The sequence below is a fragment of the Hyla sarda genome, chromosome 5 (assembly GCF_029499605.1).
Source record: "Hyla sarda isolate aHylSar1 chromosome 5, aHylSar1.hap1, whole genome shotgun sequence".
NCBI lineage: Eukaryota > Metazoa > Chordata > Amphibia > Anura > Hylidae > Hyla > Hyla sarda.
This window is the reverse complement of record NC_079193.1, coordinates 229,873,698-230,162,055: the sequence shown is the minus strand read 5'-3', so window position 1 is coordinate 230,162,055 and position 288,358 is coordinate 229,873,698. Positions and strand designations below refer to the sequence as shown.

Here is a 288,358-nt window from a genome sequence, read left to right as displayed (position 1 = left end):
AATCAGATGTTCTCTCTGGAATTACCACAAGAATCCAAAGAAACAGGTTGGAGCGAGAAAAATAAACCTTAACTGAAACCGTTTCATACGCAGTTTCGCAGTACCAGCAGTGTTTACTTACACGTGCATGGCTTGATATTTTCGACAAGCATTTCATACTGGCAGGATCTACCTAGTAGCCCTCCCGGGTCAGGCCTGCACCACTGAGAGGGAGTATAAACCGACACACTACTCTAAAATTGTGCCGGCCTACTACTACTCTGCGGCCTACATAGGCTGCCGCCACCTCCAGACAGTGTCATTGTGCCGCTATATGTCTCCTCATACTGCTGCCACATCCAGGCTCTATCAGAGTGCCGCCCTATGGTCTCCTCATGCTGCTGCCACCTTAAGGCTCTGTCATTGTGGCACTATGTTATCTCCTTGTTATATTGATCTTGTAGTTTGACAGTATTTTTTCAAAGTAAACACTTCGGGCACCTGGAACACTTAGTCATGAGCATGGGGGGGGGGGGGTGCCGAGAGGCAGGGGCTGAGACAGGGGGTAGCTGACTTCGCTTCGGACTGACAGCTCGATTTTAAGATACAAGTACAAGCTTTTTCACTGCAGAAACTTACAGCAGTATGCGCCCACTCATCCAACGGCGCAGAAGCTGAATGTGCTCCTGTCCAAGTTGCTTGTGCTGCAGTCCCTCCCTTTACAAGTGGACACTCAGTCATGAGCATGGGGGTGCGCTGAGAGGCAGAGGCTGGGACAGGCAGTAGCTGGCCTCACGGCAGACCACCAGCTCGATTTTAAGATACAAGTACAAGCTTTTTCACTGCAGCAACTTATACACTGCAGCAATTATATAATATTGGAGCTGGAATTGCCATGGCTGCTGACACCAGACTTGCCCTCCAATGAGTTTGCTCATTCCAATTCCCAGGTACTGTAATTGTGCCGCTGTGCGGCAGTGATTCTAATAGCGACACCTGTAATTAGAGATGAGCGAACCGAAGCGGATGAACCCAAATTAATTAATTACGAATTTCATGATTAAACTGCATTTTACAGCGTTCCAGGCTATTGGAGACCTAAGATGGCGGATCCACATGTGAGTACATGGGGCAGGGGATTATGGGAGGGCGGGAAACCGCGGCGGGAATGAAGGTAGGCGGGCTGACCCTGAATCACGTGAGATGCAGCCTATCAGTGTTCACTGACCCCTGTGATGTCACAGCCCCTATATATATATATTCGGCGGCCATCTTGCCTCTCTTCATTTCATCTATGCACTCAGATAGAGAGGACGGGACTGCGTGTGTGTGAATAGCTCATACCACAGCGTTACACTGCAACTGCTAGTCGCATCAGCATTAGGGAAAGACAGGAGTGCAGAGTGCTTTACTGTTCACACTGAGAAGGATCATTGATAGCTAAACCTCCTATTCACGTTATTGAGCATTGCAGCAGGGAGGGGCAGATACCTGTCAGCTGCCTCATACAGATCTCCAAGCTGCCTGAACTTTCTGAAGCATCTTATCTCCTTATTTTTCAGCCCAATTGAGTTTATTTTGCTCCACAAATCTTCTGCTGCTCATACATAATAAAAGTATTATATCACTAACACAGCACACTCCCTAAGCATGTCATGACAAGGCAAAGTGTTCTACACCCCTATTGAGGCTCTCTGTAGCCCAGAAATAGCCGCTTTTAATAGAGATTTGCCGCAAATAAATTTGTATCGAACCAAATTTTTTAGGAAAATTCGGCAAATCGGTCGAATCGAATTTTTAAAAAATTCGCTCATCTCTAGTTGCTGTAGCCAATCTGCATCAGATAAAGGCCTAAGGATTAAGCCGACATGGATATTACTTGTATGATTGCCATTCTATAAACTTAGTGAATTGCACACATTTTTAAACCTAGTTGTGTAACGTATTGCAGGTCAGCCCCATTTACTTTAATGGAGCTGTGCTGCAATACCAGACATGACAAAAAAGAAGCATGTTCCTAATACTGGACAACTCATTTAACCCCTTAAGGACTCAGGACGTTTGAGTACGTCCCGTCCATTCCCGGCCCCCCGCCGCTAGCTGGAGGGGAGCCGATGCCCGATGCCTGCTGAAATCGTTAAGCAGGCATCGCGGCATATCGCCCAGGGGGGGTCATGATGACCCCCCCCCCCATGTCGGCGATGGCCGCAGATCGCTGGACAATTCAGTCCAGCGATCTGCGGCAGATTCCGGGTCTATCGGGTCTCCAGTGACCCGGTGACCCGGAATTACAGGCTGTTCGGGGCCGTCTCTGACGGCCCCGAACAGCCATAGCCAGCAGGGGTGAGGTGGCCATAGCCAGCAGGGGTGAGGTGGCACCTCACGAGCGCCCTGATTCGCCGGACGGTTTCCCGGCCGACCAATCAGGGCGTCTGCTGCGGGTGTCACTCCCGCAACCCGCTCCGCCCCTCTTCCGGAGGACGTGAGTGGGTGCGGGACGTGCACCCTGGGAGCTGGGGACCCCGATACCTGGCGTGAATGTTGGGATCGGGGCCCCAGGAGCAGCGGCGGCGGCGATGAGGGACTGACCATATGCGGCGTGGATCGTTGGAGGTGAGTGACAGCCTCCTGCTGTTGCTTAGCAACAGCGCCCAGCATGCAAAAAGGGAATGCTGGGAGCTGTAGTTATGCAACAGCAGGAGGCAGACCACCAAAACTACTTTTGCAACAGCTGGAGGCACATCTTTTCTATGGAAAAGTGTACCTTCAGCTGTTGTGTAACTACAACTCCCAGCTTGCACAAACAGCTAAAGTGCATGCTGGGAGTTGTAGTGGTGCATCTGCTGGTTGCATAACTACAACTCCCAGCATGCCTGTTGGCTGTCGGTGACTGCTGAGAGTTGTAGTTTTGCAACAGCTTAAGGCACACTGAGTTAAGTAGCAAACCAGTGTGTCTCCAGCTGTTGCACAACTACAATCCCCAGCATCCCCAGCCAAAGTAGTATGCCTCCAGCTGTTGCATAACTACAAGACCCAGCATGCCCTCCCGCTGTCCGTACATGCTGGGGGTTGTAGCTTTTGCAACAGCTGAAGAAACACTGGTTGCAAAACACTGAGTTTGGTTGTGAAATACAGAGTTTGGTAACAGTGTGCCTCCAGCTGTTGCAAAACTACAACTCCCAGCATGCACTGATAGACCGTACATGCTGGGAGTTGTAGTTTTGCAACAGCTGGATGTCCCCCCCCCGCCCCCCCGCCCCCCCCCCCCCCCCCCAATGTGAACGTACAGGGTACACTCACATGGGCGGAGGTTTACAGTAAGTATGCGGCTGCAAGTTTGAGCTGCGGCAAATTTTCTGCCGCAGTTCAAACTGCCAGCGAGAAACTACTGTGAACCCCCGCCCGTGCGACTGTACCCTAGAAACACTACACTGTACTAACAAAAAATAAAAAAAAGTAAAACACACTACATATACACCTGCCCCCCTCCCCAATTAAAATGAAAAACGTCTGGTACGCCACTGTTTCCAAAACGGAGCCTCCAGCTGTTGCAAAAGCTGGAGGCCCCCTGTTTGGGAATCACTGGCGTAGAATACCCCTATGCAATCCCTAATTCAGGCCTCAAATGCGCATGGCGCTCTCACTTTGGAGCTCTGTCGTATTTCAAGGCAACAGTTTAGGGTCACATATGGGGTATCGCCGTAATCGGGAGAAATTGTGTTACAAATTTTGAGGGGGAATTTTCTGCTTTTACCCTTTTTAAAAATGTAAAATTTCGGGGGAAACAAGCATTTTAGGTAAAAAAATTTTTTTTTTTTTTTTACATATGCAAAAGTCGTGAAACACCTGTGGGGTATGAAGGTTCACTTAACCCCTTGTTACCCCGAGGGGTCTAGTTTCCAAAATAGTATGCCATTTGCTTTCAAAAAGCCAAATGTGACTCCTTCTCTTCTGAGACCTGTAGTGCGCCAGCAGAGCACTTTTCACCCCCATATGGGGTGTTTTCTGAATCGGCAGAAATTGGGCTTCAAATTTTGTGGGGGTATTTTCTGCTTTAACCCTTTGTAAAAACGTAAATTTTTTTGGAAACCAAGCATTTTAGGTAACATTTTTTTTACATATGCAAAAGTTGTGAAACCCCTGTGGGGTATTAAGGTTCACTTTACCCCTTGTTACGTTCCCCCAAGGGGTCTAGTTTCCAAAATGGTATGCCATGTGGGTTTTTTTTTTTTTGCTGTCCTGGCACCATAGGGGCTTCCTAAATGCAGCATGCCCCCAGAGCAAAATTTCCTTCAAAAAAGCCAAATGTGACTCCTCCTCTTCTGAGACCTGTAGTGCGCCAGCAGAGCACTTTTCACCCCCATATGGGGTGTTTTCTGAATCGGGAGAAATTGGGCTTCAAATTTTGGGGGGTATTTTCTGCTATTACCCTTTTTAAAAATGTAAAACTTTTGGGAAACCAAGCATTTTAGGGAAAAAAATTTTTTTATTTATTTATTTTTTTTATTTTTTTATTTTACATATGCAAAAGTCGTGAATCACCTGTGGGGTATTAAGGTTTACTTTACCTCTTGTTATGTTCCCCGAGGGGTCTAGTTTCCAAAATGGTATGCCATGTGTTTTTTTTTTGCTGTTCTGGCACCATAGGGGCTTCCTAAAGGTGACATGCCCCCCAAAAACCATTTGTCGCTCCTTCCCTTCTGAGCCCTCTACTGCGCCCGCCGAACAATTAACATAGACATATGAGGTATGTCCTTACTCGAGAGAAATTGGGCTACAAATACAAGTAAAAATTTTCTCCTTTTTACCCCTTGCAAAAATTCTAAAATTGGGTCTACAAGAACATGCGAGTGTAAAAAAAATTCTCCTTCACTTTGCTGCTATTCCTGTGAAACACCTAAAGGGTTAAAACCCTGACTGAATGTCATTTTGAATACTTTGGGGGGTGCAGTTTTTATAATGGGGTAATTTATGGGGTATTTCTAATATGAAGACCCTTCAAATCCACTTCAAACCTGAACTGGTCCCTGAAAAAAAGTTTCAAACTTTTGTGAAAAATTGGAAAATTGCTGCTGAACTTTGAAGCCCTCTGGTGTCTTCCAAAAGTAAAAACACGTCAATATTATGATGCAAACATAAAGTAGATATATTGTATATGTGAATTTAAAAAAAAAAATTTGTTGGAATATCCATTTTCCTTACAAGCAGAGAGCTCAAATTTTTCATCAAATTTTGGGATTTTTCACCAAGAAAGGATGCAAGTTACCACAAAATTTTATCACTATGTTAAAGTAGAATATGTCACGAAAAAACAATCTCGAAATCAGAATGATAACTAAAAGCATTCCAGAGTTATTAATGTTTAAAGTAACAGTGGTCAGAATTGCAAAAAATGGCCGAGTCCTTAAGGTGAAAAAGGGCTCAGTCCTTAAGGGGTTAATTAAGACAAGATAGTCTGACCCCTGCAGTCTGATAAAGCTAGCATATGTTTAGTGTGTCTGCCAAGGAGATATCTCAGGATGAGCCGGCATTCTTTACATGCACTGAATCTGTATGCATATTTAGTGTGGTTTGTTTTGCCAACAGCCATCTTGGTTGTGGCAAAAGTTACTGTATGCATAAGTAAGTTTTTCCAGTGTATGGTTGTGCAGAGCTGTGCCTTAACCCCTTAAGGACTGAGCCCTTTTTCACCTTAAAGGGTACCTCTCATCAAAAAAAACTTTTGCTATATTATAGATTAATGTATGCAGAATAACTTTACAATTGCATGTTATTAAAAAATATGCTTCTTTCTATTTAATTTTCCACTTTGAAGAAATGACCACTAGGGGCCTCCCTACCAGTCCTGGCAGCAAGCAGTTCAGACTCATGCTGGAGTCCTAAACACTACGAGCTGCCAGTCTGCTTTGTTCACAAAGTAGAACACTCGGAGCTGGCAGCCTGCTTTGTTCACAGCCTGTTTGGCTGTGAACAAAGCAGGCTGGCAGCTCTGAGTGTTTAGGACTCCAGCATGAGTCAGAAATGCTTGTTGACAGGACTGATCGGGAAAAATACAATAGAAAGAAGCATATTTTTCATTAACATGCTATTGGAAAGTTATTCAACATTCATTAATCTAAAATATATCAAAAGTTTATTTGATGAGAGTTACCCTTTAAGGACTCGGCCATTTTTTGCAATTCTGACCACTGTCACTTTAAACATTAATAACTCTGGAATGCTTTTAGTTATCAATCTGATTCCAAGATTTTTTTTTCGTGACATATTCTACTTTAACTTAGTGGTAAAATTTTGTGGTAACTTGCATCCTTTCTTGGTGAAAAATCCCAAAATTTGATGAAAAATGTGAAAATTTTGCATTTTTCTAACTTTGAAGCTCTCTGCTTGTAAGGAAAATGGATATTCAAAATAATTTTTTTTTTATTCACATATACAATATGTCTACTTTATATTTGCATCATAAAATTGATGAGTTTTTACTTTTGGAAGACATCAGAGGGCTTCAAAGTTCCGCAGCAATTTTCCAATTTTTCACAAAATTTTGAAACTCGCTTTTTTCAGGGACCAGTTCAGGTTTGAAGTGGATTTGATGGGTCTTCATATTAGAAATACCCCATAAATGACCCCATTATAAAAACTGCACCCTCGAAAGTATTCAAAATGACATTCAGTAAGCGTTTTAACCCTTTAGGTGTTTCACAGGAATAGCAGCAAAGTGAAGGAGAAAATACACAATCTTCATTTTTTACACTCGCTTGTTCTTGTAGACCCAATTTTTGAATTTTTGCAAGGGGTAAAAAGGAGAAAATTTTTACTTGTATTTGAAACCCAATTTCTCTCGAGTAAGGACATACCTCATATTTCTATGTTAATTGTTCGGCGGGCGCAGTAGAGGGCTCAGAAGGGAAGGAGCGTCAAATGGTTTTTGGGGGGCATGTCACCTTTAGGAAGCCCCTATGGTGCCAGAACTGCAAAAAACCCCACATGGCATACCATTTTGGAAACTAGACCCCTCAGGGAACGTAACAAGGGGTAATGTGAACCTTAATACCCCACAGGTGATTCACGACTTTTGCATATGTAAAAAAAAAAAAAAAATTTTTTTACCTAAAATGCTTGGTTTCCCTAAAGTTTTACATTTTTAAAAAGGGTAATAGCAGAAAATACACCCCAAAATTTGAAGCCCAATTTCTCCCGATTCAGAAAACACCCCATATGGGGGTGAAAAGTGCTCTGCTGGCGCACTACAGGTCTCAGAAGAGAAGGAGTCACATTTGGCTTTTTTGAAGGAAATTTTGCTCTGGGGGCATGCCGCATTTAGGAAGCCCCTATGGTGCCAGGACAGCAAAATATAAACACATGGCATACCATTTTGGAAACTAGACCCCTCGGGGAACGTAACAAGGGGTAAAGTTAACCTTAATACCCCACAGGCGTTTCACGACTATTGCATATGTAAAAAAAATAAAAAAAAATTTTACCTAAAATGCTTCTTTTCCAAAAAACTTTACATTTTTAAAAAGGGTAAAAGCAGAAAATACCCCCCAAAATTTGAAGCCCAATTTCTCCCGAGTACGGCGATACCCCATATGTGACCCTTAACTGTTGCCTTGAAATACGACAGGGCTCCAAAGTGAGAGCGCCATGCGCATTTGAGGCCTAAATTAGGGATTGCATAGGGGTGGACATAGGGGTATTCTACCCCAGTGATTCCCAAACAGGGGGCCTCCAGCTGTTGCAAAACTCCCAGCATGCCTGGACAGTCAACGGCTGTCCGACAATACTGGGAGTTGTTGTTTTGCAACAGCTGGAGGCTCCGTTTTGGAAACCATGGCGTACCAGATGTTTTTCATTTTTATTGGGGAGGGGAGGGGGGTTGTATAGGGGTATGCGTATACGTAGTGTTTTTTACTTTTTATTTTATTTTTTGTGTTAGTGTAGTGTAGTGTTTTTAGGGTACAGTCGCACGGGCGGGGGTTCACAGTAGTTTATCGCTGGCAGTTTGAGCTGTTGCAGAAAATTTGCTGCAGCTCAAACTTGCAGCCCGATACCTACTGTAATCCTCCGCCCATGTGAGTGTACCCTGTACATTCACATTGGGGGGGACCTCCAGCTGTTGCAAAACTAAAACTCCCAGCATGCGCTGACAGACTGTACATGCTGAGAGTTTTAGTTTTGCAACAGCTGTAGGCACACTGGTTATGTATCACGGAGTTTGTGACCTTACTCAGTGTTTCAAAACCAGTGTGCCTCCAGCTGTTGCAAAACTACAACTCCCAGCATGTACGGTGCATGGTGTAAGGTGACTGCTGGGAGTTGTAGTTTGCAACTGCTGGAGGCACACCGGTCGTGAAACACTGAGTTAGGTAAAAAAAAAAACTCTAAGTTTCACAACCAGTGTGCCTTCAGCTGTTGCAAAACTACAACTCTCAGCAGTCACCGACAGCAAACGGGCATGCTGGGAGTTGTAGTTATGCAACCAGCAGATGCACCACTACAACTAACAGCATGCACTTTAGCTGTTTGTGCAAGCTGGGAGTTGTAGTTATACAACAGCTGAAGGTACACTTTTCCATAGAAATAATGTGCCTCCAGCTGTTGCAAAACCATAAGTCCCAGCATGCCCATAAGGGAATGCTGGGAGTTGTGGTGGTCTGCCTCCTGCTGTTGCATAACTACAGCTCCCAGCATGCCCTTTTTGCATGCTGGGAGCTGTTGCTAAGCAACAGCAGGAGGCTGTCACTCACCTCCTGCTGTTGCTTCATCGCTGGACTGTCCCTCGCCGCCGTCGCTCCTGGGGCCCCGATCCCAACATGGACGCCGGGGATCGGGGTCCCCAGCACCCGGGGTCGTCTTCCCGCACCCGCTCACGCCCTCCGGAAGAGGGGCGGTGCGGGTGCGGGAGTGACGCCCGCAGCAGGCGCCCTGATTGGTCGGCCAGTAATCCGGCCGACGAATCAGGGCGATCGTGAGGTGGCATCAGTGCCACCTCACCCCTGCAGGCTCTGGCTGTTCGGGGCCGTCAGAGACGGCCCCGAACAGCCAGTAATTCCGGGTCACCGGGTCACTGGAGACCCGATTGACCCGGAATCGCCGCAGATCGCTGGACTGAATTGTCCAGCGATCTGCGGCGATCGCCGACATGGGGGGGCATAATGACCCCCCCTGGGCGATATGCCAGGATGCCTGCTGAACGATTTCAGCAGGCATCCGGCTCCGGTCCCCAACCGGCTAGCGGTGGGGGCCGGAATTCCCACGGGCATATGGATACGCCCTGCGTCCTTAAGGACTCGGGATGCAGGGCGTATCCATACGCCCTGCGTCCTTAAGAGACTAATAGACTACTCTCTCCATCCAGTATGTTTTGTTGCTCCGTGTGCATAAACAGTAGACCAGGTCTTAAGAATAGGTTTTTGTGTTCTTGCACCATCTTGTGGCCATTTTTGTGTACAGATGTTCACATAGAGTTAAGATGGCATCTTTTTAAAGTGTATCTTCCATTTATTATTTTTTTTTATAGCTAAGGCCCCTTTCACATTGCAAAATTACTCCATTTTAAAGGGGTATTCCAGGCAAAAAAATGTTTATATATATCAACTGGCTCCGGAAAGTTAAACAGATTTGTAAATTACTTCTATTAAAAAATCTTAATCCTTTCAATAATTATTAGCTTCTGAAGTTTTCTGTCTAACTGCTCAATGAGGATGTTGCGTCCAGGGAGCTGTGCATGATGGGAGAATATCCCCATAGGAGCTGCACAGCTCCCAGAACGTAATTCATCAGAGAGCAGTTAGACAGAAAACAACAACTCAACTTCAGAAGCTAATAACTATTGGAAGGATTAAGATTTTTTAATAGAAGTAATTTACAAATCTGTTTAACTTTCCGGAGCCAGTTGATATATAAAAAAAAGTTTTGGCCTGGAATACCCCTTTAAAGATCCGTATGAAGTTCCGTCTGAAAATCAGCTGAAAACAGCAGTAACAAAATCCTATACGGCCGTTAGAAAATCTCATTATAGTCTATGGGATTTTTCTAATAGCCGTTTTAACCCGTTATAGACCATTATTTTGTGACGGAAGGTGGTAACGGGAGAAATAGTGCATACAGTGAGCATTTACACCCCACAGGTGTCTGACAGATTTTTTGAACAGTCGTCCGTGAAAAAGAAAAGTGTAATTTTAGATTTTTACAGCCCACTGTTCCAAAGATCAGTCAAATGCCAGTGGGGTGTACTGATGTTTGTACTAAGGTTAAAAGTTAATCAGATTTGTAAATTACTACTATTAAAAAAAAACTTCCAGTACTTAGCTGCTGTATGATCCACAGGGAGTTTTTTTCTTTTTGAATTTCCTTTCTGTCTGACCATAGTGCTCTCTAATGACACCTCTGTCCATGTCAGGAACTGTCCAGAGCAGGATATGTTTTCTATAGTGATTTGCTCCTACTCTGGACAGTTTCTGACATGGACAGAGGTGTCAGCAGAGGGCACTGTGGTGAGACAAAAAGGACATTCAAAAAGAAAACTTCCAGTGGATAATACAGCAGTTGATAAGTACTGAAAGGATTAAGATTTTTTAATAGATGTAATTTACAAATCTGTTTAAAGGGGTACTTTTTTTTAAATGAATCTGTTTAAAGGGGTACTTTTTTTAAATGAACTGGTGCCAGAAAGTTAAACAGATTTGTAAATTACTATTAAAAAATCTTAATCCTTTCTGTACTTTTTAGAAGCTGTTTGCTACAGAGGAAAATCTTTATTTTTTGAATTTCTTTTTTGTGTTGTCCACAGTCCTCTCTGCTGACACCTGATGCCCGTATCAGGAACTGTCCAGAGCAGGAGAAAATCCCCATAGCAAACCTATGCTACTCTGGACAGTTCCTGTCACGGACAGAGGTGTCAGCAGAGAGCACTGTGGACAACACAAAAAAGCAATTCATAAAGTAAAGAATTTGCTCTGTAGCATACAGCTGCTAAAAAGTACTGAAAGGATCAATTTTTTTTAATAGAAGTAATTTACAAATCTGTTTAACTTTCTGGCACCAGTTCATTTAAAAAAATAAAAATTAAAGTTTTCCGCCAGAGTACCCCTTTAACTTTCTGGCATCAGGTGCTAAAAAAATAAAAAAAAATAAAAAAAATCCAGTGGAGTTGCCTTTAAGGTGAAAATGGGCTGAGTCCCTAAGAGGTTAAATATACTATCCTTTTACTGTATTGATTGCCTTTATGTATTTAAAAGTTTCTATCATATCCCCTCTGTCTCATCTTTCTTCCAAGCTATGTTAAAGCGGAACTCCGGTGGAATTAATTTTTTTTGACAAATCAACTGGTGCCAGAAAGTTAAACAGATTTGTAAATTACTTCTATTAAAAAATCTTAACCCTTCTAGTACTTAGCTGCTGTATACTACAGATATACTACAGAGAAATTTGTGAATGTATTTTCTGCCTGACAACAGTGCTCTCTGCTGACACCTCTGTCCGTGTCAGGAACGGTCAGGTTAGAAGCAAATCCACATAGAAAACCTCCTGTTCTGGACAGTTCCTGACACGGAGAGAGGTGTCAGCAGAGAGCACTGTTGTCAGGCAGAAAATACATTCACAAATTTCTCTGTAGTATATCTGTAGTATACAGCAGCTGATAAGTACCAGAGTGGTTAAGATTTTTAAATAGAAGTAATTTACAAATCTGTTTAACTTTCTGGCACCAGTTGATTTGTCAAAAAAAAAATCCACCAGTGTTCCCCTTTAACCCCTTAAGGACTCAGCCCATTTTGGCCTTAAGGACTCAGACAATTAAATTTTAACGTTTTCATTTTTTCCTCCTCGCCTTCTAAAAATCATAACTCTTTTATATTTTCATCCACAGACTAGTATGAGGGCTTGTTTTTTGCGCGACCAGTTGTCCTTTGTAATGACATCACTCATTATATCATAAAATGTATGGCGCAACCAAAAAACACTATTTTTGTGGGGAAATTAAAACGAAAAACGCAATTTTGCTAATTTTGGAAGGTTTTGTTTTCACGCCGTACAATTTATGGTAAAAATGACGTGTGTTCTTTATTCTGAGGGTCAATACGATTAAAATGATACCCATTATTATATACTTTTATATTATTGTTGCGCTTAAAAAAAATCACAAACTTTTTAACCAAATTAGTACGTTTATAATCCCTTTATTTTGATGACCTCTAACTTTTTTATTTTTCCGTATAAGCAGCGGTATGAGGGCTCATTTTTTGCGCCATGATCTGTACTTTTTTTTTTTATACCACATTTGCATATAAAAAACTTTTAATAAATTTTTTATAATTTTTTTTAAATAAAATGTATTAAAAAAGTAGGAATTTTGGAGTTTTTTTTATTTTTTTTCGTTCACGCCGTTCACCGTACGGGATCATTAACATTTTATTTTAATATTTCGGACATTTACGCACGCGGCGATACCAAATATGTCTAAAAAAAATGTTTTTTACGCTTTTTGGGGGTAAAATAGGAAAAAACGGACGTTTTACTTTTTTATTGAGGGAGGGGATTTTTCACTTTTTTTTTACTTTTACTTTTACATTTTTTTACATTTTTTTTTACACTTGAATAGTCCCCATAGGGGACTATTCATAGCAATACCATGATTGCTAATACTGATCTGTTCTATGTATAGGACATAGAACAGATCAGTATTATCGGTCATCTTCTGCTCTGGTCTGCTCGATCACAGACCAGAGCAGGAGACGCCGGGAGCCGCACGGAGGAAGGAGAGGGGACCTCCGTGCGGCGTTATGAATGATCGGATCCCCGCAGCAGCGCTGCGGGCGATCCGATCGTTCATTTAAATCGCGAACCGCCGCAGATGCCGGGATCTGTATTGATCCCGGCACCTGAGGGGTTAATGGCGGACGCCCGCGAGATCGCGGGCGTCGGCCATTGCCGGCGGGTCCCTGGCTGCGATTAGCAGCCGGGATCAGCCGCGCATGACACGGGCATCGCTCCGATGCCCGCGGTTATGCTTAGGACGTAAATGTACGTCCTGGTGCGTTAAGTACCACCTCACCAGGACGTACATTTACGTCCTGCGTCCTTAAGGGGTTAAAGAGTACCTGTCATCAACAAAAACTTTTAATATGTTGTTCATAATCATTAATGAAGAGATTTGTAATATATCTTCATTAAAAAATATTAATACCAGTTTTTTCATTTTATACTTTTGACCACTAGGGGTCTCTCTTGTATGCCTGGTCTGCAGGCAGCTTCCTATGCTTTGCATAGTAAGTGTACAGCTTTTAGGACTAATGCTGAAAGGGCTCTGGTCCTTCCACCGGAAGTTCAGTATTCTCAGCTCAGGACTCGCTCCCAGCCTGTGAGCTACAAGCCTGCACATGCCTCTCATATAACAGCCAGTCACCGCCCCCTCCCCCCTGCTCTGTGTTCTCCCTGCCCCTCACCACACATTATCTTATACATTGTATTATCTCACTGCACTCCCTGCTCTGTGCCCCCCCCCCCCCCGCCGCGCGCTATTAACCCTTTAGCCGCGCGCTCAGAGCTGAGCCACGTGGCTAAAAGTGATAGTAAAAACTGCCGGTTAACTCAGTGGGCTGTTCGGGATAGCCGTGGCGAAATCGCGGCATCCCGAACAGCTTACAGGACAGCGGGAGGGTCCCTACCTGCCTCCTCGCTGTCTGATCGCCGAATGACTGCTCAGTGACTGAGATCCAGGCATGAGCAGTCAAGCGGCAGAATCGTCGATCACTGGTTTCCTATGAGAAACCAGTGATCAATGATGATCAGTGTTTGCAGTGTTATAGGTCCCTATGGGAGCTATAACACTGCAAAAAAAAGTGAAAAAAAAAGTGAATAAAGATCATTTAACCCCTCCCCTATTAAAAGTTTGAATCTCCCCCCTTTTCCCATAAAAAAAAAAAAAACAGTGTAAATAAAAACAAACAAATATGGTATCACCGCGTGCGGAATTATAAAAATATATCGTTAATTAAAACCGCTCGGTCAATGGCGTACGCGCAAAAAAATTCCAAAGTCCAAAACAGTGCATTTCAATAAGTCCTATCAATGCAAAAATGGCACAGTTAAAAACTTCAGATCACGGCGCAAAAAATGAGCCCTCATACCGCCCCATACACAGAAAAATAAAAAAGTTATAGGGGTCAGAAGATGACTATTTTAAGCGTATTAATTTTCCTGCATGTAGTTATGATTTTTTCCAGAAGTAAGACAAAATAAAACCTATATAAGTAGGGTATCATTTTAATCGTATGGACCTACAGAATAAAGAGAAGGTGTCATTTTTCCCGGAAAATGTACTACGTAGAAACGGAAGCCCCCAAAATTACAAAATGGAGGTTTTTTTTTTTTCAATTGTCGCACAATAATTTTTTTTTTTCGTTTCACCGTAGATTTTTGGGCAAAATGACTGACGTCATTACAAAGTAGAATTGGTGGCGCAAAAAATAAGCAATCATATGGATTTATAGGTGCAAAATTGAAAGAGTTATGATTTTTTAAAGGCAAGGAGCAAAACGAAAATGCAAAAAAGGAAAAAACCCCGGTCCTTGGGGGGGGGGAGGGGGGGGAAGAGAGAGAGAGAGAGAGAGAGAGGAGGGGAGAGTGAGAGTGAGAGAGTGAGTGAGTGAGTGAGTGAGAGAGAGAGACTTTAAGTCTTCTGAAATAAAGACCCCCAAATCCCTTTCCTCAGATACAGAGGTTAGGAGTGTATCACAGTCTATACTCTGCTTGAGTGTTCTTACATGCCAGGTGCATTAACTTTAGCTGACAGTTCTAACCATTCCTCTATTTACCCAAACCCTTCTCCATTTGGTGGATACCTTCAGGAACATCCACCCTGTTACAAGTTTTCGTGTCATCAACAAAAAGACAAACCTTACCTTCTGCAAAATAACAGAGATATTAAAGGGGTTCTCCGGTGCTTAGACATCTTATCCCCTATCCAAAGGATAGGGGATAAGATGCCTGATCGTGGGAGTCCCGCCGCTGGGGACCCCCGGGATCATGCACGCGGCACCCAATTTGTAATCAGTCCCCGGAGCATGTTCGCTCCGGGACTTATTACTGGCGACCACAGGGCAGGCGGCGTGTGATATCCCGCACCCGTGTGATGTCACGCTCCGCCCCTCAATGAAAGCCTACGGGAGGGGGCGTGACATCTATGACGCCCCCTCCCGTAGGCATGCATGACGTCACACGGGGGCAGGGGCATGACGTCACACGCCGCCCGCCCTGTGGTCGCCGGTAATCAGAAAATGCTCCGGGAACTGATTACAAACGGGGTGCCGCGTGCAAGATCACGGGGGTCCCCAGTGGCGGGACTCACGCGATCAGGCATCTTATCCCCTATCCTTTGGATAGGCGATAAGATGTCTAAGCACCGGAGTACCCCTTTAAACAAAATGGGCCCCAGTACAGATCCCTGATGTACCCCACTTGTAACAAGACCTTGCTCTGAATATACCCCATTGACTACAACCCTCGTCTGTCCCTCAGCCACTGCCTAATACATTCAACAATATGGGAGTCTAAGCTTAATGACTGCAGTTTATTGATAAGTCTTGTATGTAGGTCAGTGTCAATAGCCTTACTAAAATCTATATAAGCGATGTCTACTGCACCTCCGCCATCTATTTTAGTCACCCAATCAAAAAAAATCAATAATATTAGTTTGACATGATCTCCCTGAAGTAAACCAATGTTTATCATCTTGCAATTCATGGGATTTTAGATGTTCCATAATCCTATCCTTTAGTAGGGTTTCCATTAATTTCCCCACTATTGATGTCAGACTTACTGGCCTATAGAACTAATAGAGGACACGAGACTGCACTCACCCTCCAAGTAGACTTTATTGCTAAGCGTTATGAGGCATCCGAAAAAGACACAGGTGGAGGCGGGGAGCACAGCTGGGACAGACTGTTTCACGCGATTAGCACTTCCTCAAACCGGTGTACAACGCGTGCTTCACAGGTGACATCATATATAGGCACCAGGTAGCGGTGTCATCAAGAGTGTCTCAGGTAAGTAAGTCATGTGATCACATTAAACACCCACAGTGCATCACATAACATCATAACATATATAACATCAAAACACATACAAAAGTAGAAGTATCACATCAAAAATATCTGTACAGCTAAGTGCATAGCATGCTATATAGTTTATGCAGCCAAAATTCGGGGAGGTGGGATCGGATGTCAGCAAGGCACAGAGAGGCTAGAGGAACGGAACCAATTCGATACGATCGTTAAGACCCAGGGCTCCAGTGGCTTCAAGCTTCACGCTCCAATATGCCTCTATGCGCAGAAGGACGGCATGACGATCACCACCTCCCTGGACTTTTTTTTAACTCTCTCGATCCTGGCAAAACGTAGAACACTGGGGTCATTAGCATGTATTTCCTTTACATGGGCAATCAATCTGGGGGCCCCTACTCCGGTCCTGATAGATCGTAAGTGCTCCCGGAATCTCACTTGTAGGGGCTGTATTGTCTTGCCCACGTAGAAGAACCTGCAGGGACATAAAATGACAAACTACAAAATGAAGTTCTGCAGGTTATCAAGTCCCTGAAACTATGTATGTAGCTTTCCAGATGTAGATTTTTAGTGGAAAGAAACTGGGGGCAAAAAGAACTCCTGGGGGTGCCGATCAATAAGTCCTATCAATGCAAAATTGGTACTGTTAAAAATTTTAGATCACGGCGCAAAAAATGAGCCCCCATACCGCCCCATATGCGGAAAAATAAAAAAGTTATAGGGGTCTGAATATGACAATTTTAAACGTATTAATTTTCCTGCATGAAGTTATGATTTTTTCCAGAAGTACGACAAAATCAAACCTTAATAAGTAGGGTATCATTTTAATCGTATGGACTTACAGAATAAAGATAAGGTGTCATTTTTACTGAAAAATTTACTACATAGAAACGGAAGCCCCCAAAAGTTACAAAACAGCGTTTATTTTTCGATTTTGTCTCACAATGATTTTTTTTTCCGTTTCACCGTAGATTTTTGGGCAAAATGACTGACGTCATTACAAAGTAGAATTGGTGGCGCAAAAAAATAAGCAATCATATGGATTTTTAGGTGCAAAATTGAAAGAGTTATGATTTTTTAAAGGCAAGGAGCAAAAAACGAAAGTGCAAAAACGGAAAAAACCCCGGTCCTTAAGGGGTTAAATGTCCCTTTAGACGCCGCTGTCAACTTTGACAGACGCGATCTAAAGGGTAAATAGCCGCCCGCATTTCTGCTATTAACGCCAGCCCTACAAGAATCAGCTGGAGGCCGGCCGGTATGACACTGGCTCGAGTCAGGAGCCCACGTCATACACCGCTTGCCGCCTCATAGACGGCAACAGGTTAAAAACAAATCGGCTGATTTCCTATTCATTATAAGGACCAGATCCCCCTACCATTGAAGAGCCTTAATTGGCATCTTGTAGCTCTAGCTCTTATTTTACAGGCATATTTATCTAGATCTGCTGTCTTCAGGAAAGATTAAAGGGGTAGTCCAGTGGTGAAAAACTTATCCCCTATCCTAAGGATAGGGGATAAGTTAGAGATCGCGGGGGGTCCGACCACTGGGGCCCCCTGCATTCTCTCTGTACGGGGGCCAGGCTCTCCGGCCAGATAGCGGGTGTCGACCTCTGCACGAAGCGGCGGCCGACACGCCCCCTCAATACATCTCTATGGCAGAGCCGGAGATTGCCGAAGGCAGCGCGGGCTGTCGGGGCTCCGTACAGGAGATCGCAGGGGGCCCCAGCGGTCGGACCCCCAGCAATCTCAAACTTATCCCCTATACTTAGGATAGGTGATAAGTTGATCACCACTGGGTTCACCACTGGACTACTCCTTTAAAGTCTCTTTTTTTAATAGTTCAAACAATGGGGAAAAAAGGCCACAATTTCTCAATGTATTAAAATTATTACTGTATCCACCTCTACTGCTGAGCAGAATTCTATGACCATTGATTAAATATATGCTTTGTGGTCATCTGCTAATACCTTTATTTCCCACTAGTGTCTACAAGACAGATCAACAGAAATGACTGGATTCAGGCAGTCAATTCCGACATCTTCGGTAAACACACCTGCCCATCTATTGTGCTGCTGAAAGGGACCTAAGGAAAGAGATGATTTACAATTTAAATCCATTTTCCCTTTGTGCCATGGCACAAAGGGGGATAGGGGATAAAATGTTTTTTGCTCGGAATACCCCTTTAAGGTGAAAGCACACAACACATCAACACACAGGGCAGAGATCATTGCACCATCCATTGTGCGGCAGACAGTGCTAAGGGAAAACTGATTTTTAATCACCTCTTCCTTGTTCAAACCCCAATCATCCTTCCTTGTTCAAACCCCACCCACCATTGCTGTTCTCAGGAGCCAGCTAGTCAGTGGCTTTAGTAATGTCCCATCTCAGCCACTGATCAGCTGAGCAGGCAGTTCCGCATGTCTACCCCAAAAGCAGCAGAACACTGGGTCAATGAGAAAGGCAGCATAGATTATGGGTTTTTTTCCCCCCATTTTCACCACCTGCCTGAGCAAACAATGAAAAATTAAAAATAAAAAAAACATGGAAAACCTACACCCCAGAATATTCCTTTATTTTATTTTTAAAGAAAGCATACAAAGCATTACTTTCTAACTTATCAAAGTCTTCATCAGTACTATAGAGCTGTAAAAATAATGACCTGATTAAAAATAAATAAATAAAATACATACATACAATTTTTAGACTATGCATTCCCTGTAATACACATCTTATAAATATGGGTTTTACATTTTAAAAAGTATATTCTCATCTTCCAATATGCCATAAAAGAAACCTGTGCAGTCCGGCTACTGGAGTTCCCTTGATACGGACAATGAAGGAGCCGTAGCGTTGGTTTAGTGCTTTTTTCCATTCACTATTTTTCCTGTACAGTGGAAGCTGGGGCCAATGCGGTCTAGACAAAACATCGAAAAGGCCACAGTAACACACCAGCACTGCGGCCCCTTCATTCCCAGGATTGGTGTGGGTGGACAGCATATCCTAGCAATATGCTAACACTTTATAAGATGAGAATACCTTGTTAATGCGCACTAAATACCTGTTATGCTGTAGCCATATGCAGCCAATTGTCCTGCCATGTATTCACCATCAGAGTTGTTATGTGAGCAACCCCATGTACGTACCCAGATCTTCTGAGTGCCTGGAATAGTGCTGAACGAAAGAGAGACAATTAAAAAACTGAAAATTTTATAATTTAAAAAGAATGGTTTATATAGAATAAGAACTAATGCATACAACATAACACGTTCTATAGATTTCTATGTGATCCTAAGGTTTCTCACAAAGAGTAAGAATAGTGGCAATAGGATGTGGGGAGCCAGCATCTCATGGATACATCAAAATCCTTCCTCACAACACTGACATCATGCTGCAACCATTTAACAGTTCTACACACAGTATAAATAGTAACAGATAAACATCTCTGAAATCAGTATCTGTTACCACCTTATAGTGCCCTCAGATAGGGCAGTATGAACATTGCAACTGAAACTCCACAAAACAATTAAGTGTCCGATTACTGTGTGTCCGACTGCTGCGACCTCCCGCAATCTCCCGAACAGGGCAGTCTCTCACGTTTGAGCGCTTTGGCCCCCACTTTCCTAGACTGTCTTAGGAGAGACAGCATGCTCTGCCAATCCCCAGCCAAGGCAGGACACAACTCAGAGGTAAGAGACTTGCACTGGTTTGGACACTGCAGGGGGAATTCCAGCAGTCGAACCCCCTGTGATTAGACACGTAAAGGAAATCTGTCATCAGTGTCACCTGCACTAACCTGTCTGTACAGGCAGGTAGTGCAGGTGACCCTGATAACAACCATACTTACCTGATCCAGCTCTGTGCTCCAGTTCTCCCTCTATCTTCTTTATCTTCCGTTCTTGGGCCGACTTGGTGCACTTGCAAGGCTTCCTGGCATCACCGCTGCTGTTTGCTAGCAGCGGGAAGCAGCAGAGAAGTAGTAGCTGTGACGCCAGGAAGCTCCACCCATGCTCCAAGTCAGCCTCAGAACGGAAGATACAAAAGGAAGATAGTGGGAGAACCAGAGCACGGAGCTGGATCAGGAAAGTATGGTTGTCATCAAGGTCACCTGCACTACCTGTCTGTACCAACAGGTTAGTGCAGGTGACACTGATGACAGATTTACTTTAATTCTTTTGTGAAGTGTTTTAAGAGGAATTAGGGCAGTATGAACATTGCAACAATCTGAGGGCAGCATGGGGTGGTAAGAGATACTGATTTCAGAGGTGTGTTTGTTAGGCTGGGTTCACAGTACATTTTAAGCATTACGGGACTGTATACAGCTTGGGTAGAGCGAAAAACCGGCACTCCCGTATCCCAGCTGTATCTGGCCCGTATGTAATGCATTTCAATGAGCGGACTGGAGTGAAACGCTGGCTTAGGTTAGGCTCATTTTTGCCCCATATGCGTTTTTCACACCAGACCTAAAACCGTGGTGTACCACGGTTTTGGGTCCGGTGGAAAAAACGCATATAGGGCAAAAATTAGCCGACCGGAGTCACCGTTTCACTCCAGTCGCCTCACTGAAATGCATTGCATACGAGCCAGATACGGCTGGGATATAGGAAAACCCGGTTTTCACTCCACCCAGCTGTATACGGTCCCGTATTGCTTAAAACGTAACATGAACAGCGCCTTACTAAGTAATCTTTACATAGAACTCTAATGATTGCAGCACAATGCCAGCGCTGTGAGGGAGTTTGATGAATCCGTGAGATGCAGGCTACTAGCCCAGACCTCAGATTAAGCTGGTTTGAGTGAAACAGAGTCACAGCCCCCCTGACATACATTTTTAAGTTCCATGTTGCCAAGATGTCTATACAATAGGTGCTGCAAGAAGCAGCCAGAAGCAAGAGTGATATACCACAGTGTGACACCTAAGTAGGGTGGTTTGAGGACACACAGGGGAATATTTATCAAAAAAGGAAACGTTTCTGAGTTGCCCATAGCAACCAATTAGATTGCTTCTTTAATCTGACACTTAACCCCCTATCCTGTGGATAAGGCATATGTTTTTTTCCACCTGATAACCTATTTAATATTAGAGCTAATGTGTTGTTGGTGGAAAAGGGCTTAAAAATTCTAGGCTAGGGATATTTGTAGTATATTATATAGTCTTCAATCCTTAGTAAGAACTCTTCACTAAGAAGGTATGAGGCTAAGAAGGTATGAGGCAGTGTGCTTTAAGAAGAACTATGAATAACCACCACTCCCTCAAAAGGGTACGTTCACTTGTAACAGATATGCTGCTGAAAACATTGTCAGCAAACTCACAGGAAAATGTGCAACAACAATTATACTGCAGATCTTTGCTCCATGAGAAGGGCAGACAGAATAAGGTCATGTTGAAAGTGTGAAAGATGTGGACAATAAAATAATGTTGGACTATTCTTATATTCTTACTATTTTATAATTTCTATAGTGTATTGTGAAGATAAAAAAAGATATTGGATGTTTTTATTATTTTTTTTACTTTTGTCACATTTGTCTTGCACAATTACCATTTGGATTTTGATCAATTTGATGTCACAAAAAAAAACAAAAAAAAAAAAAAAAACACACAAACTTCTTTTTCAACTGATCTTTTTCAACTGCAAGTGGTAGATTTCGAGCACAAATAACTATCAAAGGTCGCAAACCTAAGTAAGCCCTGACCACACTTCGAATATACATGTGAGTGTAAAGATTCAATTTGCGTCAAAGTTATCAAATGCTGTGCGCCAAAGTAACTTTGAAGCAAAGATCCCAAAAAAACAACAAAATACAATGTGGCCTGAGACATTAAATCACAAGTCAGGTGCTGAAAGGGAGCACTGCAGTGCTTCAATGGGTGTAGCGACCAACGAGTGGGAGGGAGATCATTCTCCACAGGGCTGCAGGGAAGTGTAGAAGGTGCTGCAATAGGTGACTGATGTGTAGCACGGAGAAAAGTGATCTCATACTTGCAAATTGGGAAATTGACTTTTAGCCATTTCAGAAAAAGAAAGAAGCGTTATGGGGGACATGCAACACAGTCTTTTAGCCACAAGACAAGCACGGATCCTTCCTAAGCATATACATTACTGTTAAGCAGGTAAGTACTTAAGTCACCTTGTGTTGGATATGCCCTTAAAAGGGGTTATCCAGGGGAAAAAAATATGTTATATATCAACTGGCTCCAGGAAGTTAAACAGATTTGTAAATTATATCTTGATAGAAGATGAATAAAGAGTCAGCAACTCACCAACGCTGGAGGGCCTTCTTTATTATGGCATACTCCCTTACAAACAGTAGGGGAGAGACTGACAACAAGGGGTACACAAGTCGGCAACGGAACCGTTTCACACGGAGAACGTGCTTCTTCGGGCCTCTCAACCAGCGTTGGCGAGTTGCTGACTCTTTATTCATCTTCTATCAAGATATATTGAACTGTGTTTGAGTACCACCCGAGTTCCCACCGCAGTTACCAGTGCCCTCCTTGAAGTCCGCCAGCTGACACAGCAGTGCCGAGTCTGCTCTTTTTCTCTGCTTAGTCAGAATTGTAAATTACTTCTATAAAAAAAATCTTAATCCTTTCAGTACTTATGAGCTGCTGAAGTTGAGTTGTTATTTTCTGTCTAAGTTCTCTCTAAAGACACGTCTCGGGAGCAGTCCAGAGTAGAAGCAAATCCCCATAGCAAACCTCTTCTACTCTGTGCAGTTCCCGAGACAAGCAGAGATGTCAGCAGAGAGCACTGTTTCCAGACAAATAAGAACAACTCAACTTCAGTAGCTGATAATTTTTGGAAGGATTAAGATTTTTTTAATAGAAGTCATTTACAAATCTGTAACTTTTTGGAGCCAGTTGATGTTAAAGAAAAAAAAAAAAGTTTTCCCTGGAATACCCCTTTAAATGTCTCAATATTGGCAAAATACATAAGTGGAAATCTCCAAACAGTGCCCAATTAGCTATTTTTCCTCCCTGGTGTCATGTGACTCAGTGTTACAAGGTCTCCGGTGTAAATGAGAAGCAGGTGTCTTAAATTTGGTGTTGTCACTCTCTAATACTGGTCACTGGCTAAACATGGCACATCATGGCAAAGAACTCTGAGGATCTGAAAAAAAAGAATTGTTGCCCAACATAGGGAGGTCTTAGGCTATAAGAAGATTACCAAGACACTGAAACATAGAAACATAGAATGTATTGGCAGATAAACATTTGGCCCATCTACTCTGCCCAATAATCTAAATCCTATCAATGGTCCCTGGCCCTATCTTATATGAAGGATAGCCTTATGCTTATCCCATGCATGTTTAAACTCATTCACTGTATTTGCAGCGACCACTTCTGCAGGAAGGCTATTCCATGCATCCACTACTCTCTCAGTAAAGTAATACTTCCTGATACTACTTTTAAATCTTTGCCCCTCTAATTTAAAAACATGTCCTCTTGTGGTAGTTTTTCTTTTAACCCCTTAAGGACCATGGACATACGTGTATGTCTAAGCATCCTGGTAGATAAGGACCAAGGACGTACGCGTACGTCCGCGGGAATTTCGGTCCCTGCCGCGCGCCGGGCGAGGACCGAACCTGGGTGAATGCTGATATTGATCAGCAGTCACCCCGCGCAAATGCCCAGGGGGGGGGGGGGGTTGGGGTCAGACCCCCCCATGTCGGCGATCGGCACATATCGAAAGTGAATTCACACTTCCGATTTGCGCGATTGCGGAATATAAGGGGGATTGCGGTTGTCCAAGACACCCACGATCCCCCTGAAGGGATAGGAGTGAGGTGGCAGGGGTGCCACCCCTCCTATCCCTGCTACTGGTGATCTAGACGCGACCACCAATAACAGATCGGGGGGGGGGTGGTTAACTTTAGTTTTCCCCGTCCTGCCCACACACAATAGGCGGGGCAGGACGGGGAAACGAAGGGGATCGGCGCCAGAGTCCACTTACCCTGCGGGTGACGATCGGTGTCTGAGATCGGTGCGCGGCGATGACATGAAGCAGGCTCCCTGGATCCAACGGAAGTCGGTAAGTTGCCTAGAAACATCTGGAGGGCTACAGTCCGAGACCACTATACAGTGGTCTCTACACTGTAGCACTTCAGATGTTGCAAAACTCCCAGCATGCCCAGACAGCTGTTTGGGCATGCTGGGATTTGTAGTTTTGCAACAGCTGGAGGGCTACAGTTTGAGACCACTATACGGTAGTCTCTGAACTATAGCCTTCCAGATCTTGCAAAACTACAACTCCTAGCATGCTCACACAATTGTTTGCTGTCTAAGCATGCTGGGATTTGTAGTTTTGCAACATCTGGAGGGCCACAGTTTGCAGTGGTCTCTATACTGTAGCTCTCCAGATGTTGCAAAACTGAAAATCCCAGCATGCTGGGAGTTGTAGTTGCAATCCCTCCAGCTGTTGCATAACTACATCTCCCAGCATGCCCTTCGGCAATCAGTACATGCTTGGAGCTGTAGTTTTGCAACAGCTGAAGGCACAATGGTTTCTAAAGATTGAGTTAGATAACAGAACCTAACTGAAGGTTTTCCAACCAGTGTGCCTCCAGCTGTTGCAAAACTACAACTCCCAGCATGCACGGTCTGTTTCTGTCGAAACTGCTGGAGGTTTGCCCCCCCCCCCCCTATTTGAATGTACAGGGTACATTCACACAGACATGTTTATAGTAAGTTTTCTGCTTCAAGTATGAGCTGCGGCAAATTTTTCGCCACAGCGCAAACTCCTAGCAGGGAACTCACTGTAAACCTCTGCCCATGCGAATGTACCCTAAAAACACTACACTACCACAAAAAGGGTAAAACACTACATATACACCCCTTACACTGTCTCTCCCCCCCCCCCCCATAAAAATAAAAAAAAAGTCTTGTATGGCAGTGTTTCCAAAATGGAGCCTCCAGCTGTTGCAAAACAACAACTCCCAGCATTTCTGGACAGCCACTGACTGTCCAGGCATGCTGGGAGTTTAGCAACAGCTGGAGGCACCCTGTTTGGGAATCACTAACGTAGAATACCCCTATGTCCACCCCTATGCAATCCCTAATTTAGTCCTCAAATGCGCATGGTGCTCTCTCACTTCAGAGCCCTGTCGTATTTCAAGGAAACAGTTTAAGGCCACATATGGGATATTTCCGTACTCGGGAGAAACTACACTACAAATTTGGGGGGGGGGCTTTTTCTCCTTTTACCCCTTATGAAAAGGAAAAGTTGGGGTCTACACCAGCCTGTTAGTGTAAAAAAAAACATTTTTTTACACTAACATCCTGGTGTTGCCCTTTACTTTTTATTTTCACAAGAGGTAAAAGGAAAAAAAAAAAAAAAAAAGACCTCCAAAATTTGTAACGCAATTTCTCCTGAGTACGGAAATACCCCATATGTGGTCATAAAATTATCTGCAGACACATAATGCTCAGGAGTGTGAGTGCACTATGTACATTTGTGGCCTAAATTGGTGATTTGCACAGGGGTGGCTAATTTTACAGCGGTTCTGACAAACACAAAAAAATAAATATCGACATGTGACCCCATTTTGGAAACTACACCCCCTCATGGAATGTAGCAAGGGGTATAGTGACAAATTTTCGTTAAAGTTGGATGGGAAAATGAAAAAAAATATTTTTTTTCACTAAAATGCTGGGGTTACCCTAAATTTTTCATTTTCACAAGGGGAAATAGGAAAAAAAAAAATTTGTAGCCCCATTTCTTCTGAGTAAGAACATACCCCATATGTGGATGTAGAGTGCTTTGCTGGCGAACTACAATGCTCAGAAGAGAGGGAGCGCTATTGGGATTTTGAAGAGAAAATGTGTCCGGAATTGAAGGCCACGTGTGTTTACAAAGCCCCCATAGTGCCAGAACAATGGATCCCCCAAAATGTGACCCCATTTTGGAAACTACACCCCTTATGTAATGTAATAAGGGGTACAGTGAGCATTTACGCCCCACAGGTGTCTGACAGATTTTTGGAACAGTGGTCTGTGAAAATGAAAAATGTAATTTTTCATTTGCACAGCCCATTGTTCCAAAGATCTGTCAAATTCCAGTGGGGTGTAAATGTTCACTGCACCCCTTATTACATTCTGTGAGGGCGGAAGTTTCCAAAATGGGGTCACATGTGGGGAGGTCCACTGTTCTGGCACCACGGGGTGCTTTGTAAACGCACATGGCCCCCGACTTCCATTCCAAACAAATTCACTCTTCAAAAGCTCAATGGCGCTCCTCTTCTTCTGAGCATTGTAGTTCGACCGCAAAGCACTTGACTTCCACACATGGGGTATTTCCATACTCAGAAGAAATGGGGTAATTTTGGGGGTAATTTTCTCCTATTACAGCTTGTAAAAATGTAAAATTTGGGGGGAAAACAATTTTAGTGAAAAAAAATTCTCTTCATTTACACATCCAACTTTAACAAAAAGCCGTGAAATACCTGTGAGGTGTTAAGGCTCACTGTACCCCTTGTTACGTTCCTTGAGGGGTGTAGTTTCCAAAATAGTATGCCATGTGGGTATTTTTGCTGTTCTGGCACCATACGGGCTTCCTAAATACGACATGCCCCCCAAAAATCATTTCAGCAAAATTTGCTTTCCAAAAGCCAAATGCGACTCCTTCTCTTCTGAGCATTGTAGTTCGCCCGCAGAGCATTTTACGTCCTAACATGGGGTATTTCCATACTCAGAAAAGATGGGGTTACAAATTTTGGGGGGCATTTTATACATCCAAGAATTCTGCTAGAGTTTCCTGCTGCTCTATTACATAGTCTTCCTACCTTTAGGTCTTCTGAAATAATTACTCCTAGATACTGAGGTCATGACTGTGTCCAATATTCTATATTCTGCCCAAGGGTTTTTACACCCCAGTTGCCAGAGTTCTTCTAGTTTTCCTAAATCCTTTTCCATTTGGCGTATCCCTCCAGAAATATCAACCCTGTTACATATCTTTGTGTCATCAGCAAAAAGACACACCTTACCAGAGAACTTTTGCAATATCACTAATGAAGATATTAAAACAAAATTGGTCCCAGTACTGATCCCTGATGTACCTCACTGGTAACAAGACCTTGCTCTGAATATAATCCATTGACTACAACCCTCTGTTGTCTGTCAGTCAGCCACTGCCTAATCCACTCAACAATATGGGAGTCAAAGCTCAATGACTGCTGTTTATTGATAAGTCTTCTATGTGGGACAGTGTCAAAAGTCTTCTTCCAATGCTTGGTAACAAGGGTTTTGGCAGCTAAATCAATATGTTGGAAGAGCTTAAAGGGCTTCCTACATAAGGTGGTGTGAGAAAGATGAAGAAGATAAATAAGGGGGTCTAGAGGAACCGATACACCCGATACATCATACAGCAGCCTCTGCACTCTTTTCCAGTAGTCTGTTAAGAGGGGGCATGACCAAAATATATGGAACATATATATGGAATATATGTGCCCAGCCCTACCCCACAGCGCCAACACAGTGGAGGAATATCAGGGTTAAAGGGGTACTCCGGTGCTTAGACATCTTATCCCCTATCCAAAGGATAGGGGATAAGATGCCTGATCGCGGGAGTCCTGCCGCTGAGGACCCCCGTGATCTTGCATGCGGCACCCCATTTGTAATCAGTCCCCGGAGTGTGTTCGCTCCGGGTCTGATTACCGGCGACCACAGAGCCGACAGCATGTAACGTCACGCCTCCGCCCCCGTGTGACGTCACGCTGCGCCCCTCAATGCAAGACTACGGGAGGGGGCGTGATAGCTGCCACGCCCCCTCCCATAGGCTTGCATTGAGGGGCGGAGGTGTGACGTCACACGCAGTCAGCCCTGTTGTCGCCGGTAATCAGACCTGGAGCGAACACGCTCCGGGGACTGATTACAAACGGGGTGCCGCGTGCAAGATCACGGGGGTCCTCAGCGGCAGGACTCCCGCGATCAGGCATCTTATCCCCTATCCTTTGGAGAACCCCTTTAAGCCTATTCAATAATTCTGGAGTATGATACCGGCCCATAATCAATTTATACTGAGTTTCCTTGTAGGCCGTGCAAATCGAGGTCTCAGAGGCCCTCTCCCAGATAGCGCGCCACTGTGGAAGGGCAATAGTGCTGTTTAGAGCCCTCTCCCTGCGACCCATATATCAATGCGTCGGCGGGGCTCCCCCAGCAGGCTGGAGAAGCAAGGAATAGATGCTAGAGAGAAGACCCCTCGCCTGAGGCCCACCGCTGCATAATCTTTCAAATCCAGTAGGCAAGGAGACTACTGAAGAGCCATAGACTACATATAATGTCGCAACTGCAGGTAGTGAAAGCGCTCAGACGAGGGGAGGTCCAAACAAGTCATCAGCTGTTCATAGGGCAGGAAAGAACGCGAGAGGGTCAACTACATCAGCCCAGGAGAAAAGGGCCCTAGAACCCCACTCCCACACCATAGCAGAAGACACACCAGAGGGAAAGTAAGGACAATAAAGGAAGGAACGCAAAGGAGGAGAAAACAGTCGGAATTTCACAGATCAATACTCCCAAACATATTTAGAGAACGCCATAGGGCCCAGAAGAGGGGGAAGAGGACAGTATAAGCTGGGGGAGACCAGAGAAGGGTATTGGGATGCATGGGGGCTAACCAGAGCTATTCCAGCTCCATCCAACGGCTATACGCATGGTAAGAGGCAGGGCTGTGGAGTCGGTAGATAAATGTTCCGACTCCGGAGTTTTCTGTACTTCCAACTCAGACTCCTCTGTATTAATATGCAAGTGTATTTTATACATTCCTTGAAGGAAAGAAAGGTAACATACCTGTCATTACCACAGGACTACTGGCTGGGAAGCAGTCTACTGTATTGAACAGTTTGTGTGCTGATCTGCTGCTGAAGATAGGGCAGTGGGAGGATCAAGGAAGGGGCATTTATTATAAAACATGATTTCCCTAGTAGAATCCCATAGTCATGTTTAAAGTTTAAAGGGGTACTCCGCCCCTAGAAATCTTATCCCCCGGGGTCCCGCTGATGGCGACCCCCGGGATCGCCGCTGCGGCACCGCGCTTTCATTACTACACAGAGCGAGTTCGGGGGACATATACAGAGCGATACAGTGGACGGAGCAGCATAATGTCATAGCTCCGCCCCTCGTGACATCACGGTCCGCCCCCTTAATGCAAGTCTATGGCAGGGGGCGTGAATACCGCCACGCCCCCTCCCATAGACTTGTATTGAGGGGGCTGGTCGTGACATCACGAGGGGCAGAGCCATGATGTAACCCCTGTATCGGCCATCATTACGCACAGAGCGAACTCGTTCTGTGCAGTAATGATCCCGGCAATCCCGGGGGTCCCTAGCAGCGGGACCCCGGCAATCTGACATCTTATCCCTATCCTTTGGATAGGGGATAAGATCTCTAGGTGCGGAGTACCCCTTTAAGCTAACAATTGAGTTTACAAGTTTTTATAGCCTTAGCTGAATGGCAGCAGTTTTTCAAATGGTTTACAGCTTCAGTCTTGAACTATTGACCCTCCATTCCCTTCACTTATACAAGTGTCTCTAGTCCTGCAAAAAACATATTTCCTTAACCCCTTATCAGTGAGAGGCTAGGTTACCCATGGGTTCCCTGTAACAGCAGAACACAACACTATGGAAAGTATAAGTATTGCCGCTCCTAATTGTGCGTTGTGTGCCATATAGTAAAGCACATGAAAAGCATGCTTCTTCACGGTCACTTAACGTGTTCGTTTTGAAGTTACGTGAGGCACTGCATGCATTGGTCTTTATTCTTAAAGTAGAGAAGTCATTAATTATAACTTTTTGTGAATTGGGACATTTAAACTTGCGGTTTTTTTTTATTCCAATCTAAATTTAGTAGGAGTCGGAGTCGGTGCATTGCTTGCCGACTCCAGGTACCCAAAATTTTGTCCGTCTCAGACTTCTCGACTCCGACTCCACAGGCCTGCATTTGTCCCCTATAGGGGATAAGATGTTCTGTACTTGAGTTCCCCTTTAGGCTAAGTTTCCACTTGGATTTTTTTTCTGGCAGTTTTTGGAAAACCGCCAGTGCAGTTTTAGAGCCAAAGCCAGAAGTGGATCTATAAAAGGTAGGAGAAGTGTAAGTCCTTCCTTTATATGCCCTATGCCTTTTGAATACACTTCTGGCTTTGGCTCAAAGTGGCAGTTTTCAAAAACCAAAAAAAAACCAAGGGGAAACAGCCTTAAGGGACTTATGTAAGCAACTCTTTTGCAGCAAACTTTCAGGGGTGTAATAGCAGTACAAACCTTGCAGCAACAACAGCTCAGTTGGTATGCATAGAAAAAGTACCCATAAACTAATTGCCTGGATGTAGCGGTCACTAATGATGGAACCTGGGAGGGGAGGGGTTTTAAACGGCCAGCATCAGAGGACACTTAGGCTGCATTCACACCACGTTTTTGCAATACAGTTCCCGTATAGGTTTTCAATGGGAAAACCGTATGGAACCGTATTGAAAACCATATGCATTGACTCTCCATTGAAAACCGTATGCCAAAAGATGCATGAGGTTGTGTACGTTTTGAATCCCATACGGTTTTGTACAGTTTTTTACGAGTAACCAAAACCGTAGTCTACCACGGTTTTTGGTCCGGGTGAAAAACTGCATTAAACCGTATACTTTTTTTTTAAACATGGGTGTCAATGGGAACCGTACAGAACCGTATGTGCAGTGGAGTGAAAAGTTAAAAACATGTAAGTTTTTTTTTTCTTACAAAACGGATGCAACCGGACATCATTTTGAAAACCGTACACGGTTTTTAACTGTATACGGGTTCAAATTTGTACACATGTTTTGATACAGTTTAGTCAGGTTTTGAGGAATCCGTTTTTCCTCAAAAACCTGATACGGGAACTGTATTGCAAAAACATGGTGTGAATGCACCCTTTGATGGCAGGTGGCAGCTTTAGTCAGGTAGGTAAGTCAACCGTTGGGAAGGTATTAAATTTGTGACCAACACAGTGATGTAAAGCTAAATGTTTTCAATATGTCATTATTAAGGCACCTTGTTACATTTTGAGTTGTGCAAGAAGAATGGTTTGCATCCATCAAATAACGTAACAGAAATATTGGCCCTCATTTACTATTGCAAACCCGACATATTTTGTCGGGTTGTGTGCCAGATTCTAGCACATTGCGCCCTAAATTCTGTCTGCGCCAGAATTGCAAAAACCTCGACTTACTCTCCATTTTGCTAAGAAAATCCGAAGAAGGGGTGTGGCCATTGGGAAAAGGGGCGTGTTCGACATTTTCACAAAAAAAACATTATTTACTAAGGTTTCTGCAGAAAACGTGGTGGATTTCAGCTAAGGAACACCCTACAGATCAGAGCATGTGTAAAAAAAGCAAAATGTAGGGAAACAGTACATACAGTGGAAAATAAATTGCAGGGAATTAAAACCCACAAAGAAACCTACACGTCACACTTCGTAAATAAGGGCCATTGTGTGTGGAATTCAGAAATCTTTGGTAAGACTCCAAATAGATGAAAGCAATGTTATTTATCAGAAGGATTTCAGTCCCTAACCAGTAGGGATGAAGCAGTGTGTTGGGATTTCTGAAAACATGGTTGTTGGTGTGAAAGATGTACTCTACATTTGCATAAAGTAAAACTAAACATTATTAACCTCTTAAGGACCAGGCCCATTTTGGCCTTAAGGACCAGACCAATTTTATTTTTGCATTTTCGTTTTTTCCTCCTCACCGTCTAGAAATCATAACTCTCTTATATTTCCATCCACAGACCCATATGAGGACTTGTTTTGCGTCACCAATTGTACTTTGTAATTACATCCCTTATTTTACCATAAAATGTACGGCGCAACCAAACAAATATTATTTATGTGGGAAAATTGAAAAGGAAACCGCAATTTTTCAAATGTTGGATGGTTTTGTTTTCACGCTGTACACTTTCCAGAAAAAATGACATGTTTTCTTCATTCTGTGGGTCAATCCGATTAAAATAATACCCATGTTATATGCTTTTCTATAATTGTACCACTTAAAAAAAAAAATCTCAAACCATTTTAACAAAATTAGTATGTTTGAAATTGCCCTATTTTGAAATTTTTCTGTATATGGGGAGATATGAGTGCTCATTTTTTGCGCCATGATCTGTAGTTTTTATCAGTACCACTTTTGCTTTTTTATTGGGAGGGGGAATTTTTTAAATTCTTGTACTTTTTTATTTTACATTTTTTACTTTTTATTTTATTTTTTTTAACACTTTTTATGTCCCCATAGGGTACTATTCATAGCAATCAGTTGATTGCTAATACTGTTCAGTGCTATGTATAGGGCATAGCACTGCTCAGTATTATCGGTGATCTTCTGCTCTGGTCTGCTCGATCTCAGACCAGAGCAGAAGACCCCGGGAGACGGCCGGAGCCAGGTGAGGGGACCTCCGGCCGCCATGTTGGATGATTGGATCCCCGCAGCAGCGCTGCGGGCAATCTGATCATTCATTCAAAGTACCGCAATGCCACAGATGCCGTGATCTGTATTGATCATGGCATCTGAGGGGTTAATGGCGGACATCCACGCAATCGCGGATGTCCGCCATTACCGGCGGGTCCCTGGCTGCTGATAGCAGCCAGGACCTGCCGGCCATGACGCGAGCACCGCTCCGGTGCTCGCGATCATGGCGGCACGTAAATGTACATCATGGTGCGTTAAGTACCACGTCACCATGAAGTACATTTACGTCCATTGTCGTTAAGGGGTTAAAGTGTAGGCAACAAGCTCTGTGAGCTAGTGGGTTTTACACCCATGGATAATTCTGACCTGGTTTCAACATGGCTTAATAATTGTATTGACTGGGAAATAGCCATACCTATATATCTGTTGTATAGAAAAGACAAAGAATAGCTAATTGAGAAGCCATCTATACCAAGAAGTCTTAAATCAACAACCTAGGCTATTGTTAAGGCTCTGAATGCCATAACAGCCACTTTGCCCCACTCTCTGTCAACCACTTAAGTCTACTTCACAGACATACAAACACAAGTATATATTTATATTCTGTACTGTTACTGGTATACCCAAACAAAAAATGTTTTCCAAACATATACTGTGACATGATTACAGGGCTGAATAAGCTATATATACTCCTAACTTATGGCCTGCTTTACAGTGTTATACATTTTATATTTGGGATAAAAGAGCAACTTTGGGACAGAATAGTGTAGCCTATCATTCCAATCGGCCCTTGAAATAAAACTTAAAACTTGTAGTAAACAGTGAGAGAATCAGACCCAACACTATTTTCCTTAAAGGAGAACTCCAGCGAAAGTAAACTTATCCCCTATCCACAGCATAAGGAATATGGTTACCAAAAATAAACAAAGGTACAGATAGCAACCTAGGCCACTTGTAACTACTCTCACAGAAAATGAGGCAATCTAGGTAAAGTTTTCAAATATATAATCTTTATTGAACAATAGGTAAAAAAAGCATCCATATTAAAATCACGAGAGGCATGATATGGTGGTCAGACAAACACACACTGAAAAACGGGGCGAGACTGTCTCAAGTATTAGACTGTGGAGTTGATACAATATAATAAATAGCAGTGGTTAACTCTGTATTTAAAGTAAAATCATCCAAAACGTACAAATGAATGACTTAACAGGATTAATGAATATATAAGTAAATGGAGGTAACAGTAAAACAGACGAATGGTGCCCCCAGACGAAGCGAATACTCGTTCGGGGTAGGCGAGATGTTCCTCTATAGGGTGCATGACTGGTACTTCTGATTATACATGCTTTGTTTTCATTTTCAGTCTCCCCTCTCTCATCACTTGACCTTGGATATACCATCTGTTTTACTGTTACCTCCATTTACTTATATATTCATTAATCTTGTTCAGTCATTAATTTGTATGTTTGGAGGATTTTACTTTAAATACAGAGTTAACCACTGCTATTTATTATATTGTATCAACTCAGTCTAATACTTGGGACAGTCTTACCCCGTTTTTCAGCGTATGTTTGTCTGACCACCATATCATGCATCTTGTGATTTTAATATGGATGCTTTTTTTTTATCTATTGTTCAATAAAGATTATATATTTGTAAACTTTACCTAGATTGCCTCCTTTTCTGTGAGAGCATAAGGAATATGTAGCTGATCGCGGAGGGTCCGACCGCTGGAAACCCCCACGATCTCCAGGATGGGACCTCGGCTCTCTCAGTGAGGAGCACGTGTCGTCTACTGGTAGACGGCAAGCCCTCCATTCATTGTTGAGAGCATCGATGATTCTCAGGGGCTGTACTCAGGTCCTTTTGGCGCACCCCTTTCCAGCAGCACACGCTCATCACTGAGCGCCGGGTACCATCCTGGAGATCACAGTGGGTACCCCCTCTGATCAGCTACCTGATATAAAGCAAATCAAATGTAGAAGGGAATATGTGTCTTTTTAAGAGGCATTTAATGCAAAGCTATTTTTAGCTGATAAAAAAAAAATTTCAATAAATAAATTAAATAAATTATATTTTGTGTCTTAGTTCAGCCGATTAGTGTGTGAACATCCACAAGGTTCTTTTCGCACATGGTATTTTCCCCAAAACATGAACAGTTTTTAGATGGGAAAAAATAAATAAATAAATAAAAAAAACATTGCAGCAAGATGCTAGCTGGAAGTCCAACAACTAAATACATAATGCTATATCTACACTGCTTTATCATTTGTGGCCTTTTTCATTTTATTTATTTATTTAAAAGTCAGTGGCAGTTTTTCAAAAATGTAGCATGTTTTAGATGTAATGTTTTTCTCACAATAACACACCTGTCACTTGGAGGCTCTTCCAAAAGGTTGTCTTTATTTCTTTTCCGCACCCTGGGTACAACGTTTTGTCTTGCCAGCTGACGATCATGAGGTTTTGGATCTGTTACTGATACAATATCCTCAATGTCGTCCACTAATGATTCACAAGCAGCAGGCATTGTCTGAAATAGATACCAGCAACCAAAATCAACAGGCTATACAAACTGACAAGGCAAGGGCTACACAACCTGTAGCTCTGTGGGGTTTTTTTTTTTTTTTTTTTAAATCATATGTTTCTGGGGTCTTATATATGTATAGAAAAAGGCATCTAAGGCTAAGTTCACATCTGCATTGGAACTCCGTCATAGACTCCATTCATGACAGAAAAAAAACTGATATCAATGGTCCGCTGCACAACTGACACCATCAGGTCCCATTGACATTGAATATGGTCCTCCTGGTTTCTGTTTTTCAGGATTTCAGAAAAGAAAAAAAAATTGCCTGCAGTATTTTATTATCTGCTTAAGTCCCTGTATTGCAACGGATTCTGCGAATGGAGCTGATACAGATATGAACAAACCCTAATGGCTTTTTTCCCCTAGTTTTAAATGGCTGAAGTTACAAATTAATTGAATGTGCAGGCGATGTGACCCAGATCAATGTTATATATACACGACAGTTAAATGTTATCTAAACCTGCTATAGTTCTGCAAAACCACTAACACTAAGGGGGAGATTTTTCAAAACCTGTCCAAAGGAAAAGTTGCCCAGTTGCCCATAGGAACCAGATTGCCTCATTTTTAACAAGGCCTCTGAGAAATGAAAGAAGTGATCTCATTGGTTGTTATGGGTAACTTTTCCTCTGCACTGGTTTTGATAGTTTCCCCCCCCCCCCCCACACCCACTAGGTGTAGTTTTTTAGTAGTTTTTAGAATGTCACGCAGCCACAAGTCAACATGTGGGCCTAGCTTAAAAGTGCTACAGAAAATAAATTCTCCTTGCGTTCTCCAAAAGAAATGATTGGCCTTTCGCATATTAGAAGTCTACAGATTACAGGAACACAAACCTAAAACCACTTACCTCAAGAGATGTCACTTTTTTTTACTGCGTATAACCTGGCAAAGAGAAGAAAAAAAAAACAGTTAATACCTACTTAAAGTGTACCAGCAAAGAGAAATAATGCAGTCAGACACAGCTACCACCCTGATGCACACACAAGCCTCGGGGAACAAGGTGTGTATACAAGAAGTGTGGTAAAATAAAGCTGATTGTGGTGCTATGCTAGCTTAGAAGACAATCCAAAGAATCCATGTAAAGAAAGGAATAGCAGCATTCACCAATTCCAGCAAGTTTTCTTCTTTATTGGAGTATAATATCAATACAGGGAGGGGGGAGAGACACAGAATGAAACCAGCGTACCAAAGAGACAACAGCTGTTTCACACAGTGCTTCATCAGGGCCACTATCCCATAGGCGGAAATCTTTGTGATTGCTGATGTCCACCATAAGTAGCAGGTTCATGGCTGATGTGTACAACAGCCATCTTTACCTGATCACCATGCACTAAGTACTAGAGCACAGTGATGTACATGTACGTTGTGTGTCCTCTACAGGTTAAGTGGCTTTGTAAATGGAGGGCGTTCCCAAGCCCCGAATGCACAGTGACGTCTGGCCTGGATTGTCAAAGTAAACCCCTTCTCATTTGTGGTGAACCTACTAGCAAGCAGAGAGATTTTATGTCATATTGCCTTTGAGCCCAGCTGTGTGCACAGCCATCGCTTACAGGAGACATGAAGTGTAAGCTCTTTGCTCCCAAGAGAGATTTCATAGGGGAGGAGGGTGTTTATTCTGAAGAATAGGGCATGACATCACAGTGCACTTGGGGCTTGGGAACGCCCTGCATGCACCAAGCCACTTAAAGGGGCCAAATCTTTTTTTATATATTGTTACTAATGAAAAAGAAAATACATTTTGAAATATGGTTGTTTAAAATTTTTGGAAAATTTAACCCCTTGACAACAAAGGACGTAACCGCAGCACCAGGATGTAAATTTAAAGTGTAAGATTGCTGTTTGTCACATAAAAATTTTTTTTATAAGAGAAGTTATAAAAAGTTTTATATAAACAAATGTGATATCAATAAAAAGTATAGATCATGGTGCAAAAATGAGCCCTTATACCGCCGCTTATATGGAAAAATAAAAAAGTCTGCGATTTTTTTTTAAGCTTAACAATAATAGAAAAGTATGTAATCATGGGTATCATTAAAATCGTATTGACCCACAGAATGAATGAAAACAAAACCTTCCAAAATTTGAAAAACGCAAAAATAAAATTGGCCTGGTTTTTAAAGGAGTACTCCGGCGCGCACTATTTTCCATTTATCCCGTCCGGGCTGCAAAATAAAAGAAAACACACTTTCTCTTACCTGCCAACGAGCCCCCGGAGCTCCGGTACACTCCGGTACAGGTGTTCGGTCCCCGGGCTGTATTCTTCTTACTTCCTTTTAGGCTGAAGCTCCGTGTGACGTGCCGGGCTAACAGGAAGTAAGAAGAATACAGCCCGGGGACCGAACACCTGTACCGGAGTGTACCGGAGCTCCGGGGGCTCATTGGCAGGTAAGAGAAAGTGTGTTTTCTTTTATTTTGCAGCCCGGACGGGATAACAGGAAAAAAAGTGCACGCCGGACTACTCCTTTAACCTCTTAAGGACCAATGACGTTGTGGAACGTCATGGCACCCTGGGCTTTAAGGACCAATGACGTTCCACAACGTCATGGCATTTTCCGGTCTCTGCCGCTCGTCGGGCAGAGATCGGAACTGGATGCCTGCTGAAATCCTTCAGCAGGCATCCAGGGCAAACGCCGAGGGGGGCCATGTAGGCCCCCCATGTCGGCGATCGCCGCAAATCGCAAGGGAAATCGCCCTTGCGATCTGCGGCGATACCGGGCTGATCGGGTCTCTGGGACCCGACCGCCCGGTAATTTCGCATGATCCCGGCTGTCACACACAGCCAGGACCATGCTGGAGCCTAGGAGCGAGGTGGCAAGCCTGCCACCTCCTCCGATCCCCTGCGATCTGTCGGTTAGTTAACCGACCAATCGCAGGAGGGGGGGCGGTTACTTCCTCCCGTCCTGCCCGGCCCCTTGAAGTCCGGAGAGGACGGGAGGAAGACCGGAGGACGCGGCGGGGGACGGGGGAGTGCTGGGGACCGGCCCCGGTACTTACCTCGTCCCTGAAGACCCGGATCCAGACGATGAAGATGGCGGCGGCGGAGACAGGTGAGTAGATCTTCAGCCGCGGTCGGGCCCTTTACAGCAATGCACGTCGCCGTAAAGCGACATGCATTGCTGTAAAGGGACCCTGTAAACTACAACTCCCAGCATGCCCAGACAGCCCTTGGCGTCTGGGCATGCTGGGAGTTGCAGTTTTGCGACATCTGCAGGTCCACAGTTTGGAGACCACTGTGCCCTTCCAGATGTTGCAAAACTACACATCCTCAGCATGCCCTTACTGTCCAGGCATGCTGGGAGTTGTAGTGCTGTAACATCTGGCCCTTCAGATGTTGCAGAACTACAACTCCCAGCATGCCTGGACAGTTTTGGCATACTGCGAGTTGTAGTTTTGCAACATCTGGAAGGGCACAGATTGGGAACCACTGTATTAGTGGTCTGCAAACTGTAGTCCTCCAGATGTTGCAAAACTACAACTCCAAGCATGCTGGGAGTTGTAGTTCGGCAACATCTCGCTCTAAAGATGTTGCCGAACTACTACTCCCAGCATGCCTGAGAATGCTGGGAGTTGTGGTTTTGCAACAACAGGAGGCACACTGGTTGGGAAACATTGTCTGTTTCCTAACTCAGTGTTTCCCAACCCGTGTGCCTCCAGCTGTTGCAAAACTATAACTACCAGCATGCACTGATGGACTGTGCATGCTGGGAGTTGTAGTTTTGCAACAGCTGGAGGTCCCCCACCCCCCCCCCCCCCCCCACTGTGAATGTACAGGGTACATTCACATGGGCAGGGGGCTTACAGTGAGTATCAGGCTGCAAGTTTGCGATGCAGCAAATTTTGCGCGGCAGCTCAAACTCGCTGTAATCCCCCGCCCATGTGACTGTACCCTAAAAACACTACACTACCACAAAATAAAATAAAAAGTAAAAAACACTACATATACACATACCCCTACACAGCCCCCCTCCCCTCCCCAATAAAAATGAAAAACGTCTGGTACGCCACTGTTTCCAAAATGGAGCCTCCAGCTGTTGCAAAACAACAACTCCCAGTATTGCCGGACAGCCGTTGACTGTCCAGGCATGCTGGGAGTTTTGCAACAGCTGGAGGCACCCTGTTTGGGAATCACTGGCGTAGAATACCCCAATGTCCACCCCTATGCAAGTCCCTAATTTAGGCCTCAAATGCGCATGGCGCTCTCACTTTGGAGCCCTGTCGTATTTCAAGGCAACAGTTTAGGGTCACATATGGGGTATCGCCGTACTCGGGAGAAATTTCTTAACAAATTTTGGGGGGCTTTTTCTCCTTTCACCCCTCATGAAAAGGTGAAGTTGGGGTCTACACCAGCATGTTAGTGTAAAAAAAAAAATTTTTTACACCAACATGCTGGTGTTGCCCCATACTTTTCATTTTGACAAGAGGTAAAAGGGAAAAACACCCCCCAAAATTTGTAATGCAATTTCTCCCGACTACGGAGATACCCCATATGTGGGCGCAAAGTGCTCTTGGGGCGCACAACAAGGCCCAGAAGGGAGAGTGCACCATGTACATTTGAGGCGATTTGCACAGGGCTGGCTGATTGTTACAGCGGTTTTGACAAACGCAAAAAAAAAAAACCTCACATGTGACCCCATTTCGGAAACTACACCCCTCACGGAATGTAATGAGGGGTGCAGTGAGAATTTACACCCCACTGGTGTCTGACAGATCTTTGGAACAGTGGGCTGCGCAAATTAAAAATTTTGTACAGCCCACTGTTCCAAAGATCTGACAGACACCAGTGGGGGGTAAATGCTCACTGTACCCCTTGTTACGTTCCTCAAGGGGTTTAGTTTCCAAAATGGTATGCCATGTGGGGGTTATTTTGCTGTCCTGGCACCATAGGGGCTTCCTAAATGCGACATGCCCCCCGAGCAAAATTTGCTCTCAAAAAGCCAAATATGACTCCCTCTCTTATGAGCATTGTAGTTCGCCCGTAGTGCACTTCAGGTCAATTTATGGGGTACCTTCATACTCAGAAGAGATGGGGTTACAAATTTTGGGGGGTATTTTCTGCTATTAACCCTTGCAAAAATGTGAAATTTGGGGGGGAAACACACATTTTAGTGAAATTTTTTTTTTTTTTTTTTTTACGTATGCAAAAGGCGTGAAACCCCTGTGGGGTATTAAGGCTCACTTTATTTCTTGTTACGTTCCTCAAGGGGTCTAGTTTCCAAAATGGTATGCCATGTGGGTATTTTTTGCTGTCCTGGCACCATAGGGGCTTCCTAAATGCGACATGCCCCCGAGCAAAATTTGCTCTCAAAAAGCCAAATATGACTCCTTCTCTTCTGAGCATTGTAGTTCGTCCGTAGTACACTTCAGGTCAACTTATGGGGTACCCCCATACTCAGAAGAGATGGGGTTACAAATTTTGGGGGGTATTTTCTGCTATTAACCCTTGCATACATGTGAAATTTGGGTGGAAACACACATTTTAGTGACATTTTTAAAACATTTTTTTACATATGCAAAAGTCGTGAAACACCTGTGGGGTATTAAGGCTCACTTTATTCCTTGTTACGTTCCTCAAGGGGTCTAGTTTCCAAAATGGTATGCCATGTGGGTATTTGTTCCTGTTCTGGCACCATAGGGGCTTCCTAAATGCAACATGCCCCCCAAAAACCATTTCAGAAAAACGTACTCTCCAAAATCCCCTCGTCGCTCCTTCGCTTCTGAGCCCTCTACTGTGCCCGCCGAACACTTTACATAGACATATGAGGTATGTGCTTACTCGAGAGAAATTGGGCTACAAATATAAGTATACATATTCTCCTTTTACCCCTTGTAAAAATTCAAAAATTGGGTCTACAAGAACATGCAAGTGTAAAAAATGAAGATTGTGAATTTTCTCCTTCACTTTGCTGCTATTCCTGTGAAACACCTAAAGGGTTAAAACGCTGACTGAATGTCATTTTGAATACTTTGGGGGGTGCAGTTTTTATAATTGGGTCATTTATGGGGTATTTCTAATATGAAGACCCTTCAAATCCACTTCAAACCTGAACTGGTCCCTGAAAAATTGTGATTTTGGAAATTTTGTGAAAAATTGGAAAATTGCTGCTGAACTTTGAAGCCCTCTGGTGTCTTCCAAAAGTAAAAAATCGTAAATTTTATGATGCAAACATAAAGTGGACATATTGTATATGTGAATAAAAAAAATAATTATTTGGAATATCCATTTTCCTTACAAGCAGAGAGCTTCAAAGTTAGAAAAATGCAAAATTTTCAATTTTTTCATCAAATTTTGGAATTTTTCACTAAGAAACGATGCAAGTATCGACAAAATTTTACCAATAACATAAAGTAGAATATGTCACGAAAAAACAATCTTGGAATCAGAATGATAGGTAAAAGCGTCTTAGAGTTATTAATGCTTAAAGTGACAGTGGTCAGATGTTCAAAAAACGCTCTGGTCCTAAGGTGTAAAATGGCCTGGTCCTTAAGGGGTTAAAGGTCAATATGGGCTTGGTCCTTAAGGGGTTAAAGGAGATCTGTAGTGCTCTGAACTTTATCCCCTAACCAAAGGCAATGTACAGGAAAGGGGAAGTTCCGTCCCCGCATGACGCGGCAGCTGGCACGCCCCTCCATCTCTATGGGATTCATTGAGGGGCGTGCTGGCTGCCGCGTCATGCGGGGACGGAACGCCTTCTTTCCTGTACATTGCCGTGGCCCTGTACATAGAGGGATGGGGCGGGGAAGCAGCGCTAGGACCCCCGTGATCTAAAACTTATCCCCTATCCTTCGGATAGAGGATAAAGTTCAGAGCACTACAGATCTCCTTTAATAAGGAAAATTGCTCCTGAAAACCCCACCACTAGGGGGTCCCCATACATACTGGGACACTACCAGTCCAGCAGCAGCATCGTCAGGCTTGTCCATGAATCATGGACAAAGTTGTATGAGCAGACCCACCAATCACCTTCCACCACAAGAGAGGGACACGCCCCCCCCTTCCCCTGAGAGAATTTCTAACACTGAGCTGGTGAAAAGAGATATTTTAATAATAAACGTAGGTGCATAAAAATTAGACGTACATGGTCAGAATTAGGTGCAGAGTAACTGCCAGTTACGATTTAATTAGCATAATAAGACAACTGGGAATAATGGAGGAAAAGAGGTACAGATCAGTAAACAATAAGCAGCATAGCCATCAGCATCACCCGCAGCTCATTTTACCATTGTAGCCAGTTTTTGAACTGAACTGAACACCATGGTGGACTGCACTTTAGTCCGATTTAAAAACTGGTTACAGAGGGGAAAAATTAGCCGCCTGCAGTCTACAGCGACTCCGGACACCTCACAGAAATGAATGGGGTATGGCGGGGGTACAGCAGAAGGTAGTTTTGAAATTTCCCTCCAGGATCCAGCTGCCATATGCCCTAAACGTGGTGTGAATGAAGCCTAGTCTAACGAAAGGCACAGGACCACCATTCATATGCGAATAAGGGGAAAAGGAGCAACTTCATTGGTAGTGAGCTATCAATACTATACTAGCAGGTACACTGGTCCTCATTACATGCAGAAGTCACCTGTGCAGCCTCTGTACTGGCATCATGTATATCTTTCATATTAAGCGCCATGTATATCTTTCATATTAAGCGCCATGTATATCTTTCATATTAAGCGCCATGTATATCTTTCATATTAAGCGCCATGTATATCTTTTATATTAAGCGCCATGTATATCTTTTATATTAAGCGCCATGTATATCTTTCATATTAAGCGCCATGTATATCTTTCATATTAAGCGCCATGTATATCTTTCATATTAAGCGCCATGTATATCTTTCATATTAAGCGCCATGTATATCTTTCATATTAAGCGCCATGTATATCTTTTATATTAAGCGCCATGTATATCTTTCATATTAAGCGCCATGTATATCTTTCATATTAAGCGCCATGTATATCTTCTATATTAAGCGCCAAGTATATCTTTTATATTAAGCGCCAAGTATATCTTTTATATTAAGCGCCAAGTATATCTTCTATATTAAGGGCCAAGTATATCTTTTATATTAAGCGTCATGTATATCTTCTATAGCTCACTGCTGCAGAGACTTGTCCTGTCACCCAGCACGGACCCAGACATCTGCCAGCAATGTGCGCCAGCCTGAGGAGAGGGGAGGCGGATATCCTGCACTGTCCTCACGACAGAGGCTCCGGTACAGCGACGGTGACAGGACCTCTCTGCCCTCATATAGTTGGCGGGAAACGAGGGCCACACAGGACGGCTACAGATAGAAGCTGACACAACAGACACCCGTCCGGGTCCTCACACACTCTCAGGCCCCGCCGCTCACTCACCAGGCTCCACGCGAATGCTGCCAAATGACAAGAAAGCTCCTCAGCCACTCACACACTAAACTTTCCAGCAGTCCCACCATGCAAGTTTACACACGTGACCACGCCACACGCTGTACGGGGGAGCGTTGTGGACAAACTACTTCAAAAAGCGAATGTTATCCTACCCAGAGTGTTCACGAAGGTGTCAGTATAGAGCTGTGTTTCCCAACCAGGGTGCCTCCAGCTGTTGCAAAACTACAACTCCCAGCATGTCCGGACAGCCGAAGGCTGTCCGAGCATGCTGGGAGTTGTAGTTTTGCAACAGCTGGAGGCACCCTTGTTTCGGAAACACTGGTATAGAAGAAAAGTAACTGCATAGTTCCTGCCTGAGATTAAAAGACCGCATAGAGATCTATACTAATTCCAGTTAGATTTCTTCACCTCACACCGGTATATATATGATATATACATTACATAAAGCAGCAGCCTGAAGGGACGAGCTCCCAGCTCCATTATATAAATAAAATTATGTAAAAAAAATTAACATATGTGGTATCGCTGCACGCGTAATTGTCTAAATTAATAAAATATAATGTTAATTAAACCGCACGGTCAATGTAAATAAAACAAAGTCCAGAATTGCACACTTTTGGTCACTTCATAGGGGGACATTTATCATTATTTGTGTATGGTAGAAGCATTTTACCCCTTTTCCCGAATTCTAAATTATGTGCAGAAGCGCTAAATTTATCAATCAAGTGCAATGAGCTTCATAAATTGCGGGTAAATATAGTAATCTCCTAAATCCACTCTTTGGAAAATAGAATCAATGATTTAGAGCATCTTGCTACGTTAAGTCCAAGATGGCTTATATTTGCGCAAAAAAAACAGCTCTTGCGGCAAAATTTTTGGTGTAAAAAAAAAGTATGCAGTTAATAAATCCATGTGTACTATAGATGTCACTCCAAGGTACCCTGATTCAGCCACATCTGGAGGACATGCTCTACCAAAATGTGCGCAAAAAAATTGCGCAAAAAAAGGGCTTGCGCAAAATTTTGCGCAAAAAAAATACACACAAAACAGGGGTAAAATCTTTGATACATGTCCCCCATAGAGCATAAAAAAAATTCATAAAAAGGGATCAAAAAGTTCAAAAACAAAACTGATACCATTAAAAACTACCGGGGAAAAAAAAAAAAGTTATAGGGGTAAGAAGGAGACTATTTCTCCCGTTACTATCTTCCGTCACAAAATAACGGACGTTATTAATAACGGGCTATAACAGGTTAAAACGGGTATTAGAAAAATCCTATAGACTATAATGGGATTTTCTAACGGCCGTTAGGGATTTTGTTACTGCCGTTTTACAGCTGATTTTCAGACTGAACTTCGTACGAATCTTAAAAATTGAGTAATTTTGTAGTGTGAAAGAAGCCTTAGGCTAGGTTTCCACTTTTTTTTTTTTTGCAAAAACGCCAATGAAAACATCAATTTGGCTGCGGCCAGATGTTAGCTGCAAGTCAATAGGCAACTGCAAAATGCCATTTCCACTTGGCGTTTTTCAGTTTGGTCCTTTTTTTAATCCTTTTGGCATTTTTCAGCAATTTTTGGCTCCTTGGCAGTTTTTCAAAAACAACCTCTTGTTGAGACTTTGGCATTTTTTTAAGGAAAATCTTGCCATTTTCCTTCCATAGAAGTCTATGGAAGTGAAAAAACACCAAGAAAAACACCAAGAAAAACACCATGTGGGTTTTAATTTTGGCAGCGTTTTTTATTCATTTTTGGACTTTAGTTATCAAAAAAGTGTTGGAGACACATTTTTTAATAAAATTTCGTAGGGTACCATTAAACAAATAATAAAAAAAATATACAGTAGTGATGGAAAAAAATGTATTTAATGAAATTTATCTTTTTTATAGTGACATTTTTATAGTTTTTTTTAAACAGGGATTAATTTATGTGGGTGGGCAGGGAACTAAAAATGATGCCGACAAAAATAAAAAGTTAAAAAGGGGGCATTTAAATGTAAAAATAATATATTTAATTTAATTAATTTTGTTAAACTTTTTATTAATTTATTTTAATAATGTGTTGAATAAAGTGTGTTTGTGTTTTTAACTTTTTTCACATTTGTTTTCTTTCTTTTTTTTTCTTTTTTTAGGTAGTATTACTACTCCCAGCATGGAACAGACTGTTCCATGATGGGAGTAGTAGTACATGTACTAATTGACAGATCACCCCAGATGTCACTTCAGACACCCATTGTGATCCTCCTGTATAATGTATACATGTGGCCAGCCGCTCTTCTATGGTCCCCAGCACTGCCGTATATATACACCTATTTATATTTCCCCCAAAGAGCTGTGATTGGCCAGATGGTTTCAGCTAATCACAACTCTCTGTGGGAAATATGAATAGGTGTATATATATACGGAAGTGCAGGGGACCATAGAAGAGCGGCCAGTGATGTAAAGTTTACCTCTATCCGTAGAAAACTTAGAGCGCATGCACAGCACTATGCTAACAGCGTAGGGCTAACGTAGGCAGCATTAGTAGTGTAGCGCTAGCGTAGCCCTGCGCATACGCAGTTGTCCGTACCACACATGGCTTGCGTTAGTAGCATAGTGATAGGGTAGCTGTAGAAAGCTGAATGCGCATGCTCGGGCCTCTAGCGTAGGCAGATGGAAACCAGCGTAGGCTTAGCGTAGTTTAACCCCTTAAGGACGCCAGACGCATCCATACGCCCCCGTTTTAAAGTCCTTAACCCCTTAAGGACACATGACGTTCTCATATGTCTCCATTTCCGAGTCCTTAAGGACACATGACGTATGAGAACGTCATGTGTTTTACCGGCCCCCCGCAACCATCTGGAGCGGAGCCGATGCCCGATGTTTGCTGAAATCGTTCAGCAGGCATCGGGGCATATCGCCCAGGGGGGTCATGATGACCCCCCATGTCGGCGATGGCCGCAGATCGCTGGACAATTCTGTCCAGCGATCTGCGGCGGATTCCGGGTCAATCGGGTCTCCAGTGACCCGGTGACCCGGAATTATTGGCTGATCGGGGCCGTCAGAGATGGCCCCGAACAGCCAGAGCCAGAAGGGGTGAGCCGGCCGGCCGACCAATCAGGGCGCCTGCTGCGGGTGTCACTCCCGCAACCCGCTCCGCCCCTCTTCCGGAGGACGTGAGCGGGTGCGGGACGTGCACCCCGGGTGCTGGGGACCCCGATCCCCGGCGCCCCTGTTGGGATCGGGGCCCCAGGAGCAGCGACGACGAGGGACTGACCTGTGCGGCTGGATCGTTGGAGGTGAGTGACAGCCTCCTGCTGTTGCTTAGCAACAGCTCCCAGCATGCAAAAAGGGCATGCTGGGAGCTGTAGTTATGCAACAGCAGGAGGCAGACCACCACAACTCCCAGCATTCCCTTATGGGCATGCTGGGACTTGTAGTTTTGCAACAGCTGGAGGCACATTCTTTCTATGGAAAAGTGTACCTTCAGCTGTTGTATAACTACAACTCCCAGCTTGCACAATCAGCTAAAGTGCATGCTGGGAGTTGTAGTGGTGCATCTGGTGGTTGCATAACTACAACTCCCAGCATGCCCGTTGGCTGTCGGTGACTGCTGAGAGTTGTAGTTTTGCAACAGCTGAAGGCACACTGAGTTAAGTAGCAAACCAGTGTGTCTCGAGCTGTTGCATAACTACAATCCCCAGCATCCCCAGCCAAAGTAGTATGCCTCCAGCTGTTGCATAACTACAAGACCCAGCATGCCCTTCCACCGTCCCTACATGCTGGGGGTTGTAGCTTTTGCAACAGCTGAAGGCACACTGGTTGCAAAACACTGAGTTTGTTACCAAACTCGGTGTTTCACAACCAGTGTGCCTCCAGCTGTTGCAAAACTACAACTCCCAGAATGCACTGATAGACCGTACATGCTGGGAGTTGTAGTTTTGCAACAGCTGGATGTTTCACCCCCCCCCCAATGTGAATGTACAGGGTACACTCACATGGGCGGAGGATTACAGAAAGTATCCGGCTGCAAGTTTGAGGTGCTACAAAATTTCTGCCGCAGCTCAAACTGCTAGCGAGAAACTACTGTGAACCCCCGCCCGTGTGACTGTACCCTAAAAACACTACACTACACTACCACAAAATAAAATAAAAAGTAAAAAACACTACGTATACACATACCCCTACACAGCCCCCCTCCCCTCCCCAATAAAAATGAAAAGCGTCTGGTACGCCACTGTTTCCAAAACGGAGCCTCCAGCTGTTGCAAAACAACTACTCCCAGTATTGCCAGATAGCCGTTGACTGTCTAGGCATGCTGGGAGTTTTACAACAGCTGGAGGCACCCTGTTTGGGAATCACTGGCGTAGAATACCCCTATGTCCACCCCTATGCAAGTCCCTAATTTAGGCCTCAAATGCGCATGGCGCTCTCACTTTGGAGCCCTGTCGTATTTCAAGGCAACAGATTAGGGCCACATATGGGGTATCGCCGTACTCGGGAGAAATTGCCTAACAAATTTTGGGGGGTATTTTCTGCTATTACCCTTTTTAAAAATGTAAAGTTTTTGGGAAAACAAGCATTTTAGGTAAAAAAAAATATATATTTTTTTTTACATATGCAAAAGTTGTGAAACACCTGTAGGGTATTAAGGTTCAAATTACCCCTTGTTACGTTCCCCGAGGGGTCTAGTTTCCAAAATGGTATGCCATGTGTTTTTTTTTTTGCTGTCCTGGCACCATAGGGGCTTCCTAAATGCGGCATGCCCCCAGAGCAAAATTCGCTTTCAAAAAGCCAAATGTGACTGCTTCTCTTCTGAGACCTGTAGTGCGCCAGCAGAGCACTTTTCACCTCCATATGGGGTGTTTTCTGAATCGGGAGAAATTGGGCTTCAAACTTTGGTTTTTTTTTCTGCTATTACCCTTTTTAAAATTGTAAAAATTTTGGGAAACCAAGCATTTTAGGTAAAAAAAATATATATTTTTTTACATATGCAAAAGTCGTGAAACACCTGTAGGGTATTAAGGTTCACATTACCCCTTGTTACGTTCCCCGAGGGGTCTAGTTTCCAAAATGGTATGCCATGTGTTTTTTTTTTTGCTGTTCTGGCACCGTAGGGGCTTCCTAAATGCGGCATGCCCCCAGAGCAAAATTTGCTTTCAAAAAGCCAAATGTGACTCCTTCTCTTCTGAGACCTGTAGTGCGCCAGCAGAGCACTTTTCACCCCCATATGGGGTGTTTTCTGAATCGGGAGAAATTGCGCTTCAAATTTTGGGGGGTATTTTCCGCTATTTCCCTTTTTAAAAATGTAAACATTTTGGGAAAACAAGCATTTTAGGTAAAAAAAAAAAGTTTTTTTTTTTACATATGCAAAAGTCGTGAAACACCTGTAGGGCATTAAGGTTCACATTACCCTTTATTACGTTCCCCGAGGGGTCTAGTTTCCAAAATTGTATGCCATTTGTTTTTTTTTTGCTGTTCTGGCACCATAGGGGCTTCCTAAATGCGGCATGCCCCCAGAGCAAAATTTCCTTCAAAAAAGCCAAATGTGACTCCTTCTCTTCTGAGACCTGTAGTGCGCCAGCAGAGCACTTTTCACCCCCATGCAAGGTGTTTTCTGTATCGGGAGAAATTGGGCTTTAAATTTTGGGGGGTATTTTCTGCTATTACCCTTTTTAAAAATGTAAAATTTTTGGGAAACCAAGCATTTTAGGTAAAAAATATATATATTTTGTTTACATATGCAAAAGTCGTGAATCACCTGTGGGGTATTAAGGTTCACTTTACCCCCTGTTACATTCCCCAAGGGGTCTAGTTTCCAAAATAGTATGCCATGTGTTTTTTATTTGCTGTCCTGGCACCATAGGGGCTTCCTAAATGCGGCATGCCTCCCAAAAACCATTTGTCGCTCCTTCCCTTCTGAGCCCTCTACTGCGCCCGCTGAAAAATTAACATAGACATATGAGGTATGTGCTTACTCGAGAGAAATTGGGTTTCAAATACAAGTAAAAATTTTCTCCTTTTTACCCCTTGCAAAAATTCAAAAATTGGGTCTACAAGAACATGCGATTGTAAAAAATGAAAATTTTGAATTTTCTCCTTCACTTTGCTGCTATTCCTGTGAAACACCTAAAGGGTTAATACACTTACTGAATGTCATTTTGAATACTTTGGTGGGTGTAGTTTTTATAATGGGGTCTTTTATGGGGTATTTCTAATATGAAGACCCTTCAAATCCACTTGAAAACTGAACTGGTCCCTGAAAAATAGTGAGTTTGAAAATTTTGTGAAAAATTTCAAAATTGCTGCTGAACTTTGAAGCCCTCTGGTGTCTTCCAAAAGTAAAAACTCATAAATTTTATGATGCAAACATAAAGTAGACATATTGTATATGTGAACCCAAAAAAATATATATTTTGAATATCCATTTTCCTTACAAGCAGAGAGCTTCAAAGTTAGAAAAATGCAAAATTTTCATTTTTTTAATCAAATTTTGGGATTTTTCACCAAGAAAGGATGCAAGTTACCATAAAATTTTACCACTAAGTTAAAGTAGACTATGTCACGAAAAAACTATCTCGGAATCAGAATGATAACTAAAAGCATTCCAGAGTTATTAATGTTTAAAGTGACAGTGGTCAGAATTGCAAAAAACGCTCCGGTCCTTAAGGTGTAAAATGGCCTGGTCCTTAAGGGGTTAAGGACTGAGTGCGTATGGGTACGCCCGTGGGAATTTCAGTCCCCGCCACTAGCCGGTCGGAGACCGGACCAGGATGCCTGCTGAAAGCAGGCATCCCGGCACATCGCCCAGGGGGGTCCTGAGACCCCCCCATGTCGGTGATGGCCGCAAATCGCCGGTCAATTTTGCAACAGCTGGAGGCACACTGGTTGGAAAATACTGAGTTAGGTAACAGAACCCAACTGAAGGTTTTCCAACCAGTGTGCCTCCAGCTGTTGCAAAACTACAACTCCCAGCATGCACGGTCTGTCAGTGCATGCTGGGAATTGTAGATTCGCAACAGCTGGAGGTTTGCCCCCTCCCCCCCCCCATGTGAATGTACAGGGTATATTCACACGGTCGGGTTTACAGTGAGTTTTCTGCTTCAAGTTTGAGCTGCAGAAAATTTTCCACCGCAGCTCAAACTCTTAGGGGGAAACTCACCGTAACCCCCCGCCCATGTAAATTTACCCTAAAAACACTACACTACACTACAATAACACATTATAAAGGGTAAAAAAACAACTACATATTCACCTCCTTACACTGTCCCCCCCAATAAAAATGAAAATGTATCGTACAGCAGTGTTTCCAAAACGGAGCCTCCAGCTGTTGCAAAAAAAGAACTCCCTGCATTTCCGGACAGCCACTGACTGTCCAGGCATGCTGGGAGTTTAACAACAGCTGGAGACACCCTGTTTGGCAATCACTGGCGTAGAATACCCCTATGTCCCCCCTATGCAACCCCTAATTTAGTCCTCTAATGCGCATGGCGCTCTCTCACTTTGGAGCCCTGTCGTATTTCAAGGAAACAGTTTAGGGCCACATATGGGGTATTTCCGTACTCAGGAGAAATTGAGTTACAAATTTTGGGGGACTTTTTCTCCTTTTACCACTTATGAAAAAGAAAATGTGGGATCTCCATCAGCCTGTTAGTGTAAAAAAATAAAAATGTCTACACTAACATGCTGGTGTTGCCCCATACTTTTTATTTTCACAAGAGGTAAAAGGAAAAAAAGACCTACAAAATTTGTAACGCAATTACTTCTGAGTACGGAAATACCCCATATGTGGACGTAAAATGCTCTGCGGGCGCACAACAAGGCTCAGGAGTGAGAGCGCACTATGTACATTTGAGGCCTAAATTGGTGATTTGCATATGGGGTGGCTGGTTTTACAGCGGTTCTGACATAAACGCAAAAAAATAAATACCCACGTGTGACCCCATTTTGGAAACTACACCCCTCAAGGAACGTAACAAGGGGCATAGTGAGCCTTAACACCCCACAGGTGTTTGACGAATTTTTGTAAAATTTGGATGGGAAAATGAAATAAAATGCTGGAGTTACCCTAACCTTTTCATTTTCACAAGGGAAAATAGGAAAAAAAGGCCCCCAACATTTGTAACCTCATTTCTTCTGAGTAAGAACATACCCCATATGTGGATGTAAAGTACTCTGCAGGCGAACTACAATGCTCAGAAGAGAAGGAGCGCCATTGGGCTTTTAGAGAGAAAATTTGTCCGGAATTGAAGGCCATGTGTGTGTTTACAAAGCCTCCATGGTGCCAGAACAAAGGATCCCCCCCACATGTGACCCCATTTTGGAAACTACACACCTCACGGAATGTAATAAAGGGTACAGTGATCATTTACGCCCCACAGGTGTCTGACAGATTTTTGGAACAGTGGTCCGTGAAAAATAAAAAATTAAATTTTTCATTTGCACAGCCCACTGTTCCAAAGATCTGTCAAATGCCAGTGGGGTATAAATGCTCACTGCACCCCTTATTACATTCTTTAAGGGGTGTAGTTTCCAAAATAAGGTCACATGTGGGGGGAGGGGTCCACTGTTCTGGCACTACGGGGGCTTTGTAAATGCTCATGGCCCACGACTTCCATTCCAAACAAATTCTCTTTCCAAAAGCCCAATGGCACTCCTTCTCTTCTGAGCATTGTAGTGCGCCAGCAGAGCACTTGTCGTCCACACATGGGGTATTTCCATACTCAGAAGAAATGGGGTTACAAATTTTGGGGGGCATTTTCTCATATTACCCCTTGTAAAAATGTGAATTTTGGGGGGAAAAACATGTGAAAAAATGTTTCATTTTTTTATTTACACATCCGACTTTAACGAAAAGTCGTCAAACACCTGTGGGGTGTTAAGGCTCACTGGACCCCTTGTTACGTTCCTTGAGGGGTGTAGTTTCCAAAATAGTATGCCATGTGGGGATTTTTTTTGCTATTCTGGCACCATAGGGGCTTCCTAAATGTGACATGCCCCCCCAAAACCATTTCAACAAATTCACTCTCCAAAATCCCATTGTCGCTCCTTCCCTTCTGAGCCCTCTAGTGCACCCACGGAGCACTTTACATCCACATATGAGTTATTTCCTTACTCAAGAGAAATGGGGTTACAAATTTGGGGGGGATTTCTCTCCTTTTACATCTTGTAAAAATAAAAAAATGGCTCTGCTAGAACATGCGAGTGTAAAAAATGAAGATTTAGAATTTTCTCCTTCACTTTGCTGCTATTCCTGTGAAACACCTAAAGGGTTAACAAACTTTCTGAATGTCATTTTGAATACTTTGAGGGGTGCAGTTTTTATAATGGGGTAATTTATGGGGTATTTCTAAGATGAAAGCCCCTCAAATCCACTTCAAAACTGAGCTGGTCCCAGAAAAATTCAGAATTTGAAATTATCGTGACAAATTGGAAAATTGCTGCTGAAATTTGAAGCCCACTAATGTCTTCCAAAAGTAAAAACATGTCAACTTTATGATGCAAATATAAAGTAGACATATTGTATATGTGAATCAATATATAATATATTTGGAATATCCATTTTCCTTACAAGCAGAGAGTTTCAAAGTTCGAAAAATGCTAAATTATCAAAATTTTCATGACATTTTGGGATTTTTCACCAAGAAAGGATGCAACTATTGACGAAAATGTACTACTATGTTAAAGTAGAATATGTCACGAAAAAACATTCTTGGAATCAGAATAATCCCAGAGTTATTAATGCATAAAGTGACAGTGGTCAGAATTGCATAAAAGGGCTCAGTCCTTAAATGGGCACTGTCAGATACATAAACTTTTGATATGTTGTAAAGCATACAAAACCAATAGGTTTTGCAATTGCTTTCATTAGAACATTTTCAATTTTTCATACTGAAAAAGCCAGTCAAACAACTACCCCCCCTGCCTGCTTGGACTCATACTTGTCCTGCTGTGCCCATGCATCATCACCTATGTCATGGACACACTTCCCTGATTGACAGTGCAGGGCTAACAGCTGGAGGAAAAATCCTCCCCCTGTCAACTTGTGTCTCGCTACTGTCAATGAGGACAAGCTGAGAGTTGTAGTTTTGCTAATTCTAGGCGAGTTGTGAGCAGACAGCATACGCATGCGAATCCCGGCCCATCACTTACCATGTCCTGCTGCCGTATCCTCGCCTGTCTCTCAGCTCCGGTGCGCGCATCCCCGTCTCCTTGAGTGCGCGCGAACCGGAGCTCTGAATTTTAAAGGGCTAGTACGCTCATAATTAATGTTGCACCTGATACCACATTATAAAGTTCCTGCACCTCCCACACTTCCCTGCCAGATCTTCAGTGCCTTTGCCTGAGAGAAAGCGATCCCTATAGCCTGTTTTGCCATACCCGTGTATCCAGACCTTCCCGCTACGTTTTCTGACTACGAACCTTTGCCGCCTGCCTTGACTTTCTGCTATGTTGACTACGCTACAGCCTCATCCTATGGTACCTCTCCTTGCCCAGTTACCTGTGTGGTCGAGCCGTGTCGGGGGGTAGTGACCTGGGTGTCGCCTGCTGCAGCAAGCCCATCCTGCCTTGCGGCAGGCTCTGGTAAAAACCAGTGGCACCTTAGACTCTGCTCCCCGATACAGTCCGAGCCATCAGCCACACAGGTGGAGGATACACATCCAAGCTTCGTGACAGCCTACATCCCGGTACCTGACAGGTACTCAGTGATATATTTTTAAAAAACGTTCTATTGTTGGATCTGACGGGTACGCTATAAGGTGAAAAAGGGCTCAGTCCTTAAAGGGTTAACATTAGTGTAGTGTAACTAGCTTAGATTGTAATGTAGTTAGCTTAGCTCAGGTTTCATAGTGAAAGGAGGTAGGTTATAGGTTTTAAAGTAAAGAGATTACAACTCCCAGCATGCCCAGGCATGCTGGAAGTTGTAGTTTTGCATATTTTACAGTGAAGGGACCACCTCCCAGCTAAAGGCTGTCCAAGCAGGATGGGAGTTGTAGTTTTACACAGGAATAGAGTAATTAGCGTAGCGTAGTGTTAGCACAATTTTAGCGTAGTTAGTGTAGCGTAGTATTACAGTAGTTAGTGTAGTGTTAGCACAGTTTTACACAGGTATAGAGTAGTTAGCCTAGCGTAGTGATAGCGCAGTTGTAGCATAGTTAGCGTAGCGTAGTGTTAGCGCAGTATTAGTCTAGTTAGCGTAGTGTAGTGTTAGCGCAGTTTTTGCCTAGTTATGTGCGTAGTGTTAGCGCAGTTTTAGAGTAGTTAGCGTAGTGTAATGTTAGCGCAGTTTTAGCGTATTTAGCAGTGTTAGCGCAGTTTTTGCGTATTTAGCATAGCGTAGTGCTAGCACAGTTTTAGACTAGTAAGCATAGTGTAGTGTTAGCGCAGTTTTAGCTTATTTAGCGTAGTCTAGTGTTAGCGCAGTTTTAGCGTAGTGTAGTGTTAGTACAGTTTTAGCGTAGTCAGCGTAGCGTAGTGTTAGCTCAGTTTTAGCATAGTTAGTGAAGCGTAGTGTTAGCACAGCTTTAGCGTAGCGTTAGCACAGTTTTAGCGTTGTTAGCGTAGCGTAGTTTTACACAGGTGTAGTGTAGTTAGCGTAGCGTAGTTTTACACAGGTAAAGCATAGTTAGCGTAGCGTTAGCGCAATTTTACACAGGTGTAGTGTAGTTAGCGTAGCGTAGTGTTAGCATAGTTTTACAAAGGTTTAGCGTAGTTAGCGTAACGTAGTTTTAGCATAGTTAGCATAGCACAGGGGTACTGGGAAGAGCTGATACCAACAGACCCAGAGCGCCAAATGTGGTGCTCTTGGGCCTAGGTGGTAACAGGCTGGCGTTATTTAGGCTGGGGAGGGCTGGTAAGGCTGCATTCACACCACAATTGCAGCCTATGGTTGCCGGATCTCCCGTACCCCAGCCGGACCGGCGCTGAAATCAATTCACTTTAATGGGCCGACTGGAGTCAAACAGTGACTCCGGTGGGCTCATTTCTGCCCATATCCGGATTTGTGACCGAACCTAAAACCATAGTATACTACAGTTTTAGGTCCGGTCACAAAACCGGTTACGGGGCAGAAATGAGCCAACCGGAGTCAAATGAGTTTTTGTTAACATTAGAAGGACTTTCATGGCCAGCAGACTGCATCCTTACGTCTGTGGACATAGAAAGCCTTTATACAAGTATACCTCAAGACTTAGCAGTAGAGGTTGTACAAAATTTCCTATCATCGTCTGACAAGAGTGAGGCATGCATCGGCTTCATCTGCGAATCCCTTGAATTCATTTTATCAAACAACTCCTTTAAATTCGGTGAACAATGGTTCACACAGACGGGAAGTGTAGCTATGGGGACGCCAGTGGCGTGTACACTGGCCAACCTATTTGTAGCCATGTTTGAGAAAAAATATATTTTTTCGAGTAAGAATAAACATTTGAAGTCGCTAGCATGCTATAGACGGTTCGTGGATGACGTATTCATTGTATGGACAGACACGGAGTCCGTCTTCGCGGACTTCGTGTCTGAACTGAACGCATCCAATGACATGAATTTAAAATTTACCAGCAAAGTAGGTGGCAAGGAACTAGAATTCTTGGATGTATTGATTAACTTAGAGAATAATAGTCTAAAAACGAAGGGTTATCGCAAGCCCACTGCCTGCAACTCGTTGCTGCACTACGGGTCTTACCACCCCACACATGTAAAAAAAGCTGTCCCGTATGGACAGTTTCTGCGATTAAAAAGAGTGAATAGCAGCGACGAAGATTTTCTGTTGCAGGCACTGGACTTGAAAAAACGCCTATTAATTAGAGGATACCCAGAACCCATACTTAATCAGGCTCTGGAAAGAGCTTTGAAGCAAAAAAGAAGTGACCTTCTGAAAGGACAAAAGTTTTACAACAAGAAAAACAGTGATCATAGAAAGGAAAAAACTCCCTCTTTTACCTTTTCTTTTCAATTCAGCCCGATGGCTGAAAGAATTAAGAAAATTATTTATGATAACTGGTTCTTAGTGCAGAACGATACTATTTTAAGGGATATTATTAAAAATAAACCCTTGATAGCGTTCCGTAAAACTAAAAATTTGAATAACGAATTAGTTCAAAGTTAATTTGATGTAAAAAAAACCTGACAAGAACTGGTTAAGCAGAACTCTATCCCCAGGGAACTATCGTTGCAACTCGTGTAACTGGTGTAGTTTTATCAATCCAGAAAAAATGATAAATATTGGAGGTAAAAACATTAAGTTCAAAGATGTAATCTGCTGTCGGACTAATTTTGTCATTTATGCAATACTCTGCCCCTGCAAGAGGTTCTATATAGGGTGTACTAAACGAGCTCTTAATATTAGATTTAGAGAACATGTTCATTCTATAAAAACAGGACATGGTAGCCCTAGGCTGATTGAACACATTGTAACCTGCCATTCCAGCGATGCCTCCTGCCTTACCTTTTTAGGTATAGAAAGGGTTAATCAAAAGGCAGGCATGGATCAGCTGAAAACCCTGCAGCGAGAGGCTAGACTTATCCTCGAACTCAACGCTCAAGGTAATTTGGGCCTGTATGATCGCCTTGATCTTAGTGTATTTCTATAAGTACCATTATGTTGATTCTCATGTTTGATTTTGCATACAGTTGTCTTGTTTTTAAATTGTGGTTTTATTTCACATTGAGACATTAACCCTTCCCCCTGACGTCACGCTGGGCGGACTATTTACCTGTGCGTGAAGCAGGAGGAAGGCGAGTCTGAAGAAACGCCCAGAAGGGGCGTGAAACATTTGTCACTACCTGTCTGCACTGGTCTGGCGTCCCACGCCGATGATCGCACGCCGCACCTGAAATAAAAGAAGCTTGCTGTCACCCCGACAAAAACGTGAGTGCCTCCTTATTCCTTTGCTCTTCTTGGATTGTATTCTGTATATTCATAAAGGATTGAGCACCCGGGTCGGTACGGACGGCATTACCTCATCACTCCCTGCATTACCAGAACTTGGTCGTGTTAGTGCTCATAGTACAATAGGGTGTTGCCGCAGCTGTGCCGGTGCTGTCTCTACGTTGTGAACTATAGTTAGCGTAGCGTTAGCGCAGTTTTACACAGGTGTAGTGTAGTTAGCGTAGTGTTAGCATCGTTTTACAAAGGTTTAGCGTAACGTAGTTTTAGCATAGTTAGCATAACGTAGTTAGCATAGCACAGGGGTACTGGGAAGAGCTGATACCAACAGACCCAGAGCGCCAAATATGGCGCTCTTGGGCCTAGGCGGTAACAGGCTGGCGTTATATAGGCTGGGGAGGGCTGGTAAGGCTGCATTCACACCACAATTGCAGCCTATGGTTGCCGGATCTCCCGTACCCCAGCCGGACCGGCGCTGAAATCAATTCACTATAATGGGCCGACTGGAGTCAAACAGTGACTCCGGTGGGCTCATTTCTGCCCATATCCGGATTTGTGACCGAACCTAAAACCATAGTATACTATAGTTTTAGGTCCGGTCACAAAACCGGTACGGGGCAGAAATGAGCCAACCAGAGTCACTGTTTGACTCCGGTCGGCTCATTAAAGTGAATGGATTTCAGCGCCGGTTTTCCCCTCCCCCATCCGGCAACCGCGGGCTGGGGGAGGGGAAAACCGTAGTGTTAATGCAGCCTGACAATGGCTGTTTGGTTGGTATTTGGCTGAAAATGAAAATAGGGGGAACCCCACACTTTTATTTCTTTTTTGTTTTCTTGAATTATTTCCCAAAAAAACCTGTGTGGTTCCCCATATTTTCATTCTCAGCCAGATACCAACCAAGCAGCAGCTTGACGTTACCAGAGTGGGCAAAGACCATTGTTACCGGCCCTCCCCAGCCTAAATAACGCCAGCCTGTTACCGCCTAGGCCCAAGAGCGCCATATTTGGGGCTCTGGGCCTTTTGGTATCGGCTCTTCCCGGCACCCCTGTGGCCGTGGGTACCAGGGTAATAATTGGGGGTTAGTGCTAGCTGTTTTAGGGGCTAACACTAAGCCCCAGCTTAGTAATGGATTTAGTTTATAAGATGGCTTCCACTACTAAGCCTGTAAAGTAATAAAAAAAAAAACACGAACACAAGTAAAAACATTTTTGTTTGATAAAACACTACCCTACAGCCCTCGTTAACCATTTTATTAAGACAAAACAAAAGAAAAAATGAAGGTCATCGTCGTAGTCCACCGAATCCGACGTAGTCCTCCGCATTCACGTATCTGAAACGAGAAGAAAAACACAAAAAAAATGGGTTAGTACATTCTTGGGGCTTCTTCCCCTGGAGAGCCTAACTTACCACCCCCGTTCCAGCTCCGTCATCTTCCTGTGTTACTCCACATCTAGTGACAGAGCAGGAACGGAGGTGGGTAAGTGGACTTCTGATCACCGCATACAGCCATCAATATAGATGGCTGTATACCCCTAATGAACCCCTCGGGGCGCACTCGCCTCTGCTACATTAACGTACAAGGACATACTCGCCTCTGCTACGTTAATGTACAAGGACATACTCGCTTCTGCTACAATAATGTAGCAGAGCACAATGGCCTCTGCTACATTAAGGTTAGTAGACTGCAATTGCCTCTGTTACATTTGCAAAACTACAACTCCCAACCTGCCTGGACAGCGTTCGGCTGTCTGGGCATGCTGGGAGTTGTAGCCCCTTCGCTGTATGACTAAGCTAAGCTACACCCCATGCTACACTCTCTAAACTATGCTTTATCTGTCTGTAAATCTAAGTTAGCTACACTACTCCTGTGTAAAACTGTGCTAACACTACGTTACGCTAACTAAGCTACACCTGTGTAATACTACACTAACACTACGCTAACTACACTAAACCTGTGTTAAACTATGCTGCGCTAATTATGTTAAAATTGCGCTAACACTACACTAACTACACTTAAATTGCGCTAACACTACGCTACACTAACTACGCTAAACCTGTGTAAAACTATGCTTACGCTACGCTAACTACATTACACCTGTGTAAAACTACACTAACTACTCTAAAACTGCGCTAACACTACGCTACGCTAACTATGCTAAAACTGCGCTAACACTACGCTAACTATGCTAAAACTGCGCTAACACTACGCTAACTATGCTAAAACTGCGCTAAGACTACGCTATGCTAACTATGCTAAAACTGCACTAACACTACGCTAATGACTCTAAAACTGCGCTAACACTACACTACGCTAACTACTTTGTATTGTATTCTACATTGTATTCTAATTGTTACACATCCACACCATTTATCTGGTGTAGGATTCTATTGTGGCACTTGTAGTACGCTGCAGGCATCCTCCATTGTATGCATTTTTATGCTGGGGATCGCCCTTAGCAACGAACTACAAGGGCAGGATCTGCTCCCCCAGTATAAATGCACAACCGCATTTGGGGTTGAGCACCTCCAGCCATTTGAGACCACGTTTTTTGTTGTTTGTTTACGCTAACTACTGTAAAACTGTGCTAACACTACACTACTCTAACTAGGCTAAAACCGCGCCAACAAGTTACGCTAACTGCGCTTAAACTGCTTTAACACTACGCTACACTAACTAGGCTAAAACTGTGCTAATACTAAACTACGCTAAAACTGCACTTACACTACGCTAACTACTCTATATCTGTGTAACACTACAACTCCCATCCTGCCTGGACAGCCTTTAGCTGTCTGGGCATGCTGGGAGTTGTGGTCCCTTCACTGTAAAATATGCAAAACTACAAGTCTCTTTAGTAGTCTTTACTTTAAAACCTATAACCTACCTCCTTTCACTATAAAACCTCAGCTACGCTACCTTACGTTACAATCTAAGCTAGCTATGCTACACTAATGTTATACTACCCCAAGCCTACACTTTTTTCCATCGGCCTACGCTAGAGCCCTGCCAATGTGCTCTTAGTTTTTTTAGTTGTACAGCTACGATATCACTACGCTACAAACGCAAGCCCTGCGCGGTATGGACAACTGCGCATACTCAGGGCTACGCTAGCGCTACACTACTAATGCTGCCTATGTTAGCCCTACGCTGCCAGTGTAGTGCTGCGCATGCGCACTAAGTTTTCTACAGATTGAGATAAACTTTACATCACCGGGAGCTGAGATCACGGCTCCGGTGGGAAATATGAATTTACAGCTGCATAAAGGAGCCCAGGCTCCGTCTTATAAACCGAATCCCTCTCACCTGCTCATCTCATATCTCCCCTCCCACCGCCCTCTATAAATCACATATCTTCCCCGTAATCTTAACCCCTCCCCGGCTGCCGCCCCTTGGTCTCGGCCAATCACGACATCGCCCGGGAAATATAAAATACAGTGTAGTTTCATATTTCTGGGAGCTGGCTGGCTCCTCTGCCCCAGCCACCGGCCTGTATCAACCACCCGCCCAAGAGTTGCAACTACAGCTCCCAGCATGTCCTCACTTTAAGGGCATGCTGGGAGTTGTAGTCTTTCAACAGCTAGCGGGCTGGTGGTAGATGCAGCTGGCATTTTAACACCAGGGTGCCTCCAGCTTTTTCTAAACTACAACTCCCATCATGGACGTCTTAGTTTAGAAACGGGGTGTATCCAGCTGTGGCTAAACTACAACTCCCGTCATGGTAGTTGTAGTTTAGCAACAGCTGGAGTCTCACTGTTCCTAAACTACAACTCCTATCATGGGAGTTGTAGTTTAGGAACAGCGAGACTACAGATGTTGCTAAACTGGAGGCTCACTGTTGCTAAATTAAAACACCCACCATTCCCAGACAGCCAAAGGCTGTCTGGAAATAATGGGAGTTGTAGTTTAGCAACAGCTGGAGGCTCCCTGTTTGAAAACACTGCTTTATGGGTGTTCTCTCCAGGGGAGAGCCCTATAAATGTACGAACATATTTTTGTGTTTTTTTTTCTTATCATTTCAGATCCGTTCATGCAGAGGACTACTGTACTTTGGATTCGGAGGAGAACAACGATGACCCACGTTTTTTTTTTTTTTATATTAATAAACCATTGACGACCATACTATTTGCAAGGTATAAAACACACTGGTATGCAGAAAATCCACCAAAAGGACAAGCTTTAGATGTATAAGAATTAATAAGAGGGTTTTTTTCTTATCATTTCAGATCCGTTCATGCAGAGGACTACTGTACTTTGGATTCGGAGGAGAACAACGATGACCCACGTTTTTTTTTTTTTTATATTAATAAACCATTGACGACCATACTATTTGCAAGGTATAAAACACACTGGTATGCAGAAAATCCACCAAAAGGACAAGCTTTAGATGTATAAGAATTAATAAGAGGGTTTTTTTCGTATCATTTCAGATCCGTTCATGCAGAGGACTACTGTACTTTGGATTCGGAGAACGATGATCCACGTTTTTTTTTTTTTAGATTAATAAAATGGTTAACGAGGGCTTGTGGGGGAGTGTTTTTGGAAGTTTTTTTAAACATGTTGTGTTTTTTTATTTTTATTTACTTTACAGGCTTAGTAGTGGAAGCCGTCTTATAGACGAAATCCATTACTAAGCCAGGGCTTAGAATTAGCCTCAAAAACAGCTGGCGCTAACCCCCAATTATTACCCCGGGACCCACCGCCACAGGGGTGCCAGGAAGAGCCAGTTCTAACAGGCCCGGAGCATCAACAATGGTGCTCCTGGGCCTAGGCAGTAACAGGCTTGTTACGTCGAGCGCTTCGGGTCCCTGCTCCTCCCCGGAGCGCTCCTCTCTCTGCAGCGCCCCAGTCAGACCCGCTGGCACTCGCGCCCGCTCGCGAATCGCATCCCAAGTCACTCACCTGTCCCGGTCCCCGGCTGTCTCGTCCTGGCGCGCGCGGCTCCGCTCCTTAGGGCGCGCGCCAGCTCTCTAAGATTTAAAGGGCCAGTGCACCAATGATTGGTGCCTGGCCCAATCAGTCCAATTAGCTTCCACCTGCTCCCTGTCCATATAACCTTACTTCCCCTTCCCTTCCTTGCCGGATCTTGTTGCCATTGTGCCTGGAGAAAGCGTTTATTGTGTTTGCCATAACTGTGTTCCTGACCTCTTGCTATATCCATTGACTACGTACCTTGCCGCCTGCCCCGACCCTCTGCTACGTCTGACCTTGCCTCTGTCTAGTCCTACTGTCCCACGCCTTCTCAGCAGTCAGCGAGGTTGAGCCGTTGCCGGTGGATACGCCCTGGTTGCAACCGCCGCAGCAAGACCATCCCGCTTTGCGGCGGGCTCTGGTGAATACCAGTAGCAACCTAGAACCGATCCACCGACACGGTCCGCGCCAATCCCTCGCTGACACAGAGGATCCACATCCAGCCTGCCGAATCGTAACAGTAGATCCGGCCATGGATCCCGCTGAGGTGCCGCTGCCAAGTCTCGCTGACATATCCACGGTGGTCGCCCAGCAATCCCGACTGATCGCCCAACAAGGTCACCAGCTGTTGCACTTGACCACCATGCTACAGCAACTTCAGTCACAGCTACAGCAGCAACCATCTCCTCCGCAGCGAGCGGACAAATTTGATGGGGACTCTAGACTCTGCCGTGGTTTCCTGTCACAATGTTCCCTACATTTGGAGATGTTGTCGCACCAATTTCCTACAGAACGGTCGAAGGTGGCTTTCGTGGTTAGTCTCCTGTCTGGGAAGGCCCTGTCATGGGCCACACCGCTCTGGGACCGCGATGATTCTGTCACCGCCACTGTACAGTCCTTCTTCGCTGAGGTTCGCTGTGTCTTCGAGAAACCAGCCCGAGCTTCTTCTGACGAAACTGCCTTGCTGAACCTGGTTCAGGGAAATTCTTCTGTAGGCGAATACGCCATCCAATTTCGTACCCTCGCCTCTGAATTATCTTGGAACAACGAGGCCCTCTGCGCGACCTTTAAAAAAGGCCTATCCAGTAACATCAAAGATGTGCTGGCCGCACGAGAAATTCCTGCCAACCTGCATGAACTTATCCATTTGGCCACCCGCATTGACATGCGTTTTTCTGAAAGACACCAGGAGCTCCGCCAGGAAAAAGACCTTGATCTCTGGGCAATCTCTCTCACAGTATCCTTTGCACTCTAACCCTGTGCCTCCCGCCGAGGAGGCTATGCAAGTGGATCGGTCTCGCCTGACCCATGAAGAGAGGACTCACCGCAGAGATAAAAATTTATGTCTGTACGGCGTTAGTACCGAACATTTCTTGGTGGATTGCCCTATTCGTCCTCCACGTCTGGGAAACGCATGCATGCACGCACGCACCCAGCTCACGTGGGAGTGGCGTCTCTTGGTCTGAAGTCTGCTTCTCCACGTCTCACTGTGCCCATAGGGATTTCTCCTTCTGCCAACTCCTCCTTCTCAGCTGTGGCCTTCTTGGACTCTGGTTCTGCAGGAAATTTTATTTTGGCCTCTTTTGTTAATAAGTTCAACATCCCTGTGACCCGTCTCGTCAAGCCGCTCTACATTTCCTCGGTCAACGGAGTAAAATTGGACTGCACTGTGCGTTACCGCACAGAACCCCTGCTCATGAGCATTGGACTGCATCACGAAAAAAATTGAACTTTTTGTTTTGTCCAACTGCACCTCTGAAGTCCTCCTCGGTCTGCCATGGCTCCAACACCACTCTCCTACCCTTGACTGGACCACCAGGGAAATCAAGAACTGGGGTGCTTCTTGCCACAAAAAATGCCTCACGTCTGCTCTCAGTCCTGCCAGTCAAACCCCTATGTCTCCTATACCTGGTCTCCCCAAGGCCTATCAGGACTATGCCATGCCTCCTCATAGCCCCCGTCCTGGTATCACTCTGCCCCCCCTCCCCATTCCCACTCCTTCTGAACTGCCTGCCATTGATGAGCATACCCAGGAATTCATTGTCCTCCAGAAGGAGACTCTACAATCGCTCCCAATGTCCTCGTCCCATGTGGAGCGACGTCCGGACAAAAAGATGGGGAGACCTAAGGGGGGGGGGGGTACTGTTACGCCGAGCGCTCCGGGTCCCTGCTCCTCCCCGGAGCGCTCGCGGCGTTCCTCTCTCTGCAGCGCCCCGGTCAGACCCGCTGACCGGGAGCGCTGCACGGACACTGCCGGCGGGGATGCGATTCGCATAGCGGGACACACCCGCTCGCGAATCGCATCCCAAGTCACTCACCTGTCCCGGTCTCCGGCTGTCTCGTCCTGGCGCGCGCGCCAGCTCTCTAAGATTTAAAGGGCCAGTGCACCAATGATTGGTGCCTAGCCCAATCAGTCTATTAGCCTCCACCTGCTCCCTGTCTATTTTAACCTCACTCCCCCTTCACTTCCTTGCCGGATCTTGTTGCCATTGTGCCTGGAGAAAGCGTTTATTGTGTTTGCCATAACTGTGTTCCTGACCTCTTGCTATATCCATTGACTACGTACCTTGCCGCCTGCCCCGACCCTCTGCTACGTCTGACCTAGCCTCTGTCTAGTCCTACTGTCCCACGCCTTCTCAGCAGTCAGCGAGGTTGAGCAGTTGCCGGTGGATACGACCTGGTTGCTACCGCCGCAGCAAGACCATCCCGCTTTGCGGCGGGCTCTGGTGAATACCAGTAGCAACCTAGAACCGGTCCACGTCAATCCCTCGCTGACACAGAGGATCCACATCCAGCCTGCCGAATCGTAACAAGGCTGGTGCCCACCCTGATAGCGTCAGGCTGTTGCTGCTTGGTTGGTATCTGGCTGAGAATGAAAATAGGGGGAACCCCACACTTTTTTTTAAATCTTTTTAGATTTTTATTTATTTTTTTCTAAAAAAACATGTGTAATTCCCCATATTTTCAATCTCAGCCAGATACCAACCAAGCAGCAACAGTCTGACGTTACCAGGGTGGTCGAAGACCATTGTTACTGGCCCTCCCCAGCCTAAATAACGCTAGCCTGATACCGCCTAAGCCCAGGAGCGCCATTTTTTAAGCTCCAAGCCTGTTGATACCAGCTCTTCCCGACACCCGTGTTCAAAAAGGGTCTGGATGCATTTTTGGAGAACAACAACATTACAGGTTATGTATACTAGATTTATAGGGACAGAAGGTTCATCCAGGGATTTATTCTGACTGCCATATTGGAGTCGGGAAGGAATTATTACCTCTAGTATGAGGGTTTTTTGCCTCACTCTGGATCAACTCAATAGGGACTTATTAGGGTTATAGGTTGAACTTGATGGACTCGTCTTTTTTCAACCTTATGAACTATGCTACTATGTTACTTTCTTTAACCACCACTTTAGTGATTTCTTTACAGCAAGGGAAACTATCTTTTTCTCTAGTGATAAGTGATCCCAGGTCTTCAGGATTTGGGACTGAAGAACCCTGGAATGACTGGCACCAGGGTACTGCAGGTATACATAGACCCCAGTAGTCACATGGCTTCCCTTAGAGTGACAGATTTGCTTGTCATCACCTTTTTAACTTCTCCTGAATGGAGGATATTTGGAAATTTTTTCCCTTAGAAGAAAGGTTTTTTGTACCTCTGAATCCAGGGTCATGCCTAGGAATCTCTTGGTTCTGGAGGGAGAGAGATCAAATTTCTGGAAATGTATTATCCAGCCGAGGTCTTGTAAGCATGATACTGTTCGCTGGACCTGAAGAGACAGATGAGAATTTGCAGTAATCAATAGGTCGTCTAATGGCGACCTATGGTCGCCATTAGAGATGAGCGAACTTACAGTAAATTTGATTCGTCACGAACTTCTCGGCTCGGCAGTTGATTACTTTCCCTGCATAAATTAGTTCAGCTTTCAGGTGCTCCGATGGGCTGGAAACGTGGATACAGTCCTAGGAGACTCTTTCCTAGGAATGTATCCACCTTTCCAGCCCACCGGAGCACCTGAAGGCTGAACTAATTTACACAGGATAAGTCATTAACTGCCAAGCCGAGAAGTTCGTAACAAATCGAATTTACTGTAAGTTTGCTCATCTCTAGTAGCCATCCAGGCTTTTTTTTGGATTAGTGGAATAGATTTTAAAGTTTCCATTTAGAATTTTTTGTAAGTAATACATTTGTTTAAAACCTTTAAAGTTATAATGGTTCTGAAGGAACCGTTGGGCTTTGGGACTAGAAATAAGTTGGAATAATGACCTAGGCCTTGTTCTTGCTGAGGAACTGGTATCATAGCCCCAAGGGATAACAGATCTTTTGTACCTGAGCTGAGCCTCATGTTGGCATTTTCTGATCCTAGATCTGTAATTATTCTTTTGTTAGGAAAGAGGTCCTTCCTGAAGAAAAACCTACCAATCTGCAGCTTGCTCCAGAATTTTATCTAACACTGGGCCAAACATAGAATTACCCTGGAAAGGAATACCAAAGTTTACTTTTAGAAGTAGGGTCCTCTTGCCAATTTTTAAGCCATAAGGCTCGCCTGACTGAATTGGACTGAGTAGCCGATCTAGGACATTCTGACAGATTCAGTCGAGGAATCTACTAAAGAAAGCTATAGCTAATTTAAACATTCTAATATTTCTTTAGCAGTTTTACTGGAGAGATGTTTTTCTAGTTGTTCCAGCCAAATAAACAGATCTAGCTACAGTAGTGGCTGCAATATTGGGATTAATATGAGCAGAAGCATCCCACAATTTTTTTTTTTTTTTAACAACCCATCCATCTTACAGTCTAAAAAAGGTCTTTTAGCTGAGAGCTGTCCTCAAAAGGTAAGGAGGTTTTCTTTACCACCTTAGACAGTTGATCAACTTTTGGAATTTCATTCCATAGTTTCGTATCCTCTTCACTAAAGGGAAATCTAGAACAAAACTCTTTGGAAAGCAACAGCCTTTTCTCTGGTTCTTTCCACTCTTCCAAGATTAGATCCCTAATGTTGTCATGGACCCGCAAACATCTGATCTTTGATAGAAGTAGGTTCCTCAGTTTTTCAGAAATGTTCATTGCATTTCTTACAGCATTAACTAAAGTTTCCGTGTCTTCAGAGGAGAAATACCTCTTATCACTCCTTTGAGAACAAGGTTCAATGACTTCCCCTTCTTGAGAGAGTTAGAACCCATGGAAACAATGTCAACTTCAAAATCTGAGTTTATTACAACTGCAGTTTTTCGTCTTTTTGATGGGGGAGGATCCAAGAGAGGGAAGATCCGGCATGAGGAATTGATCTACCGGTGGAGATGGATCTATTAACTGATCTTTTGGCAGAGCAGCAGAAGATTGAACTTCAGTTTTTATAATAGAGCGAAGTTCCTCCAAAAAAGACAGGGATTCCTGCTGGATTAATTTATCTGTACAGGCTTTACATAGTGGCTTATTATATCCTTCATGCAAGATAATAGCACAGATCCCACATTTTTTAGGTTTAACTTTTAACTCTATCCTTAGGTTTCTTCGGGGCCTCCTTGTCTCCTTAACCCCTTAAGGACCGGGGGGGGGGGGGGGGGGGGTTTCCACTTTCGTTTTTTTCTCCTTGCCTTTAAAAAATCATAACTCTTTCAATTTTGCATCTAAAAATCCATGTGATTGCTTATTTTTTGCGCCACCAATTCTACTTTGTAATGACATCAGTCATTTTGCCCAAAAATCTACGGTGAAATGAAAAAAAAAAATCATTGTGCGACAAAATTGAAAAAAAAACGCTGTTTTGTAAATTTGGGGGCTTCCGTTTCTACGTAGTAAATTTTTCAGTAAAAATGACACCTTATCCTCATTCTGTAGGTCCATACGATTAAAATGATACCCTACTTATATAGGTTTGATTTTGTCGTACTTCTGGAAAAAATCATAATATGCAGGAAAATTAATACGTTCAAAATTGTCATCTTCTGACCCCTATAACTATTTTTTCGCGTATGGGGAGGTATGAGGGCTAATTTTTTGCGCCGTGATCTGAAGTTAACGGTACCATTTTTGCATTGATAGGACTTATTGACTTATTCATGATATAAAAAGTGACCAAAAAGGACCTATTTTGGACTTTGGAATTTTTTTTCGCGTACGCCATTGACCGTGCAGTTTAATTAACAATATATTTTTATTATTCGGACATTTCCGCACGCGGCGATACCATATGTTTATTTTTATTAACACTTTTTATGGGAAAAGGGGGGCGATTCAAACTTTTAATAGGGGAGGGGTTAAATGATCTTTATTCACTTTTTTTGCAGTGTTATAGGTCCCATAGGGACCTATACCACTGCACACGCTGATCTTTCACATTGATCACTGGCTTCTCATAGGAAACCAGTGATCGATGATTCTGCCGCTTGACTGCTCATGCCTGGATCTCAAGCACTGAGCAGTCATTCGGCGATCGGACAGCGAGGAGGCAGGTAGGGACCCTCCGGCTGTCCTGCAAGCTGTTTGGGATGCCGCGATTTCGCCGTGGCTATCCCGGACAGCCCACTGAGCTAACCGGCAGTTTTTACTTTCACTTTTAGCAGCGTGGCTCAGCTTTGAGCGCGCGGCACCGCTATCAGTGCCGCGCGCTATTAGCGGCCGGGTCTCGGCTTCACTATGACGCCTGGCCTGCCGTGGATATGATACGGGGTCACCGTGGGACCCCGCGTTATATCACGGGAGCGGGACCAAGGACGTACTCATACATCCTTGGTCCTTAAGGGATTAAAGGAGAGAAGGAAACCCAGAAGTGAAAAAACAATATTTCCCCCCCAAAAAAGTAGTTCGTGAACCCCCACTGGGTCAGTTACTTCATGGATTGTCGGGTCCTGTGCATTCCAGAAATGCAGAGCGGGCATCGACCGAACTATCCATGGTGACCAGAGGATGTGGATAGATCTGGATCTTCCTTATATGCCCAGGATTTTAGAATTTGGCACACGCCTCCTCCTCAGCACAACCCCATCGGAACCTGGAAGGAGCCAGAGCCCCCGAGGCTGGCCAAAAACCAGGTCCCCTGCATAAACTCCCGAAGACCAAATGCGGGACCGGGAGGTACCTCCATTACAGGCCACAACCTGGTGTGGAGAAAGAAAGAGAGGGAGGCCCGAGGCGACCGACTAACCGTCTGGAGGGAAAAAAATAAAAAATTTTTTAAAGGTACAGACCCCTCTGCACCACAGGAACAGAAAACACTGAGGGAGTATGGAGGGAGGAGCCCTTTTAACCTCTCTTGTGCTTCCTGTTCCTATGCAGATAGGGGGCACTCACGTGGTGCTGTCATGACTGGACGAAGTGAAAATACATGGTTTTCTGCATTTACACAATGGTAAAATTATAAACTTCACAGCATGTGTTAAGATATATTAGTGACTCTTTACAACTGTTACAGATTAGTTTTTAGGCAGTAAGCAAATTTATATATCTATTTATTTATTTTGCACCATGTCCAAAAATTCAGTTTTAAACCTGGAGCTTTGGAGGTAGGGATACAAATCCAAAGAGCACAGTAGTAGAAGGGTGCCGACACGTTGTGTATATCAGATCCAGTCATCACACATACAAATTAGAAAAAAAAAACATTTATTGGGTTGCTTTACAAAAAGGTATGTAAAGAACATAAGCTACATTACAGGACATCCTGTAAATGATCTATTTACAAATAGCATTAAAATTTTTCGTTTTTTTACATTATTTTACACACTATTCATCTAAAACCACAACGCTCAATCAAGTTTCTCCAATAAAATGAACTTTAGTGAATTGCTCCTTTCCATGCAGAAAGACCAAACAAATGTCTACAATGGAGATAAAGACCCACAAAACACCCCCCCTCCCCCCCCCCAAAAAAATTATATAAAATAAAAAAATTCATAGACTACTCACTTTTCTCCACAAAGACCACAATGTTAAATAAATCTTAATTTAAGTTTGACCCAAATAAAATACAAAAAAATACCTTAAAATCCCTTAATAGCAATTTCTCGGGTCTTCAGTCCATTTATAGTCATGTAATGTTTGAAATTTTAAATGGCACACACACACACACACCACTCATGTAACACTGTTCACATTGTACTAGTTTATATGTTCCCAAATGTTTAATTTACCAAAAGGACATTTGTGAAACCTGATAGCAGCTTAAATGGCACCAAACTTGCAAGGTAAAAGTTCCTCTGCAATATGGTGCATTCACTGTTGGTACCTCTAAAGTAACTAGATGTTACGCTCTGATGCAACAAATAGCAGGCAGAATTAAGACTAAGGACCTGTTGGGGGGGGAAGACGAGTGTAAAAAACACAAAAGTAAATACATTTGGGACACTCTCAAAATGTCTACAGTTTGTAAGGGATTTAAGTTTTTCTACTTCACATGTGAGGTCTATACAAAATCCATACCAGGGATAATGTATCAAACCTTGTGCAGGTTTTGACAAGTCTCCCATTATTGCAAAATTGACCAAGCAGACATTGGATCCATCAAGAGTAAACAGCAGTATCATGTCGGCATACCCAACTGTATGTATAGCCCTAACGTGATGTGATCAGGCCTTTTGTTTTATTACATTTCAATGCATATCGAGAAAGCCTCTTGATATACCCTATGAAGGCATATAGGCACCTTCTCTGTTCATAGATTACTCAGAGGCTGACTGGAGCAGACCCTGGCAGCCTATTGTATTATCAACTATGCATTCCAAATAGCAGTCCAGTCAAGTTAGTCTCCTTACAGAGGCAACTGTAAAGCCTGCAGCTGCTGACCAAGGAGCCATCCTTGGTAACCCTCACTGACCAGTCAACCACCAAGTATAAATTTTAGTTTATAATCAAAAGATCTAGAATCTTTTGATTGGGTATTAGACAAATTAAATAGGAAACACAGTGTTCCCAGTGCATTAGAACACAAATGTGATCTACACATCTTCCCCTTTAAAAACAAAAGCCTTTGGCACATTTATCTTGTTCACTAGTTGGTAAGCTTTCAAAATTACTACACTTGATGACCAAGAACTAAGGAGCTGGGTACAAAAGTCATAAGTGAATGCAGCACTAAATGCTGTATATATTTTAGGTCACATGATTAAAGCATATTTAAAGCAATTCAGGCGTTCTGAAACTTTTCACCTACATGAGAAAAAAAAATAAATAAAAAATAGCGCCACTAACTGGTTATTAGATTCCCGTGGGGAATGTCTATTGTGTAAACTTAAAATTGCCCATAATAAAATGGGACGATTGGTCACTCTTAAATACATATAACGCAAAATACTTGTAATGACATTAAAATTAAACTTTAGTTAACAAATGTTCAAAACAGTGTAATACGTACAATAGATGAATGCTGATTTTTCCCTCCCAGTACACGCTGCATTAAATAGGCACTTTAAACCCCAGTTCAGAGCAAGCAATGTAGAATATTGTCAGCCAGGGCACTAAGGGATATACTATGTATACCCTCTCAAGGTATCTGTACATATAACATGCAAGGTTTTTCTTAAACATCTTTGGGCTCTTAATTCTTGTGTGACGTGGCCTTATACTCAAAGAAAAAGAAAATGCACGCAGCATATGCAAAACAGTTCATATTTATTGTGGAATTTCTCCACATAGGCTGAGGAGAACACAAAGTACAAGAAGGCACAGACTGACTTCACCAGACCAAGTACTGAGAAAGCTAAATTCATTCAAGTTATTCACTTTTGCCTTCAGTGACCCCGGAGCATCATCCTAGCCTTGTAAATTTGCATAGGCTCAAGTATATTTCATCAAACAACTGCACGTTCTGCAGCCTTTGCTGCATGGTTTAATACATGCCTTTTTGTAGGAAAAGGCAAATAGGGTGTCAAGAAGGGGATGCCAGTAGGTAACTCAGATTCCAATTACATTCCATGTAAAACAATCCATTGTGGTAAAATGTAAAAATCAACTGCACATGAAGTCCTCTAGAGATGGCAATTTCTCTAATTCATAGGCATCAAACAGATCGCTGATGCCCTCCTCTTCTCCAAGACTTAACAAATAATCCTCGTGAATTAGAGGGGGAAGCAAGTTCACAAAAGGACTATCAAGATTCAACGGTATCTGATCCTCCGTTTGCTGTAGTAGGTTTGTTGGAGAAGTTAAAGGAGAAATGGTTTCCACTTTACAGTTTACATTTTCTATGTTAGGTGACAAAAAATCTGCAGAAGGAAAATATATGTGTTAAGAACTTTGATTGGAACATTGGCACAAAGTACATCTTTAATTGCCAGAGTACACACCCATGCCCCTCCCCAGTGAATACAAATCATTGCCAGTGTCTGGTTACCTTTGGAATTTGGCTTTGGAAGATTCCCATTCTGACCAGGACTACTTTGTTTAACTGGACTACTGGATTCACTTTCTTCAGGGCACAAGTAAACTTCAATAGCTCCTTGAGTGCTAGATAAGTGTATCTGTAAACTCTGCAAACAAATTAGAAAATCATAGTTAACTATTAACTAATTGTTCCCACTGGTGTCATGGCTTCTGCAATAGGCTAGGTTCACATCTGCACCAGGGGCTTTCTCTTTGATAGAACACAAAACTGCAAGCAGTATTTTATTTAATCTGGCCAAATACTGCAACACAAGCAGCTGATTGAAACAGATCCCAATTGAGTCAGTGGGATCTCAGGATCCATTGTCGTGTTGTGCAACAGACCATCTAGCTCAGTTTTTCTGCATTTAAAGGGGTACTCCGGTGCTTAGACATCCAAAGGACAGGGCCGCCGGCGTGTGACATCACGCTCCGCCCCTCAATGCAAGCAAATGGGAGGGGGCGTGACAACTATCACATCACACGCTGTCGGCCCTGTGGTCGCCAGTAATCAGACCCAGAGCGAACACGCTCCGGGGAATGATAACAAACGGGGTGCCGCATGCAAGATCACGGGGGTCCCCAGCGGCGGGACTCCCGCAATCAGGCATCTTATCCCCTATCCTTTGGATAGGGGATAAGATGTCTAAGCACCGGAGTACCCCTTTAATAGTCTGCAACTGAGGCCACAAACTGAGCCACCGATGCATATGTGAACATGGCCTTTGGTTTATTTCCATCTGGCATGGCATACCCTAAGTAGTCATGCAAAATAAAAACACAAAGGGGAAGATTTACCAGATTGCCCTTCATTTTTTCTCAAAGGTCCTCTAATGAAAGGAACTGATTGTTTCTGAGCAATTGCACCACCTCTACACAGGTTATGAGAAATCTCCAATAAACTGTATCAGTTTATTGTGCAAAAGGACCTGTGGCCAAAATGGAGACTTAACTGGCACAAATCCGTTAACGACGCAGGACATATATTTACGTCCTCCGCCGGCTCCCACGATATGCTGCGGGGTCACGCGATGTCCCCGTGTCATATCGGGTCGGTCCCGGCGGCTATCAACGGCCGGGACCCGCGGCTAATACAGGACATCACCGATCGCGGTGATGCCCTGTATTAACCCTTCAGACGCGGCGATCAAAGCTGACCGCCGCGTCTGAAGTGAAAGTATCCCGGCTGCTCAGTCGGGCTGTTTGAAATCGCAGCGTCCCGAACAGCTTACAGGACACCGGGAGGGACCTTACCTGCCACCTCTGTGTCCGATCGGCGAATGACTGTTCCGTGCCCGAGATCCAGGCAGGAGCAGTCAAGCGCCGATAACACTGATCACAGGCGTGTCAGTTAATACACGCAAGTGATCAGCATGAAAGATCAGTGTGTACAGCGTTATAGGGACCTATAACACTGCAAAAAAAAAAAAAAGTGTTAATGAGTTATGATTTTTTTTCCAGAAGTACGACAAAATCAAACCTATATAAGTAGGGTATCATTTTAACCGTATGGACCTACAGAATAATGATAAGGTGTAATTTTTACCAAAATATGCACTGCGTAGAAACGGCAGCCCCCTAAAGTTTCAAAATTGTGTTTTTTCTTAGATTTTGTCGCACATTGATTTTATTTTCCGTTTTGCCGTGAATTTTTGGGTAAAATGACTAATGTCACTGCAAAGTAGAATTGGTGACGAAAAAAAATAAGCCATAATATGGATTTTTAGGTGGAAAATTAAAAGGGTTATGATTTTTAAAAGGTAAGGAGGAAAAAACGAAAGTGCAAAAACTGAAAAACCCGAGTCCTTAAGGGGTGGTATGGTGAAAAATAACCTCTACCCTCTTGGGACATATGGGTAATTCCCTGCAGAGTGTATAATTCTGCGAGGTCCGGATTGTTGCTATGGCAGCCGGGGACCAAATGATTGCCTCTGTATCTGCAAAGTACAGAAGCCTGTGAGGTCCAGTCAGTATACTGCAGTACAGTATAACTAGGAAAAAAGTTGTGTATTAAAATGTTTTTCAATAAATAAAAAAATAAAATGCCTCTTTTCCAATGAAGCCCTATACCATCAATTGCAAAAATCGTACTAATAAGTGTGGACCAATGACCATTAAAAAGAGCGTATTGAGTGCTTGCTTCCACTTGTGTGGTGGCAACACTTTCTAATGAATACCTGGGCACCAATTGTGAGGCACTGCAGAATATATGATTTAAAAGGAGATGTCCGGTGCTCACTTTTCTTATTTTATCCGTTCCGGGCTGAAAAATAAAAGTAAACAAATTTTCTCTTACCTGCCTAGGCTCCCCCGGAGCTCCAGTACAGGTGTTCGGTCCCCGGGCTGTATTCTTCTTACTTCCTGTTCGCCCGGCACGTCACACGGTGCTTCAACCTATCACCGGCCGCAGCGATGTCCCGCCTCGGCCAGTGATAGGCTGAAGCTCCGTGTGACGTGCCGGGCTAACAGGAAGAAGAATACAGCCCGGGGACCGAACGCCTGTACCGGAGCACCCGGGGAGTGTAGGCAGGCAAGAGAAAGCTTATTTTCTTTTTTTTTTGCAGCCCAGAACAGATACAATAAGAAAAGTGAGCACCGGACATCTCCTTTACGTGTTATTTTTTTTTTTTTCCTAGGAACAACTACTTTTTTGAATGTATGTATATTTCCCAGTTTGCTTTACCACCCTTTAGGACATCAATTACAGACTGATAGAAACATGTTGAGAGCGTTTGCATTTAGACAACATTGGTATATTTACTTGGTAAAATCCTGAACTAATAGGTCTGAGGTACTCATCAGAAATAGTGTTGCCACCACTCTAAGTGTACATTCACAATTTGCTGCATAAAATCTGCAGGATTTTGTCAACATTGACTTCAATGGGTCAGCAGAAAATCTGCAATAGAGGCAGGTTTGCAGATTTTCCTTCTGATCCATTAAGAAGTCAATGGTAGCAAAGTCTGCCCCAATGAATGTACCCTAAGGCTATGTTCACACAACAGAATTTCTGTATAAAGATGCAGAATTCTGCCCAAATTATTCAGACACTGAATTCTGCATATATACAGAAATTCCACATGAATTCTTGTACAGAAAATGTGTCTTCTTTAATTGCTTTGGTTACATTTTGTGCAGGATCTGCACAAATTCTGCATGAAATCTGCATCAATTACGCATTTGGGTGGAGAAAAATAAGCCCCATTGGCTTCAATAGGATTCCCCATTAGAATGCTGCACAAATTTACGTTAGAACCCTTTATGCCGAATGCAAAGTTTCCGCAGCGGAAAGACCGATGCAGAAATTCTGTGTAAATTGGACAGTGGAATTCCATTGAAGTGTATTGGCTCTGAATTTATGCAGAAATTAAATGCAGAATTTCAATCGTGTGAACATAGCCTAAGGCTTATATCTTCATACACAAGATTACCCAACACTGCTGCTATAGTATCCTCACCCTAATGATGGTGAATACAACTTCTGACAGCCAGCACCTGCCCAGATGGTGCTCACTGCACTACAACACAGTCCATACAAATTTGTTCAGTAATAGAAAGAATATGCAGGGCACTCACCATTGGCAGCATAAAATTCTTAATTCACATGTATGTATCTGTGCATACAGGACGGGCACAGACGAACGTCAGCAAGGGACATCCCCTACTGTTAGTCAGTGTCTGTCCTGTATACACTGATACATGTATTTATGCGAATAAAGAAGAACTTCGTTCTGCCAATGGGGAGTGCCCTGCATATTCTATTACTGAACAATACCCTAAGGCTAAGTCTCCACAACAATTTTTTTATTTCTGGGTGGGTTTTTGAAAAAAAAAAAAAATAAATAATAATAATAATAAATGCACTCAACTGCATAGTAGGCTAAAAATTAACTACACATACCTCAACTGGGTCAGGCACTTCAAGTCTAGTCTCTGGAGGAGCTCTCACAACGATAACCGTTTGATCCTTAAGGCCACTAATTTTTCGTATATCTTGGTAGGTTACATAAGCCAGCGTAAATAAAGTTAAGAACAACAGTCTAAAGTCATGATTTTTATTTTTAACCATTGTTAGGTTATAATAAAACTTATTACAAAAGAATCAGAGCAGTTAGAACAAACTTAAAAAAAGAGTTATTCATGTTTTAAGTAAAATTGTAAATGGCCCCAACACATTAAAACAAACTAGCTAATGCTTACCTCTGGGATCCTGTGCGGAGCCCCAGTTCACCCTCTGGTCAGTACTCTAGTCTCTTTAGGAGCAAAGGTCACATGCCCACCACAGCCAGTCAGCAGGCTCTGCTGTCATACCTCCAGGAGCAGAGCACACAACCGCAGATTGGATCCGGTGGTCACATGACCTCTGCTCCTAAAGCAAAACTGGAGTTCTGACCGGAGGGTGAACTGGGGCTCAGTGCATGATCTCAGAAGCAAGCATCTGATTGTTTTATGTTCTGGAACCATAAATTTTATACTTAAATTACCACTTTTTTTTTAACTATTCCTTTTAAATTAAATAGCTTTTGTACAATCCTAAAAACCTATGATGCTCTGATCATATGGCATTAGAGCAGTTTGCTTGGCTTATATCGAGTGTGTAATATACTTCATTTCAACAGATATACTATGCTTTTTCTATCCAGTACAAGCCAATATATAAAAAGAAGTATACCACATAGCATGTATAGCTTACAAAGGCCTATATTGATGTATTCCATTGTAAGCCTATAGAGATTCGCCAGATTTATACCTTTATCCTAGTGTTCTAAATGTAATGTTGCCAAGGTGGATGGCTGTATAACGCAACTGTAAACATTTCACAGTAGTTATAGTGATATAAAGGATATCTTTGGTTCTCTGAGTCTTCAGTTAAAAGTTTCAGATCTAAGGTACAACTCTGTATCAACTCATCTAGTTTCTTCTCCTCTTGACTTAGCTCAGAGAGTTCATTGGACAGTCCTTGGCATCGTGCTACATTACACCCATCATCAGGAAGTGTGCAGCCCCTATGTAAAAAAAATAAAAAATAAAAAAAAATTACAAAAAATTAAAAAATTTTGCAAAGCTAAATATGCCATGACAATTTGCTTACACGTTTGAGTACACCAAGTTTCACATTCCTGGCCACCTCTGGCTGTTGTATGCAGGCCATATGGTGCTTTGGATGAATCACCACACTGATCTATTACACATTTATGGCATTTCCAGAGTGTTGAGCTTGGAAAACCCCCTTTAGGTTTCTTGCAACACAAATGCTTGCTAGAGCCCTGATACAACACCCTTCAAACCCAACTACATTAAGTCAGGAAAGGACACAATGACAGATGATCTCCGCCACACTGATGCTACTGTACAATGCCCCCCACAGTAAGGACAGAATGTAAATTATGACAAGGATTAGGCAATTTAAGATCGTTCTATACTCACATCCACTGAATGTTGTTTTTAGATTTCTTTTTAATTAGATGAATGCCTTCCAAAACATTCGTTATATCATAAATTCTTCTTTTTTGCACCTTGAGGACTTCAGCAGCTCTATTCAAGTCCACCACACCATCTGAGGATTGACTTAGCAGCTGAATAAACTTCTTAGTCAAAAGGCCAAGTGAAGTGTCATATCGTGTTTTTTCTAGTGGAGATTTAGGAGCTAAAGCCAAAAAATAAATAAAAGTGGCCCATTACCAATAAACATCCTTACCCATACCTTTCCCAGCCTATTAAACACTACATAAACAAAAAATGTATACCCCTTGCTATGCAAGTCATAATACAAGAGTCTAATCAACTATAAAAGTAACAAAAAACCAGTGCACGGAATCATGTTCGCTCTGAACTGGTCTAGGGCTACATAAAACTTTTCATACTGAACACTCCAATCTAAATAGTCATTCAGTAGCTGCATACAACTACAATTCTATAGACTTCATTAACCTCATTAATTTAAGGACTCCGCCCATTTTCACCTTAAGGACACAGCCAATTAATTTTTTTTGTTTTTTCCTCTTCACCTTCTTCCATTCCCAGACCCATATGAGGGCTTGTTTTTTGCGTGACCAGTTGTACTTTGTAATGAAATCACTAATTTTACCCTAAAATGTATGGTAAACCCCAAAAATTTAGTGTAAGAAAATTTAAAACGAAAACAATTTAGCAAATTTTTATTTTTGGGGGGTTCTTTTTCATGCTGTAAACTTTATGGCAAAAAATAAACGTTTTCTTTAATCTCTGGGTCAATACGATTAAAATGATACCCATGTTACATACATTTCTATTATTGTACTGCTAAAAAAAAAAAAAAAAACTTTTTTCCAAAATCAGTATGTTTAACCCCTTAAGGACCAGGCCATTTTACACCTTGGGACCAGAGCGTTTTTTGCACATCTGACCACTGTCACTTTAAACATTAATAACTCTGGAATGCTTTTAGTTATTCTGATTCAGAGATTGTTTTTTCGTGACATATTCTACTTTAACATAGTGGTACATTTTGTGGTAACTTGCATCCTTTCTTGGTGAAAAATCCCAAAATTTGATGAAAAATTTGAAAATTTAGCATTTTTCTAACTTTGAAGCTCTCTGCTTGTAAGGAAAATGGATATTCCAAATTTTTTTTTTTATTCACATTTTCAATATGTCTACTTTATGTTTGAATCATAAAATTGACGTGTTTTTACTTTTGGAAGACACCAGAGGGCTTCAAAGTTCAGCAGCAATTTTCCAATTTTTCACAAAATTTTCAAACTCCCTATCTTTCAGGGACCAGTTCAGGTTTGAAGTGGATTTGAAGGGTCTTCATATTAGAAATACCCCACAAATGACCCCATTATAAAAACTGCACCCACAAAGTATTCAAAATGACATTCAGTCAGTGTTTTAACCCTTTAGGTGTTTCACAGGAATAGCAGCAAAATGGAGAAAATTCACAATCTTCATTTTTTACACTCGCATGTTCTTGTAGACCCAATTTTTGAATTTTTACAAGGGGAAAAAGGAGAAAATGTATACTTATATTTGTAGCCCAATTTCTCTCGAGTAAGGACATACCTCATATGTCTATGTAAATTGTTCGGCGGGCGCATTAGAGGGATAAGAAGCGAAGGAGCGACAAGGGGATTTTGGAGAGTACATTTTTTCAGAAATGGTTTTTGGGGGGCATGTTGCATTTAGGAAGCCCCTATGGTGCCAGAACAGCAAAAAAAAATTAAATAAAAAAAATAAATAAATAAATAAAACACGTCATACATTTTCGAAACTAAACCCCCTTGAGGAACGTAACAAGGAATTAAGTGAGCCTTAATACCCCACAGGGGTATCACGACTTTTGCATATGTAAAAAAAAATTATTTTTTTCCACTAAAATGTGTGTTTCCCCCCAAAATTTCACATTTTTGCAAGGGGTAATAGCAGAAAATACCCCCCAAAATGTGTAACCTCATCTCTTCTGAGTATGGAGGTACCCCATAAGTTGGCCTGAAGTGCACTACGGGCAAACTACAATGCTCAGAAGAGGAGAAGCCCCATTGAGCTTTTGGAAAGAGAATTCGTTTGGAATGGTAGTCAGGGGCCATGTGCATTTACAAAGCCCCCCGTGGTGCCAGAACAGTGGACCCCCCCACATGTGACCCTATTTTGGAAACTACACCCCTCACAGAATTTAATAAGTGGTGCAGTGAGCATTTACACCCCACTAGCATTTGACAGATCTTTGGAACAGTGGGCTGTGCAAATGGAAAATTTAAATTTTTAATTTTCACGGATCACTGTTCCAAAAATCTGTCAGACACCTGTGGGGCGTAAATGCTCACTGTACCCCTTATTACATTACATGAGGGGTGTAGTTTCCAAAATGGGGTCACATGTGTGTGGGGGGTCCATTGTTCTGGTACCATGGGGGCTTTGTAAACACAAGTGGCCTTCAATTCCGGACAAATTTTCTCTTCAAAATCCCAATGGCGCTCCTTCTCTTCTGAGCATTGTAGTGCTAGTGCACCCACAGAGCACTTTACTCAGAAGAAATGGGGTTACGAATTTTGGAGGGCTTTTTCCCCCATTTTCGCTTGTTAAAAAGAAAAATTTAGGGTGACACCAGCATTTTAGTGAAATTTTTTTTTCTCATTTTCGCATCCAACTTTAACGAAAATTTGTCAAACACTTGTGGGGTGCTCAGGCTCACTATACCCCTTGTTACGTTCCGTCAGGGGTGTTTCCAAAATGGGGTCACATGTGGGTATTTATTTTTTTGGGTTTATGTCAGAACTGCCTCAATGTACACGGTGCACTCTCACTCCAGAGCCTTGTTGTGCGTCCGCAGAACATTTTACGCCCACATATGGGGTATTTTCGTACTCAGCAGAAATTGCGTTACAAATTTAGTTTTTTTTCCCCTTTTTACACTAACAGGCTGGTGTAGACCCCAACTTTTCCTTTTCATAAGGGGTAAAAGGAAAAAAAAGCCCCCAAAATTAGTAGTGCAATTTCTCCTGAGTTCGGAGATACCCCATATGTGGCCCTAAACTGTTTCACTTCAGAGCCCAGTCGTATTTTAAGGAGAGAGCGCCATGCGCATTTGAGGACTAAATTAGGGATTGCACAGGGGTGGACATAGGGGTATTCTACGCCAGTGATTCCCAAACAGGGTGCCTCCAGCTGTTGCTAAACTCCCAGCATGCCTGGACAGTCAGTGGCTGTCCGGAAATGCTGTGAGGAGTTGTTTTGCAACAGCTGGAGGCTCTGTTTTGGAAACACTGCCGTACAATACGTTTTTTTATTTTTATTGGGGGGGGGACAGTGTAAGGGGGTGTATATGTAGTGTTTTACCTTTTATTATGTGTTGGTGTAGTGTTTTTAGGGTACGTTCACACTGGCAGAGGTTTACAGTGAATTTACCGCTAGGAGTTTGCGCTGCGGCAAAAAATTTGCCGCAGCTCATACTTTAAGGAGTAAACTTACTGTAAAGCCGCCAGTGTGAATGTACCCTGTACGTTCACATTGGGGGGGGCAAACCTCCAGCTGTTTCAAAACTCCCAGCATGTACTGACAGACCGTGCATGCTGGGAGTTGTACTTTTGCAACAGCTGGACGCACACTGGTTAGAAAACCTTCAGTTAGGTTCTGTTACCCAACTCAGTATTTTCCAACCAGTGTGCCTCCAGCTGTTGCAAAACTTCAACTCCCGGCATGTACTGATCGCCGAAATGCATGCTGGGAGATGTAGTTATGCAACAGTTGGAGGTCTACAGTTTGAAACCACTGCACAGTGGTCTCCAAACTGTGGACCTCCAGATGTTGCAAAACTACAACTCCCAGCATGCCCAGACAGCAAACTGCTGTATGGGCATGCTATCAGTTGTAGTTTTGCAAGATCTGGAGGTGCACAGTATAGAGATCACTGTGCCGTGGTCTCAAACTGTAGACCTCCAGCTGTTGCAAAACTGCAACTCCCAGCATGCCTAAACAGCTCTCTGGGCATGCTGGGAGTTGTAGTTTTGCAACATCTGGAGGGTTACAGTTTAGAGAGCACTATAGTGGTCTCAGACTGTAGCCCTCCAGATGTTGCTAAGTAACTCACCGGCTTCCGTCGGATCCAGGGAGCTGCGTCGCCGTCCTCTTCCGCCGATCGTCGCCCGCTGCCGCCGTTGATTGTCGTCGCTGCCGTCGCCAATGGGTAAGTGGATCTTCGGCACCGTTCCCTGTCTGTTTCCTCGCCCGGCCTGCCTATTGTGGATGGGCAGAACAGGGAAACCGAAAGTAAAGGACCCCGTCCCCGATCTGCTATTGGTGGTCACGTCTAGACCACCAATAGCAGAGATAGGAGGGGTGGCACCCCTGCCACCTCACTCCTATTGCTTCAGCCCGCGATCCCCTTTATTTTCCAGGTTACTATAGACCCGTATGACCCGGAATAGCCGTAAATCGCAAGTGTGAACTCACTTGCGATTTGCGGCGATCGTCGACATGGGGGGGGGGGGTCTGATGACCCCCCCCCCCCCCCGGGCATTAGCGCGGGGTGCCTGCTGATAGATATCGAACCGAAAATTCCCACGGGCGTACAGGTACACCCTTGGTCCTTAGGTACCAGGGAGCAAAGGCGTACCTGTACGCCCTTGGTCCTTAAGGGGTTAAAATTGCCCTATTTTGACCACTTCTGACTTTTACTGTTCCGTATTCAGGGATGTGTGAGGGGTCCTTTTTTACACCATGATCTGTAGTTTTGGTACCAGATTTGTGTAGGACTTTCATCGCTTTTTATTAAAAAATGTTGCAGTTTGATGCGAAAAAAGCAGAAATTTTCGCCGTAGGGGATCATTAACATTATATTGTTATAGTTCGGACATTTATGCACGCAACGATATCAAATATGTTTATCTTTTTTACATGTTTATGTATTAATATGGGAAAAAACACTATTTATAGCAATCATTAGATTGCTAACACTGTTCAGTGCTATGCATAGCACTGATCAGTTTTATCGGTGATCTGCTCTGGTCTGCTGGAAGGCAGATCAGTGCAGAAGACCCCGGAAGACAGATGGAGGCAGGTCCGCCATCTTTGCTGACCCGATCCTCGCAGCAGTGCCGTGGGCGATCAGATCAGCCATTATAAGTGCCGCATTGCCGCAGATTCTGTGATCTGTATTGATAACTGCACCTGAGGATTTAAAGGGGTAGTCCAGTGGTGAAAAACTTATCCCCTATCCTAAGGATAGGGGATAAGTTTGAGATCGCGGGGGGTCCGACCGCTGGGGCCCCCTGCGATCTCTCTGTACGGGGCCCCGGCTCTCCGCCGAGATAGCGGGTGTCGACCCCCGCACGAGGCGGCGGCCGACACGCCCCCTCAATACATCTCTATGGCAGAGCCGGAGATTGCCGAAGGCAGCGCTTCGGCTCTGCCATAGAGTTGTATTGAGGGGGCGTGTTGGCCGCCGCCTCGTGCGGAGGTCGACACGCCCCCTTCCCGCGGGCTAGTCGGGGCTCCGTACAGGAGATCGCAGGGGGCCCCAGCGGTCGGACCCCCCGCGATCTGCAACTTATCCCCTATCCTTAGGATAGGGGATAAGTTGCTCACCACTGAATCACCACTGGACTACTCCTTTAATGGCAGACATCAGCGCGATCGCAGGTGGGTCCACGGCTGCTGACAGCCGCCGGGAATGAAGCAAGCGTAGCTCCTGCGCTCGTATCACAGCCGCGCCGTAAATGTACGGTGTTGTGCGCGAAGAGGTGCTATGCAGCGATGTACATTTACGGCGCATGTTCTTAAAGGGGTACTCCGGTGAAAACCTTTTTTTCTTTTAAATCAACTGGTGCCAGAAAGTTAAACATATTTGTAAATTACTTCTATTAAAAAAATCTTAATCCTTCCAGTACTTATTAGCTGCTGAATGCTACAGAGGAAATTCCTTTCTTTTTGGAACACTGATGACATCACGAGCATAGTGCTCTCTGCTGACATCTCTGTCCATTTTAGCAACCATGCATAGCAGATGTATGCTAAGGGCAGCATGGTGTCTCCGTGGCTAGCACTGCTGGGGACTTTGGTTCAAATCCCACTAAGGACAACAATAAATAAACTGTTATTATAATAATGTCAGCAGAGAGAACTGTGCTCGTGATGTCATCAGAGAGCATTCCAAAAAGAAAAGAATTTCCTCTGTAGTATTCAGCAGCTAATAAGTACAGGAAGGATTAAGATTTTTTAATAGAAGTAATTTACAAATATGTTTAACTTTCTGCCACCAGTTGATTTAAAAGAAAAAAGGTTTTTCACTGGAGTACCCCTTTAAGAGATTAAGTGCATGCTGACAGCACCATACATTTATGGCACTGCTATGAAGCAATCACAGGAGCTGCATGAAAAACAAACACCGATCCTGGCATCATATTCTCTGGGTTGCAAAGTTGCACTGAACAATTTCTATAAAACAGTCCCCTATGGGGACATGGTGTAAAATAAATGTTAAAATAAAGTTAAAAATTCTTAATAAAAATCTCCCCTTTCTCCCATTATATTGACAAAAGCATAAAAAAAAAAAAAAGTATATTCTGTATTTATCGGGGTATACCACACACCGGCCTATAACACGCACCCTCATTTTACCAAGGATATTTGGGTAAAAAAAAAAAAAGCTTCCCGCTTCTCTGCTTCTCTCCCCCTGCCTTTCCTGGGGTCTAGAGCCCTGCTGCCGCCGCTTCTCTCCCGCTGGCTATCTGCGCCGCTGCCCATTCTCTCCCCCTTACTATCGGTCCAGATATCCAGGGGGAGAGAAGCCGCGCCGGCAATGGGGCAGCGGCACCGATAGCCAGGGGGAGAGAAGGGGCCACGTCACCCATTGCCGGCGCCGCTGCCTCCTCCATCCCCGGATGTATAATTACCTGTTGCCGGGGTCAGGTCTGCGCTGCTTCAGGCCTCCGGTGTGCGTCCCATGCGTCGTTGCTATGCACGGCGCAGCGCAATGACGAGCGACGTCATTGCGTCTCGCAGCGCATAGCAACAACGCAGGGGACGCACACCGGAGGCCTGAAGCAGCGCAGACCCGACCCTGGCAACAGGTAATTATACAACCTGGGATGGGGGAGGCAACGGGGCAGCGGCGTCGGCAATGGGTGCCGCTGCCCCTTCTCTCCCCCTGGCTATCGGCGCCACTTCTCTCCCCCTGGCTATCAGCGCCGGCAATGGGGCGCAGTCACTGATAGTCAGGGGGAGAGAAGGGCCGGCAGCAGGGCTCTAGACCCCAGGAAAGGTAGGGGCAGAGAAGCCGGCAGCGGTGGGGGTCTCTGCACCTGCAAAGCCGCTGAAGTTCATTGATTTAAAGCGCCCCCTTTAAATCATTGAACTGCAGCGGCTTATCGGGGTATAACACACAGGTAGACTTTAGGCAAAACATTTTTGCCTAAAATGTGCGTGTTATACACCATAAATACGGTATATAAAAATCAACGCATGTGTAAATGATCCTGTAAAATGAAATGGTGCAAACGTTAAAAAAAAACAGTCAGAAATTGCTGCTTTGTCGCATCAATTTTCTCTTTTTATAAAAAGCTATTTATACGCAAAACCTGTACAGATTACGGCACAAAATTGAGCTCTCAAAGCCCTGCATACGGAAAATTTTGAAAGATTTAGGTGGTCAAAATAGGGCTTTTTTTTAATTAAGTTAGCAAAATTGCTGTTTTCCCATTTCCTCACAAATATTTTTTGAGGTTTTGCCATACATTTTATGGTAAAATGCGTAATATCACAATATATGATTGGTCACACCAAAAAAAGAAACATTTGTGGGGTGCCGATGAGTTGCTGGAGCCTTATGGGTCCCTCTGTCTTCCCTGGCATGGCAATTGTTGAAGCCTGCCTTAAGCAGCTCTTAGCATTTGAGCGCAGATTACATGGATCAGTGTAATGCAATAGCATTACATTGATCTATGTAAGCCAGCTACTTGTGACCTATGATAGGACCATATAACCAGCTTTTTTTTTATGGAAAATTTCTCAGTTTCACCTGCACTAACCTGTACAGGTGTGTAGTGCAGATGTACGGGCACAATTTCAGGAGCATGGTGACATCACCACTGCTTCTTTGCTGGAACGCTTGGGGAAACAGCAGCACTAAAGCAAATATGCTCCTGAAGCTCCATCCACGCCCAAAGCCTGTCACCCGAACGAGCAAGATAATGTGCCAACGGGACAGGCAAGCATAGTTATCCGTGTCACCCGCACTACACACCTGTACCAACAGCTTCATGCAGGTCAAATTGGTAACAGTTTTTCTTTAAAAATATAACCTTCACGGGCTAGCAGAAAAAAAAATTGGATGGTGGGAGCTACCCTTTAAAAATATATATAACTTTTGCACGAAAATTTGTATGTTTAAAATTGTCCTGACAATTCGTTTTTTCCCCTCCTTTTACTGATCAATGCTATGATCAGTGGATTATAGTATTGATCAGTTAAAGGAGGGGGAAAAAAAACAAAAAAAAAAAAAAACATGTAGGGCACTCTCTGGCATAGTAAATTAGATATTTGATGGTTGAGAAAAAACCCACCACCACACCTGTGCGGTGGCACTGACCTCCAGGAGTTGTGTGATGAGTAAGGCAGGACTCTGTTGTGGTATGTGGTGGGCTGTTACAGCTTGCTGCCCCCTTGTCCGTTGTCCCCAAGAAGGGGTCACGGAAAAGACAAAGGAAATAGAAGCATAGAAAATGCGGAGCGGTTCTGTCTCCCAATCGCTACTGTAAATAAGTCAGGGTGCAAATAGGTACGCAGGATTCTTTTATTTTATTCCTACCTAAAGGGTACAACGTGTTTCGGCATTTTCTCACGTCTTCCTCAGGTCCACAACAATAATTTTGCAGTGTCCTGCTGGTGAGTTCCTGTGTAAACAGGATCTCACCAGCAGGACACCGCAAAATCATTGTGGACCTGAGGAAGGAGTGAACAAGCCGAAATGTGTTGTCCAGTTGTACCCTTTACGTATGAATAAAAAAAAAAAAAAAAAAAAAAAAAAAATCCTGCGTACCTATTGGCTCTCCCACCGTCCTCTCAGCTGGCCCCGATCAGCACCGCTGAGCAGCCAGGATGTGGTTTTTAACACTTTAGACACCGCGATCAAAGTGTCTAAGGGGTTCATTCCGGGCATCACCGTGATACAGGTATGCCCTTTGTCCCCAAGGCGTTAATGGTTAACCTCTTCAGGACGCCGGGCGTATGCATACGCCCTGCATCCCAAGTCCTTAAGGACGTGGAGCATATGCATACGCCCGTGGGAATTCTGGTCCCCACCGCTAGCCGGTTGGGGACCGGGATGCCTGCTGAAATCCCCCCTTGTCGGCGATCGCAGAAAATCGCATGTCAATTCAGACATGCGATTTTCTGCTATTCCGGGCTGATCGGGTCTCTGGTGACCCGATCACCCGGAAAATAGGGATGATCGGAGCTGTCAGGGACAGCCCCGATCATCCTAAGGGCTAGGAGTGAGGTCGCAGTGCTGCGATCTCCTCCTATCCCCTGCCATTGGTCAGAACTGATTCTGACCAATGGCAGAGCAGGACAGCAGGACCCCCGTTCTGCCCACCCCTGGATGTCGAGGGGAACATGGGGAGAAGAAGGAGGCCGGTACCTGGAGGAGAAGATGCCTGGGGACCCCGGATCGTCGCTGGAGACTGCTGGATCCTGGCTCAGGTAGGGAAACTACGGTGGGGGTGGGTGGGGGAATGAGAGTGAAAGTAAAGTGATCTTTACTGTGGCAACCACTAGGAAGGCCAAACTGCAACTCCCAGCATGCCCAGACAGCCAAAGGCTGTCTGGGCATGCTGGGAGTTGTAGTTTTGCAACATCTGGAGGGTCACAGTTTGGAGAGCACTGTTACAGTGGTGCCCAAACGGTAGCCCTCCAGATGTTGCCAAACTACAACTCTCAGCATGCCTAGACGGCCCAGGCATGCTGGGAGTTTTATAGTATTGTAACATCTGTCCCTTCAGATTTAGCAATTTTCATGAAATTTTTGAAAATTGCTGCTCTACTTTGAAGCCCTCTAATTTTTTCAAAAAGCAAAAATATGTCCATTTTATGATGCCAACATAAAGTGGACATATTGTATTTGTGAATAAAAATTTTATTTGGAATATCCATTTTCCTTACAAGCAGAGCTTCAAAGTTAGAAAAATGCTAAATTTTCATGGGATATTACACCAAAAAAGGATGCAAGTAACGCCGAAAATTCACCACCAAAATAAAGTAGAATATGTCACGAAAATACTCAGAATATTCGGTAAAAGCGTTTTCAAGTTATTAAATTCGTAAAGCGACGGTGGTAAGAATTGCGAAAAAAGGCTGTCCTTAAGGTGAAAGAGGGCTGCGTCCTTAAGGGGTTAAAGCTGTGTATAGAAAAATACTTCACTTTCAAAACCTCAAACCTATCACAAAAGACAACCCACAAAACCCACTTTTTGGACTGTCCGGACACAGTACAGCAGCTCTTCCTTTGCCTTTTGGCGTTTTCAATCCTTCAGAGAGATACTGTTGACTTCCATCTCCAAGTTCTAATCGTCGCTTAGCCTGAAACACAGTAGTACGGGTATTAAATTTAACATGGCGCAACTAACAACTAGTCAGCACTTGTATTAGCAGACATATGAGTACAGGTAAACTTCATAACTAGGTTTTTTCTGCAGCAGCTTCACATTTCGTCCTGGTGACTTTATAGTAACACTTTAAGAGTAAACCTTACCAGCTGGCTGCAATTTTGAGGGATATTACAACTACTCAAGCATTCCTATAAACAGTCTTTTTTTCAACAAGTACAGGTTTATTTGTTTTTATTGTGCAGCATGGGATTTTCGCTGAAGTCCACCTTTAAAGCTTTGTCACATTAGGTTTGGAGTTCTGTTCAGGGAGCTGCATTCAGAGAGTTCATTCAAATGAAAGGACCTGATCAGATAGAAAAATGACCTCAGAAACCGGATGTACCCCCATTTAAATTCAATATGACTAGCTGACTACATCTGGCTCATTCAAGTAAATGGGGTACTGCAGGGGTCCAGCGGGAATATGGCAGTTGCCAGTTTTTAAATTCTCCTGCTGAATCCAGCTGTTGTATGCACACCAAATGTGAAGTAAATGCAGCCTATGGCTGGGTTTACACCTGCTATGGGTTCTCTGCTAAGCTTGATGAGAGAAATTGAAATGAACTGATATGTTTAAATCCCTATTAATGGTAATGGTACTTTAAATAAGTTTGCATCACTGTCTGTTCTGCCTATTTTCCACTTTTGTATTTGTCCCCCCCTTAAAATGTAGATGAACTGATCCATTCAAACATGACAAAATGTAGATGTGAACCTAATTTAAAGACAAGACTTTGCTATACAACACCAAGGCTATGTTCAGTCTTGTGGCTTTGCTTCTACACAAAGCTTTGCTGGACACAGTGGCAGCAAAAAGACACCCATGACTATTTAGAGACTATTTTGGTTGAAATTATTTTATGTACAAGGACAAGTGGAATCGGCTGACTGAAGCCTAGTGGTGAGTGCAGGTAACCATCTCTCTTCTATGCAATTTGTATTAAGTGAGTTCTTTCTGGTTCCCAGCACCACCAGACCTACACACTCAGGACTTCTGTCTCCCGCTGTGATAGAGGTACCACAGCCCAGTGACCCTGACTACTTTATAACAATAGTGCCACATTTCCTTTGAAGTTATATAGGCACACATAAGGGCTTGTTTTGTGTGGTGAAATGAAACAAAAATAAAAAAAATAAAAAACACATTTGGGGGCTTCAGTTTCTACGCTGTGCACTTTTTGATAAAAATTGACACCTTATCTTTTTGCTTAAGGTCCATACGGTTACAAGAATACCCAATTTATGTAGGCTTTTACAACTTAAAAAAAATTTGGGGCATGGCCTGGCTGCAGGGTCGGATGGACACGTGTTAATGGAGCTCCGCTCCCCATCCTGCTAAAGTGACAGAGATAAAGCACTCTGCAGCAAGCTTGTCACCCAGCCTGGCACCGGAAGCCTCCCGCAACATGCCAGCAAAAGCGCCGCTAGCCTGTGCACGAAAATGCGCTGAAGAAATTCAGTTTTAAGCCGCGCACCACGCCAGCCCAAAACAGCACTACAGCAGCGAGGTCTCCGGCTGCCCCGCGGTCTCTCACCGCCCAGCCGCAAACCTGCCTCACCAGCTACATGCTGCAGATGATACTCAGATCCAGAGCTCCACTTGATGCAGGTAGATTCCACTACAGCAGAGACACCTGGAATGCCCCCGTCCCCTATAGCAGTGTTTCCCAACCCAGTACTCAAGGCACACCAACATTCCGGGTTTTTTTAGTTACTCCATTGGAATACAACAGGGAAAAATTAAAATCCTGGACTGTTGGTGTGCCTTGAGGACTGGGTTGGGTAAGACTGTCCTATAGCATGGGCAACAGAGGGGGGATGGGAAGCTAATCGCCGTCTTAGCAGTCCTATTCAGGTAGACTCACTTAAAGGGGTTCTCCGATGCTTAGACATCTTATCCCCTATCCAAAAGGATAGGGGATAAGATGCCTGATCGCGTGACTCCCGCCGCTGGGGACCCCCGGGATCTTGCATGCGGCACCCCGTTTGTAATCAGTCCCCGGAGCTTGTCTGCTCCGGGTCTGATTACAGACTACCACAGGGCCGACGGCGTGTGACATCACGCTCCGCCCCTTAATGCAAGCCTATGGGAGGGGGCGTGACAGCTATGTGGGCGGAGGAGGAGGCGTGACATCACACGCCGTCGGCCCTGTGGTAGTCGGTAATCAGACCCAGAGCGAACACGCTCCGGAGACTGATTACAAACGGGGTGCCACGTGCAAGATCCCGGGGGTCCCCAGCGGCGGGACTCCCGCAATCAGGCATCTTATCCCCTATCCTTTGGATAGGGGATAAGATGTCTAAGCACCGGAGAACCCCTTTAAAGGACTGCTCCTTCACTCTCTGCTTCTACACTGCTAACTGATAGCGCAACTTCTACCACAGCAACAAAGGGGACAAAAAAAATGGAGCTCTCTTTTCCCCACTCCCCATGATCGAAAGTGACCCGTTAGCTGATCTGCCTGTCACAGGCAAACAACTGACAGATGCTACTATGAAAGATATGTTGCTGCTGCTCCGCTCCACTTTCTGCCAAGATATACAAAGAGTGGTGCACCCACTCTGGTCTGAGGTGGCAGACTTAGGAGGCAGAGTTGATCATCTTGAAGTGAAATTCAGCAACTTTGCAGATTCCCATAATTCTCTGATAGATTTATAACAATATGGACGATGAACTATCCATGCTTAAGGCTAAAGTAGCTGATCTGGAGGACAGGAGCCATCACAACAACGTTAAACTGCGAGGCATCCCGGAATCTATACCACCTGCTGAAATTCCGGAATATGTTCGCTCCTTGCTCAAAGCTGCTTTACCTACATGTTCACTTCGAGACCTAGAAATAGACAGGGCGCACCGCATACTGCGTCCAAAACATTTGGAGGACTCAGCTCCCCGTGATGTACTAGAACGAATTCATTTCTTTACGGTGAAAGAACGCCTACTAGAATTCACCAGGCGCAACAACGGACTCCCCGCACCGTTTCACCGCATCTCAGTATATATGGATCTCTCCACGTCCACGCAAGAAGGGCATTCGCACCAGTGTCTACCTCCCTCTGCTCAGCGAATATCTCCTACTGCTGGGGTTTCCCGGTTCGCCTCCTGATCTGGCATGAGAAAGCTCTGCATGTCGTACACTCCATTGAAGAGGGCACTGCCTTACTCAAATCATGGGACATACCTTTACAGCAACCTTCTCGCCCACCTCATGTGGAAAAAGATTGGTCGGTACCTTGACTTTCCAGATGGCAGCCGTACTCCTTGGTACTACGGGCTCTGGCGTGACTGTTCCTCACCTTCAGGACGGACTCTCACCTCACCTGTGGACGAGTGACTCTCCCTCCTGGGTTTCACTCCACATACCTTTCTGTTTATGTTTTATTCCTCTCTGTTTTTAGTTAATGCAACGTACAGGACACTGTCTCCTCAGATACCTCATCTTTGTCATATAGGCACATGCTAGCTGGGAGGTGCGTTCCGTCTTCCCTATTAAGTTAACTATGGTATAAAGCAATTTTTTTTCTCGATAGTTAGTCATGGTAATTACATGAACTAGCATTAATGGGAATGGCCTACACGTCCCAAAAACGCTTGCATCTCTGGAGGGAGGCTCAGTTACTGGGATGTGATATTTTATGCTCCCAGAAAAACCCAACTTCTATACTAAGAATTCAACATCATGCTTAACATATTTTCCACTCATTTCAGCACCAAGTCCAGAGGGGTTCTAATTGCTATTAAGAATACAGTCTCCTTTTGTCCTAAGGGAATATATAGCTGAACCACAAGGCCGGTATGTACTATTACGCTGCACCATCAACTCCAGGGGCCTTACTATTCTCTCCATATACGCACCTAATATGGGTCAACTCAGATTCTTAAAAAGACTACTCAAAATGTATGGGCAGGGATGTCTGGGCTCCCTGCTCATATGTCTCTAACCCTTCTGTCGATTTCTAATTCTCTCTCCACCTTCCTATGGGAAGAGGAACTTTATGATTTATGGAGAATCCACCACACTTCTGAAAGGGAATATACCTTTTTCTCTTGGAGTGCACAATATGTATTACCGAATTGACAAGTTTCTGGTGGATAAAACAATCCTGACAGAGATAGTCTATTCCAATATTGCAACCAACACAAGGGTCCGATCATGCAGCCATCACACTCCACCTTACTGACAACATATCCTCCCCCATCCTACACTTGGCGTAGCAACCCCTTCATTTGGTCTACCCCTACTTACAGACAATTGACAACAGATATCACCAATTACTTCAACCTAAATAAAGACAGTCTCAGACCCAATCCTTCTCTGGAACTGCCATAAGGCAGTCGTCAGAGGGTGCTGTATAAAATACGGGCCAACCTTGAAAAAGCACCGCCCACAACAGATGGAAGACACTAACCAAGCTCCGACAGGGAACACAAATCAGACTGTGCCCTCCAACACATTCAGAAGCCACACTCAGATGTGACCTTAGATGCCTTCTGCTCTCATCTTATGAGAAATCACACCGTAAAACGCAAGTCAAGTACTACTCCCAGAACAACACAGTGGGCAAGCTTCTAGCCTAACAACTGAAAAAACATCATCAACTAAAATCTAGAATCCCTTATCTGTTGCACCCCACCACAAATGCCAAACTCCACACCCCTATGGATATTGCAAATGGATTAAAAACATTTTATGAACAACTTTACAATCTTCAAGACACTATTCCCCACCCCACCAGATCTAACCGCACACAGCGTTCGGAGTAATGAACTTCCGGACGCTGCGTGCGGAGCTCCGAAACTCAGGGCAGAGCACAACCCCTTTAACTCCCTACCCTCAGACAAAGCCCCAGGCCCAGATGGATTTGTTAACTCTTATTATAAGAAATTCAGCGACCTACTAGCACCTTACCTTCTAGACTTTTGCAAATCTGCTTTCACACGAAGCTCCCTACCTGACGAGAATCTCCAGGCCACCATTGTCATGCTGCCCAAGCCCGGCAAGTCCCCTGACCTACCCCAATTTCCCTTTTGAAATCAAGACAAAGATTTTTGCAAAGATAGTGGCGACACGCCTGTCTGTTGTCCTCCCCTCGCTGATAGACATGGACCAAGCTGGATTTGTAGCCGGCGGTCAGACTTCGGCCAATATCAGACGTTTATTAAACATAATGATCCATCTTGAGCAGCGCAGGCTCCCGGCTCTACTAGTAGCACTTGACGCTGAGAAGGCATTCAACCACCTCAGGTGGTCTTTAGCCTTCTCAGTCTTGGAAAACATGGGCTTTGCAGGCTCCATAATTGGAGCACTAACGGCCCTCTACTTCTCCCCATCTACCTGAGTTTTAGCAAATAACTAATTATCGGAAACCCTTCTTGATCTCAATTTGATCTAGACAGGGTTGCTCCCTGTTCCCCTTGCTATATATATTGTCTATGGAACCCCTAGCACACACTATCCGCTCGAATCCTGACATATCCAGCGTTAACAAAAAGGCAGACTGCACGTCATCTCGACCTATGCGGACGACGTAATCCTCTCTCTAACCCCCTCACCTCATTAATCGGCAGTAATGGACAGTATTTTACAGTTAGGGGCTCTCTCTTACTATCACCTTAACGAAACTTAAACACAGGCCCTCCCAATCAATATTTCCCTTCTGGTGTTGGCATCCTTGAAAGAAAAATAATTGGTCTGGAGATCTGACCATTTGCAATATTTGGGAATAAAACTTTAGTTTCCGCACAAATCTCTTTACACAACAAACTATGAACCACTACTCACGGCCATTGCCTCGGAAGCGTCCAGACTAAGCTCCTTGGACTTTTTTTGGGTTGGCAGGGTGGCATCCTTCAAAATGTTTCTACTCCCTCTCTCTCCTGCCTTCTTTTCAAAAGCTAATTCTCTCCTATCCTCATTCATACAGGCAGGGAGACGGCCGAGATTATCTGATAATATAATTACCAAAACCAAACTTCACTGGGGGGGGGGGCTTGGGCTCAAACATATTTTTACTACATAGCTACGCTAATTGCTATACTAGGGCATTGGTGGGGCGGTCCTGCAGAACCTTCGTGGGTTGACTTCGAAAATTCCTCAATGTCGCCTATGCTTGTAAGGGACCTCCCATTTTGGGGTATTCCTCCCCCCACTCTTAACCCATTAGTGCAAGCCTCTCCCAAAGTCTGGGTCACATTTATCACACACACGCTCCCTTCGGGAGTAGCTTTACTGGGAGATATTCCGGATCAATACAAGATTTAGATGCGAGATATTGGATATCAGAAAGGTATCCTGACCATCAAGGAACTACACACCAACCATGTCCTAGACACGTTTCAAACAATATCTAGCAAATACCGCCTCCCACAAACAGACTTTTACAAATATCTACAGATCCGTCACTTTTTAAACGGGTTGCACCCATCACCTATACCTCTGAATTATTCTGCTTTCCGGCTTTCAACCTCCCCAATCAGAGGCTTAAAACCTTGGTATGATAACCTATTAGGATCTAACGCGTTTACCAAATCTTACCCACTAAAACACTGGGAAAGGGATTTGGACCATGTATTCTCCGTGGAATAAGCCTTTAAGTCCATACACGCAGCTTTCCAATACTCCTCACATGTGGAATCAGCATTAAAAACATTGTGCTGGTACTACACACCAGACAGGTTGTCCATCATTTATCCCGGTCCCACACAACTTTGTTGGCGAGGATGTGGTTCGCAAGGTTCTCTTTACCACATACTCTGGGACTGCCAAGTGATCAGACCCTTCTGGGCTTCTTGCCACAAACTACTACTTGATCTCCTGGCCATGATCACCACAGTCTGTCCAACTATTTCTTCATCAACACACACTCCCACACCACCTGAGAGACTTTTTTTGCATAGTGTGTATCCTAGCCAAGACAGCTGTAGTGAGCTATTGGAAATCCGCTGCGATACCTACCATAGACCAGTTAATAGCCAAAACCACCACTACATTCTCTTACGAAAAAAAATCATAGCACTAGGAGCTGGCAGAAGCAGATATGGTGCCAAGAGCATTTAACAAACTCACCCTTACACAGGAGACTTTCATAACAAGATACCAAGAATGCCTTATAGGCATATACCTCAAGCCTTAAAGGACTCAGCGTTCAATTTTGCACCTAAAAATCCATGATGATTGCTTATTTTTTGCGCCACCAATTCTACTTTGCAGTGACAGTCATTTTACCAAAAAATCCACGGCAAAACGAAAAAAAAAAAAAAAAAAAAAAAAAAAAAAAAGTCATTGTGCAATAAAATTGAAGAAAAATAATTTTCATTTTGTAACTTTTGGGGGGTTTCCGTTTCTACACAGTGCAATTTTCGGTAAAAACGACACCTTATCTTTATTCTGTAGGTCTATACGGTTAAAATGATACCCTACTTATATAGGTTGGATATTGTCGTACTTCGGAAAAAATCATAACTACATGCAGGAAAATGTACATGTTAAAAATTCTAATCTTCTAACCCCTATAACTTTATTTTTCCGCATACAGGCCGGTATGAGGACTCATTTTTTGCGCCGTGTTCTGAAGTTTTAATCGGTACCATTTTTGTATTGATCAGACTTTTTGATCGCTTTTTATTAATTTTTTTATGATATAAAAAGTGACCAAAAATACACTAGTTTGGACTTGGAATTTTGTTTGCGTGCATGCCATTGAACGTGCAATTTAATTAACGATTTTTATAGTTCGGACATTTTTGCACGTGGCGATACCACATATGTTTATTTAGACAGTTTTTTTTATGGGAAAAGGGGAGGGGGCGATTCAAACTTTTAATAGGGAAGGGGTTAAATGACCTTTGTTAACTTTTTCCCATAGGGAGCTATAGCACTGTACACACTAATCTATGCTGATCCCTGCAAAGCCATAGCTTTGCAGGGATCAGTCAGATAGGGGCTCGATTGCTAGAGCCTGTAACTCAGGCTTGGAGCAATCAATCCCCGATCGGACGCCACGGAGAGAGGTAGGGAGATCTCCGCCTGCGTCCCAGCTGATCGGAACATCGTGATTTTATCGCGATGTCCCGATCAGCCCGACTGAGCTGCCGGTAACAGTTTACTTTTGTTTTCAGATGCGGCGGTCAACTTTGATCGCCGCATCTAAAGGGTTAATAGCGTGCGGCACAACGACCGATGACGCGCGCTGTTAGCCCAGGGTCCTGGCTATTGTTAGCAGCTGGGACCGACCCGGTGTGATGCAGGATCATGGCGTGACCCCGTTTTTCACACCGGGACCGGGCTTAGGGCGTAGAGGTACGCCCTAAGTCCTTAAGAGGTTAAGACACACGTTGCAGGTTGTATATGTTTCCTATTTCCTTTATGTTTTGTTAGCCTAGAACGCATTCAACTGAACCACAACGACCTATTATGAGCTAGTTTTCTTTTTACTGATGTAAAATGACTTTGCTGAATGCTATAATATGCCTGTATTTCAGTTATTCACTTTTCAAAAAGTATTTGAGAAAAAAAAAAAATTATAACTACATGCACCAAAACTAGTATGTTTAAAATTGTCATCTCCTGACCCATATAACTTATTTTTCCCGCATACAGGGCCATATGATGGCAAATTTTTTGTGCTGTGGTCTGTATTTTTTTCTTTTTTTTTTTTTAGCACCCTTTTTTGTTGAGACTTTTTGATCACTATTTTTTTATGGTATATGAAGTGACCAAAAATACACAATTTTGGACTTTGGTATTTTTACGTGTACACCACCGACCATGCGGTTTAACTAACCGTATATTTTCATAGTTTGTGGACATTTACGCACATGGCAATATTACGTATATTTTTAATTACATTTATTTAAAGAAATGGGAAATATATGGGGGGGGGGGGTTAAAACTTATTAGGGGGGGCGGCTTATTACGATTAACCCCATAAAGGGGTAGTCCAGTGGTGAAAAACATCCTCTAGCCTAAGGATAGGGGATAAGTTTGAGATCGCGGGGGCCCCCTGCGATCTCTCTGTACGGGGCCCCGGCTCTCCGGCCAGATAGCGGGTGTCGATCCCCCGCACGAAGCAGCGGCCGACACGCCCCCTCAATACATCTCAATGGCAGAGCCGGAGATTGCCGAAGGCAGCGCTTCGGCTCTGCCATAGAGTTGTATTGAGTGGGCGTGTCAGCCACCGCTTCGTGCGGAGGTCGACACGCACCCTTCCTGCGGGCTGTCGGGGCTCCGTACAGGAGATCGCAGGGGGCCCCAGCAGTCGGACCCCCGCGATCTGCAACTTATCCCCTATCCTTAAGATAGGGGATAAGTTGTTCACCACTGAGTCACCACTGGACTACTCCTTTAAGGACTCAGACAATTTTATTTTTAAGTTTTTCGTTTTTTCCTCCTTGCCTTCTAAAAATCATAACTCTTATATTTTCATCCACAGACTAGTATGAGGGCTTGTTTTTTGCACAACCAGTTCTTTGTAATGACATCACTCATTTTACCATGAAATGTATGGCACAACCAAAAAAATACTATTTGTGTGGGGTAACTGATAAGAAAACCGCAATTTTGCAAAGTTTTGTTTTCATGCTGTACACTTTATGGTAAAATAGACCTGTTTTCTTTATTCTGTTGGTCAATACGATTAAAAGGATACCCCTTATAAATACTTTTCTATTATATCAAACTTTTTAACCAAAATGATTGCATTTAAAACCCCTCTATTTTGCTGACCTATAAAACTCATTTTTCCGTATAAGTGACGGCATGAGGGCTCATTTATTTTTTTTTTTTAACGTTCACACTGCACGCTTTTTTAAATGTTCACATCGTTCACAGTATGGGATAATTAACATTATATTTTAATAGTTTGGATATTTATGCACACAGCGATACCACTTTTTGGGGGTAAAATGGGGGAAAAAAAACCTGACAATTTACATTTTTAATGGGGGAGGGGATTTTTCAAATTTTTTTTTACTCTTATTATTACACTTTAATAGTCCCCATAGGGGACTATTTATAGCAATCATTCGATTGCTAATACTGTTCAGTGCATAGCAGATCGGCTATCTTCTCTGGTCTGCTCGATCACAGACCAGAGCAGAAGATGCCGGGAGACAGAGGCAGGTAGGTGAGGGGACCTCCGTCTGCCATTACAGATGATCGGATCGCTGCGACAGCGCTGCGGGCGATCCGATCGTCCACATTAAGTGCCGCACTTCTGCAGATGCTGTGATCTGTATTGATCACGGCATCTGAGGTGTTAATGGTGGACATACACACGATAGCGGATGTCCGCCATTACCGGTGGGTCCCAGGCTACTGCTAGCAGCCGGGACCTGCCGCGCATGACCCGAGCATCGCTCCGATGCTTGCGGTTATGTATAGGACGTAAATGTCTGTCCTGGTGCGTTGAGTACCACCTCCCCAGGATGTACATTTACGACCTGCATCGTTAAGGGGTTAAAGAGTACCTATCAAACTAATCTGTCCATGACTCATCCTGATACTAATCAAGCCTATTATCTTAAACTCCCCCCCCCCCCTCTTTTTTTTTTTTTTTTTTTTTTTTTTTTTTTTACACAGGCTTCTCAGTCATCGGTGTTCCAGTGAGGGATTAAGTGGGCATGGCCCAACAGGCGCAATGTCATCGCATGCCTGCAAGGGCCAGCTTCCGCACTTCAAATAAAAAAATAATATTTTCAACAAATAACCATAAGAGTATTTTTCCTCCTTGCTGTGCAGCTTATCTTGTCCTCGCTCTACCACCGCAAGGGCTGCACTGCGGTTATGTGCGGCAGGATGAATAAAACAGGAAAAGGGGGTGAGGCAGGGGGCAGGGATATTTAAATTAGGCGAGACGTGCGCACAGAAGCGCTACGCTCGCTCTGCCTGTTTCATATAGGCAGATAGCGAGCTGCTGATGCGATTTCCTGGAGTGTGACCACTGCCCAGTGCTCCGTACGTGGTGGTGGGGGCGAGGTTGGTAATGTGTCCTAGACCCAGTACGGTAACACCTAGTGGCCAGGATTTCAAAAAGGTGAGAAAAAGTGTTATAATATAGATTTGATAAAAAAAATACTTTTATCAAAAGTGTACTTTAATGAGTGCCCATTTAACTTTTTTTTTCACACTTTTTTTAGCCCGCATAGGGTGCCTATACCATGAAATCTTTCTATTGCATACACAGTTCAATGCTAAGACATAGCCATCATGGCTGGCTGCTTCAGAGCACCGATCGTATGGCGAAGAGGCAGGTAAGGGCCCTCCCACATCCTCTCAGCTGATCTGAACTTTGATCATGCCGTCTAAAAGGTTACTGCCGGGCATCGGGCAAATCGGCGATTCCCAGCATTAACTCTTGGTCATGGCTTCTGATAGCATGGATACACGAGGTTTGAAGCGTACTCACCTCATGAGCACACTTCAAACACTGTGTCCTTAAGTACCAGGATGTGAGGGCGTACACATACGCCCTACATGAACAGGTTAATATATTTCACAGAATGTTGCCATCAAGCTGGGTTCACAGCACATTCAGGCTCAACATGTCTGGTATACATGTAGAGCACATACTACAGTAGGTCTACTTACAGCAGGGCTCACACCGTGGATACTTTGGCTAGAGAATCTGAAGGCATTGATGGTACTGTATTCTGTCATAAGAATGAGCAAGATCAGTCTTTTGGGGACAAAATCTCTGCGTTATAACGTCCGCTTATTAACAATGGGATTCAGCTGCATTGACATTTCCAAGCGTAAATGTCTATTAGCAAAGGCACAAGAAGTAGTACCTTTTTGCTAGAATGACACAAGTACCATGGAGCTGACAAAACAGTAAATTGCTTTTGAAGAGCAAGCACCACTAAAAGAATGTTAAACAAGGACAAACACATTTCTCTCCTCTAAAGGGTACCTCATCAAAAAAACTTTTGATATATTATAGATTAATGTATTGCAGGTTATTAAAAAATATGCTACACTCTATTTAATTTTCCACTTTGAAGAAATGACCACTAGGGGTCTCTCTACCAGTCCTGGCAGCAAGCATTTCAGACTCATGCTGGAGTCCTTAACACTACGAGCTGCCAGTCTGCTTTGTTCACAAAGGAGAACACAGAGCTGCCAGCCTGCTTTGTTCACAGCCTGTTTGGCTGTGAACAAAGCAGGCTGGCAGCTCTGAGTGTTTAGGACTCCAGCATGAGTCAGAAATGCTTGCTGACAGGACTGATCGGGAAAAATGCTATAGAAAGAAGCATATTTTTCATTAACATGCTATTGGAAAGTTATTCAACATTCATTAATCTAAAATATATCAAAAGTTTATTTGATGAGAGGTACCCTTTAAGCTCTATCTAGTAAACTGCTTCATTTTAATGTAAAAAAAAGGTACACAAGTTGTTTTTACTGCCCAAATCCATGCTCATGCTATGACAAGTATGAACAGTTGGCTCACAGAGAGTGGGCGCAGCCTGTCTACATTGAAACCTTCACAATATGGAGACTATCTCACAGTACGTGCACAAACCTTAAATGGGTTCTACAGTGCTTAAAGGGGTAGTCCAGTGGTGAAAAACTTATCTCCTATCCTAAGGATAGGGGATAAGTTTGAGATCGCGGGGGGTCCGACCGCAGGGGCCCCCCACGATCTCTCAGTACGGGGCCCCGGCTCTCCGCCGAGATAGCGGGTGTCGACCCCCGCACGAGGCGGCGGCCGACACGCCCCCTCAATACATCTCAATGGCAGAGCCGGACATTGTCGAAGGCAGCGCTCCGGCTCTGCCATAGAGTTGTATTGAGGGGCGTGTCGGCCGCCGCTTCGTGCGGAGGTCGACACGCCCCCTTCCTGCGGGCTGTCGGGGCTCCGTACAGGAGATCGCCCCCTTCCTGCGGACTGTCGGGGCTCCGTACAGGAGATCGCGGGGGGCCCCAGGGGTCGGACCCCCGCGATCTGCAACTTATCCCCTATCCTTAAGATAGGGGATAAGATGCCTGATCGCGGGAGTCCCGCAGCTGGGGGCGCCTGGGATCATGCATGCGGCACCATGTTTGTAATCAGACCCGGAACATGTTCGCTCCGGGTCTGATTATGGTCGACCGCAGGGCGGGCGGCGTGTGACGTCACGCCTCCGCCCCCGTGTGACGTCACACTCCGCCCCCGTGTGACGTCACACTCCGCCCCCGTGTGACGTCACACTCCGCCCCTCAATCCAAGCCGACGGGAGAGGGCGTGATATCTATCACGCCCTCCCGTAGGCTTGCATTGAGGGGCGGAGCGTGACATCACATGGGGGCGGAGGCGTGACGTCCCACGCCGCCCGCCCTGCGGTCGACCATAATCAGACCAGGAGCAAACACGCTCCAGACACTGGTTACAAACGGGGTGCCGCGTGCATGATCCCGGGCATCCCCAGCTGCGGGACTCCCGCGATCAGGCATCTTATCCCCTATCCTTTGGATAGGGGATAAGATGTTTAAGCACTGGAGTACCCCTTTAACCCTTCATATATGAGTTGCTAGGCAAATGAGAGGGGGCTTGTGTATTCTTCAGACACTTTATAGCACATATTGACATAGCACTGTTCGAGGACCAAGTGACATCATGGTACCAAAATTGCTAGTTACCAGCTGGTTTCAGAACTACAGAGGCCAATATAGCAGTGACTTCCGGTAGCTAAATGTGAACAGCAAGTAATTTATTAGCTGGATAACACTGCTATATACCACATGGAAAACTTAGGAACAGTTTTCTGATCATGCCTTCCTATTCCTTTGACCAAGCAGTTCACGTACAGTATATATTCGCCAACACAGAAGAACCAGTTATGTAAAATACTAAATTTATGCAACATCAAAATTAAACATTTAAAAATAGTGGGAAACAAAAACAGAGGCACTGGAATGACAAATACAGAAGCGTGGAGGAGGTATGGGAGGGGCTTATGCATGGAGTCCAGGGCATATATCTACAGTACCAATAAGGCATCTATATCACTCGACAAAATCAAGGATCCAGTGGTACAGCCACATTCATAGAGTGATGTTAAAGGTTTGTGTAGTATAAGTAGATGTACAGATTACAAACTGAAAGTACAACTAAAAGCAGTTGGAAAAATGTTACCGTGTTTCCCCGAAAATAAGCCCTAGCTGGATTATCGGGGTGGGCTGCAATAAGCTCTACCCCGAAAATAAGACCTAGGCCAGTGGTCTTCAATCTGCAGACCTCCAGATGTTGCGAAACTACAACTCCCAGCATGCCCGGACAGCCGTTGGCTGCGCCCATCACATGTAAATAAAATAAACCCTACCCTGAAAATAAGCCCTAGTGTTTTTTGGTGACTAAAATTAATATAAGACCCACTCTTATTTTCGGAGAAACACGGTAAGACATAGGGCTGGGCGGTATGACCAAATATGTGTATCCTGGTATTTTTTTTTAACTTACGGCAGTTCAACGGTATATAACGGTATTTTCACCCCTCACAATCATGTGACCCGTGCGTCGTGTTCGGCAAACCCCTCCCCCAAATCATGTGACCCACCAGCACTGTTCTGCTCCCCCCAATTAATGATCAGCCCAGCGGGGTACTACTCACAGATGTCACTTTCAAGCACTGCCCTCCTCCTCTTTGTTGGGGTCCGCCGGCGATGGAACTCACTGTGCGCCAGAGGCCTCCAACCTGCGGACCTCGAGTTGTTGCAAAACTACCACTCCCAGCATGCCCGGACAGCCAACAGCTGTCCAGACATGCTGGGAGTTGTAGTTTCGCAACAGCAGGACATGGCTCTGGGGCAGGACATCGCTCCGGACGGTGATAGGCTGACGGGTGTCCGACGTTCCAGTCCCCAGTGTGTGGCCGACATAGGTGAGTTTAGAGTTTATTTTCTGAATCTTTTGCAGCCAGGGCATAGGGATACGGCGTACAGTATAGTGTTCCAGCGCCCGGCAGCCCCCAACAAAGAGGAGGAGGGCAGTGCTTGACATATGTGAGTAGTACCCCGCTGGGCTGATTAATTTGGGGGGGGGGGGGGGGCAGAACAGCGCTGGCGGGTCAAATAGGGTTAGTTTCCCGATGTGGGGACAGCGCTGCGCTGATAATACATTCCCGAGGGGGAGGGGCCCAACCGGTATTGCGGTAGTGGGGAAAATTCATATCGTGCAGCCCAAAAAATTCGGTATGAACCGGTATACCGCCCAGCCCTAGTAAGACATGCTACCAACCTGCCAGCTCCAAACCCCCAACGTATGTTTCACGTTTGTGCTTCATCAGGGAATATATATAGAATATATAATGGGTCAGCCAATCCTTTGCCACCATATGAATGGCATTAGAAATGTCCAATGAATATTCACATGCATCAAGGCCCTGCCCTAAATCAGTCTGGGCGTGGGCCTTGACACATGTGTATAGTCACTGGCCATTTCTATTGCCACACATATGGTGGTGAAGTAGGACTGGCTGACCGATGATACATATACCCACCTAGATGGGGGTTGTAGACACGCCCCCTGACAAAGCACAAACGCAAAACATACGTTTGGAGTTGGTAGGTTGGCAGCATGCATGGCAGGATGTCAACATTTTTCCAACTGCTTTTCCATGTACTTTCAGTTTGTAAACTGTACATTTACTTACAGAGTGATGTTAAAGGTACATGTAGTATATGTATGTGGTTGTACCACTGGATCCTTGATGTTGTCGAGTAACAGATGCCTTATTGCTACTGTTGATATATGCCCTGGACTCCATACATAAGCCCCTCCCATAGCTCTCTTTGTATTTGTCATTCCAGTGCCTGTTTTTATGTTTTCCACTATTCTTAAATGTGTCTAATTTTGTTACCGTATATACTCGAGTATAAGCTGACCCGAATATAAGCCGAGGCCCCTAATTTCACCCCAAAATCCCAGGAAAAGTTATTGACTCGAGTATAAGCCTAGGGTGGGAAATACATCATCCCCCTTCATCATCACCGCCTGTCATCATCCCCCTTCAACATCTCCCCCCCTCCATCATCCCCTTATCATCCCCACCCCCCTTCATCATCCCACACCCCCCCCCCCCCTTCATCATCACCGCTTGTCAATGTCTGATACAGTGGTCTTCAACCTGCGGACCGCCAGATGTTTCAAAACTACAACTCCCAGCAAGCCCGGGCAGCCATCGTCTGTCTGGGCTTGCTGGGAGTTGTAGTTTTGAAACCTCTGGAGGTCCGCAGGTTGAAGACCACTGCGGCCTTCGACATAATCCAGCCCCCCCCCCCCCTTTAGTTTTGTACTTACCTCCGCTTGGCGGGACGTTAAGGTGCGCTAGTCTGGTGCTGCAGGACTGTCCGGTGGGGAGGTCGTCCGGTGGGATAGTGGTTCCGGGCTGCCATCTTCTCCGTGCTTCGGGCCTGGAATAGAGGCGTTGCCTTGACGACGACACAGAGGGACGTTGGTAATGAACGTCCCTCTGAGTCTTCGTCAAGGCAACGTGACTATTCCGGGGCCGGGCCCGAAGAGCGGAGAAGAGGTCCCCCGGTGAAGATGGCAGCCCGGAACCACTATCCCACCGGACAGTCCTGCAGCACCAGACCAGCGCACCCTAACATCCCACCAAGCGGAGGCAAGTACAAAACTAAAGGGGGTGAGGGGGGAGAGCTGGATGATGTCGAAGGCCGCAGTGGTCTTCAACCTGCGGACCTCCAGAGGTTTCAAAACTACAACTCCCAGCAAGCCCGGGCAGCCATTGCTTATACTTGAGTATATACGGTATGTTAAATTTGATATTTTACATAACTGCTTCTTTTGTGTCGGTGAATATTTCTGGAGTGAACAAGTTCTGGTTTTCTTCAGTTGTATTGTTTGAGATTTAAGATACAGTATGTAGTTGGCATATGACCACAGGCAGATTGTCAGCCTTCAATTTTTTCTCTAATCAGGTAGTCACGTTTTTAGAAAAAAGAAAAAAAAAACTTTTCCGCCAGACAACTCCTCTAAGGTAGAGCCACATGTAACAGATCCTCAGCATATTTCATGCTGCAGATCTGAAGATGACCAACACGACTATAGTGTGCCTCCTGCTGTGCCTGCTTGTAGCAGCAATCCGCTGCTACGAGCGGTCACACAGGACCTGTGAGACGACACGCACCGTGTACTCGGACATTGCGGCCGCTCTCGGCCTAACTCAGGGAGAATGACTGCAACATCTAAGTTCACCGTGTGCGCGCACACTGACTCACTGGACCTGTGCGTCTGCTCGAAGTGGCAGATTTCTGCTATGAGCAGACACACTATTGGGTGGGTCTTTGGCGGATCTGCAGCATAAAATATGCTGCAGATCCGTTTGTGTGACCCTTCCCTAAATGTTCCAAAGGGTCTATTAAGAATATGGGACAGATAGAACTGCAGAGGAATGGATTAGCCTTTTAGTGCTTGGAAAGTAAAATCTGGAATCTGATTGGCTGCTATGGACAACTGTTCCATTTTCTATACTTTAACGTACTCAAGCTACCATTCAGGGAATCAAAGGTGCCTATGTCTATTACTAAACAAGTCTTCTGCCAGTGTGATGCCTTTTTACCAGTCATGTTAGCTGGTGCCACAATTATCCCATAGCATCCCAAACTGGAGGTTAGGGAGTCTTATTAAGAATCCTGGCCACATATGCAAGTGCATATGGATGTAATTGGGTCTAACCAAATAGCCCCTGCCATGCCTTATAAGGATTGCCATTCATGAACTGAACAGGTGCGATCTCTCCCCTTCTGGAACCACAAGCCACCATGTGCAGTCAATGGATCTTTCTAGAGATGGGCAAAGTTACAGCAATTCGATTCATCACGATTCTCGGCTCGGCAGTTGATGACTTATCCTGCATAAATTAGTTCAGTTTTCAGGTGCTCCGGTGGGCTGGAAAAGGTTGATACAGTCCTAGGAGAGTCTTCCAAGACTATCCACCTTTTCCAGCCCACGGGAGCACCTGAAAGCTGAATTTATGCAGGGTATAGTCAGCAACTGCAGAGAAGTTTGTGACAAATCGAATTGCAGTAACTTCGCTCATCTCTAGATCTTTCTAAGAGAAATCTCTAACCTGGCATAATGATAATACCCTCAGATTTATTTTAGAAATCCACTTTGCATGCCACGGATTAGCACCATACTATGCTGTGTCCTAACACCCCAATGCAGTTTCCACACAGAATGGGTGACATGCCATACCCTCCATATGTTACAAATCCACACGGGAAAAATAAGTGCTATCTATACCTAGGCACTGTTTACTAGACAAAATGGGATCCAACCAGACTGCTTCTTTCATCTTTAAAGAGATCTGTGAAAAATGAAAGATGCAATCTGGGGGCAACCACACCACTCTTCCTCTTGACAGGTTTTGATAAATCTCCCCCATATCACTGCACTGCTTAGGTGCCAGGAGAGGAGGCATAAGACTTTCCCTTTTGCATGCAATGCAGGGGACCTGTGGCATTACTTACCTAAACTTGAAGTGAATGACCTTCCATATGACCGCCGAGACCAGCCAGAGCTGAAGTTGCTCCTATGGAGAGGGGTAAGCCCTCCGTGTACAGACAGTGATGTCATGGCAAGCGCACCCCTTTAACCTACAGAACCACCACTGACAAAGTCAGACCCAGTCCACTGAACCCAAAAACATCTAGCCTAGGCCACAAGAGCACATTATGGGGAATACCAAGCCTACTCACATATTAATGCATTGCTAACAGGCCCTACAGTCACCACCACAGGCCACTGACTACAGCCAACAGCTCACCCAGCATAAGAGTGGACAGATAACTACTGTGGATTAAGCATTGCCACTGTCTTAGTCCAATGTATATCTATAGGAGAACAAGGGCAGAGGTCACCAATTCAAAGGCAGTTGTGGAGCTAAAGTAGGGTTCCAGAAATAAATCCCATAAGATCCTGTGATATCAGCAGGCCTACAATAGGGGATGAGCGCTGGCAATAGATGGGCCATAACCTTTGGAAACAGACTGGTGTGATGAGTGGTTGGTGCCCCTGCCCACAATTGCCACTCCAGGTAGAGATCCTCCTGTCCACACTCTGTATACACAATAGTCACAGCTTGCTGTATGTTCACACTGCAGCTCCCCCAGCACAGGCTGCGATTCCCCCTCCTCCCATAGTGACAGATGCATAAACAGCCAGTACACAGGTGACCTCTCCCCTGCCCCCTCCATCCGGGGAGTACGCTGCCCTGTGCAGGAGGGCCCCTCTAGGAGGGGGAACCCCTAACCTACTCTTCCCAAAATGAGTTTAGGGCCACAGGGGCCCCACACACATCAGCACACACACATTGAGGTGGGGGAGGGGGGCATTACCGGAGGGCGCCCCAGGGTAGGCTGCAGTAGGCCGGCTCTGGCGGCGGGTCCGTGCGGGGTAGAGTAGATGAAGCTGGCCGCCGTCTGGTGCTGCTGCTCGGAGGCGCACAGTCCGTGCTGGGGCTGGTGTACCGGGCCGGGGGAGGACAGGATCTGCAGGTATCCGCCGCCGCTTCCCGCGCACAGCACCCCGGCAGCGCCTCCCCCGAACCCCCCGGAGAAGCTCTTGTCCGTGCCCTGCAGCCCGGGGAGCAGCATCTTCTCGTGGCCGGGGTGGATTCCCTTCCTCATCATTCGGAGCAGCCTCCACCTCCTCCGTGCGCGCCGCTCTTCTCCCGGGAACACCCGCTCCTCTCCTTCTGACCCCCGTAATCCGCCCGGCCCGGCCCGTACCCTGCAAATAGTCGGGGCTACGGTTAGAGCTGATCCGCCCGGTGCACGGGGTGAGCTCGTCCGAGAGTTATCGAGCACCGGGGGAGGCCGATGGAGGCGGATTGTGCGGCTATGAGTGATTGGGCCCCGGCTCCGACCTCCCTGCACCCGCCGCGGCTGAAAAATGGCTTCAGGAAGCTGACAATGAATGAAGGGATGCGGTTTACGCGCGAACGTCCTCCCGCGAAACTCAGATTTCCCGCCGTCTTTTTCAAACTGAATCAGCATATCCCCGCCCTACACGGCTCTCCAGCAGGTGATTGGACGAGGGCACGCTCACATTCAGAACGTAGGGTCGCCGCTGTAATTGGCTGTCATTCTGCCCGTGCGTCGTTGGTCTGCGTGACCGAGCGTAGACAGTGGGCGGTGCCTCTGCGCTCTCCTCTCCCGAGACTTATATAGCGGACAAATCACCTATAGTCTACGCTATCGCTGTAAGGACGTAGGCGTACCTGCTTCTCTGAATGCTGAATCTCCCTGAAAGCTCCAGATAGAAAACATTCAAGCCACGTGACACAAGATCATCAGATCAGGACATAATCTCAACCAATATGTTACCAGACACAATGGGGAGAGTTCTCAAAAGGCTTTTCAGGTTGCGTTTTGGCACAAGTTTAAGGGGTCAAAGGGGTGTGGAAATAAAAAAAAGGGACTACAACGGAGCACAATCTACTTGTCCCTCTGACAATCCACTTTCCTGGTACATGAAATAATTTCAACCAAAATAGTCTGTAAATAAGGTATTTTATTAATAGAAACTTAAAGGACAACTGCAGCGTAATATACACTTACCGTATATACTCGAGTATAAGCCGACCCGAGTATAAGCCGAGACCCCTAATTTCAACCCAAAATCCCAGGAAAAGTTATTGACTCGAGTATAAGCCTAGGGTGGGAAATACCTCATCCCCCCCTGTCATCATCCAGACCCGTCATTAACATCCTCATCATCCCCTTGTCATCATCCCACACATCCCCCCTTCATCATCCCCTTGTCATCATCCCACACATCCCCTTATCATCCCACACATCCCCCCTTCATCATCCCCTTGTCATCATCCCACACATCCCCCCTTCATCATCCCCTTGTCATCATCCCACACATCCCCTTATCCCACACATCCCCCCTTCATCATCCCCTTGTCATCATCCCACACATCCCCTTATCCCACACATCCCCCCTTCATCATCCCATTGTCATCATCCCACACATCCCCTTATCCCACACATCCCCCCTTCATCATCCCCTTGTCATCATCCCACACATCCCCTTATCCCACACATCCCCCCTTCATCATCCCCTTGTCATCATCCCACACATCCCCTTGTCATCATCCCACACATCCCCTTATCATCCCACACATCCCCCCTTCATCATCCCCTTGTAATCATCCCACACCCCCCCCCCTTCATCATCCCCACCCCCCTTCATCATCCCCACACCCCCCCCCCTTCATCATCCTCTTCTCATCATTCGCCCTCAGTGGTCTTCAACCTGCGGACCTCCAGAGGTTTCAAAACTACAACTCCCAGCAAGCCCGGGCAGCCATCGGCTGTCCGGGCTTGCTGGGAGTTGTAGTTTTGAAACCTCCGGAGGTCCGCAGGTTGAAGACCACTGCGGCCTTCAACATGCGGACCTCCAGAGGTTTCAAAACTACAACTCCCAGCAAGCCCGGGCAGCCATCGGCTGTCCGGGCTTGCTGGGAGTTGTAGTTTTGAAACCTCCGGAGGTCCGCAGGTTGAAGACCACTGCGGCCTTCAACATCATCCAGCCCCCTCTCACCCCCTTTAGTTCTGAGTACTCACCTCCGCTCGGCGCTGGTCCGGTCCTGCAGGGCTGTCCGGTGAGGAGGTGGTCCGGTGAGGAGGTGGTCCGGGCTGCTATCTTCACCGGGGGCGCCTCTTCTCCGCGCTTCCGGCCCGGAATAGAGCCGTTGCCTAGACAACGACGCATCTGCGTCGTTGTCAAGGCAACGTGACTATTCTGAGGCCGGGCCCGAAGCGCTTAGAAGAGGCCTCCCCGGTGAAGATAGCAGCCCGGACCACCTCCTCACCGGACCACCTCCTTACCGGACAGCCCTGCAGGACCGGACCAGCGCCGAGCGGAGGTGAGTACTCAGAACTAAAGGGGGTGAGAGGGGGCTGGATGATGTTGAAGGCCGCAGTGGTCTTCAACCTGCGGACCTCCGGAGGTTTCAAAACTACAACTCCCAGCAAGCCCGGACAGCCGATGGCTGCCCTGGCTTGCTGGGAGTTGTAGTTTTGAAACCTCTGGAGGTCCGCATGTTGAAGACCACTGCGGGTGGGGGAGTTCACTCGAGTATAAGCCGAGGGGGGTGTTTTCAGCACGAAAAATCGTGCTGAAAAACTCGGCTTATACTCGAGTATATACGGTATCCCCTATCTACAAGATAGGGGATAAGTGTTTGATCGCGGGTGGTCCGACCGCTGGGACCCCCCGAGATCTCCCTAACGGGGCGCCGCCATTAGCGCTCATAGTGAGCGCTAAGCTGCTTAGTGTCGACCTAGAGGTCGACGGTGATGCCCGTCTCCTCCCGTCCCCATACAGTTCTATGTGGGAGCCGGGGAGGCACGAACGCTGCCTCCCCGCCTCTCCCATAGAGATGCATGGAGGAGGCGTGCCGGCCGCAACGTCATGCTGCGGCAGGCACACCCCCTGCACGGGAGAGCCGCGGCATAGCCGCGGCCCCGTACAGGAGATCTTGGGGGGTCCCAGTGGTCGGACCCCCCGCGATCAAACATTTATCCCTTGTCTTGTAGACAGGGGATAAGTGTATATTAAGCTGCAGTTGTTCTTTAATAGGTAGACCAGTATGTCACCCTATTAGGTGGATAGGGCCCCTGATAAGTAAGTCTGCCCCATTAAGTAGGTAGTCCCCTTTAGGAAGGTATGTCCCTTTATCAGGTCTATATATCTCCTAATCAGGTAGGTGGGCAGGTAGGGCTCCCCTAGTAAGTAAATAATGTCCCAGCAGGGATGTGGAATTTCTATCGCCCGACGCCCCGGACTAGCAGTTTTGGGCGCCGGGCAGGTGAATTTGTCAGGCCCTTAGCCCGGCTTCGGGCAAGTAGGGCCGGACCTGACAAGTGCGGCGGATCTGCAGTCTGTATGGAGCGGGCAGGAGTCGGGAGCCCGCTCCATACAGACTGCAGATCCGAAGCAGAGTAGGGGAGATGAGAAGCTGTGTATGTCTCTCTCTCCCCTGCTCTGCAGACGTGCGGGGAAGATGAGGGGGCGTGGCTTCTTGCTCCCCGTGCAGACCTACGTCCTCTGGCTTCACTCCCCCCTGCTGTAGCTTCGGAGAGCTGAGGGGAGGAGGCACGTCTGCACGGGGAGATACATGCGGTGCTCTGCAGTATGTATGGAGCGGGCTCGGGATTCCTGCCCGCTCCATACTCTGCAGCCCTCGGCTGTTCTCAGTAGCCGGGGGCCGCCGCTAATAGCCAGCATGCGGCGATCGCCGCGGCTGGCTATTAACCCTTTAGATCGCCGCTGTCGAATCTGACAGCGTCGTCTAAAGCCTGGGTTCTCAACCTGGGGTACGCGAAAACGCTGACAAATACCGGCCATGCATTGGCCAGTATTTGTCAGCGCATAGCCGCGGCAGCTCACTGTACAGTAGCGCGGCCAGATATGCGGCCGGGGCTACTGTAAGTGAGCTGCGTGGTTGCCAGGGAGTCGTGTGGCCTCCCCTGACGTTGCGCGGAGTTGCCGCACAGTGCAGGGGGACCTCACACGTCAGTGCGGCCCTGTGGAACATCCCGTGAAGCAGCAGGCAACGGGACCACAGGACGCCAGGTAAACAACTGTATGGCACAGAGGGGGGGGGGGGACTGTATGGGACGGAGCACAAGGCATTAAGATGGAGGGGGAGTAATAAAGCACAAGGCATTGAAATTTTATGTCTTGTGCTTTATTACTCCCCTCTCCCCTTCCATCTTAATCCCCTTGCACCATTCCCCCCTTCCTCTGATCCCCCTTTTGCCATATGCGATAATAATGGCACAACGGGATTAATATGGAGGAGGGGGGTTGATTATCCCCCCCCCCCCCTCCATCTTAATCCCCTTGTGCTATTATTATCAGATATGGCAAAAGGGGATCAGAGGGAGGGGGGAATTATCAACCCCCCCCCTCCATATTAATCCCCCTGTATCATTATTCCCCCTCCTCCATCTTAATCGCCTTGTTCCATATTGGATAATAATGGCACAAGGGGATAAAGATGGAGGGGGAATAATGGTAAAAGGGAATCAGAGGGAGGTGGGAATTGTGGGACAGGGGGAGTAAGACGGAGGGGGAATAATAGCACAAGGGGATTAAGATGGAGATGGGATGCATTAGTATAAAGGTAAGAACACACCTTTTGTCTGCGGGTACATACCCGTGGACATACTTTCAGGCCTTGGGGGGTACGGTCACCGAAAAGGTTGAGAACCACTGGTCTAAAGGGACATGTGAATGCTCCCTGGTGTGCTAGGGGGGTGGATCACCCCCCCCCCCCCCACAGCGCAATCGCAGGGGGGCGATCCACTATAGAGGTAGCCGGAGGACTTACCTCTGTTTCCTCCAGTCCCAGCTCTGTCATTGATAGATCCTGGCTGGACCAGACTCTATCAATGGATCACAGAGCACACAGATTAATAGAGTTCAATAGAATCTATTCATCTGTCTGAGGAATCTAATGATTCCTCATAAGTCTAATAAAGTGTAAAAATAAATAAATAAAAGTTTTAATAAAAGTTTGAAAGACACCCAGTGGTCTTCAAACGGTGCCCCTCCAGATGTTACAAAACTACAATTCCCAGCATGCCCGGACAGCCGTTGGCTGTCCGGGCATGCTGGGAGTTGTAGTTTTGCAACATCTGGAGGGCCACAGTTTGAAGACCGCTGCATTAACCCCTTCCATGTTAAAAGTTCAAATCACCCCCTTTTCCTATATAAAAACATGCAAACATAATAAAAATAAACATATTTGGTATCGCTTTGTGCGTAATTGTACAACCTATTAAAATATAACATTATGTATCTCGTACGGTAAATGTAATAAAAATACCAAACCACAGATTTGCAATTTTTATAATATCCCAGAAAAAAAAAGTTAAAAAGCGATTAAAAAGTCAGATCAATGCCAAAATGGTACCGATACAAAAAACAGATTATGGCGCAAAACATGAGCCCTCATACAGCCTGGTATGCGGAAAAAAAATAAAGCTACAGGGGTTAAAAAATGGCAATTAAAAAAATTAGAAAAAGTTCAGAATTAGTAAAACATGACGTAAACGATACAAATCTGGTATCGCTGTAATCAGGCGCATAAAGTATAAAACTAACATGTTACCTCAACCACAAGGTAAATGGCGCAGAAAAGAAAAACACCAAATCTGCAAAATTATCTTTTACTATTTCAATTTCACTTCCCTAAATATATATATATTTTTTGGTTCAGAGAATACGTTATTGAAAAATTAAAAGGTATCATTATAGTAGGTAGTTATGGCTATTATAGGGCGAGGAGGAAAAAATCAGAGCGTAAAAGCGAAAATTGGCCCGGACAAGTAGATCGTCATGAGGGACAAGTAGATTTTGCTCCATTTTAGTCCCGTGGACAAGTAGTTTTTTATAAAATTTCCACACCCCTGTCCCATATAGATATGTCCCCCCCCCCCAGTTGGCCAGTTGGTAGGAAGGGTGGGTTCTCCCAGTAGGCAGACAGAGCCCCAGATAGATATGTCCCCCATTAGGTAGAGCTCCCCATGTGATGGATATGATTCCCATCAGGTAGGTCGCCCCAGTAGGTTGTCAGACCCCCAGATAGATATGACCCCCATCAGGCAGGGCTTCCCAGTAGGTAATCAGACCCAGATAGATATGACCCCCATCAGGTAGGGCTCCCCAGTAGGTAGTCAGACCCAAGATAGATATGACCCCCATCAGGTAGGGCTCTCCAGTGGGTTCACAGGCCCCCAATAGATATGACCCCATATCAAGTAGGGCTCCCAAGTAAGTAGACAGGCCCCTCATAGATATGACGCCCATCAGGTAGGGCTTCCCAGTAGGTAGACAGGCCCCCAGAAGGATATGACCCCCGGCAGGTAGGGCTCTCATTTAAACAATTATAACCCCTAAGTAGACAAGGTTAGCCGCGCAGGACGTTGGCGTCCCGGCACGGCACTTGCAATGATGTCACTCATCACCCGCATCTTTGACAGGAAGTCCCCGCAGGCAGATGTAAGTAGCAGTGCAGTTTAGTGACGAGGCAAGACATTGCCCCGTCATATGTGAATTTATTCCGGCATTTAGTGCTGCTTGGCAGATGCAGGGCTAAATGCCTGAAGAAGTCACCTCCCCGGTGCCCAGAACTACATTTCCCGGGCATCGGGCGATACAAATTCCACGTCTGGGTCAATTTTTTAAACTTGAAGTACCCGTCAAACACATCTGTAACCACCCTCATTGCAGGAAATTAGAAGATTAGTGGGATTTGCGTTGGTGCACCTGTCTTTTTCAGCACATGGGTGACGGAGCCTGCAGCGTTTTTTTTTTTCTTTTTTCCAACGCACACGGTAACGTTCACATGGTGCGTTCACTTCCCATAAGCTACAATGGCAAACGGATCTTTATCCACTTTGCATATTTGGCCATCGGATAGGCTGGACTATGTTAGCACAGTAAGCCAATAAGATTCCCCCTCCTTTCGCCCTGGTTTCTCATTTTATCCCCTTGGTGACTCCATACCATGCGACCCCCAGCTGATTCCTGTGGCGATCAGGCGACCATTAAACTGTCCCTGGTAGTATGGTGCGGTTAATCGCCCCCCTGCTGTATGATTGCGGGGGGGGGGGGGGCATGTGGTTTGGGGGTCATCTACTATACAGATGGCCAGAAGGCTTACCTTTCCGTCGGTCAGTGGCCAGGATCTCCTATTGATATCCCAATGTTGGCCAGATTGCACAGATCAATGCTTTTCACTGGAACTATATTGACGTGTATGAGGAATCTACTGATTCCTTATACAAGTCCTCTAAGGGAACCAATGTTGTTTAATCCCTTGGGGACGGAGCCCATTATAACCCTAAGGACGGGAGAATTTGTTGCAATTCTGACAACTGTCATTTTAAGCATTAATAACTCTGGGATGCATTTACTTTTCATTCTGATTCCAAGATTGTTTTTTCATGACATATTCTACTTTATGTTAGTGGCAAATTTTTGTCGATACCTGTATAATTTCTTAGTGAAAAATTCCCCCCCAAAATTTTTAATTTTCCTTTTTTCTAACTTTGAAGCTGTCTGCTTGTAAGGAAAATAGACATTCCAAATAAATTATATATTGATTCACATATACAATATGTCCACTTTATGTTTGCATCATAAAGTTAATAAGTTTTTACTTTTGGAAGACATCAGAGGGCTTTAAAGTTCAGCAATTTTCAAATTTTTCACAAAATTTTCAAAATCAGAATTTTTCAGGGACCAGTTCAGTTTTGAAATGGATTTGAAGGGCCTTCATATTGGAAATACCCCATAAATGACCCCATTATAAAAAACTGCACCCCTCAAAGTATTCAAAATGCTATTCAGAAAGTTTGTTAACCCTTTAGGTTTTCACAGGAATAGCAGCAAAGTGAAGGTGAAAATTCAAAATCTTCATTTTTTATACTCGCATGTTCTTGTAGACCCAGTTTTTCAATTTTTACAAGGGGTAATAGGAGAAAAAGCCCCCCAAAATTTGTAACCCAATTTCTCTCGAGTAAGGAAATACCTCATATCGTACGTGAAGTGCTTGGCGAGCACAGTAGAGGGCTCAGAAGGGAAGAAGCAACAATGGGATTTTGGAGAGTGAGTTTTTCTGAAATGTTTCTTAGGGGAAATGTCACATTTAGGAATCCCCTATGGTGCCAGAACAGCAAAAAAAAAAAAGGTGTTTGACGACGTTTTGTTAAAGTCGGATGTGTAAATGGAAAAAAAAAATTTTCACTAAAATGCTGGTTTCCCCCCAAATTTTTTATTTTTACAAGGGGTAATAGGGGAAAATGCCCCCCAAAGTTTGTGACCCCATTTCTTCTGAGTATGGAAATACCCCATGTTAGGACGTAAAATGCTCTGCGGGCACACTACAATGCTTGGAAGAGAAGGAGTCACATTTGGCTTTTGGAAAGCAAATTTTGCTGAAATGGTTTTTGGGGCATGTCGCATTTAGGAAGCCCCTATGGTTCCAGAACAGCAGAAAAAAAACCATATGGCCTACTATTTTGGAAACTACACCCCCCAAGGAACGTAACAAGGGGTACAGTGAGCCTTAACACCCCACAAGTGTTTGACGACTTTTTGTTAAAGTCAGATGTGTAAATGAAAAAAAAATTTTTTCACTAAAATGCATTTCCCCCCCCCAAATTTTACATTTTTACAAGGGGTAATAGGAGAAAATGCCCCCCAAATTTTTAACCCCATTTCTTATGAGTATGGAAATATCCCATGTGTGGACATCAAGTTCTCTGCTGGCGCACTACAATGCTCAGAAGAGAAGGACCGCCATTGGGCTTTAGGAGACAGAATTTGTTTGGAATGGCAGTCAGGAGCCAAGTGCGTTTACAAAGCCCCCCGTGGTGCCAGAACAGTGAACCCCCCACATGTGGCCTCATTTTGGAAACTACACCCCTCACAGAATTTAATAAGAGGTACAGTGAGCATTTACACCCCACTGGCGTTTGACAGGTCTTTGGAACAGTGGGCTGAACAAATGAAAAATTAAATTGTTCATTTTCATTGACCATTGTTCCAAAAATCTGTCAAACGCCAGTGGGGTATAAATGCTCACTGTACCTCTTATTAAATTCTGTGAGGGGTGTAGTTTCCAAAATGAGGCCACATGTGGGGGGGGGGGTCCATTGTTCTGGCACTATGGGGACTTTGTAAACACACGTGGCCTTCAATTCCGGACAAATTTTCTCTCCAAAATCTCAATGGCACTCCTTCTCTTCTGAGCATTGTAGTGCACCCGTAGAGCAATTTACATCCACATATGGGCTATGTTCTTACTCAGAAGAAATGGGGTTACAAATTTTGGGGGGCTTTTTTTTCCTATTTTTCCTTGTGAAAATGAAAAATTTAGGGTAACACCAGCATTTTAGTGAAAAAAAAATTTGTTCTTCATTTTCCCACCCAGCTTTAACGAAAATTTGTCAAACACCTGTGGAGTGTTAAGGCTCACTATACCCCTTTTTACGTTCTGTGAGGGGTGTAGTTTCCAAAATGGGGTCACATGTGGGTATTTCTTTTTTTGCGTTTATGTCAGAACCGCTGTAAAATCAGCCACCCCTGTGCAAATCACCAATTTAGGCCTCAACTGTACATAGTGCGCTCTAACTCCTGAGCCTTGTTGTGCGCCCGCAGAGCATTTTACGCCCACATATGGGGTATTTCCGTTCTCATGAGAAATTGCGTTACAAATTTTGGGGGTCTTTTTTTCCTTTTACCTCTTGTGAAAATAAAAAGTATGGGGCAACACCAGCATGTTAATGTAACATTTCTTTTTTTTTTTTACACTAACAGGCTGGACACAACTTTTCCTTTTCGTAAGGGGTAAAAGGAGAAAAAGCCCCCCCCAAATTTGTAGTGCAATTTCTACCGAGTACGGAAATACCCTATATGTGGCCCTAAACTGTTTCCTTGAAATACGACAGGGCACCGAAGTGAGAGAGCACCATGTGTATGTCACGATGCCGGCTGGCAGGTAGTGGATCCTCTGTGCCAGAGAGGGATTGGCGTGGACCGTGCTAGTGGATCGGTTCTAAGTCACTACTGGTTTTCACCAGAGCCCGCCGCAAAGCGGGATGGTCTTGCTGCGGCGGTAGTGACCAGGTCGTATCCACTAGCAACGGCTCAACCTCTCTGACTGCTGAAGATAGGCGCGGTACAAGGGAGTAGACAGAAGCAAGGTCGGACGTAGCAGAAGGTCGGGGCAGGCAGCAAGGATCGTAGTCGGGGGCAACGGCAGGAGGTCTGGAACACAGGCTAGGAACACACAAGGAAACGCTTTCACTGGCACAATGGCAACAAGATCCGGCGAGGGAGTGAAGGGGAAGTGAGGTATAAATAGGGAGTGCACAGGTGAACACACTAATTGGAACCACTGCGCCAATCAGCGGCGCAGTGGCCCTTTAAATCGCAGAGACTCGGCGCGCGCGCGCCCTAGGGAGCGGGGCCGCGCGCGCCGGGACAGGACAGACGGAGAGCGAGTCAGGTACGGGAGCCGGGATGCGCATCGCGAGCGGGCGCTACCCGCATCGCGAATCGCATCCCGGCTGGAGACGGTATCGCAGCGCACCAGGTCAGTGGAGCTGCCCGGAGCGCTGCGGTAGCGAGAGAGAAGCGAGCGCTCCGGGGAGGAGCGGGGACCCGGAGCGCTCGGCGTAACAGTGTATTTGAGGACTAAATGGTGGAAAACTTTTTTTTTTTTTTATCAACTGGTGCCAGAAGTTAAAACAGATTTCTAAATTACTTCTATTAAAAAATCTTAATCCTTCCAGTACTTTATCCCTCCAGTAATTAGCTGCTGAAATACTACAGAGGAAATTCTTTTCTTTTTTGGAACACAGAGCTCTGTGCTGACATCATGACCGCAGTGCTCTCTGCTAACACCTCTGACCATTTTAAGAACTGTCCAGAGTAGGAGAAAATCCCCATAGAAAACATATGCTGCTCTGGACAGTTTCGAAAATGGACAGGGATGTCAGCAGAGAGCACTGTGGTCATGATGTCAGCAGAGAGCACTGTGTTCCAAAAAGAAAATAATTTCCTCTTTAGGATTCAGCAGCTAATAAGTACTGGAAGGATTAAGATTTTTTAATAGACGTAATTTACAAATCTGTTTAACTTTCTGGCACCACCGGAGTACCCCTTTAACCCCTTAATGACCAAGCCCATTTTCACCTTAAGGACCAGGCCAATTTTATTTTATCGTTTTCGTTTTTTCCTCCTCGCCTTCTAAAATCCATAACTCTTTTATATTTCCATCTACAGACCCATATAAGGGCTTGTTTTTTGCGTGTACTTTGTACTGAAACCTCTCATTTTACCATAAAATGTACGGCGAACCCAAAAATAATTTTTTCTAAGGGAGGAAATTGAAATGAAAACCAACATTTTGCACATTTTGGAGGGTTTTGTTTTCACACTGTACATTTTACGGTAAAAATTACATGTGTTCTTTATTCTGTGGGTCAATACGATTAAAATGATACCCATGGCTAGATACTTTTTATATTTTTGTACCGCTTAAAAAAAATCTAAAACTTTTTGTACAAAATCAGTAATTTAAAATCGCCCGTATATAGGGAGGTATGAGGGCTCATTTATTGCGCCGTCATCTGTACTTTTTTTTAGATACCACATTTGCATATATAAAACTTTTAGATCATTTTTTATAAATTTTTTTTGAATAAAATGTGACAAAAAAGCAGCATTTTTGGACTTTTTTTTATTTTTTACGTTTACGCCATTCGGGATCATTAACATTATATTTTGATAGTTCGCACACGGTGATACCAAATATGTTTATTTAAAAAAAAAATTTACGCTTTTTGGGGGTAAAATGGGAAAAACTGACTATTTTCATTTTTATTGGGGGAGGGGATTTTTCACTTTCTTTTTTACTTTTTATTTTTACATTTTTCAACTTTTTTTTAAACACTTTTTATGTCCCCATAGGGGACTATCTATAGCAATCCTTTGATTGCTAATACTGTGCAGTGCTATGCATAGGACACAGAACTGCTCAGTATTATCGGTGATCTTCTGCTCTGGTCTGCTCGATTGCAGACCAGAGCAGAAGACCCTGGGAGACGGCCGGAGCCAGGTAAGGGGACCTCCGGCTGTCATGCTGGATGATCGGATCCACGCGGCAGCGCTGCGGGAGATCCGATCATCCAATCAAAGTACCGCAATGCCGCAGATGCCGTGATCTGTATTGATCACAGCATCTGAGGGGTTAATGGCGGACATCCGCGCGATCGCGGATGTCGGCCATTACGGGCGGGTCCCCGGCTGCTGCTAGCAGCCGGAACCTGCCGTGTATGACTCGAACACCCTTCCGATGCTCGCGGTCACACACAGGACGTAAACGTACGTCCTGGTGCGGGAAGTCCCGCCAAACCAGGGCGTACATTTACGTCCGTGGTCGTTAAGGGGTTAAAGGAGTGATGTGGTGCAGGACAGCTTATCCCCTCTTCAAAGGATGGGGGATTTCTGAATGCGGGGGGTACAACCGCTGGGACCCCACGAGTTCCCGGATGGCACTCCTGGATTTCCACTCTGTGCAAGGAGACTGCCACCCCCAGCACAAAGCGGGGGACACCATGCTCCCTCCATTCATCTATATGGGAGAGGCAGAAACACAGGAACGCTGTATCTCCGTCTCTCCCATAGAGAAACATGGAGGGGGCATGTCGGCCACAGATTCCTGCCGTGACCCACACAGCTCCTTCCCTCCAGAGAGCTGGGGACCCCCTGTGATCAGACACTTATCCCCTATCCTTTGAATAGGGGATAAGTTGTCCTGCACCACATATCTCCTTTAACCCCTTAAGGACGCAGCCCTTTTTAACCTTAAGGACTGAGCCCTTTTTCGCAATTCTGACCACCGTCACTTTACGAATTAACGCGAAAACGCTTTTACCGAATATTCTGATTCTGAGATAGTTTTTTCGTGACATATTCTACTTTATTTTGGTGGTAAATTTTCGGCGTTACTTGCATCCTTTTTTGGTGAAAAATCCCCAAATTTCATGAAAATTTTGCATTTTTCTAACTTTGAAGCTCTCTACTTGTAAGGAAAATGGATATTCCCAATAAATGTTATTTTTATTCACAAATACAATATGTCCACTTTATGTTGGCATCATAAAATGGACATATTTTTGCTTTTTGAAAAAATTAGAGGGCTTCAAAGTAGAGCAGCAATTTTCAAAAATTTCATGAAGATTGCTAAATTTGAAGGGACAGATGTTACAGAACTACAACTCCCAGCATGCCTGGGCAGTCCAGGCATGCTGAGAGTTGTAGTTTGGCAACATCTGGAGGGCTACCGTTTGGGCACCACTGTAACAGTGGTCTCCAAACTGTGACCCCCCAGATGTTGCAAAACTTCAACTCCCAGCATGCCCAGACAGCCTTTGGCTGTCTGGGCATGCTGGGAGTTGCAGTTTGGCCTTCCTAGTGGTTGCCACAGTAAAGATCACTTTACTTTCACTTTCAATTCCCCCCCCCCCCACCGTAGTTTCCCTACCTGAGCCAGGATCCAGCAGTCTCCAGCGAAGATTGGGGGGTCCCCAGGCATCTTCCCCTCCAGGTACCGGCCTCCATCTTCTGTCCATGTTCCCCTCAACATCCAGGGGTGGGCAGAATGGGGGTTGCCATGGCAACCCACTGTCCTGCTCTGCCATTGGTCAGAATCAGTTCTGACCAATGGCAGGGGATAGGAGGAGATCGCAGCACTGCGACCTCACTCCTAGCCTTCAGGATGATCGGGGCTGTCCCTGACAGCTCCGATCATCGCTATTTTCCGGGTGATCGGGTCACCAGAGACCAAAATGTGATTTTCTGCGATCGCCGACATGGGGGGGGCAGGGGGGTCTCAGGAGCCCCCTGGGCGATGTGCCGGGATGCCTGCTGAATGATTTCTGCAGGCATTCCGGTCCGGTTCCCAACCGGCTAGCGGCGGGGACCAAAATTCCCACAGGCATATGCATACGCCCCACGTCCTTAAGGACTCGGGATGCAGGGCGTATGCATACGCCCGGCATCCTGAACAGGTTAAAGAAAAACTGTGAGTTTTCCTTTAAATGTGTGGATGGGGTGGATTGACCCCTTCTTTGTGAGCATTCCTCCAGTGTCTGGATGACTTTTGTCGTAAGCCTTACCAAGGATCCTGTTCGGCTTGAGACAACAGCTGATCACAAGTGGCTTGGCTTCTTCTTGTCTTTCCTGACAAGCTAGCCCCCTAGTGACATGTGTGGTCCAGCTGTACGATCCACTGCACCTGTGATCAGCAGTTGTCTCGAACCTAACAGAATACTTAGAAAGGCTCGAGACAACAGTCATCCAGACACCATGGAATGCTGAACCTGGGGGGGACCATGTAATGACAATAAAGGGGTCAAACCACCACACACATCTAAGGACAGTAAAGCACTTAAGACATGACTTGGCATCACAGACACTCTAGTGAAAAGTTAATAAAACCAGGATAACCCCTTTACCTTATTGGTATAGGCTTGTTTTGCAGGTGACACTGGTGAAAATTATACTAACCTCTCCCCGATCCATGCCTCCGTTCAGGCGATACTCTTCTTTTTCATGATATGCTAATGGGGAGATTATTGATGCACGGGGGGGGGGGGCATTCCCAAGCCCCCATGCATGGTGACATCTGTCTTCAATCTTCATTGGAAGAACTCTTCTGCTGAGGCTCCTGTGCTGCAAAATAGAGCTCCACTCTGTAGAATAATGCCTCATCTCCAAATGCACATATGGCCACAAGAGGCATGGAGTAATATTTCTCTTCTAGGGAGAGAGATGTTATGCTGCAGAATGGAGCTCTATTCGCAACATAGGAGCCACAGCTCAGGGTGATGAAATGCTTCCTATGAAAATTGAAGACAGATGTCAACGTGCATCGGTGGCTTGGAAACCTTCATCAGACACCAAGCTCCTGATTAGCATATCAAGAAAAAGAAGAATGTTGTGGCAACAAAGGCACAAATCAGGGATCGGTTAGTATTATTTTGATCAGCGTCACCAACACTACAAACCTGTATTAATAGGTTAGTACAGATGATAGTGATGACAGATTTCCTTTAAGGGGGTTGTCCAGTGACATAAAATTTCTCACATGTGGCTGGTGTGATGTAAAAATAAAAAGTCATACTCAACTCTCCGGCAGCTGACATCATCCTTAGTCAGTACAGGAAGTGTGGGCAGGAAAAGTATGGCTCTGTGCAGGCTCCTGGCTTGTCAATCAGCCTGCTGTGTGAGCCTCAGTTCATAGAGCCCTGCTTTTCCCACCTTCTCTTCCTGTATTTTGTCTCTGCAAGACATATAGGCAATAGCTACAGGGATAAGACAGGATTTTTTCTCCCAAATATAACCAATTTATATTACAAATATACACATGGCTTAACTATGGCGCTGTGAAGACGTGCTTGGTGAGAGCTCCCGGCCAGCAGGCTTCTTTTACCTAATATTGGGCACAGATCTATGGGCAGGATGGCTAAAAAAGCTAAGAAGAAGGCCTTCTTGGGTCCCCCGTCTCCCCAGCATGACTTACCCTCCTACTTCACTCACACACAGCCCGCCCAGAGCAGATGCCTGCCGCGGGCCCATATGGCAGCCGCCATCACAGCATGGCCTGCTTCGTCCTCTTTGGTGGACCTGCACCCACCACCTGCAACACCAGCCCTGCCTTCTCCGGATCCCACACCAGCCTCCGCTGCTCCAGGTCTGCACAGCTGGTCTCCTGCGGGCTTCGGAGCTCCTGCAGCACTGCCTCCCTGCAAGCCGGATCTCTGTGGTGGTGCACATGATGACAGGCAGGCCTCCGGGACTTCCTCTGCCATGTGGCTGTCGCGCCGCCCGCCCTGCCCGCTGCCTCACCTCTCCGCTTAGCTCCCAAGATGGCCTGCAGTCCTCACCTGCCTGCTCCACGGTCTCCTCCACAACCCATCACCGTGGCGCCTGTCTCATTGCAGGACCCTGAGGTGAGTGTGGCGCTGCAGCCTGACCATCCATCCCTGGCTCCCTCTCCAGCTCCTGCACGCAGCCCCTATGAGCCTCCTACAGAGGAGGACATCTGCCAGGGCTCTGCCACGCTACAACAGGTCCCCATGCTGGAGATATTATTAGAGGGGGCCCTGACCAGCACACAGGCTACCCTCAATCAGCTTCTGGACTGCAGCCTATGTGTCCTGCTGTTTATGGGGTGCCATGTCCTTTCCCCTCATAAGCATGGTACCAGACCCCCCTGCAAGGTCACCCCACCACCATGGCACTCCTCCACTCTGCTTACTTGCCTCCTCAGCGGTGCCCCCGAGGTCCAACACCCTCATCCCCACCCCCTTGGTCCTTTGGCTCTTTCAGGATGCACATTTCCCCTCAACCATCAGCTATGCCACATCCTCAAGGGGTCCCCCACCTGGTCAGAGCCCCGCAGTTCTTCCCTGACCTGCACCCTTCACCCCCCTCCTCCCCTGATGGACTACCCAGCCTAAAGGGGCACCCCATCAGTGTTCAGACCTGCTTTGGGACCCTCCACCGGCTTCGGCCCATGGTACCCCTCTGCTTCCTCAGGATAGCCGCCTGGTGACCCTGGCTGGCCTGCACTCTCTGGTCCTGTCCTTGCCCACTAAGGAGGACTTTTCTTCATTAGCTAAGCAGATGGTCACGGAGTGCAAACAGGAATTCACATCCCTCTGCTCTGACCTCTTGGCTTTCTCTACCAGAGTGGATACAGTGGAATCCGCACAGGATTCGACCTCAGTTTCACTTCAGGCTCTACAGAAGGAGGTTCAACGACACTCTGACCAACTATTCACGCTACAGCAACATCTCGACGATGTGGAGAATCACAACAGACAGAATAACATCCACGGCCTCCCGGAGATGGTGGGCCCTGAGGAGTTGACACCCGCCCTACTTTCTATCTTCAATGACCTCCTAGATCTCCTAGGGATGTTATCTGCAGAGTTCACTTTTACGCCATCAAGGAGGACATTCTGAGGAAGTCCCGCTCCTGCAGCCAGATCCTGTACAAGTATGTCCCTTTCCAGCTGTTTCCAGATCTACCCAGATACACCCTCACCAAGAGGGTTGCATTAAAACCTATCCTTGAAGTTCTCCGAGCTTGGGACATTCCTTACCACTGGGGCTTCCCCTTCGCCCTCATAGTACGGAGAGATGGCCACACAATCACACTTCGTTAACCTGATGACCTCCCTGGCTTCTTGCAGGACTTGGACATGCCTTCCCTTACTCTTCTGGACTGGCCCTCTTTGTCCTCGGCTGACCCGAATCGGCCCCTGCAGCACTCACCCCTCCAGCCCTCTAAGGCTCCTTTCACACTATAAATTAATCCGTTTTAAAGATCCGTTATAATGTTCCATTATGAAAACCCTTAAAATCAGCCGTTAAACGGCCATTACAAAATCCCATACAGCCGTTACAATATCCCAATATAGTCTAACGGACGTTATTTTGTGACGGGAGAAAGAACGGAAGAAATAGTGCATGCACTATTTCTCCTGTCACACATTTTTTATGTGGATAAAAAATATACTCCAAACCTCTTGCCAATCGCCTCAGCGTCGATCCTCCTCTCATTCATTTGGACCAGGTAGGCTTTGTACCGGGGAGAGAAGCCAGGGACAACATGCGCAAAACTCTGGATCTCATTCATCATGCCTGTTTGCAATGGATCCTCCTGATGGTCCTTTCTCTAGATGCCGAAAAGGCCTTCGATTGTGTGTCCTGGCCCTCCCCAGCACAAACCCTCCAACATATTGGTCTGGGTCTGGTCTTCATAACCAAAGTCCTAGCGCTATATAACTCCCCTTCTGCCCGCTTGAAAATCAACGGCTCCCTGTCACCCCCCTTTAGCATCCATAATGGAACTAGGAAAGGTTGCCCCCTTTCTCCCCTGCTATACGTCCTGGTAATGGAACACCTGCTCTCTTCCATCCGCGCCGATCCTGATATTCGCAGCCTCACGATTTGCGATCACTAATATAAATGTTCGGCCTTTTACTAGTTTACCTCTCCAATCCAGTGGTGTCTCTCCCGACCTTGATGGCCAGGCTCTCTGAGTTTGGACGCTGGTCCAACTTTAAAATCAATTACTCCAAATCCGAGGCGCTGCCAGACCGTGAGCTGTTGGCCCTTTACTCTTCCTTTCCTTTCGCTTGGCCTTCCCAGGGGTATCTCCTAACTGGGGACTGTCATCCCAGCTCACTTGACTACCTTGTTCTCCCTTAATTTCTCACCTTTGCTATCCTGTATCCGCTCTGATCTAGCTTCTTGGAATCGTTGTGGAGAGTTTTGCTGGTTGGGCTGGATTGCCATACTGAAGATGACAATTATGCCACAATTGCTGTATTTGCTTCAAACGCATATACCCACTATGTTTTGGAGACAACTTTTAAGATGTTTCGGCTCTTTTGTGTGGTCGTCCTCCCGTCCCAGGATTAATAGACTCCTCTTAACCCAACGCAAACTGTCGGGTGGCGTTGGGCTCCCTGATGGTCGGCTCTACTACCTTGCTTCAGCTCATGCGAGGGTTCTGGACTGGTTTCACAATCCTGACCGTAAACTTTGGGTACGGCTTGCTCAAGCCCTCTGCCCCTGCTCCCTCTCCACACATCCTTGATTATGGTCTCCTTCACTCCTAGACTCTCTTTCGCTCTCATTCTCCACCAGACATATCCTAGCCTCCATACATACTGCTGGTAGTAAGGGGTTCCCGCGTTGACCGTTCTGGCTCCCTGCTCCCCGTTTTGGACATCCTGATTTCCTTCCTAGCTGGTCCTCGGAATGTGGCTTCCTGGGTGCTTCTCTTTCATGTCATATGCGCTCCCTCCGGGAGTCTTGGCCAGTTTCTCGTCGGGCTTTGTTTGAGTATCTCCAGTTTAAACACTTTCACTCCTCACTACACAGTACCCTTTCCGCACACCGTTCCCTTACCCCCTTTGAACAGCTTTGCATGGCTTCATCCTGCCCTCGGCACTCTATTTCCCTCCTGTATGCTCTTCTGATCTCGCCTAGATCACAAGCCCTTCCTCCCTTCTGTGCGGTGTGGGAGACCGAGCTAGGTCGAAAATTTTCTCCTGAGCAGTGGTCCTGCGGCTTCTGTCTAACTCACAAGGCGGTTGTAGCTACCAAAGTCCATAAGACTAGTTTCAAAATGCTCTCCTGCTGGTACCGAGTACTCTCGGTGCTTCACCGCTGGTACCCGTTGGTCCCTGCTTCTTGTTGGAGGTGTTTAACAGCGAGGGCACAATGACTCATGTTTGGTGGAGCTGCCCGGCCCTGTCCTTTTTTTGGAATACAGTCCTTTCCATTGTGCACACCGTGACGGGTGTGTCTGTGTCTGTCCCTCATGACCCTGGCGCGGTATTGCTGTTTATGCTCCCTATGGCCATCTCCAAATATAAACGTTCATTATTGAGGCATCTTATCCAAGTGTAAGCAAATAATTCACAGTTAGATCCACTTGGGGGACAACTAAATAGTACCAGGAAGTACAATAGTTCACAGAGGGGTACACACTTTAAAATATAACTTTTAATCAGACACGTCTAAAACCAATCAATAGCACAGGCCCCACAACAAAAAGCCAGTGGTTTAAGTTGACACCAGATCTAAAAGTATAGACTGCACACAGATGGAGGTGTGTCTATGTAGGGGATAGTGAGGGGAGCAGTGGTGCACAGAGTGCATAAATCACCCTAAAATGCCCTATCGGGGAGATGTAGTGTAGACTACCCCTGCTCCCACAGGGACTGTCGGGGCACTCGCCCTAAAAAGAGCGACCCCTGCCCCGATATATCCCTTGGACTTTGCCCTATAAATCCCTGGCAAAATAAAACATGCCCTTGCTCTGGTATACCCGACGCGTTTCTACCACATCGGTGGGTTCCTCAGGGGTTAACCAGGCAACTTGCAAAGAATCAATATCCCCATTTACAGTTACAATAATGTGAAAAGTAATCAAAGTAAGGGCTATCACCAAATAGAATTTACAAAAGTATTTACAATTTAGGCAATGCCATGAGTATGTCTAACTATTAAGCACCTATCCAGTTTAGGCAATAATGGTGCTAATAATGTCAGCTGTCTACTGGCAGAAAATGCCAGCAGATGATTACTCACGGTTACCACGGGTTGCCGCAGTGGCGGTATCCCCAGGTGCACTCCCACAATGGTGGGTAGCGCACTCAGCCGATCGGTGTCCTGGCTAACCTGCCGCGGACACCCACGCTATACTTATGCGTTTCTGAAAGGAGATCACGCGCGCTTCCCAGGCCGCCGTGCGTCACTTCCGGTGGTGACGTCTCACCTCCGGTGACGCATATCCCAGCGCCGAGCGTCGCTCGTTGCTAGGCAGCGCCAGGTGATTACCAACAGCGCTGCCAGCAACTGAAAGAATCAAAGTATTTAGCCGAATCTAGAGGTAAAACGGACCATGATAAATATGCATATACAGGTGCGGGGTGAGAAATATTAGAAACGTCCTATGAAAAGCAAAAATAGAACTTCTATGCGAACCCTCTGTATTGACCTATGCCTATATACAAAATATATATAGAGCATTTGTGCATAGGAAAAAAGGGCTGGATGATTAAAATGTACATAATTGGGGGGAGAGGGGGGGGGGGGTTTGTAATCATAAGGAAGACTGACAAGGCGATGAGGAGAAGGGGGGGGGGGGAGTCTAATAACCCAAGATGTTAAATGTGTGGCAGAGAAGCCCAGAGAGCTCAAGGATAGAGGTATGGAGAGCATGAGACATCGACAGTAGTTTATTCTAGAAAGCAGGCGTAGCTCAAGGCTTCATTGAGGCCACGGGGAGCCTGGGTCTGTAGGGTGAAGATCCACCAGGTCTCTTTTTGGAGGATCAGTTTATCCCAATCTCCTCCCCTGGTGGGAGGTCTCACTAGCTCTATTCCCACAAATCTCAGATTTTGGGCATCCCCACCGTGTTGGCTATTGATATGTCGAGCTATCGGCTTGTCTGCCAGATTACTTATGTCTCTCAAATGCTCCCCTATTCTCCTTCTGAACTCTCTAAATGTCTTGCCAACATATTGCATACCGCAACTACAGGTCGCTTTGTACACCACCCCTCTACTCCGACAGTTAATAAAGTCGCGTATGGAGTAGATTTGTCCCGTGTTGGTGCTAGAAAAGGTTTTGGCCACTTCCATGTGCCTACATGCTATGCACCCACTACAGCGAAAACATCCTTTAATTTGCCTGTCTAGCCAAGTTCCTTGTGCCTGAGGTGGCGCATAGTGACTCTTAACCAATCTATCCTTCAGGCTCTTGCCCTTTCTGAAGGAGATCTGTGGGTGAGATCCCACAGCATCTTTAAGGTCGGGGTCCATCCCCAGTATCTCCCAATGTTTGCTAAGAATGCGTTTGACATCCTGTGTTCCCCCATCATAGGTAGCCACTAATCCAAGTGGCTAAAATGGTCATCCCTCGACAATGGTGCTCCCCTGACGCTGTGGAAGAATGGGTCGCTGAGGTAGCCTCAACTCAACACATGGAGGAACTCCCCGTCTGACCTAATACGCTACACCTCCACCTGGCTGTCCTGGTCTAGCTTCTGTTCCTCGTACACATATTGGTCAGGGTCTTACACCTCTGGGGCTGGTCGCCTGTAGTCTTCCTGTTTTCTCTCTATCTTTCTAATCTCTTTCTCTCCTCCTCTTTTCTTCCCTTTCCTTGTCTCTGAAACCTGTACCCCTATTTTATCCTGCCCTCCACCTCTCCGCCACCTTTCCTCTCCTATATGTTTCTGTTTATTGTTGTGTTATTCGCTGTCCTGTGTTGCCTGTGTGTTCATTGCTTTGTTCCTGTCTCTTATTTATGGTACTCATTTACTCTCACAGGCTGTCCCCTCATCTCCCCCGCTATCCTTCCTCTGCTCAGTCTCTACCCTTCTTACTCCTTTGATCTTCTCATGCCATTTCCCTTTGTCTCCACCCCTCCATCCTAAGATTTGACTCTATATTTCATTGTTCTAATGTTTAAGCATTGTTTACAAATACTCAGACCTACAAAGTCACTCTGGTTGTCTCATTGACTTTGCATTGAATGCTCTTTTTTACCCTTTCTATGTTGATAATTTAATAAAAACATTTTTGAATTGCAAATATACATGTAATGTTATTATTTACATTATGTAAAAAGTTTTTTAAATAACAAGTAAACTTTAAGTGCATCAGTGCATGAGGGGGGCTAGATGTATGTATATTTAAAAACCAGACTGCAGCCTATAATAGTACATGATGTGGCATTATGAGATTATATGCCATAGTTTTCTGTGTCCTGATGCCATAGATTCAGCTACAAGTGTTGCTTGCCTGGGTATAAAAAATTCTGGGCATATGCACTGAGTGCCCTGTGCAGTCTGGGCTCCCATGAGACCACAGGCCCCATATTAGCTGCTGTGGAGGAAGTTTCAGCACTAAACACATTTTATTCTCTTATAGGGTTATATGCAGGGCTCAAGTCCAGCAGGATTGCATGGGAACTGAGTTCCTGAACTTTTTTCCACAGCCCACAGCAGGAACCCTGTTCCCATTAGTAGAAGTCCTGCTCGGCCAGCCCTTGAGTGGAAGAGTTCCCACACTTTTTTTCCCCTCAGGACATGACCTCTGGTTATATGATAGGGCATTATGGTATGCTCTGATATTTATTTATAATATTACACTATATTAGGTTACCAATACATATAACGGAGAGAGTACTAATATAGGCACACGTTAATCACGGTTTTATGGTTCGTACACACAGCTATGCTGGTAGGGCACAGAGGCCATATGGACCCTACAGTATTAACTTAATTGTGTACCATGGGTAGCTATATAGGTTTGCTTCAAGGGGAAAAAATCTCTATGGCATCTGAGCATGCCACTTTTTTTTGTCAGATTTGTAAAATACCTCCTTATGCCTTCTAGGCACAGTAGAGACCCCATTCAGCAGTACGATGGCATAATATGGTCAACATATGTATGAGGGCTAATATGGCATATGTTAGGTTCACTAGTAAGACTGAGAATGTAGGCATCTGATACGAAGCCCTGTGATAGGTTGGTCAACAATTGGCATGGAGAGCAGAAGGGCACCAGCAGCTATAAAGGGTACCTATTACTTGCCATAGTGACCAAGTGAGACGTTTAGATCTGTGGGGGTCTGGATGTTAAGACTCCAAGTGGGCAGAAGCACTTGTTTGCCTTTACTTGAAGAGCTGCATGTCTGTACACTACGAACAGCGGTGAAGAGCAGAAATGAATGAGCACAGCTTCTACCTGCTCCCCGTTGGTGGGGTTCCCAGCACCTGGACTCACACTGATCAAAACCTTTGACTTAAAACTATAACATGACAGAAATTAGGCTCAAATAAAGCATCTCATACAAACAGGAAGCTTGTGTTTAGTCAAGCTCGTGTGTGTTAGCTACAACTGTCTAAAGCTAATTTGCATCTCATGCACATGTATAGACATCTGTTGCCTGTACCTGCAAAGTGGAATACACATTTGCCACAGACAACTGTGATTACCTATATGTTATGCGCCACTTCCTGACATTACTTGTGAGGCATTGTGCTACTTGACATATGGTGTGGAAAGCCGTTAGCTCTGTTAATACTGCCTGTTTATCACTATGGAAAGATCAGAAGGTACTAGGCTGCATCCCTAAATGATTGCAGAGTAAGATATAAGTGCCACATTACAGACTATATTAGCACTGTGTATTTACCTATGTATTCACATACTGCAAATTGTCTACTATAAACACTGTTACGCCGAGCGCTCCGGGTCCCCGCTCCTCCCCGGAGCGCTCGCTTCACTCCCTCCGCTGCAGCGCTCCGGTCACGTCCTCTGACCCGGGGCGCTGCGATCCTGCTGCCAGCCGGGATGCGATTCGCGATGCGGGTAGCGCCCGCTCGCGATGCGCACCCCGGCTCCCCTACCTGACTCGCTCCCCGTCTGTTCTGTCCCGGCGCGCGCGGCCCCGCTCCCTAGGGCGCGCGCGCGCCGGGTCTCTGCGATTTAAAGGGCCACTGCGCCGCTGATTGGCGCAGTGGTTCCAATTAGGGTTTTCACCTGTGCACTTCCCTATATTACCTCACTTCCCTTGCACTCCCTTGCCGGATCTTGTTGCCTTAGTGCCAGTGAAAGCGTTCCTTGTGTGTTCCTTGCCTGTGTTTCCAGACCTTCTGCCGTTGCCCCTGACTACGATCCTTGCTGCCTGCCCCGACCTTCTGCTACGTCCGACCTTGCTTCTGCCTACTCCCTTGTACCGCGCCTATCTTCAGCAGCCAGAGAGGTGAGCCGTTGCTAGTGGATACGACCTGGTCACTACCGCCGCAGCAAGACCATCCCGCTTTGCGGCGGGCTCTGGTGAAAACCAGTAGTGGCTTAGAACCGGTCCACTAGCACGGTCCACGCCAATCCCTCTCTGGCACAGAGGGTCCACTACCTGCCAGCCGGCATCGTGACAGTAGATCCGGCCATGGATCCCGCTGAAGTTCCTCTGCCAGTTGTCGCTGACCTCACCACGGTGGTCGCCCAGCAGTCACAACAGATAGCGCAACAAGGCCAACAGCTGTCTCAACTGACCGTTATGCTACAACAGTTGCTACCACAGCTTCAGCAGTCATCTCCTCCGCCAGCTCCTGCACCTCCTCCGCAGCGAGTGGCCGCTCCTGGGATACGCTTATCCTTGCCGGATAAATTTGATGGGGACTCTAAGTTTTGCCGTGGCTTTCTTTCCCAATGTTCCCTGCATCTGGAGATGATGTCGGACCTGTTTCCCACTGAAAGGTCTAAGGTGGCTTTCGTAGTCAGTCTCCTGTCCGGAAAAGCCCTGTCATGGGCCACACCGCTCTGGGACCGCAATGACCCCGTCACTGCCTCTGTACACTCCTTCTTCTCGGAAATCCGAAGTGTCTTTGAGGAACCTGCCCGAGCCTCTTCTGCTGAGACTGCCCTGTTGAACCTGGTCCAGGGTAATTCTTCCGTTGGCGAGTATGCCGTACAATTCCGTACACTTGCTTCAGAATTGTCCTGGAATAATGAGGCCCTCTGCGCGACCTTCAAAAAAGGCCTATCCAGCAACATTAAAGATGTTCTGGCCGCACGAGAAATTCCTGCTAATCTACATGAACTTATTCACCTAGCCACTCGCATTGACATGCGTTTTTCTGAAAGGCGTCAGGAACTCCGCCAAGATATGGACTCTGTTCGCACGAGGCGTTTCGTCTCCTCGGCTCCTCTCTCCTCTGGTCCCCTGCAATCTGTTCCTGTGCCTCCCGCCGTGGAGGCTATGCAGGTCGACCGGTCTCGCCTGACACCTCAAGAGAGGACACGACGCCGTATGGAGAACCTCTGCCTGTACTGTGCTAGTACCGAACACTTCCTGAGGGATTGTCCTATCCGTCCTCCCCGCCTGGAAAGACGTACGCTGACTCCGCACAAAGGTGAGACAGTCCTTGATGTCTACTCTGCTTCTCCACGTCTTACTGTGCCTGTGCGGATGTCTGCCTCTGCCTTCTCCTTCTCTACAGTGGCCTTCTTGGACTCTGGATCTGCAGGAAATTTTATTTTGGCCTCTCTCGTCAACAGGTTCAACATCCCAGTGACCAGTCTCGCCAGACCCCTCTACATCAATTGTGTAAATAATGAAAGATTGGACTGTACCATACGTTTCCGCACGGAGCCCCTTCTTATGAGCATCGGATCTCATCATGAGAGGATTGAACTTTTGGTCCTCCCCAATTGCACCTCGGAGATTCTCCTTGGACTTCCCTGGCTTCAACTTCATTCCCCAACCCTGGATTGGTCCACTGGGGAGATCAAGAGTTGGGGGTCCTCTTGTTCCAAGAACTGTCTAAAACCGGTTCCCAGTAACCCTTGCCGTAACTCTGTGGTTCCTCCAGTAACCGGTCTCCCTAAGGCCTATATGGACTTCGCGGATGTTTTCTGCAAAAAACAAGCTGAGACTCTACCTCCTCACAGGCCTTATGATTGCCCTATCGACCTCCTCCCGGGTACTACTCCACCCCGGGGCAGAATTTATCCTCTCTCTGCCCCAGAGACTCTTGCCATGTCCGAATACGTCCAGGAGAATCTAAAAAAGGGCTTTATCCGTAAATCCTCCTCTCCTGCCGGAGCCGGATTTTTCTTTGTGTCCAAAAAAGATGGCTCCCTACGTCCTTGCATTGACTACCGCGGTCTTAATAAAATCACGGTTAAGAACCGCTACCCCTTACCCCCCATCTCTGAACTCTTTGATCGCCTCCAAGGTGCCCACATCTTCACTAAATTGGACTTAAGAGGCGCCTATAACCTCATCCGCATCAGAGAGGGGGACGAGTGGAAAACGGCATTTAACACCAGAGATGGACACTTTGAGTATCTGGTCATGCCCTTTGGACTGTGCAATGCCCCTGCCGTCTTCCAAGACTTTGTCAATGAAATTTTTCGTGATCTGTTATACTCCTGTGTTGTGGTATATCTGGACGATATCCTAATTTTTTCTGCCAATCTAGAAGAACACCGCCAGCATGTCCGTATGGTTCTTCAGAGACTTCGTGACAACCAACTCTATGCCAAAATTGAGAAATGTCTGTTTGAATGCCAATCTCTTCCTTTTCTAGGATATTTGGTCTCCGGCCAGGGACTACAGATGGATCCAGACAAACTCTCTGCCGTCTTAAATTGGCCACGCCCCTCCGGACTCCGTGCTATCCAACGCTTTTTGGGGTTCGCCAATTATTACAGGCAATTTATTCCACATTTTTCTACCATTGTGGCTCCTATCGTGGCTTTAACCAAGAAAAATGCTGATCCCAAGTCCTGGCCTCCTCAAGCAGAAGACTCCTTTAAACGACTCAAGTCTGCCTTTTCTTCGGCTCCCGTGCTCTCCAGACCTGACCCTTCCAAACCCTTCCTATTGGAGGTTGATGCCTCCTCAGTAGGAGCTGGAGCTGTTCTTCTACAAAAAAATCCTTCCGGGCATGCTGTCACTTGTGGTTTTTTCTCTAGGACCTTCTCTCCAGCGGAGAGGAACTACTCCATCGGGGATCGAGAGCTTCTAGCCATTAAATTAGCACTTGAGGAATGGAGGCATCTGCTGGAGGGATCAAGATTTCCTGTTATTATCTACACCGACCACAAGAACCTCTCCTACCTCCAGTCGGCCCAACTGCTAAATCCTCGCCAGGCCCGGTGGTCTCTGTTCTTTGCCCGATTTAATTTTGAGATTCACTTTCGTCCTGCCGATAAGAACATTAGGGCCGATGCTCTCTCTCGTTCCTCGGATGCCTCAGAAGTTGATCTCCCTCCGCAACACATCATTCCACCTGACTGCCTGATCTCCACTTCTCCTGCCTCCATCAGGCAGACTCCTCCAGGAAAGACCTTTGTTTCTCCACGCCAACGCCTCGGAATCCTCAAATGGGGTCACTCCTCCCATCTCGCAGGTCATGCGGGCATCAAGAAATCTGTGCAACTCATCTCCCGCTTCTATTGGTGGCCGACTCTGGAGACGGATGTTGGGGACTTTGTGCGAGCCTGCACTATCTGTGCCCGGGATAAGACTCCTCGCCAGAAGCCCGCTGGTTTTCTTCATCCTCTGCCTGTCCCCGAACAGCCTTGGTCTCTGATTGGTATGGATTTTATTACTGATTTACCCCCTTCCCGTGGCAACACCGTTATTTGGGTGGTCGTTGATCGATTCTCCAAAATGGCACATTTCATCCCTCTTCCTGGTCTTCCTTCTGCGCCTCAGTTGGCTAAACAATTTTTTGTACACATTTTTCGTCTTCACGGGTTGCCTACGCAGATTGTCTCGGATAGAGGGGTCCAATTCGTGTCTAAATTCTGGAGGGCTCTCTGTAAACAACTCAAGATTAAATTAAATTTTTCCTCTGCATATCATCCCCAGTCCAATGGACAAGTAGAAAGAATTAACCAGATCCTGGGTGATTATTTGCGACATTTTGTTTCCTCCCGCCAGGATGACTGGGCAGATCTCCTTCCATGGGCCGAATTTTCGTATAACTTCAGGGTCTCTGAATCTTCCTCCAAATCCCCATTTTTCGTGGTGTACGGCCGTCACCCTCTTCCCCCCCTCCCTACCCCCTTGCCCTCTGGTCTGCCCGCTGTGGATGAAATTTCTCGTGACCTTTCCATTATATGGAGAGAGACCCAAAATTCTCTCTTACAGGCTTCTTCACGCATGAAGAGGTTCGCGGATAAGAAAAGAAGAGCTCCCCCCGTTTTTTCCCCTGGAGACAAGGTATGGCTCTCCGCTAAATATGTCCGCTTCCGTGTCCCTAGCTACAAGTTGGGACCACGCTATCTTGGTCCTTTCAAAATTTTGTGTCAAATTAATCCTGTCTCTTATAAACTTCTTCTTCCTCCTTCTCTTCGTATCCCTAATGCCTTTCACGTCTCTCTTCTCAAACCACTCATCCTCAACCGTTTTTCTCCCAAATCTGTTCCTCCCACTCCTGTTTCCGGCTCCTCGGACGTCTTCTCGGTCAAGGAAATTTTGGCTGCCAAAAAGGTCAGAGGGAAAAATTTTTTTTTAGTAGACTGGGAGGGTTGTGGTCCTGAAGAGAGATCCTGGGAACCTGAGGACAACATCCTTGACAAAAGTCTGCTCCTCAGGTTCTCAGGCTCCAAGAAGAGGGGGAGACCCAAGGGGGGGGGTACTGTTACGCCGAGCGCTCCGGGTCCCCGCTCCTCCCCGGAGCGCTCGCTTCACTCCCTCCGCTGCAGCGCTCCGGTCACGTCCTCTGACCCGGGGCGCTGCGATCCTGCTGCCAGCCGGGATGCGATTCGCGATGCGGGTAGCGCCCGCTCGCGATGCGCACCCCGGCTCCCCTACCTGACTCGCTCCCCGTCTGTTCTGTCCCGGCGCGCGCGGCCCCGCTCCCTAGGGCGCGCGCGCGCCGGGTCTCTGCGATTTAAAGGGCCACTGCGCCGCTGATTGGCGCAGTGGTTCCAATTAGGGTTTTCACCTGTGCACTTCCCTATATTACCTCACTTCCCTTGCACTCCCTTGCCGGATCTTGTTGCCTTAGTGCCAGTGAAAGCGTTCCTTGTGTGTTCCTTGCCTGTGTTTCCAGACCTTCTGCCGTTGCCCCTGACTACGATCCTTGCTGCCTGCCCCGACCTTCTGCTACGTCCGACCTTGCTTCTGCCTACTCCCTTGTACCGCGCCTATCTTCAGCAGCCAGAGAGGTGAGCCGTTGCTAGTGGATACGACCTGGTCACTACCGCCGCAGCAAGACCATCCCGCTTTGCGGCGGGCTCTGGTGAAAACCAGTAGTGGCTTAGAACCGGTCCACTAGCACGGTCCACGCCAATCCCTCTCTGGCACAGAGGGTCCACTACCTGCCAGCCGGCATCGTGACAAACACAATGAAAATACAGCATTTCGATCAATACAGCCACTGCACTATTTAATGAAAGTGTCCGAAAATCGGTGGTCTTCGAAACTGTGATATGGGGGTCTTATTTATCATAATGTTCTGACTACATATTGATTAATTTGGTGTACAGTGCACTGGGGAAAGACTGATAGTCTCAATATTTCTCCCCCAATGTATTTTTGAAGATCCTCCTTTCCAAGCTTTACTTAAAATAGACAATATTAACAGTTAAATATAAGAGATCTCTTATGTAACAGAAGAAGTCTACTATTCAAATTCTTGGATTTACGATTCATATAAGAAGAATGATTTATCCATAAAGAGTAGAATGGAAACTTGTACCTGTCTCTTACTGCATTAGCTAGAAGTGGATCAACCGGAAAGGAGAAGTACAAGTCCTTCCTTAACCCCTTAAAGACGGACCTATTTTTTACCTTAAAGGGGTACTCCGCCCCTAGACATCTTATCCCCTATCCAAAGGATAGGGGATAAGATGTCAGATCGCTGCGGTCCCGCTGCTGGGGACCCCCGTGATTGCCGCTGCAGCACCCTGCTATCATTACTGCACAGAGTGAGTTCGCTCTGCACGTGAGGACGGGCAGTACAGGGGCCGGAGCATCGTTACGTCACGGCCCCGCTCCTCGTGATGTCACGGCCCGCCCCCCTCAATACGAGTCTATGGTAGGGGGCATGGTGGTCGTCACGCCCCTGCCATAGACTTGTATTAAGGGGGCGGACTATGATGTCACGAGGGGCAGAGACATGACATCAAGTTGCTCCGTCTCCTGTATCGCTCGTGATTACGCACAGAGCAAACTCGCTCTGTGCAGTAACGACAGCGATCCCGAGGGTCCCCAGAAGCGGGATCGCGGCGATCTGACATCTTATCTTTGGATAGGGGATAAGATGTCTAGGGGTGGAGTACCCCTTTAATGATCAAAAAAAAATTGACATGTGTCTCTTTAAATGGTAATAACTTTAGAATGCTTTTTCTGAGCGGAGCGATTCTGATATTGTTTTTTGGGGACATATTGTACTTTATATAAGTGGTGTATTTTTGTTGACACATGCAGCATTTTTTGTGGAAAAACTCCAAAATATTGTGAAAAACTGGAAAATTTGGGGCATTTAAATTTTTTTTTTTAATGGTGTACACTGTGCGGTAAAAGTGATGGTGTACAACTGTGCGGTAAAATTATGGTGATGTCCATTTCAGTCTGTGGTGCAACGTTGGTGAATGGAGCGAGACATTATGTCCCAGATGTGCTGAATTGTATTCAGGTCTGGGGAATGGGCAGGCCAGTCCATAGCATCAATGCCTTCCTCTTGCAGGAACTGCTGACACACTCTAGCCACATGAGGTCTAGCATTGTCTTGCATTAGGAGGAACCCAGGGCTAACCGCACCAGCATATGGTCTCACAAGGGGTCTGAGGATCTCATCTCGGTACCCAATGGCAGTCAGGCTACCTCTGGCAAGCACACAGAGGGCTGTGCAGCCCTCCCCAAAGAAATTCCACCCCACACCATTACTGACCCACTGCCAAACCAGTCATGCTGAAGGATGTTGCAGGCAGCAGAACATTCTCCACGGCATCTCCAGACTCTGTCACGTCTGTTACATGTGCTCAGTGTGAACCTGCTTTCATCTGTGGAGAGCACAGGGTGCCAGTGGCAAATTTGCCAATGTTGACGTCCTCTGGCAAATGCCAAACGTCCTGCACGGTGTTGGGCTGTAAGCACAACCCCCACCTGTGGACGTAGGACCATCATACCACCCTCATGCAGTCTGTTTCTGACCGTTTGAGTGGACACATCCACATTTGTGGCCTGCTGGAGGTCATTTTGCACGGCTCTGGCAGTGCTCCTCCTGCTCCTTCTTGCACGAAGGCAGAGGTATCGGTCCTGCTGCTGGGTTATTGCTCTCCTACGGCCTCCTCCACGTCTCCTGATGTACTGGCCTGTCTCTTGGTAGCGCCTCCATGCTCTGGACACTACGCTGACAGACACAGTTAAACTTCTTGCAGCTCACATTGATGTACCATCCTGGATAAGCTGTACTACCTGAGCCACATGTGTGGGTTGTAGACTCCGTCTCATGCTACCGCTAGAGTGAAAGCACCACCAGCATTCAAAAGTGACCAAAGCATAAGCCAGGAAGCATAGGAACTGAGAAGTGGTCTGTGGTCACCACCTGCAGAACCACTCCTTTATTGGGGGCGTCTTGCTAATTGCCTATAATTTCCATCTGTTGTCTGTTCCATTTGCACAACAGCATGTGAAATTGATTGTCAATCAGTGTTGCTTCCTGAGTGGACAGTGTGATTTCACTGAAGTGTGATTGACTTGGAGTTATATATCAGACAGGAGACTCATATCTTATGCATTAATCTTTCTTTCTTTAATGCTCATAGCAGAAACATCATGCAATTTTTTCAAAACAAAAAACTACAATTCCCAGCAGTCCCCTGTACACTCCTCCCCTCCTAGCCTGACTGGCTGCTATAAAAGGGGGCTGCTTGTAGATCCTCTTCCTCTTTCTTTCTGCTCTGGCAGCAAGTTAAGTATATTGTCTAGTATTTGTACGTTATATATTTTCATATATATAATTTCATTATTGTATATGGTCATTCATATAAGATTTTCATATTGTTATTTTGTACGTTTTATTGGTTTCATCTATATATATAATATATAGCTTTCATCTGCGTGCAGGTTGTGTCATTTACCGCACACACCTCCACGCTCCTATTTACTGTCATTATCTTCTCTCCTCCTTTCCCCCCCCCCCCTCTCTCTCAGTCTGTTCTTTACCGTACTCCATCTTGGGGGGGGCCTTCGCGCGTCTTCTTGCCAGTTTTTCCCGCCGCGATCCTCTCTTCGCGGGCTCAGAGTGTCGGAGGCGTGGTTTTGTGACGCACTCCGGACACTCTCGCTTACCTCATAGGCCGCGCGACCTATCACAGCGCTTGTGGTCGGAGTCTCGCGAGACTACGGCCGCAAACCCTGTAGCTGGTTTACACCCCTTCTTCCCGCCGCCAGTGTTGTGCGAACGGAGTGAGGGAGCGCCAGCATCGCGTACGGTCTGTTGTGTGCCTGCGGCTACATTGCTTAATCGAGCTATCTTGTAATAGGCTTTCTTCTCTACCTGCCTAGTCAGTACTACTGTGAGCATAACTCGGTGTGAACAGGTAACATAGACCCAGGGTCTGTTACCTCATAGAATTATCTATAGATACCGCTATTTATATCCTAGCTACTTGTAGCTTATTATACTATCATGTCTGAAGATAATCATTTTGTTACCCCTGTACCCATATTGTCTGGAACTGCTGGTGGTACTATGGAGCTAGACGCTTCCCAATTTATGTCACCTTCACAACTTCAGGACCTTATTAACAAATCTGTCCAAGCTGCTTTAGCATCAGCTACTCTGCCTATTAAACCACAAGCCACTACATCGGGCATCCAACCTACAGGGGGTAAAGCCCGTTCTAAACGGAAACACGTGTCAGCCCAACTCGACTCCCCGACAGGGGAAGATAATAATATGTCCCAGACAGGACCCAACCCGGCCTGTCACGCCCCGCATCAATCTGAACAAGTACGACCCTTGGGCCTCAAGGAGACAATAAAGAGGCATAAGACCACCAGACGGTCTAAACCCAATTCTTTTGACACCTCTAATGATGACTCATCTATCGAATCGGAGATGGCTGATGATGATAATTCAGAGTCTGCGGACTCAGATGCGGGGCTCATGGCAGACTTCGATGATGCCACTACAAGCACGCCAAACGAGGCGATTTTAGATACACTAGGGCAGCCATTTTTCAGCCCTGATGCTATTTCGCATCCATGTTCAGGAGACTGGGCACCGCTACCTCAGGTCGCTCAGTATATAGAGTTCTGGACCAGAAGGGCTATCGACCGGTCCAATCGCAACAAATTACGGGCAGAATGCCCTAGACCTTTTATTGCTAAAAAAGTGACATTAACGCCGGAAATAGATCCCGTCTTGCTCAAATACCTGACGCGGTCCGGTAGATACGCAAAGAAAGGGATTGGGCGTTCTTTTAAGCTCATCCAAGACAGAATTTTGGATATGTTAGGGCCACTGACCAAAATTCTAAATTTATCGGAACAGGCGGCCTCCACGGCCCAACCGGTTGATTTGGAGCAACTAAGAGGCTGGGCCCAAAGGGCCGTGTGTATGCTCGGTAGTGCAAATACTACCTGCTCTATTGAAAGGAGGAGATCAATCCTCATGAAACTAGAGCCTCAACTGTCACATTTAGCTGAGAGCGAACCAGGTCCCTCGGCCGAGGGAATGTTGTTTGGAGAGGACTTACTTAAGAATATCAACAAATTTGTGTCCCTCTTCACAAGCCTTGACAAGGCCCAATCTTCACTAAAGAAGGCGGGCCAACCCGTCAAGGTTTTTGGCAAGGCCGGCAGAAGCAGAGGCCGATCTGCCGGCCGCAATGCTTCTTTCAGGCCCTACAATAGACCAGGGGCACAACAATACCAGCCCGTACACCAGCCGTATGCTTTGCCAGTGGCTCAACCCGCACCATTTTTCCCCCCCCCGGGGTCGACCATGGAGAGGACGCGGGGGACGTGGTTATCCCAGGTCACGCCCGACAACTGGTGAGTACCCTTCCACTTTCACTACCAAGTACCTTAGTGGGGGGCAGGCTAATGTATTTTACCCACGTCTGGTCCACGATTACGACAGACGCCTGGGTTCTCAACACGGTGATGGGATACACCGTGGAATTCCTGTCTGTGCCAGTTCTAAATGTCATTCCACAACCAATACGGTTTTCTGTTCAAAATGTAGCCCTCATAGACGAGGAACTACTAGAACTTCGGACAAAAGGGGCTGTTCTGGAAGTAGACCCCCAGTCTCCAGGTTTTGTCAGCAACCTCTTCTTAGTCAAGAAGAAAGACGGCGGCTATCGCCCGGTGATAAACTTAAGAGATCTAAACCAGCATGTGACATATCGTCACTTCAAGATGGAAGGCATCCATCTATTAAGAGATCTTCTGCGGCCAGGAGACTGGCTAGTGAAAATCGACCTAAAGGACGCGTATCTCACCGTCCCAATGCACCCTTCCTCACAGAAATTCGTAAGATTCCTGTGGAGAGACCGAATGTGGCAATTCACTTGCCTTCCATTCGGTTTGTCGTCGGCCCCGTGGTGTTTCACCAAGTTAATGAAACCCGTGGTAGCTGCTCTTCGGAGCAGGGGGGTGAGACTCATAATATATCTGGACGATCTACTGATCATGGCACAGTCCAGGTCTCAAGCTCTGCTACACAAGCAGTGGACAGTGGCTCTGTTAGAGGAATTAGGATTCCTCATCAACCACAAGAAGTCGGTGCTACATCCGGCCCAAGAGATGGAATTTTTGGGTTTTCTAGTGGACACCCAACTAGCCGTTTTACGTCTACCAACATCAAAACTGGCTCTGATTCGCAAGGAAATCAGAGCGGTTTTACGCAAGGGTCAAACTTCTTTGAGACTGATCGCACGGATAGTCGGCTTACTGTCGGCTTCCATTCAGACGATTTTCCCAGCTCCACTCCATTATCGAGCACTCCAACGCCTCAAAACCCTGCATCTCCGGCAGGGTTTACGGTACGCCGATGAGGTAACACTATGTCCCGAATCGGTGTCGGAGTTGCATTGGTGGTTGCGTCATGCCGTAGAATGGAACGGCAGGACGATATTCAACTCCTGTCCGGATGTGATCATAGAATCCGATGCGAGTCGCCAAGGCTGGGGAGCTCGTTGCGGGCAAGACTCCACCGGAGGGATATGGTCAGAAGAGGAATCTCTTCTCCATATCAACGCTCTGGAACTCCTGGCAGCGTTTTTCGCTATCAGGAGTTTCCTGAGACAGAGGTCCAATTGTTGCGTATTATTACGCATGGACAACGTGGCGGCAGTACAATATGTCAACCGCCTGGGAGGCACGAGATCCAGAATTTTGACGGACATTGCGTCCGACTTTTGGCATTTCTGTCTGTCCCGGAATATCTTTCCTATAGCGGAATATCTTCCAGGGGTCGCCAACGAGGTGGCGGACTGGAATTCTCGCTACTTGATCGACTCCAGCGATTGGACCCTGGATCGGTCGGTTTTCCTGGCGCTCCAAGAATTATGGGGCCCATTACATACAGACCTCTTTGCTTCACGCCTCAACTGTCAGTTACCCCGATTTTACAGTTGGAGGCCGGACCCGGAAGCGTCTGCAGTGGACGCACTCCGCCAGAAGTGGGCGACAGGGACACATTATGCGTTCCCTCCGTTCCCTCTGATTATCAGAGTCCTTCTTCAAGTTGCGACTCAGAAAGCGACGGTGGTTCTGCTCACTCCATGGTGGCCGACGCAACCGTGGTTTCCTCTCCTGTTGGGGATGTCAATGGACTATCCCAGATTAATTCTGCACTCACCTCGTCTCCTAACGAATCCAGCCAAGGGTCTTCACCCTCTGGTTCTGGAGGGCAATCTCACGCTCCTAGCGTGGTTGGTTTCGGGGTGCCAGACCCAGGTGGCGAACTTTCACAATCAGCTAGAGATCTCCTCGCCTTGGCCTGGGCCCCCGGGACTAGATCGGCGTATCGATCTGCATGGGCCTTGTGGGTTCGTTGGTGTGATCAACGACAAGTTGATCCCACTCAAGCACCTGTTCCAGTCATAGTGAACTACCTGGCGGATTCTTTTGAGATAGGAAAATCTTATAGTTCTCTAAATGTGTACAGATCCGCCATCTCGGCATATCATTGCCCGGTGGACTCGTTACCGGTTGGTAAACATCCGTTAGTGTGTCGTCTCCTCAGGGGAGTTAAATTTAAACGTCCTCCTCGTCCTAGGTACCATTCTACTTGGGATGTCTCCCGGGTGTTGGATACGTTTTCCTCTTGGGAAGACAACGAGATATTGTCATTGAAACTCCTGTCTTTTAAGTTGACTACATTATTATGTCTTGTTTCCATTAAAAGAGTATCGGACGTTAGAGCTCTTGACATCTCTAGGCGTCAATTCTCACCTGAGGGAGTACGCTTTTCCGTGGTTCGACGAACCAAAACGGGTTTGCAATCAGTATTCTATCCCTTTTTTCCGTCGCACCCCAAACTTTGTGTGGTGCGCTGTCTCCAGATGTACGAGACTCGGACAGCGTCGGTACGGTCGCTTAATCATAGCCAATTGTTAATATCTTACGTGCAGCCGCACCTACCGGTTTCCTCGGCCACTTTGGCCAGGTGGGTGAGATCAGCCATGGAATTAGCAGGAATTGATATCTCCCTATTCGGTGCTCACTCGTCTAGAGGAGCAATGGCCACGAAAGTGGTTACTTCAGGAGGTTCTTTGTCAGACCTCTTGTTGGCGGCTGATTGGTCGTCGGAGACGACTTTTCGCCATTTCTATTTCAGGCCAGAAGAACATGTGTCGGTATCTGTTCTTTAACTGTTATGTTTTGTCTTCTTTTATTCGAAGTTAGCTTTAAACTTGCATAAGATATGAGCCTCCTGTCTGATATATAAATGGAGATTTTCCTAGCTTGTGACGGAAAATATAAGTTATATGAAGACAGGAGGCGAGTATCTTCCCTCCCGACCCAACCCTATTATACTGTTTGTTGTCTTTCCAGGGTATTGAGCGGAGACGGTGAAGACGTCCTGGTTTTGTAGAAGACTGATGTTTTCTGTCGACATTGTTCATTAACAGTTTTGCGGTCCTGTTGGCCGGCGGTTCGGAAGGGTCCAAGCGGCACGGTTCCGGTGTTCGATGGTTCGGTTGCCGTTCAAGAAATTCGCATAAAGAAAGAGGAAGAGGATCTACAAGCAGCCCCCTTTTATAGCAGCCAGTCAGGCTAGGAGGGGAGGAGTGTACAGGGGACTGCTGGGAATTGTAGTTTTTTGTTTTGAAAAAATTGCATGATGTTTCTGCTATGAGCATTAAAGAAAGAAAGATTAATGCATAAGATACTCGCCTCCTGTCTTCATATAACTTATATTTTCCGTCACAAGCTAGGAAAATCTCCATTTACATTGTGTCGTTTAAGTGTTCCCTTTAGTTTTTTTTGAGCAGTGTATATTCATATAAGGGCTTTGTATATAGGGAGCCAGTAAGCCTCTGTAAATGGACAGTCAGTCGGCTCTGTCTAAAAGGAGCCAGTCGGCTGTGATTGACTTGGAGTTACATTGTGTTGTTTAAGTGTTCCTTTATATTTTTTGAGCAGTGTATTTCCCATTCCTTTTGGATCCACTTTTGGCTTTTTATTTGAAAACTGCAGTGACAGTATTCCCATATGCCAAGTGGAAACTCAGCCTTATAGATCCAGAACATCCCTATTCTTTGAAAATGTAGTCAGGCACTCATCCCAGACAGGGTCCGATTGAATTTAAAAGTTAAAATTTAAAACAGCTAATACATATAAAAATAGAATGTTAGCATCAGTCTGGGCAATTTCTTAATACTGGTACATTACTGCCCGATACACCAGTACAGAATAGTAATGTAGCATGTGCCATGTACTCCAACAGGGTACACCTACTGACAAACAATATATGCAGCACTGAACAGTGAATCAGGTATTGTTCACTGCCATGGTGGAAAAATATAATTATGTGTGCCAGTATTCTTGTGTAATTCCATTGAAACATCTTCCTCAATGTGTGGAACAGCTCACCAAAAATGACTATATATATAAAACTCAACGTGTGTGTGTGTGTGTCTGTATGTATATATGTATGTATGTATGTTCCACAAAAACTTTCAAACGACTAAAGATATTAACATGAAACTTGCCACACAAGTTACTTATATGTCAACAACAAACAAAGAATAGGTAATTTAACCCTTACTCACCCCTATTTACCAGGGGCAGGGCTTATGTTTAAAGTCCCATGCAAGTCTATGGGAAATATTTGTTACTGCATAACTTCCAAACGGCTGGAGATATTTCGATAATACTTGGTCACATGTTACTTATATGTTCACTTAAAATATAGGATAGTTAATTTAACCCTTAACTATCCCCATTTGTGAGGGTCAGGATTTTTGTTTAAAGTCCCATGCAAATTAATGGGAAATGTATGTTCCCATATAATTTCTGTACGGCTGGAGATATTTCAATACCTGGTACACATATTACGGGTCGGGATATGAGGTCGGGATGGGAGGTCGGGATAGGAGGTCGGGATAGGAGGACGGGATAGGAGGACAGGATATGAGGGCGGGATAGGAGGACAGGATAGGAGGACGGGATGTGAGGATGGGATATGAGGTCTGGATAGGAGGTTGGGATAGGAGGTCGAGATAGGAGGACGGGATAGGAGGTCAAGATTGGAGGTCGAGATATGAGGATGGGAAAGGAGGTCGGGATAGGAGGTCTGGATAGGAGGTCAAGATAGGAGGATGGGATAGGAGGTAGAGATATAAAGGATTTGGAAGGAAAAACCGGGCAACGCCGGGTACTCAGCTAGTTGTCATAAATTGTAGTTGACTGCCACATTTGAGTTGCATGATTTACTGTAGTTGCACAATAGCTGTACACAACTAGAGATGAATGGAAATCTAGACTGCCTACATGATATTTGCTTTAGGCTAGGTTTCCACTTGTTTTTTTTTTTTTACATCTAAAAAAAAAAAAACGCCAGCACAAACGCCAGAAAAACTGCCACAGCTTTTTTCTGCATTTTGGCAGTTTTTCTAGCGTTTTTTCTGGTGTGTGGAAACAGGCAATTTTGTCCCCTGTGGCAGTTTTCTCACTGTCTTCAGGGTACCACTCTGTGGTTCGGATGCTGAGCGACTGGTCCACAGAGTGCTAGGAGGTGAGTAGTGAGGCATAGCATCACTACTCACCTCCCCCGGCCGTATAGTATACAGGGGTGCATAGTGTACCCATGTATACTGTACAGGAGCCGGGAATCCTGTCACCAGACTGACAGGACTCCTTGCTCCTATAGCCCCTTTGGGCGGTATACACTATAAGTCTGAGGCTCTGTTCACATTGTCCGTTTCTGCCAGTGTCTTCCCAGACAGGCAGACTCCAGCTGTTGCTAAACTACAACTCCCAGCATCCCAGACAGCCAAAGGCTGTCTGGGCATGCTGGGAGTTGTAGTTTTACACCAATTGGAGGCTCCCTGTTTGGGAAGACATTGCATCATGGGCGCTCTCCCCTGCTGAGAGTGCCAAAAATGTCCTAACCCATTTTTTCGTGTTTTTTTGTTTGTTCTCGTTTCAGATCTGTGTATGCAGAGGATTACAATGTAATGATTACAAGGATTACAATGCAATGTCTTCCCAAACAGGGAGCCTCCAATTGGTGCAAAACTATACTCCCAGCATGCCCAGACAGCCTTTGGCTGCCTGGGCATGCTGGGAGTTGTGGTTTAGCAACAGCTGGAGTCTCCCTGTCTGGGAAGACACTACCAGAACGGTCTGTTCACATTATACAAAACGGACAATATGAACAAAGCCTCAAACTTACCAGCCTGGCTCCTGTCTGTAGCTCCACCTCCTAATGACATCATCATCAGGGGGCGGAGCTACACAGACCCAGCTGGGACTGGAGGAAGGTAAGGGGACTTCTTTATTTTCTGTATACACTATATACAGCTATCTATAGATACCTGAATATATTGTATACTGCCCAAGGGGTTAACCTACACTGTCCAGCAGTGTAAGTTAACTCTTTCCTTGCCAGGCTGGTATAGTGCACCACTTAGCAAGGGGTTAAGTGAGCCAGCAATGTGTATACTGTATACACATTGCAGGCTCACTGTAAGTTCTTGCTGAGCAGTAGATATGTATATCTACTGCTCAGCATCAGCTGTTCTCCCGGCTCTGTAGCCATGGGCACAGCTGAGTCCCGTAATTCACATCAGGAGGATCGCATCGGGTGTCAGAAATGACACTTGCTTGAAAAAATGAAGAAAAAGAGCGGACAGAGGTGCGCACCTAAGTACCGTAAATCCAGCAGTATCAGGACAAGGTCATGTAACAAGTTTTTGCTCACCTGATGATGTTATGCTTAGAGCACAACATCTGTAGTAGCATGTAACCCAGTGGATAGGGTTGGTAGGCGGGGTGCAGCCTGGAGCTTGTCCCGTCCGAGGATGGACTTTGGTCGGTTCGTTGTATAGCAGAGGTGTGCCTACAGCCAACGGTAGGCTAGTAAGAATCACTCCAAAATTAGCGCTCAACCCGGAGTCAATTCAAATGGAGCTCGGGAGATCCACAGAAGGGATTGGTGCAAAACGAGATAAAATTTGATTCTTTATTCGGAAAGAAGCACTCGGACAACGAGTTTCGAGGGATGGGACCCCCTCTTCGTCAGGTCCAATGATCAAATGGATCATTTGCTGTGATCTTTCCTTAACTGCAGGTACTACTGCTCCCAACATGGAGCACACTATGCTCCATGCTGGGAGCTATAGTACCTGCATTAATAGACAGATCGCAGCGAGTGTAACTTCTGACACCTGTTGCGATCTATCTATTAACCACTTAAGGACCTAGGGCGTATGGATACGCCTTGACGTCCTGGTACTTAAGGACCCAGGGCGTATCCATATGCCCGTGGGAATTTCGGTCCCTGCCGCGCGCTGGGCGGGGACCGGACCGGGATGCCTGCTAATATCATTCAGCAGGCATCCTGTGCAAATGCCCAGGGGGGGGGGTCATTAGACCCCCCCCATATCAGCGATCGCGGCAGATCGTTGGTGAATTCACACTAACGATCTGCCGCGATTCGGGTCATACGGGTCACGTGTGACCCGCTGACCCGAAGATACAAGGTGATCAGGGGTGTACAATACACCCCCCTATCACCCACTGTATCTATGGGGAGGTGGCGATTTCGTCACCCCCCCAGGAGCGCTGCTATTGGCTGGACCAATAGCAGCCGGCGGGGGAGGGGTTAACTGCATCTTCTTGCAGCTCTGCCCGTTAGCTGAGTTCAGTCAGCGGGCAAAGCTGCTCGAAGGAGCCAGGGACCCCCCCCCCCCCCCTGTGAGGATTGGAGCCCCCTCAGGACCAACGATCCCCCATAGAGCAGGGACAGAAAACCCCCCAGGGAAAGGGTAGGAAAAATTGTGTAAAACAGTAAAATAAAAGTTTAAAAAAAATCCCCCCCCCTGACCCCCTAATAGGTCCCCAAGGGTCTGCCTGAGATTTTTTAGCTTCAACCGGGCCCTATTAGGGGTTCAGGGTGCTGCATTTGGCCCCCCATTTTATTTGGCCGCAGCTTTTTATTTTTGTTCATATAACGTGTGTGATTTCTAATCACACACCGTTATATATAGTATACACCAAGCACACACACTACATACATTCCCGCCACCCCCCACACACACCCCCTCCCCCCCGCCACCGCCCCCCGCCATCGTAGAAAAAGGCGATGGCTCGCCGGGCATTTTCGGTAGCGGAGGCATACGCTTTTCTTGCCTCCGACTCCGAATCTGTCAGTGAGGACGATGAAGATCCAACATTCCTGTGTTCTTCATCGTCCTCCTCATAATCTAGTACTGATGATGAGCCCCTGCAAGGCGGCGGAGACGCCGCCAGGCGAGGCCACGCACCCCCCATTAAAGTGCCCCAGTGGCTGGCACTAGTGCGAGTGGTGATGCCGCTCGTACTAGGAGTCCGACCCCCCAGGCGATTTTACCGGAGCTCCCTTCCGGTGAACCTGTCTGGAGACCCCCAGAGGGTTATCAGCCACGGATTCCGGAGTTTGTTGGCGACTCCGGAATCCGGATTGACACGGCTGGGTTCACTGAATTTTACTTTTTCAGTTATTTTTTCAGTGACAGCCTGGTCAATCACATGGTGGAGCAGACCAATGAATGGTACGCCGTCAGTGCAGCCAAAATGAGGACATTTTGGGGCCTCGTGTTGCACATGGGCCTGGTCAAATGCCAAGTGTCAGGCAGTACTGGAGCGGGGACGTCCTATACCAGACCCCGCTGTACAGTATGGCCATGGCACAGAAGCGGTTCGAGGCCATTCGGAAATGCCTGCATTATGCAGATAATGCGGCATGTCCACCCCAAAGTGATCCCACCTATGACCGGCTTTACAAAGTAAGGCCGGTCATCGATCACTTTGGGGCCAAATTTTTGGAGGCCTATGTACCGCTTAGGGAGATCTCTGTAGATGAGTCTCTCATCAGTTTTAAGGGGAGACTCCTCTTCCGCCAGTATATTCCCTCGAAGCGGGCGCGATATGGCGTGAAGCTATATAAACTTTGTGAGAGTACCTCTGGGTACACTCTCAAGTTTAGGGTGTATGAGGGACGAGATTCCCATATTGTACCCCCAGATTGTTCCCCCACTCTGGGTGTTAGCGGGAAAATCGTTTGGGACCTTATGTACCCATTGCTGGATAAGGGTTACCACGTGTACGTGGACAACTTTTATACCAGCATCCCTCTCTTCACATCCCTTGCCACCAGATTGACGTCTTGTGGGACCGTGTGGAAGAATCAGAGAGGCCTCCCTCTAAATTTTGTTCAGACACCTATGCCCAAGGGTGAGTCCCGTGCCCTTACCCATGAAAACCTGTTGCTGGTCAAGTATAAGAGGGATGTCCTTATGCTGACCACTATTCATGGTAACGGCAGCTCACCTGTCCCTGTATGAGGTACCACAACAACGGTCCTCTAGCCCGATTGTATTCTGGACTACAATCGGTATATGGGGGGAGTTGATCTTTCTGATCAAATCCTGAAGCCATATAACGCCATGTGGAAAACATGTGTATGGAACAAGAAAGTTGCGGTCTACTTGGTACAGGATGCCATGTACAACTCTTTTGTACTGTACCAGAACGCTGGCAACACAGGGACATACCTTCAGTTCCAAGAAGAAGTCCTAAAGGTCCTGATCTTTGCTGACCGGGAAAGAGCAGGCCGGACTTCCCACAGAACTGAAGTTATAGGTGCCAGGATCGTCCCAGGCCAACACTTTCCAGGTGAGGTCCCCCACACTGGAAAGAAGGGACTATCCCAGAAAAAATGCAGAGTGTGTAACAGGAGGGGGATTCGGAAGGACACCACCTATCAATGTGACACTTGCCCTGATCACTCGGGCCTCTGCATTATAAACTGCTTCAGGGAGTATCACACTTTCATGCAGTACTAAATTTTCCCTTTTCATTTTAATTTTCCATAATTTGACCCCAATGTACCAAGTCCAGAGTACATTCCAAGTTTTAACCCCATAAAACCACTAAATTGCCCGAAAAACTCTCATAAAAAAAAAAAACTGATAAGACCTCTGGGGGTATTTTTTTCTCTGGGTCATGGGTCACTGAGTCACTATCATCGGGGACTTTTTATGTTGCCTCAAATGCGCAGCGCTCTCTCTCCACCTGAGCGGGGTGCGCATTTGAGGCAACAGGTTAGGGACGGCCACACACATCACATTCCCAGAATGATGATTCAGAGCATAGGGTTTGGGGTGGGCATATTTTTTAGTTTTGGCTATGCTCTGGGTCATCATTCTGGGAACATAACCTGTTTTATCCTTTCATGCCCCACTGTACCCCTTGTTAGTTATTAGTGTACCCCATATAATGCCCCTTGAGGGGGGGGGGTCCCACTGTTCTGGCTCCATAGGCAGAAGCTCAAGGCCCCTGACTGCCCTCCTGTTCCTCTGTGACCAGTGTGCACCCGGAGATCTGTTTTACACCCAGATATGAGGTATGTCCTTTTTCCAAAGAAATGTATTTACAAATTAATTTTTTTTTGCTTTTCTGGCAGTAAATGCGACATGCCCCCCCCCCCCCCCATTTCAGCAAAATTAGCAAATGTGACTCCTTCTCTTCTGAGCATTGTAGCGCTCCTGCAGTGCATTTGACATCCACTTAGGGGGTACCTCCATACTCATAAGAGATGGGGTTACAAATTTTGGGGGGTATTTTCTGCTATTAACCCTTGCAAAAATGTGAAATTTGGGGGGAAACACACATTTTAGTGAAAAAAAATATATATTTTTTTACATATGCAAAGGTCATGAAACCCCTGTGGGGTATTATGGCTCACTTTATTCCTTGTTACGTTCCTCAAGGGGTCTAGTTTCCAAAATGGTATGCCATGTGTTTTTTTTTTGCTGTTCTGGCACCATAGGGGCTTCCTAAATGCGACATGCCCCCAGAGCAAAATTTGCTCTCAAAAAGCCAAATATGACTCCTTCTCTTCTGAGCATTGTAGTTCGCCCGTAGTGCACTTCAGGTCAACTTATGGGGTACCTCCATACTCAGAAGAGATGGGGTTACAAATTTTGGGGGGTATTTTCTGCTATTAACCCTTGCAAAAATGTGAAAATAGGGGGCAAACACACATTTTAGTGAAAAAAATAATTTTTTTTTACATATGCAAAAGTCGTGAAACCCCTGTGGGGTATTAAGGCTCACTTTATTCCTTGTTACGTTCCTCAAGGGGTCTAGTTTCCAAAATGGTATGCCATGTGTTTTTTTTGCTGTTCTGGCACCATAGGGGCTTCCTAAATGTGACATGCCCCCCAAAAACCATTTCAGAAAAACTCCCTCTCCAAAATCCTACTGTCGCTCCTTCCCTTATGAGCCCTCTACTGCGCCCGCCGAACACTTGACATACACATATGAGGTATTTCCTTACTCGAGAGAAATTGGGTTACACATTTTAAGAAAATTTCTCTCTTTTTACCCCTTGTAAAAATGCAAAAACTGGGTTGTGAGTGTAAAAAATGAAGATTTTGAATTTTCTCCTTCAAATTGCGGCTATTCCTGTGAAACACCAAAAGGGTTAACAAACCTTTTGAATGTCATTTTGAATACTTTGAGGGGTGCAGTTTTTATAATGGTGTCATTTAGGGGGTATTTCTAATAAGAAGGCCCCTCAAATCCACTTCTAAACAGAACTGGTCCCTGAAAAAAATCTGATTTTGAAAATTTGGAAAATTGCTGCTGAACTTTGAAGCCCTCTGATGTCTTTCAAAAGTAAAAACATGTCAACTTTATGATGCAAACATAAAGTAGACATATGGTATATGTGAATCAATATATATAAGCAGAGAGCTTCAAAGTAAAAAAATTTTCAATTTTCAAATTTTCAATTTTTTCATCAAATTTGGGAATTTTTCACCAAGAAATGATACAAGTATCGACAAAATTTTACCGCTAACATAAAGTAGAATATGTCACGAAAAAACAGTCTCGGAATCAGAATGAAAGGTAAAAGCATCCCAGAGTTATTAATGCTTGAAGTGACAGTGGTCAGATGTTAAAAAAAAATAGCCGGGTCCTTAAGGTATAATTGGGCTGGGTCCTTAAGGGGTTATTGCAGATACTACAGCTCCCCGCATGGAGCAGAGTGTGCTCCATGTTGGGAGTAGTAGTACCTGCAGTTAAGGAAAGATCACAGCGCCTGACACCCGCTGTGATCCTCCTTTATAATGTATAGATGTGGGTGCCTGCTCTTCTATGGTCCCCTGCACTGAAGTATATATACACATATTCATATTTCCCACAGAGAGCTGTGATTGGCTGGAACCATCTGGCCAATCTCAGCTCTCTGCGGGAAATATGAATAGGTGTATATATACGGCAGTGCAGGGGACCATAGAAGAGTGGCCTACCGTATCTATAAATTATACAGAAGGATCGCAACGGACCCGGGGCGATCTGTCAATTAGTATAGGTACTACTACTACTCCCATCATGGAACAGTGTGTTCCATGCTGGTAGTAGTAGTACTACCTAAAAATTTTAAAATAAAATTAAAAAAACACACACGCACTACATTTTTATTATTGCCGGCTACATTTTTAGTGCCCATGTAAAATCGATCGCTGTTTAAAAATGAATAAAAATTTTGTTATAAAAAAGATAAATACAATTTCGTTAAAGACAATTTTTTTCCATCACTACTGTATCTTTTTTATTTTATTTTTTTAAGGATACCGTACGAAATTTTTATAAAAAATGTATCTCCATCACTATTTTGGATCGCTTAAGTCCAAAAAAAGAATATAAACCGGCTGCAAAAACGCCAAATGTGTTTTTCTTGGCGTTTTTGCTCTCCCATAGACTTTTTCCCGAAAAAAAACGCCAAAGTCTCAACAAGAGGTCGTTTTTTTAAAACTGCCAAGGTGCCCAAAAACGCCAAGAGGATTAAAAAACCACCAAACAGAAAAACGCCAAGTGGATATGGCATTTTGCAATTAACTATTGACTTGCAGCTAACATCTGGCCACAGCGTTTTTGTAATGTAACTTGAATGGCGTTTAGGTATGTGGCAGACAAGGGATTGCACCAACTAAAGTGCAAAAAAAATGGGATCAATAAATCTATATATATATAAAACACAACATGTGTGCATGTATGTGTGTGTATGTTCCAGCATCACTTCCGAACCGCTAAAGATATTAACATGAAACTTGGCACACATGTTACTTATACGTCAACAACAAACATAGGATAGCTAATTTAACCCTTACCGACCCCCATTTGTGAGAGTCAGGGTTTTTATTTAAAGTTCCATACACATCTATGGGAAATATATGTTACTGCATAACTTCCAAACAGCTGGAGATATTTCAATAATACTTGGTCACATGTTACTTATATGACAAATAAAAATATATAATAGTTGAATTAACCCCCCTACCTGCCCCCATGTGAAGGATGGGGTTTTTGTTTCAAGTCCCATGCAAGTATATAGGACTTCTGGTGCCTTACTCCACAAGCTCCGCTCTGCATCTCCATGTGAATGCGTCAGTCCAACTGGTAAGCCACACTCTTCCTGCATGCAATGTCCCATCTCACCTTTTAAGCCACACCCCTTTTATTTTCAGCAAACAATTTCTTTACCACAATGCAGCACCACCTGAGGATGGGATATGAAAATTAGAAATGAGGATTAGCTATGGGGATATGAGGACTGGATATGAGGACGGGATATGAAGACAGGATATGAGGTCGGGATATGAGGATGGGATATGGGGACGGGATATGCGGATGGGATATGAGGTCGGGATATAGGGACGAGATATGAGGAGGAGACATGAGGTCAGGATAAGAGGACAGGATATAGGGATGGGATATGAGGACGGGATATGGGGAAAGGATATGGGGTTGAGATAGGAGAACAAAATATGAGGACAGGATATGAGGTCGGAATATGAGGAGGGGATTTGGGGTCGAGATATGACGAGGGGATATGGGGTAAGGATTTAGGGAGGGGATATGAGGACATAAGCTTCCTCCTTTGTTGCTTTTCCTCCCCCACAAGGATAAGATAGAAAAAATCGGGCAGTGCCGGGTACTCAGCTAGTATGTAATATAAGGGATGTGTTGGCCCAGGTAGACATTAGAATAATAAGTCACCTTAAATATGGAATCAAAACAAATATCCCAAAAACAGCACAGATGGAACAACAATAAATTAAATTAGCCCCAAATAATCTAATTATTTACAATGATAAAGTTAGCTCAAGATAATACTGTAAAGCAGTCACCTGCTAGGCTTCCTAATAATGGCCTGACTGGAACCCCTGCTCTGATGCATACCATAGCGAGTTTCCTCTGCTTGCCTGTCACTACTCCCTCATAAGCTTTGGCGTTGAGCACTGCTGGAACATAGGGACCACTCACAGAACAAATTTTTCTACATTGCACCTAGCAGTAGGTAAAGTTATGTCTAGTTAAAGCAAGACGTTATTATAGTGTCATTATTTATAATATTTGTATAAACATTCAAGCTGAAACTGCACCACCACTAACAATGCAATGGAAGGATGAGAAAACTTAATCCATGCCCACACTCCTATCCCTACCCCATAGTCTCCTACATAGTGATGTTGGTATGGTAATGTCTTGGGAGCAAGTAGCAGCACACTTTAATCCCTTAAGGACACAGACCATTTTGGCTTTAAGACATCCGCCCTAAGACATCTTATCCCCTATCAAAAGGATAGGGGATAAGATGTCTGATCGTGGGGGTCCTGCCGCTGGGGACCCCCGCAATCTCTCATGCAGCCCCCACATGTCTCAGGTGCACGAAGCGATGACTCACGACCCGGGGCCTGAGTATTGTGATGTCGTAACTCTGCCCACTTGTGACATCACGTCCCGCCCCCTCAATGCAAGCCTATGGGAGGGGGCGTGATGGCACCAGTTGTTTTGAAAAAATTTGTTTTCCACCAGAGTACCCCTTCAAAGGTTATGTGTCACCTTTTTTTTTTTTTACTGATCAGAGTCATCAGCCAGAACTAAAACATGTTTTAGTTTAAAAGATTTTTATTAAGAAACAGAAACATAGCCAGCAAGCAAAATATTTTTTCATCTGTTTATTTTTTCTGATTGTAATTTTTTTTTTTGTACATTGTTATAGCGGAGCTATATTGCCTGAACCTTTTTGAACAGCAATTTGATATATGGTTTACAGTAAGCCACATAGACATAGGAAACAATAGACGGGCACTGACCTTATAAGCTTTTATGGAAGAGTTTTCTAGGCATGCTCTGTGATCTTGACTAGGAGATTGTCTAGATCCGCTGACCCACTACCACCACTCCCCCCTTTAAACAAGACACTGACACCTGCTTTGTGGTAGAAACAGCCACAGCGGACCAGATTTTTATTAACATTAACTTTTACGTAAATATATAAATATCAACCCCATTCCAAAACAGATATAAAAGTGCAAAAAAACAATAATAACAGTGCAAACCTGCTTAACCTGAGCTAAGAACTCTCCCAGAATGAAGGGGGGGCCTGAAGGCAACCGAATTTCACCTTCTCCCTTAGTCGCCTCTCCCCCTGACCCAAGGGCTCCACCTTTGGAGAGTATACAGCAAGAACCAGCTGGGTCCCATCCCAGCTCCACCAGGGGCCGGTATAACCGGGCCGCTGCCACCACTTTCCTAGAAATGCCTCCAAGTCCCCCCTTTTCTTTCCTGCCACGGCGTGAGACCTTACACCCGGCCGTCCCTCCACAAACACACGGCACGTTCGACCGCCTCACGAATCAACAACGTCCAGAGATCACAGCCAATGCCATTCAGGTGTACCCCGTCAGCATCCATCATATCCACATCTGGAACCTCCAAGTTGACATGCCGAACCACCAGCCCCCCATTGCTAGCCACAAATTTCCCAACCAGCTTGTTGACCCGGGCCCGAGCCCGATTCACACAGCGGACCGACCACGTCTGTCACCACCGAAGTCTCGCCACAATGTCGGACCACACCAGCTGGAGTCCCGGAAACAGGGACCACAACTTCAGCAAGTCCAGCTTGATATCTCTAATCAGAGACCCGGAGGTCATCACCGCCAAGTTGTTCCCCCCTGCATGCACCACCAGCACGTCCGGGGCCCTATCCACCGCCACAAAGGAATGGATGAACGAGAGGAGCTCCGACCACAACAGACTCCCCCCTTCCCAACCAGGGCACCTGAGCCCGTGCCCTGGGGAAACCCAGCTGCCGACCGGTCGCACCGCCACTCGCACGCCACCCCGCTGCACATATGAGTGACCCACGATCCAGATCAGACATGGACCAGCATATGCAAGACAGAACACAAAACTTAAAAAGTCCACGGAATCACGCCACCCAATAACATCAAAAAAGCCCCAAAACAACCCTCCTCACAACAAATGCTTGCGCACATACAGTTGAAAACTGCCTGACTCCCATCTGCCAATTCTCTTAATAACCTCCGCCCCCAAACCCCACCAAGCGGCTTCCGTAGCCATGCCAATCTGGAAGGAATGCGAACTATAACCGGTTGCCTCCCCACCCATTGCAGCCACACATCTCCGGAACACCCGAATGAACTGAAAATGAGACAAACACTCACCATTGGCATGGACCAACAGCGAGCCCTTGCAACCCGGCATTGCAAAAGGCCCTGTAACACCGCACCGGACACATGGCGGATGCCTCCAGAGGCGCCAGACGCACCATGAAACCCCTACCCAACTGATCTGTCTTAGACCGATGGAGAAAACATTCTAGCACCGCGTCAACCACACCCACGTCAGTCACCAGCAAACCCCCAACCACCCCCTTACTGGGCGTCAACAACTCCGAGATCCGGAAAGCCCCAAAAAACGCCAGCAAGAACACCAAGCAAAACAGCACCACCTCATACTCTGACAAGCACACCTCCGCCAACACCGTCCCCAACCGCTCCAGCAACTCAAAGGAAACAGGTCGGCGCGAGTCCCACGCCTGAACACCCCTACGAAACCCCTTAGCAGCTTGTCTCACCAAAACTTGAACCAAAAGGCCAATGCCGACAAACGGCGGCTCAGCCCAGATGGGGACACCACATAACACAACACCCACACTTCCCAGTCCACCTGCTCTCCAGCACTCCGCAAATCCCCCAACACCGACTCCCACTCCTGCCAACTTCTGCTATACCCCAACCACATAGCCTCACTTACGGACCGCTGAACCAACATAAAGGCATTCCTCAGACTAGCATCCACAGCCACTCCTGGCACTGTTCGCTACGTACTTCCGCCTCCGGAGACAACTCCCAAATCCGCTCCCACTGAAAGCGAGGAAGAGAATCGGCTATATCATTCCGCACACCAGGAACATGACATGCAACAAATTGAGCATTATATTCAAGCCCCCACAGCACCAACCTGCTCAGCAAACGCACCACGGCGAAGATGCCGTTTGTGCATTCACCGCCTGAACCACCCCCAAATTGTCCCACCAAAAACAGATCCTCCGGTTAAGGAGGTGATCCCCCCAAATCTCACTTCTACCACAATAGGAAACAGTTCCAGGAGTGCCATATTCCGCACCAACCCAGCCGCCCTCCCGGCCAAGTACACGCACACCACCAACCTTGCCAGTATGCCCCAAAACCCCCACCGCCAGCCACATCTGTATACAGTTCCAAAGCGCTACTGGACACCATTCCCTCCATAACCAGTTGTAGCGCTCAAGAAATGACTGCCAAACCAGCAAGTCAGCCCTCAAATCAGCAGACAGCTGCACATAGTGATGCAGCCGCCTAGCCCCCAAGGTGGCAGCCGCCAACCTACGGCAAAACACCCTCCCCATAGGCATAATGCGACATGCAAAGTTCAAACGCCCTAATAACGACTGAAGGTCCCACAACTGCAATTTGCGAAACTTGGACCGCCGAACCCACTGCCGCCTGCAGCTCCGACAATTTGTCAGCCGGCATTCCATGGGCTCTGTATCAATTACAATCTTAAGAAACTTCATCTCGGTAGCCGGGCCCTCAGTCTTATCGGGCGCCAACGGAACCCCAAACAAATATGCCACTCCCTCCATCGTGTGCAACAAAATCCCACATTGGTTCACATTGAAGTTACACAGGGGAGTACTCCTTTCTGCTTGAATCATCAAGAAATCGGTGATGGCTTTTCTTTGTTTGTATAGTCTGTCCAACATATGGAGGGTGGAATTCCAATGTGTGGAAACGTCGCAAATCAGAATATGTTGTGGGATACCGTTCTGACGCTGCAGCTCAAGGAGGGTGTGCTTTGCGGTGTACGAGTGGCTGAAGTGCATGCACAGTTTCCTTGCCATTGTCAAGATGTCTTGCAAATGGGGTGAAGACTTCAGGAAGTGCTTGACAATCAGATTCAACACCTGTGCCATGCAGGGTGCATGTTTCACACTTCCTTGTCGCAGCGCAGACACGATGTTCTTCCCGTTGTCGGTCACCATGGTTCCCATTTCCAAATTCCGTGGAGTAAGCCATACTCTGATTTCTTGACGAATGAACTTTAGCAGTTCCACCCGTGTGACTCCGTTCGACAAGGCAAACCATGTGAAGAACAGCGTGACACCGCCGTGCCCTACACACATGGTACGATGAAGAGCCACTGAGATTTGTACGTGCTGTGGAGGCCGAGGACACGGTGGAGGATGAGGAGGCAGAGTCGCACACTATCACAGGACCAACTTCCTGAGAGAGAGAACGTGGAGGAGGAAGGGTGTGACCTGTTAAAGTTGCTGTTGTGGCTGTGCAGGAACCACATTTACCCAGTGGGCCATAAAAGACACGTATTGTCCCTGCCCGTAGTTACAGCTCCACACGTCAGCGCTGCCATGCTCAAGGACTGGCCCACCTTCTCTTGTACAAACTTATGCAGGGCTGGTACTGCCTTCTTTGCAAAGAAATGATGGCTTGGGACTCTCCACCTCGGCTCGGCACAAGCCATCAATTATCTGAAAGGTGCAGAGTCCACCACTTGAAAAGGGAGGGACTGCAGCACCAGCAACTTAGACAGGAGCACATTCAACTTCTGCGCCGTTGGATGAGTATTGGGCACATACTGTTGTCTCTTGGACATGGCTTCGCTGATGGATTGTTGGCGGAATAGCTGACTAAAAGGGGTAGAAGCAGGAGCAGCTGGAGAAACAGAAGGAGGGTTTGACACACAGCTCCCTTCGGCTGAGGTGGTGGAGCCTTGGCTGGATGAAGGAGGGAGTGGCGTGCCACTGGGTGATGCAGCAGGCTGGACCACTACATCAGAGCCACGGTTCTCCCAGGCCCCTTTATGGTGGCAAAGGATGTGTTGACGCAGGGCCGTGGTGCAGACATTGGGACCCTGACCACGCTTCACCTTCTGTCGACATATCTTGCATGTGGCTACGTGAACATCCACCGGATGCCTGATGAAAAACTGCCATACTGCCGAGTAGCTGATTTCCCCACCTACAGTCCGCACAATTGACTGCTACTGGCTCCGTCTCCAGGAACCCCTGTTCCACTACCTCCCGGAAAGGTAGGCTGCCACAAAGCAGGTGGTCTCCCTCGGGCATGTTTCGCTCCAGAATTTCCACTCCTGCCATCATGCTGACTGCCAACCATGCTACCGCCTTGCTGGCTCAGCTGCTGCCTCAAGGGCAACCTGCAACTCTCTTCTCCTGATGATGATGAAGCCCCTTCTGCACCCGGGTCCCAATTGCGATCGGTTTCATCATCATCAACAGGTGTCTGCATGTTACTGATGTCCTTCTCAGGTTCCCTAACAGTGTCTGCTTCAGGACCCTGAACCCTGGCAACACCGCCTCCCACTTCACTCTCCGCATCACTACTTGGCTGCCTAGCGGAGCAAGCGGCGCATGTGTCCACCCCTTCTTGGCTGGGCAGTAGCTGCTGGCTGACCTCTATTAAATCGTCCTCAGTGAATAGTGGAGCTGAACCCACAGCATAAGATACTTCTGTAGGAGAGGGAACAGCATAGAACAAAGGCAATGGGAGGACAGGGACTGCTACCGGGCCATGCCAACTGAGGGGGGTGTCAGATGTCACTTGTGATGAAGTGGATGAGCGTGTTAACCAATCGACGACAGCAGATGGGTTGCTGGTCGAGACACGACCGCTGGCTGATAATGGGAGCTCAGGCCTCTCACTGCGACTCCTGCTGCCACTCGCCCCAAGTCAGCTGCGACCTCTGCCTGAAGTATTTAGGCCTCTGCCATTCCTCTGTGCACGTACTGGCACTTCTCTGCCTGACATACTTAGTGCGTATATGAGGGTATTACAATACGCTTCACTACTCTTTAAATAGTATTTGTCTAGAACAGCAGCAGGTGATTACTTTTGGCTGTCCTTTCACAGTATGTAGGCCCTTGACAGATTAACAGGTACACTACTTAATGTACGTATGCGGTATGCACTGATGAGGGCAGAAAAATGTGCAACAATACGCATAAAAACTCTGTATTTTTGTAAAACACCAGCCGGTGAGTACTATTGTTTGGACTTTCACAGTATGTAGGCCCTTGACAGATTAACAGGTACAAAATGGTACACTACTTGGATGTACGTATGCAGTATGCACGTATGAGGGCAAAAAAATGCGCAACAATACGCAGAAAAACTTTGTAAATTACCAGCCGGTGAGTACTATTGCTTGGACTTTCACAAAATGTAGGCCCTTGACAGATTAACAGGTACAAAATGGTACACTTATTAGATGTACATATGGGGTATGCACGTAAGAGGGCAAAAAAATGCGTAACAATACGCAAAAAAAACTCTATTTTTAAAACAACAGCCGGTGAGTACTGTTGCTTGGACTTTCACAGCATGTAGGCCCTTGACAGATTAACAGTTGCAAAATGGTACACTAATTAGATGTACGCATACGTATGCGGTATGCACTGATGAGGGCAGAAAAATGCGCAACAATACGCCAAAAAATTCAGTATTTTTGTAAAATACCAGCAGGTGATTACTTTTACCATACAAAATAGTAGACTGCTTTGATGCAGGTATGTGGTATGCACGTATGAGGACAGACAAATGCACTACAGTCCGCTGAAAAAACTTATTTTTGAACAGCAGCAGGACACAACAGTGCAGCACCACCAAAAAACAAAAAAAACAAAAACCACAGGGATTAAACCCTAAATTGCACTCTGTCACAGAGTGTTAAGAATTGTGTGCACTGGTTTTTATACAGTCTACACACAATTATAAGCAGCAGATGATTTCTGGAGGAAAGAAAGCACAGAATTGCGCTGATAAATAAGGTGATATGGTGGTTCATAAAGTTCAGGCAGCTTGTTCATATGTATGAGGTAACGAAAAGCTATCTGCCCCTCTCTGATGAAATGCTCAATAACATGAATAGGAGGTTTATGGCGTAAAATCCTTGTAAGTGAGAACAAGCAAAGCACTGCACTTCTGTCTGTCCTGATGTGACTAGCAGTTGCCAGTGGTACGCTGTGGTATAAGCAATTCACACACACCCACGCAGTCCGTCCTCTCTCTCTGAGTGCATGGATGAAATGAGCAGCAGCAAGATGGCTGCCAATTATATAGGGCTGTGACATCACAGGGGTCAATGAATGCTGATAGGCTGCATCTCGCATGTGATTCAAGGTCATCCTGTCTACCTCCCTTCCAGCCGTACTTTCCTGCCCTCCAATAATCCCCTGCTCCATGTACTCACATGTGGATCCGTCATTTTAGGTCTCCTTTAGCCGGGAAAGCTGTAAAATGGAATTTAATGAAGAGATTCGTGCGATAGAATCGCTGCGATATTTGCATTAGTTGCAAATTGAATATTTCATGAAATTCGTAACGAATTTGGGTTCATCAGCTTCGATTCGCTCATCTCTAAACAACAACCATGACCGGTTCCTCAAACAGGCTGATGATTTGAAATATATATTTATAGAGACGGGTTACACGGAAACGGTTATCAATGAAGCCTTTATTAGGAGTAAAACCATAAACAGATCCCAATTACTGAAACACAATAATAGGAAAAAGAAGAATGCTAAAAGGTTTATTTTTTCATTCCAGAATTCTTCTATGAATTCTATAGTGAAAGATGCGGTAACGAAATTCTGGTATATGTTGGAACAGGATCCAGATGTTAGAGACATTGCTTTGCGTAAACCTGTTATTACTTTTAGAAGGAATAGAACAGTAGGAAGTCTAAAAAAAAACTAGAGAAAGATGATTTTTCTAAGAATTGGTTGAAGACGAATGCACCAATAGGTTATTATAAATGTAAAAGCAAACTTCAGTGTCGCTCACTACACCGATCAGTTCCACCACACCTGCGCACGGACACGCCGGTCCCGCCCTCGGCCCAAAGCGATGCAGAAGAAAAGCATTGTCCAGCGCTAGGCTTGCGGATAAAAGCTTGTTCTTTATTGGAAAATTCACAGAGATCACTCGACAGAGAACAATGTCTGACGCGTTTCACACATAGGTGCTTAATCGTAGACTGACATGTTGTGCGGATCATACAAGTTAAAATACAAGAACGCCAAATCACATGAACTAATGCGTCATCAATTGGTTAAAATTACAAAAATCTTGGAAAACATGGAAAAACCTTAAAGAGACGTGTTGGCTGCAATCAGGTGGGTGGTTTGGAAATACTGGCAACCGGACTAGCTTGAATCTGGATGGGATTCATATCTGCTGCATAAACATTATCTATATATACATACATTTAATATTATATTGATGCCATTCTTGAAGATGTGTGGTTAAAGATGTATCCATCAATGAAATTCATGTTTCTTTTGTCGGCTTCTAAATTGATACTATCACCGTTGCCAATGGTTACCACCCCTCTGATGCAACGTCCACGCCTTACAGGGTTGTCATAGACATTTATCTTGATTCGGAAAGGTGCTTCTTAAATTACTAGGGGAGAAATGGAGACAAAAGACCATAAGTAAATACAGTATAACATTATTGACACACTAAAAGCTTTTTGTGTGTTATATACAATATTTATTAGTATTATTATTATTATTTCTTATAATTACATTTTTGTTTGTATAGTCTTTTAGTTTCCATATGTTATGTTTCCCCAGGAAAAATGAAATGATCACATAAATGTGTATAAAGACCCATCATGACAAAATCTCAAACTCTTATTCCCCAATACTAGATTTTATCGGTTAGTGACTGGATCTCTTGTAGTTAAAACACCAGTATATTTTACTACACATGTTTAGGGACATGTCATAATCATGTCTAGTCTTTTATTCATCCCTCTCGGGTATCTGGTGTCTAACACAAAGATCCAGTATGTCTCTCAATTGTAAAGTTTTCTTTTTAGATCGCCACCTCTGGGGGCCAATTTGACTCTCTCCAACCCTGTCAATTTAAGTGAGCTAGTATTGCCTGCATGTGCCTCCCGAAAGTGCCTGGATAGCATAGATATATTAATACTGTTATTACTGGCATCTGACACATGCTTTCTGAATCGCATTTTTAATGTGATGCCCGTGCAGCCTATATATTGCAGGCTACACTGAGTACAGGTTGCCACATAAACCACATTTTTTGTGTTGCAGTTTATGTAGCTCTGAATGGCATGATTACTCCCTGTATAACATGATACAACATTTTTTGTGATATCCATGTAATTGCATGTTAAACATTTATTGTGACCGCACCTCTAGTTCCCTATGGATTTGAGCCACATCTGTTGCTGATTTGTTTGACTAATACTTTCTCCTTAGTTTTTGTTCCTGCTAGAAAATAGACTGGGTGATAGAGCTGCTCCAAGTGAGGGGCCCTTCCTGGAGAACTACAGCTATGCCATCTGATACAATTTCTTTCAGTATGGGATCTGTTTCCAACACTGGGATATATTTATTGATGATGTGTTACATTTTTCCAAACTGTACACTATAAGAGGTGATAAAAAACGGTTTTCTAGAGTTTTTGTTTTTATTTTTGCTATCGCTCTGTATATCTGTTACCATTACTTGGGGGTTCTGATCTTCTCTGCTGGTTGTGTTTCTCCTTGAATATTTTACCAACTGCTGATCTTATCCACTCTGCTGCGTGCCTTTTCTAGGACCGGGGTTGAGTATCCCCAGTCCTTAAATCTATCCATTAACTCTGTGTTGACTATTTTTAAGGCGTTATCATTGGAACAATTTATTTTTAGACGGCACATTTCCCCAAAAGGGATATTTTGTAATACGTGCTTGGGGTGGCAGGAGGATGCCAGCAGGACGTTGTTGGTAGCTGTCTCCTTTCTATAGGGAGCGATCTCAATTCGTGATTCTACCCCAATAACCGTGATATCCAGAAAATGAACTTTGGCACCCCCAAATTGGTATGTAAATCGCAGATTGAGATCATTGGAACTGATGTAATGTACAAAATCTTTAAATTCATCTTCTGAGCCCTTCCATATTAGTAGCAGATCATCGATAAATCTGCCAACCCAGTGTATTTTATTAAAGAATGTGTTACTGGGATTAAACAAAAAGGTCTGCTCCCAATAAAACATAAATACGTTAGCAAAAGAGGGGGGAGTATTTGGCCCCCATGGATGCTCCCCTGGTCTGAAGGAAAAAGGCATCATCGAACATAAAATAATTGTGTTTTAACAGAAATTCAGTGATCCCAAGGGATCGAGGGGTAGAGTCCTATCATGTCACATGTTACCCAGGAAAAATTTGGTTGCCATTGTATATCACCCAGGATATTGATTACATGCTTAGTATCCTGGATGAATAAGGGGGTTAGAGTAGTGAGAGGTTGTAAATAGTGGTCCACCCACTCCCCAAGTTTCTCCAAAAGGGACCCTACACCCGCCATGATGGGTCTAAGGGGAGGTGGAAAAATCCCCTTATGGAGCTACATAAACTGCAACACAAAAAATGAGGTTTCTGTGGCAACCTGTACCCAGTGTAGCCTGCAATATGTAGGCTGCACGGGCAACACATTAAAAATGTGATTCAGAAAGCATGTATCAGATGCCAGTAATAATAGTATTAATATATCTATGTTATCCAGGCACTTTCGGGAGGGTTGGAGAGAGTCAAATTGGGCCCCAGAGGTGGCGATCTAAAAAGAAAACTCTACAATCTAGAGACATACTGGATCTTTGTGTTAGACACCAGATACCCGAGAGGGATGAATAAAAGACTAGACATGATTATGACATGTCCCTAAACATGTGTAGTAAAATATACTGGTGTTTTAACTACAAGAGATCCAGTCAATAACTGATAAAATCTAGTATTGGGGAATAAGCCATAGAGTTTGAGATTTTGTCATGATGGGACTTTATACACATTTATGTGAAACTAAAAGACTATACAAACAAAAATGTAATTATAAGTGTCACGATTCGGCTAGCTGGATGTGGATCCTCTGTGTCAGCGAGGGATTGGCGTGGACCGTGTCGGTGGACCGGTTCTAAGATGCTACTGGTATTCACCAGAGCCCGCCGCAAAGCGGGATGGTCTTGCTGCGGCGGTAGCAACCAGGTCGTATCCACCGGCAATGGCTCAACCTCGCTGACTGCTGAGAAGGCGTGGGACAGAAGGACTAGGCAGAGGCAAGGTCAGACGTAGCAGAAGGTCGGGGCAGGCGGCAAGGTTCGTAGTCAAATGGAATAGCAGAAGGTCTGGAACACAGGCTTTGGACAACACTAAACGCTTTCACTGGCACAAGGCAACAAGATACGGCAGGGAAGTGCAGGGGAAGTGAGGTAATATAGCCAGGGAGCAGGTGGAAGCTAATTAGGCTGATTGGGCCAGGCACCAATCATTGGTGCACTGGCCCTTTAAATCTCAGAGAGCTGGCGTGCGCGCCCTAAGGAGCGGAGCCGCGCGTGCCAGGACATGACAGCCGGGGGCCGGGACAGGTGAGTGACTTGGGATGCGATTCGCGAGCGGGCGCGTCCCGCTATGCGAATCGCATCCCCGCCGGCAGTGTCAGTGCAGCGCTCCCGGTCAGCGGTTCTGACCGGGGCGCTGCAGAGAGAGTGTCACGATTCGGCTGGCTGGAGGTGGATCCTCTGTGCCAGAGAGGGATTGGCGTGGACCGTGTTGGTGGACCGGTTCTAAGTTGCTACTGGTATTCACCAGAGCCCGCCGCAAAGCGGGATGGTCTTGCAGCGGCGGTAGCACCCAGGTCGTATCCACCAGCAACGGCTCAACCTCTCTGACTGCTGAAGATAGGCGCGGTACAAGGGAGTAGACAAGAGCAAGGTCGGACGTAGCAGAAGGTCAGGGCAGGCAGCAAGGATCGTAGTCAGGGGCAACGGCAGGAGGTCTGGAACACAGGCTAGGAACACACAAGGGAACGCTTTCACTGGCACAATGGCAACAAGATCCGGCAAGGGAGTGCAGGGGAAGTGATGTATAAATAGGGAGTGCACAGGTGAACACACTAATCAAGCCTGCTGCGCCAATCAGTGGCGCAGTGGCCCTTTAAATTGCAGAGACCCGGCGCGCGCGCGCCCTAAGGAGCGGGGCCGCGCGCGCCGGGACAAGACCGACGGGGAGCGAGTCAGGTACGGGAGCCGGGATGCGCATCGCGAGCGGGCGCCTCCCGCATCGCGAATCGCATCCCGGCTGAGAGAGACATTGCAGCGCACCCGGTCAGCAGGTCTGACCGGGGCGCTGCAAATGCGAGGAAGTTGCGAGCGCTTCGGGGAGGAGCGGGGACCCGGAGCGCTCGGCGTAACAGAGAGGATAGCCGCGAGCGCTCCGGGGAGGAGCAGGGACCCAGAGCGCTCGGCGTAACAGTACCCCCCCTTAGGTCTCCCCCTTTTTTTGTCCGGCAATTGCTTCACGTGGGACAGGGAAACGGGGAGCGATTGTAGGGTTTCCCCATCAAAGGCAGGCAGTTCAGCAGGAGTGGGAATGGGGAGGGAGGGCAGAGGGTGAAGATTGGCACGGGGCAGAGTGTTACCAGGACAGGGGCTATGAGGAGGCAAAGCATAGTCCTGATAGGCTTTGGGGAGACCAGGTGTAGGAGGAGGCACCGAGGCTTGCCTGATGGGACTGGGAGGAGACATGAGGCATTTCTTGCGGCAAGCAGGGCCCCAATTCTTGATCTCCCCGGTGGTCCAGTCAAGGGTGGGAGAATGATGCTGGAGCCATGGCAGACCGAGGAGGACTTCAGAGGTGCAGTTGGGAAGGACGAACAATTCAATCTTTTCGTGATGGGGTCCAATGCACATTAAGAGGGGTTCTGTGCGGTAACGCACAGTACAGTCCAACTTCACTCCGTTGACCGAAGAAATGTAGTGCGGCTTGACGAGACGGGTCACCGGGATGCAGAACTTATTCACCAAAGAGTCCAGAATAAAATTTCCAGAGGCACCAGAGTCCAAGCAGGCCACGGCTGAGAGGGAGGAGTTGGCAGAAGGAGAAATCCGCACGGGCACTGTGAGACGTGGAGAAGCAGACTTCGTACCAAGAGACGCCACACCCAGGTGAGCTGGGTGCGTGCGTGCGTTTCCCAGACGTGGAGGACGAATAGGGCAATCCACCAAGAAATGTTCTGTACTGGCGCAGTACAGACAAAGATTTTTTTCCCTACGGCGAGTCCTCTCTTCCTGGGTCAGGCGAGACCGATCCACTTGCATAGCCTCCTCGGTGGGAGGCACAGGCGTAGATTGCAAAGGATACTGTGGGAGAGGTGCCCAGAGATCAAGGTCTTTTTCCTGGCGGAGCTCCTGGTGTCTCTCAGAAAAATGCATGTCAATGCGGGTGGACAAATGGATAAGTTCTTGCAGGTTGGCAGGAATCTCTCGTGCGGCCAGCACATCCTTGATGTTACTGGATAGGCCTTTTTTAAAGGTCGCGCAGAGAGCCTCGTTATTCCAAGATAATTCGGAAGCGAGAGTACGAAATTGGATGGCATACTCGCCTACTGAAGAATTACCCTGGACCAGGTTCAGCAGGGCAGTCTCGGCAGAAGAAGCTCGGGCTGGTTCCTCGAAGACACTACGGACTTCAGCGAAGAAGGACTGGACTGTGGCAGGATCATTGCGGTCCCAGAGCGGTGTGGCCCAAGACAAGGCCTTTCCAGAAAGAAGACTCACTACGAACGCCACCTTAGACCGTTCTGTAGGAAATTGGTCCGACAACATCTCCATATGTAGGGAACATTGAGACAAGAAGCCACGGCAGAGTCTAGAGTCCCCATCAAATTTGTCCGGCAGGGACAAGCGGAGGCTAGGAGCGGCCAGTCGCTGCGGAGGAGGTGCAGGAGCTGGCGGAGGAGATGGTTGCTGCTGTAGCAGTGGCAGAAGTTGCTGTAACGTGGCGGTCAACTGCGACAGCTGCTGTCCTTGTTGGGTAATTTGCTGCGATTGCTGAGCGACCACCGTGGATAGGTCAGCGAGACTCGGCAGCGGCACCTCAGCGGGATCCATGGCCGGATCTACTGTCACGATTCGGCTAGCTGGATGTGGATCCTCTGTGTAAGCGAGGTATTGGTGTGAACCGTGTCGGTGGACCGGTTCTAAGATGCTACTGGTATTCACCAGAGCCCGCCGCAAAGCGGGATGGTCTTGCTGCGGCGGTAGCAACCAGGTCGTATCCACCGGCAACGGCTCAACCTCGCTGACTGCTGAGAAGGCGTGGGACAGAAGGACTAGGCAGAGGCAAGGTCAGATGTAGCAGAAGGTCGGGGCAGGCGGCAAGGTTCGTAGTCAAATGGAATAGCAGAAGGTCTGGAACACAGGCTTTGGACAACACTAAACGCTTTCACTGGCACAAGGCAACAAGATACGGCAGGGAAGTGCAGGTGAAGTGAGGTAATATAGCCAGGGAGCAGGTGGAAGCTAATTAGGCTGATTGGGCCGGCACCAATCATTGGTGCCCTGGCCCTTTAAATCTTAGAGAGCTGGCGCGCGCGCCCTAAGGAGCGGAGCCGCACGCACCAGGATATGACAGCCGGGGGCCGGGACAGATGAGTGACTTGGGATGCGATTCGCGAGCGGGCGCGTCCCGCTATGCGAATCGCATCCCCGCCGGCAGTGTCAGTGCAGCGCTCCCGGTCAGCGGGTCTGACCGGGGCGCTGCAGAGAGAGGAACGCCGCGAGCGCTCCGGGGAGGAGCAGGGACCCGGAGCGCTCGGCGTAACAATAAGAAATAATAATACTAATAAATATTGTATATAACACACAAAAAGCTTTTAGTGTGTCAATAATGTTATACTGTATTTACTTATTGTCTTTTGTCTCCATTTCTCCCCTAGTAATTTAAGAAGAACCTTTGCGAACCAAGATAAATGTCTATGACAACCCTGTAAGGCGTGGACGTTGCATCAGAGGGGTGGTAACCATTGGCAACGGTGATAGTATCCATTTAGAAGCTGTCAAAAGAAACATGAATTTCATTGATGGATACATCTTTAACAACACATCTTCAAGAATGGCATCAATATAATATTAAATGTATGTATATATAGATAATGTTTATGCCGCAGATATGAATCCGATCCAGATTCAAGCTAGTCCGGTTGCCAGTATTTCCAAGCCACCCACCTGATTGCAGCCAACACGTCTCTTTAAGGTTTTTCCATGTTTTCCAAGATTTTTGTAATTTTAACCAATTGATGATGCATTAGGTCATGTGATCTGGCGTTCTTGTATTTTAACTTGTATGATCCGCACAACATGTCAGTCTACGATTAAGAACTTGTCCTCTGTCGAGTGATCTCTGTGAATTTTCCAATAAAGAACAAGCTTTTATCCGCAAGCCTAGCGCTGGACAATTCTTTTCTTATAAATGTAATAATTGTTCCTTTTGTTCCCATAACCTGGTTACGAAATATTTAAAACTGGGATCTAAATCTATCTCAGTTAAAGAATTGCTCACTTGTAAAACTGATTTTGCTGTCTACTGTTTAATTTGCTCGTGTGGGCTTTTTTACATAGTTAAAACGAAAAGAAGGCTGTTCGAACGTATCAGAGATCATCTCAGATCAATTAAAACCCTGACAGGAGCCACTAAGTTTATTAAACACATAGTGGATGTCCATAGCAGCGAAATTGGATGTATAAAATCTGCCGTCATAGAAAGGATACCGCTGTTAATAGATGGTGGAGACCAACTTTTGAGATTAATGCAAAGAGAAGATTGGTGGATCATGCATACAGATGCTACAGGTCCCCTAGGATTAAAGGAGTGGAACGAATTGAATGTTTTCCTATAACCAAGTTCACTACCTGGTGTTTTTTTTTAATATGTGCACTTTTATGATTTTAATGTTTTTTGTGTTCGTCATTGTTATATGTTAGCACATGCATGCTCATGTATTTAAAGCACGAATACCAGCGGATTGACGTCACCGATGGGCCTGATGACACGCCTCTGTGTGTGAAACGTACGCCGTCGCCTGGTGCACGCCACTGCCTCTGCTCCCTAGCATGTACTTTTTACAGATTTTATCTCTGTGGCTTTCAATCAATAAAGTACTGAATGTCAAGATCATTGGGTGAGTGCTCCAGATTCTATTTTCCATGGTTATCTTGACTATATTGTGGATAACTCACCAATACACCAGCAGTGAGCCGCATTCTCTTGTCCATATCTCCATTGTAGGCTCCATGCTTCTTCTCTAGACACACTACAGCTGCAGTTCCTGCTCTGTCTTCTAGGGGTCGCACACAAGCTTAGGCTGAAACTTAATGGGTGAATGTGCGTTTCTATAAAGTTTCCCTTACCAATCCCTGTAAGACACCAAATATATATAGTTGCTCCACTCATATCCTGTTGCCTGAACAATTGTGTAGTTTACTACTAGCAAGGGTGTCTGAATTTTGTCCTGCTTATCCATGTTCCTGACTTGTGCCTGTTTTCCCAACTACACTTTGCTATACTACACTACTACTAACTACAGTGTCAGCGCACCCTTTCTGTCTGTATCCCTGGATCTTCGCATCAGGGCATTTTGGCCTGCCGGGCCAGCTGCCACCTACTCTTGCGGTAGCAACCTGGTATCTCCCCTAAAGCAGAAGTCCAGATTCCTCATCATGGATTGGGATAAAGGGTAAAAACCAGGGAAATACCTATATTCTCCTACTAAGTTTGGCCCAAAGTCAAACCGGTAGGTGGCACAGCAGGTCCTCCCCCGTTGGGGCATTACAACAATTAATACATGGTGTATTTATAGTTAAAATATTTACCTGCAAATCTTTAAATGGTCAATGTTTTTTCATATATATTTGCATAAATGACCTGAGACTATATATCTATGAAAAGCTGATACCTGGTTCCAAGGCCACCAAAACATAGCCCCCAAAAATGAATACTATATGAAAATAAAATATTCAATTAACTAATACAGATAAAGCAAGTCTCTTCCAGAAGTTGAACTGAAGTAAAGGCACTGAAATGCTTTAAAATGAGTCTCATGCATATTTATATGTATGAGACTGAATTTGCTTCCTCTATAATAATATTTAAACTTTTATATCTTGAACATTCTTCCACAGAATTACTATAGTGCTCAACATTGACAGAGCTGCTCAGACTCCCATGAAATTATCATGTTATTTAAAAGGACATGCCACAAAGTTCACACACTGGCATGGACTGGGCATAAGGTCTGTATGTGGATGCTTCTGTTTTCTGGTGAATACATTCCTGAGGGGAGAGCCAGGTCCTGTACTCACATTCACATGGCTGTCATATTAGGAGTGTTTCTATACCGAGAGTGTGATGCCGATCTGTATATTTTTTTTTACTATTAAATTCTTCTTTGGTAGTGGGTCCAGACCTGTGACTGTGGTGGGATTTAAAGATTGATTTAATAAAAGCTATTATTTTTCGGCACCTCTCCTGTATTATTACCATACATAGATTTTTTTGCTGGGAGATATCTTCATGTAGAGAGGTCCTCTGCAGGACAAATACAAGACTGTGGGTCTACATACAGCTATATACCGTGTAGATTTCAGTCCAATAGCACATGGACAGCCAAAGAGGCACGAAATGTATTAAGAGACGGGCGTCATCCTACTTCAACATACTTTTATGTAAGATGTGTGAAATGCAATAGGAGAAAAAGGTATTTCCAGCTCCCATAAAACTTGAAATCTTTAATCACTTCATTTTACAATATCCAAAGAAAAAGTGCAGGATAAAGGTCAAATGAAACGTCGACACATTTCGGTGTATATATAAACCTTAATCATAGCGATAACCCACAGGAGGAAACTGCCAAGCATATACAGGGGTGTGTAAATTTAATAAAAAAACTACTTGTCCATTGGACTAAAACGGAGCAAAATCTACTTGTCCCTCATGACAATCCACTTGTTCTGGACGATTTTCGATTTTACACTCTCGTTTTTACCTCTTCGCCCTATAATACCCATAACTAACTACTATAATGATACCTTTTAATTTTTCCATAATATATTCTCCAAAACAAAAAAAGTAAAAGATAATTTAGCAAATTTGGTGGTTTTCTTTTCTACACCATTCACCTTGTGTTTGAGCTAACATGTTATTTTGATACTTTAGACCGGCCTGATTACAGCAATACCAGATTTGTATAGTTTCTGTCATGTTTTACTAATTCTGAACTTAAAATACTGAACTTTTACGATTTTTTTTAATTGGCATTTTCTGACCCCTGTTGCTTAAAAAAAAAAAATTTGCATACCAGACTGTATGAGGTCTAATTTTTTTGTGTGCCATTATTTGTTTTTTGTATCAGTACCCTTTTGGTATTGATCTGACTTTTTAATCGCTTTTAACTTTTTTATGGGATATTATAACAATTCTGGGGTTTGGTATTTTTTTTACATTTACGTCATTTATCAATAATAAAATAATATATTTTAACCCCTTCCCGCTATATGACATATGCATACGTCATGAGCGGGCTCCCACGATAGAACACCGGGTCACACGCTGACCCCGCGTGATATCGCGTCGGTCCCTGCGGCCATCAACGGCCAAGACCCGCGGCTAATACCGGACATCACCGATCGCGGTGGATTTTTGGGTAAAATGACCAATGTCACAGCCAAGTAGAATTGGTGGCACAAAAGATAAGCCATAATGTGGATTTTTAGGTGCAAAATTGAAAGCTTTATGATTTTTAGAAGGTGATGGTGAAAAAATGAAAATGCAAAAACGGAAAATACCCTGCGTCATTAAGGGGTGATGAGGAAAAAATTACACACACAGAGGACATCGATCTATGAAAGACATTTGTATTGAGTAGCATTTGCAGATGTTCTGCACTATGTACTGCAGATTAAATGAGTGACACGTAGATAGATAAATCACGTATGTGGAATGGCAGTTTATAAACGTTTTTATTTCATATACAATTCCAGTGGATGCAGACTGGAAGCGACTAGATGTGTGTATGAATTTGCAGAGGTTACATCATGCACGGTTGCATTTGTAGCAACCTGAACAGCTGAGCCAGTTTGTTACCCTTTTTGTTGGTGTAAAAATCACTTGGGAAAAGTTGACTATATATGAAGATTTGCCTCTGCGTGGGACTACACTGACACTTGCAATATGTATTTTAGACAGAGTCTCCTCATGATGAAGAACAGGTAAGTGTTGTAAAATAATGTGTTTCACTTTGTCAAATTGCATACTGTATGAAGTACTGAAAGTGAGGGGGTCAGCTTGAGAAGAAGCTTGATCAATCCGTGATTTATTTTCAAGATCATAACCTTGTGAAATGCAAGTCTTCATAAATTCACCTCTGTGTCTTAAAACAACATAGGATAAGCTCTGTGTCTTAAAACAATATAGTGGCAAAAAGGGCACCAGCCACAAAAAAATTTCAGGGTGCAAACTAGTTGCAAAAATAACCATAAGGAGAAAAGAAGGAAAAAAGCTAGCAACCATTTACTGATGCACACCCAAAATTGATTTTGAAAAAATAATCGGATACACAGAAATGAGTAAACACACAATTAAAATAATTTGAAATACACTATAACGAAGTGGAGGAATATAATCCTACTGTTACGCCGAGCGCTCCGGGTTCCCGCTCCTCCCCGGAGCGCTCGCTACACTCTCGCTCCCGCAGCGCCCCGGTCAGATCCACTGACCGGGTGCGCTGCGATACCGCCTCCAGCCGGGATGCGATTCGCGATGCGGGTGGCGCCCGCTCGCGATGCGCACCCCGGCTCCCGTACCTGACTCGCTCTCCGTCGGTCCTGTCCCGGCGCGCGCGGCCCCGCTCCCTAGGGCGCGCGCGCGCTGGGTCTCTGCGATTTAAAGGGCCACTGCGCCGCTGATTGGCGCAGTGGTTCTAATCAGTGTGTTCACCTGTGCACTCCCTATGTATACCTCACTTCCCCTGCACTCCCTCGCCGGATCTTGTTGCCATTGTGCCAGTGAAAGCGTTCCCTTGTGTGTTCCTAGCCTGTGTTCCAGACCTCCTGCCGTTGCCCCTGACTACGATCCTTGCTGCCTGCCCCGACCTTCTGCTACGTCCGACCTTGCTTCTGTCTACTCCCTTGTACCGCGCCTATCTTCAGCAGTCAGAGAGGTTGAGCCGTTGCTAGTGGATACGACCTGGTCACTACCGCCGCAGCAAGACCATCCCGCTTTGCGGCGGGCTCTGGTGAATACCAGTAGTGACTTAGAACCGGTCCACTAGCACGGTCCACGCCAATCCCTCTCTGGCACAGAGGATCCACCTCCTGCCAGCCGGCATCGTGACAGTAGATCCGGCCATGGATCCCGCTGAAGTTCCTCTGCCAGTTGTCGCCGACCTCACCACGGTGGTCGCCCAGCAGTCACAACAGATAGCGCAACAAGGCCACCAGCTGTCTCAACTGACCGTGATGCTACAGCAGCTACTACCACAGCTTCAGCAATCATCTCCTCCACCAGCTCCTGCACCTCCTCCGCAGCGAGTGGCCGCCTCAGGCCTACGACTATCCTTGCCGGATAAATTTGATGGGGACTCTAAGTTTTGCCGTGGCTTTCTTTCGCAATGTTCCCTGCACTTGGAGATGATGTCGGACCAGTTTCCTACTGAAAGGTCTAAGGTGGCTTTCGTAGTCAGCCTTCTGTCTGGAAAAGCCCTGTCATGGGCCACACCGCTCTGGGACCGCAATGACCCCGTCACTGCCTCTGTACACTCCTTCTTCTCGGAAATTCGAAGTGTCTTTGAGGAACCTGCCCGAGCCTCTTCTGCTGAGACTGCCCTGCTGAACCTGGTCCAGGGTAATTCTTCCGTTGGCGAGTACGCCGTGCAATTCCGTACTCTTGCTTCAGAACTTTCATGGAATAATGAGGCCCTCTGCGCGACCTTTAAAAAAGGCCTATCCAGCAACATTAAAGATGTTCTGGCCGCACGAGAAATTCCTGCTAACCTACATGAACTCATTCATCTAGCCACTCGCATTGACATGCGTTTTTCCGAAAGGCGTCAGGAGCTCCGCCAGGATATGGACTTTGTTCGCACGAGGCGTTTTTTCTCCCCGGCTCCTCTCTCCTCTGGTCCTCTGCAATCCGTTCCTGTGCCTTCCGCCGTGGAGGCTATGCAAGTTGACCGGTCTCGCCTGACACCTCAAGAGAGGACACGACGCCGCAAGGAGAATCTCTGCCTGTACTGTGCCGGTACCGAACACTTCCTGAAGGATTGTCCTATCCGTCCTCCCCGCCTGGAAAGACGTACGCTGACTCCGCACAAAGGTGAAACAGTCCTTGATGTCAACTCTGCTTCTCCACGTCTTACTGTGCCTGTGCGGATATCTGCCTCTACCTTCTCCTTCTCCACTAAGGCCTTCTTGGACTCCGGATCTGCAGGAAACTTTATTTTGGCCTCTCTCATCAACAGGTTCAACATCCCAGTGACCAGTCTCGCCAGACCTCTCTACATCAATTGCGTTAACAATGAAAGATTGGACTGTGCCGTGCGTTACCGCACGGAACCCCTCCTAATGTGCATCGGACCTCACCACGAAAAAATTGAGTTTTTGGTCCTCTCCAATTGCACTTCCGAAATTCTCCTTGGACTACCCTGGCTTCAACACCATTCCCCAACCCTGGATTGGTCCACAGGGGAGATCAAGAGTTGGGGTCCCTCTTGTTTCAAGGACTGCCTTAAACCGGTTACCAGTACTCCTTGCCGTGACCCTGTGGTTCCCCCTGTAACCGGTCTCCCTAAGGCCTATATGGACTTTGCGGATGTTTTTTGCAAAAAACAAGCTGAGACTCTACCTCCTCACAGGCCTTATGACTGTCCTATTGACCTCCTCCCGGGCACTACTCCACCCCGGGGCAGAATTTATCCTCTCTCTGCCCCAGAGACTCTTGCTATGTCTGAGTACATCCAGGAAAATTTAAAAAAGGGCTTTATCCGCAAATCCTCCTCTCCTGCCGGAGCCGGATTTTTCTTTGTGTCCAAAAAAGATGGCTCCCTACGTCCTTGCATTGACTACCGCGGTCTTAATAAAATCACGGTAAAGAACCGCTACCCTCTACCTCTCATCTCTGAACTCTTTGATCGCCTCCAAGGTGCCCACATCTTTACCAAACTGGACTTAAGAGGTGCTTATAATCTCATCCGCATCAGAGAGGGGGATGAATGGAAAACGGCATTTAACACTAGAGATGGACACTTTGAGTATCTGGTCATGCCCTTTGGCCTGTGCAACGCCCCTGCCGTCTTCCAAGACTTTGTTAATGAAATTTTTCGTGATCTCTTATATTCCTGTGTTGTTGTGTATCTGGACGATATCCTGATTTTTTCTGCCAACCTAGAAGAACACCGCCAGCATGTCCGCATGGTTCTTCAGAGACTTCGTGACAATCAACTTTATGCCAAAATGGAGAAATGTCTGTTTGAATGTCAATCTCTTCCTTTCCTAGGATACTTGGTCTCTGGCCAGGGACTACAAATGGATCCAGACAAACTCTCTGCCGTCTTAGATTGGCCACGCCCCTCCGGACTTCGTGCTATCCAACGTTTTTTGGGGTTCGCCAATTATTACAGACAATTTATTCCACATTTTTCCACCATTGTGGCTCCTATCGTGGCTTTAACCAAAAAGAATGCCAATCCTAAGTCATGGCCTCCTCAAGCGGAAGACGCCTTTAAACAGCTCAAGTCTGCCTTTTCTTCAGCTCCCGTGCTCTCCAGACCTGACCCATGTAAACCCTTCCTATTGGAGGTTGATGCCTCCTCAGTAGGAGCTGGAGCGGTCCTTCAACAAAAAAATTCTTCCGGGCATGCTGTTACTTGTGGTTTTTTTTCTAAGACCTTCTCTCCGGCGGAGAGGAACTACTCCATCGGGGATCGAGAGCTACTAGCCATTAAATTAGCACTTGAGGAATGGAGGCATCTGCTGGAGGGATCAAGATTTCCAGTTATTATTTACACCGATCACAAGAACCTCTCCTATCTCCAGTCTGCCCAACGGCTGAATCCTCGCCAGGCCAGGTGGTCTCTGTTCTTTGCCCGATTTAATTTTGAAATTCACTTTCAGCCTGCCGATAAGAACATTAGGGCCGATGCTCTCTCTCGTTCCTCGGATGCCTCGGAAGTAGAGCTCTCTCCGCAACACATCATTCCTCCTGACTGCCTGATCTCCACTTCTCCAGCCTCCATCAGGCAAACTCCTCCAGGGAAGACCTTCGTCTCCCCACGCCAACGCCTCGGAATCCTCAAATGGGGTCACTCCTCCCATCTCGCAGGTCATGCGGGCATCAAGAAATCCGTGCAACTCATCTCTCGTTTCTATTGGTGGCCGACTCTGGAGACGGATGTTGTGGATTTTGTGCGAGCCTGCACTGTCTGTGCCCGGGATAAGACTCCTCGCCAGAAGCCCGCTGGTCTTCTTCATCCTCTGCCTGTTCCCGAACAGCCTTGGTCTCTGATTGGTATGGACTTTATTACAGACTTACCCTCATCCCGTGGCAACACTGTTGTTTGGGTGGTCGTTGATCGATTCTCCAAGATGGCACATTTCATCCCTCTTCCTGGTCTTCCTTCTGCGCCTCAGTTGGCAAAACAATTTTTTGTACACATTTTTCGTCTTCACGGGTTGCCCACGCAGATCGTCTCGGATAGAGGCGTCCAATTCGTGTCTAAATTCTGGAGGGCTCTCTGTAAACAACTCAAGATTAAATTAAACTTTTCTTCTGCTTATCATCCTCAATCCAATGGGCAAGTAGAAAGAATTAACCAGGTCCTGGGTGATTATTTACGGCATTTTGTTTCCTCCCGCCAGGATGACTGGGCAGATCTTCTACCATGGGCCGAATTCTCGTATAACTTCAGAGTTTCTGAATCTTCTTCCAAATCCCCATTTTTCGTGGTGTACGGCCGTCACCCTCTTCCCCCCCTCCCTACTCCCTTGCCCTCTGGTGTACCCGCTGTGGATGAAATATCTCGTGATCTTTCCACCATATGGAAAGAGACCCAAAATTCTCTCTTACAGGCTTCATCACGCATGAAGAAGTTTGCTGATAAGAAAAGAAGAGCTCCCCCCATTTTTTCTCCCGGAGACAAGGTATGGCTCTCCGCTAAATATGTCCGCTTCCTTGTTCCCAGCTACAAATTAGGACCACGCTATCTTGGTCCTTTCAAAATTTTGTGCCAGATTAATCCTGTCTCTTATAAACTTCTTCTCCCTCCTTCTCTTCGTATTCCTAATGCCTTTCACGTTTCTCTTCTTAAACCACTCATCATCAACCGTTTCTCTCCTAAACTTATCTCTCCCACTCCTGTCTCCGGTTCTTCTGACATCTTTCCCGTAAAGGAGATACTGGCCTCCAAAAAGGTCAGAGGAAAAACCTTCTTTTTGGTTGACTGGGAGGGCTGTGGTCCTGAAGAGAGATCCTGGGAACCTGAGGACAATATCCTAGATAAAAATCTGGTCCTCAGGTTCTCAGGCTCCAAGAAGAGGGGGAGACCCAAGGGGGGGGGGTACTGTTACGCCGAGCGCTCCGGGTTCCCGCTCCTCCCCGGAGCGCTCGCTACACTCTCGCTCCCGCAGCGCCCCGGTCAGATCCACTGACCGGGTGCGCTGCGATACCGCCTCCAGCCGGGATGCGATTCGCGATGCGGGTGGCGCCCGCTCGCGATGCGCACCCCGGCTCCCGTACCTGACTCGCTCTCCGTCGGTCCTGTCCCGGCGCGCGCGGCCCCGCTCCCTAGGGCGCGCGCGCGCCGGGTCTCTGCGATTTAAAGGGCCACTGCGCCGCTGATTGGCGCAGTGGTTCTAATCAGTGTGTTCACCTGTGCACTCCCTATGTATACCTCACTTCCCCTGCACTCCCTCGCCGGATCTTGTTGCCATTGTGCCAGTGAAAGCGTTCCCTTGTGTGTTCCTAGCCTGTGTTCCAGACCTCCTGCCGTTGCCCCTGACTACGATCCTTGCTGCCTGCCCCGACCTTCTGCTACGTCCGACCTTGCTTCTGTCTACTCCCTTGTACCGCGCCTATCTTCAGCAGTCAGAGAGGTTGAGCCGTTGCTAGTGGATACGACCTGGTCACTACCGCCGCAGCAAGACCATCCCGCTTTGCGGCGGGCTCTGGTGAATACCAGTAGTGACTTAGAACCGGTCCACTAGCACGGTCCACGCCAATCCCTCTCTGGCACAGAGGATCCACCTCCTGCCAGCCGGCATCGTGACACCTACCACGCTTACACGGCACTGGGTATAATAACCCTAGGACAAAGAGAAGTCCCGGTGCGCTATCACATAAGCAATATCAAGTAGCTACATCACACAGTATAAGGGAGCAAAAAAGTATTACAATAACCTCATATGCCCATATGCAATAAATTAAACATCCTTATAGCTCAACCACAAACATCTCACATCCAATGCACAATATAACCTCCATAATGTAAAACAGTACTAAGAAAAATAAGTGCTATGTGCTGGAATTATATAAAAGTGTGCCTATTGATGGAGCGCTGCCTAAATGTGCTGCAATGTGAGAATATCACTGCCGGGACTCCAAGTCCAAGTGCCGGGAGTGACAGATTCCACGCATTCAGCCCCCAGTCACTGTGGCTTCCTCAGGAGTGAATAAATACTCACTCTGTATGTCCTATTATGCCGTCAGCAATAGATAAGACCTGAATGATTACATAAACAACGTGTAGTGCTGTGCATAAACCGGGAACAATAACTGGAAGTGAAGTGGGTCACAAGACGCAAAGTAAAATCGAGGCTCTATACACAATAATGTAAGTCACGGGACACAGAATGAAACCGATGCAGTAATGTGAATAAGACTCTTTAAACCGAAGTGAGTCTTGGAACGCAAGAGTGTTAGCGTAATTCTATATGCAATAAGCGTAAGAACAGGGTTTCATACGTAGTAAACATGGCAATACACAATAGAGACTAGGCTCTATGAATAGTAAGTGCAGCCATACACACTAAGTGCAATAAACACAGCCCCCCGTCTATAATCACTGCAAAAAAGGGGCAAAAAAACTACCTAAATAGGTAAGCCTGGGGCATTAAATATAAGGTATCCAAATACGGAAAATATCATGCAAAAAAATGTGTACTGAAAAATATATATGGATGTAATATAAAAAATATTAAAAAAAAAAAATATGAAGGAAAAGAATATTGTCATATATAACAATCGTGTATCTCTATTACAATATACCATATACTACACCATATATCACACACACCCTAAATATTGTGAATATATCTAAATAAACCACCATCTATACTCAAGCAATTTATTACATGAAGATGCATGTTCAGAATGTCACATATTCATACCCCTACCTTGTAATAATTCACAGATCTACTAGTTATACAAATTTTCCACATGTGACAGTATTAAACATGGAACTTTCCTAGGACACATATTAAAGGGGTACTCCGGCGCTAAGACATCTTATCCCCTATCCAAAGGATAGGGGATAAGATGCCTGATTGCGGGGGTCTCGCCATTATAAAACCCCATGATCCCATTATTGTGGAACCAGTGTAGAGGATGTTATTGAAAAAAGGTATAACATTAAGATCGAACGAGACCCTTAGAGGCTTATCCTTGGAGATTTCAGGGATTCTATATATAAGAAAAGTTTAATTAGACTATTTCCTTATGCAAAGTTGCTGTCTGGGCATGCTGGGAGTTGTGGTTCTGCAGCGGTTGGGGGTTCACAGCTTGAAGATCACTGCTATAGAGGGTGCAAATGTATCTGAGCCCTGGAACTCAAATAATGTGAAATATGAGATGATCAAAATGGAGCCCCTACACTAATTACTTGGGTTCTGGGGTCTGTAAGGTCCATAGTAAAAACATCAGGTTCTGTCTATAGCAGATACTAAATCATCGCAGCTCCAAGAAACAAGCAGTCATTCTGACATGTCACATGTGATGTCATAGACAGCTGGAGTCCTGACATTCCACTGACAGCCGCCCGAGTCTTGTCTGTAGATTGTTACAGTGAGTTTAGTGAGATTAGCGTCTTCTTCTTCTACTTGTCTGAAATGGAGCTAAAAGGTTTGGGGTTCGTCCCCCTCCTGTTGGCGTTTTGGTGTGCGGCCTGGCTTGCCACCAGCTACATCATGACGGTCGTCCTCGGCCATGCAACCTCACCACTGATGAGCATCAGGTAAGATAAACAAGCGCATGATTCTTATTTCATGGGTTGGGAGTGAGGAAATATCCATAATAACATTGGTTTCTTTTCCTTCACAGTGACGTGGGAAATTTCTTTCCCGAAAGCATATTATTCAGAATTGGATTCATAGGGATGTCCATTGGCACTTTGGTACTAACCTTTCTTATTTATAAGTATATGGTTGTGCATACTGAAGAGTTCAGAGGTCATCAGGTCCTGATCCAGAGGATCCTGCTGGCCATTGTGTGGGCCTCCTGTTTTGGCACAGCTGTCATGCATGTATTTTCCCCCAAAGAATATCCCAGGATACACTTTGTCAGCACAATAATTTCAATTACATGTGAAGCCTTATACTACCTTGGGCAGTCCATCCAGATTTATAAATTACCAGGAGCAAACAAAGTCATCCACCATAGTAGATGCACCTGCTGTGGCCTGACTTTTGTCTGCACAATTTTCTATTTTGGATATGAAACATTAAAGGAATTATTCTACAATGATGAAGACTGGGACGAAATCCGTGAAACCCCCATCATAATCATCGAGTGGGTGATGCTTCTACTGATCCTGATAAACATCGTGACCTATTATTCCACCATGCAGAGGTTATTGTTGACCGTCTCCAGAAACAGCTGCACACTCTCTCTTAGAGTAAAAATTGATGACTTCGGGGTGTAGACCACCATGTGGGCCATCAAGTGGACTTCTGGAAGAAATACTGCGCAGGACACGGAAAAACAAACTAAAGAAGAATAACTGGGGTTGCAACATATGGTGCCAGTAATCATGGCAAAATAATATGAGCTGGTGATATTACCTATGCAAAAAAAAAATAGAAAAAAAATATTGGTGTGTGAAGTGTAATACCTAGTTAGAAAAACAGAATCAAATTCATCATTATAACCACCCTCTGCATTACCCTGTTTATTATTTTTCAAGCAAGCACTTTGTTCTAATTCGTCCACTCTCTGGCGTGCTCCTTGTATAAGGTGTTTGGGATACCCTTTTTGTTTAAAACGATCCTCCAGGTTATCTAGTTGTTGCTGGCATTTTTGTGTGGAAGAACAATTCCTTCGGATTCTTTTCATTTGACCGAATGGAATGTTCTTCTTCCATTATTTCAGATGGCAACTGTTAAAGTCGAGGTATCTGTTTGCATCCACCTCCTTAAAATAGGTGGCAGTATGCAAACAGCCATCCTGAATATAGATATTTAAATCCAGGAACTCAAATTTTTTGGGGGACTGATGCAGCGCGGCCTTTGGCAATCTCTGGCTCTGCCATAGCGCTTTTTTTGAGGGGGCGTGTCGGCTGCCCCTTCATCTGGTGGTCAACACGCGCTATCTGGCCAGCGAGCCAGGGCCCCGTACAGGAGATCACGGGGCCCCCCAGTGGTCGGACCCCCCGCGATCTGAAACTTATCCCCTATCCTTGGGATAGGGGATGTTTTTCAACACTGGACTATTCCTTTAACGACCTCCAAAATGAAGTTCCTCTGATGTATGGGCATCAAGGGATCTTCCACTAAAAAAGATCACACAGCTTCCACTCCTCTTTCATGTGGTATGTTACTATATAATGAAGCAACATTTAGTGTTGCCCACATATAGTCCTCTTCCCTTATGATATCTTTCAATAGGGTTAATAAATGCCCTTTTATTTATGAGGGATGCTGGTAAAGACACCACACATTTCTGTAACTGATGGTCTATATATTCAGATAAACATCTGGCAACTATCGGACGACCAGGTGTTTTTTTCCCGGTCTTTATGTACCTTAGGTAGAAAATAAAAATAGGGTACATTTGGGTTGGGGTTAAATATATACAATGTTTTTCCCTCTTAAAGGGGTACTACGCACCAAGACATCTTATCCCCTCTCCAAAGGACCCCCGTGATCTCGGTTGCGGCACCCTGCTGTCATCACTGCACAGAGCAAACTTACTCTGTGCGTAATGACGGGTGATACAGGGGCCAGAACATCGGCATAGCCATTGACTGTCCTGGCATGCTGGGAGTTTTTCTACAGCTGGAGACACCCTATTTGGGAAGCACTGCCGTAGGGCAATTTGGTGGTGGATGCAAATCCCTAATTTAGGCCTCAAATGCACATGGTGTTCTTTCACTTTGGAGCCCTCTCATATTTCAAGGCAACAGTTTTGGGTTACAAATTTTTTTTCTCTTCTTTTACCCCTTAAGAAAAGGTAAATTTTGGGTCTACACCAGCATGTTAGTGTAAACAGAGTGCACCATATACATTTGAGGCCTAAATTGGTGATTTGCACAGGGGTGGCTGGTAGTTACAGCAGTTCTGACATAAACATAAAAAACACTCATATGTGACCCCCATTTTGAAAACTACACCCCTCACGTAAACTAACAAGGGGTATAGTGAGCCTTAACATCCCACAGGTGTTTGACAAATTTTAGTTAAAGTTGGAGGTGAAAATAAAAAAAAATGTATATTTTTTTCCCCTAAAATGCTGTTGTTACCCCAATTTTATCATTTTCACAAGGGGTAATAGGAGAAAGAGCTCCGCAAAATTTGTAACCCCATTTCTTCTGAGTCAGAAAATACCCCACATGTGGATGTAAAGTGCTCTGCGGGTGAACTACAGGGCTCAGAAGAGAAGGAGCACCATTGGGCTTTTGGAGAGAGAATCTGGCTGAAATTGAAGGCCATGTGCGTTTAGGCCTCCATGGTGCCAGAACAGTGAACCCCCCCCCCCCCCCCCCCACATGTGACCCCATTTTAGAAACTACACCCCTAATAAGAGGTGCAGTGAGCATTTACATCTCACAGGTGTCTAATAGATTTTTTTGAGCAGTGGTCTGTCAAAATGAAAAATTTCATTTGCACAGCCCACTGTTCCAAAGATCTGTCAAATGCCAGTGGGGTTTAACCCCTTAAGGAACCAGCCCATTTTCACCTTAAGGACCCAGCCATGTTTTGCACATCTGACAACTGTCACTTTAAGCATTAATAACTCTGGGATGCTTTTACTTTTCATTTTGATTCTGAGATAGTTTTTTCGTGACATATTCTACTTCATGTTAGTGGTAAATTTTTGTTGAGGCTTGCATCATTTCTTGGTGAAAATTCCAAAATTTGATGAAAAAATTTAATTTAATTTTCTAAATTTTAAGCTCTCTGTTTGTAACAAAAACAGACATTCCAAATAAATTATATATTGATTCACAGATACAATATGTCTACTTTATATTTTCATCATAAAGTTGACAGGTTTTTACTTTAGGAAGACATCAGAGGGCTTCAAAGTTCAGCAGCAATTTTCCAATTTTTCACAAAATTTTCTAAATTGGAATTTTTCAGGGACCAGTTCAGTTTTGAAGTGGATTTGAAGGGCCTTCATATTAGAAATACCCCACTATAAATCCCGTGATCTTCCACATCACACCCTGTTAGAATCAGCCCCTGGAGCGTGCTTGCTCCGGGTCTGATTACTAGCGATCACGGGGATGGAGCATAGTGACATCACGGCTCTGCCCCGTGTGGCATCACGCACCGCCCCCTCAATGCAAGCCTATGCAGGGGGCCTGATTCTAACGGGGTGCGGTGTGGAAAATCACAGGGGTCCCCAGCAGCGGGACCCCCGCGATCAGGCATCTTTTCCCCTATCCTTTGGATAGGGGATAAGATGTCTTAGCGCCGGAGTACCCCTTTAAAGGGTTATCCACCATAAGGTGATTTTAGTACGTACCTGGACATGCTTAGGAAGGATCTGCGCTTGTCTTGGGCTAAATGGCTGTTGTGAGATTACCATAACACTGTGGCTAGCTTTTTGTGAACTTGTATTTCCTGTTTGACTTAGGTTTTTTTTTTTACTACAAATCCCACAATGCCATTTTCCTCCCTCTCACACATCAGCCACCCCACCCATTGAAACAAAAGACCTGTGGTTTTCAATCAGGGTGCCTACAGCTATTGCATTAGTTGCAGATTTATCTCCATTGAAGCAGACAGGCTCCCTGTCATCAGCTGACTAGTGAGTCAGGTCTCGGCCGCATTGCAACCTGGGAAAAATCTGAGACAACAGTCATTTTGTATGCTGTTAAAAATAAATATTGGGGTGAAAATCACAGAAGAATTGTGAGAAAACCGTCACACACAGGTACAGACACTATATTATGAACTACACTAACTTTACAGCCCCTGCAGCATAGTCAAATAAAAAAAAATCCTGGAATACCCCTTTAATTGTTGTAATACTCCATGCGAGAGTGATCCTCATACTAGACTTTCCACACCATATAATGTTGTAATACTTTATACGAAAATAAGCCCTCATATTGAACGTTCCACATATCACTTGCTGTTGCCATAAATCCTCCATTCCCATGACAGTCCATAACAACAGAATCCAATGGCCTCAAATAAGAAATGGATCATAAACAAAAAAAAAAAAGATTCTAGCACATTCCACTAATCATATTACAAAGTATGTTGAAAAAAAAAATATATATATGTATTGATAAAAAATGTGATAATTGTGTAAAAAAAAGTATGTAAAAATAATGAATGTGTAGAATAAGTGAATATATGACAGTGACAAATGTGATGGTATATGCAACCTCATTGGCCCTCATTTACTTAGAAAATTGGGTTGTAAGTCTATCTTGCTTTCTTACTCGACTGCTTTTTTCCCCTGGTATTTATTATTATGTCGCATCCTGTTTGTCGCACGTGGTTTTTGTTGGTTTTGGTTTCCAACTCCTCTGAGTTGTCGGGAAAAAATCCACAACAATTCAACAAATTCAGGTTGGAAACCTTTATAAATACGTGGGAAAGCTCAGAAATGTCGGGTTACGCCCTTTTTCGGGTTTGGGAGAATCCACATTGGGTCCGTCGGGAAAAAATGTTGCATCATGTCGCAGACTGGCGCACGATGTCTGCAACATGTCGCAGACAAAGATGCGCCAAAAAAACCTGACAAAACAAGTCGGGTTTAGAATAGTAAATGAGGGCCTATAGGGGGACATGTATCAAAGATTTTACCCCTGTTTTGTGTGTATTTTTTGCGCAAAATTTTGCGCAAGCCCTTTTTTTGCGCAATTTTTTTGCGCACGTTTTGGTAGAGCATGTCCTCCAGATGTGGCTGAATCAGGGTACCTTGGAGTGACCTCTATAGTACACATGGATTTATTAACTGCATACTTTTTTTTTACACCAAAAATTTTGCCACAAGAGCTGTTTTTTTTGCGCAAATATAAGCCATCTTGGACTTAACGTAGCAAGATGCTCTAAATCATTGATTCTATTTTCCAAAGAGTGGATTTAGGAGATTACTATATTTACCCGCAATTTATGAAGCTCATTGCACTTGATTGATAAATTTAGCTCTTCTGCACATAATTTAGAATTCGGGAAAAGGGGTAAAATGCTTCTACCATACACAAATAATGATACATGTCCCCCTATGTGTATACTGTGTGTCTAAATGTATACTATGTATAGTGTATGCATGTGCTGGAAAAATTATAATAATTTGTGAAATAATTACAAAAATGTGATAAAAATTTGCCAAAATCACTCCAAATCTGTAAAAAAATATATAATAAAAAAATAATGTAGTAAATTTGAGTAGCCATATTAGTCCAGTGATGAAAATCATAAAATGATGCAGTATCTTGTAATAACTTTTTTATTGGACTAACAGAATTTTGTAGAGACAAGCTTTCTGGATTCCTCCCTTTATCAAGTCCAAAGCAAGTCTAAGCTCACAAGTAGAAGACACAGGTTACATCTCACAAATATGCAGGGGTTTGATAAAGGGAGGAATCCCGAAAGCTTGTCTCTACAAAATTCTGTTAGTCCAATAAAAAAGGTATTACAAGATACTGCAATATTTAATGATAAAAAAATAATATATATATATATTTTATTATATAAAAAATATGTTTTTATGCAAAATATATATATTAATTGACCCAAAAAATCCTGTGAAAGTAAATTCCTCAGCCCTAAGGCACAACAGAATTCAAATTAAAAATCCGTTTGGTTTCCCGTCTATGCAGGAATCCAGTAACATCTCCAGTAACAGCAAAGAGTATTACAACAATTAATATGTGTCTTAAGAAAGTTCCACTTACTTCCAAGGGACAAAGGTGTAGACTAATTTAGATATATATTTAATTTTGTCACATGTGGAATATTTGTATAATTAGTAGATCTGTGAATTATTACAAGGTAGGGGAATGAATATGTGACATATTCTGAAGATGCATCTTCATGTAATAAATTGCTTGAGGAGTATAGATGGTGGTTAATTTAGATATATTCACAATATTTAGGGGGTGTGTGATATATGGTGTAGTATATGGTATATTGTAATAGAGATACACGATTGTTATATATGACAATATTTTATTTCTTCTTGTTTTTCTTTTTTTTTATAATTTTTTATATTATATTCATATATATTTTTTATATTATTTTTTATTTCAGTACACATTTTTTTGCATGGTATTTGGATATCTTATATTTTATGCCCCAGACTTATCTATTTAGGTTGGTCCTTTGCCCCTTTTTTGCAGTGATTATAGACAGGAGGCTGTGTTTATTGCACTTAATGGGGGACATGTATCAAAGATTTTACCCCTGTTTTGTGTGTATTTTTTTGCGCAAAATTTTGCGCAAGCGCTTTTTTTTCCCCCATTTTTTTGCGCACGTTTTGGTACAGCATATCCTCCAGATGTGGCTGAATCAGGGTACCTTGGAGCTGCATATATAGTACACATGGATTTATTACCTGCGTTCTTTTCCTTTGCACCAAAAATTTAGACGCAAGTGCGTCTTTTTCCCCATAAATATAAGCCAACTTTAACTGCACGTAGCAATCCTTTCTATTTCTGAAGGAAAGTTCTACTAAGAATCCACCAGAATGTTTTCACTTTCCTATCTCAATTCCTCATTTGGTTTGCTTTATATTTTTACTCCTTGGTTATTCCAAAGCACATTTAAAATAATTTGCATATAGAATATTGGTTTCCAGTTCAGTTATTCATTAGATCACTTGTACATTGGTATTTTATGATCCAACAATTTAATACATTTACATAGGAAATGTTTGATATCTTACTTATCATTGCACAAGATCCGTCACATTAAAATAGCTTTGTAATCCACTTAACACTGTAGATCACTCTCCTTTTATTTTTACAATTTACTGCTTTCCGTTATACTTTTCCCCAGCGCCCGGTAAGATGGTGGCTATCACTGATAGCCAGCCATCTTACCATGCGACCACGGGGGGTTTCATCCCCCCCCCCCCCCCCAGCGATCGCTGCTATCAGCTGGTCAAATCTGACTAGCTGATAGCAGCGTTTCGCTATGAGAATACTTAGCAGCTCGGTGTGTGTGTCCGGATCACGGGGATCGGGACACACACCGCTCTGCTAAGTGTCCCTTACCCGTCCCCCAGCGTCACTTACCCGGCCATGCGGTGTCCTGAGCAGTCCCGGTGCGAGCGGCGTCCTCCAGGCGGTCCCGGGGGTGGTGCGTCCCCGCGGTGAGTTTGCAGCAGCAGGGCGGCATCTTCATTGGCAGCAGTGAGATCTCCGTAAAGCGATCTCACTGCTGCCTCTGGGAGTTTCAAAACTGCAACTCCCAGCATGCCCAGACAGCCTTTGGCTTTCTGGGCATGCTGGGAGTTGTAGTTTTGCAACATCTGGAGGGCCACAGTTTGGAGACCACTGTATAATGGTCTCCAATCTTTGCTCTTCCAGATGTTCCAAAATTACAAATCTCAGCATGCCCACTCTGTCGAGGCATGCTGGGAGTTGTAGTTCTGTAACATCTGGAAGACCACAGATTGGAGACCATTATACAGTGGTCTACAAACTGTGGACCTCCAGCTGTTGCAAAACTACAACTCCCAGCATGCCCAGACTGCCCAAGCATGCTGGGAGTTGTAGTTTGTCAACATCTGACCCTTCAGATATTGCCGAAATACAACTTCCAGCATGTCTGGCCATGCTGGGAATTATAGTTTTGCAACAGCTGGAGGCACACTAGTTGGGAAACATTGTTCGTTTCCTAACTCTTTTTCCCAACCCGTGTGCTTCCAGCTGTGACTCAAAACTATAACGCCCAGCATGCACTGACAGACCATGGATGCTGGGAATTGAAGTTGTGCAACTTCAATGGAGGCACACTGGTTTGGAAACACTAAGTTAAGTAAAAAACTTTCAAGTGTTTTGCAACCAGTGTGCCTTCAGCTGTTGCATAACTACAACCCTCAGCATGCACGGACTGCCAAAGGGCATGCTGGGAGTTGTAGCAGTATGCCTCCAGCTGTTGGATAACTACAAGTTCCAGCATGTCCTTCTGCTGTCACTGCATGCTGAGATTTGAAGTTTTTGCAACAGCTGAAGGCACACTGGTTGCGAAACACTGAGTTTGTTTCCGTGTTTCGCAACCAGTGTGCCTCCAGCTGTTGCAAAACTACAACTCCCAGCATGCACGGACAGCCAAAGGGCATGCTCGGAGTTGTAGTTTTGCAACAGCTGGATGTTTCCCCCCCCCCTCCCCCCAATGTGAATGGACAGGGTATACTCACATGGGCGGAGGTTTACAGGGAGTGCTGCAAGATTGAGATGCAGCAAACTAGCTGTCAACCCCTGCCCATGTGACTGTACCCTAAAAAACACTACACTACACTACACTTAAATTAAATAAGTAAAAAACACTATATATACACATACCGCTACACAGCCCCCCTCCCCTCCCCAATAAATATGAACAACGTCTGGTATGGCACTGTTTCCAAAATGGAGCCTCCAGCTGTTGCAAAACAACAACTCCCAGTATTGCCGGACAGCCATTGACTGTCCAGGCATGTTGGGAGTTTTGCAACAGCTGGAGGCACCCTGTTTGGGAAACACTGGCATAGAATACCCCTATGTCCACCCCTATGCAAAACCCTAATTTAGACCTCAAATGCGCATGACGCTCTCTCAATTTGGAGCCCTGTCATATTTCAAGGCAACATTTTAGGGTCACATATGTGGTATCGCCGTACTCGGGCGAAATTGTCCCATAAGATTTTGGGGAGCTTTTTTCTCCTTTTACCTCTTATGAAAAGGTAAAGTATGGCGTCTACACCTGCTATGTTCAGTGTATAAAAATTATTTACACTGACATGCAGGTGTTGCCGCATACTTTACATTTTCACAAGAGGTAAATGGGAAAAAAGATCCCCATTTTTTGGGACACAATTTAGCCAGAGTACGGAGATACCACATATGTGGGCGCAAAGTGCTCTGCAGGCGCACAACAAGGCCCATAAGGTAGAGTGCACCATGTACATTTGAGGTGATTTGCACAGGGGTGTCACAGATGTTAAATGAAGAATAAGGACATTGGTATAATGGATATGTTATAATTGGGTGCAAAAAGTGGTATTATTGTGAGATTAAAACTCTACATAATGAAGAAAAAAAATTCTAATACTAATAACGAGGACACACTTACTGTTTAGGTGCAGATACGCTGCAGACAAAGCTCCTACTAAATAGAGCTGCGGTGTAAATTTATGCTCTGAGGAGAATTCTAAATTTAAACGCAATTCAAGAAAGTAGCTGCGCAAGAATGATAAATTTAACGCAGCTGCGCCAAATTTAGACAACAGGCAGAGGGGTAAAAAACTTCTATTATACACTGGAAATGATACATGTCCCCTAATGTGTATGGCTGCGCTTACTATTTATAGAGCCTTGTCTCTATTGTGCATTGCCGCATTTACTCCATATAGAGCCCTGTGCTTACACTTATTGCAAATACAGTCAGGTCCATAAATATTGGGACATCGACACAATTCTAAAATTTTTTGCTCTATACACCACCACAATGGATTTGAAAAGAAACAGACTTTAACTGCAGACTGTCAGCTTTAATTTGAGGGTATTTACATCCAAATCAGGTGAACGGTGTAGGAATTGCAACAGCAGTTGCCCAGGGCCCCCATCCAAAAGGGGGCCCCTGAAAAGCTTTAGTACATACTACTGAATTTTGCTGCAATTTGCGCAATTTTTAGCAAATCGCCGCAAAATACAGCAGTGTGATTATAGCCCTAAAGCTGTCTGGGCTTCAGAGAGCCCATAGACAGCACTAATAGACTTACTATTGACCTTCTAGGACCTGCAATGACTCCTATAGGCTAGAACTCCTGATTATGTCATCGTAGGTCTTGGAGGATCCATAGTAAGTCTGCTCTGTACAATGAATGAAGAAAGGAGAAGGTAATAGGGGAAAGTATGGAGAGGGGGGGGGGGGGGGATAAATATTCAATTCCAGCACATATATCGCTGCCTACCCAGTGTGGATCCACTAACAGATATTGGGGGGGTAATTTAAAATTTTAACCCCTTGAGGACACAGCTAATTTAGATTTTTGCCATAACTCATATTTTTCCATCCACAGATCCATATGGGGTTCGTTTTTTTGCAACTCAATTGTATTTTGTAATAGCACCTTTCATTCTACCATAAAATATATGGTGCAACCAAAAAAATATTATTTTGTGGAGAAAAAACAACACAATTTAGCAAATTTTGGAGGATTTTAGTTTTGATGCTGTGCACTTTAGGGTAAAACTGACTGGTTCTCTTTATTCTGTGGGTCCATACAATTTAAATGATCCCCATATTATACGCGTTTCGATTATTGTACTAATTTAAAAAAACTCAAAACTTAAAAAAAAAAAAAGTTTAAAATCTGACCCCTATAATTCTCTCATATTTCCGTATACAGGGCTGCATAAGGGCTCATTTTTTTGTGCCGTGATCTGTAGTACAGTAAGGAGCATGAAGGTGGGCATTATAACGCAGTATGGGGCACAAAAGGGGTATTATTACAGTGCAGGGCATTAAGAGGAAAACTGTTACTGTGTAAAGAATAAAATGAGCACTTTTACCGACAGACAGCACTGAGATCACTGTTATAGTATATGTGGGAACTATTACTGACAGTTAGCACTGAGAAGATCACTGTTATAGTATATGTGGGCACTATTACTGACAGTTAGCACTGAGAAGATCACTGTTATAATATATGTGGGTGCTATTACTGACAGGCAGCACTGAGATCCCTGTTATCGTATATGTGGGCGCTATTATTGACAGGCAGCACTGAGAAGATCCCTGTTATCGTATATGTGGGCGCTATTACTGACAGGCAGAACTGAGAAGATCACTGTTATCGTATATGTGGGCGCTATTACTGACAGGCAGCACTGAGAAGATCACTGTTATAGTATATGTGGGCGCTATTACTGACAGGCAGCACTGAGAAGATCACTGTTATAGTATATGTGGGTGCTATTACTGACAGGCAGCACTGAGAAGATCACTGTTATAGTATATGTGGGTGCTATTACTGACAGGCAGCACTGAGAAGATCACTGTTATAGTATATGTGGGCGCTATTACTGACAGGCAGAACTGAGAAGATCACTGTTATCAAATATGTGGGCGCTATTACTGACAGGCAGCACTAAGAAGATCACTGTTATAGTATATGTGGGCGCTATTACTGACAGGCAGCACTGAGATCACTGTTATAGCATATGTGGGCGCTATTACTGACAAGCAGCAATGAGAAGATCACTGTTATAGTATATGTGGGCGCTATTACTGACAGGCAGCACTGAGAAGATCACTGTTATCGTATATGTGGGCGCTATTACTGACAGGCAGCACTGAGAAGATCACTGTTATAGTATATGTGGGTGCTATTACTGACAGACAGCACTGGGAAGATCACTGTTATAGTATATGTGGGCGCTATTACTGACAGGCAGAACTGAGAAGATCACTGTTATCAAATATGTGGGCGCTATTACTGACAGGCAGCACTGAGAAGATCACTGTTATAGTATATGTGGGCGCTATTACTGACAGGCAGCACTGAGAAGATCACTGTTATAGTATATGTGGGCGCTATTACTGACAAGCAGCACTGAGAAGATCACTGTTATAGTATATGTGGGCGCTATTACTGACAGGCAGCACTGAGATCCCTGTTATCGTATATGTGGGCGCTATTACTGACAGGCAGCACTGAGAAGATCACCGTTATAGTATATGTGGGAGCTATTACTGATAGGCAGCACTGAGAAGATCACTGTTATAGTATATGTGGCGCTATTACTGACAGGCAGCACTGAGATCACTGTTATAGTATATGTGGGCGCTATTTCTCATAGGCAGCACTGAGAAGATCACTGTTAGGCCATGTTCACAAATCGGTATTTCCGTGCCGGATTCCGCATAGGAATCCGGCATGGAGATTCCGCTGCAGCAGAGTCCCGTTGAATTCAACAGGATTCTGCTGCTCTGTGTACATGGCGGAATTTCTGTGCCAGATGTTTCCGGCACGGAAATTCAATTTTCAGTGTCCGCACAAAGAATGAACACGTTCGTTCTTTGTGCGGAGCTGTCTATAAGACAACGCATTCCTGTTCGGTCCTAGCACCGGCATATTATGCCCTACAGAGATTCTCCATGTGGACATACCGTTGTGTGAACATAGCCTTATAGTATATGTGGGTGCTATTATTGACAGACAGCACTGAGAAGATCACTGTTATAGTATATGTGGGCGCTATTACTGATAGGTAGCATTGAGAAGATCACTGTTTATCTGTGTGCGGTGACTATTACTGTATAAAGAACAAGGTGACAGTATTACGTTAGGGCTACATGACAAAAATGGATTGCACAGTCAAAGATCACCATGTTGTTCTCCTTGAATCCTGCTGAATCTCAGCTAATGTAAGTAAATGTAGACACATGTAGAGAAATCCAGCACAAATCAGTTCTTGCTCTTCAGGTGGTTTATTAAACCCTTAAAACGGCATCATAAAATGTATGGCTTTCTGTGATCCTGTGGTTTCCTGTGACCATACATTTTATGATGCCGTTTTGCACTGGATTTCTCTACGTGTCCTTACAACCTGTTGCTCCACAGCTGTCTGTGCACTTCGTTCATGCAAAGGGAGGAGCTGAGCTGATTTGCATTAAATGGGGTCACGTTGCAACCCCAAAATTACCGCAGCCACAAATTCATTCTGGATGGAATTATTACGTTTCACATGTTGCAGTCACAGCCAGTTGGGGTTTGCAGCGCAATCTCATTTACTTACATTAGCCGAGATGCAGCACAATTCAGGGGGTGCAACATGGTGATCTTTGGTCACACAATCTGGGGGCCCAATTTTACATTTTTGCCACACTTAATCTAAAACCTGTATAGAGGATGAGGATCTAGTGACAAGGCAAGGAACTAATGAGGTCTGAGCGTCAAACTCTTCAGAGAGAAGCTGCATCTGGAAGAAGTCATGTGGTCGGACCAGGTGAAGAACGATAGGAAAGACAACAGAGAAGACATCACATGTGAGTCGCTGATATTATTGTGTATTCTCCTGACTTAGTCCCATCAGTGCTGTAGTCACTTGTAAGTTCTGCAACTCCCAAAGGCCTAGACCATACTTGGAGCAGTAGTTCACATGGTAAAAACACTTCTTTAGAGCATTCCCCTTACTGTGCAAATGGTGTATAGGATTAATACGGTAAAAATGATATTACACTACAGACATTCCTCACACAAAGCAGGGCACCTGTTAAAAACTGTATCCCAATTTTTGTAATGTTTGTCCTCGTCCCTCTTTTTTTTGTGTGTGTTCCTGGGTGATTCCTGGGGACTGTCTGTTCCTTACTGCAATGGTATATCTCTACTTTTGCTTACTTCTACCTGATTTTGATAACAATTTAGCTGTATTATGTTTCTGCACCATATGTCCCAATTTCAGTACTGTCTGTGTTGATCGTATGTCATTTGTTCAAGCTGTTTATTCAGGGCCGTCTTTAACGCGGGGCAAAAGGGGCAGCTGCCCTGGGCCCTGTCATTCCTGGGGACCCAAAGCAGCTATCCCTTTAGCCCCACGCTACAGCAGCTAGCTGCGGCAGGTCTAGGCAGGGCTGGCCCTGCCGCTGCGGCTCACTGTTCCAACTGTCCCGTAACGGCCCACACATGTCCCGCATCAGGGGGAAGTTTGACAGGGTGAAGAGCCATTGGCTCCTCACTCTGTCAATCACTCGTGTCCCTGGCTACAGTATGCCAGCAGACGCAAGAGGCTGACCCTTCCTCTGCACTCCGGCGCATGAGTGACATCATCAGACGCCAGAGTGCAGAGGAATTACTAGAAAGAGAGGCCGTGCTGAGCTGTAGGAGCCGACAGATAAAGAGGACCGAAGACAGCAGGAGGCAGGAGCCGACCGGGGAGAAAATCTGCAGAAAGTATGCCAGAGTGGGGGAGCGGGCCAGGGTTTACATACTATGGTGGACACTGCTGCTGCCTACTAGGGGGAGGTCCCCACCTATTATGGGGGACCCTTCTGCCTACTGTGGGGGGGGGGTACCTATTGTGGGGGACCCTGCTGTGACTGTGGGGGGACCTATTATGGGGGACCTTGCTGCTACTGTCCACTGTGAGGGGACCTATTATGGGGGACCCTGCTGCTACTGGCTACTGTGGGGGGACCTATTATGGGGGACCCTGCTGCCTTCTGTGGGGGGGACCTATTATGGGGGACCTGCTGCTGCTGCCTACTGTAGGGGGGGACCCTGCTGTTGCTGCCTACTGTGGGGGGACCTACTATGGGGGATACTGTTGCTGCCTACTTTGGGGGGACCTACTATGGGGGAGCCTTCTGCTGCCTACTGTGGGGGGACCTACTATGGGGGACCCTGCTGATGCCTACTTACTTTAAAACAGCGAGCCTGCGGCGGGACTGATGGGAGACGTCACAAATGTGATGTTCCTCTGCAGACCCGCACAGGAGGATGTCAGCGAGGTCACACATCAGAAGGAACCACGGACGGCCAGGTGAGTGTGTCTGTAAGTGTATGTCTGTAGTGTGTGTCTGCAGAAAATGTAGAAAAATGCTGCGGTGGCGTTCCCAAGGAATTCACCCAAAGTCGTGGGTATAGGTATAAAGCACCCACCTGCAATTGAAAAAGGGAGCTGTGACTCCTGAAACGCGTCTTGCTTTATTTATTTATTTTCTTTGATTTCTTTATGCTGTAAAAATAAATTATTTACTTTATACCTATACCCACGACTTTGGGTGAATTCCTTGGAAGCGCCACCGCAGCATTTTTCTACATTTTCTGCATTCTACATACGGATTCACCTCTGGGCTCCGTCCTCACGCTGCAGGCCTGCATACCAAGCTACCCTCACCGGCAAGGGACACGCTACCCTCCACCTGGGTACCCACCTCCGCTTTTTTCCGCTATATACTGTAGTGTGTGTCTGTAAGGGTGGGTTCACACTATGGTCACACTCCATTCATTTCAATGACCTGACCGGAGTCAAACGCTGATTGCTTGCCCAGGGTCCAATCAAAATTAAAGATGGCCCTGTGTTTATTTGATTTGCTTGCATTGTCTTGTACCTCATGTGGTGTACAATGGTTTGCCTATTTCTGATAGACCGTGTGGTCTTTTGCTTTTCTATGTTTTTGCTGTTTATAACAGATAATTTCTTCAATAAAAATTCAGTTAAAAAAATGCTGGCTGCCGTTCCATGCACACGGTGCAGTCCATGTCATACTTGAGGACGCTCAGAGCCCGGTCATGGTCTGGCACAGCAGGGGTGGGCAGGCTGGTATGCGATGTGGTATTCAGCCTGTCCGCTCAGGAATGCGGGGGAGCTGGGTGACAAGGCTGCACTAAAACCAGATCCCCAGTCACATCTATCAGCGAGGAGAGAGAACAGACGGCAGGTGGCGGCGGATGATGCTCCGAGATGCCAGTCTTCCGTGCAGGTACCGCACCTAAGTGACTGCCGGGCTCCCGCTTATGCCCTTTCCCCTCAGCCGACCTACCATTCTGTCAGTCGCGGAGAGACTCACCCACCCGGTCTGACAAGCCGCAGGGAAGGTCGGAGGGCGACGGGTGTGAGCGGCCCCACCCGGATCAGACTGGCTACTTGTCATTGGTGGAGAGCGGGTGGGCGGGGCCTCGGCGCTGCCAGAGATACGGGCTGTTTGGTTTCCTGGGTGTGTGGTGTGTACACATGTACCGGCGCTCCCGGCAGGGTGAGGCACCGGTGCTGAGGAGTGATGGAGGCTCCAGGCAACAGCTTCTCCCGGACCACGGGCTCCTCCGTGCTGCAGCCGCTCAGCGATGCCCTGCACATGCCCCTGGAGCAGGTGAGATGGCACTGCTGCCCGCAGCTTCCTACTTCTCTCTCCCCCCTGTTACATGTAGTCTGGGGATTCATCAGTCATAGGTCAGGTCCCCGCTCTGCCCCATAGGTGTCCTGTGTCAGTGCCCCCTCACTTACTGCTTATTTTACTTGTACTGGTAAAAGTTCTGGCAAAAGCATCATTTCTTACAGAGGTTTACATTGAGACAAATATACATAACACGATGTAATCTGCTCCGCAGCATACTATGCTGTGTTATTTTTCTGCCAATGTTGGTCACTTTCTGCTGCCAGTGATGTGCCCACTCTATGGGCAAAATGTTCCTATGAGTACCCTGATGAACAGAAGGGGGCCTTGCGCCAAGAGAACAGCGGAACATAGAGATATGGTGGAACGTATTATATGTATCGCACCCTGCCTGACATCAGTTTTCTATGGGAAGTCCCTTTAACTCACCATAGAAAACTGTGCCAGTGTACCGTCATTTAAATAAAATCTTTTGACATGTGAAAAGGTTTGATTGGTTGGGGCTCAGTGCTCAGCAGAGCACTTAGGGGCTAGGGAATGTCCCCAGTAGACGCATATAGTGGCAGAATGAGAAAGCCTGGAGGTGGCATCAGCATGAGGAGAACATATGGTGGCAATATGAGACAGCCTGGAGCTGGCATCAGCCTGAGGAGAACATATGGTGGCAGTATGAGACAGCCTGGAGGTGGCATCAGCATGAGGAGAACATATGGTGGCAGAATGAGTCAGCCTGGAGGTGGCATCAGCAGCATCAGGAGTCCTGAAAGTGATCCGGTGACAGAGTGGGGTGGTGGCTGGCAAAACCAGTACCCGGTGACGAAGGTGGGTAAAAAAAGGAGAACTTCAGATATGTGGCATCAGGCGGGTGGCAGGATCAGAATAGTAGCTGAGGCAGGTAGGAAGAAGAAAACGGTCTCTTTTGTAAAAGTATTAGTGTGCACTGGTAAGTATTGAGGATATGCATTACGTAAAACTTAACTTTTAACCCCTTAAGGACCAGGGGTTTTTCCGTTTTTGCACTTTCCTTTTATCCTCCTTACCTTAAAAAAAATCATAACTCTTTCAATTTTGCACCTAAAAATCCATATGATGGCTTTGCGCCACCAATTCTACTTTGTAAAGACATCAGTCATTTTACCCAAAAATCTACGGAGAAACGAAAAAAAAAATCATTGTGAGACAAAATTGAAAAACATTTTGTAACTTTTTGGGGCTTCTGTTTCTAAACAGTACATTTTTCTGTAAAAAATGACACCTTCTCTTTATTCTGTAGTTCCATATGATTAAAATGATACCCTACTTATATAGGTTTGATTTTGTCATACTTCTGCAAAAAATCATAACTACATGCAGGAAAATTTATACGTTTAAAATTGTCATCTTCTGACCCCTATAACTTTTTTATTTTTCTGTATATGGGGCGGTATGAGGGCTCATATTTTGCGCCGTGATCTGAAGTTTTTATCGGTACCATTTTTGCATTGATAGGACTTATTGATATGCGCGTACGCCATTGACTGTGCGGTCTAATTAATGATATATTTTTATAAGTCGGACATTTCCGCACGCGGCGATACCACATATTTTTATTTTTATTTACACTGTTTTTTTTTTTAAATGGGGGAAAAGGGGGGTGATTCAAACTTTTATTAGGGGAGGTGTTAACTGATCTTTATTCACTTTTTTTTTTGCAGCGTTATTGATCTCATAGGGACCTATAACACTGCACACACTGATCTTTTACATTGATCACTGGTTTCTCATAGGAAACCAGTGATCAATGATTCTGCCGCTTGACTGCTCATGCCTGGATCTCAGGCACTGAGCAGTCATTCGGCGATCGGACACCAGGAGGCAAGGTAGGAGACCCTCCTCTTGTCTAACAGCTGTTCGGGATGCTGTGATTTCGCTGTGGCAATCCCTAACAGCCCCCTTAGCTAACCGGCAGTGTTTTACTTTCACTTTAGACGCGGCGTTCAACTTTGAACGTCGTGTTTAAAGGGTTAATTGTGTGCGGCACCGCGATCATAGCTGCACTCTATTAGCCACAGGTCCCGGCCGTTGTTAGAGGCCGGGCCCGACCCGCTATGACGCGTTATAGAAAGGGAAAGGACTCAGGACTTACCGGTACGTCCTTGGTCCTTAAGGGGTTAATAATATTCTTAGGATAAAATATATGTACCCCAATTTTTTTTATTTATTTAACAAATGGAAAGGTGTGCCAAATACACCACCAAGTACTGATGTGATGCAAAGACCTCTTAAAGGTGGAAGGGAACAACATATGGTCCATTGTAACGGGTGGGGGTAAAAACCTCCCCTGTAAGACCCTACTCTCACACTATTAATTCCCTTCTTGGCAAGTGTTACTTGCCCTAAAAAGAACAGCCCCACACAGTAACCTCTCCCTATTATCACCTACAAACACTGCCATTTCCTAGGGTTTTTAGGTGGAAATAGGGAGAGGTTCCTGTATGGGGCCGCCCTTTTTAAGATGAATAACACTTTCCTTGAAAAGGTGTAAGGGAACAACGTATTGTCCATTGTAGCAGGTGGGGGTAAAAACTTCCCTTGTAAGGCCCTACTCTCACCCTATTAATTCTCTTCTTGGCAAGTGTTACTCGCCCTTAAAAGGGCGGCCCCACACTGGAAACTCTCCCTATTTCCACCTAAAAACTCTGGGAAATGGCAGTGTTTGTAGGTGGAAATAGGGAGAGGTTCCTGTGTGGGGTTGCCCTTTTTAGGGCGAGTAACCCTTGCCAAGAAGGGAATTAATAGGGCGAGATTAGGGCCTTACTGTTAGGATTCGGCAGGCTGGAGGTGGATCCTCTGTGTCAGAGAGGGATTGGCGTGGACCGTACCGGTGGACCGGTTCTAAGTTGCTACTGGTATTCACCAGAGCCCGCCGCAAAGCGGGATGGTCTTGCTGTGGCGGTAGCAACCAGGTCGTATCCACCGGTAACGGCTCAACCTCTCTGACTGCTGAGACAGGCGCGGTACAGAAGGACAAGGCAAGAGCAAGGTCGGACGTAGCAGAAGGTCAGGGCAGGCAGCAAGGGTCGTAGTCAGGGGCAACAGCAGAAGGTCTGGAACACAGGCTTGGGACATACACAAAACACTTTCACTGGCACAAGGCAACAAGATCCGGCAATGCTGGGAAGGGGAAGTGAGGTTATAAAGGCGTGGAGAAGGTGGGAGCTAATTACACTGATTGGGCCAGGCACCAATTAGTGGTGCACTGGCCCTTTAAATCTTAGAGAGCTGGCGCGTGCGCGCCCTAGAGAGCGGAGCCGTGCGTGCCAGGATGTGACAGCCGGGGACCAGGACAGGTGAGCAGATTGGGATGCGAACCGCGAGCGAGCGCGTCCCGCTATGCGGATCGCATCCCCGCCGGCAATGTCAGTGCAGCACTCCCGGTCAGCGGGTCTGACCGGGGCGCTGCAGAGAGGAGAACGCCGCGAGCGTTCCGGGGAGGAGCAGGGACCCGGAGCGCTCGGCGTAACACTTACAGGGGAAGTTTTTACCCGCACTGGTTACAATGGACCATATGTTGTTCCCTTCCACCTTTTTAGAGGTCTTTGCATCACATCAATTTTTGGTGGTGTAGGTGGCACATGGTGTTGTGTTTTGTGCACACCTTTCGTTTTCTTAGATAAAAAAAAATTGGGGTCCTTATATTTTATCCTAAGAAAAGTTAAGTTTTAGCTAATGCATCTCCTCCATACTTATTTGTGGTCTGATGTGGAGAAATTTCTTTAACCGGAGCAGCACCTTAAATATATTTTGCACTGTCCATATTTGTGAAGTGTTGGTGTGGCACCATGGTCAATCTACTCTGATGCATCAGGCATTGGTTGGTGGAAATCCTGGCTGATCCATTCCTGATTTATCTTCACAAAGGCCAGTCTTTCCACATTTTTCATGGACAGACAAGTTCTCCTTGGGGTTACTATGGCCCCCAGCCGTACTAAACACCCACTCTGATGCCACACTACTGGCCGGGCAGGACAGCTTATCCAGGGCAAACTCTGCTAGTTGCGGCCTCAAATCCAGTTTGGCTGCCAAGAAGTCCAGCGGATCTTCAAAGTGTGTTGGCAGGGTCATGTCAAGGTATGCCACCACCTGCTGGTGCATGTCCTGCTCCATGTCTACCTGCTGCTCATGAGTTGCTTCACTATGCGGGTGAAGAAAGCTACTCATCAGTGACTGTAGACTCAGGCTGCTGTTGATGTCGCTGGCTCCTGCCACCCCACCCCTCTCCAGCAGCCATGGCAGTGAAAAGTGAGTGTAGAGGGCCCCCCGAGTCAGACCTGCGAGAGGATGGAGATAGGCATCGGCCAACTGACTACGTAAGATTTCTCTGTAGTAGGTCAGTTTGTCCTCCCTCTCAGTTGGTGTAAAAAAGGACCCCATTTTGTGCCGATAGTGAGGGTCCAGTAAGGGGGAGAGCCAGAAGACATCCCGCTGCCCAATGGTGACAATGTGGCGGTCACTACGCAAGCAAGTGAGCATGCATCGTGCCATTTGTGCAAGTGACTCTGAGAGACTCCCTGCCTCCATCTCCACTGCATACTGCCACGGTGTGTCTGCGTCCTCTGTCTCGTCTTCCTCATAACCCTCTGGCTGCTCGTGCTCCGCCTCTCCTTTCAGATGACTATAAAAATCGCCCATTTTGCGAAACCTCAACTGTGCTCCACTGTCCCCCTCCTCCTCCAGTTTAGCCCCCATTGGGCTCATGTGGCCGTGAGATGTAGGCGCCACGTCTCCAGTTCCCTGACCAGCCATTGTTTCCAACACGTCTTTTCGTGGAGTAAGCCATGATTCGATTTCTTGATGAATGACTTTGAGCAGTTCCTCCCCTGTGTCACTCCGTTCATCAAGGCAAACCATGTTAAGAAAAGCGTGTCACTGCCGTGCCCTGCACACATGGTATGCTGGAGGGGAACTGAGACTTGTCTGTGCAGTGGAGGCTGTGGACATGGTGGAAGATGAGGAATCGCACACTGTCACAGGACCAACCTCCACGGAGGTGGAAGTGGCGTGACCTGTCCAAGAGACTGTTGTGGCTGTGCAGTAACCACATTTACCCAGTGGGCTGTAAAGGACATGTATTGTCCCTGACCGTAGTTACAGCTCCACGCGTTGGCACTGGCGTGCACTTTGGTACACACCAACAGGCTCAAGGACTGGCCCACCTTCTGTTCCACAAAATTGTGCAGGGCTGGTACTGCCTTTTTCGCAAAGAAATGACGGCTTGGGACTCTCCACCTCGGCTCGGCACAAGCCATCAGTTCTCTGAAAGGTGCAGAGTCCACCCCTTGAAAATGGAGGGACTGCAGCACCAGCAACTTGGACAGGAGCACATTCAGCTTCTGCGCTGTTGGATGAATGGGCGCATACTGTTGTCTCTTGGACATGACATGATTGACTCGAAGTAGGAGGAGCAGGAGCATCTGAAGCGATAGAAGATGGGTATGACAGCTCCCTTCGGCTGAGGTGATTGAGCCTTGGCTGGCTGAAACAGGGAGCGGAGTGCCACTGGGTGATGCAGCAGGCTGGACCACTGCATCGGAGCCACAGTTCTCCCAGGCTGCTTTATGGTGACGCTGCATATGCTGATGCAGGGCCGTGGTACCAACATTGGGACACTGGCCACGCTTCACCTTCTGCTGACACATCTTGCATGTGGCCAGGTTAACATCCTCCGGATGCTTGATGAAAAACTGCCACACCGCTGAGTAGCTTATTTTCCCCCCTACAGTCCGCACTGTTTGACTGCTACTGCCGCCGACTCCAGGTACTCCTTGTTCCTCTACCTCCCGGGAACGCAGACTGTCACGAAGCAGGCGGTCTACCCCGGGCACGTTTGGCTCCAGACTTCCCACTTCTGCTACCATGCTGACTGTCAAACATGCTACCACCTTGCTGGCTCAGCTGCTGCCTCATGGGCAACCTGCAACTATCTTCTCCTGATGATGATGAAGCCCCTTCAGCACCTGGCTCGCAAGTGCGATTGGCTTCATCATCATCAAGTTGTGTGATGTTTGCACATCACTGATTTCCTCCTCAGGTTCCTCATCAGTGTCTGCTTCAGGAGCCTGAACGGTCGCAACACCACCTCCCACGCCACTCTCCTCATCACTACTTTCCTGCCTAGCGGAGGAAGCGGCGGATGTCTCCTCCACTTCTTGGCTGGGCCGTAGCTGCTGACTGTCCTCTATTAGATCTTCCTCACTAAATAGTGGAGCAGAACCCACAGCATAAGATACTTCTGTGGGGGAGGGAACAGCATAGGACAGAGGCAGTGGGAGGACAGGGACTGCTCCCGGGCCATGCCAACTGAGGGTTGTGTCTGAGGAGCCCACCTACTGTTGACTGGGGGTGTCAGATGTCACTTGTGATGAAGTGGATGACCGAGTTAACCAATCGATGATGATTTGTTGTGAAGCTAATTTTTCCTGAAATTTGTAACTAATTCGGATGCGGCAGCTGTCAACCACCAGGACCCGTGTCTAATGCTGGACATCACAGATCGATGTGATGCCCAGCATCAACCCCTTAGACGTTCGATCAAAGTTGATCGCGGCATCTAAAACTAAAGTAAACGGTTCCCGGCAGCTCAGTCGGGCTGTTCGGGACCATGGCCGTAAAATCGCGGCATCCCAAACAGCTGAAAGGATGGGGGCGGGTCCCTACCTGCCTCCTCTCCGTCCAATCCGCAATCTGCTGCTCCATGCCTGTAAAAACAGGCATGGAGCAGCCATGAAAAGTGTATGCAGTCAGATGTTTGCATTTAATAGTACCCTATGGGAACTAAAAAAAAATAAGTTAATAAATGTAATTTAACCCCTTCCCTAATAAAAGTTTGAATCATCCCCCTTTTCCCATTTAAAAAAATAAATGTAAATAAACATGTGGTATCGCCACATGCGTAAATATCTGAGCTATAAAAATATAATGTTAATTAAACCACATGGTCAATGGCGTATACGTAAAAAAAATTCTAAAATCCAAAATTACGTATTTTTGGTCTTTTTGTATACCCTAAAAAACTAATAAAAAGTGATCAAAAAGTCACATCAAAACAAAAATTGTACCGATAAAAACTTTAGATCACGGTGCAAAAAAATGTGTTGCATGTAGTTAAAAAAATTTAAAGTAGTAAAATAAAACCTTTATAAATTAGGTATGGACCTACAGAATAAAGATAAGGTGTAATTCTTAAAAAAAAAAAAAAAAAAAAAAAGTGCATTGGGTAGAATCAGAGGCCCCCAAATGTTACAAAATGGCATTTTTTTTATTTTGCCCCACAACTATTTTCTGGTTTTGCTGTAGTTTTTGTGGTGAAATGATTGATGTCATTACAAAGTAAAATTGGTGGCGCAAAAAGAAAAAAAAAGCCCTCATATGGGTCTTTAGGTGGAAAACTGAAAGCGTTATGATTTTTAGAAGGTGAGGAGGAAAAAACGAAAGTGCAAATATGAAAAATGTCCCGGTCCTTAAGGGGTTAATACAGATATGCCTGGAATCATGATGGCTAGCTCCACCTAGCAATAAGCTTATATATACCCCTGTTTTTCTTCTGACAGGTCCACTTTAAATTATATTAGTAAGTTTTGTGAATTTACCTGTAGGCAACAACCAGCAATTGATTCATGTCCCTATGCTTTCAATGAAGGTCCATCTATATATATGAATTCACAGGTCTGGTGGTAAGCTTTAAAGGGGTACTCCGGTGCTTACACATCTAATCACCTATCCAAAGGATAGGGGTTATGATGCCTGATCGCGGAGGCGTGTTCGCTTCGGGACTGATTAGGGTTGACCGCAGGGCCGGCGGCGTGTGACGTCATGCCCCCGCCCCCGTGTGATATCACGCTCCGCCCCTCAATGCAAGCCTACGGGAGGGGGCGTGATAGCTATCACGCCCCCTACCGTAGGCTTGCATTGAGGGGCGAAGCGTGACATCACACGGGGCGGGGGCGTGACGTCACACGCCGCCGGCCCTGCGGTCGACCGTAATCAGTCCTGGAGCGAACACACTCCGGGGACTGATTACAAACGGGGTGCCGCGTGCATGATCTCGAGCGTCCCCATCTGCGGGACTCCCGCGATCAGGCATCTTTTCCCTTATCCTTTGGATAGGGGATAAGATGTGTAAGCACCGGAGTACCCCTTTAAGCTGTACTTGATCTCCCTCTAAGGCTGCATTCACACCACGTTTTTGCAATACAGTTCCCGTATCAGGTTTTTGATGAAAGACGTATTCCTCAAAACTTGACTAAACTGTATCAAAACGTGTGTACACATTTTAACCCGTTTACAGTTAAAAACTGTATACAGTTTGAAAAATGATGTCCGTATACATTTTTTACTTTTCACTCCATTATGAATAAAGTTTCACTTATTTGATTGAAATTCCAAGAAAAACTGCAAAGTCAAAAACCGCATGGTGCAAACCGAATGGAACCATATGCACATACGATTCTCTACGGTTCCCTTTGACTCCCATGTAAAAAAAAAAAAAACGTATACGGTTTCAATACGGTTTTTCACCCAGACCAAATACCGTGGTAGGCTACGGTTTTGGGTACGGGAAAAAACAGTACAAGATGCAAAACCGTACAAGACGCAGAACGGATGCTACCGGATGCATCGTTTGGCATACGGTTATCAATGGAGAGTCAATGCATACGGTTTTCAATACGGCTCCATACAGTTTTCAAATTGAAAACATATACAGGAACTGTATTGCAAAAATGTGGTGTGAATGCACGCTAAATCAGGGGTTCTCAACCCATGGTACAAGTACCCCTAGGGGTACGTCACAGGTTGTGCGGGGGTACGGCAATGCGCTGACAAATACCGGCCATGCATTGGCCAGTATTTGTCAGAGCAGGGAATGGCCGCGGCAGCTTGCTGTTTTGTACTGTGGCCGGAGCTGTGGCCACGGCTACTTTTACTTGAGCTGCGTGGTTGCCGGGCCAGACGTGTGACATCCCTGACGTTGCTCGGAGGTGCCACACAGCGCAGGAGGACATCACCCAGTAGTGTGGCCCTGCCGAACGGAACTCCCGCCGCTTTATATCCGAACGGGATATACAGAGACCTACAAGTCTGGTAATGTTTAAAATGTAAAAAAAAAAAGTCTAAAAACTAAGTTTATGGGAAAGAGGGGGGGGGGGGAGGGAGGGATGTTATTGTGAAATCACACTGTCCATTCAGGAAGCAACACTGACAATCAATTTCACATGCTGTTGTGCAAATGGAACAGACTACAGGTGGAAATTATAGGTGATTAGCAAGACCCCCTCTAATAAAGGAGTGGTTCTGTTGACCACAGACCACTTCTCAGTTCCTATGCTTCCAGGCTGATGTTTTGGTCACTTTTGAATGCTGGTGGTCACTCTAGTGGCAGCATGAGAGGGAGTCTACAACCTACACAAGTGGCTCAGGTAGTGCAGCTCATCCAGGATGGCACATCAATGCGAGATGTGGCAAGAAGGTTTGCTGTGTCTGTCAGCGTAGTGTCCAGAGCATGGAGGCTCTACCAGGGACAGGCCAGTACATCAGGAGACATGGAGGAGGCCGTAGGAGGGCAACAACCCAGCAGCAGGACCGCTACCTCCGCCTTTGTGCAAAGAGGAGAAGGAGGAGCACTGCCAGAGCCCTGCAAAATGACCTTGAGCAGGCGGCAAATGTGCATGTGTCCACTCAAACTGTCAGAAACAGACTCCATGAGGGTGGTGTGAGGGTCTGACGTCCACAGGTCGGGGTTGCGCACAGCCCTCCATGTGCTTGCCAGAGGTAGCCTGAGATCCTTAGACCCCTTGCGAGACCATATGCACGTGCGGGGTTGGCCCTGGGTTCCTCCTAATGCAAGACAATGCTGGACCTCATGTGGCTGGAGTGTGTCAGCAGTTCCTGCAAGAGACCGGCATTGATGCTATGGACTGGACCGCCCGTTCCCCAGATCTGAATCCGATTGAGCACATCTGGGAAATCATGTCTCGCTCCATCCACCAATGCCACTTTGCACCACAGACTGTCCAGGAGTTGGCGGATGCTTTAGTCCAGGGGAGATATAATGGCACAAGGGCATTAAGATGGAGGGGGGGGGGGGATAATGGCAAAAGGGGATCAGAGAGAGAGGGGGGAATAATGGCACAGGGGAATTAATCTTAATCCCCCTGTGCCATTATTCCCCCCTCCCTCTGATCCCCTTTTGCCATTATTCCCTCCTCCCTCTGATCCCCTTTTGCCATTGGATAATAATAACTCAAGGGGATTAAGATGGAGGGGGGCAAGTATTGCATTAGAAAGGTAAGCACATGCCTTTATAAAAAAAAAGTAAAGTAACTTATGCACGAGGGGTATCTGCGGACATACTTTCACCCTTTCAGGGAACAGTCATGAAAAAGGTTGAGAACCACTGCTCTTGATGACACATACATATGAGTAATAACTATGCTGCAGGCAGGGGTGAACTACTCCCATGAGCTGGAGGTGAGCAGGAAGTTCAGTCAGGGCAGCAGTACAGCATGAATACACTTCCTTCTTTTATTTGAAAGAACATAAACCACAATTTAGTTCTATGTATAGGAGGTAGATTGTTGATTCTTTGATAAAATTGGCTTTTTGAAGTTTTTACTGTAATGAATATTTATTTATAAACAGATGTTTATAAATTCACAAATCGTCTTTAAAATCTGCTCAATATTTACTTTTACATTTAGTTCCCTCAATAGCCAGGTATGTTCTTGTACCAGGGAGTACCTGAAATGTGCCTATTAGAAACCTAAGACTTGGTAAGTAACAGCCAGCACCTGGTCAGTGCGCTGATGTAAACATGCAGGAATGTAGAGGAAAGGCATTCTGTATACAATCTGAAAGGGACTGTTTGGCACAGTAAAAGAGCAGCTAAAGCTGTGTATATGACAGAATCAGATGTTAGTCACATTACGGCCTGTGTTTCCATCCTTCCTAGACTGTAATTCCCTCTAGTATATAACATAGCTTTTTCTTACCGCACACTTTCCTGTGGCTATTATAGAGGTATTACAAAGCAGGTGAGTGAATCTGAAGCCAGATAGTGTTTTCTGAACACACACACCATAACATAGAAACTTTACACAAGGGGGGGAATTTATAAAATGCTGGCATTTAAACATATATATATATATATATATATATATATATATATATATATATATATGGTTTTTTTTCAGTTTACTGTGCACATTTGTGTCCAGTGTTGATAAATACCCCCCACCCCCACATAATGTTTCTAAAACTTACATTTTCTTGGCACACTGCAGATTTGTGAAATAGCTGCACTTAAGCTTTTTATATATATATATATATATATATATATATATATATATATATAGATTGATTTAACCCCTTAACGACGCAGGACGTAAATGTACGTCCTGGTGAGCTGGTACTTAACGCACCAGGATGTACATTTACGTCCTATGTATAACCGCGAGCACTGGAGCGATGCTCGCGTCATGCGCGGCAGGTCCCGGCTGCTGATAGCAGCCAGGGACCCGCCCGTAATGGCGGATATCCGCGATCGCGCAGATGTCCACCATTAACCCCTCAGATGCCGTGATCAATACAGATCACGGCATCTGCAGCATTGCGGACACTAAAATGGATGATCGGATCGCCCGCAGCGCTGCTCCGGCGATCCGATCATCCAGCATGGCACCTGCCTCCGCTGCCTTCCATGGGTCTTCTGCTCTGGTCTGCGATCGAGCAGACCAGAGCAGAAGATAAACGATTAATACTGATCAGTGCCATGTCCTATGCATAGCACTGAACAGTATTAGCAATCAAATGATTGCTTTAAATAGTCCCCTATGGGGACTATTAAAGTGTAAAAGTAAAAAAAGTAAAAAATAAAGTAAAAAATTTGAAAAACCCCCTCCCTCAATAAAAACGTAAATTGTCCCATTTTCCCTATTTCACCCTCAAAAAGTGTAAAAAAATAAAAATAAAAAAAAAGTATACACATATTTGGTATCGCCGCGTGCGTAAATATCCCAACTATTAAAATAAAATGTTAATGATACCATACGGGGAACGGCGTGAACGTAAAAAAAAAAAAAAAAAAGTCCAAAATAGTTGCTTTTTTATAACATTTTATTCCCCAAAAAATTTATAAAAATTATTAAAAGTTTTATATAAGCAAATATGGTATCATTAAAAAGTAAAGATCATGGCACAAAAAATGAGCCCTCATACCGCCGCTTATACGGAAAAATGAAAAAGTTATAGGTCTTCAAAATAGGGGAATTTTAAACGTACTAATTTGGTTAAACAGTTTGCAATTTTTTTTAAGCGCAACAGTAATAGAAAAGTATCCTATCATGGGTATCATTTTAATCGTATTGACCCAAAGAACAAAGAACATGTGCCATTTTTACCATAAATTGTACGGCGTGTAAACGAAACCTTCCAAAATTTTCAAAATTGCCTTTTTTTATTTATTTCCCCACACAAATAGTATTTTTTTGGTCACGTCATACATTTTATGGTAAAGTGAGTGATGGCATTACAACGGGCAACTGGTCGCACAAAAAACAAGCCCTCATACTAGTCTCTGGATGAAAATATAAAGGAGTTATGATTTTTTGAAAACGAGGAGGAAAAACAAAAACATAAAAATTAAATTGGCCCAAATGGGCTGAGTCCTTAAGGGGTTAAAGAGGTACTCCGCTTCTCAGCGTTTGGAACAAACTGTTCCAAATGCTGGAGCTGGTGACAGGAGATCGTGAGGTCACGCCCCACCCCTTCAATGCAAGTCTATGGGAGGGGGCTTGACAGCTGCCACGCCCCTTCCCATAGACTTGCATTGAGGGGGCAGGGAGTGACGTTGTGAGGGGGCAGGGCTATGACGTCATGAGCTCCTGGCACCGGCTCCAGCGTTCAGAACAGTTTGTTCCAAACACTGTGCAGCAGAGTACCCTTTTAAGTGAGGGTCCCTGCATTAGTAACGTTCAAGTGAAAAAAGTGACAATAGTAATATATTCTGTGCGTAAGAACAATTTCTTGAAAAGGAGTATCCTCACCATATTGCTGTCCAATGTTGTAATTGAGATAAAAAAAATGTGCACAGATTCCATGAAAAATTTACCTGAAGGGTGTATTTTTAGTGTACTTCAGATTTTCCCCATTAAAGGACATCTGCAGCATGATTAACACTAATCCCCTATCCACAGGATAGGAGATAAGTGTTTGATCGCGGGGGGCCCGACCACTGGGGCCCCCTGAGATCTCCTGTACGGGGCTGTTTCTGTCCCGTGCAGGGGGCTTGCCGGCCGCAGCATGACGTTGCAGCCAGCACGCCTCCTCCATACATCTCTATGGGAGAGGCGGGGAGGCAGCGTTCGTGCCTCCCCGCCTCCCCCATAGAACTGTATGGGGGACGGGGAGGAGACGGGGCATCACTGTCGACCTCTAGCGCTAATGGCGGCGCCCTGTACAGGAGATCACAGGGGGTCACAGCGGTCGGACCCCCCTCAATATAACACTTATCCCCTATCCTGTGGATAGGGGATAAGTGTCATACCGCTGCAGTTGACCTTTAACACCAAGGGTGCGGGGTGTCCAAACTCTGCAATAGAAGGGATAAGCGCACAATTCTAGTGATTGATCATGGTTTGAACACTCCGACCTCGACTGTTCAAAACTTTTGATTTGTCCTAGGACGTTCCTCCATTGTGTTATTTATCCCCATTAGGAAAACTCCATGAAAACTAAAAAAAAAATAAATAAATAAATATATATAGATATATAAAATTTAAAAGTGGTATGTATACTAAAAGGGTACCAGTGTCAGGCTCCAGAATGCTGAAGAAGACTGGGACCCAGAAGACAGAAGAGCTATATAGGCGCATCGAGGGAGCAGTGGAAGGTGAGTTAACGTTTCCTATTTTTCTTTTTGCAGCCCAGGTAGAATGGAGAGGTCAAAAAATCAGTGGAGCACCCCTTTAATATAAACAGACAAGATATTATCCTGCTTCTTTTTGTTCTCTGTATTTGCATATCTAAAGCGGAACCCCTTTTATGTGTCTGTTAAAGGGATTATCCAGGACGAAGAAAAAAAAACAGAACTGCTTTTTTTCAAAATGTTTAATACAAAAAAATGTCTATGGAGGTTTCAGGGCGAATCACTTAACAACAACCTTAAAGGGGTTGCCCCCTGTCAGGGATAATCCTTTACTAGAACCCCCCCCCCTAAAATATAACCTTTATTGGTATTATTAAAATTATACCCCATACTAAAGTTTAAAATTCCAGCGAAATTGGTATGCTGTATACACTTATTTCCAGTTGTATACTTATTAGAGATATAGGGGTGCAAATAGACACTTGTGTGTTCGTGTGCTTTGTATCTGACACACGCTATTGGTACCCTATCCCCACACTAATAATTGTCCTCCGCTGTATTAAAAACAAACAACTACTAGCCTCCCAGAAATTTCGCTGAATGAATCAACTTTGTCAAGGGTAGCGAGGCTGAAGTTGTTTGTTTTTAATACAGCGGAGGACAATTATTAGTGTGGGGATAGGGTACCAATAGCGTGTGTCGGATACAAAGCACACGAACACACAAGTGTCTATTTGGACCCCTAAATCTCTAATAAGTATACAACTGGAAATAAGTGTATACAGCATACCAATTTCGCTGGAATTTTAAACTTTAGTGTGGGGTATAATTTTAATAATTCCAATAAAGGTATATTTTAGGGGGGGGGGGGGGGGTTCTAGTAAAGGGTTATCCCTGACAGGGGGAAACCCCTTTAAGGTTTTTTTTCAAAAAGAGCACGACTCTTGTCCTCAGGCTGTGGGTGGTATTACAGCTCAGTTGCAGTGAAGCAAATTGAGCCCATTTATTATACCACTCTCAACCTGAGCAGTCCAAGATCCATATAAGAATTGCTAACGTATGAGTACTGTCATCATACCTGGCAGTGCAGTCATTGAGTGTAACCATGCTGAAAGATCTCTAGACCCCAAAACCAGATTTCTCCTTTAGCAGTTAAGCAATAGAGCATAATAGTTAGACTCCCCAGAAGTAGTGCCAAGAATATCATTAAAACTTGAATTAAATGTCAGAAGCAAAAACCAAGGCAGCTCACCAAAGATGTCCATGACTGATGAAAGTAGTAGTCCAATAAGGTTTGGTAGTTGTCTGCAGGAAGGCTCAGATAGTGGCCACAACAGAAGAACACAGACTGAGAAAATATCTTTCTAGGACAGGACAAAAAAGCACAAAAACAAACAAAGTGGACAGAACAGACAGCTAAGACACATTCCCTGTCCGACCTGCTTATACATCGGTATCTAGTCGAAAAGAGGATACTGATGGGTCAACTGCAGAGCACTAACATTGAGGGAATTTTTATTTTGTTGTATCAGTGCAGAGTGGCAGATTGTGGCAATTTTTTGTGCAAGCCCTGTTTTTGTGCAAAAAATGCTTTGCTAACTTGAAGATTTTGCCATTTTGTGCTGATGCAGAAAGTAATAAATTCCCTTCATTGAGTTTAATGGGCCTGACATGGTCAACAAGTGACACATTTGGCCCTTTTTCCAAATGTATACATTTATTTTGCGAGACTAAAAAGTGTCCAGAAATGGCATGTAGTTTTCATGTGACCACTGGAACCAATAGTCTCAGGAGTGTCCTCAATGGTATGCCACAGTCACATGTCGACACATCAGGTCTGGAGCCCTTTTATTAAAGGCCAACAGGAGAGCAGAGAACCATTGTCATTGAAGTGTCAGGGGATTAGTAAGGTGGTTATTACTCTTTGTTGTGTTATTACATTGCCAGGTGTTTTTGGAAAACCTCTATAAAAATATACCAATTTAATGTCAAACAAAATATGCAGTAAACCTAGTTGGTATTGCTAAGGTAAATACCTTTTAGGGGTTTTATTTGGGGAAGCACTATGTTTCTTAACTGCCCAGCTTTCCTGTGTTGTTTTCGGAAGGGCATATTATTGCTTTTATTTATATTTATTGCCCAAAAACCTTTTCACGGCAAAGCAGGTTATTAGTTCCCCCTTAAGGGCTCGTTCACACTGGCGGATCCACAGCATATTTTATGCTGGGGATCTGCTGATGATAGACCCCTAAAGTGTGCCTGCTCGGAGCGGCAATCCGCTGCTATGAGCAGACACACTGCTGCAAATTCGTGCATGTACTCGCACACGTCGAGGCTGCTCCCCCTGCTTCCTGAGCTAGGCCAAGAGCAGCCGCGATGTGTGTGAGTATACTGCACATGCGTGCAGCGACTCGCACATTGCAGTGTGTCTGCTTGTAGTGGCGGATTGCCACTCTGAGCAGGCACATCTGAGGCACACGTTAGGTGTCCATCGTCGGCGGATCCGCAACATAAAATAAGCTGTGGATCTGCCAGTGTGAACGAGCACTAAGGGTACGTTCACACAGGCATATTTTTTCTGCAGATCTGCTGCAGATTTTACTGCCCATTGACTTCAATGATAGCCAAATCTGCTACAGCAGATCTGCAGCAAAAGTACGCACATGTGAATGCATCCCAAGGGTACTTTCACATGTGCATATTTTTGTTACACATCTGCTGCAGATATTCTGCCCATTGACTCAATGGGTAGCAAAATCTGCAGCAGCAAATCTGCCTTATGTCTAGAACTAGGGCGAGCTGTTTACCCAACTTACATTAAAGGGGTATTCCAGGCAAAACCTTTTTTTTATATATATCAACTGGCTCCGGAAAGTGAAACAGATTTTTAAATTACTTCTATTAAAAAATCTTAATCCTTCCAATAGTTATTAACTTCTGAAGTTTTCTTTCTAACTGCTCAATGATGATGTCACGTCCCGGGAGCTGTGCATGATGGGAGAATATCCCCATAGGAACTGCACAGCTCCCGAGATGTGAGTCATCAGAGAGCAGTTAGACAGAAAACAACAACTCAACTTCAGAAGCTAATAACTATTGGAAGGATTAAGATTTTTTAATAGAGGTAATTTACAAATCTGTTTAACTTTCTGGAGCCAGTTGATATATAAAAAAAAGTTTTGGCCTGGAATACCCCTTTAATGTCTGTAGAAGTTACAGCTTTTGGTATCCCAGCCACCTCTGGGAGCCACAAGCAAGCCAGATGAAGTCAGTTGGGCCTCCATCTTGAGATGGGTTCTGACTGCAGAGGTAGGAGCTACATTTATCAGACATTTTTTACATATCCTATAGATAGGTCTTAAATGTTTGAGATGGGAATGCTCCTTACTGTCTGTTAACAGGCTTTCTCAGATTATATTAACCCACTGCAAGTGCCAGCCAGTAATAAAAATCTTTAAAAACTCTGTTCAGATATCGACATTGGAGCACAACAAAAAAAGAAGAAACCAGTGGTTTTGTGCTGTGGCAAACATGGAGAAAAAATAATCAGACAAATCTTGGTCAAACATAAGTGAACTAAAACGTCTTTTTTTTTTCTTCATTAAATGACTGTTGGAAGAAATGGAAAAAGGATTAATGCACAAAACATGTTAACATTGGATGACGATGGGCATATAAGCCAATTAAGTTCAATTTAATGTTTTTATTTCATATAAGGGAAAACTAAATTGACATTTTTGTACTGCTGACTGCTCCTGACCACAAACTACTGAAAGGAAACAGCCGAGCTGCTTTCCTCATCCACTTAAGCAAAGATGTGTATGTGGCTACCCATCTGCCAACCATTTCTGAGGTTGGGGATTGAGAAAGATGACTAGCTGTTATTAGGGAGTGGGCTGAGCACAATCATTCTGTAATTCTTGGAGGAAGAAGCGATGGCATCTGCCAAGCTTATAGAGCGGATCCCAAACCAAAAAGAAAACAAGGTGATTCCGCTTTCAGAATAATTTCAACTACATTTAGCCACCTCCTATAACTGTACAACCAGAGAGACTATTATCGTTGGACTAAATTAAGGACTGCTACAAAATCTTACAACAATCCAAATGACTGATGTGTTTCACCCTCAAGTAATGTGATTTATCTAAAAAGCTACCTTATTATTATGTTTATTGAATCATTAACTAGTCCTATAAATTCTTGCGAAAAAAAAATTTAAATTGTTGTCTGGGATACAGATGGGTTTCTACTTATTATTCTCCACAGCACTTCTGCCTTCTCCACATCTAAAAGTATACCTTCTGAGACTAGAGGGGTGGGCACCAGTCACAATCTATCAGATGTAATGTCCAATAATTGCACAGTGACTTTTTCTTTTAATGGAAGAATAATTTTGAATCTTCAATGACATAAACTGACCAGTATTTTATTTTTGTAGTATGTACAGTTTGTGAAATGCACGTTGAGCAGATTGTAGCCAGTAAAGTTAGGTTAGAACCTTAAATCGGCCTGCACTAACAGTTTTATGTGTGTACAGTATATGGGAATTTGTATGCTTGGATGCCCACAACGTGGGTGTTGATGTTTTTGGAATCCAGCAGTAGATTATGTGCGGCACTGGAGGCATATGTAAATGAATTATTTGCCTAGCACACCACCATACCTTTTTAACCTCCTTGGGACAATAGAGGTAAATGTACATCCTGATGCCCTGGTTCTTTGCACACCAGGACTTACATTTACGTCCTGTACATGAAGGGAGCGCAGGAGCTGCGCTCTCTTCATACACGGCGGGACTCTGTTGCCATCAGCAGCTGGGGACCACCAGTAATGCGAATATCAGTGATCGCACTATTAACATCCATGATCTTGCCGGTCTCTGTTATTAACCCTCTGTGCTCTCTCCTGTCTGATAGCACTCCTCTGTGCTCTCTCCTGTCTGATAGCACTCCTCTGTGCTCTCTCCTGTCTGATACAACTCCTCTGTGCTCTCTCCTGTCTGATAGCACTCCTCTGTGCTCTCTCCTGTCTGATACAACTCCTCTGTGCTCTCTCCTGTCTGATAGCACTCCTCTGTGCTCTCTCCTGTCTGATAGCACTCCTCTGTGCTCTCTCCTGTCTGATAGCACTCCTCTGTGCTCTCTCCTGTCTGATAGCACTCCTCTGTGCTCTCTCCTGTCTGATAGCACTCCTCTGTGCTCTCTCCTGTCTGATAGCACTCCTCTGTGCTCTCTCCTGTCTGATACAACTCCTCTGTGCTCTCTCCTGTCTGATAGCACTCCTCTGTGCTCTCTCCTGTCTGATAGCACTCCTCTGTGCTCTCTCCTGTCTGATAGCACACCTCTGTGCTCTCTCCTGTCTGATAGCACTCCTCTGTGCTCTCTCCTGTCTGATAGCACTCCTCTGTGCTCTCTCCTGTCCTATCAGACAGGAATAAGCACAGGAGTGCTAGCCCACCATCACTTACTGGACTTTGTCCATGACTGTACTTCAGCTTGGACAAAGCCATTATATTATAAGCCATGGTTTCTATAAAAAGAAAATACATTCTTCTAATGAAGTATATTAGAAAGGGTAATGTTTTGCCAAGATGTACAACATATAAAACGTTTTTTATCTGACAGTCCCAATTTAAAGGGGGACTCCGGTACATGAATACTTGTATATCCGGCTCTCCCATAGAGATACATGGAGGGGCTTGTTGGCCACCGCTTTGTGCCATGGTTGACAGTAATCTGTGCATGGAGAGGAGGTGGTTCCGTGCATGGAGAGTGCCGGGTCGGGGGTCCCAGTGGTCAGACCCCCCCGTGATTAGACACTTATCCCCTTATCTTGTAGCTGTGCTTCACACACTTGAATTATGACCAAGGCTTACATGTATATCCTATGTCGTTAAGGAGTTAATGAGCACTGTGTATACAGCTCACGGAAAACAATATAGCTTCTTGCTTTTCACCCTGATGATCATGTGATCGCTGGGTAATGAGTAGCTGCAGGATCTGCTAAGTCCTAGCAGGACCAGATCAGATCAGCTAAGCAATGCTTGCCAGAAAGTTGTTTTATCCCTGGGAATAATATGTTAGTCTCAGTAAGATTGGAGTTTATCAATTGCAAAAAAAATTTAATTGGTTGCATTCACTGCGGATTTGATGCGGAGTCCAGTCTTTTAGTTACATTGATTTACACAGCATTCACCCCTTAAGGACTCAAGATAAGGCTCTGGCTAGGCCACTGAATGACATTGACGAAGTTGTCCCTTAGTCACTCCTGTATTGTCTTAGCTTGTCAATGGGGGAGATTTATCAAAACCTGTGCAGAGGAAAAGTTGCCTAGTTGCCCATAGCAACCAATCAGATCGCTTCTTTCATTTTACAGAGGCCTTGGTAAACCCCTTCAGGACGCAGCGTTTTTCCATTTTTTCATTTTCATTTTTTCCTCATCACCTTCTAAAAATCATAACGCTTTCAATTTTGCACATAAAATTCCATATGATGGCTTATTTTTTGCGCCACCAATTCTACTTTGCAGTGACATTAGTCATTTTACCCAAAAATCCACGGCAAAATGGAAAAAAAAAATTATTGTGCGACAAAATTGAAGAAAACTTTTCATTTTGTTACTTTTGGGGGCTTCCGTTTCTACGCAGTGCATTTTTCTTTATTCTATAGGTCCATATGGTTAAAATTATATCCTACTTATATAGGGTTGATTTTGTCGTAATTCTGAAAAAAATCATAACTACATGCAGGAAAATTTATACGTTTAAAATTGTCATCTTCTGACCCCTATAATTTTTTTTTATTTTTCCGCGTATGGGCCGATATTAGGGCTCATTTTTTGCGCTGTGTTCTGAAGTTTTTATCGGTACCATTTTTGCATTCATCAGACTTTTGAATTTTTTGCGCATACGCCATTGACTGTGCGGTTTAATTATATATTTTTATAGTTTGGACATTTACGCATGCGGCAATACCACATATGTTTATTTTTATTTGCACAGTTTTTTTAATGGGAAAACCCCCTTTTATTAGGGAAGGGGTTAAATAACCTTTATTAACTTTTTTTAAACTTTTTTTTGCAGTGTTATAGCTCCCATAGGGGGCTATAACACTGCACACACTGATCTTTTACCCTGATCCCTGCAAAGCCATAGCTTTGCATGGATCAGCGTAATAGGGGGTTGATTGCTTAAGCCTGTAGCTCAGGCTTGGAGCAATCAAACACCGATCGGATGTGACGGAGCAAGGTAAGGGGGCCTCCGCTCGCGTCCTAGCTGATCGGGATAGTCCCGATCAGCCCGAATGAGCTGCCAAGAAGCTTTTACTTTCGTTTTTGACGCGGCGATCAACTTTGATCACCGCGTCTGAAGGGTTAATAGTGCGTGGCGCCGCGCGCTATTAGCCCAGGGTCCCGGCTATCAATAGCAGCCGGGTCCGACCCGGTGTGCTGCGGCGTGACCCCGTTTTAAACACCGGGACCAGGCGCAGGGCGTACAGGTATGCCCTGCGTCCTTAAGAGGTTAAATCAGCAGCAAACATAGTGGGTAAGATTTATCAAAACCTGTGCAGAGGAAAAGACGACCAGTTGCCCATAACAACAAATCAGGTCGCTTCTTTCATTTTTCAGAGGCTTTTTTTTTTTTTTTTAAATGAAAGAAGCAATCTGATGGGTTGCTAGGGGCTACTAGTTGACTTTTCCTCTCCACAGGTTTTGATAAATCTCCCCCGGAACGTGTGAATGTAGCTCACGCATGTGTACAACATATAACATTTTTTGAATCTGACAGTGCCCATTTCTATACAGAGAAATGGACGGATCTCTCGGCCGGTAGAGGAGCGAAGCACAATGCCCCCACTATTCCTGGTAATAACTATCGAAGAAAACATGTCAAAAGTTGTTTTTAATGACAGTAACGCTTTAAGTTTTTCATTTTTAGTAAATTTAGCAAAGATTTTAGAATTTCTTGTTTTAATTGTAGCACGAGGCCGCAACACAATAGAATATGGAAAAACTGAAAGTGCCTGAAAACACTGTATGCATTGTAATGTCTAAGGTTAGGATAAGTTATATTAAATGGCTTTATGTTTGCAATGACGTCAGAAAATCTTTCTTATTTCAGGTCAATTTTGTGACATGTCAGCTGTTTGCTCTTTTCATTGCTGTGTGGTTCCGTACTTACCTGAGTTCCCGACAAGCACATGTTACTATTCGTCATGTCATTGCCACAATTATAGGTGTTTACCTTGCAGTGTTTTGCTTTGGGTGGTAAGTTGTAAATGCATTACTTTTTACAGCTGCAACTATATGATTTCCTAGAGAATGATTTTTGTTATATAATTAGAATGGTCTTTGTAAATTTTACTTAAAGGGGATCTATGGCCAGTCCCAAAAAATCAGGTGCCCTTATTCCAACCATGTTTTTTTCTTTCATGCTATGCCCCCTGGTTCCCAAGATATAGGGATTTTACTACTAGGCTGATTATGTGCACTTTTCACTGATTTTTCAGGTGGATAAGAACTTTGTTGCAAAAAGTGATGTGACTACTAGTCCAAGGGGTTGTGATTAAGATGTTGATGAAAAAGGAATCTTGTTCAGTGGGCTACAATTATAAAGCTCCTAATCCCATTATCCTAAGCCTAGTATTAACATCCCATTTTGCAATAACTATCCTGTTTGACTATTAAGTGCAGGTTGTTTGGGCCTATCAAGAAAGTTAAAACACTGTTAAAACCAGTGCACCTGAGGCTAAGAAGTTATAACTTTTTTTTTTTTTTACTCACCTCTGGTCCTCTTTAATGGGAATTTGTCAACATATTCATGGTGCCCATGGCCTGATCCTGTCTGTGATGATATTAAAGGTGTACTGCAGAGCAGGAAAATTTATCTTCTGCACTGCGCTCCGGCTTTCCTTGCTTACGTAGCCGGGGTTCATCTCTGTGAAAGAGCCAGAGATACATGAGAACAGCGCTCTGGTATCTCTGGCTCTCCCATAGAGATGAATGTGGCATGTGCTGACCACCGCTCTGTGCACAAGGTGGGCGAGAGCACCATGCAGGAGATTGTGGGGGTCCCAGTGGTCAGACCCCCTCAATCAGACACTTATCCCCTATCCTTTGGATTGAGGATACATTTTACTACACTACAGTACCTCTTTTAATGAGACTACCAAAAAGTTTCCTCTATGGAACAGGAAATGTCAGTCTAGTATTAGGTCTATTAGCCAGATTTCAGATCCATAATAATTATGTAAAATGATGGTAAAATGGAATTATTAGAAATAATATTTTTAACATAAAGCCTTGATAATAGCAGTAGGCCAGTTTCTACATACACTTCCTTATAAAAATATGGACAGGGAGGATGTAAGGATAAAAAACCTGTCTTTTACCTTCCTTGTTCCAATAGCTTTGCTGTCCCCCAACATCGGGTTTGGGGCTGTGATGTCACATGCCTGTTCAGCCAATCAGTGGCTGAGGCAGAACGCAACTGCGGCCAATAATTGCATAATTAGCATGTAAGGTCAAGTGAGCACCGTTGTACCAGTGGTGGTGTGGGAAAAAGGAAGTAAGAAACAATCCTTTGTTTTTTTTCTCCCTGTCCATATTTTATTAGGAATTTTTGGACCAGACAACCCCTTTAACCTTGCCCTGATATAAACCCAGGGAAACATACCCGTAACTCAGCATGGTATAGAATAAAAACATAATTAAAGGGGTACTCCGGTGGAAAACAAATGTATTTAAATGAACTGATGCCTGAAAGTTAAACAAATTTGAAAATTACTTCTATTGAAAAATCTTAATCCTTCCAGTACATATCAGCTGCTGCATACTACAGAGAAAGTTGAACAGTTCTTTACAGTCTAACCCACAGTGCTCTCTGCTGACACCTCTGTTTGTGTCAGGAACTGTACAGAGTAGAAGCAAATCCCTATAGAAAACCTTTCCTGCTCTGGGCAGTTCCTGACACGAACAGAGTTGTCAGCAGAGAGCACTGTGGTCAGACTGTAAAGAACTTCTCAACTTTCTCTGTAGTATGCAGCAGCTGATATGTACTGGAAGGATTAAGATTTTTCAATAGAAGTAATTTTCAAATTTGTTTAACTTTCTGGCACCAGTCGATTTGAAAACATTTGTTTTCCGCCGGAGTACCCCTTTAATCATAAAAAGTCAAACTCCTTTTCCAGATAATGAGAGAATCGGCAATGAGGCATACAGGTGCACATGAAAGTGGTACATACAACTAAAGTGCATACAATTATTGCATATTAATCCATAAAGTAAAACAGGAAATGTCAGTAAGGAAAATGCATGCCATCAGGAGCTCTGTACCACCTACCCCTACGTACGTTTCGCAATGGCTTCCTCAGGGGGCGTGAGGAAGCCATAGCGAAACGTACATAGGGGTAGGGGGTACAGAGCTCCTGACGGCATGCATTTTCCTTACTGACATTTCCTGTTTGTTCTTACTATTTCAATCTCAACTATCTTTCTTATGTTTCCCTAACTTGTACCTGGCCTTCACTAGGACTGTCCAGCTATTGCCATGGCTATGTTCTTATAATATTCAATGATAATGCTTTTTATGGATTAGTATGCAATAATTGTTTGCACTTTAGTTGTATGTACCACTTTCATGTGCACCTGTATGCCTGATCGTTAATTCTCTCATTATCTGCGTATTTTAATGTTTATTGTGATTAAAGGGGTATTCCAGGAAAAACACTTTTTTTTTTTATATCAACTGGCTCCAGAAAGTTAAACAGATTTGTAATTACTTCTATTAAAATGTCTGAATCATAGTTACATAGTTAGTATGGTTGAAAAAAGACATACGTCCATCAAGTCCAACCAGGGAATTGAAGTGAAGGGTGCAAGGGGATAAGGGAAAGGGATGTAGTTTTATAATTCTGCATAAGCATTAATGTTATTTTGTTCCAGGAATGTATCTAACCCTGTTTTAAATGTATCTAACCCTGTTTTAAAGCACAACAGTTCCTGCTGTGACCAGTTCCTGAGGTAGACCGTTCCATAAATTCACAGTCCTCACGGTAAAGAAGGCGTGTCGCCCCTTTAGACTAAACCTTTTCTTCTCCAGACGGAGGGAGTGCCCCCTCGTCCTTTGGGGGGGGGTTAACCTGGAACAGTTTTTCTCCATATTTTTTGTATGGGCCATTTATATACTTATATACGTTTATCATATCCCCCCTTAAACGTCTCTTCTCAAGACTAAACAATTGTAACTCCTTTAATCGCTCCTCATAGCTAAGATGTTCCATGCCCCATATTAGTTTAGTCGCGCGTCTCTGTACCCTTTCCAACTCCGCAGTGTCCCTTTTATGAACAGGCGACCAAAACTGAACAGCATATTCCAGGTGAGGCCGTACCAATGCTTTATAAAGGGGGAGTATTATGTCCCTGTCCCTTGAGTCCATGCCTCTTTTTATACATGACAATATCCTGCCGGCTTTGGAAGCAGCAGCCTGACATTGCATGCTATTCTGAAGTCTGTGATCTATAAGTACACCCAGATCCTTCTCTACCAGTGACTCTGCCAGTTTAATCCCCCCTAAGACATACGATGCATGCATGTTCTTAGTACCCAGATGCATAACTTTACATTTATCCACATTGAACCTCATTTGCCAAGTGGATGCCAAGGCACTTAGTCTATCCAAGTCATCTTGTAACTTATGCACATCCATCCTCTATAGACTGTACCGTGCTACAAAGCTTGGTGTCATCTGCAAAGATAGAAACAGAGCTGTTAATACCATCCTCTATATCATTGATAAATAAATTATACAACAGCGGGCCCAGTACTGAACCTTGGGGTACACCACTAATTACCGGGGACCAATCAGAGTACGAATCATTGACCACCACTCTCTGGGTACGATCCATGAGCCAGTGTTCAATCCAGTTACAAACTAAAGTTTCCAAGCCCAACGACCTTAACTTACCTGTCAGACATCTGTGAGGGACAGTATCAAACGCTTTGGCAAAATCCAGAAACACTATATCCACAGCCATTCCTCTGTCAAGGCTTCTACTCACCTCTTCATAAAAGCAAATTAGATTGGTTTGACAACTTCTATCCTTAGTAAACCCATGCTGGCTATCACTTATAATACTATTATCCCCTATGTATTCCTGTATGTAATCCCTTATAAGTCCTTCAAACAATTTACCCACAATGCACGTTAGACTTACCGGTCTATAATTGCCTGGCGAAGACCTAGAGCCCTTCTTGAAGATTGGTACCACATTAGCCTTGCGCCAGTCCCTTGGCACAATACCAGACACCAGAGAATCTCTAAATATCATGAACAGGGGTACAGATATTACTGAACTTACCTCTCTAAGAACTCTTGGGTGTAGTCCATCCGGCCCTGGAGATTTGCTTACATTTACTTTACTTAACTTACCTTGTACCATCTCTACATTAAGCCAGTTCAGTACATTACATGATGTGTTACCAGCACTGACCTGGCCAATGTCAGCTCCTTTTTCCATAGTGTATACAGAACAAAAGAACCCATTCAGTAGCTCTGCCTTCTCTTGATCGCCCCGTGACAACCTCCCCATTATCATTATTAAGGGGTCCTACATGCTCTGTCCTTGGTTTTTTTGTATTTTTATATCTAAAAAAATATTTAGGATTAGTTTTGCTTTCTTTGGCCACCTGTCTCTCATTTTGAATTTTTGCTGTTTTTATTACATTTTTACAGATTTTATTAAGCTCCTTGTACTGTTTAAATGTTGTAGCTGACCCATCAGATTTGAATTTTTTGAAGGCTATTTTTTTGTTGTTTATTGCTCTTTTAACATCATTTGTCAGCCATGTTGGATTTAGTTTTAATCGTTTATATTTGTTCCCCTTTGGTATATATTTAGCTGTATAGTTATTTAGAGTTGATTTAAAGATGTCCCATTTACCTTCTGTATCAGTATTTGAGAACACCTCCCCCCAGTCTATGTCCTGTAGTGCAGCTCTCAGCCCAGGGAAATTTGCCTTTTTAAAGTTATATGTTTTTGCCTTCCCCGTCTGTCTTTGTTTTCTACATTTTAAGTCAAAAGTAACTATATTGTGGTCGCTATTACCAAGGTTTTCCCTCACAGTTACATTACCAACCAGCTCTGCGTTGTTGGAAATGATCAGATCCAACAAGGCATCACTTCTTGTTGGGTCCTCCACAAACTGGCCCATAAAATTATCCTGCAATAAATTTAGGAATTTTCTCCCCTTTGTAGTTTTATCCAGTCCCCGGCCCCAAACTATATCTGGATAGTTAAAATCTCCCATTATTACAACTGTACCTGCCCGGGCGGCTCTCTCTATTTGTTTATACAGCTGACCTTCTATCTCTTCAGTGATATTAGGGGGTCTGTAGATTACACCAAATATTATTTTTTCAGTATTTCCCTCCTTTTGTAATTCTACCCACAGTGATTCCACCTCCTCAGAATCATCACACACTATGGCATCGTTCACACTGACTTTCATACCACTTCTTACATACAGACAGACTCCACCACCTTTTCTGTTCATTCTATCCTTGCGAAACAATGTAAACCCCTGCAGATTAACAGCCCAGTCATGCGAGGAGTCCAGCCATGTCTCAGTGACCCCAACTATATCAATATGTTCCTCCAGTATCAAGGCCTCAAGCTCCCCCATTTTATTTGCTAGGCTTCTGGCATTTGTGAACATACACTTTACATTTCCATTAAGTTTTACACATATAGTCTCACTAATGGGATTTTCAGAGTTATTGAGGTTAATGTTATTATTTGAGTTATAAGGGCTAATTGTACTATTTAAGTTATTGGGGCTAATGGGATTTTTTGAGTTATTGGGTCTAACGTTATTATTTAAGTTATTGGGGCTAATGGGATTTTTTGCGTTATTGGGTCTAACGTTGTTATTTAAGTTATTGGGGCTAACGGTATTTGTTGAGTTAATGGAGCTTATTGTAGTTATTGAGTTATTGGGGCTAATGGGAATTTTTTTTAATTATTGGGATTACAATTTTTCGGGCTACATTTATTTTTAAGGCTGGTTTGTAACCCATGGATCTCCTTATCCACTGCTCTTAACCTCCCCCCACAGGACTCCTCTCCACCCACCATTATGTCCTGACCCCTCTCTAACCTATCCATCCCACTGTCTGCTTTCTTTGCTTTATTATCCTCCCCCCACTCACCTAGTTTAAATACTCAGCCACCCCTTCCAGGATTCTCTCCCCCAGCACAGCGGACCCCCTTCCATTCAGGTGCAAATTATCCGTAGAATAGAGTTTGTACCCCAATGAAAAGTCAGCCCAGTGCTCTAAAAACCCAAACCCTTCCCCCTCACACCACTACTTATGCCATGCATTTAACTCCCTAAGCTCCCGCTGTCTTTCCTGTGATGCGCATGGCACAGGAAGTATTCCAGAGAACACAACCTTAGAGGTCCTTCCCTTCAGCTTGGCACCTAGTTCCTTGTAATTATTCTTCAAGGACCTCCAACTACCATGTATTCTGTCGTTGGTTCCCACATGGACCACGACAGCTGGGTCATCCCGAGCCCCCCCTAGTAATTTGTCCACCCTTTCCTCCACATGCCGAACCCTGGCACCAGGGAGACAGCAAACCATTCGGTTGAGGTGGTCTTGGCGACAAATTATTCTATCCATCTTCCTGATTATAGAATCCCCTACCACAACTAACTGTCTTGGCCTACCTGCGTTACCATCCCCCACACTACTATTTGAGCTGTTCCCCCGGCTGTTAGGGAGACCAGTATCCACTAGGGTTGCCATCTCTGATACTGAGGCCCTCGCATCATCGCCCAACTTGGCAATTTTACTTGGGAGATCAGAAGCAAAAGTGACCTTCCTTTTCCTTGCCCCCTTTCCAGTCCCTCTAACTACATTAACCCAGCTCCCTACTTGGGCCTCCTGGCTAGTTTCTCCAACCTCCATTTCTACCACACTAACTGCTTGCTCTGTAAGATTGTCAATCGCCCTCAATGTTGCATTTTGCTCCTCTAATACGAGCTTCCAGGTGGGCAACATGCTCACACTTGTCATAGCGGTATTCACCCTGAAGCTGCTGCTCCAGAGATATATACATGTGGCACAATGTGCACTGAAGAAAACCTCCAATCCTGCTGTCCATATCCTTGGTGACAAACAGCTGTTATTAACTATTAAGAAAAACTACTTTTATCAAGGGAGTGTAATACTTACAGTTACAGTGGGTCCTGCTTACAACTCCTGCTTTTTAAACTTCTGCATATAAAACTTCTCAGATGTTCACACTTAAGAATACAACACTTTAGAATACAAACCCAGCTTGAGTTAGACTCAGTCAGAGCAGAATCCTTCCAATAATTATCAGATGCTGAAGTTGAGTTGTTCTTTTCTGTCTGGCAACTAGGGATCGACCAATTATCGGTATGGCCGATATTATCGGCCTATAATCACAATTTTGGGCATTATCGGGATCGGCAATTACTTTGCCGATAAGCCGATAATGCCCCGCCCCCACCGCACCGCCCCCGACGCACCGCGACCGCCCCCCCCCCCCGACCTGCCGCACTGCGTTGCACCCCCCCACTGCACCGCCCCGGCCCCATTGCCTCCCCCATCCCCGGTTTTATAATTACCTATTCCTGGGGCCCACGCTACTTCTTGCTCCTGCTGCGTCCTGCGTTACGCTGTGCGCAATGACGAGTGACGTGCGCGACATGACGTCACCGTCAGTGCGCACAGTGACAGCTCAGGAGGACGCCACCGGAGCCAGATGTAGAGTGGACCCCGATAACAGGTAATTATAAAACCGGGGATGGGGGAGGCAATGGGGCGGGGGCGGTCACGGTGTGTGGGGGGGGGGGGTGGTCGCGTTGTGGTGGGTCGGGGGGGGCAGTCGCGGTGCGGTGCGGCGGGTCTGGGGGGCGGTCGCGGTGCGGCGGGTCGGGGGTCGCAGTGCGGTGTGGCGGTGGGGGGAGCGGTGGCGGTGATAGGACTCAGGACCCCCGGACAGGCAGGGGGAGAGAAGCGGGTGGCGGCGGCGGCCTATGGCACCGCAAAAGCCACTGCAGTGCATTGATTTAAAGCGCCCGCTTTAAATCAATGATCTGCAGCGGTGTCGCAGGGGGATAAATAGCTGATAACTTATACCGGAATATCAGTATAAGTTATCGGCTATCGGCCCTAACCTCCACCGATTATCGGTATCGGCCCTAAAAAAACGATATCGGTCGATCCCTACTTGCAACAGTGCTCTCTGCTGACATCTCTGCTTGTCTCGGGAACTACACAGAGTGGAAGATGTTTGCTATGGGGATTTGCTCCTACTCTGGACAGTTCCTGAGACAGGTGTCATCAGAGAGCACTAAGACAGAAAAGAACAACTCAACTTCAGCAGCTCATAAGTACTGAAATGATTAAGATTTTTTTTATAGAAGTAATTTACAAATCTGTTTAACTTTCTGGAACCAGTTGATATATAAAAAAAAGTTTTTTCCTGGATAACCCCTTTATTAAAGTATATGTTGATTCATATGTGACTGGAGCCTTAAATTCGGTGATAGAAATATAATTTGGCCCAGTGACTCTCATTCCTAGCTGGTTTTTCTTTTGGAGTAATTACAATTAGATATGTAAAATTTCTTAAAATTTTTAAGGCATTGAAAAAAAAGAATTCTTGGAAAAATAGAAATTTTCAGAAAAAAGTGGAGTGGAGTACTTTTACAAATTGAAAATCATGTTGTTACGCTGTGAACATAAAATGCAGTGTATAGAAAAGTATTATGCTTAAAATAAAAGTACAGCTTAATCAGTAAAAAAAAAAATGTATTGGAAGACGGAGACTCACATTATTGAATGGATACTTCCTCTTTCTTTGCTGCTACCAAAGGATTAGTACATGAAAACATTTCCTATTCATTTTTCACTATTGTCAGCCTTATTTTATCATTTAATTATTTATTTTCCAGTTTTATACCTTATTATTATTTCCCTATTGTTATTATATTCTTATTTATTTAATTATTTATATTTCTTTAATTTCAACTTTCCACTTTTGGCTCCTTTTTCTTATTATTTCCCTTATATTTCATCCATACATCTTATAAATCCTTTCTGTATCTATTTCCTATCTCTTACACTCCACTTAAACACCGATATATTGTTTCTCATTTGTTTCTATTCACTTCATTGTTACTGCGCATTTGTGCTTCGGCCGAACGACTGGTCACGTGACTCTCCCCGCTCGAGCTGCCTGTTGCGCAGCTGTTATTCTCTCCCGCTCTCAGCTGTCTCACCTCACTCCGATGATTCCTGTCAGTGCTCACTGCATGTCAGAGCTCCACTCCTTTTAATACGGGACTCCTCTCTCAGCCCCTGATGTTATCGTTCTTTACACTGTTACCACCAATTCATTAATTCATAGGTAATGCTCCACTATATATCTATTAGTTTATACTGGGCATATATTTTTATACATATTAACCCTTCTCCTCCATTATTCTATACCCTCAGAGTCTGGATTTCCAGTACTAGCATTTCCACCTATTATTTTATCTGTTCTCAGCTACTATTCTGTGTAAAAAAAAATTACATCTAACCTCAATAAAAATTTTGGGCTGTGAAATATTTCCATGTACACCTATGATCTAATTTACTTTATCACTATATTCCCTTTCCTACCCTCCCTTCCTATATAAACCCATACACAGCGACATATTTTTCCTAATTAGTTCCATTTCTTATTAATATAAATATATTACAAAACTATTGATCACAATGTCTGAACAAAATACATCTTCTGACAAGGATCTGGAGTACATTCCCTGGTTGGACTTTATGGACGTATGTCTTTTTTCAACCATACTAACTATGTACATTACTAGTGATCAGATCCAAATAATGGTAATGAATCTGTTTCACGCTCAGTACAAACAGCTGTCCAATCCGCTAATTATTAATATACAGGATTCTATTGCAAAAAATATGGCTACTACCATTAACAAATTAACAAATTTAAATTTTATTAAAACATATTAACAAAATAAATAAGAATATAATAACAATAGGCAAATAATATTAAGGTATAAAATGGGAACATAAATAATAAAATGATAAAATAAGACTGACAATAGTGAAAAATGAAAAGGAATATTTTTCATGTACTTATCCTTTGGTAGCAGCAAAGAAAGAGGAAGTATCCATTCAATAATGTTCGTCTCCTGTCTTTAATAAAATCCATATTTTCCATCATTAGGACTAGGAAAATCTTCAATTGTTTGTGATACAAATGGAACAAGCTTCATAGCAAGGTTTAACATCGGATTAGCCCTTTAAAAAAAAAAAAAAAAAAAAAGAGAAAAGCAAATAGGAAAAGCAACTTGCTGTATCATTGCTATGGCCCTCATCATTTAATTCCAGAAAGTATTTTTTTAAAGTCTTTAGGACACTTCTGACATGCAGGATGTGTTTTGTCATCCTTGCAGTTGGAAAAAATATTTGTCACAGTATTTTCAAACTTGCAGCTTTGTTCTCAACAGAAATGGCACTCTACTGGTTTCAAATGCTGGATTTTGGTCTCACCATATTTGTGAGGGGAGGAAAAGAGAAACCAATTTAACAGTCAACCAGGCTCAGAAAATAGGCAAACATTAGCTATTTTGGGGGTGATTAATAATAGGAATCAGATAGATAAATAAGGCCTATCTAAGAGGACAGAAACAATCAGATTATGTATACCAAGAAGATGGAGCCCAGCCACAATCAACAAAACGAAACTGAACCCCCTTTTCCCTGCAGCGCCCGTAGAGAAATAAATGCTTTCCAGATGTCAGATTCTAAAATGTTTTATATGTTGTACATCTTTGCAAAGCATTAACCTTTTTAATATACTTCATAAGAAACTTTTATTTCCTTTTTACATAAATCATGGCTTATAAAATCATAGCTTTGTCCAGGCTGAAGCACAGGCATGAACAAAGTCTAGTAAGTGAGGGTGGGCTAGTACTCCTCTGTGCTCTCTCCTGTCTGATAGGACAGGAGAGAACACATAGGAGTACTATCAGACAGGAGTGAGCACATAGGAGTACTATCAGACAGGGGAGAGCACAGAGGAGTACTATCAGACAGGAGTGAGCACATAGGAGTACTATCAGACAGGAGTGAGCACATAGGAGTACTATCAGACTGGAGAGAGCACATAGGAGTATTATCAGACAGGTGAAAGCGCAGAGGAGTACTATCAGACAGGAGAGAGCACAGAGGAATACTATCAAACACGACAGAGCACATAGGAGTATTATTAGACAGGAGAGAGCACAGAGGAATGCTATCAGACAGGAGAGAGCACAGAGGAGTCCTATCAAACAGGAGAGAGCACAGAGGAGTCCTATCAAACATGAGAGAGCACAGAGGAGTGCTATCAGACAGGAGAGAGCACAGAGGAGTGCTATCAGACAGGAGAGAGCACAGAGGAGTGCTATTAGACAGGAGAGAGCACAGAGGAGTGCTATCAGACAGGAGAGAGCACAGAGGAGTGCTATCAGACAGGAGAGAGCACAGAGGAGTGCTATCAGACAGGAGAGAGCACAGAGGAGTGCTATCAGACAGGAGAGAGCACAGAGGAGTGCTATCAGACAGGAGAGAGCACAGAGGAGTCCTATCAGACAGGAGAGAGCACAGAGGAGTCCTATCAGACAGGAGAGAGCACAGAGGAGTCCTATAAGACAGGAGAGAGCACAGAGGAGTCCTATCAGACAGGAGAGAGCACAGAGGAGTCCTATCAGACAGGAGAGAGCACAGAGGAGTGCTATCAGAAAGGAGAGAGCACAGAGGAGTGCTAGCCCATCCGCACTTACTGGACATTGTCCATGCCTGTGGTTCAGCTTAGATAAAGCCATGATTTTATAAGCCATGATTTATATAAATAGGAAAAAACATTTTCTTTTTAAGCATTATAGGTTAATTTTGCCAAGATGTACAACTTGTAAAATTTTTTTGTATCTGACAGTGCCCATTTACATTGTATTCCAGGATTTGCTTGTCTTTATATGGGGACTGGGGAACTTGCAAAGGTTCTCTGATGTTTATAAAATAATCTATTCCCTACTACATTTTATTTTATTTGATTTATTTTTGGAAAAAGACAAAACCAAAGCGTCTTTGGGGAAAAAAAATATTTATTTATTTTTGCCTAATTTTTCTTTACCCCCCCCCCCCCCCCAGGCCTTCACATCTCTAGTTGCTGTCCACATCAAGTAACCACTGGTGCACAGAAAATAATCAACGTATTTCCAGTACTTCACAGACGAAGAAGGGTGTGTAAATGCATTAATCATTGACTGTGCATCAGTGGTGTATTGAAGGTGGATCAGAACCAAATTGTTAGTTTTTAATAAACTCAGAGACTATGATAGAGTGCAGGACTTCTCTTTGCAAACACTGTCTGCTGAAGCTAAGTGGGTACGGTAAACTGAGCTTGAGATTACATACTAGTTGCTAAATTTCCACATGTACGCTTACTTTCATATTTACTTTTTGTGAAGGATATTAGGGATCTGTTCAACCCATTGACTCCTAATGAGTTTGTAGGGACTTAATTTTACTTTTTACTGGGGAAAATAGCGCTGTATGAATCTGCTGTAGTGTATTTTGAATTTTATGTTTTTTTTATTAGTAAAAATGTATTTAAGGATATAATTCAATGAACTTCTGACTTTTTTTTGGCTTTTTATATTTTAGGTACTCTTTGCACATATTTTCTTTGGTTCTTTTGAGCTACTGCATCATGATCTATGCAAGTACTGAAAAAGTACACAGGTAAGGAAAGAACATAAACCAAACAATTCTGACCATGTGGTTCATTCTAATCCAAAACACAGCACATTGCATTGTCTAAAAGGGGCCTGTAGGCAGCACCAAAACGGTGTGCTCATGTAAGTACAGTAATCACAGAGGAGCTTTTATTCTTTATTTTGCTATGGTTACCTGGTAGTTCCTGCTTTGCTTACAACCTTTATGTTTTTTGGCCTTCAGATGCAAAACAAACCCCAAAATGTGTCACCTCAGGCTGGGATCAACTATATTAGGAAGGAAGATGGCACGCGTCACTAAATGACCTCTTTATCTTGGTGTGCTACTTGGTGTCACACTAGATTAATAAAGACAGCACTTTTGCTGGTTACTGCTAACTCCACAAACTTTGCTCTAAACCTCAGCTTTGGGACATGAATCTAGAGTTTAAAGGGGTATTCCAGGAAAAAACTTTTTTTTAATATATCAACTGGCTCCAGAAAGTGAAACTGATTTGTAAATTACTTCTATTAAAAAATCTTAATCCTTTCAGTACCTATGAGCTTCTGAAGTTAAGGTTGTTCTTTTCTGTCTAAGTCCTCTCTGATGACGCGTGTCTCGGGGAAACTCCCAGTTTAGAAGAGGTTTGCTATGGGGATTTACTTCTAAACTGGGCGTTTCCCGAGACACGTGTCATCAGAGAGAACTTAGACAGAAAAGAACAACCTTAACTTCAGAAGCTCATAAGTACTGAAAGGATTAAGATTTTTTAATAGAAGTAATTTGCAAATCAGTTTAAACTTTCTGGAGCCAGTTGATATATAAAAAATTTTTTTTCCTGGATAACCCCTTTAATTCAAGCCTCTCTTATTTATACACAGGCCAGATTGCCCTTAAGTGGTATTTATAACCTGTAAAGTAATTGTATATTGCTTAAACTTAAGCTTGTGTTTCATCTATATTTTCTATTATTTTAAATCCATAGAATATTGATCCTTTGGGTGGGGTTAGCGTACATATTTTAAAATTTCAAAACAATTGTCGACAATCTAAAATCATCTCACATTACTGGATTATTTGATGTTGTTCCTGAAAACAAATGCATTAAAGATGTGTGGTAATATTTATAATAAATGGTAAAGAAATTTGATAAAATGTGTAGTCACTTATGTTTTGTCTTTCAGTTACTCTTTTATACTTGCCCTGGGATACCTAACACTATGCCAGATTAACCGAGTGTACATATTTAACTATGGTATTCTTTCAACAGATTTTTCTGGGTAAGTATCTGCTGCCTTCTACTTGGGTATATAGTGTAAGGTGGGAATTAGAGAGGAGCGAACTTACAATAAATTCGATTCGTCACAAACTTCTCGGCTCGGCAGTTGATGACTTTTCCTGCATAAATTAGTTCAGCTTTCAGGTGCTCCGATGGGCTGGAAAAGGTGGATACAGTCCTAGGAGACTCTTTCCTAGGAATGTATCCACCTTTTCCAGCCCACCGGAGCACCTGAAGGCTGAACTAATTTACGCAGGATAAGTCAACTGCCGAGCCGAGAAGTTCGTGACGAATCGAATTTACTGTAAGTTCGCTCATTTCTAGTGGGAATATCTAACTTTTGCTGTGTGGGCCTCCAATTCCAAACACTCGTATGATAGGATATTTTGTTATATTGGTCTGTATATAGCATTAAATCAAAGGGGTCTAGGAGAAGTAGCATTTATGGTTTATTTCTAACATATAGCAATCATCAGAGGTTAAATGCCAGGGCACAGAGAAGTGGGGATAAGAGGCAGCCCTGGTACCTAATGAGGAAAATAAACCCTGTAGTGGACCAGAGCTCTGGGAGAGCTATAGAGTGCCAGGATCCGCTCCTAAAGGCACACAATGAAGCTCTAAGTGGTGAGGACAACATGTCAAGAGAAACCAACATAGCTGGAAGCACTTTTAGAAACCTTATGAAGTTTCCTAGAAGAAGGATTGCATTTCTTGCAGGCTGCCGTTTTAATCCAAATACCCCGTAGTATGACTTTATGATTTTCCCAAAGTGAGATGAGAGAACAAAGTGGTTTTTATAGGGTGATAAGGTTTTGTTGTAGGATAAGTTCACCTTTGCAGAACATGGCAGTTATATCGCAATGTGTAAGTACCCAGACCCCGACCCAGCAAAACATTTCACATATCTCTATGACATTACAAAAGCTTTTCTGAATGACAGTAAAAATGTAACCCCTTCCCACTATATGACATGTATACACGTCATAGCTGGAAGGTAGTTAACGCCCTGTGGCGGGTATACCCATCACAGAGTGATAACAGTGGGGGCCATTGTCATACACAGTTGAGCACCCGACTAAATAATAAAAAAAATGATGGTTGTTAGAATATGGCAATACAGAAAAAGTACATTTTTTTTTTATGATTTTGTTGCCCAAAGTAAGAAAAACATTAAAAAAATAAAAACGATATAAATTTGATATCGCCATAATTGTACCGACCCACAGAGTAAAGATAACATGTAATTTATAATGCACAGTGAACACCATAAAAATATACCAAAAAGAATGACAGAATTATTCTTTTTTATTCATCTTGCCTCCTGCCAAAAAATCAATAAAAACTGATCAAAAAGTCACATGTACCCCATAATAGTTTCAATAAAATATACAGCTCTTTTCGAAAAAAAATAAAAAATAAAATATACAGCTCTTTCCGAAAAAAAAAGCCCTAAGACAGTGCTATATCACACCATAATATAAAGAAGGTCCCAAAAGCGATGTCTAATTCCTGTGAACCACCTAAAGGATTAACAAAGTTTCTAAATCCTGTTCCTGAATTCTTTGAAGTGTACAATTTTTAAAATGGGGTGATTGAAGGGTGTTTCTAGCCTGTTAAATCCACATCAGAAGTGAACTAGTCCCGAGAAAAATCTATTTTGGAAATTTTCATGAAAATTTCAAAATTTGCTGCAATACTTCTAAGCCCTCTGACACTTTTAAAAGTAGAAGGACATTCACCAAATGATGCTAACATAAAATAGACATATTGTAAATGTGGATTCTTAATTAATTTATGTGAAATGACTATCTTTCTTAGAGGAGTTCTCCACTGGAAAAATGAAAAAAATAATCAACTGGTGCCGGAAAGTTAAACAGATGTGTAAATTACTTCTATTAAAAAATCTTAATCCTTCCAGTACTTTTCAGCCGCTGTATGATCCACAGGAAGTTCTTTTCTGTTTGAATTTACTTTCTGCCTGACCACAGTGCTCTCTGCTGACACATCTGTCCATGTCAGGAACTGTCCATGCTTGCTCCTGCTCTGGTCAGTTCCTGACATGGACAGAGGTGTCAGCAGAGAGCACTGTGGTTAGGCAGAAAGGAAATTCAAAAACAAAAGAACTTCATGTGGATCATACAGCAGCTGATAAGTACTGGAAGGATTAAGATTTTTTTTATAAAAGTTATTTACAAATTTGTTTATCTTTCCTTTCTGGCACAAGTTGATTATAAAAAAAATGTTTTCCAGTGGAGTACCGCTTTAAAGGCAGAGAATGTCACATTTACAAAATATGCTAATTTCTCAAACTTTTTTGCCAAATTTAGGAGTTTTTCCACATTTAATAACTGAAGGAATTGACCAGAATATATTGCTAACATAAAGTACAATGTGTCACAAAAAACAAGCTCAGAATTGCTTGGATAAGTTAAAGCATCCCAAACTTTTTGGCACTTATAGTGAGACAGGGTAAAAATAAAAAAAAATTACATTGGTCCTTAAAGGGATACTCTGGTGGAAAATTTTTTTTTTAAATCAACTGTTGCCAGAAAGTTAAACAGATTTGTAAATTACTTCAATTGAAAAATCTTTACCCTTCCAGTACTTATTAGCAGCTGTATGCTACAGAGGAAATTCTTTTCTTTTTGAATTTCTTTTTTGTTTTGTCCCCAGTGCTGTCTGCTGACACTTGATGCCCGTATCAGGAACTGTCCAGAGCAGGAGAAATTCCCCATAGCAAACCTATGCTGCTCTGGACAGTTCCTGACACGGACAGAGGTGTCAGCAGCGAGAACTGTGGACAGGACAAAAAATTAATTAAAAAAGAAAATAATTTCCTCTGTAGCCTACAACCGCTAATAAGTGCTGAAAAGATTCAGATTTTTAAATAGAAGTAATTTACAAATCTGTTATACTTTCTGGCACCAGTTAATAAAAAAAAAAAAAAAAGTTTTCCACCGTAAGGCCAAAATGGGCCATGTCATCGAGGGGTTAAAGGGACTTTGTAATCTGAAAATTACCTATTGTTTAAATCACATTTTTAGTAAACATTTTGGTAATGAATTTCACTATCTATATTTTAAAATAATCCTGCTATCTTGCAGTCTGCCCACTAGACTTAAAACTAAGCTGAGATTTTCAGTTTTTTTTTCTGTCAGCCGGAGGAAAAGTGATCTGTACAGCATTACAGCAAGATACCAGTCGATATAGAAAACAATAGGTGACATCCACAGCTCAGACCCCCCCCCCCCCTTTCTGTGGGATGATCTTTGCACAGGTCCCAGAGCATGCCTAGTAAACATTCATGTGAGTGGGATAGATCCTGTCTATTGCTGCCTATATCCACAGGGTTTTCTGTAAGCATATCTCTAAATGCTGTGAATAGCTCAGGCAAGATCAGAAAATAGAAATCAGAATTAAGTATCGGCCACCAGGCATCTCACTTCTTTGCAGTCTGAGGTTCACTGCCTGTTCTTAGGCTCAGTCTGTCTCTAGTAACAGAGAGACCAAGACAGAACACAGGAAGTGTGGGCAGGACTGTGTTTATATAAGCTGAGCCTGTCTGCCTTCTCCAGAGGATCCACACTGTCCCTGAAAGGTAAATCAAGGCTTCCCTCTCCTCTCTGATCACCCATAACTTTCTGGCCAGCTGTCCCTTATGTTCCAACTTCTATATGTACACAGTGATGCCTTCTGAATGTACCCCCCCCCCTTTTTCCTTTAGCTTATCATCATCAGCAGTGGTTCATTGCTTAGTGTAACCCTTCCTTGCTGTACTTCTGCTGTTTCTTTCATTTCTGTTTACAAAGCACCTTGTAAAGCCATTGCATCAATAACTCCTTCCCCCTCCTCATGCCATCTACAGCATGTAAATCATCTCCCATCACTGTACAGTCTGTTCAGTCCAATACTCTTTCACCAGCATCATCTGTCATGGCACAGCAGTAAGGAGTAGGTACTGTGCTGTGATTGGCCATACAACTAACTAAAATAAAGGAAGTGCATGTGTCTGGGAACTGCTGGCAAATAGTCCAGCTCTGGTACCTTTACCTGAAATGGAAAGAATAAGAAATACAGTAGGTGTGCACCATAGAGGGGAGTTTCAGGGGCTTAAAAGGTACTCCGGTGGGAAAAAAAAGTGTTTTCTTATCAACTGGCTCTGGGAAGTTAAACAGATTTTTTTAATTACTTAAATTAAAAAATCTAAATCCTTCCAGTACTCATTAGCTGCTGCAGAGGACGTTGAGTTGTTCTTTTTTGTCTGACCACAGTGAAACCTCTGTCCATGTCAGGAACTGTCAGCAGAGAGCACTGTGGTCAGACAGAAAAGAGCAACTCAACTTCCTCTGTTGTACACAACAGCTGATAAGTACTGGAAGGTTTTAGATTTTTTAATAGACATAGACCCAGATTTATCAAACTGTGGGAGAGGAAAAGTAGAGTGATTTTTCCACAGCAACCAAAGTTCAGCTAAAGAGCTCTGGTAAAGTGAAAGCTAAGTTGTGATTGGTTGCCGTGGGAAAATCACTCACACAGTTTGATAAATCTGGGTAAAAATGTACAAATCTTTTTAACTTTCTGTCACCAGTTGATTTGAAAAAAAGTTGTCTTCCACCAGAGTACCCCTTTAATAACAGCAGTATGAGCAGTAAAATTTAAGAATTTATCAAACAAAACCATGCAGGTTTTAAAAAATGTTTCAAAATGACAGGTACACTTTAGTAGTCCAGCATGTCCAAAAGTTCAAAGTGGTGTCAGGCAGAGGGCTGTCTGCTGTATGTATAATACAGGCTACTATCTTGGTATGGTCCCAAAGATATGTCCTCTAGAAGGGAAGCGGTGGGGGATGACAGTGGCTGTAAACAGTGATAGCCTGTGACGTTATCTTACTCAAGGGCATATAAAGGCCTCCACTTTTAGGGCATAAAAAATACACAATGTGGGAGATTTATAATACTGTGTGAGAGAAATGCATGTAAACAGGTTTACATAGATAAACAGAAACAAGCAACAATGAATTCAGGAGAGAGGTCTGCAAGAGATACTGGGGACAGGGAACAGGTCCTGTCAAATGCAAAAAGACATTGCCTGAAGAGTAAGCAGGATCGTGGTTAGGTCTGGTGAGTAAGATGTCCTTTGTTGGTCTATAGTGGTGCAAAGGCAGTAGCTCATGCAGGCTGTTTTGTGACCAGTGCAAGGTTTTAAGAGATAATTAGTTGTCTGGAAAGAAGTTTTGCTTGGAACGCTATAGACTGGTAGGGTGTGTTGAGATTTCTGTCTAATAGCACCATATTTCTTTATTGCAGTCCTTTGATGATTGTAACACAGAAAATTACAACATTGGCTTTCCAGCTACATGATGGTAAGATGTTTTACTTTATTCAAAGAATGTAGTGCCTTAAAGGGGTACTTCGCCCCTAGACATCTTATCGCCTATCCAAAGGATAGGGGATAAGATGTCAGATTGCCGCGGTGCCGCTGCTGGGGAGCCCTGGGATCCCTGCTGCGGCACTGCGCTATAATTACAGCACAGAGCGAGTTCGCTCTGCACGGAATGATGCGCAATACAGGGGGCGGGGGTCTGTGATGTCACGAGGGGCAGAGGCATGACGTCACGCGGCTCCATCCCCTGTATTGCCCGTCATTACGCACAGAGCGAACTCGCTCTGTGCTGTAATGATAGCGCAGTGCCGCAGCAGGGATCCCGGGGCTCCCCAGCAGCGGCACTGTGGCGATCTGACATCTTATCCTCTATCCTTTGGATAGGGGAAAAGATGTCTAGGGGCGGAGTACTCCTTTAAAATGAAATTCGGATGATGATCCAGCAGCAAAATATCTGTTTAAATTTCCCAGCAATTTCGTAGCCTGAGACTAAAGCATTCAAGATATGGATATGCTGGAAACCCTGTGCAAGTCTATGGGCCAAATCTATATCCTGATCGCTATTGACCTGCTATTTAAACGCCCTTAATTAATTGACCATCAGCAAGTTTGTCCACCTATAATAGCAGACATTTTGGCAAGTTGCTGACTTAGAGTATCCAGATGTATGTTAATTCACTTCAGGGTCAGTTTGTGCAGTGTTCAGAGAAATTGCAAGAAGAAACAAACGCCTACCTCTTACACTCTGCAGGCCTCTGTATGTTAACTGTTCAGGTCTGTGACTGAACAATGAGAAAAAATGTTGAACAAGCATAGTATTTTTGGAAGGGTTCTTCTTTCAACAGACAAAAGTGCAAATGTTTGTCCATAATGCAGAGCGCCGAATATGGTAAAATGTCTCAGTGTGAGAAATGTGAGGAACTGATAACATTGTACATAAAACCAGCCAGTGGTTGGATGAGCAGGGTGGTCCTACACTGACTCGTCTTGGAAGCAAGGAGAAGAGACGAGCAGTAGGGGACCAGGGTAGATAAGTATGACTTTTTGTTTACAACAGCATCAGCAGAATATTAATTAAAAGCAGAGTAGTAATTAAAAGTCTTTGATTCTCTTTACTGATGACAAAAATAGCAATTTTAAGGGGGTTTCTAAGATCCCAGTACTTATATTTGTTAGAGTATGTAGTAAAAATGTATGCCTCAACTGTATGGAAAAAATATGGTGTGAACCAAGCCTAATATCATATACCTTAGTTTTTAGTCATAGTATTAGAGAGTAGAGCTTAGAGTGCTAAAAGTTTGTAATGTACTTACAGTGAAAGGGCTTTCCTACTCTACACAGTTATGGCGTATCACTTAGGCTACATTCATGCTGCCATTTGTCTCCGGCAGTGTGAAGCCCGTTATTTTAAAGTAAAAAAAAAAAAAAAGATTTTTACGGCTGTTATTGACGGGGCATAACGGTAGTGTAAAAGGGGCCTAAGCTGTATCCCCAAAGTTCCATAGCACAAGAGGGCACAAGTAAAGCACAGTGGTGCTGTTTACTGCAGCACTGTCCACTTCAGAGAATCACAGCAGACACAGGTTCTTTTGAGTGGAGATCCTGCAGTAAAAAGGGAGGTGCTGCCCATAACAACCAGTCAGATTTTGGCACTCCTTTTTTTAAAGCTCCTTGATAATTAATCAGTCACTTTACTGGTTGCTATGGGCAACTACATTGTTTTACCAGTTACTTTTGCTAAATCTTCAAAAAAATATATGAATAAATCCGAAGTATTAATCTACCCTATCTGGGCATTTAAGCGGATGTGTGAGCCTGAGCTCCACACTTACCTCCACTTATTAATCCTAAAAAGTGACATCTTTTATAGAGCAGCAAGGAAGAAAGTCCTATCTTCTGCCATGGCTCTGGACCATCTTTCAGTGGTGGTAATGCTCATTCAGCAGAATAAAAAGGCCAAATAGGTGTTGAACAGTGCTGCCCTGAGAAGCCTGCTAAACAACGCTGGTGTGGCGACAAGCCTGGAGCAGTATTGCCTGGACCCATGATGAAGCTGCTGCACCACACCATGAGATGCAGAGTCAGCCTGCTGTAACCCCTGCGGGGGATGACTGTGGCCTCTGACTGGATTGCCCCTGTGCTGCTACTGGGGGGTCTGCCTATTACTGGGGGTAAGACTGAACAAGAGTTTACCCTAAAAAATGTTTTTCATGCTGTGGCCCTCATTAGTACAGCCATCTCTTAATTTACCTCCTAGCTGGGGTAATTAATGTACAACTTTCCCTACTTTGCCAGAATCTATAAAAAAAAAATAGACCCCTCCCACCTCCGCATCCAATCCTGGTTCACATTCTCCATTTCCGGGATAGGGATAATGGGGGAGAGCCCTCAAAATTTGTTCAGAGGAAAAGTTAACCAGTTGCCCTTAACAACCAAACAGATTGTTTTTTTTATTTTTGAAAAAGTCTCTGAAAAATAAAATAAACACTCTAACTGGTTGCTATGGGCAACTGGTCAACTTTTCTTCAGCACAGGTATTGATGAATCTCCAACAAAGTTCTCAAGCGTGCACCGGATTCTCAGGATCTTTGTAATGGAGGAAATACAATTGTTGTCTTTGCTGACTTTCCAAGAGACTGTGGTGGTAGTTCTACACAAACCCAGAAAGCTGGATGTTAGCGGAATTGTATTGCCCACTATCTCTTCTGAAGGTAGGAGACTTAGGAGTGTGGTTACATTGTTGGTTCATGATAACCTATCTGACTTTATGCCGGCACACTCAACTGTGGATAATTTGAGGAGCATCTACTGGAATTTGCAGCTTTCTCCTGATGGTACAGAGAGGTGTGCAGTGCTGTAACTCAATGCTGTGAAAGCTTCGAGTGGGAGTACTTTTGAGTAGTAATGGATAACGTGGACTTTGGGAGGCTATTTATGGCCTGGGTTAAACTCCCCAGTGCTCAAGCAAAGGAAAATAGCCTTGTCTCTATTCCTTTTGAATTGGTTAGAGGCACTCAACAGTTGTCCCTTCTCTACATTGCTATTTGCACTGGACGTTGAGCGGCTGGCAGTGTGGCAGTGGTGATTAGGGCTTGGCTTGGTTTATGGATTGGTGGAAAAGAAAATTTCCCTTTATGCAGATGACTTACAAGTATGTTTGAGCTATACGTAGGACTCCTTGTCTGCATCTCCGTCTCTATCACTCAGTTCGGCATATTTACTGGACTGCATATTAACTTGGACAAGTCAGCCCTAATGCCTATTGATGCACTACCTTCCACATCCAGGGCCTCCTCTACTCAATTAGTGGTCTCCAGAAAAATCAAGTACCTTGGTCTACAAGAGGAGTTTGGTTTTTCTCCCAGGATGTTCTTGCATTTATTACAACTCAGACATGTTAAGAATATACAGGCACATATGGTGCAACCAACGGTCTCAATCGGTCTCGATATTGTATACTACGATTCAACAAGACAACAGACCTTATCTCAGTTTTTACACAGCTTTATTATCTGAGTTTCTTTTTTTTTCTTTTAAATATATTTTATAGCATGATTACACAAACGTAACTCATCTTACAATTACAATATTATAACAAAAATTCATCCCAAGCCCCCCTACCCACCCCAGAGGGGGTCAAAGAAAAAAAAATAGAAAAAAAAGCCAAAATTCTATGATACTCCATATCCTTTCTCTTAGATTCATTTTCTAGTATCTATTAGTTACGTACCTTGTCTATCAAGGCCAACCAATGTTGTGATTGCAGGGAGTGCTTATCAAACCATTTCCTAACTATCAGCAACTTCGCATATGCAAATAACCTAATTAAACTTTTCTTATAAATAGTATCTCCAACATCCCCAAGAATTAAACTCTTAGGGTCCCCTTCAATATTAATTTTATACCTTTTCTCAATATGTTCACTAATCTCCTTCCAGAACTTCTGGATATGGGGGCAGTTCCAGATAAGGTGCAAAAAATTGGCTTCCTCCATTTGGCATTTTGGACATCCTGCATCCTGCCTAAGACCCATGCGCTTCAAACCAAGAGTGGTGTAGTATAGCCTGTGCAGAATCTCAGTTTGTACCATATTATGTGCCTGATTATTTGAGGTGGATTTCAAATTAGCAATAGCTCTACTCCAGGAATCTGCTTGAACGACACCTAGATCCCTTTCCCATCTTCCCTTGATAACTTCTTGAATATTTCTCGAGAATATTTCAGGATTTTGTACATTTTTTACATAGCTTTGACAACCAAAGGTCCTCTTATTAACTCCACAATAGAATGTGAGTGTACCCTCCAAAAATTCCCCTTTTTTTGACTTGTGGTCTGCATTAATTATTTGTAAAAACAAAACATTTTTGGGTGTCCACCACCCCAAACCTGTGAGCTATCTCTTCAAACGATATTATTTGGCTATTAACATATAATTTATTTACATATTTAAGCCCCCTTTTAATCCAAAAATGTGAATCTTTAATTAAAAAAAATTCTTTAAGTGTTCTATTCAACCATAATGGAGTAAAGTCAAGGCTCCATGTGATTTTACAAAATGTTTTACACTCCACCCATACTTTTATTGTATAGATCAGCATATGTATTACCCCCAAACATTGGTGTATTGAGTGACCCAACTTCTAAAATCTCAAAAATATCCTTCTATTGTCCCATGGAAGAAATTAAATATACTAAAACACTATTCTTCCTCCATCTCATAATGTTTTGCAATTTTAAAGCCCCAAAAAGATCTAAAAAAATCAGTTAGTGCCCAACCCCCTTTGTGCTCAGTTAACGAAAGATATTTCATTCGAAGGCGTTTCCTTCCCCACAATAGTGAATTTAGTAGAGAAATAAGAGCTTGAAACCATTTTTCCGATACCCACACTGGTGAGGCATTTAATACGAACAAGATCTGTGGAAGTAATATCTTAATTATTGAGGCCCTATCTGCCATTGAGATGGGGAATCTAAGGCATGTGTCAATTTTGGTTTTAATTTTATTTAACAAAGGATATCATTTCTGATCTGGAAAAAGTGGTGGGTTTATTCCAACCATTATCCCTAGGTACTCAATGGTGTTATCAGGCTCAAGGACCTTCAGCCCAGCCCCCACCCCACCACTAACTGTGTCAAAGGGTAGCATAATCGACTTGGACCAATTAACCTTTAACCCAGAGAAATTTCCAAATCTTTCAATTAACTGCATTGCTTTCGAAATCGATTTATTTGACTTTTGCAACATAAGAAGCAAATCGTCTACGTAAAGTAGAAGTTTGCTACTCTTCCCGTATATGCTAAACCCCTCTATCTCCTCCGTCTACCTAATGGCTATTGCAAGGGGCTCGATATACAAAAGAAACAGAAGTGGGGACAGAGGGCACCCCTGTCTAGTCCCTCTCTCCAAATTAAATATTTCTGACTGGTTCCCGTTAACTATGACCCGCACTGAAGGGTGATCATAAAGGACCTTAACCCAATCCAAAAAAATCCAAATCCAAAAATCTACCACTCAACCCAAACCTCTCCATCACACGCCAGAGATAGCTCCATTCCACGCTGTCGAAAGCCTTTATGGCGTCAAGCAACAGGATGGAACGGATCCCCTCCCCCGGCATCTGAATATTAGCAAATAATTTGATCAAAATATCATGAATATGCCAGTTTGATCGGACCCAATGGTTTATTACAGACCTTAGCCAGTCTCATCGCCAACACCTGGCGATGATTTTGGTGTCTGAGTTTAGAAGGGAGATTGGTCTGTATGAGTCTGCCTGAGAGGGTCCTTACCTTTTTTTTGTAACAAAATTATATGTGCTTCACACATAGTCGACGGCAAAGACTTACTAATACAGGATTCATTAAACTTATCTAAGAGAGCTGGCAGGAGCACCTCCCCAAATTCTACATATACCCCAAAGGGAAGACCATCTGATCCAGGTGCTTAGTGCTTTGACATAGATGCCAAGGCCTCTATGAATTACACCTTAAAGAGAAATGGGAATGAGATGTTGAACTGATTAAGGAAGTTCCTCATATCAGTTTTGCTTTCTCCTTTCTCCTATTGAGAAACTTTGGATATGCTAATTATTTCTTCTCCATCGAGTTTATTGGCCTCCCGTATTTATGTGTATAATAAAAATGAGAACTTCGGCAGTGCCCTAGGGGCCAATCCTCCCCAGCCTGTCTCCTCCACATGTTCTGGACCTTTTTGGATGAGGGTACTCTTTTATATTTTAACAGTATTAGGTATACTTATTCCTTCTAATTCCCTCTCATGTGTCACTTAAGCTGAAGATATCCTAGGGATGACTTAAGCTGAAGATATCCTAGGGATGATCAACAAAAAGTTGCTATACAGGACATTCTTTATCAGGCGAGGAAATCTATTGTGTCCCACTAGTTGGCCACATCGCTTTCTGTCTATCCATATGGTCATTAGGTTGGAAGGTAGAGCCGATACGAAATGATATGCCTCAGCAAAGTATGATACAATTTAGGGGCTTGGAGGGCTTAAAATAATAAGTCTTCTCCTATATAACTACTTTGAATGTTTTGTTATACTACTTATATGATCCCTTTGTGTCTGTTTTCCCCTTTTTGTTTCAAGTCCTTTTTGTTAAGTCTGTTTTTACCAGACTGGGGAACATTTCTCCTTATTCAAGAGAGTTGATTGTATCTTTCTATATTGGATTGTTGGCGATGAGCAGGGAGGGTGGGATGGGGTTTATATATGTTTTTTTTTGTTTGTATCTTTTGAGATCTTTTTATGTGTATAAATTAAAAATGTATGATTTATGTTATGCTCTGAAGGCTTATTGTTTATCTTCTGGAAAATGTAATAAAAACCTGTGCTATTTGAAAAAAAAAAAAAAAAATTGGTCTGGATAGACATTTAGTATTTTGAACACAGAGACAGAGCAAGATGCAAATCTTTCCATTATAGTTTTTCTGTGTTGATTCAATTTATATTTTTGGCAAAAAATATTGACAAAAATACTGTTTGTGAGCCTAGTCTAATACTTGGTTAACCCCTTAAGGACATAACGTTTTTCTGTTTTTGCCCTTTAGTTTTTTCATCCTTACCTGTTAAAAATCATAACCCTTTCAATTTTGCACCTAAAAATCCATATAATTTTTTGTGCCACCAATTCTACTTTGTAATGACATCAGTCATTTTACCCAAAAATCTACAGCGAAACGGAAAAAAAAATCATTGTGCGACAAAATGGAAGAAAAATGCCATCTTGTACATTTTGGGGGCTTCTGTTTCTACGCAGTACATGTTTCATAAAAAATGACACCTTATCTTTATTCTGTAGGTCCATATGATTAAAATGATACCCTACTTATTTAGGTTAGATTTTTTATTACTTTGGAAAAAAATCATAACTACATGCAGGAAAATGTATACATACATTTAAAATTGTCCTCTTCTGAACCCTATACATTGTTCCATGTACGGGGCGGTATGAGGGCTCATTTTTTGCGCCATGATCTGAAGTTTTTATTGGTACCATTTTCGTTTTGATCGGACTTTTTGATCGCTTTTTATATTGATATTTTTATATTCTAAAAGTGAACAAAAATATGCTATTTTGGACTTTGGAATTTTTTTGCACGTACACTTTTGACCGTGCAGTTTAATTAACGATATATTTTTATAGATTGGACATTTATGCACACGGCGATACCACATGTTTATTTTTTTTATGGGAAAAGGGGGGTGATTCAAACTTTTATTAGGGAAGGGGTTAAATGATCTTTATTAACTTTTTTTGTTCACTTTTTTTTTTTTGCAGTGTTATAGCTCCCATAGGGACATATAACACTGCACACACTGATCTTTTTCACAGATCACTGCAAAGCCATAGCTTTGCATTGATCAGTGTTATCATCTGGTAATTGCTCAAGCCTGGATTTCAGGCTTGCAGCAATCAATCGCCGTTCGGACGCACAGGAGGCAGGTAAGGTAAGGTTTTATCACGATGTCCAGATCATCCCGACTGAGCTGCCGGGATACTTTTACTTTCACTTTTAGACGCGGCGATCAACTTTGATCGCTGCGTCTAAAGAGTTCATGCCGGACATCTGCCGGAACGGCGATGTCTGGCATTAGCCACGGGTCCTGGCTGCAGATAGCAGCCGGGACCGTGCGGGTATGATGCGAGCTCAGCTTGCCGCAGTGCCGTATGAACCCGGCATTCTGCGGCAAGGGGTTAAAGGGGTACTCCGGTGGAAAACTTTTTTTTTTTAAATGAACTAGTGCCAGAAAGTTAAACAGATTTGTAAATTACTTCTATTAAAAAATCTTTATCCTTACAGTACTTATTAGTAGCTGTATGCTACAGAGGAAATTCTTTGCTTTTTGAATTTCTTTTTTGTCTTGTCCACATTGCTCTCTGCTGACACCTCTGTCTGTGTCAGGAACTGTCTAGAGTAGCATAGGTTTGCTATGAGGATTTTCTCCTGCTTTGAACAGTTCCTGAGATGGGCATTAGGTGTCGGCAGAGAGCTCTGTGGACAAGACAAAAAAGAAATTAAAAAAAGCAAAGAATTTCCTCTGTAGCATAAAGCTGCTAAAAAAGTACTGGAAGGATAAAGATTTTTTTATAGAAGTAATTTACAAATCTGTTTAACTTTCTGGCACCAGTTGATTTAAAAAAAAAAAATTTGGAGTACCCCTATAAATTAGAGCTACTTAGTATCTTGTCCATGTGAAGTAAACAGCTGAAGTGAATCCTGGCATTAGACCTTCTAGGTGATAGAAACTATAGGCTGCTCAGAAGTAGGGATGTGGTATTTTGAAATGGTAGCGACAAATGTACAATGCTTACAATATTCCTGAGTGTGAAATATGTTTGAAATATTTTTTGCACTGTCCTGCTTTTTTATTTTACTAATTTGAAAAAGCAAAAGTGAAGCTTTGGGATAACTTGGTGAGGAGAAAAACAGGTTTTACCATTGGAATGTTATGAATGCAGCTGCCTGTCAGCAGAGAAACCAGTGAAAATACAGGAAATATATTTTAGAAAACTGTTAGGATTGGCACACTTTATCCATTTAGAGTGGAGGAAATTTGGAGCATTTACATCAAAGTTAGAATGAGGCCAAGCAAGAATTTTATAAAAACATTTTTCATTGCAGGGATGTGCCAACATCAAGATTTGCTGAGCAAGCAACAATTACAAGATTCTATAAAGTAAGAAGTTTTGTGTATTTTACATCATAAGTGTCATTATAGTTGTTGGAATAGTCAAATAAATGCATATTCTATGCCTGATGTGGACAGGAAAACAAGCCATACTTTTGAACATGGGTCTATAGAAACACATTGTTTCAGATTAATTAGGGAAAAACATTATAAGCAGAGCCTTTTAGGCTGAGTTCACATATTCAGGTTTTTAATTGCAATTAGTAAATTCAAAGCCCTAAACAGATCATGAATGGAGGACACTTATAAAGGAAAGATTGAGACTACTCTTCTTGTCAGATCCATTCAATATTTGCCATTAAAAACCTGAATGTGTTAACACAACGTTATATATATATACCGTATATAGTAAATTTGAGTAGCCGTATTAGCCCAGTGATGCAGATGCAGATATTGCAACATTTTTGATTTGTATATATATATATTTGTTTTCCTGTCAGACAAGTGTTGTTTTAGTTCTTCTGAATCCAGTAAATGATTTGTAGGGTGTCTCATTTTAATATGTGTCACACTATACCCGTTGGGGGAGATTTACTAAGCTGCGCAAGTGTTGTATTGCGCAGCTTGTGTGGCTTTTGAAAAAATCCACCACTCACGCCAAGGGGGCAGCAAGGGTAGCATGGCTTTGCATGGAGGGGATGTGCCCTGTTCACATGCAACTTTAGGCCCACTTGTTAAGAACAAATGTCGCAGAAATCTCTGCACTGGGCGACGCAGATTCGCTGGATTCACTCCCTCATTGTGATCAGCTCATATATTTATTTATACCTGCCTATTAGGTCATGGCTTATGCTTATTATATTGTTGAAGAATGTGTGAAATTACTATTGCTAAGATTATACTATGATTATGTTTTCAGGCAAAAACCAACTTTTCTGGAGTACATTAGCTACCACCTCAACTTTATGAGTATTTTGGCCGGGCCATGTAGCAATTTCAATGAGTATGTTGGGTTTATTGAAGGACGACATATACAATCAAAGTTGCCAGAAGTCAAAGGAAAAAAATGTGTTGATCCTTCTCCTACTGTAAGAACTAAATTAAAATGTCTTAATTTATTTTTATTTTTATCTTAGATCATTTACAGGGACACCTACAATAAAACCCAATACACAAGGTAATAGTGTGGGTGAACCTCATCAAAATGATGTAGTATTTACCCGAATCTGTGGTCCAGTTCCAGAGATACACGCTATATTAGCCCTGTTGCTAATATCTTAAAGGGGTATTCCGCCCCTAGACATCCGTCGCTGGGAACCCCCACGATCTCTCCTGCAGCACTCCCTGCCTGATGACTGACGATACAGGGGCCGGATGCTCGTGACGCTACGGCCATGCCCCCTCATGACGTCATGTCCCACCCCCTCAATGCACGCCCCACCCCCTCAATGCAAGTCTATGGGAGGGGGCGTGACTGCCGCCACGCCCCTTCCATATACTTGCATTGAGGGGCGGGGCGTGACATTGTGAGGGGGCGGGGTCGTGACATCACGGGCCTCCGGTCCCTGCATCGCCAGTCATCAGGCACGGAGCGAAGTTTGCTCCGTGCACCAGATGACAGGGGGTGCTGCAGGAAAGATCCTTTGGATAGGGGATAAGATGTCTAGGGGTGGTGTACCCCTTTAATTAACCCCTTTTGCGCAATGGAGGCGGAATATGGTATTCTGAGCTTCCCTGCCTCTGTCCTCTCTGCCCCGGTATGCCCACCCACTTCGTACTCACATGGGTGAAGACTCAGATTTATGAAGTGGGCAGGCATATCGGAGCAGAGAAAACAGAGGCTGGGAGGCTCAGAACACTAGCTTCCACCTCCATTGCGCAAAATGGGTTAATAAACATATTAGCAACTACAGTGAATATAGCGTGTATCTCCAGAACTGGACCACAGATCCAGGTTAGTTATACATCATTTTAATCTGGTTCAATCAATCGGCTGTCAGTTTCCCTTTTAAAGTATTGTCCAGGAACATAAAAAATGAAACAGCAGGCAATACACTGAAATAAAGTAATATTGCACCTGTTGAATATTTTGCCATACATGTTAGCATCATGCTGAGGTAGGTGCATATTATCACTGCTACATAGTAAACAGTGACTGATGAGGACTATTGGAGCAGCAGTGCTGTAGTGGCAGAGGATTAACATATTACTTGCTGTCAGACAATGTAACATACTCTTAACAACCCTTTTATTGAAACAAAAAATCACATTTTTATCTATTCTGTTATGTTTTGGGGTATTTATTAATAAAGGAGCATAATGTATCGGTAAGCACCAGAAATTTAAGCAATACAAATTTCATGATGTATAGACAGTCTTTAGGTCTGCCATAGCTGTACTGTCTAAATCTATAAGTCACACATCCAATAAAACCACATTTATAGATATATAACAATAATAGTTCCATATAGCTCATGTATAAACCTGTCTGTAGTGTCTGTAGCATACCAACAAATACTGCTTTACACTGCCCACATAATACTGCTATACAGTTGTCAAGTAATAGTTCCACAAAGTGACTACATTATTCCATCGCTATACCTGTATACCATATAAAGTGATTATAAAATATTATCAGCCTTATTACCATTATTTTAATAATACAGTCATATTAGTCATGTACCAGTATGATCCTGTGATATACCAGCTATTGCACCCATACAGTAACCCACAGTTTCTACACATTACCAGCTATCCTATAAAATAATAATTTTTATGCATCTAACTCTTGTTCTTTTTTTCCAGAATGCTGTGATAACTAAGCTACTGATTTGTGTGGTGTCACTCATTCTCTTCCTAACCATATCCAAAGCTTTTCCGCTTAAATATATGTTGGACGATAAGTTCATTGATGAATCTTCATTGTATTGGAAACTTTTCTACCTTTATATTTCAACAATGGCTTGTAAACCTAAATATTACTTTGCTTGGACATTAGGTAAGTTACTTTTGAGTTGTAGACATTTGATATACAAGAAATGTTTCTCCATAGATAAGATAAGCTTTGCTTTGTTGCTTAACTTCTTGCAGTTAAAGGGGTATTCTGGACAAAAACATTTTATCCCCTATCCTATGTCTGTTCGTGGGGGGCCCGCTGCTTAGACCCCCCCCCCCCCGTGATCTCCCTGCAGCACCCGCATTCTATGCGGGTGCTAAATCTCCAGTTTCGGAAACCTCTGGGTTTCCGGGACTGGGGATGTCATGTCACGCCGTGCACGCCCCCACCAATCATGACTATGGGAGGGGGCGTGATGGCCATAGAATGTGTGTGCTGCAGGGAGATAGCTGGGGGTCTCAGCAGCGGGCCCCCCGCGATTAGACATCTAATCCCCTATCCTTTGGATAGGGGATAAAATGTTTTTGCCCGGAATACCCCTTTAAGTGTACTCCCCATGAGAAGCAGGCAGTAGCAGAACAATGGCTAGCATACTTAATCAAGACAGGAAGCTGCTGTAATATACATGCAAAGTAATTCTGTAACAAGTTTGTGTTGTCAATTCAAATAAAGTAATAAAGAAAAAGGGCTATTAAAGGTTTTGGTATGTGTAGGTCAACACAAGGGGGAGGAAGATGGTTGATTGATTTCTAATCCCATTGGTTCTACCTGTGTTTCATAGCCTCTATATTGTGCATGTAAATAAACCAGTTTTTTACAGTAGTACAGCAAGTGGCAAAAGCTATTTCATTTTATAAGAATATAACTTTATTCCAGTGATGCATCACTGGAATAAATCACTGAAGTAAGTCACATTCAGGTGAATTACTGTAGGGGGAGCAGAGGGTACAGTTGCCCCCTGGCCCAGGAGCCACAGGGGGCTTGCAATATTTATCTTCTCAATATGATGCGACCAGTACTGTAAGGGTATGTTCACACTACGTATTTGGTACGGAATTTCCGCTTGCAGAATTCTGCTAGATTCCATTTGGCAGCCGCTGCCGAAATACTTCGGCGGAAGGGCTGCGCGGCACTGTGCCGTCATCATTGATGGCTATGCAGTGCTCGCGGACTTTCACGCAAAGAATGAACATGTTCTTTCTTTGCACGGGTCAATTTTATCGGTGAAACTGTCCGCCTCTGAAATTTCCGCAGTGTCAACGGGTTAGCGGAAGACCCATTCACACTAATGTTAGGAGTTCACACCGAGGAATTCCTACGCTCAATTCAGAGAGCGGAATTCCGCACTAATTACGTAATGTGAACATACCCTAAATGAAACGTTAAAGTTGGGTGTCCGGTTACAAATTTTGCACTGGGGCCTGGCAGTTAACAGTTATGCCTCTTACTTTTTTTTTTATATAATTAAATGCATATAAATGTATATAAGTAAAACTTCAAAGGTATAGTGTTACTATTGTTATAAAGTAGTCAGGGTCACTGGGCTGTGGTACCTCTATCACAGCGGGAGACAGAAGTTCTGAGTATGCGGGTCTGGCGGTGCTGTGAACCAGAAATAACTAAGTCACTAAAACTAAATAGCATAGAAGAGACATGGTTACCCGCACTCACTGCTAGTCGGCCGACTCCCCTTCAACTGCAGGGCGCTCAGAGGCGACTGCCGGCAGTTTTGCGCGGTGTGCGCTTCTTCTGGCCATTACTGAGCACATCACTAAGCACGGCACACAGTGATGCGCTCAGGATCAACATAGCATCACATGACAGCATTCTTAGCACCTGATTGGGGGAAACATCCGGGCACCTCAGTCTGACATCAGACAAAAGCTTATATAAGGAGAGTGTGCACGCCCGCTGGCCATTAGCCACTAGTCCTTTTGATAAAGCTGGGGACAAGCGAAATGTCTTGGCTAACTGGTTGTTTTACATAGCAGCTCCACTGTCTGACCCCAACAATATTGTCCATTCAATTGCTTCTGAATGGCTCCACAATATTATTGCTCATCCGTTTCTATCAGCAATATGGTTACACATCAAATGTGAAGGGAGACAGACTGGTGCTGTGCTTTTAACTTTTGTGGTGTGGTTTTGACACTTTGTATATAATTAACACTTTATATTTTGTGTTTACAAATTAGTAGGGGTTCATTTTAAGCAAATCAATCAAATATTTTATTGGGAGGGTCCTAGTTTAGGGCACCCCTTTAGGGGGTTTCCCCTAAAGTTGTTGTGAATTTTTTTTAAATATCACAGAATCTGTAATAAACGAATTTGTTGTGGATTTTCCCCATTGACTCTAATTCTAAGTCAAAATAAATCTGCAATGAGATGTAGGGTTGCAGCCTGCGGATTACCTGCTGATTTGGAGAAAAATCTGCAACTGTGTGAACTCTGTGTGAAATAAAACATCACACAAGCCCACAAAGACCCCTATAACCCCCCCCCCTCCCCCATTCCCATCCTAGTGCTCCTGTCTAGGTGACATCAGCTGTCTTGGACAGCTGATTGTCACCATGCAGTGATTTCTGCAAACTGTGGGTCTCCTTATGTTGCTAAACTACAACTCCCAGTATGCCCAGACAGATGTTGATTGTCCAGCTGGGATTTGTAGTTTTGCAACATCTGAGACCACTGGTCTAAGTGACACATTATTAATATTATTTTTTTTTTTTTTGCAGCACCTTGTACTGATGTGGGGTTCTAAGCCAGTGGTCTCCAAACCACAGCCTACAGATGTTGCAAAACTACAACTCCCAGCTGTCTGAGCATGCTGGGAGTTGTAGTTTAGTAACATCTGGTGGGCCACAGTTTGGAGGCCACTGATCTGTGATCCATCAGTGCTTGCTTCTGCCTGCTCCTATCTTTTTTGTGGTGCAGTTTTTCCCCCCACTTTTTTCTGGGCCACTTGCGGTCTGTGCCACCAGCAACTGTTCTGTGCTGTGTGGCCAGACCATACCCCATGTGCAGATTGCTCTGATTGCTGTTCAGTGATTTATTACTGATCAGCACCATTTTGGATTTCTTTTTGCTCTTTTTCTAGGGGTGTTTGCAGTCCGAGCACACAGTGCAGAACAGTCACTGGTGGCATGGACTGAAAATGCCCACTAAAAAGTGCCCCAAAAAAACCCCCAAAAAACAAGCCTACATCCCCAAAAAGTGCTCATCAATAATAAGGCACTGATCAGCAATCAGGGCAGTCTGCACACAGCGCAAAACAGTCGCTGGTGGCATGGACCGCAAAATCCCACCAAAATGGTGTAAAAGACAACCTACTTTAATACAGTAAAAGTAAGCAAAAGTCAAAAATAAATAAAAAATAAATAAAAAAAAGCACTTCACCCACACTACACAGTGAAATAAAGAGAGAACACTACATTTAACCCGTCCAGGACACAGGGCGTACTGGCAGGGCTGGCGTTAGGGCGGGGCATCCTAGGCAGTTGCCTAGGGCCCCCCTCCAAAAGGGGGCCCCTGAAAAGCTTTAGGGCATTACTAACAATACTCAATTTTGCGCAAAATCGCAGTAAAATCGCTGCGTTTTTGCCGTGATTTTACCGCAAATTTGTGCAAAATGCAGTATTCAGGGCCTAAGGCACTAACATTCCTCCCCCTGTCCTGAGCATTCTGGAGGAGCCCTGCTTGTGCTCCACTTATCAGACGTCACCACGCTCGGAGGAATGCGGCAGGCAGCGCTCCACTAGTAAATCCCCCTCACATCCTGCTTGCGCTCCACTGCTTGGGGGCCCGGGCAATCGCTGCCAGCACTTTTTTTTCCCCCTTCTTATATCTGCGGCCCTGCAGGGCTGAGAAGGCCAGTGGCTGCTGGGAGCTCCTACTGACGTGACCCTGGCGCAGAAGCAAGGCAGCCTCAGCCAACCCGATCTCCAGCAATCACCTCCTGGGGGTGAGGAGAGGCTTTGGGTTGGGGATGTGTATTGTATATGTATGTGTATGATTTTGTATGATGTGTGTGTGTGTATATGTATTATGTGTGCATGATAGATTTATGTGTATGTATGATGTATGTATGAGGTTTGTTACAGTGTTTGTTACAGTAGTAAGGTGATTACATGAGCAGAAGGTTTGTTACAGTGTGTCACCCCAGTAGTAAGGAGATTACATGAGGAGGTTTGTTACAGTGTGTCACCCTAGTAGTAAGGAGATTACATGATGAGGTTTGTTACAGTGTGTCACCCCAGTAGTAAGGAGATTACATGATGAGGAGGTTTGTTACAGTGTGCCACCCCATTAGTAAGAACATTACATGAGGAGGAGGTTTGTTACAGTGTGTCACCCCATTAGTAAGGAGATTACATGAGGAGAAGGTTTTCTACAGTGTGTCACCCCAGTAGTAAGGAGATTACACGAGGAGAAGGTTTGTTACAGTGTGTCACCCCAGTAGTAAGGAGATTACATGAGGAGAAGGTTTTTTACAGTGTGTCACCCCGGTAGTATGCTAATTACATGTGAAGGGGGCTTGTTACAGTGAGTCACCCCAGTAGTAAGGTGGGGTGTGTCAAAGGGCGGAGTGAAGGGGTGGCAAAATTAGCTTTTGGCTAGGGTTGCAAAAATGGGGGGGGGGGGGGGGGGTATACTGCCTACCTAATGTGGGGGAACTATACTTCTAACCTATGCTGCGTACTTAAAGGGGTAGTCCACTGCCCCAGCGTTCGGAACATTTTCAGCAGGCCAGGGGCGGGTGAGGCAGGGGAAGGGGAGTGGCAACAGCTGGAGGCACAAAATGGGTTGGGTCACTGGCGGATCCACAGGTGTTTCCGGCATGGAAATTAAATTTTCTGTGTCCGCACAGAATGCATGGCTGTCTATGAGACGCTGCATTCCTGTGCAGTCCTAGTGGCGGCATATTATGTCGGTGTCCTGCAGTTTGTGGAATATCTGCACGGAGATTCTCCATGTGGACATTCTGTCTGTGAACTTAGCCTTATAGTATATGTGGGCGCTATTACTGATAGGTAGCATTGAGATCACTGTTTATCTGTGTGCGGTGACTATTACTGTATAAAGAACAAGTTTACAATATAAGGTTAGGGCTACATGGCAAAAATGGGTCGCACAGTCAAAGATCGCCATGTTGTTCTCCTTGAATCGTGCTGAATCTCAGCTAATGTAAGTAAATGTGGTCACACATAGAGAAATCCAGCACAAATCAGTTATTGCTCTTTAGGCGGTTTATTAAACCCTTAAAACAGCATCATAAAATGTGTGGCTTTCTGTGACCCTGTGGGTTTCCTCTGACCATCCATTTTATGATGCTGTTTTGTGCTGGATTTCTCTACGTGTGCCCTTACAAGTTGCTGTTGCTCCACAGCTGTCCGTGCACTTCGCTCTTGCAAAGCGGGGAGCTGATCTGCACTAAATGGGATCCCATTGCGACCCCAAATTACCACAGCCACAAATTCATCCTGGATGGAATTATTACATTTCTCATGTTGTAGTCACAGCCATTTGTGGTTTGCAGCGCAGTCTCATTTACTTGCATTAGCTGAGATGCAGCACATAATGTGCTATGTGTTTTTTTTTTTTTTTTTTTTTTTTGCTGTTCTGGCACCATAGGGGCTTCCTGCCCACAAAAACCATTTCAGCTAAATTCGCTCTCCAAAAGCCCATTGTCGCTCCTTCCCTTCCTAAATACATTTTTTTGTGTTCTGAAACCATGGGGGCTTCCTAAATGAGACATGCCCCCTAAAAACCATTTCAGAAAAATTTGCTCTCCAAAATCCCATTGTCGCTCCTTCCCTTCCCAAATATTTTTTTTTTGGTGTTCTGGCACCGTGGGGGCTTCCTAAATGAAATGTGCTCCCCAAAAACCATTTCAGAAAAATTTGCTTCCAAAATCCCATTGTCGCTCCTTCCCCTCTGAGTCCTGCAGTGCGCCAGCAGAGCACATAGGGGGTATTTACTTACTCGAGAGAAATTAGGTTACAAATTTTGTTAGGTTTTTTCTCCTTTTACCCCTTGTAAAAATGAAAAAAATGGGTCTACAAGAACATTTAGTGTAAAAGATGAAGATTTTGAATTTTCTCCTCCACATTGCTGCTCGTCCTGTGAAACACCCTAAGGCTAGGATTCCACTGAGGTTTTTGCACTGGGTTTTTTTAGGCTTAAAAATGCCAGAAAAACTGCCACTGTTTTTCTCTGCTTTTTGGAGTTTTTTCTGGCATATTTACCTTTGCGTGGAATTTACCTTTTTTGGCCCCTTTGGCGTTTTTTTCCAAATTTGTTGGGTACCAAAAAAAAAAAAAGGATGCGGTAGGGATGTAAAAACATGTATTTAACAAAATTTTTATTTTTTATACCGAAATTTTAATTCTTCTATTTTCTTTTTTTTTAAATGTAAATATTTATTAAAGTTTTCAAAATTAACAGGATAAAGACAATATGACCCATCAAAGGAGCATCAAGATAAGCAATCGAGAAATTGGATTACAGTAGTATCATCAAATAACATTTCCAAGTAAAAACCGCATAAAAGCATCAGAGGAGTAACTATTTTTTACATTTTTTAGGTAGTAATACTACTCCCAGCATGGAACAGACTGATGATGGGAGTAGTAGTACCTGTACTAATAGACAGATCGCCCCGGGTGTTACTCCTGACACCCGATGCGATCGTCCATAATATAGCAGAAATGCGGATCGGCTCTATACAGCGCTCGCATCTCTGCTCTGTACTCCGGCCGGCCAGTGATATGAATAGAACATCACTCATTCATATTTTCCGCCCAGAGTGATGATTGGCCGGATGGTTGCAGCCAATCACAGCTCTCAGCGGGAAATATGAATGAGGGATGTTCTATTCATATCACTGGCCGGTGTGAGGTGGAAACCTGCGTTATACACACTAATATAACTCAGCCCTGGTTGGGAAACACTACCATGCAAACACATAACAGGGACTACAACTCCTAGCATGTGTCATTTAGGAGTCCCCCCCTTCACACATAGAAATCATCTACAGTCCGAGATTTATTCCCCAGCCTCTGCAGTCTATAAATCCCCAGCCCGTGCACTTTGTCATCTTCCCGTTATGTTCAGTGAACACAAGCAGAGCAGGGGGAGGGGAGATGAGGGAGACGTGTACATCCTCTCTCCCCTGCTCTGTGTTCTTTCTCACGTGCAGACCTGCATCCTCCGAAGGCAGAGCAGGGAGAGGAAGATGAGGGCGAGTACGTCCTCTCTCCCCATGCTCTGCCTTCGCTATGCCCTCCCACCCAGCTCTAGCTTCGGAAATCTTTGGAAAGCTGAGGGGACGCATGTCTGCACAGGGCGCACATTTCCATCTCACACCGGCCGGAGTATATACTGTGGGGATCAAAAGTTTGGGCACCCCAGGTAAAAATTTGTATTAATGTGCACAAAAAAGCCAAGGAAAGATGAAAAAATCTCCAAAAGGCATCAAATTACAGATTAGACATTCTTATAATATGTCAACAAAAGTTAGATTTTATTGGCATCATTTACACTTTCAAAATAACAGAAAATAAAAAAATGTCGTCTGCAAAAGTTTTGGCACCCTGCAGAATTTATAGCATGCACTGCCCCCTTTGCAAAGCTGAGACCTACCTGTGTCATGGATTGTTCTCAATCATCATGTGGGCAGACCAGGTGATGTCAATCTCAAAGGTTTTAAATGCCCTGACTCATCTGACCTTGCCCCAACAATCAGCACCATGGGTTCTTCTAAACAGTTGTCTAGAAATCTGAAACTGAAAATAGTTGACGCTCACAAAGATGGAGAAGGCTATAAGAAAATGTCATTATCCTCTGTTCGGAATGTAATTAAGAAATGATAGTCATTGGGAACAGTGGAAGTTAAAGCAAGATCTGGAAGACCAAGAAAAATATCAGACAGAACCATTCAAAACCCATGTTTGACTGCACAATCCCTCCAGAAAGATCTGGCAGACACTGGAGTTGTGGTACACTATTCCACTATAAAGAGATACTTGTACAAATATGGTCTTCATGGAAGAGTCATCAGAAGAAAACTTCTTCTACGTCCTCACCACAAAAATCAGCATTTGAACTTTGCAAATGAACGTATGGACAAGCCTGATGTATTTTGGAAAAAAGTTCTGTGGACCGATGAGGTTAAAATGTAACTTTTTGGCCGGAATGAGCAAAGGTACGTTTGGAGAAGAAGGGGAACAGAATTTAATGAAAAGAACCTCTGTCCAACTGTTAAGCATGGGGGTAGATCAATCATGCTTTGGGGTTGTATTGCAGCCAGTGGCACAGGGAACATCTCACGAGTAGAAGGAAAAATGGATTCAATAAAATTTAAGGAAATTTTGGATGCTAACTTGATGCCATCTGTGAAAAAGCTGAAGTTAAAGAGAGGATGGCTTCTACAATTGGATAATGATCCTAAACACACCTCGAAATCCACGGGGGATTACATCAAGAGGCGTAAACTGAAGTTTTTTCCATGGCCTTCACAATCTCCTGACTTCAACATAATTGAAAATCTATGGATAGACCTTAAAAGAGCAGTGCGTGACAGACAGCCCAGAAATCTCAAAGAACTGGAAGACAAGATATTAACTCTGCAGGGTGCCCAAACTTTTGCAGACACCGCTTCTGTTATTTTGAAAGTGTAAATGATGGAAATAAAATGTAACTTTTGTTGACCTATTATAAGAATGTCTAATCTGTAATTTGATGCCTTTTGGAGATTTTTCCATCTTTCCTTGGCTTCTTTATATACATTAATACAAACTTTTACCTGGGGTGCCCAAACTTTTGATCCCCACTGTATATGCAATAGATAGAATGATCGCATTGGGTGTCAGGAGTGACACCCGCTGTGATCTGTCCTTAACTGCAGATACTACTACTCCCAACATGAAGCAGACTCTGCCTCATGCTGGGAGCTGTAGTACCTGCATTAGTAGAAAGATCGCAACGGGTGAAACTTTTGACACCTGTTGCGATCTGTCTATAAATGCAGGTACTACAGCTCCCAGCATGGAGCAGAGTGTGCTCCATGTTGGGAGTAGTAGTACTTGCAGTTAAGGAAAGATCACAGAGGATATCACTCCTGACACCTGCTGTGATCCTCCTGTATAATGTATAGATGCGGCCGCCCGCTCTTCTATTGTCCCCTGCACTGACGTGTACATATACACCTATTCATATTTCCCACACAGAGTTGTGATTGGCTGGAACCATCTGGCCAATCACCGCTCTCTGCAGCAGGATGTGTCAATTTAGTACAGGTACTACTACTCCCATCATGGAACAGTATGTTCCATGCTGGGAGTAGTAGTACTACCTAAAAAATATAAAAGAAAAAGTGAACACACACAAACTACATTTTTCATTATTGTCGGCTACATTTTTAGTGCCCTGCCCGCACACATAAATTGATCCCTGTTAAAAAATTTATAAAAATGTAGTTATAAAAAAGATACATTTCGTTAAATATTATAATTTTTTAATGGTACCCTACAATATTTTAATAAAAAAGGTATGTCCATCCCTTTTTTGGATCGCTAAAGTCCAAAAAAGAATAAAAACCGCTGGCAAAAACACCAAAGTTAAAACCAACATGGGGTTTTACTTGACATTTTTCCACTTCCATAGACTTCCATGGGAGGAAAACGCCACGATTTCTGTGCAAAAAATGCCAAACTAGGTTTTGTAGGGCGTTGTGGAAAACCAGCCTCTGAGCCCAAAATAGCTGAAAAATGCCAAAAGGATAAAAAAAAGCCAAACTGAAAAATGCCAAGTGGATACGGCATTTTGCAGTTTACTATTGACTTGCAGCTAACATCTGGACGTGGAGTTGTTTTCGCTGAAAAAACGATGTGCCGCAAAATGGGCGTTTTTTGCTGCTTTTTTGCTAGAAAATCCTCAGTGGAATTCCAGCCAAAGGGTTAATAAACTTTTTAAATGTCATTTTGAATACTTTGAGGGGTGCAATTTTCATAATGGGGTCCATTTGTGATATTTCTAACATAAAGACCCTCAAATTCCCTTTGAAACTGAACTGGTCCCTGAAAAATTCAGATTTTGAAATTTTCGTGAAAAATTGGAGAATTGCTACTAAACTTTGAAGCCCTCTAATGTCTTCAAAAAGTAAAAACATGTCAACTTTATGATGAAGACACAAACTAGACAATAATTTATTTGGCATGTCCACTTTCCTTACAAGCAGAGGGCTTCAAAGTTTCTTTTTTGGAAATTTTCACCAACAAATGATGCAAGTATTGAAGAAAATTTACCACTAACATAAAGTAGAATATGTCACGAAAAAACATTCTTGGAATCAAATTCATAAGTGAAAGCATCCCAGAGTTATTAATGCATAAAGTGACAGAGGTCAGATTAGCAAAAAACGGCTACGTCCTTATGGTCAAAATGGGCTGTGTTCTTAAGGGGTTAAAGGAATGACCTATAAATGTTGAACACATTGATAACTTCATACCAATTTGATCAAAATAGTGGGGGACTCAATTATTAGGGGGACAGACAGGACGATCTGTCACAAAGACCGGGATCACTGAACAGTGTGTTGTCTTCCTGGTGCTCGAGTTCGGCACATCGCGTATTAGGTTGACAGGTTGCTGGGTCAGGGTACATATTGGCACCAATGACAAAGTAAGAGGTAGGTGGAGTGTCTTTAAAAATGATTTCAGGGACTTGGGGCGCAAGCTTAAGGCAAGGACCTCCAAGGTAATATTTCCCGAAATATTACCTTTACCACGAGCCACACCAGAGAGGCAGCGGGAGATTAGGGAGGTAAACAAGTGGCTCAGAAGCTGGTGTAGGAAGGAGGGATTTGGGTTCATGGAGAACTGGGTTACCGGCTCTACCATAGGGATGGGCTGCTCCTCAATGGGGAGGGTGCAGCTGTGCTTGGGAAGAAGATGGCTAGAAGGGTGGAGGAGTGTTTAAACTAGGGACTGGGGGGGGGAGGGAACCTACAACATAGAGGGGGAAGATAGTGTAGATAGAGAAGGGGGGACTTATTAATGTACCTGGGGGTGGAGTGGAGGGAGGGGTTAGAATAGTTAATAGGGATAGGCTTCATAGAATAAAAACATGCACCATTGAATTGCATGTTGACTAATGCCAGAAGTCTGTCCAATAAAACTGACGAACTGGAGTTGAAAATGTCTGAGGAGGATTATGACATAGTGAGTATAACAGAGACTTGGTTGGACGATAGCTGTGACTGGGCGGTCAACATACAGGGTCATAGTCTATTCAGGAACGATTGGACAAAACGGAAAGGGGGAGGAGTTTGTCTTTATGTAAAGTCCAGTCTGAAGGCCGCACTGCGGGAGGATAGATGAGGGAAACGATAATGTGGAATCATTATGGGTAGAAATATATGGAGATAAAAATAAAAAAATTCTTATAGGGGTTTGCTATAAGCCACCAAACATAATGGAAGAGGCAGAAGATCAATTACTGAGGCAAATAAACAAGGCAGCAAATCAGAATGATGTGATAATAATGGGGGACTTTAACTATCCTAATATAAACTGGGAGACTGAGACCTGTGAATCTCATAAAGGAAACAGGTTTCTGACTATAGCTAAAGACAATAATCTGTCCCAAATGGTGCAGAGCCCGGCCAGAGGGGTCGCCCTACTAGACTTAATATTAACCAACAGACCTGACAGAGTAACTAATGTGCGAGGAGAAGGACACCTAGAAAATAGTGATCATAATATAATACATTATAACTTGCTCTTCAATAAGGGAATCTCTCGAGGGGCCACAAAAACAATGAACTTTAGGAAGGCAAAGTTTGATCAACTCAGAGAAGCCCTTAACAATATAAAAGGGGATAATGTCCTCAAAAACAAGAATACTGACACTAAATGGGAGACTTTTAAAAATACCTTTATGGAAATAAAATGTTCAGAAATAAAAGAAAATCAATATGGATGAATAAAAATGTTAAGGCGGCAATAAAGGACAAAAATAAAGCATTTAAACTACTAAAAGAGGACAGCAGTGAAGAAGCATTAAAAAGCTATAGAGAAAGATGTAATATATGTAAAAAACTGATAAAAGCTGCAAAAATAGAGACAGAAAGACTGATTGCCAAAGAGAGTAAAACTAACCCCAAAATGTTCTTTAACTATATAAATAGCAAAAAGGTCAAAAATGAAAGTGTAGGCCCTTTTAAAAAATGATGAAGAAATTATAAATGGGATCAGGAAAACGCATATATATTTAACAAATTCTTCTCCACTGTATTAACCGAGGAAAATGAAATGCCAGGTGAAATACAACGAGATAAGGTAAACTCCCCAGTACAGGTCACCTGTCTAACCCAGGAACTAGTACGGTGCCGTCTGCAAAAAATCAAAATAGACAAATCACCAGGTCCAGATGGCATTCACCCTCGTGTTCAAAAGGAATTAAGTAATGTAATCGACAGACCCCTATTTTTTATATTCAGGGAATCTATAGTAACAGGGACTGTTCCCCAGGACTGGCACATGTGGTGACATTGTTTACAAAGGTGACGAAAGGTGACCTGGGGTATTATAGACCTGTTAGTTTAACCTCCATTGTATGTAAATTGTTTGAGGGTTTTCTAAGAGATGCTATTTTGGAGTATCTTTATAAAAATAAATGTATGACTCCATATCAGCATGGATTTATGAGGGATCGGTCCTGTCAGACTAACCTGATCAGCTTTAATGAGGAGGTGAGCTCCACCTGGGGCAATCGCTGGATATCGTATATCTGGATTTTTCCAAAGCATTTGATACGGTGCCACATTAAAGGTTGGTGCATGAAATGAGAAGCATTGGGCTGGTGGAGAATGTGTGTAAGTGGGTAAGTAACTGTCTTAGTGAAAGGAAACAGAGGGTGGTTAATAATGGTACTTATTCTGATTGGGTGACTGTCACTAGTGGGGTACCACAGGGGTCAGTCTTGTGTCCTGTCTTTTTTAAAGGGGTATTCCAGGCCAAAACTTTTATTTTATATATCAACTGGCTCCGGAAAGTTAAACAGATTTGTAAATTACTTCTATTAAAAAATCTTAATCCTTCCAATAGTTATTAGCTTCTGAAGTTGAGTTGTTGTTTTCTGTCTAACTGCTCTCTGATGACTCACATCCCGGGAGCTGTGCAGTTCCTATCGGGATATTCTCCCATCATGCACAACTCCCGGGACGTGACATCATCATTGAGCAGTTAGACAGAAAACTTCAGAAGCTAATAACTATTGGAAGGATTAAGATTTTTTAATAGAAGTAATTTACAAATCTGTTTAACTTTCCGGAGCCAGTTGATATATATAAAAAAAGGTTTTGCCTGGAATACCCCTTTAATATATTCATTAATGACCTTGTAGAGGGGTTGAATAGTAAAGTAGGAATCTTTGCAGATGATACTAAACTCTGTAAAGCAGTAAACACTAAAGAGGACTGTTACAAATGGATCTGGATACGTTGGAGGTTTGGGCTGGGAAGTGGCAGATGAGGTTCAACACTGATAAATATAATGCACATGGGGAGGAAAAATCTGGGCTGGGATTATGTATTAAATGGGATAACACTTGGGATGACTGACATGGAAAAGGACTTAGGAGTCTTAGTTAAAAGTAAATTTAGCTGTAGTGACCAGTGTCGGGCAGCTGCTGCCAAGGCAAATAAAATCATGGGGTGCATCAATAGGGGCATAGATGCCCACGACAAGTAAATAATTCTACCGCTGTACAAATCATTCGTCAGACCAAACATAGAATACTGTGTACAGTACTGGGCACCAGTGTACAAGAAAGATATAGTGGAGCTGGAGAGGGTTCAAAGACGGGCAACCAGAGTAATACGGTGAAAGGGAGGACTACGGTACCCAGAAAGATGATCAGAATTAGGGTTATTTAGTTTAGAAAAAAGAAGGCTTAGGGGAGACCTAATAACTAAGAGCAGTGAGACTGTGGAATTCCCTGCCTGAGGAGGTGGTCATGGTGAACTCTGTAAAAGAGTTCAAAATGGGTCTGGATGCATTTATGGAGAATAATAACATTACAGGTTATGGATACTAGATTTATAGGGACAGAACTTTGATCCAGGGATTTTTACCTCTAGTATGAGGTTTTTTGCCTTCCTCTGGATCAACTCAGTAGGGACTCATTAGGGTTATAGTTTGAACTTGACGGACTCTGGTCTTTTTTCAACCTTTATGAGCTATGTTACTATGTTACTAAAGTTAAATTTTTTTATATGTTAAGATTTCAGTGTGAAAAATGCAAAAATTGGAGGGATTTTGTACGGGTGCTAAGTTCAGCTTCTAAGTGTATAGTAAAACCCTTGTAGTATAACCAAGCAGCCAACTGCAAGTATATTAGTTTGGTGCACAGTCATAATCCAAGCCACTAGTTTGGGATTACTGTTGTAGATAGGTATGAAACTCAAAAGTGTAGTCTACTGCTCTTTAGATTTCTCAGTAAAAGGTATACATTGGTCCCTTAAATGGCAGGATAAGACTTCAAGGTGTGATTGGATTCAATGGCGCTGAGCAGGAGCAGACACATCAGGTAAGGTGGTGGATGACTTTATTAAAAAAATGCTACGCGTTTCACCGCAGGTGCGGCTTCATCAGGCATGGTTAACAAGGAAGGGGTTGGCCTTTATATACAGGTAGGGGAATTAACCCTTACCTGAACATTTTAGATTACACATATTATACAAAATCATTTAGCATAGTCCACCAGCAGCATGCCTGGCAGGAATTTTTACATAATTAAAAAAGGTTTCATATCAAAATACAAAATTTTACATTAAAAGAATCTTTTTTCATACACAATAATGATGGGCATTTTATTAGTAATATATGCAAATGCATATGCGCAAGGGAGATTGTACTATAATTAAATTTTAATTGTTGGCTTAAATTTTTATCTTTTTTCTTTACCTATGTCAATATCCAAATCCAAATATCCAAAATGTCAATATCCAAAAGGATACCGATTAATCAAGCGTTGGTAACGATTGGGAAAATTTTCCGGAATTTGTTCCAATATTATCAATCTTAAAGAACTAATATCACCCTTGATATTAGATTGATAATATTGGAACAAATTTCGGAAAATTTTCCCAATCGTTACAAATGCTTGATTAATCGGGAATCCTTTTGGATCCATAAATTAGACACATTATCCCTGCGAGGATTTAATGAGACCATAGAGAATGTTTGTTGAAAAGAAAAAGCAATAAATATCCTGGTGCCCTGTTCACACTATGCGTTTTTATTTTATTTTATATATGTTTTTCTCTTCTCTTTTTTTAATATATGTGAATGTGGATTTTCAGGTGTGTATGGTTGTGCATGTGTGTGCCTGTGCCCGGAGGCGTTTGCGGGCATCTGCACACGTATACATACGTGGAGTTATATATTTTTTAAATCGCTATGATGGTTGTAATGCTAATGCCGGTGTGCATTCGTTTACAGTTTTTCACTCACATATTTGGTTGTCCAAATATGTGTGCCTAATAATTTGCACGTAAAAACAAAAATAAGAACTCATAGCAAATATTGATATAGGTAAAGAAAAAAGATAAAAATTTAAGCCAACAATTAAAATTAAATTATAGTACAATCTCCCTTGCGCATAGGCATTTGCATATATTACTAATAAAATGCAAATCATTATTGTGTATGAAAAAAGATTCTTTTAATGTAAAATTTTGTATTTTGATATGAAACCTTTTTTAATTATGTAAAAATTCCTGCCAGGCATGCTGCTGGTGGACTATGTTAATTGATTTTGTATAATATGTGTAATCCAAAATGTTCAGGTAAGGGTTAATTCCCCTACCTGTATATAAAGACCAACCCCCTTCCTTGTTAACCATGCCTAATGAAGCTGCACCTGCGGTGAAACGCGTAGCATTGTTTCAATAAAGTCATCCTCCACCTTACCTGACGTGTCTTCTCCTTCTCAGCGCCATTGAATCACATCACACCTTGAAGTCTTATCCTGCCATTGTCTCGCTGGGATGGGAAGGCTGCAGACTGGACTTGTCTCTCACTCACTCTGACCACTGTTGTGTGTGAGTTTACACAACCGCTCATGGTAAGGGCATTTCCTATTTTACCTGTGGATCTCTTACCTTGCGGTATTATGCTATGGAGCGCTCTTTCCTTCCTTTTTTCTAATTGGTCCCTTAAAGGAAAACTGTCAGCTTGCTCCCCTCGCACTAACCCGAATCCGCTTGGCCATTCTGCTGATATCTTCGTTTCTCCCTATATCTTAATGAAGTGCTAACTGGCACAGATGGGGTAACTGGGACTCTGATGTCACCGCCGCCCATCTCATCAATATTCCTCCCCTCCCTCTGCCTCTCCCTCTTCATTACAGAGTGGGGAGAAGAGGGAGAGGCGGAGGGAGGGGAGAAATATTGATCAGCTGGGCGGCGATGTGGCCGGCGGCGGTGACGTCAGAGTGCCAGTTAATGCTGCCTGTGCGAGTTAGCACTTCATTAGCATATAGGGAAAAACGAAGATATCGGCACAGTAAGCATCAAACTGATCAGCGTCCAGCCAGTACCGCTGGTTAGTGCGGGGGGACAGTTTCCCTTTAAATGCTGTTTATGCTGCTGTGGTATACAATAGAATGTTTTATTCCAACATATGCTAGTGTCATTGTATTTAATAGATGTGAACCTAACCTAAACATCAGTACTGAAGTCAGTGCATTCCAAGAAATGTTTTTCTCATACATAATTTACTAGCGTTAGTTATTTTATGACACTTGATATTTACTGGTACTAAAACATAGTTTTTCTATTATTTTTAATTTGCTTAGCTGATGCAGTAAACAATGCGGCAGGATATGGATTTAATGGAATAGATAAAGATGGCAACTATCGTTGGGATTTGATTAGTAATCTGAATATATGGAATATAGAGGTGAGTTAATATGATATATTGATTGTTAACTGAGTAGTCCATGCTCATGGCTGTAATCTGAAGTAAACAGTGGACAGTATTATCTTGGTTTTAGTTAAAAAAAAATGATGTTGTTGAGGATGAATCCATAAACTTGGTATAATAATGATATACAGTATGTAAAAAAGTAGAGAAATCTTATTTTTACATTTTTTATTTATAATAAATGTGGACATATACATTTGATTATTGTTGAAACACAAATGTTTTCACAGATATGCTATTCCCTTCTGTGACTTAAATACCTGTGGGGGGGGTAGATAATTTTTTTCTTTGCTCTTTGGCACATTTGAGGCATGTCTGTCCTGTTTTGTTACTTTTTTTTATGCCTTTAAGTGATCTGCAACTTTCTGAGAAAGCTCTACCTGTAGCTTATTTTTTTTGCTAATACAGTGGACTAGGATTTATCATTAGTGATTAGAGAAATGCTTGTGCAAGCTTACTCAAGTAAGAACCATGCTCATATAACCTGTCAAATTTGTCAACATTGTAATAAATTTGATGCAACAGAGCATGTTGTTGCCCAAAAAAGATTGTCAATAAAAAAATTCACTGCACACCTACAATGATAAATTCCCCCTGGTGTTTTTCCCTCTAGCAGAGAATCCTTCAGCTTGCGTTTCTTATAACAGGCTAGTCACAGATTAGTTCAAGTAACACAGATGGAGAAGAAGTGCAGTCAGGAACCTAGCCAAGATTTGCCAATTAGAAAGGTCAGGATTTGACAAGCCAAAGGACTAGATAGTAGCGTGGTCAGGGAAGTAGGCAGAACTAGGAAGGAGTAGAACTAAAGGTTCCAGACAAACAGTCTGAAAGAATAGGTTCAATATTAAAGAACCAGGCCAAGCCAAGATCAAGGTTAGTCAGGAAATAAAAAAAACAAGAGGAACAAGGGCCAGGAAAGTGGACTTCTTTAGATAGGCCTCCAGACTTTACATAATCTGTTAGTTCTGCTTGCTCTAGCAACCTGGCGTTGATGATCGAGAACAATGGAAGAGTCATTACTTGATCAATTAAGAACAATAAACAGAGAGGAGGCCATTGCTGGGGTGAGGAGCAGGATATCCAGTTGCCTAGTAACCACCAGAGGACCATAGCCACTAGAGTCAGGTGTTATAGATAGGAACCCTTTTAAATCTCACTACATTATCTTGATGGCTTTTATATCTATGTTTTGACTTGGCCATTGAAGGAACTTACTTTTAGCTGTTTTTTTTTCTTTTGACGGTGTCATGTTATCCTATGCTACATTTTGGTGCAGTAAAGCAATCACATCACAGATATGAGCCTGACTGGTTTTTGAGGCAGCCACAAAGGATAACAGACCCACCATTATGCTTTACTAGTGATATATTCTTCTGGGGTAAAACTGTCTTAGGTTTTTGCAAAACACATGTTTTGAAACTCTGGCTAAATAAGGTGCTTGCCTAGATGTTTATCAGCAAACGTAAGCCTTGTCCTGATGTTCTTTCTCGATAGGGTTAACAGACTTCCATGTAATGATGTAGCAAACACCAAATAAATGTTTGGCTACAGTATTATTAATGTGCCACGTTGCTGCATGATAAGTGTGTGAATAGCGCACTACATATAAAAAAGCACACCACAAATGTTTATTTAGAATTTGCTACATCTGTAAGTCTATTTTGTGCTGCTTGTTTTAGTCAGGCAGGAGACCTTAGTAATGGCAATGGCTACCTGTAGTCTTGTGCTGAAATGCTGAGGTTCTTAGGGATTTCCTTCAGTGTCTTGCTTTACAGTTTTGAGATTGACTTGCTGGGATGGCTTGGCCTATGGAAGTTGTTTGAATGGTTAATGGAAGTATTGATGTCCAGACACTAAGGCATCTAAAGCTTTCTTTCTGAAGACCTTAGTCATCTATATGGCTCTAGCCAAGGTCGTACCACACATTTTAACAATAAAGAGCAAACTAAACTAAATGCCTTAGATTGAAAGACAGAATGATAAATCTGGGCTATTTGTTCATATATGTGGACATCGGTGTCGAGTTTTTAGTAATTTAGGCTGTTGTTTGTGTGGTATGCATTATAGAATGCTGTATTCTAATTCCAGTCTTTTATTTATTTAACATGGTAACTGGAGCGTGAAAAGGGTGAGAGTGGACTAGATGCCATAGATTAAAAACCAAGAAAGTCCTTACCTACTAAGTCAGCCTAAAATAAGTCTGCCTTAAGGCACAGTTGTGTGATGCTGAGAACATAATTGAATCTTAAATCGCTACTGGCAATAATATTGTATTTGTAATTTCTTATTATTCTAGATGGCTCAAAGTTTTAAAATGTATATAGACAATTGGAATATCCAGACTGGTGCTTGGTTAAAGAGGTAAATTATTAAACTTTAAATCTAGTTTGTAAAATATGTTGAATGTTTGTCTTCTATACAAATAATTTTATTCATAGCAGTAATCTGATAACAAAATGGTTTGTAAATCATTCACCTGAATGTTCTGCAGCTTTACTGCACAATTTAATCATTTAGTAAAGTCAGTAAGTGGTTCACAAGGTAAATTATTTGTGGTAAATGTGACCTCACTTTTGTGTGTCCCTACAGAGTTTGCTATGACAGAGCTCCAAAATATCGTACAGGTTTGACATTTCTTCTTTCGGCTATTTGGCATGGTGTTTATCCAGGATACTACTTTACATTTCTTACTGGTATTCCTGTAATGTGGGCTGCAAGAAGAGTAAGTAGAAAAACTTTTAGTACAGTAACACGCACATATTTTGTTTAAGGTGATTTAGATTGATCCTTCCAACTATAGCGTGGAGGGAGATGATCTTATTATACAAGTTGCTCACTCCTGCAGTTTAGCAATAATGCTGAACAATGTCCCTTATATTCAAGAACTCCACCAAGCTCTGCTTCAGCTCATTTAACTTTACAATGATAGGGTATAGACATGGTATTTTTCTGCCAACTAGTACAGACAGTAATAAAAATACTTTGCAAAAGGTAACTCACGATTCTGAAGTAATCTTGTTTTTTTGCATTTTACTTATTGCATTCTTATTTCAAATTGTATAGCATACAAGTTTTCATGAGCACGATATGAAGAGCTACAGTCTTCACTCATATCCATAGCTCTACACCCTGGGTACAACGGCCTTTCTGGGGTATGCCCCCTTAATCATGCATGAAGTACAAACAAAAGAATTACAGCAGTACACTGCTAGCGCTAACATATATGTGTAATATAACACATTTTTTATTTCAATATTGCTAAAGAGAAAAATGACAAAGGCTCACCTGCAATGGCAAGCAGGAGTGGGGATAGTGGGTGTCCCTGACTCGTGCCTCTTCCAAGTGGTAAAGGGTCTGAGATGTCCAGATTAGTGGGAATGTGAACTCGAGACTGATTATACAAGAGTCGTACCCAGGAGCAAAGAAGAAAAATGCTTTATACACGTCCAAGCTAACCACAAAACCAGGATATATGTCCTCCCTGGAGGCAACAATATTTACATGAAGTTGCTGAATCATTGGCTCAGTTGCATAATGTTATTCTCCTTTTTGGCAAGAATTTTAAAATACAAATACAAGGGATCATTGAAGGACTGTAATAGGACCACTATTAAAGACTCTCTCAAGGAGTCTGGTAGACAATTGTGGTCCATAGCCGCCAAGTAAAGACTCCGTAATTTAAGAATTAACAGCTCGTAGTTTGCTTTATACCACTCCGCAACCAAACCGTCCATGCCTGGTGTTTTCCCCTGTGGCACTTCCTGAATGGTCTGATTCATCTTTCCATCTATGTTAAAGTACAGCCTATCTTGTTTTTTTCTTCTTATATTGTGTTTTTTCTTATGGGTGTTGGGAGACGTTATGGGGTTGTCGTTTTTTTGATTAAGGTGCTACAGACTAAGTGAAGGTGGTGACACCGAATCTGAAAGGTCATTGGATAAATCATATACGAAAGATGAAAAGGTTTCTTGTGGGGTATTGCATTGCCTCTGGTTTGTCTGATAATAGTTAATAATTTGATCATGAAAGACCATCCGGTCATTTGCATCGCAGAAATCTTTTGACATTCAATTATATATTTCCTGTGAGACATTACATGTTGTATACTGTATTTCTTGTATCTCATGGCAAGTCGGCTGTTACTTTCCCTGTTAGTACCTGGAGGATGGTACAATTACACTGAGCAGATATAAAAGGGGGGGGGGGTGAACTGATTATGTTTTCACATTACACATTATCTCTGTGTAGGGGATCATGTGCCACAATCTTGTGCTCCTTTTACTTTTTCTTAGGAAACTTTGTGGCATTAAAGGGGTACTCTGGCTAAACATCTTATCCCCTATCAAAAGGATAGGGGATAAGATGTTAGATTGCTGGGATCCTGCCGCTGGGGACCCCTGCGATCTCTCCTGAAGCACCCCCGTTTTTCAGCCGCACAGAGCAAGGAAGGCTCTGTGGCTGATGACGGGCGGTGCAGGAGACGGAGTATCGTGATGTCACGGCTCCGCCCCTCATGACATCATGCCTCACCCCCGCGGGGGCAAGGCTTTACATCACAAGTGGGCGGAGACGTGACATCACGATACTCCATCACCTGCACTGCCTGTCATCAGCCACAGAGCGATCCTGAAAAACGGGTTGCTACAGGAGAGATCGCGGGGGGGTCCCCAGCGGCTGGACCCCCTATCCTTTTGATAGGGGATAAGATGTTTAGCGCTGGAGTAAGCAGATAACAGTAAGCCAGCACTATACAAAAAAGCGATGTCATACTATATAGCAGGGTCCATATTTTCCTGGTTAGGTGCGGAGTGCCTGACCTGGGTAGTCTATTAATGTAAAGCATCCCTGACAGTTGGAGCAGGGGAATCCTGTCAGATTTTGACAGAAGCTCTTGCTTCACTTACATAATTTCGGTGGCACTCAATGCAGGTTGTTTAGAATGCCAAAGAAACTATGACCAAAGATGTGTATGCATCTCTGATCATGTACAATATCCAGTTGCACGCAATCTGCATAGCGCTTTGGATTGAAGCCAACACTGATGATGTCACCCTGCAGTGCCAAGATGTCGCACAAGCATGATATCTTTGGCAATGGCTACATCTTTACCTAAGGTAGTAAAACAGATCTGTCACTGTATTATATGGTAAAACGAATATTTATGGCTTCATATGGGGAGTACTTTTTTGCAATTTCACCACATCTCTGTATTCTCCCTAAATGCTAAACTTTACTGTGATAAATTTAGGTATCTGTAATGGATAATGTATTTTTTTTATTTACAGATGAGAAGCATTTTTCGGCATTACTTTATTTCCTCAAAATGTAGAAAATTTGTTTATGACGTCATCACATGGATTGTTACACAGTTGGCAATTTCCTACACTGTTGCCCCCTTTTTCCTTTTGGCCACTGAACCAACTGTTAAGTTATACAAGTATGTATGCCCTTTTGTGGGTTTGAAAAATAATTTGCTTGTATTACATTATAAATTACTGTATAGATTTACAACTCGGAAAATAGTAGCCATATAAAAAAACAGTTCCCTGTAACTAGATGTAAAAATGTAATGTTTAGCCACAATATTTTGTTTATTAACAAAATTATTAGCTTATTGGTTTTGTAATAAGCATTTTCCTGATGTATGTAGTTATTGGATAAGTCTAGCTATATGTGTGGTACATAAATATAAGCCTGCTCTCTAGGAGGAATTGACATGTAAGAGACATGTAAGAGACATGGTGAAACATGCTAGATCTATGCTGGTGCTTCAACTGCAGTCTCTATTTAAATGTAGCTCTGTCCTGGGGAACTAATGAGTGGACACTGGTGTGGATTGGTGCCCAGACCCTAATCACTGGGAAGGAAAAGCTAATGGCCATGGATAATAATCTTCATTGACTCCCGCCATATAAGTTAAAAGGGTTGTCCAGTAAAATTGATTGTCCCCAGGCTACCTAATAAAATAATAAACACTGTAACTCACCTTTTTCCGCTCCCTTATAGCTCCGGTATCAGAACACCCAACTCTGCTTTCCCCTAAGGTGCAGAGTATAGCGTCTACAGCTGAGGGAACTGACAATGCCACTGGCCAATAACTGGCCGTGGTAGGACACTGCTGCGGCCAGTGATTGGCTGAGCGGCGCTGTGGCGTCACATCTACAACTATGGCCGGCTCCAGTGAAGCAGACTCTGGTGAAGCGAGGAAGGGAACTAATGTGGCTTTATAAAGGAGACAACTGACAGCAATGAATGTCAGAGCCATGTGAGCCTTTTTATATGATGCTCTCCTGACCTCAGAATTGAACTGACCACTCTTGACCTAAATATATTGGAGCCAATCCATGTGCTCCTAACATATAACGTCACACCAATGGCAACTATCCATACTCAAAGTTGCACTAATAAACCAATCACTATGGAGGATCTTATATTACATCACCTGCTTTCCATGTGACACATGTATTATAGAGATTCTATTTAACCCTTTGGGGTTATATTGTTGTGGGATGCGTAGGGCATAGCACTGATCATTATTATCGGCGATCTTCTTCTCTGGTCTGCTGGAAGGCAGATCAGTGCAGAAGATGGCGAGGCAGGTGAGGGGACCTCCGTCCGCCATGTTAGCTGGTCTGATACCCACGGCCGTGCTGCGGGCGATTAGATCAGCCAAAACTATAGCTGCCCTGCCGCAGATGCCGTGATCTGTATCAATCATGGCATCTGAGGGGTTAATGGCGGACATCTGCGCGATCGCGGTGTCGGCCATTACCGACGGGTCCCTGACTGTTATCAGCACCGAAGTACCGCTGCACCAGGACGTACATTTATATCTGTGGTTGTTAAGGGGTTAAGATACAGTTCACATGAATGTTTTATTAAAACTTAAATTAACTTTTATTAAAATCTTACTAAAGTAGTGAAATTATGATTCTGTTTTTCAGGTCCTTGTATTTCTACTTCCATATTGTTGTATTTATTCTAATTATTCTCCTATCAATAAAGTCATCTAATAACCATCAAGTAACTTTCCCTAAGAGGACTGCTTCATCTACCACAAACCATTTTAAAACAAAACAAAGCGAGAATGTGATATTTCATTCCAGATGAGACGGAACCATGTGCAATGGCTACTACCTACCAAAGGGAGAGTTCATAGGGACCAAGCTGACTATTGCTTTTATTTTAAAGACTGTTATATATTGCAAACTTTTAATACTTGGCTTGTCTATTTTCTCAATGAATAACATTTTGGAGTAAATCTGTTTGTGTGGTTTACTAAAGTACAGCAGCAAAGGTTCCAGATCTTCTTTTAAGGTTATCTCAATCATCAAAAAAAAAACAAAACCACCTTTTTTCTTTTTCTGTTCCAAAGAATCTTGTGGAACTTTTAGGCTACGTTTCCTCAGCGTAAAATTTGATGTCTTATTTTATTCTACACACGTATTTACATCAGCAAAAAAAATGACAGCCGAAAATGCGTTCATTCACATTCTGGTTGCGTCTCTGCTGCCAGAATACTGTCATATTCTGAAGCTTTCTGAATTCTCACCAAACATTTTTTTTTACTAGTGATGTGTTTTTTGCAGATACATGCTTTTTCTGCAGAGCACAAAAGTATAGTCTACCACACTTTTGTGTTCCAACAATAAAACGTATGCTTATGTATAGCAGACCACATGGGCATGCTGCGGTATACCTTGGACTACCTTTTTCACAATATCCTAAGATATACTGGCACAGAGTCCCAAAATGTGACTCATTCCTAATGCAAAACAGTGGCTGAAGAGACATTTTGGTAATGACATACTACATAAAGACATCCAATATGTTCATTTGGGGATTTGCAGGTGAGAAAATCCCCAGCATATTACAGTATCAGAGTAGTGGATGAGATTTTAGCTATTCTTATCCATATGATGTTGTAGATCTGTGCTGAAATTCCACAGCAAATTAATGTATGTTTCAGATATGCTGCAGATTTGTTGTTTTTCCCCATTGACTGCAGAAATGCAGCATTTCCATCCCATTCCTGGCTGTGCTGTTCCAAAGCTGTGTCTTGTGCATCTGATCAGAAAATATTAAAGGAGTACTCTGATTTAAAAATGTATACCCCCCAAATGTCCCCCATGGCTGTACCTGTCTGGCCATGTACTTTTTACTCCAATCGGTCAAGCCTTTCTCCCGGTGTGGTGCTCGGTATTTCATGGCACTTCCTGGTTATGGTGGTGTGGAGGATGACGTAAAAATCGTCATCCCCCATGCTGCTTTGCTGCAAGTTCCTGTCCCTCCGTGCCTCCCTTCTCCGCAACCCCTCTCCTCCCTCCTGCTCTCCCCTCCCTAATAATGTCAATAGTAATGCCGCCCATGCCCCTAACCCCACCCCAATCATCTGTGTCTCCCTCCCCCTCCATTCCATATTGGACTACAGATGACCGATCCCGGGATGCGCAGTGCGCAGGTGCGTCTGGCGCAGGAGCTTGCCCGCTATGTAAAACTAACTAAGTATTTTTGAGAATATCCCTGGTAGTTACAACAGCGTAACTATCAGGGATATCATTGGCCTAAAGAGATCACATGTCCGGTCCCGGGAAAGGATTAGTGCGCAGGCGCGTCCGGCTCGCGCTGATAGGCTAGGGGCATTGTGAGGTGTTTGCACAGCCCAGCGAATGACGGCTGTGCAAACGAAGATTGTATGAATATGTAAATGGTGGGAGTGATCGAGTCGTGGCTAGGGGGGCCGGCATAGAGCGGGGAGGATCCTGAACAAGGTGACGTTTCGTTACCAAAATGGCTGCGGCCCGGGAACGAAATTCATAATTGTGACAGACAGCCTGTACTTCCGGATTTTGGAAAAGTCGGGGATGCGTGGAAGTAAGACAACGGAGGTAATTGAGGTTGTTATATAACTTATTGCTGGCTTTACAATGGGATAAGATAAGTTTGCTTCAGAGTACTCCTTTAACTTTTTGTCTATTTATTAGAAAACTTTATTATGCACAAAGCAAAGCTTACTTGAATTTGAAGGAACTGATTTAGAGTTCACCCAAGTCCAACTTCATGGACTATGTTTAGGATTTATATACTATAAGCAGAATTTGTAAGATGTGTACTTTTTTATGAATACATGATCAGAAAAACGTGTTCATTTTATTGTATTTTAGATTAACTATTATGCATCACAGAATAGAACAATCATTAAATGGATTATACCACAAATTTTGATTTAAGCATGTACATACACTGCTCAAAAAAATTAAGAGAACACTTAAACCCTTAAGGACGTAGGGCGTACCTGTACGCCCTACGCCCGGTCCCGGTGTTTAAAACGGGGTCACACCGTGACCCCTCATCACACCGGGTCGGTCCCGGCTGCTAATCATAGCCGGACCCTGGGCTAACAGCGCATGGCATCGATCGTTGTGCCGCGCGCTGTTAACCCTTCAGACGCGGCGATCAAAGTTGACTGCCGCGTCTGAAAGTGAAAGTAAGCACTTCCCGGCAGCTCAGTCAGGCCGATCGGAACATCGCGATAAAATCGCGATGTTCTGATCAGCTGGGACGCAGGCGGAGGTCTCCTTACCTGTCTTCGCGGCATCCGATCGTCGATTGATTGCTCCAAGCCTGAGCTACAGGCTTGCGCAATTAAGCCCCTATCTCACTGATCCGTGCAAAGCTATGGCTTTGCATGGATCAGCATAGGAGATCAGTGTGTGCAGTGTTATAGGTCCCTATGGGAGCTATAGCACTGCAAAAAAAAAAGTGAAAAAAAAAGTGAATAAAGGTCATTTAACCCCTTCCCTAATAAAAGTTTGAATCACCCCCCCTTTTCCCATAAAAAAAACTGTGTAAATAAAAATAAACATAGATAGTGTATAAAAATAAACAAAAAAGTGTATTTTCGGAAATGTCCGAACTATAAAAATATATCATTAATTAAATCGCACGGTCAATGGTGTGCGCCAAAATAGTGTATTTTTGGTCCCTTTTTATATCATGAAAAAGATGAATAAAAAGTGATCAAAAAGTCCAATCAATACAAAAATGGTACTGATAAAAACACGGCGCAAAAAATGAGCCCTCATACCGGCCCGTACGCAGAAAAATAAAAAAGTTATAGGGGTTAGAAGATGAGAATTTTTAACATATAAATTTTCCTGCATGTAGTTATGATTTTTTTTCAAAGTACGACAATATCCAACCTATATAAGTAGGGTATCATTTTAACCGAATGGACCTACAGAATAAAGATAAGGTGTTATTTTTAACAACTTTTAATAACTGTGTAGAAACAGAAGCACCCAAAAGTTACAAAATGACATTTTTTCTTCAGTTTTGTCGCACAATGAATTTTTTTTTCCGTTTCGCCGTGGATTTTTGGGTGAAATGACTAATGTCCCTGCAAAGTAGAATTGGTGGCGCAAGAAATAAGCCATCATATGGAATTTTATATGCAAAATTGAAAGCGTTATGATTTTTAGAAGGTGATGAGGAAAAAATGAAAATGGAAAAACCTTGCGTCCTTAAGGGGTTAAATAACACAATGTAACTCCAAGTCAATCACACTTCTGTGAAATCACACTGTCCACTCGGGAAGCAACACCACAGACCACTTCTCAGTTCCTATGCTTCTTTGCTGATGTTTTGGTCACTTTTGAATGCTGGCGGTGCTTTCACTCTAGTGGTAGCATGAGACGGAGTCTACAACCCACACAAGTGGCTCAGGTAGTGCAGTTCATCCAGGATGTCACATCAATGCGAGCTGTGGCAAGAAGGTTTGCTGTGTCTGTCAGCATAGTGTCCAAAGCATGGAGGCGCTACCAGGAGACAGGCCAGTACATTAGATGTGGAGGAGGCCGTAGGAGGGCAACAACCAAGCAGCAGGACCGCGACCTCCGCCTTTGTACAAGGAGGAGCACTGCCAGAGCCCTGCAAAATTACCTCCAGCAGGCCACAAATGTGCATGTATCCACTCAAATGGTCAGAAACAGACTCTATGAGGGCCTGACGTCCACAGGTGGGGGTTGTGCTTACAGTCCAAAACCATGCAGGACGTTTGGCATTTGCCAGAGAACACCAAGATTGGTAAATTCGCCACTGGCGCCCTGTGCTCTTCACAGATAAAAGCAGGTTCACACTGAGCACATGTGACAGACGTGACAGAGTCTGGAGACACCGTGGACAATGTTCTGCTGCCTGCAACATCCTCCAGCATGACCGATTTGGTGGTGCATCAGTAATGGTGTGGGGTGCCATTTCTTTTGGGGGGCTGCACAGCCCTCAATGTGCTTGCCAGAGGTAGCCTGACTGCCATTAGGTACCGAGATAAGATTCTCAGACCCCTTGTGAGACAAATTTGTTGGTGCGGTTTGCCCTGGGTTCCACCTAATGCAAAACAATGCTAGACCTCGTGGCTGGAGTGTGTCAGCAGTTCCTTCAAGAGGAAGGCATGGATGTTATGAACTGGCCCGCCCGTTCCCCAGACCTGTATCCGATTGAGTACATCTGGGACATCATGTCTCACTTGATCCACCAACGCAACATTGCACCACAGACTGTCCAGGCCCGCCACCTCATCAGGAGCATGCCCAGGTATTGTAGGGAGGTCATATGGGCACATGGAGGCCACACACACTACTGAGCCTCATTTTTACTTGTTTTAAGGACATTACATCAAAGTTGGATCAGCCTGTAGTGTGGTTTTCCAATTTACTTTTGAGTGTGACTCCATATCCAGACCTCCATGGGTTGATAAATTTGATTTCCATTGATAGTTGAATGTGCTGACAACAAAATCACACAGAATAGGAGGGAACAAATGATGCGTGTAGACCTATGTGTAATTTTGAAATGCAAATAGGAATAACACTAAGATCATAAAAACATACTTTTATTGGTGTACATTTAAAATATAGGCACACATAATTTAGAAAATGTAAACAAATAAGGATACAAGACAGTGTTTATATACTTTACAAACCCAGCTTATCCTAATTATTGGATACATTGCTGGAGTTAGGCTATACTGGCCCTACTAGTCACATAGGACCCCCTACCTGTTACTGCAGGGAGGCCTTCCTAGAGAATGCCAACCTGCAACAGGAACCTCCTATCTCTCCCTGGTTCTGGAGGGAATGGAGGCACCAGTTGCAGTATGTATAGCACGTCACCAGCAATAACTTGTGAAAACCTCAGCTGGATTATTCAGTGAGTATACAACTTCAAAATTGGTATAATGATTGTATACAAGTTTAGTACAGTTCAAGCCACATATTTCCAACGCATTTAGTTGCGGCGCATTTTAAAGCAGCCCCACTCTTCAGGGACAAGTGTGTAGAGGGCAGGAGTATGGTTTCTCCCGTCACCTATCTTACTGAATAGTAGTACAATCGTGATACGACATATAGAGGTATAGATAGATATTCTGGTGTGCTTAGATATAAAGGCCCAGGTAAGATTATGTAGGTAATGGTCCAATGCTTGTGTTCCCTCTTGTATTTAGATAGATACCGTCCTTTGATTGATACGGCCGGTGTATAGGTGCAGGGCGATAGATGCACGGATACAGTCGCTTTGTTTGATTCTAATTGTTTGTTTTGGGCTGGTAAAGGTAAGCCTTGTATGTGAGGGCACAAAGCATTCACCCACAGGAGGATGGTCCTACATAAAGATTAGGGCAATATCATATGGCATCCTTAACCCCTTAAGGACGCAGCCCTTTTTCGCAATTCTGACCACCGTCACTTTACGAATTAATAACGCGAAAACGCTTTTACCGAATATTCTGATTCTGAGATTGTTTTTTCGTGACATATTCTACTTTATTTTGGGGGGAAATTTTCGGCGTTACTTGCATCCAAATTTCATGAAAATTTTGAAAATGTTGCATTTTTCTAACTTTGAAGCTCTCTACTTGTAAGGAAAATGGATGTTCACAATAAATTTTATTTTTCTTCACAAATACAATATGTCCACTTTATGTTGGCATCATAAAATGGACATATTTTTGCTTTTTGAAAAAATTAGAAGGCTTCAAAGTAGAGCATCAAAAAATTTCATGAAAATTGCTAAATCTGAAGGGACAGATGTTACAGAACTACAACTCCCAGCATGCCTGGGCAGTCGAGGCATGCTGAAAGTTGTAGTTTGGCAACATCTGGAGGGCTACCGTTTGGGCACCACTGTAACAGTGGTCTCCAAACTGTGACCCTCCAGATGTTGCAAAACTACAACTCCCAGCATGCCCAGCCTTTGGCTGTCTGGGCATGCTGGGAGTTGCAGTTTGGCCTTCCTAGTGGTTGCCACAGAAAAGATCGTTTTACTTTCACTTTCAATTCCCCCCCATCCCCCCCCCCCACCGTCGATTCCCTACCTGAGCAAGTATCCAGCAGGCTCCAGGCATCTTCTCCTGCAGGTACGGCCTCCATCTTCTTCCCAGATCCCCTCGACATCCAGGGGTGGGCAGGGCATAGGAGGAGATTGCAGCTCTGCGACCTCACTCCTATCCCTTAGGCTGATCGGGGCTGTTGCTGACAACTCCGATCAGCCCTATTTTCCGGGTGATCGGGTCACCAGAGACCCGATCAGCCCGGAATTGGAGAAAATCGCATGTCTGAATTGACATGCGATTTTCTCCGATCGCCGACATGGGGGGGATCTCAGAATTTCAGCAAGCATCCGGCTCTGGTCCCCAACAGGCTAGCAGTGGGGACCGGATTTCCCACGGGTGTATGGATACGCCCTCGGTCCCTAAGAACTCGGAATGCAGGGCGTATCCATACGCCCTGTGTCCTGAAGAGGTTAAGATGGTTTATGGGGCCATTGGGATGCCAGTTACCTGCAGTTGGCTGAATTGATGGTCAGCGTATGCAGGAGTACAGGATGGCGCGACAAAATCACACAAAAATTATGTAAAGGCGAAAGTGTTTCATATGATTAGTTCATTCCGATCTAGGATGTGTTATCTTTATTTTTTTGAGCAGTGTAGGATTCCCTGTGCAGATGGACCTCAGAAGCATGCACAGAAAATATGTGGGAAGATTCATCAAAACCTGTCCAGTGGAAAAGTTGCAGAGTTGTCCATAGCAACTAATCAGCTCACTTCTTTCATTTTTAACAAGTCCTCTGCAAAATAAAAGAAGCAATCTGATTGGTTGCTACTTTTTCTTTGCACAGGATTTGATAAATCTCCCCCATGATGTGCATTTTCTCTGCTTGTCAGTAGGTATTTCTTTTTTCCATAATAAGAATGTGAATGAACTTTATAAATTTGTTCAAATTTGTTAAAAATAAACAAAAAATTTCATGAACATAAGTATCCAGACCCTTACACTTCAAATTTAGAACTGGGGGCCTCCCATTTCTACACTTAAATTTTCCCCTGTGGTAAATTCAGTCGATTGGACATGATTTGGAAAGACACATTTATCAATATTGGTGTGGCTGAAATCTTTTTTTCTTTACACATCATTATTTTTGGTTGTCTGACAGTGTTCTGGCACCTTAGGCTGGTTTTACATCACGTTTTTACCTATACAGGACCGCATACGGCTGGGTGGTGCTAAAACCTTGCCCTCCCGTATCCCAGCCGTATGCCACCCCTATGAAATTCATTTCAATGAGCCGACCAGAGTGAAACACGGACTCTGGTCGGCTCATTTTTTCCCCGTAGGCAGTTTTCCACCGCACCTCAAACTGGTCAACCGCAAATGGGGCAAAAATGAGCCGACAGGAGTCACCTTTTCACTCCGGTCGGCTCATTGAAATGAATTACATACAGGCGGCATACTGTAGGGATAAGGGGGCGCAAGGTTTTAGCATCCCCCAGCCGTATGCAGTCCCGTATTGGTAAAAACGTGATGTGAACCCAGCCTTATTCATCATATTTTATTCGGTACACTTTTATGTTAAATCAGCAGTAGTTTTGATTGATCAATTTTGCTTTCATGTTTTTTTGTGACTTTATTGGGACTTTTTATCGATTAGAGATCCCCCCCCTCCCCCTATTTTAGAGACTTTTTAGTGGATGGTGACATTTTAGAGACTTTTTATTGGATTGACTTTTTAATGGATTTTAGCCAGTAGAAACTTTTACATGGACAGTGATGAGCTGTTGCAGAAGATTTAGTATTATCTGGGACAATTGCGCGCTATAAGTTTGTAAATTCTAAAATAAAAAAAATAAAAAATTATTTTACAAAAGATACAAGATTAATAATATTAAAAAGAACAGGCAGATGTCTTGACATTTTTAAACTTTTATTTGTAATAAAAAATTTGAACAAGAAATAATCACAAGGGTACTATTTAACCCCTTAAGGACAATGGACGTAAATGTACATCTTTGTACGTTACATACCAGCGCACCAGGACGTACATTTATTTAGTGTTGAAACGAGCACAGTAGCTTCATGTGCTTCATGCATAGCAAATCCAATCTGCTATCAACAGCCACGGACGCGCTGGTAATGGCAGACATCAGCAACAGGACCAGACTGGGGATCAAAACCAGCCTTGGAAATAATTGCATTCCAGCACCACCCAGCAGCGATGCCCAGATTTATCACTGTACAGTACATTAAATATAACTAGCTGTTACCATCTATTACCATCATACTGTTACTGACCAAATCCTGTATACTGAGACCAATAATACCAGTATACAAGGAGGGGAGGAATATCATCACCATACCTATTTCCATCATACTGTTACTGACCAAATCCTATATAATGAGACCAATATTACCCATATTTCCAGTATACAAGGAGGAAATATCTCCACTATACAGTGACCATATAGTGGTAGATAGCATCTCTACACAGACTCTGCAGACCATATTAGTGATTACATATAGTTACATCCAGTGCCATCGTCTCTGATCGTGGCTGTTCCTTTTCCTTATCCGGCCCACACTGTCAAGGCGATTTCTTTCAGCCACAATTTGTCTCCACAGAACCTGCCAGACAAACATTTTAGGTTCTACACTTCTCCAGCACCTATAGCACTCCAAACAGCGATAATAACCTCCTTGGTGTCTCACACAGTAGAGTGGGTAGATTTGTGGGTTGGGGCAGAGTAGGCAGGTCCCCAACCATTAAGTAGATAGTTCGCTCCAGTAGGTAGACAGGTCCCTTCATGTGGTTTCCCCTATTATAGAGGTGCCCCAAATACAGTCATGGCCGTAAATGTTGGCACCCCTGAAATTTTTCTAGAAAATGAATTATTTCTCACAGAAAAGGATTGCAGTAACACATGTTTTGCTATATACATGTTTATTCCTTTTGTGTGTATTGGATCTAAACCAAAAAAGGGAGGAAAAAAAGCAAATTGGACAAAATCTGGTGTAACGACATGTCCAATTTGCTTTTTTTCCACCCTTTTTTTATTTAGTTCCAATACACACAAAGGGAATAAACATGTGTATAGCAAAACATGTGTTACTGCAATCCATTTCTGTGAGAAATAATCCATTTCTAGAAAGATTTCAGGGGTGCTAACATTTACGGCAATCACTGTAAGTAGTTCCCCGTGTTGTTAACTGCACCCTGTATGTAGTTTATCCCTGTAGGCATTAGCAGCCTCCTATAAGTATGGGTTACTCCCTGTAGGTAGGTGTCATTGTAGATAATAGCGCCCCTTTATAGTTGGAGCCTTTTTAGGCAGTAGCAGCCCCTTAAGGCAGTAGTAGTAGCATTGCTCTTTAGGTAGTTATAGCGGCAACCCTCTTTAGTTTTTGTTAAATCCCCCTTTAGGCAGTAGCATAAGCAGCCCCCTTCAGGAAGCAGCATCAGCAGCCCTCTTTAGGCAGTAGCATCAGTAGCCCCCTTTAGGCAGTAGCATCAGCAGCCCCCTTTTGGGCAGTAGCATCAGCAGCCCCCATTAGGCAGTAGCATCAGCAGCCCCCATTAGGCAGTAGCATAAGCAGCACTCTTTAGGCAGTAGCATAAGCAGCCCTCTTTAGGCAGTAGCATAAGCAGCCCACATTAGGTTGCTCCCTTGAGTCAGTGGCATAATCAGCCCCATATATGTACTAATACCAGCAGCCCCCATATATTCGTATCAGCTCTCTTGTTAGTAATAGCAGCAGCCCCCTTTAGGAAGTTGTAACTTCCCCCCCTTGGTAGGTAGGCAGGCATGCAGGCAGTCCCCCCCCCTCTTCTCTATATAAGCCGTGAAAGACGTTGAGTGCGGCCTCCCAGCAGATACCGAGGACTGAGTGTAGGGGGTGGGAGCTTATAGCACTTAGCTCCCCCACTCTATGGTCTGCTGCACACAAGGTCCTGATATTATAGTCAGGACCTTGTGTGCTTGAGTGGCCGCCGGGTGGCCAGGCAAGGGTGGTTCCCGCTGGACCAATGGGCAGTCTGCCTACTGGGAATTTTCAGCGATCACGCAATGTCCACCATTAACCCCTCAAATTCTATGATCAATATTGATCACGGCATTTGTGGCAATGCGGCGGTTCCAATGGCTGATCTGATCACCTGTGGCACAACCGCGGGGATCACATCAGCCAAAGTGGCAGACGTAGGTCTCCTTACCTGCCTCTGGCCGCTCTCATAGGTTCTTCTTCTCTGATCTGCCTTCTAACAGACCAAAGAAAAGATCGCCGATAATACTGAACAGTGCTATGCCTACTGTATGCACAGCACTGAACAATTATTAGCAATCTTATGTTTGCCATAAATAGTCCTCTATGGGGGCATAAAAAGTGTAAAATAAATGTTTAAAAAAAGGTTTTAAAAAATGTAAATAGGTCCCTCCCCAATAAAAATATAAATTGCCTATGTTACCCTAAAAAGTGTTTAAAAAAAAGTATACATTTTTTTTGGTATCTGTGTGTACGTAAATGGTCTCCAAATATAGTGTTAATGATCCCGTACGGTGGACAGCATAATCGTTCTATCCTTCTTATAGCCATAACTCTTTCAATAGAAGTAAAAAAAATTGTGGGGTGAAATTGAAAAAAAAAAAAATTCCATTTTGTAGCCTTTGGGGGCTTCTGTTTCTATGCAGTGCACTTTTCGGTAAAAATAACACATCTGTATTTTGTAGGTCCATACGATTACAACATTACACAATGTATATAGGATAATTTAATTTTTTTACTACTGTATATACTCGAGTATAAGCTGAGTTTTGAAGCACATTTTATAAGCTGAAAAAGCCCTCCTCT

The 288,358-nt window shown here is 44.3% G+C and overlaps 4 protein-coding genes across 13 annotated transcripts in view; 2 read left to right on the top strand and 2 right to left on the bottom strand.

The window, feature by feature from the left end:
* The window catches only part of CDKAL1 (CDK5 regulatory subunit associated protein 1 like 1), a 1,066,055-nt gene extending 1,022,545 nt beyond the window's left edge, over window positions 1-43,510 (bottom strand). The window contains 4 exon segments of the mRNA XM_056521286.1: window positions 19,098-19,210; window positions 34,830-34,990; window positions 35,889-35,923; window positions 43,392-43,510. Coding sequence (XP_056377261.1) covers window positions 19,098-19,210; window positions 34,830-34,987 — 271 coding nt within the window. The 5' untranslated portion in view covers window positions 34,988-34,990; window positions 35,889-35,923; window positions 43,392-43,510.
* A 26,526-nt stretch (window positions 43,511-70,036) lies between these two features.
* On the bottom strand, window positions 70,037-199,559 carry E2F3 (E2F transcription factor 3). 4 transcript variants are annotated; one of them, XM_056521276.1, is made up of 7 exons: window positions 199,426-199,559; window positions 88,468-88,579; window positions 77,954-78,173; window positions 77,374-77,532; window positions 76,428-76,542; window positions 72,498-72,633; window positions 70,037-72,369 (listed from the first exon to the last, which is right to left on the bottom strand). In XM_056521276.1, the coding sequence occupies exons 1-7, from the start codon at window positions 199,534-199,536 to the stop codon at window positions 72,113-72,115; spliced, it is 1,110 nt and encodes a 369-aa protein (XP_056377251.1). In that variant the 5' UTR covers window positions 199,537-199,559; the 3' UTR covers window positions 70,037-72,112. The 4 variants fall into 4 exon arrangements, with proteins under 4 accessions (XP_056377251.1, XP_056377250.1, XP_056377249.1 ...); XM_056521275.1 differs by lacking the exon at window positions 199,426-199,559 and adding an exon at window positions 155,330-155,525; XM_056521274.1 differs by lacking the exon at window positions 199,426-199,559 and adding an exon at window positions 102,763-102,912.
* Window positions 183,343-184,221, top strand: LOC130273854 (uncharacterized). The gene is made up of 2 exons (XM_056521285.1): window positions 183,343-183,506; window positions 183,593-184,221. The coding sequence occupies exons 1-2, from the start codon at window positions 183,382-183,384 to the stop codon at window positions 184,191-184,193; spliced, it is 726 nt and encodes a 241-aa protein (XP_056377260.1). The 5' UTR covers window positions 183,343-183,381; the 3' UTR covers window positions 184,194-184,221.
* MBOAT1 (membrane bound O-acyltransferase domain containing 1) lies at window positions 198,912-277,450 on the top strand. Of its 7 annotated transcripts, XM_056521280.1 has the most exons (14): window positions 209,554-209,583; window positions 221,480-221,539; window positions 221,796-221,941; window positions 234,433-234,510; window positions 235,668-235,763; window positions 241,069-241,124; window positions 250,292-250,346; window positions 251,218-251,386; window positions 253,104-253,296; window positions 270,055-270,158; window positions 272,479-272,543; window positions 272,772-272,904; window positions 275,468-275,619; window positions 277,127-277,450. In XM_056521280.1, exons 1-14 carry the CDS (start codon window positions 209,569-209,571, stop codon window positions 277,290-277,292), a joined length of 1,488 nt encoding a protein of 495 aa, XP_056377255.1. In that variant the 5' UTR covers window positions 209,554-209,568; the 3' UTR covers window positions 277,293-277,450. The 7 variants fall into 7 exon arrangements, with proteins under 7 accessions (XP_056377252.1, XP_056377258.1, XP_056377259.1 ...); XM_056521277.1 differs by lacking the exons at window positions 209,554-209,583; window positions 221,480-221,539 and adding an exon at window positions 198,912-199,365; XM_056521278.1 differs by lacking the exons at window positions 209,554-209,583; window positions 221,480-221,539 and adding an exon at window positions 199,616-199,752 and having other exon boundaries at window positions 277,127-277,449.
* Window positions 277,451-288,358: the final 10,908 nt, after the last annotated feature.

Excerpts from the sequence above, each read along its gene's own strand:
- LOC130273854 (XM_056521285.1), top strand. The coding sequence starts at position 183,382 with ATGGAGCTAAAAGGTTTGGGGTTCGTCCCCCTCCTGTTGGCGTTTTGG. Across the intron at positions 183,507-183,592 it reads TCACCACTGATGAGCATCAG|TGACGTGGGAAATTTCTTTC; the intron begins GTAAGATAAACA and ends TTTCCTTCACAG.
- E2F3 (XM_056521273.1), bottom strand. The coding sequence starts at position 108,647 with ATGCTGATTCAGTTTGAAAAAGACGGCGGGAAATCTGAGTTTCGCGGG. Across the intron at positions 77,533-77,953 it reads AAAAACAACATTCAGTGGAT|GGGCTGCACACTTCCTGATG; the intron begins GTGAGTATAGAA and ends TTTTTTACATAG. Across the intron at positions 76,543-77,373 it reads GAAGACTCAGAGAACCAAAG|GCTGGCTTATGTAACCTACC; the intron begins ATATCCTTTATA and ends AACTTTATTTAC.
- MBOAT1 (XM_056521277.1), top strand. The coding sequence starts at position 199,213 with ATGTGGTATTCAGCCTGTCCGCTCAGGAATGCGGGGGAGCTGGGTGAC. Across the intron at positions 235,764-241,068 it reads CTTTCAACAGATTTTTCTGG|TCCTTTGATGATTGTAACAC; the intron begins GTAAGTATCTGC and ends TCTTTATTGCAG. Across the intron at positions 250,347-251,217 it reads CAATTACAAGATTCTATAAA|GCAAAAACCAACTTTTCTGG; the intron begins GTAAGAAGTTTT and ends TTATGTTTTCAG.